This window comes from Cetorhinus maximus, chromosome 9 (assembly GCF_964194155.1).
Source record: "Cetorhinus maximus chromosome 9, sCetMax3.hap1.1, whole genome shotgun sequence".
Taxonomy (NCBI): domain Eukaryota; kingdom Metazoa; phylum Chordata; class Chondrichthyes; order Lamniformes; family Cetorhinidae; genus Cetorhinus; species Cetorhinus maximus.
The window spans coordinates 7,188,509-7,410,435 of NC_135887.1; the positions used below are offsets into that span (position 1 = coordinate 7,188,509).

The 221,927-nt window shown below is 43.1% G+C and overlaps 4 protein-coding genes and 1 long non-coding RNA gene across 9 annotated transcripts in view; 3 read left to right on the forward strand and 2 right to left on the reverse strand.

The window, feature by feature from the left end:
- LOC144684335 (beta-crystallin B3-like) overlaps window positions 1-38,882 on the reverse strand; it is a 45,115-nt gene extending 6,233 nt beyond the window's left edge. The window contains exons 1-6 of one of the 5 annotated variants that reach the window (XM_078547991.1): window positions 38,569-38,880; window positions 36,376-36,480; window positions 23,419-23,488; window positions 8,952-9,028; window positions 7,951-8,069; window positions 722-854 (exon numbers count right to left, since the gene is read on the reverse strand). In XM_078547991.1, the coding sequence (XP_078404117.1) occupies window positions 722-854; window positions 7,951-8,069; window positions 8,952-9,028; window positions 23,419-23,488; window positions 36,376-36,480; window positions 38,569-38,868 (804 nt within the window). In that variant the 5' untranslated portion in view covers window positions 38,869-38,880. Of the gene's footprint in view, window positions 1-721; window positions 855-7,950; window positions 8,070-8,951; window positions 9,029-9,189; window positions 9,240-23,418; window positions 23,489-35,450; window positions 35,490-36,375; window positions 36,481-38,568 lie in introns of those variants that run through there. The other 4 variants (XM_078547995.1, XM_078547993.1, XM_078547994.1 and 1 more) reach the window with 4 other exon arrangements.
- Window positions 16,764-22,195, forward strand: LOC144684336 (beta-crystallin A1). The gene is made up of 6 exons (XM_078547997.1): window positions 16,764-16,848; window positions 17,085-17,141; window positions 17,245-17,363; window positions 19,229-19,370; window positions 21,328-21,470; window positions 21,856-22,195. The coding sequence occupies exons 2-6, from the start codon at window positions 17,109-17,111 to the stop codon at window positions 22,001-22,003; spliced, it is 585 nt and encodes a 194-aa protein (XP_078404123.1). The 5' UTR covers window positions 16,764-16,848; window positions 17,085-17,108; the 3' UTR covers window positions 22,004-22,195.
- Window positions 38,883-49,181: 10,299 nt separating the features above from the next.
- Window positions 49,182-71,084, forward strand: LOC144684284 (transmembrane and immunoglobulin domain-containing protein 1-like). Its single transcript, XM_078547913.1, has 6 exons — window positions 49,182-49,260; window positions 59,769-60,047; window positions 62,374-62,658; window positions 63,420-63,523; window positions 70,803-70,868; window positions 70,955-71,084. The coding sequence occupies exons 1-5, from the start codon at window positions 49,182-49,184 to the stop codon at window positions 70,854-70,856; spliced, it is 801 nt and encodes a 266-aa protein (XP_078404039.1). The 3' UTR covers window positions 70,857-70,868; window positions 70,955-71,084.
- A 9,920-nt stretch (window positions 71,085-81,004) lies between these two features.
- Window positions 81,005-181,081, forward strand: blmh (bleomycin hydrolase). Its single transcript, XM_078547998.1, has 12 exons — window positions 81,005-81,306; window positions 84,790-84,987; window positions 94,032-94,141; window positions 95,251-95,404; window positions 98,372-98,460; window positions 100,566-100,658; window positions 131,629-131,784; window positions 132,559-132,717; window positions 138,370-138,437; window positions 140,440-140,557; window positions 151,204-151,273; window positions 180,843-181,081. Exons 1-12 carry the CDS (start codon window positions 81,297-81,299, stop codon window positions 180,989-180,991), a joined length of 1,374 nt encoding a protein of 457 aa, XP_078404124.1. The 5' UTR covers window positions 81,005-81,296; the 3' UTR covers window positions 180,992-181,081.
- LOC144684338 (uncharacterized) lies at window positions 117,981-150,722 on the reverse strand. Its single transcript, XR_013577483.1, has 4 exons — window positions 150,657-150,722; window positions 122,324-122,571; window positions 120,157-120,309; window positions 117,981-118,674 (listed from the first exon to the last, which is right to left on the reverse strand). It is a non-coding gene; the product is annotated as an uncharacterized LOC144684338 (long non-coding RNA).
- Window positions 181,082-221,927: the final 40,846 nt, after the last annotated feature.

Here is a 221,927-nt window from a genome sequence, read left to right on the forward strand (position 1 = left end):
GTGTGAATGTGTGCGAAGGTGAGAGTGAGTATCTGAATAGTGTGTGAGAGACGTGAGTGCCAGGGACTGCTGAGTGATGCTGGTGCTTTGGGAAGTGTGAGAGGTTGGTGGCATAGTGGTTAGGAGATGTCATGTGAAGATGCATTCGTTGACCTTAACCATCCATACGAGGACATTAAAATCCTTGTGGCACCGTTGCCAGGTCTTCGAGGCCAGATTCCTAGCATTGATCACCCACTCCCATTCCCTTCAGAGGGTAATCCTGAAGGGCCTCCTGTCCATCTCCACCATAAATGCCTCCAGCGCCACATCAGTTAACCTAGGAACACCTTTACCTGGTGCTCCGTCTGTGCAACTCCTGCCAGTACAGGCAGCCAGCAGCAGCTCCCTTCCGCTGAGTGCAGGTCCCCTTTAAGACGGGCAGACTACCTTTAAGAGGAGCAAGCTGGTTGCATCACATGTTATTAGCATACTCTGCTAGGCCCCTGCTGAGCACTCAGGCAGCCAACCGCGTGGTCCCGCTCAAACCAATGTTACAATCGGGTAAGTGAGGAGGCAGCACCAAGGTTACATGCTGCCACCCTCAACTCAATGGACATGGACAGATTGCAAACCATGGTCCTCACATCCAGAAATAGGCCATAATCACTTTTTAGCCTTTTTTAAAATGGAATTCATGACAGAAGTACAATATAAAGTCTTGCAGTAAATCTCTTCTTACCATTTTGACAGGTCTGAAAGACATCATACAGTCAGTGCGATAGCTATTGGACCAGGAGTCCCAACGAGGATATTCTCCCTTCTCCAGCATGAACATCTCACCACAGAAGTTCTGCTGTTCATAACCCACCCATCTGAAAAATAAATGATTTGCAATAAAATGTTTGTCCTTTGCACATAGCAAAATGAAACCAATTTAATAACTTATAAACAAGTGCTTTGTAAAATGTTTGGCGTGCTAAAAGTTTCACATGGAATAATTAGAAGCATGCAACTTGTCAGTGGTCATTGGCAGCACAGCAGACCGAACAGTGACATCTGAAAACAATTTCCAAATGTACGAAAATTACGTCTATGAGACCATTCAAAATTCTGATTCTGAAGTAGCACATTTTCGGAAAAGGAACAGAAAGTTGAAATGCAGCTTAAGTTGTATAATTTCCAGTGGAGTAGAAAAATAGCAAAATTTAGGGATATGGGTCGGAATATTTCTGAGGTGGTGGAAGTCCTGCCACCAGGGACAAAAGCTGGAGGCCATCCTACTTCAGTGGTCAGCGGGACACAGGGCCGCATTTTGCTGGCAGCAACCAAATAAGTGGCTGCCGCTTAGGCTGCCGTCCAATCAAGTGTGGTGGTCGGCCCTCAAGAAGGCCGGCACTTCAGCAGCACCACTGCTAGCGGTGGTCGTTGCTGTGACTGCACCTGGAGGACGAAGGCACAACGATGGCCGTGCACCCTTGAAGACAGGTATGTGGGGTCTAGAAGCACTGGGGCTGGCGATCATGGTTGGGGGGTGGTGCTTGCTGAGGGCATTTGGCATGATGCTTCAGGGGCAGCCATTTTTGACTGGGGTTCCTCCATGGGCCTATAGAGTGCCCAAAGAGGAGCCCCCGCACCCACCCACCCCCCCGGGAATCTGCTAAGAGGCTGCCAGAGAAGCAGGAAGGTGTAGGGCAAACTACCTGATGCCTTCCCACATGACTTTGCCAACCTTTCCTTCTCCCAGCCCATTCCCAAAAATCCAGTCTGTACTCACAAACTTTTGAAATAAAGATGCTTGAGGCACTGAATAATAGGAAGTGAAACTGAAACAAGACATAATGTTGGATAGGCTACAGTATCATGTGCAGTTTGTGCTCCCCATTACAGAAAAAAAATTCAGATTTGTGAAAAAGGTTCAATGTAGATTTATTAGGCTGATACCAGGAATAAGAAACTATACGAACAACTGTTGGTTACAGTTCGGTAGGTCTGAAGGAATCTTCATAGTCTTACATAGGTTAACTGTAAGTCTTTGTTGACTCTTAGAACAATTTACAAATACACAGTAAAGGGTACAAGCTAGGATCTGTCTCCATGCTTGCTGGTACACACGGCTCTGTCCAACATTCAACTGACCCTGGGTGCAGATCACGTGCTCTCTTACATCACTGTGTGGGCGGTACTGTGTTCAGTCCCACGTTAACCCTATATGTGCCAGACCCTTACATCACACCTCCTCCCCAGTCTTTATCCAATGTATTTTAAATGATTATAGTTTACCTTGGGCTGTAAATTCCAACTAGCATCGGAAAGTGCTGGCCCACAGGAATTAAGAGAAACAAATGCCTACCTTACATGGTCCTGAAAATTATGCTGACCCTTCTGATCGCCAGAGCTGCTTGGGGCCTGCATCGAAAGACTCCTCACGGCCCCAGTGAGGTGCAGCTCCAGAGGATTCAAGGAGGCCGTGCCCCCTTTTTTACAACACTAAACTTACCTGCTTTACGGCAGCTAAAGGGCCAGAGAAATTTACAGGCCAGTGGGGGAAGGTTAAGTGTCAAAGGTACGTGGATAGGATTTGGAGGGTGAGGGGTCCTGGAGAGGGTCTGGGGGTGGTGGGGGGGGTCAGTCTGGGATCTGGGGTCGGGAGAGAGGTCAGGCGGAGGTCCTTGGCTGTGGGGGCGGGAGGTCTTGGGGGGTAGGGTGGGTTTGGGGGAGGGGCGGTTGGGGGTCCTGGGGGGTGGGGGGTGCAGGGACTCAGAGATCCTCGGTCAGAGGTTGGTGGTGGTTATATGGGGAGTGGGGGGGGGGTTTGTGGAAGTCCGGGAGATTGGAAGGTTTAAAGGGGCTGTGTGGGGTGGTCCAAGATCGGCGGGGGGGGGGAAGGTCAGACGGAGGTCTGAGGCGCTGGGAGTGGAGGGGTCCAAGTCTGTGGTGATTGGGGGAGGCGGTGGGGTGGGTCTGAAGTCCTGAGGGGGGTGAGAGGGTTGGAGGTCAGGAGGGGTGGGGAGTCAGAGGTCAGGGGGTGTGGGGGGTTGGAGATCGGGGATGGAGGGTGTCGGCAGTTGCAGGGATGGGGAGATCGGATGTCGGAATTGGGGGCGTTGGGGGGTGGGGAGAATCCTGTGAGTGGGGTTGGGGGTGCGAGGGGTATCCTGTGGGTGAGGGGTGCAGTCGGGAGTTGTGGGAGCAGTCCTGTGGGATTGACCTGGGTCTTTACAATAGTTACTCAGACGTTAGAAGAGCTTTTAATTCTTCTAACCTTTTCTGAGTAACTATTGGTGTAACCCTGGTAGAACCATCTGAAGTTTACGATTTAAACTGCATTTTCGGATGGTTCCCAGCACAAGGCAATTGTCCAGAGGAACTGTGCACTTCTGGGCAATTGCCGTGCAAATCCTCACTTAGGAACTTCCGAGAGTGATTCCCCAGTGCATCTTTGGGGTAGCCCCCAAATACGACACTGGGGAGCTTGGAGTTTGCGGCCCCTTATGTCTTACATTATCATTGCCATCATACATTTACATTGTCATTATAACATTAGCACTAGCCCATCTCCTCCCTTCAAGTCCTTGAATTCAAAGATTCGGGCTGTCTGGAGGCTTTTTAACCCTTCCATACCTTATTCGCACTGCTGTCGGAGGAGTGGTAGACTCTGTCGCTGCTGATTCTTCCTCTAGGTTTGGAAGGTGGTTGCTACCCTAACTTGTTTCTTGCAGGGTGGACAAGCATTGTATTAGTCTCCTTGTTGTTTCTTTCGCTTCTTCTGTCATCGTGAGGGTCATCATGATGTATGTGGAAGTTAATATTTCAAAAATGGAACACTCGTTTCCACTTGTTTCACAATTTTACCCAAATTTTTGATAACTTTCTTCTTTTCCAGTTGTTTTTCGAGCTTATGAATCTTTTCATTCAACTCAGCAACTACTCTAGTAAGTTGAGTTGTATTTGTTTCAGAGTTACCTGCAGAACTAAGTTTGACAAGTTCACCAGGCTTTCAATTCTGTTTAGAATCTTTCTTCAATGGTCACTGACTGCTCTTGGACTCTTTCAAATCACTCGTTAGATCGCCAATCTGTTTCAAAGGATTTCTCTTATCTGCTTTCAAAGTCTGGATTTGCTCTTCCATATTGCGTATCTCAACCTCCATGTTGTTCAGACTGGACCAAAGTTGAAGAAGTTCATCAGTTTTGGATGTTAATTTTGCTTTCAAGCAACTGTTCTGATGCATCAGCAATTCTTTCTCCTGTTCCAGGCATTTTGCATGATGCTTACTAGAGACTTCTGATCTTTGATGAATGTGCTTCTACAAGTTCATCAACGAAACATTTTAAGTCCTTTTTCAAATGTTCTACTTCCTGTGAGCGACATTCTGTGTTCTCATTAGTTCTCGTTTTTCCTTTACAAACTCATCTTTCGTACTCAAAAGTTGGTTCTCTACACCGATCAGTTTTCCTTTGGCAGATCATAATTCCTCTGTGCTATCCGTCAAGCTCACATTCTGTAATTACACTTTGGCCAATTGTTTCTGAGACTCTTCATACTCTTTTGTGAGAAGTTCCACTTTCTCTTGCCATCCTAGGTTCTCGATTTCCATTTCTTCATATACCTGTTTGGAAATGTAATATTTTTCCAAGTTTTCTTCCAAAGGTCTAACCATTTTCTTTAGTGCTGCAGTCTCACTCTCGTACCTCTTGGCTTCCTCCTGAAATGTAGAACATTCCTGAGACTTCTCTGCCAACCGGTTCGTCAGTTCCTTCAGAGTGACATTAAATTCATTTTGCTTCACTTCATAATTTCCCAGAGGAACAAACTTTAACCTGAGGAATCCTTGTAGCGTATGAAGGTCCTTTAGCAGGTTTTCCTTTTCACTGTGAAGGGCAATTACTTTGTCTTGAGTTTTCTTGTAATTTAACAGATTCTCATTGAGTTTGTGCCACTCTTCCTCCATGCAGCTACCTCCAAGGTAGCCTTTATTCCTTCATGTTGCTGTCAAATCCAGGGCTTTGCTTACCTTTAGCTGGGTTTAAAAAGTCACAATTTTCCCAGAGTATTCAATTAATTATTTCTAAATATCTTCAGAGCGAGCTCCCATGCCACATGTTAAGGCGCCAACTTGGGGATTGTGTTTTTATTGACAGCTTCTTTCGAGCTGCACTTCTCACTCTGAAATATTTAAAGATTTCTCAGGACTTGCTGTAGCCTGGAATTTTAAAAGATTCTGCTCACTTTTGCTAGGTCTGTTGAGTCTGTACTCTGGGATTTGGAGCTGGACTTCCAAGGGAAATGCAATGGACTCTTCAGTTACAGTAAAAAAATTTAAATCTTTGCCTTCAGCTTCCAAGCCTTTCTTTGGAGTTTTTTCTTGGTGATTTTTCCTCTGCACCTGTGCTTCTGGAGCTTCTATTCAGGTTAGACTGCTTTGCTGAATTTGTTCTCAGTCTTCCTGTATTTGAGTTTTTCTGTGCATTTTCTGGGAGGATTTGTGTTTTGCCACCATGTTGTAGGATGCTGGTTATAGTTCAGTAGGTCTGAAGAAGTCCATGTAGTTATATGTAGGTAACTGTAAGTCTTTATTGACTCTTAGAACTATTTACAAACATACAATAAAGGATAAAAGCTAGTAGCCATCTCCATGCTTGCTGGTACACACAGCACTGTCCAACACTCAACTGACCCTGGGTGCAGGTCATGTGCTCTCTTACATCACTGTGTGGGCGGTACTGTACTCAGTCCCATGTTAGTCCTATATTTGCAGATCCTTATACTACTATGACAGGTATAATGGCATCTGATGAAGCAAGCACGGTACAAAAGGATATCTATTTATAATTTAAAATTTGAATATCTTCCTTATTTCAAGGGATGGTTTTTGTTTTTCATTCAACATGATATCAACAACTTGCATTTATATAGCACCTTTGCCAGAGTAGAATTACCCGTGCTTCACAGGTACATGAGCAAACAAAATTTGAGTCACAGAAGGAGATTTAGTACAGATAATCAAAAGCTTAGTCAAGAAGGCAAGTTGGAAAGGATATTTAAAAAGAGGAGAGAGAGGCAGAGAGTTATACAAAGGGAATGCCAGAGCTTAAAAGCTGGGCAGCTAAAATCACAGCCACCACTGATGGAGTGATTAACATTGAGGATGCACAAGAGGCCAGAACTGGAGGAAGGCAAAGGTCTTGGAGGTTTTCAGGGATGGAGGAGGTTACAGGAATAGAAAGCGGTGAGGCCACGGAGGGACTGAGAATCTTAAAATCGAGCCATGGTGAGGCTGAGATTTAATATAGGTCAGTAAGTACAGGGATCACGGGTAAATGAGACTTGAGGTGAATTAGAATATGGGCAGCAGAGTTTTTAATGAGTTCAAGTTTATGGAGGTTGAAGATACAAAGCTGGCAGTAAAATCATCGGAATAGGCACATCTAGAGGTGACAAAGGCATGAATGAGGGTTTCGGCAGCAGATGAGCTGAGGCAGGGGTAGAAACAGGTGATGCTACAGAGGTGGAAATAGGTAGTCTTGGTAATGGAGAAGATATGTGGTTGGAAACTCAACCTGGGGTCAAATATGACGACATGGGGCTGGGAGGTGGATGTGCTGATCCCAGCTTCCTTGTGCTTTCTGTGTGGGAAAAATATGCAGCTCCCAGGCTCCTTCCACTCTGTGCTGAGTGGGAAAACACAGGCACCAGCCTCTTTACACTCTTGTTGGGGGGCGGGGGAAGGGCAAGTTGGGAAGGAATACACAGTCCATAGCCTCCTTACACTCTGTGTGGGGAATGCACAAGACTCCTGCCTCCTTATACTTTGTTGGCAATGTTAGGAGGGGTGACACGAACATGTCTATTTAGCCTCAGACAATAGCCAGGGAGAGGGATGGAGTCAGTGACTAAGACAAGGAGTTTGTGGTAGGGATTGAAGGCACTGGCTTTGGTCTTTACAACGTTTAGTTGAAACAAACTTCTGCTCATCCATTGCTGGAAGTCGGACAAGTAGCGTGACAAATCAGTGGCAGCGGAGGGATTGCCGGAGGTGGTCATCAGTTGAGCTGAGTATCATTTTAATGAGGTCATAATCAATTCTACAATGTTGCAAAGTCTCTAGAATGTTAGAACATAAGAAATAGAAGCGGGAGAAGGCCATACAGCCCATCAAGCCTGCTTGACCATTCAATAGCATTTTGGCTGAATTTCTACATTAACCCCACTTTCCCACTCTACACCCATATCCTCTGATTCACTAGTGCCCAAAGATTTATCAAGCTAACTCTTGAATATACTCATCGACTCAGCATCCACAGCCCTCTGGGCTAGCAAATTCCAAAAATTCACAATGTTCTGAGTGAGTGTCATAAAGCAGTTAAGATTTGTTCCACAAATTATAAGCAGAGCTGTATAATGTTATTACTGTAACACAAATATTTCTGCTGGCGTTTAATGTTAAGGATGAAATAACTGCTTTGGCAAGCTACCAGAGGGCTACTGCTCCATATGCAATCATACTGTGGTATAAACTGAGAAAGCAGTGGTAGGATTCAGTATTACTCATGTTAATTTATGTTCAATCAAAATGTAAGCCTCTCATCTTCAGAAATTTAATATATTGTAATAATTAAGTATAGTAAGTATGTTGTGCATTCCACATTTGAGGATCACCACTCTGTGACACATGTTACATCTGCAGCCACTCACTTCTACCATGGGATGGAACTTCATAAACTCCAGAAGCTGTTGATTCCCATTGATATAGCATCGCGAATGAAGTCTACAGCAAATATGTTTCATCCTGACTTAGTATTAGCTCACTATATGTGGGCTGAATCACAAGTAGTCAGGACCCTATTGATTTAAAAAAAAAGACTGGTTTAGCCCTGTAAAAGCTGGGAGAAACTCTCATGCATCAGAAAAGTTAACACACGGCTGATCTCCAGAAGACACGATTACATTATCATAGGAAATACTTACGGTCCACATTCAACACGGATGGACCCCACTTTATCGAGTCCCCGATCACAAATGTTCCTGCATTCTGTATTGATTTCCACTTTGCGACCTTGGAAGCTTTCATACTCATAGATGATAATCTAAGAACAAAATAGGAATGAATAAACCTCAATTACCATACAACTGAAGGTGAAGTGAAAATCACCTACTTAAAACCTAACTTTGTATCATTAAATCAAAAAATGTGCACAGCAACCATAATGGTTCACTGGGTATGTGACTGATTGTGTGGCACTGAGTCATGAGTCACTTAGTCTTGCATTCAAACTACAGTGTGTGCTAAGTTGGCTGAGATCTCAGTACTTGGGTAAAAAAGTAGGAAGGAATTAGCTAGGATTCCCACTCCCAGTTGTTATCCAATGATTGCTGCTGGAAAGTGCTCATGTGTGGACATCGTTAAGGACGGTCTTGGTTTTGTCTGCAAAATACATCATGGTGAAATAATCTACTGATGCCTGTTGTCCCAGCTCACCAATGAACAATGAACACTTGAGCAATTTAGAATTGGTTTTCTCTTCCCCAAACATCCATAACTCAATAAGGGGGAAGATAAAACAATATTTATGAGATGATATTTTACCCTATGCCTTTTTTAAGCTGTCAGTACTATTTACAGGAAATGGGAGTCAGCTAAAATAATTTTAGGCAAATGAATACTGCGATGTTTCCTAAGTAAAACGAAATAGTAAGTACAATATAGAATGCTTCACAATAACGATGCTAAATGATTGCAAGACCCCATTGTGCATGCCATGTAGACCCAGTCAATAAGTGGACTGACACTGGGTCAGATCTGTAGCAACTTACTACTCACCATCCACAAGTTAACTTACTTTAAGATGCTTCTGCTAACAGGAACTGCTACTTCATAGTAAGTGTTCATGTGCACTAATCTGCCCCTACACTAATATTAATAATAGGTTATAAATAACATGTAAATCAAAGCACACCAATATACCTACCCTGTTATTGCGAAGACTTGAAGCAGAATGGCTTCCAATGCTACCCTGTGTTCCACTGTGAGACATTGTGGCAACTGCTAAAATAATAATCAAGATATAAAAAATTTATTTGGTTTGGTTGCTAAATACATTTTATACATATTTGATTCACTTGTTTTTTTTCCCAAAATTTCCTATTTTATGAAGTTTTTACACCAGTTGATAAGTTTAATACTTTGAAGATATTCCGATGGCTCACCTAAAAACTGCTCAATCTTTTGCCAGACGAGAAAATATGGAAAGTGGTGTTTAAACCTCAGCTCACCCTATTTATATGCCCAGTGGATTTGCTTGTTGCTTTTTTTGCTTTTTAACCAGGTTAGATCATAAAGGGATAAACAAAACAAAAGAAAACGACATTGCACTGAAGCAGCAGAAGCTGACACCAGCTCTTTGCTTTGTTGCTCTTGGCAACATCACACAGATCAGCAAAAACGACAGTCTACAGTAGACACAAGTGCACCCTAGAACAAAGAGCTGACCTGGTAGATAGCTTTGTACAGCTTTTGTTTAATTTATGCTGCAAGTATCATAAAAGGTTTTATATTTAGCAAGAACACAAGCTGATGCTTTGGAGAGTATGTATTGTTCAAACTAACAAATTTCGTCTTACACACTTGCAGTGCCTTAATTATTTAAAATCTGCAGCCAGTATCTTAAATGTGGAAGTGGTATGAAATCACGCCTGCACCCCCGGTCAGAGCTGGACTATGAATTTCTTGGGCCTGGACAAAAATGTTTAGGGTCCCTATCCGCAATCCATTAAAACACAATTGAGAACTGTAGCAGCGAGTACTAGTATGTATATTGTAACTAAATCAGCCAACTCTGCCTTAAAACCACCCCAGCCCCACCTTTGACAGTATTTTTAAATGCTAGAATATTTTGATCCTCTTTTCTGTGTTGTGGTTATGCCTGAAGCCCCATGGGCTGGGGCCACCAGGCATAGACCCCAATGGTCTGTTATTTCATGGGCCCCCGCTCCTGGCTGATTCCTTACTTGGGTGCATTTTACAATTCCACAAGTGTCAGTTTTCCTCTGACACTTTTCTTCTCTACATACTCTTATCACCAAATCATGGATTGGTCTCTCCCCCTACTCCTCTGGCATATTCTCCCAATTTGAGCACCTCATCTTGTTGACCACTCTCTCATCTCCTTATTGTCTACTGTTCTCCCAAATCCTAGCTTTCGTTTGCTCTGCACTAAGTGTCCTTGGTGGTTTTAATATACCTCTAAACTTGCCTTGCTCTCTCACTGACCTCTTGTCCTTCCATCAGCTCTCCTTCCATATGAACTCTCCAATTTATATTCATTGCCACCCTCTCAGCCTTGTTTTCGCACACAGCTTCCCCATCCCATCATCACAGCCACAACGAGACCACTTTCTTGAATCCCTCATCACCCACACCCCCTTCCTCCTTCCAATGCCTTTCCTTCTGCATCTGCCTCAGGAAAAAAATCTCGTCCATTCCAGTTTCAGGTTCCCAACTGCCTACCCTCCATTCACCGGAAGAGTTCTGCAGCAAGGGTCAAAATATTTTTTTGAGGGCTCTTGTTGAGATTTTTGTGCCGGTTACTTTTTGATTTTAGGGGCTTCTTTTCAGGGGCTTTTTCAATCTCACTAACTCCTTTGTTAGGTGACACAGTCACGCTGTATGACCGCTTCTGTATTTGTATTGACTTTTTTTAGGATTCCTTCTTGAGATAGATAAAATAGCACAAACACCAAAGACTGTATATAAGATACATATATCATTAAATCTTTTATTCCTCATTCAGTTGGAGGCTGATTCAACAGAAACTTTCAAAGGGGTATGGGATAAATATTTGAAGGGGGAAATAATTGTAAAGGCTATAGAAAAGATCAGGAGACTAGAACAAATTGGATAACTCCTTTGTAAGAGTTGGCATAGATGCGATGGGCCAAATGGTCTCCTGTGCTGTAGAATTTTATGAATGGATACATCTGATCTAATTTAACTTTTTTACGACATGCAACCAGTTTGGGGGCCTTTTTCCAACCATGCAACACCGCCTTGTGTTAACTTTTATTTTTGGCAACGTCAATGAGATTCAGACAGGATGTGTAGGGCCGTACATTTACAGATTAACCTGAATGGCAGGACATCAGTCTTCTATAAAATCAATAACTATCCACAGAAACTTTTTCATCATAAAGGGTGGCTTTGACCAGGTTCAAGCAAGCAAACAGTTTGAAAGGCAAGACAATTCTGGGAACACCTCGAGTGTAACCAGAAGGCTGGTGAAAAGTCATTGTTTTTAAATTGTAGTCTCTGCAGATAAAAAGGGTCAGAGACCGATTGCAATGGTTGATCCAGACAATGTCTCAGTGTCTAAGGACACAACCCACTCCCTTGAACTCTCCTAGGAAACAAAGGATCTATGAATCCTTTCTCATTGAATATGGGATCGAGGGTTGTGAGGATGTGACAAACTTCACAGTAACTGGTGACCATCCATCGTCATCACAGGTCTGAGGCCTGCCACTGCCTACAGGCTCTATCCACATGGGTCTGATGCGCTTGCTTTAACTTGCACAGTTCCAACAGGAATCACTTTTGATATTTTACCCCTCTGTTGTCATAGATACATAAGAACATAAGAAATAGGAGCAGGAGTAGGCCATTCGGCCCCTCAAGCCTGCCCCGCCATTCAGTAAGATCATGGCTGATCTGCCCCAGGCCTCAACTCCTCTTTCATGCCAGTTCCTCATAGCCCTCAACTCCCCAATATTTCAAAAATCTATCTATCTCCTCTTTAAATACTTTCAGTGATCTAACCTCCACAACTCTCTGGGGTAGAGAATTCCAGACATTCACTATCCTCAGAGAAGAAATTCCTTCACATCTCAGTTTTAAATGAGTGTCCCTTTATTCTGTAACTATGTCCCCTAGTTCAAGATTCCCCCACTAGTGGAAACATCTTCTCAACATTTACCCTGTCAAGCCCCCACAGAATCTTGTACATTTCAATAAGATCACCTCTCATTCTTCTAAACTGTAACGAATAAAGGCCTAACCTGTTTAGCCGTTCTTGATAAGTCAACCCCTTCATCCCAGGAATCAGCTTAGTGAATCTCTTTTGAACTGCCTCCAATGCCAGTATATCCTTTTTTAAATACGGGGACCAAAACTGTACATAGTACTCCAGGTGCGGCCTCACCAACACCCTGTACAGTTGTAACAAGACTTGCCTATTTTTAAACTCCAACTCCCTAGCAATACAGACCAAAATTCCAATTGCCTTCTTAATTACTTGCTGCACCTGCATGTTAACTTTTTGTGTTTCGTGCACAAGAACACCCAGATCCCTCTGTGCTGCAATGTTTTGGAGTCTCTCTCCATTTAAATAATTGTCTGCCTTTTGATTCTTCCTACCAAAGTGCACGACCTCACACTTTCCTACATTAAACTCCATCTGCCAGTTTTTGCCTACTCACTCAACCTATCTATATCCCCTTACAGATTCCCTATGTCCTCATCACAACATGCCCTCCCACCTATTTTTGTATCATCAGCAAATTTAGATACATTACACTCTGCCCCCTCCTCCAAGTCATTAATATAGATAGTAAATAATTGAGGCCCTAAGACTGATCCTTGTGGCACTCCACTAGTTACTTCTTTCCAACCTGAAAAAGACCCATTAATCCCGACTCTCTATCGTCTGTGTGTTATCCAATCCTCAATCCATGCCAATACATTATCCCCAATACCATGAGCTCCTATCTTGTGCAATAGCCTTTTATGTGGCACCTTATCGAATGCCTCCTGGAAATCCAAATACACTACATCTACTGGTTCCCCTTTATCAACTCTGCTTGTTATCTTATCAAAGAACTCTAGCAAATTTGTCAAACATGATTTCCTTTTCACAAAACCATGTTGACTATGTTTTATTACGTTAAGCTTTTCTAAATGTCCTATGTCTTCCTTAATAATGGACTCTAGCATTTTCCCAATGACAGATATTACACTGACTGACCTATAGTTTCCTGTTTTTTGTCTCCCTCCCTTCTTGAACAGGGGCGTCACATTAGTGGTTTTCCAATCCACTGGGACCCTCCCAGAATCCAGTGAGTTCTGGAATATTTCAACCAATGCCTCCACTCTCTTTGCAGCTACTTCCTTTAAAACCCTTGGATGCAGGCCATCAGGTCCTGGCACATGTCTGCCTTTAGTCCCATTAGTTTGTCAAATACTTTGTCCCTCATGATAGAGACTGTTCCAAGATCTTTCCTCCCATTAGCTCCTTGCTTATCTGATATCTTTGGGATGTTTATAGTGTCCTCCACCGTGAAGACCGATGCAAAATATTGGTTTAAATTATCTGCCATTTCCCTGTTCCCTGTTATCAATTCTCCAGTTGCATCCTCCAAGGGTCCCGCACTCACTTTGGCCACTCTCTTTCTTTTAACATACCCATAGAAGCTCTTGCTGTTTGTTTTTATACAGGCCCTCTCTCAGAATGAGAGCTTAATGTTGGTAAGAAAATCGAAGTGGGATGGACCTTCTCTTCTCATTGCCTCTCCACCCGCCACAGCATTACATGAAAATTAAAATGGGCAAGATCTTCTCTCCACTGGCTGCTGCCCTCGAAGACATGCTTGGCACCCAGGGCCTGCTCCTGATCGTTACTAGGTTTCCAACCTCCTCCTCCACTCTCTTCTTTGTTTTTCTATTTCTTTTCCTTAGCCTCCTGGAGGATGTCGAAGTTTCACAGTCGAAAGAGTCAGAGCCGTCACCCTGGATAACTGCTCCAGCTCCTCCAATCACAGGTTCCCTCCCTCTTGCCCTTGCTGCTCCTCCAAGCACTGATTCTGTCTCTGGAGGAACAGCAAGAGCAGGGAAGAGGAAACCTGTGATTGGAGGAGCTGGAGCAACAGAAATTATTATCCCTGTTTGGACCGTGGTGGGGCCATAATGTAAGATAATATAGTACAGGGGTGAGTTTTCTTGAATTTTTCACCCTGTCTTTGCTTTTTTGCAGGCTACTTGTGACATTTCAAGGGCAATTTCACCCCCGCACCCTGTGTATTTTGAACCCTGTTCTTCAGTTGTTGATCAATCATTTCCTCACCTTTACCTTACATGCCCTCATCCCCTTTCTCTTTCCCAGCCTAGAGGTTTCCCCTATTTTGCTTCTTTTAAGTCTAAGGGGCAGAGATTTAAGCAAACTAATTTAAGAATCCATTGTCAGATCTGATTGGATCACAGCAATCACTATAGGGCCTGAAACCTCTGCCAAAACAATTTATTGCTCAATGTTCATCTTGAACAACAAAGATAACCTCCACTTCTTTTCTCTACTACCCATTGTTTCCTTAAACCCTCTTCTTCGCCCCCTTCTCCCTCACCTCCAATAATAATTGAGAATTCTTTGGTTTCACTAAGATTGAGACCATTCATTCAACTGCCTCTGCCACATCACTCCGACCCCACTTCCCCTCCAGATCAAACCTACTCCATGGTTTCCCCTAGCCTGAGCCCACACCTTTTCTTCTGATTTCTTTCTCCGTGCCCCCTCTAAGCTTATCCATAAGACTCACCTCCTTCTCTCTTGACTCCATTAAAATGCTGACCACATTTTAATAGTTCCTTCTCAGGTAGTTCTCCTCCATTAACATCACTCTCCATCCTCCTCAAAAAACACACCCTCGACTCCTTTGCCCTTGTAAACTACTGCCCCATCTCAAATAAAAGCAAAATACTGCGGATGCTGGAAATCTGAAATAAAAACAGAAAAAGCTGGAAAAACTCAGCAGGTCTGGCAGCATCTGTGGAGAGAGAAACAGAGTTAACATTTTGAGTCCAATATTACTTTTCTTCTGAAGAAGTCATATTGGATTCGAAATATTAACTCTGAGTTTTAAAGCTGAGATTTTCCAGCTTTTTCTGTTCTTATGCCCTATCTCAAACTTCTCATTCCTTTCTGGATGCATTAAACATGCTGCTCCTCCCAAACGCATGCCTTCCTTTCCACCAACTCTATGTTTGTATCTCTCCAATCAGACGTTCGCCCCTTTTACTGCCCTGAAATAGTGCTAAGTCACAAATGACATCCTCTATGATTATGGTGCATTAACTCTTCTCAGCATTCTCAACCTCTCTCCAGCCTCTGACATTGTCAACTGCAGCATCTTCCTCCTACGCCTCTCCCTATTGTCCAGCTCAATGGAATTCTCATTGCTTGGTTCAGCTCTCACTTACCCAACTGTAGTCAGTGCAACTCCAGAAAGCTTTCAACCTCTGCACTATTAACTCAGTTAACTTCAAGGATCAAGCCTCAGGCCCTCCAATTCACCAACATTCTGCTCCTGGGCATCATGACCTGAAAACATGGAGTTGGGTTTTGCATTATGTTGGTGACATCCAGCTTAACCTCTCCATTATTGCCTCTGTGTTGTTAGACTGATTCTCTGATATTCAGTCCCAGATGTGCCACAATTCCCTTCAGTTAAATAAAGGGAAAACCAAAGCCACCATCATTTGCCCCAGCTACAAACCCCAATCTTGTGCCCATAGCTTTTTCTGCACTAAGTCCCACTCACCCATTACACCTCTACTCGCTGGCTGACATCAGCTCACGGACCCCAAAACTTTCTTGTGTTTGACCCCTTCCTTCACAGCCTCAGCTTTGTTGGTCTTTTTATTATTACTGCTTTTATTATTTGATTATTTGTTATTCAATTTACAATTATATTGGAAAGAAAATGGTTGATTTGAACAGCACAACATTGCCAGATGTGTTCAGGGGACAAGGAGTTGGCATGCAGCTATCCCTGGCTGCCTTGAATTATGTGGTAGAGGTGGACCTCAAGACACACATCAGCTGCTAGTTTATGAAATGTCTGGAGGAAAATCCACAATCTCAGTACAAGGAACAGATAGTGAACTGACAGTACTGATCATTGGTCTCCTTCACATGCTTTGGAATAAAGGTTTCCAAGATTGCATTATTCAGAAAATAATGCAAAAAAAAAAATCCCTTTATGGTTTAAATTATTTTGATCACACATTGAATGAGTCATCATTTACAGACAGGAATATATGTGTACATTAATGAGACTGTAGTTGTTACGTATAGCATAGGTACATTTAAGAGGAAACTAAATAAACAATGAGGAAGAAAAGGTTGTGTTGATAGGGTTAGATGAAGAGGGATGGGAAGAGGCTCATTTGAAGCATAAACATCAGCATTGGCCTGTTGTGCTGAATGGCCTGCTTCTGTGCTATATATTCTATTCAGTTTTTAAAAATGTATTTATCTTCTTCCTTTATCATCCAGCAACTCTGCACTCTTCCAACTCTGGGATCCCTCTCCTACAGCCATACCTTCAGCTGTCTGGGTCCTAAATGCTGGAATTGCCTCCTTAAACCTTTTCTCCTTTCCATCTCTCTTGTCCTTGAAGGATCTCCTTAAACCCAACTCTTTGGCCAAGCTTTGGCTTGATGCTGATTGTCATCTGGTTCCGTGCACCACACCAGATCATTTAATTTCAGAGTTATTCTTTTTAAATAAACCATATTTTGTTCTGAGCTATTTTCCGTTAACAAACACGTTTTTTTTTTTTACATTTTTAGCCAAAGGTTATTCACGCATATACCGGACATGCAGATTTTAATCTTTCTGCTCCTACCCCAGCACAGAGTTGAAACAGAAATCCATGGGATCAGTCGAACAATGAGATGTTGGCGTTCACTATCTGCTCACTGGACCACGAATCAGACTCGCTCACTTCTCACTTTCTATTCAATGGTTGACTATAAATAGCAGAGATGAAGCTCAACTCCCAGAATCGTTTTTGGAACCTACCCCATTTAGCTCGGCTCTGGTAAGTTGAGTGTTTCTGATTTTTATTTTATTCCACTTTAACTTCAAATTCCTTGAATTTGCCTCAATGTTTGATATTTGTTCCTGCTTTGTAATTTACTCCATAGCACCAATTTAGCCAGATGTAATGTAACATTACAAAGAGCATAGACAAGATTTTAACGCATCAAATACTAATACATTTCTAAAAGCTGTTGCCTTGTGAAGAGAAATGATGCCATTTGACTTTTTTTTTAGGATCACAAACTCTAAACGATAAGCATGGCACAAACAAATCCTGCAGGAGTTTTCAAGGTACAGTTTATTTCTCCAGAATATTTAATCAGCATTGATACTTCTGCTCTTTTTACTGAATATCATGAAAGGACTAAAGGAATAATAATAATTATTATTGCAGATCACCGTTTACGATCAAGAAAATTTCCAAGGCAAGAGGATGGAATTTACTGCAACCTGTAAGAATATCATGGATTGCGGCTTTGACAATATTCGATCCATCAAAGTTGATTGTGGAGCGTGAGTCAACAGCCTTTACATATTTTTACAACAAAAAAAATGCAGCCCTAACCATTACTGTCAAACATATTCCAAAGCAAACCTTACCAAGCTTACTTAAAATACAATCATTGTTTTTTTTTAAAACTTCATTGTCATTTGTAAATCCAAGTAATCGATTCACAGAAATGTATTTTTTTTAACCCTTATACAGATTCATACAAATCAGCATTGCTGTTGTTCATCTGCTCTGAACACAGCTTGGCTAATTAAGATACTGGTAACATAGGAGGGAATTAGATCAGCTTCATAAGTGTTAATCAACTAAAACAAGTATCAATATATTTCGGGTTCAGTTACACTGTTACTTTTGGTCTGATGCAAAGCAGTGACATAACTGAAGCTGGGAGAGTGAAAGCCCCTTCAGTTGGAGTTTCACGCCCATCCTGCAATGCTTAGGTGACAATCTAGCTCCAGTCCAGTTCGTCTTAGTTCAGCTTTATAGCAGGAATCCCTAAAATCAATTTGTCTCCCTCAACTTTTTTTGCCTTCTGTATGAAGTACATCAGTTTTTCAAAATCAGTTGCATAACACACACATCTGTACATCCATTGTACGTGTATGTGTTGGGACCTAAAACTGGCTTTCCTATTGCAAAAGAAATGTAAAAGAGCTGAGTGACAGTTAACTCTGGTCAATCAACTCACTGAATGTACACTTATCTAAATGTCAGTATAGGATGACCTAGAATTTCCTCCTTGGGCACAATCCAGAAGATGGGCCTGAAAATGTGTCCAGTGTTGTGTCCACTTTGCCAATGTCAAGTTACCCCCAACAATCCTTCTAATTTCAAGAGAATATGTCCAAACCTAAGCCATAAATTGGCAAAAATCATCAGAAACATCTGGGACCCAAGGCAATGTTAAATCCACACAAGGATATTTTGATTCATTGAACCATCATTCAAACACATCAAGTTCAGGAACCTAGAACTCGAACTGGGGAAGTTATGCAATTTTTGATGAGAATTATACTTTGCCATAAATCAGTAAATAATCAGAAAGTACAGATCTGGGCTTTTTGCTTCAAGCATTCAAAAATTACAAGTAAAAGACCAGAAAAATGACTTTGTTTCTGCTGCGCTTGAAAATGTGGTGGTCATGTTGAGATCCGCCCCCCACCCTGCCATCAAACAGATGCAATTAGAGGATACCTGCATTTGAGAGTCAGGGGTGCAGCCAATTTTGTGGGGTGAGATTTGTTAGGATGTAGGGCTTGATGCACAGAAATAAAAGATCAAGGAAATTTGGGAGTATTGTATTTGTGCAGTATAATTACTGCCACATTACGGGCAGGTCTCAGTAACTACAGCTGTAGGGCTCAGTTGTGTAATGTTTTCGGACTAAGGCAGAAAGAAGCAGGTGACTCATATTCTGGGTAGCAGGAAGAACTGGGCGGCACGCTGCAAGATTCAAGGTTGCAAGTTCAAGTCTTTTTAAGGAATTATTTTTGAGAACAAGGCTGTAATCTCCGAGCTTGCCCATCAAGGGGAACTCCACGAGTTTTAGATAGTTTAAAGGTCTCACTTTAACTATTGCTGCAGAGGTTAACGCAATACCTTGAAGAGTTCCACAGAGGAAACAGTTGCTTCACAGTAAACTCAGTCCAGCGCTTATATTTATTGCATTGTTGGCTAGGTGTAGTGACCGTTCAGATGAATGGATCAGCAAATTATAATAGATGGTTATAAATGATAGATAGTAAATGATGGAATAATAAGTGATATAAAAATTAGGAGTTATTTAAATTTCTCAATTTTAAAAACAGGATGAGAGCATTATTTACCTATTATAAAAGTTGATACGAAAGCAATTTTCTTCTTGTAGGTGGGCTGGCTATGAACATTCCAGCTTCTTTGGGCAACAATTTATCCTGGAGAAAGGAGAGTACCCTCGCTGGGATGCCTGGAGTGGCAGCAATGCTTACCACACTGAGAGACTCATGTCCTTCCGCCCCATTTGCTCCGCCGTAAGTTGGTTCACTATTCAATATCTGTAGGGCTTGGTGCTAGCACAGCATATACTCCACAATGCAACATATATCATCAAATAAGGTAACGTTACTCATTACAGTTTATATGGTTAATCTTTTTGGGACCTTGTCACTATGCCAGTTTTTTTGAAACTGCATTATCATAGAATCACAGACTGGTAACAGCACAGGAGGCCATTTAGCCCGATCTGTCCATGTGGTCCTCGACAAAAGCATCTGAGCTAGTCCCGATCCCCTGCCCTTTCCCCGTAGCTCAGCAAATTGTTTTCTTTTCAGGTGCTTATTCAATTCTCTTTTGAAAGCCACAATTGGTGGTGCATTCCAGATCCTGACCATTCACTGTATAACAAAGACTCTTCCTCATACCGCAGTTGGTCCATTTCCCAATCATCATAAATCAGTGACCTCTTGGTTCCAGACCCTTCCGCAAATGGGAACAAAGCTTCTCCCTATCGACTCTGTCTAGATTTTAAACAGTTCTATCGAATCTTCTCTCAGCCTTTTCTTCCCTAACCCCAGCTTCTCCAATCTATCCTCGTACTTCAGTTGAGGCCGAACCAGTGTTTTATAAAGATTCACCATAACTTCCTTGGCCAGAATGTTTAAGGCCCTATCGCAGCGGGGACAGTGCTGCAAAAATGCGGCAGGCCCTTCTAAACTCCATTGACTGCGGCGGGAGCGTAAAATCGTGCTGCCGGAAAATTCCGCCCCTTGTTTTTGTACACTATGGCCTGAATTTTCCCATCGGCGATTTGGGGGCGGGGCCCGCTCACCGACAGGAAAATGACACGGGACGACGTTGGGAGGAACCCCCGACATCATCCCGGTCCATTTAAATATTGAGGAAGGCAGGCGGACAGCGAAATCAGTTGTCCGCCCGCTGACCTGTCAATGGCCAATTGAGGCCATTGACAGGCTAATCAAGCATGTTAAAGGCCCTGCCCGTCCAAGCTTAAGGCTGGCGGACAGGCCAGGAGCCCCGGCGGGCTCCTGATAGTACATCAAACCTCATCCACTGGCGGGATGAGGTTTCATGTCCGTTTTTAAAAACTTTAATAGAGTTTATGTACTTCTTACTAACATGTCCCATCTCATGTGACATTGTTACATGAGGGGGACATGTTAATAATATTTATATTTTTCTATTTTTAAAGTTTTTTTACACTGTCAATAATCTCCCTGAGACAGCACTTGGTCTCAGGGAGCGGTGCGCTAATTCGCGCACATGCGTGAAAGAGCGCACTCTGACAGTTGGGGAATCCCTCCCTCCCCCCGCACAGGAAGTGCATAGCACTTCCCGTCGGGCAGGCCGCTGGGCGGGCCTTAATTGGCCCGCCCACTCAAAATGGCGGCGGGCCCCATTTCGGCGGCGGAGTTCGGCTGCCCGCCCGTCACCAAGCCGGTGGGGCCCACCCGCCCACCAAGGGCAAAATTCTGCCCTATGCCTCCATTTATAAAGCCCAGGCTCCCAGATGCCTTTGTAAGCATTAGCACAGAGAGACACGGAAAGGAATTTGGCAGTAATGTTAGAGTAATGTCATTGCCAATATCTGGACTTACAACACAGTTAAAAAATAAACTATGCTGAAATATACATCTAGAACAGAAGTCTGAACAGTGGCAATTCCGTTAAAGCTTTACTTCTTGTATCCTAACAGCAATATTGTATTTAGATGCAGTCACCATGCTCCAAAAAATATAAATCAATTTAAAAGGTCACAGGAACAAGTTTAATCTCAGGTCTGAAGTGAAGTGCTATAAGGACAGGTTACAGAAACTTATGTTTCACACTTTTTATAGCAAATGTAAGATGTTAAGTAGTAGAGATATACTCCCATTACTTCTCCAATTCTGATTTTGTTTTGTTCACTCACAAATGTATTACAGCATCTACAAATGCACTCAGAACATATATGTGTCATTTTCCTTTTAGCACCATAAAGAATCCAAAATTGTCATTTTTGAGAAGGAAAACTTCATTGGAAGACAGTGGGAGATGTGTGACGACTATCCCTCTTTGCAAGCCATGGGCTGGTGCAACAACGAGGTTGGATCCATGAAGGCTCAAGCTGGCGCGTAAGTAGTGCTTTCATTTTTTTTTAAAAAACTGTAAAGTTGGGTTGTTGCAGTTTAAGAAAGAAAACTTAGCTGGATCCAGCAAAGCCTTGTACATCCTGGGAGCACGTTGACCACATCAGGTTTTGCTGTTTCCGCTTCTGACATAAGAGCTTACCTCAGGCCGAAAGAAAATAACCTATTTGATCAATTCTAACTGGTTCAAAATTAACCAAAGAGGGCTGTCCAGGTTGTGCCAACGGGCCTTCTGCAGCTCCTGAGCTTTGTAATCCGGTCCTGAAGGCCCTCGATCCCGTTTTGCAGGCAAATGTCCCAGTTCGTATTTGTGAAACGTAACATGCATTCAAAGTTCATTTAGGTAAAGTATGCTGTCTTTCTGCCCCAGGTGGGTGTGCTACCAGTACCCAGGATACCGTGGCTTCCAATACATCATGGAATGCGATCGTCATGCCGGAGAGTACAAGCACTGGAGGGAGTGGGGCTCCCATGCTCAGACCTTCCAGATCCAGTCAATCCGCCGCATTCAGGAGTAAACCAACACATCAAAAGAGCATCAGAGGGAGGGAGGGGGGTGGTGGGGGGGGCTGAGAGGAAATCTATAGGTACAATTGGTACTGTATTCCATTGTAGAACAACAACTTGTATACTGTGATTGATTTAACATCTCATTACAATATCTTGGGCTATTGAAATATTCAAATAAAGTCACAGAAATGTTTCCTTCACTTTGTCTCGAGTTGCACATGTGAACTTGCTTTACAAGTTTCAAAACTGCTGCCTGGGGAGACTCATCAGATTTGTTTTCTACCAAGTTATGAAACACAGCAGACAAGCATAGCAGGTTGTTGAATTCTGGGAAATTAACCACAAAAAAGGCAATTGGCCATGAGGCTTAAAGCACATCAGCCACCAGTGGATTGTGTTCACAGTATCACCAACATCTCAGTCAGTTTGTATTCAATTTATGTTTTACTTCTCAATAAGAGTCCAACGAAACTGCTTCAAAGTAAATCAAGTGGCAGCTTGAAAGTTATTACTCTTGTTGGCCATTTAAATGAACTACACGCGGGACAGCATTTCTCAGATGGAGGTTGACTTATGGGCTAAGTTATCAAAATTAATCATTATAAATACACTCTGCACTTAGTGTTCACATAATGAAAATTTGCTCCATCGCACACAACTGGTTGAGTGCTCTTTCTTTTCCACATGGTTAAGGAATCTAAGTGGCCTGGCCAGTTTGGGAGTTTAATTCTGCTCAGACAGCAGAACTCTTCTGCTAGCGCCAGCTGGAAACTACGAGATGTTGACTGTCCCCAGTGATTGGCTGACATTGTTTCACCCAGTAACTCCCCAACATGAAGGATGATATCTCCTTTGAAACAGCTCAAGCAATCAAGAGAAAACGTTGAAGACTCTGCAGAACATAAACAATATAATCAAACGTTCATTAAAAATGCAGAACAATTTCCTGTATTTACAAATGAGGTCATGACCTTGAACCGTTCAAGCTATTTACTACTGTTAAATGTTTTTCCACCCAAATTACAGGCAATTGCATTGTTACTTTAATAATTTGCTAAAACATGAAATGTTAAAAACAATGCAATTGGATGTACTAAACAAATTACAACCCTTAATTTCAGATAATCTTCTTGTGCATTTAAATTAAAGAAATTGTGCAGCAAAAAATAAAATCTCACTGCTAAACTCCTTGATTAGTGAATGCACAGTACGAAGAAGTTTCATCAGCTATTTTCTAATCTTTGAGCTTTAATCAGTTAATTGCTTTGAATTCTAGCAGTGTACCAGCCAAACCCCACTTGAACTGTTTTAAATATTGTACATAAGGTTATGTCATTTTTCTCAACATGCCATTGGGAAAGAATAACAAATTACCTCGAGCCAGAGACAATTTTTCCCAGAATAGAAGCCCTTCCTTTCTTACCATCTATGTCTGGCCAGGCCAGAAAAAGCGCTCTGTCGGGAAACTGATCCAGGATTTCAGGGCCACTGGTCTAAAGTTACAAAAAGAAAATGTAGCAATAAATACTTTCTTCCCCAGCTTATTGTTAGGTTAACTATTTCTAATGACAGAGAACTTTGGTCACCTGACAACAATTTTAAATACCTATAACGTTGATCAATACTGTCAAATTAGTCAAACTGTACTTGGTAATACAATATATCAGCAGCATCAGAATTGTATTCAACCACAGTCTGTAACCTCATGGCCTGGCATATCCCCAACTCTACCACTGTCATCAAGCCAGGGGATCAACCCTGGTTCAATGAGGAGTGCAGGAGGGCATGCCAGGAGCAGCACAAGGCATACCTAAAAATGAGGTGCCAATTTTGGTGAAGCTACAACACAGGACTATTTGCATACCAAACAGCGGAAGCAGCATGTGGCAGACAGAGCTAAGCGATCCCATAATCAACAGATCAGATCTAAGCTATGCAGTCCTGCCACATCCAGCCGTGAATGGTGGTGGACAATTAAATAACTAACAGGGAAAGGAAGCTTCACAAATATCCCCATCCTCATTGATGGGGGAGCCCAGCTCATCAGTGCAAAAGACAAGGCTGAAGGATTTGCAACCATCTTCAGTCAGCAGCGCAAATTGAATGATCCATCTCGGCCTCCTCTTGAGCATCCTCCCAGCATCACAGGTGCCAGTCTTCAGCCAATTAAATTCACTCCATGTGATATCAAGAAATGGCTGAAGGCACTGGATACTGCAAAGGCTATGGGCCCTGACAATATTCTGGAAGCAGTACAGAAGACTTGTGCCCCAGAACTAGCCATGTCCCTAGCTAAGCTGTTCCAGTACAGTTACAACACTGGCATCTACTTGGCAATGTGGAAAAATGCCCAGGTATGTCCTGTCTACAAAAAGCAGGGCAAAACCAACCCGACCCATTACGCCCCATCAGTCTACGCTCAATCATCAGCAAAGTGATGGAAGGGATTGTTGACGGTGCTATGACATGGTACTTACTCAGCAATAACTTGCTCACTGATGTTCAGTTTGGGTTGTGCCAGGGCCACCCCCACTCCTGACCTCATTACAGCATTAGTCCAAACATGGACAAAAGAGCTGAACTCAAGAAGTGAAGTGACATCAGCCATTGACACCAAGGTTGCACTTGACCTGGTGTGGCATCAAGGAGCCCTAGCAAAACTGAAGTCAATGCGAATCAAGGGAAAACTCTCCACTGGTTGGAGTCATATCTAGCTAGGAACAAACAAACATATGAATTAGGTGCAGGAGTAGGCCATTCAGCCCCTGGAGCCTGCTTCGTCATTTGATAAGATCATGGCTGATCTGAATATGGCCCTAACTCCACTTTCCTGCCTATCCCCAGCACCTTTTGACTCCCTTGTTAGATAGGAATCTATCTACCTCTGCCTTAAAAATATTCCCCCGCCTCCACTGATCTCTGGGGAAGAAAATTCCTGACTCACGATCCTTTGCGAAAATAAATTTCTCCTCATCTCCGACTTCAATGGGCGACCCCTTATTTTTAAACTGTGTCCCCTAGTTCTAGTTTGTCCCTCATCCTCTCAGTATCCGCCTGTTGAGAACATTCAGGATCTTATATGTTTCAATGAGATCACTTCTCGCTTTTCTAAACTCCAATAGATACAGGCCCAACCTGCCCAAACTTTCCTCATAAAGCAATCCCCTTATTCCCAGAATCAGTTGAGTGAACCTTCTCTGCACTGCTTCCAATGTAATTATTTCTTAAGTAAAGATACCAAAACTGTACTTTGTACTCTAGATGTGGTTTCACCAATGCCTTGTAGCAAAACTTCTCTATGTTTATATTCCATTCCCCTTGCAATAAACGTCAACATTCCATTTACCTTCATAATCACTTGATGTACCCGCATACTAACTATGTGATTCATGTACCAGGATACCCAGATCTGTCTGTACTGCAGAGTTCTGCAATTTCTCTCCATCCAAATAATATGCTGCTTTTCTATTCTTCTTGCCAAGGTGGACAAGTTCACATTTTCCCCACATAATATTCATCTGCCAACTTTTTGCCCACATACTTAACCTATCTATATCCCTTTGAAGACTCCTTATGCGCTCTTCACAAGTTACTTTCCTACTTATCTTTGCGTCATCAGCAAATTTAACAACCATACATTTGGACCCTTCATTAAAGTCGTTGATATAAATTTAATAGTTTAGACCCCAGCACTGATCCATGTGGCATTCCACTTCTTACATCTTGCCAATCCAAGAATGACTCATTTATGCCTACTTTCTGTTTCCTGTTAGCTAACCAATCCTCCATCCATGCTAAAATGTCACCCTTTACACCATAAGCTCTTATTCTGTGTAGTAACCTTTGATGTGGCACCTTGTTAAATGCATTCTGGAAATCCAAGTACACCACATCTACTGGTTCCCCTTTATCTACATTGCTTGTTACATCCTCAGAGTACAAAGGAAGATGATTATGGTTGTTGGAGGTCAATCATCTCAGTCCCAGGGCATCGCTACAGGAGTTCCTCAGGCTAGTATCCTAAGCCCAACCATCTTCAGCTGCTTCATCAATGACTTCCTTCCATCATTGGATCTGAAGTGGGGATGTTCGCTGATGATTGCACAATGTTCAGCACCATTCGCGACTCCTCAGATACTGAAGCAGTCTGCGTCCATATGCAGCAAGACCTGGACAACGTTCAGGCTTGGACTGATAAGTGGCAAGTAACTTTTGCGCCACATAAGTGCCAGGCAATGACCATCTCCAACAAGAGAGAATCAAACCATCTCCCCTTGACGTTCAATAGCATTACCATTGCTGAATCCCCTGCTATAAACATCCTGGGGGCTATCATTGACCAGAAATGAACTTGAGCAGCCTTATAAATACTGTGACTACTACAGCCGTTCAGAGACTAGGAATTCTACGGTGAGTAACCCACCTCCTGACTCCCCAAAGCTTGTCCACCATCTACAAGACACAAGTCACTTGCCTGGATGAGTGCAGCTCCAAGAACACTCAAGAAGCTGGATACCATTCAGGACAAAGTAGTCTGTTTGATTGGCACCCCATTCACCACCTTAAACATTCAGCCCCTCCACCACCGATGAAATGTGGCAGCAGTGTGTGCCATCTACAAGATGCACTGCAGCAACTCAGTAAGGTTTCTTTGACAGTACCTTAGAAACCCACAACCTCTACCACCTAGAAGGACAAGGGCAGCAGGCACATGAGAACACCACCACCTGCAAGTTCCCCGACAAACCACTCACCATCCTGACTTGGAAATATATTGCCGTTCCCTCACTGTCGCTGGGTCAAAACGCTGGAACACCCTTTCTAACAGCACTGTGGGTGTACCTACACCACATGGACTGTGGTGGTTCAAGAAGGCAGCTCACCCCCACTTTCTCAAGGGCTATTAGGGATGGGCAATAAATACTGGCCTAGCCAGCAACACCCACATCCCATGAATTAATAAAAAGAATACACAATTTGTACAATTCAACTACATTTAATATATAGTATTTAAAAATCCATATCAATTCAAAGTTAGTATGTAGTTAATATTGCTGAAAAAAGAGACATGTCAAAGCTACTTGTCTTGCACTCATCAGGACACTTCACAAGAATACCAATATCAGGGGAAGACAACAATTTAGACTGTATGTGAAGAGGTTGCTGATTGGTTGGCAAGTGAACTGATAGGTAGAGGTGTTGCCATGGAGAATGCACCAGTGATGGTGGCTGACAAACTGCAAATGCATTGTTTGACATTTAAACCAGGCAACTTGACCCTAATTGGTCAAGGCACTGACCTGAGGAATGAGTCAGCGAATGGCTGTCACTTACTTTGTTTAGCTGAAACAGGCGCAATGTGTGTTCATGTTCATTCTGTCTGCAAAGAACAGGGCCCCGTGTATTAATATATGTAGTTTCCAGTACACACAAATGTGCCACACTGCAAGCCTGACTGACAATCTTAAATTGGTTGTCAGCGTAATTTTTGGCACACTGAGGATTATTTAGCAAATGTTGTCCATTCACAGAATCACATCTAATGTTGGGCACTGTGTTTTGAGTGTTGCAAATTTGAGCTGGTTGGATCCGGTCTGTACCTTGCCCATTGTGAACAGCGGCTGGAACATGCTGTCTGATACGATCCGCCAGTCTTTGGGACGCGCGGCCTACATACCTAGCTTCACACTGGCACTGAAATTCATACTCCACATTACTCAATTGTGTGATAGGCAGAATGTCGTTTTGGTTTGATGGCAGCATCTGGTTAGTGGTGAATACCACTCGTGTTACTACTGCGTAGTATCAGCACAAAACAGCTAGCTTCACCTGTTGCGCAATTTTTTGAGATACCTTGCCCTTCCAGGGTAATCCAAGGTAGACTGGGCACTATTCAGGGCTGAAAGTGACGGCCTTAGGCCCGTTCGTGAGTTTGCATGATATACAGCAAGAAATGATCTGATCAGGGTAGCCATCATCCTGCAGGATGCCTTTGATGCGCCCTATTTCGGCATCAAGCGTGCCTGGTAAGCAAACGGCTCGGGACTATTTACAAGACAGCCGATAAGACCAATCTTATAGCGCGTGGAAATGTAAGAATCCTACACGTATATTGACCAGTGAAGGTAGGCTTGCATTCTCCATGGCAACACCCCTACCAGTCACAGTCCGCTTGCCAACCAATCAGCACGCATTTCACATAGAGTATAAATTGTTGTTTTCCCCTCATATTGGTATTCTTGGTGACCTGATGAGTGCAAGGCGAAAGGCTTCAACATGTCTTTTTTTTTCAGCAATACTCAAGTTCTGTACCACCAAACCATTATATATTTAATAACCTATTTTCTTACTCAGGTCATCATAATTTATATTTTCACATTGCCCATTTAAATGAACTGAAACTTTAAAAGCAATAACTTAAAAGAACAGCTGAATTTATAAAGCATCTTTCATATCCTTAGGGCATCTCAAAACAATGAATCATACCTTGAAGCGTATTTGCTTTTTGGAAAATGATGTTAACCTCTCATCACATCTGGCTGGTGTGTAAGACAGCTCCCTAGATTGTTACAATTAGTTTCTGCTGCTAATTATCCATTAGAGCCTCAGCTTCAAAAGGACTGTGCAAAACTTGTATTTCTCTCCGTCTTATAAGAACATAAGAACTAGGAGCAGGAGTCGGCAATTCAGCCCCTCGAGGCTGCCCCACCATTCAATACAATCATGGCTGATCTCATTGTGGCCTCAACTCCAATTTCCCGCCCTCTCCCCATAACCTTTCAACCCATTACTAATTAAAAATCTGTCTATCTCCTCCTTAAATTTACTCAGCGTCCGGGCATCCACTGCACTCTGAGGTAGTGAATTCCACGGATTCACGACCCTTTGAGAAAAGTAATTCCTCCACATCTCTGATTTAAATCTACCACCCCTTAGCCTAAAACTATGGCCTCTCATTCTAGAATGCCCCAGAAGAGGAAACATCCGCTCCACGTCTACTTTGTCTATCCCCTTTAGCATCTTATATACCTCAATTAGACCTCCTCTCATCCTTCTAAACTCTAGCGAGTATAGGCCTAAACTGCTCAATCTCTCCTCATAAAACAAGTCCCGCATCTCTGGAATCAATCTAGTGAACCTCCTCTGAACCACCTCCAATGCAACTACATCCTTCCTCAAGTAAGGGGACCAAAACTGTGCATAGTACTCCAGGTGCGGTCTCACCAATGCCTTGTACAGTTGCAACAACACTTCCCTATTTTTATACTCTATTCCTTTAGCAACAAATGCCAAAATTCCATTTGCCTTCCTTATTACCTGCTGTACCTGCATACTAGCTTTCAGCGATTCATGCACGAGGACACCCAGAACCCTCTGCACTGAAGCATTCTGAAGTTTCTCTCCATTTAAATAATAAGTCACCTTTTTATTCTTCCGACTAAAATGGATAACCTCACACTTATCCACGTTAAACTCCATCTGCCAAATTTTGGCCCATTCACCTAACCTTTCCATATCCATTTGTAAATTTCTTATTTCTTCATTTCAACTTACTTTCCCACCTATTTTGGTGTCATCTGCAAATTTAGCTATAGTACCTTCTATCCCTGAATCCAAGTCATTAATATAGATTGTAAATAGTTGGGGCCCAAGGACCAAATCCTGTGGCACCCCACTAGTTACAGCTTGCCATCCAGAAAAAGACCCATTTATCCCGACTCTCTGCTTTCTGTTGGTTAGTCAATCCTCTATTCAAGCTAATATATTACCCCTAACTCTGTGTGATCTTATCTTCTGTATTAATCTTTTGTGCGACACCTTATCAAAGGCCTTCTGGAAATCCAGATATACTACATCTACAGGATCCCCACTATCCACTTTGCTTGTCACATCTTCAAAGAACTCCAGCAAATTAGTCAAACACGATTTACTCTTCATAAAACCATGCTGCCTCTGATGGATTGCATTTTGACTTTCCAAATGCCCCATTACTACTTCCTTAATAATGGATTCCAACAATTTCCCAATGACAGACGTTAAACTAACTGGTCTATAGTTTCCTACTTTCTGCCTCCTCCCCTTTTTGAATAATTTTTGAATATTAGCATTTTTCCAATCCACTGGAACCTTTCCAGAATCCAGGGAATTTTGGAATATTATGGCCAATGCATCCACTATCTCTGCTGCCACTTCCTTTAAGACCCTGGGATGTAGGCCATCAGGTCCTGGGGACTTGTCACCCTTTAATCCCAATAGTTTGCTCAGTACTTTTTCTCTAGTGATGGTGATTGTTCTAAGTTCCTCCTTCTCTATACCCTCTGCACTACCTGTTACTATTGGGGTGGTACTAGTGTCCTCCACTGTGAAAACTGAGGCAAAATATTGATTAAGCGTCTCTGCCATTTCTGCATTCCCCATTATTAACTCCCCAGTCTCATCCTCCAAGGGACCAACATTCACTTTAGCTACTCTCTTTCCTTTTATATACTTGCAGTAGCTTTTGCTATCAGTTTTTACATTTTGCGCTAGTTTTCCTTCATAATTTACCTTTGCTCTTTTTATTATTTTTTTAGTAACCCATTGTTGATCTTTAAAGGTTTCCCAATCTTCCAGCCTGCCACTGATGTTTGCAATTTGGTATGCCTTAGTTTTTGCCTTTATGTTATCTTTAACTTCCTTGCTTAGCCATGGATGCTTTTTCCCCCTCTTACCATCTTTCTCCCTCTTTGGAATATATTTTACTTGGGAGGAATTGAACATCTTCTTAAATATCTGCCACTGTTCATCAACTACCCTACCTTGTAGTCTTCCTGTCCAGTCCACTAGGGCCAAATCTGCCCTCATGCCTATGTAGTTACCTTTGTTTAACTCCAGAACAAATGTGGGACTCATGTTTCTCGCTCTCAAACTGAACTTGAAATTCTAGCATGCTATTGATCACTCTTCCCTAGAGGATCCTTTACTATGAGATCATTAATTAATCCCATCTCATTACACAAAACCAAATCCAGAATAGCCTGCTCCCTGGTTGATTCCGCAACATATTGCTCCAAGAAACAATCTCTAATACACTCTATGAACTCTCCTTCGAGGCTACCCTTGCCAATTTGATTAGTCCAGTCTATATGCATATGAAAATCATCCATGATTATTGCAGTGCCTTTCTTACATGCTCCCATTATTTCCTGGTTTAAACTGTGCCCTACTGCTGAACTACTTATGGGGATCTATAGATTACTCCCACCAGGGACTTCTTTCCCTTGCTATTTCTTATTTCTACCCAGACTGACTCTATGTCTTGCTCTCCAGTGCCTATATCATTCCTCACTATAGCACTGATCTCTTACTTTAATAACAAAGCTACATCACCTCCTTTTCCTTCCTGCCTATCCTTCCAAAACACTGAGTACCCTTGGATATTCAACTCCCAAACCTGTTCTCCCTGTAACCACTTCTCAGTAATCGCCACTAAATCCTACCTATTTATCTCTATTTGCGCTGTTAACTCATTAGTTTTATTCCGAATGCTACGCTCATTCAGATACAAAGCCTTTAAGTTTGCCCTATTGTCAATTTTCCCTACTCTTATGTGATTCTTTGGTGCAATATGACGTTCACACACTCTGTCCCTTCCTTTCACTTTTTGGTAACAATCAGCCTCGACACTAACCTGCACTCTTACCCTCTCCTTAAACTTTGATTTTTTATATTTCCATTCAACTGAACCCTCCCCCCAACTATTTAGTTCAAAGTCCTATCTATAACCCTAGTTATGCGATTCGCCAGGACACTGGTCCCAGCCAATTCAAGTGGAGCCTGTCCGAACGGAATAGCCCCCTCTTTCCCCAGCACTGGTGCCAATGTCCCATGAATTTGAACCCATTTCTCCCACACCAAACTCTGAACCGTGCATTTCCCTCTTTAATCTTATTGACCCTGTGCCAATTAGTTCATAGTTCAGGTGATAATCTGAAGATTATTATTTTGGTTCTGCTTTTTAATTTAGCCCCTAGCTGCTCGTATTCCCTCAGCAGAACCCTCTTTCCTCGTTCTACCTATATCGTTGGTACCTACGTGGACCACGACAACTGGATCTTTCCCCTCCCACTCCAAGTTCCTCTGCAGCCCAGATGAGATATCCTTAACCCTGGCACCAGGTAGGCAACACAGCCTTCTGGCCTCTTGATCCCGGCTACAGAGAACAGTATCTATTCCCCTAACTATACTATCCCGATTACAACTACATTTCTCTTTTCTCCCCACCACTTGAATGGCTCCCTGTATCACGGTGCTATGGTCAGTTTGCTCATCCTCCCTACAGTCCCCGCTCTCGTCCACACAGGGAGCGAGAATCTCGAATCTGTTGGATAAGGGCAAGGGCTGAGGCTCCTGCAGCCCTACTTCCTGGATCTCTCTACATGCCTCACTTATAGTCACACCCTCCTGTCCCTGACCACTGACCGAATTTAAGGTAGTTAATCTAAGGGGTGTGACTGTCTCCTGAAAACTGCGTCCAGGTAACTCACCCCCTCCCTGATGTGTCGCAGTGTCCGAAGCTCAGATTCCAGCTCATCAACTCTGAGCCGGAGTTCCTCGAGCAACCAACACTTGCTACAGATATGGTCACTAGGAGCCACAATGGGGTCCACCAGCTCCCATATCATGCGGCTACAACACATCGCCTGACCCTGCATCTCTACTTTATTTAATTAGTTTTTCAATTTGTTTTTAAATTTCCTACTGGTCTTTAATTTATCAATCTGTAAAATATTTCTCCTATTTACCTTTAATCTGAAAGCAAGTTAGAATAGAGATTCAAAATACACTTTTTAAAATCAACTGGGACTCGCTCTCTCTGCTGAGTTGAAACTGAAGTGTTAGGCCTCCGATCCTGGGCCCCAGTAGTCACCTTTAATCTGAAATCAACTTAGAATAGGTAGTTCAAACTAGCAGTTACTTACCAACCAATGAACTTACGGTTTTCCTGTGATGTCACTCTTTGTTTTTTTTCATTCAGCGACAGTGACTGCAGAGGACACTCTTCCCAGACTGCTTCACGGCGACGGTGACTGCAGAGGACACTCCTCCCCGACTGCTTCACGACAACGGTGACTGCAGAGGACGCTCTTCCCAGACTGTTTCACAGCGATGGAGACTGCAGAGGACGCTCTTCCCAGACTGTTTCACAGCTACGGAGACTGCAGACAACACTCTTCCCAGGCTGCTTCACGGCGATGCTGACTGCAGAGGACGCTCTTCTCAGACTGTTTCACAGCAACGGAGACTGCAGAGGACGCTCTTCCCAGACTGTTTCACAGCGACGGAGACTGCAGAGGACACTCTTCCCAGGCTGCTTCACGGCGATGCTGACTGCAGAGGACGCTCTTCCCAGACTGCTTCTCAGCGACGGTGACTGCAGAGGACACTCTTCCCAGACTGCTTCACAGCGACAGTGACTGCAGAGGACGCTCTTCCCAGACTGCTTCACGGCGACAGTGACTGCAGAGGACGCTCTTCCCAGACTGCTTCACAACGACGGTGACTGCAGAGGACGCTCTTCCCCAGACTGCTTCACGGCGACAGTGACTGCAGAGGACGCTCTTCCCAGACTGCTTCACAGCGACGGTGACTGCAGAGGACGCTCTTCCCAGACTGCTTCACAGCGACGGTGACTGCAGAGGACGCTCTTCCCAGACTGCTTCACGGCGACAGTGACGGCAGAGGACGCTCTTCCCAGACTGCTTCACGACGACGGTGACTGCAGAGGACGCTCTTCCCCAGACTGTTTCACAGCGACGGTGACTGCAGAGGATGCTCTTCCCCAGACTGTTTCACAGCGACGGTGACTGCAGAGGATGCTCTTCCCAGACTCTAATTATAATTCAACACCATGCTCTGTTCAGTGTTAGTTGTATTCTGGTTGGGAAATGGGACCTAACTTGAATAGTGCTGTACACAAATATGTCTGCAGACACTAGCTGCTGAACAGTTTTTGTGAAAATTCAGTGAGGCCAGAACAGTGCATTTGGAAGTAACTGAAAACAAACAACAAACTTTATTAATGTACAATTTTATGCTACATTTCTATGGTCAGATTGGGCAGGAATCCCACTTCCCCCAGTTAAACTTTGGATTAAGCTACAAGGAGACGTGATATTGGTTCAAGTTGCACTCAGCCAAAGACAACAGCAGCAATCAGCCATATAACATCAGCACATAAGAAATAGGCGCAGCAGAAGATCAGACACCCCCTAGGTCCCAGCTGATCTTTTTCCTCAACTCAACTTTCCCACCCACATCCCCTATCCCTCGATTCTCGAGATACCAAAGTTCTGTCTATCTTAGCCTTAAATATACTCAACAGAGGAGCATCCACACTCAATGGACAATTCCAAAGGTTCACAACACTTCGAGAGAAGAAATTTCTCATCTTCCCAATCCTGAATGATCGACTTCTTATCCCGAGACTGTGCCCACATGTTCTAGATTTCCCAGCCAGGGGAAACAGCTTCTCCATTTCTACCGCAGGGTAGCCCCTTCAGAATTTTGTATGTTTCAATGCGATCACCTCTCATTTTTCAGAACTCCAGACAGAATAGGTCCAATTTACTCAGTCTCTGATTATAGGTCAATCTGCAGTCCCAGGAACCAATCAAGTGAATCATCGTTGTATCACCTCGAATGCAAGTACATCCTTCCTTAGAGATGGAGACCAAAACTGCGCACAGTATTCCAGGTGTGTTTTCACCAAAGCCCTGTACAATTGTAGCAATAGCTCCTTATTCTTGTACTCCAGCTTGCTGGAACACTGCAAGGCCCAACACTGATTACCAAGCTAAAGATTGGACAGTGAGTTTGCTCTAAGAATGGCACTTACTCCATTTTTGAGTGATTTCATTACTGACCTTTTGTTTTATGATTTTATTACACTTACTATTACAATGAGTGGGATGAAGTATTTGTAGTCTCTGTTCATTCTCAATGTCATGCTTTATTCCAAAGGGAATGGCTCCAAGTGCACCCATGTCTGGGAACTGCTGGTTGGTACAAAAGCCTTGAAGTCAGCAAAAAATCTTGCATCATTCAGCCACACCACTCCATGTAGACTTTTGCAACTTGAAAGCACCAAACACTTGTAGAATAACCAGCAGAATAAATCAACCAGGAACGAACCAGTAAATCACTGACGATCCCTTTAATTAGCGCTGGTGTGGGACAGGGGAGGATGGGGTGGTGTTGGTCCTTTTTGCTGTTGAATATGTGTTCAGCAAAAGAGGCTGTTGGCTTAAGTGTTGAGCTTTAAAATGGCAGATGTTGGTGTCAAATCAGCATTACTTGCTAACTGACAACATGGTCTACCCGTTCTTCATATATACAGTGGACATTCAATGTGCACATGCTAATGTCTGCACCAATATGACATCCACCCAATTCACCTCAAGTATTTGCACATACCACAGATGCGATCTTGGAGCTCATGGGGCACTTGTGACACCCAATTTCTCATCCGTTCACTACCGGATACAAATTAGGAATTTTGAAGGAAGAAAAAAGATTTGTTGATTATACAGAAAAAATAGGGTAAATAAATCCTGAAAAGCCAGTCCTCTTTCAACTGACCCAGACAAGTTTAACATTTAGCAATCCAAAACTTGATGACCACATCCTGTTCCTTATTCCACACCCCTCCATCATCCCTGTCCTCACCACCGGCCTCCAGTGACTCCTGCCCCATGTAATGGAGCAAGGTTCCTCAGTTATTCATTCATTTCCCTGACTTATCCCTTTCCAACCTGTAAGCTCTTCTAACCTTATGTGTCCTCTGCTCTTTTGACTGTGGCCCTTTTTCGATCCTTCCCTCCTGCTCCACCTTCAGTAGCATAATCTCTAACTGTCTAAGCTTAAAACTGTAGAATTCTTTCTCACAATCCCTCTGCTTTGCTCCCTTAAAATATACCATTTTGGCAAACCTTTGCTCCTCTCCTAAACTCTTCTACCTTTTTTTGCTCTTTGAAAGCACCACAAGACGATATATTATGTGAAAGATGTCAGGTAAATGCAGATTGTCATTGTTATGTGCAGAAATAAAGTTTACAGTTTAGGCTGAAACAGATCTGTTTATGGGCTTAGATTTATTTTTTCAGACCAGAGTTATTGGCAAATTAGCCCTTTTCTTTTGACCCAAATTAAAGATAAAACAAAGGTAAAGTTGTTGCCGTTTGAAAATTTAAGGCAAACAATGCAAAGTAGAAAAAGAAATGCAAAATTGTCTACAAGTCACCCCTAATCACATTATTTTATAGATCTCAACACAAATTGACAGATAAAAGTCTCCACCTTACTCATGACTCGAGTCACTCTATAAAAGTATTGTACCTACCAAAATCTCTGAATATCGCATTTCTGGCGGATAAACAATATTTGTATCAAATGATATCAGATCTACTCCATGGCTCTGAAGTAGAAACTCCCAGTATCCTGTTCCCTAACATTAAAAGAAAAGATTAAACATGATATGTTAGAATCCCAATGAATGTTAGATGATCAGTCCTTCAATTATTTGATGTCATCCTTTCTGACTACAGTATTCCCTTTAAGCTGTACATGTTTTTTTCTTAAATTAATACAGTAACCTGACCACAGGCATCAATCCTAGCAAGTTGTTCTAACAGTTAATCACCCTCTAGCAAGAAATGCTTCCTGACATCTTGCCTTTTACAACTCTGAATCTGTGGCCTCTTAATCTGGTGCCCTGCCCTGAAAGTAGTGCCTGCATTTACTTTCACTATTCTATATATCCTATCTGTCTATAACATTCCCTCTCAGCCTTCACTTTTCAAGGCTGAAGAGCTCAGGTTTATTAAGTTCTCCTCCATAACATCATGGATTCGCTCCTTTGCTCAGCTCGACGTTGATCTTGGGGCCTGGATGGAGCCCTGGTTTCACAGTGATCAGGAATGTATACGTAATCCAGATATAACCTGTACTCAGGACACCGTACAACTTCGGCATGACTTTGGGTGATCTGAACTCAACTGGCTTTAAAATATAACCCAGTTTCCTAGTTACATATTTGCTGCTGCCTCACAATCTTCAGCCATCTCAAGCAACTATCTAGGTCCCTTTCAACATTCCCTTCGGTAAGTTTTATTCCACACATGGAGCACCTTTGGCTCCAATTTTTAATTCCAAACACAGCACCTTTTTGTCCATATTGCGTTTTATTGGGAATTATCACTCTAGGTGTAAATTCTATTGAGATCTTTGCAATTTTTGGCTTCCTCCTTGAAGTCCCACATCCCCCTTCCCCAGCATGGCTCATCCACAAACCTTATATTATGATTGTGATTTCAGAGCATTTACACATACAATAATCAGCAGCTCAAAGTCATTCCCCTCTAGACAGCACTTTCTATTTGAAACAGACAGAAATCTTACAAGGCTTGACAAGGTAGATGCAGGAAGGATGTTTCTTCTGACTGGGACAGTGGGAGGAGATGGTGTCTAGAACCAGGGGGCACAGTCTCAGAATAAAGGTTAGGCCATTTAGGACTGAGATGAGGAGGAATTTCTTCACTCAGAGGGTGGTGAATCTTTGGAATTCTCCACCTCCTGGGGTTGTGGAGGCTCAGTCACTCTGTATGTTCAAGACAGATCGATAGATTTCTAGATAGTAAAGACATCAAGGAACATGGGGATAATGCAGGAAAATGGCATTGAAGGAGATGATCAGTCATGATCCAATTGAATAGCGGGACAGGCTTGAGGGGCCAAATGGCCTACTCCTGCTCCTATTTCCTATGTTCAATTCAGTACAATCCAAATCCATGACTGATCTGGGTTTGTAAGAGTCTCTCATGTGGTACTTCATCATTTTGGAAGTTTAGCTATATACTGACAAATGCATTTCTTCCTAATTGAAGGTTTTGTCTTCTCAAAATATTATATTGGTGAGAAAGGACATGTATTTCAGGTTTTTAAAATGTTGAAAGGCTTCAATAAATTGAATATGGGAAAAATGTTTCCTTTCATTGGGGGTCTGTGACAAGGGGTCACCAAAATAAAGTTGTCGCTTCTCAGAGTGAGAGGTAGAAGAAATTTCTTTACACAGACCATTGGAGCATGAAATAATTTACCACATGGGATAATTGGGGCAGAGACCATTGCACCATGTGCTATCAGTGGCAGCGAGGGATACTGGTGATGGAACTGGGAGATATTGATTGTGATGGGGAGGTCAGTGGGAGTGTGCTCAATACATTTTACACCACAAAAGACAATGACCTTTGCAAACATCTCAGGGTTTATGTCTAGGGTTGTGAGATTGTTACTTCTTGCCAGTCAATTTTGGTGCCCCCTGGTCTGACCTGCTTTAACCTGAGCCTGCTTTCAGTTAATAAATGTATTTCTAGTACAATCAGTAGACTTGGAGCGTAAGCAAATAATCTAGATATTATACGTGAAGTAAGGGGGTGGGGTGTACATCACAGGGCCCAGACTCTGTAGCTGCGGCCAGTTGTTAATCTACCCGCAGGAGTGACAACGATTGTGTTGTAATTTAAGTAGTACTCACAGCACCAGCTGAAACCACAGGTTGCTTTAAATCTGAAATAAAGGTCATTGCTTCTAGATTTGGAATAGAAAAAGAAAACAATATTTGCAGCTTTTGGCAACTCAATTGATCAATATCCCTCAGCAGCTGAACCAGCTCTCTCCTTCGCCCATGCTGCAAGTGAGGATCGCAAAATCTGTGAATGTCTGCGGGAAACTGCTCCATTTTGACGCAATACATTTTGTAATACAGGTTTTCTCCGCCACACTTTCTCTGTTCGACTGTTTGCCATTGCATTTCATCGCTACCATCTGACTCCATTGCTGGCTCCCCAATGTGTACACTGTCGCTTGCTCTGACGATAAAGGAAATGAACACAACTCTAAAGCGATACAGCACCTCCCTGAGGCAAAACAAATCACCTCGGGTAAAAATTGCGATTAAAAAAGTTTCCTGCAAAACTCAAGACTTGGATAACGACTGGAACGATTAAAAAAAAAGCGAAGTGGTTTGTTTGTTTGTTTCTAGTTTACTTAAAGCAGTTTGTTTTATAAATTAGTCATTGTGTTATTATAAGCATGAATAATGAGAAAGAGCAATGAAGAGTGAGATTGATGATGGCAAAAAAGTGAAGCTTATTGCCACTCCATTTAATTAAAGGAAATCCTCTTTCGGCCTCAGAGGTGCATTAAAATTAGTGACATTTTAAAACAAAAATGAGTTTCAATTCAAATAATTGAAATGCACTTGCTTTTTGCAATGACTGAATGTAATGGAAGAACTTCTTTGATAAGTACACCGTTGTATGCACTGAATAGTTTGCAGAATGTAGACTAATATTTTCTTGGTGTTGAAATCTGCACGTGTTAGAATTGAATTATATTGAAGATGAGCTGGTTTAAAGAGGGAGCATCTGGTCCCGAAGAGAAGATCAACACTGCAGTTTACTGTGAAATCTCCAGATTAATGCTCGAGATCTCGGCATCCGGAGACCTGAACCCTTTCCATATCTTTGATATCCCAAAATTCCCGAGTCTGGCAATCTCAGAATTCGGATATTTTGAAAGTGACACAGCATAAACAGGATGTACAAACAGCAAAATGTCGCAGGTGGTGAAAAATCTTCGACCAAAATGCAAAGCTCTGAAGACATTCAGCAGGGCAAGGAGCATCAGTGGAGAGAACTGAAATGGGCTGATGTTTGATGTATAGACCCTAAATTAAACCTGAAAGGTGTGACAGAAATGCCTTTTCACAGGGACAGAACAAACCAAATACTAAGATTGAAGAGATATAATGACCTGTAAATACTATCATGAGGAACGGGAATAAGACCATAAGACATAGGAGCAGAAATTAGGCCATTCGGCCCATCGAGTCTGCTCCGCCATTCAATCATGGCTGATAAGTTTCTCAACTCCATTCTCCCGCCTTCTGCCCGTAACCTTTGATCCCCTTACCAGTCAAGAACCTATCTATCTCGGTCTTAAATACACTCAATGACCTGGCCTCCACAGCCTTCTGTGGCAATGAATTCCATAGATTCATCACTCTCTGGCTAAAGAAGTTTCTCCTCATCTCTGTTCTAAAAGGTCTTCCCTTTACTCTGAGGCTGTGCCCTTGGGTCCTAGTCTCTCCTGCTAATGGAAACATCTTCCCCACGTCCACTCTATCCAGGCCTTTCAGTATTCTGTAAGTATCAATCAGATCCCCCCTCATCCTTCTAAACTCCATCGAGTATAGACCCAGAGTCCTCAAACGTTTCTCACATGTTAAGCCTTTCATTCCTGGGATCGTTCTCGTGAACCTCCTCTGGACCCTCTCCAGGGCCAGCACATCCTTCCTGAGATACGGGACCCAAAATTGCTCACAATATTTTACATGTGGTCTGACCAGAGCCTTATAAAGCCTCAGAAACACATCCCTGCTTTTATATTCTAGTCCTCTCGAAATAAATGCTAACATTGCATTTGCCTTCCTAACTACTGACTCAACCTGCAAGTTAATCTTAGGAGAATCCTGGACTAGGACTCCCAAGTCCCTTTGCACTCCAGATTTCTGAATTCTCTCCCCATTTAGAAAATAGTCTATGCCTCTATTCTTCCTACCAAAGTGCATGACTTCACACTTCCCCACGTTGTATTCCATCTGCCACTTCTTTGCCCATTCTCCTAACCTGTCCAAATCCTTCTGCAGCCTCCCCGCCTCCTCAATACTACCTGTCCCTCCACCCATCTTTGTATCGTCTGCAAACTTAGCCAGGATGCCCTCAGTTCCTTCATCTAGATCTTTAATGTATAAAGTGAAAAGCTGTGGTCCTAACACTGACCCCTGCAGAACTCCACTAGTCACCGGCCGCCATCCTGAGAAGGACCCCTTATCCCCACTCTCCGCCTCCTGCCAGACAGCCAATCTTCTATCCATGCTAGTACCTTGCCTCTAACACCATGGGCTCTTATCTTACTGAGCAGCCTGCTGTGCGGCACCTTGTCAAAGGCCTTCTGGAAGTCCAAGTAGATAACTTCCATTGGCTCTCCTTTGTCTAACCTACTCGTTACCTCCTCAAAGAAATCTAACAGATTTGATGAAACCTTGATGAAACCATGCTGACTTTGCCTGATTTTACCATACACTTCCAAGTATTCTGAAATCTCATCCTTAATAATGGACTCTAAAATCTTACCAACGACCGAGGTCAGGCTAATCGGCCTGTAATTTCCCGTCTTTTGCCTCACTCCCTTCTTAAACTGGGGGGTTACATTTGCGATTTTCCAGTCCTCTGGGACCCTCCCTGACTCCAGTGATTCCTGAAAGATCACCACTAATGCCTCCACTATCTCTTTAGCTATCTCCTTCAGAACTCTGGGGTGTAATCCATCTGGTCCAGGTGATTTATCCACCTTTAGACCTTTCAGTTTTCCTAGCACCTTCTCCTTGGAAATGGCCATCATACTCACCTCTGCCCCCCGACTCTCTTGAACTTTGGGGATGTCACTCGTGTCTTCCACCGTGAAGTCTGACACAAAGTTCCTATTCAGTTCCTCCGCTATTTCTTTGTTCCCCACTACTCCCTCTCCAGCATCATTTTCCAGCGGCCCAATGTCCACTTTTGCCTCTCTCTTACCCTTTATATATCTAAAAAATACTCTTGCAATCTTCTTTTATATTACTGGCTAGTTTACCCTCATATTTAATCTTCTCCCTCCTTATTTCTTTTTTAGTTGTCCTCTGTTGGTCTTTGTAGGCTTCCCAATCCCCTGGTTTCCCACTGCTCTTCGCCGCATTGTATGCTTTCTCTTTAGCTTTTATGATGTCCCTGACTTCCCTTGTAAGCCATAGTTGCCTCGTCCTCCCTTTAGTATGCTTCTTCTTCTTAGGGATGAATTTTTGCTGTGTCTCCCAAATTACTCCCAGAAACTCCTGCCATTGCTGTTCCACTGTCTTTCCTGCTAGGCTCATCTCCCAGTCAATTCTGGCCAGCTCCTCCCTCATGCCTCTATAGTTGCCTTTATTCAACTGTAATACCGTTACATCTGATTCCAGCTTTTTCCTTTCAAATTGCAGGGTAAATTCTATCATATTATGGTCACTTCCTTCTAAGGGTTCCTTCATCTTAAGCTCCCTTATCAAATCTGCCTCATTACACATCACTAAATCTAGAATTGCCTGTTCCCTAATGGGCTCCACCACAAGCTGCTCCAAAAAGCCATCTCATAGACATTCCACAAATTCCTTTTCTTGGGATCCACTACCAACCTGATTTTCCCAGTCTACCTGCATATTGAAATCCCCCATGATCACTGTAACCTTGCCTTTCTTACATGCCTTTTCTATCTCCTGGTGAATCTTATGCCCTACATCCTGACTACTGTTCGGAGGCCTGTACATAACTCCCATTATGGTTTTTTTACCTTTGCGGTTCCTCAACTCTACCCACACAGATTCTACATCATCTGACCCTACGTCATTTCTTGCTATCGATTTAATTTCATTTCTTACTAACAAAGCAACCCCACCCCCTCTGCCAACCTGCCTATCTTTTCGATAGGATGTATATCCTTGGATATTTAGCTCCCAGTCCTGATCCCCTTGCAGCCATGTCTCTGTGATGCCCACCACATCATACCTGCCAATTTCAATCTGCACCACAAGCTCATTTACCTTATTTCGTATACTGCGTGCATTCAGATACAACACCTTCAGTCCTGTATTTCCCGTCCCCTTTCTCATTGTTGTCCCTTTATCTGATGTGCTTGAAGTTAGATTCCTAGCCTTTTCCAAACACACTGTCCTATTTTGTGTTCTGGAGACTTTAATAGCCTCTCCTGAGCTCTCCTTTCTTTTCAGTTTTTTCATAATTTTCCATGAAGTTGAATCCACCCCCCCACATGCTAACCTGCTGCTTTGTTTCCCATTAGTCATATTTCTTGGAGTTTTACCCTTCCCTTCCCCCCACTTTCTACTTTAAAGTCCTGTTGACCACCCTATTTACCCTTTTCGTTAGAACATTGGTCCCAGATTGGTTCAGGTGGAGACCGTCCCAACGGTACAGATCCCTCCTGTTCCAATACTGATGCCAGTGCCCCACGAAATGGAACCCCTCTTTCCCACACCACTCCTTTAGCCACATTTTTACTTCCCTTATTCTCGCGTCCCTATGCCAATTTGTACGTGGCTCGGGTAGTAACCCGGAGATTATAACCCTTGAAGACCTGTTCTTTAATTTAATTCCTAGCTCCTGATAATCCCCAAACAGGTCCTCTTTCCTAGTCTTACCTATGTTATTTGTCCCGACGTGGACCACAACAACAGGATCCTCCCCCTCCCTCTCCAATATCCTTTCAAGCCGGTCAGAGATGTCCCTCACCCTGGCACCGGGCAGGCAACATACCATGCAGGACTCTCGATCCTGCTTACAAAGGATGCTATCAATTCCCCTAATTATAGAATCCCCATACAACTACCACTTGTCTTTTTGCTCCCCCCTCTTATTTATACTCAGCACTCCGGTGCTCCTCCCTCCGGGTCTGCTCCCAGGATTTACTCACCAATCAGCTGCTTTTTCTTTAAAATCCACTTTCAGAAGAGTGTCCCTTGCAGGTCTGGTGGACTCCTGAAGGCACTGCCTCTTCCTCTCTTTTTTTTTTAGGTTTGAGGAGGAGGGAGGGATGGAAACACTACAGCAATGTAATGTTTGGGGCTATTCCGTTCTTTGACAGTGGGTCCTCCTCAATTCCCTCCTGAGTCACGGTGTCTGCGGTGACTTCTCCCAGAACAAACCAAATACTAAGACTGAAGAGATATAATGACCTGTAAATACTATCATGAGGAACGGGAATGGTTAAGTGACAAAATTGATTTACACAAGAGGCAGGCGAGGCAACAAAAGAAACATAAGGAAAATACTGCGGACAGAAGTTTGAAATAAAGAAAAAAACATTGAAATACTCAGCAGGCCAAGCAGCATCGGTGGAGAGAAAAACGGAGTTGACATTTCAGGTTGCTGACCGTCATTGGCCTGAAAATTTAATTTTGTTTCTATTACCATAAATGCTGCTCGATTTGCTGAGTATTTCTGGCATTTTCTGTTTTTATTTATTTCCAGTATCGTGGTATTTGCTTCTGCTTTTCATTATGGTGCTATTCTGTGCACAACCATTGTGATTGGAATAGCACTCGCAAATTATAGACCTGTTAGTCTAACATCTGCTGTGGGGATTTTATTGGGATCTATAATTAAGGACAGGGTAACTGAACATTTGGAGAAATTTGAGCTGATTAGAGGGAGCTAACATGGACTTGTAAATGGTAGGTCATGTTCAATGAAAGTAATTGAACTTTTTGAGCAAGTGACTAAAGTAGTAGACAACAGAATGCCAATGGATATAATGTATTTGGACTTCCAGAGGCATTTGATAAGATTCCACATAAGAGATCATTAGCTAGAATTTAAGCTCAGTAATTGAAGGAAAATTATTGACCTGGTCAGGAGATTGATTAGGTCACAGGAAACAGAGAATAGAGACAATAATCGTGTACTTCAATTGGAAGGAAGTGACTAGTGATGTCCGTCAAGCATTTGTGCTGGGGTGTCAAATTTTCACTATATTTTTCATGTCTTCACAGCACAATAGAAACCCGTGTATCACAGTTTTCCAATGACATAAAGGTTGGTGGAATAGTGCATTATGTAGATTATGAAGGTTACAAAATTATAAAGACACATTAATAGTCACTAGATAGATGGAAACACCACCACCTGGAAATTCCCCTCCAAGCCACTCACCACCCTGACTTGGAAATACATCGCTGTTCCTTCACTGTCGTTGAGTCAAGATTCTGGAACACCCTTCCTAACAACACTGTGGGTGTACCTACCTACCTACCACATGGACTGCAGCAGTTCAAGAAGGCAGCTCACCATCACCATCTCAAGAGCAGCTAGGGATGGGCAATAAATGCTGGTCCAGCCAGCGAAGCCCACACTCTCTGAATGAATTTTTTAAAAAATGCATGGGCAAAACTGTAGCAGGTCGATTCCAACACAGGTGAATGTTAAGTCATATGTTCTGGTCCAGAAAGAGGATAGATTAGAGTATTTCTTAAATGGTGATAAACTGGGAACAGTGAAGTCAAAAGAGATAATTGAGTTCATGTACACATCATTAAGATGTAATCAGGTTCAAAAAATAATCAAAAAGACTAAAGGAATGTTAACCTTTATATCTAGAGGTCTAGGATATAAAGGGAAGGAAGTTTTACTGCAATTATACAAAGCACTAGTTAGATCATTCTGGATAACTGTGTGCAGTTCTGGACACTGTACTTTAGCAAAGTTATAATGACCTTGGAAGAATTGCAGCACAGATTCACCAGTATGTTACCAGGGTTTGAAGGGTTAAATTATGAAGAGAAATTATAGACTCATTTTCTCTGGAATAGAGAAGGTTAAGGGGTGATATGATTGAAGTTCTTAGAATTTTGAAAGGAATTGATAGGGTAGATGGAGAGAACCTTTTACTTCCGATGGTAAAGAAAGACCTGCATCTAGATAGCACTTTTCACTGACCACTAGACATCTCAAAATTCTTTACCGATGAAATGAAGTACCTTTGAAGTGTAGTTACAGTAGTAATGTAGAAGAAACAGCAGCCAAATTGAAAGTTCCCACAAACAGCAATATGGTAATGACCAGATAATCATGTTTTGTGATGTTTGTTAAGGGATGTTGGCCAGGACACTGGGGATAAGTCTGCTGCTCTTCTTTGAGATTGTGCCATAGGATCTTTTATGTTCAGGGGGCAGACTGGCTTCCGTTTAACTTATTCAAAAGACCGTATCTCCGGAAACCCAGAACCTTCTGCTTCGGAGGGGAGAGCTTACAACTGAGCCACAGCTGATACTTAACAAAGTATAATCTGAAAGTCAGAGCTTTGTCATTCAGTAGATATGTCAGGGGGTACTTATTTGTATAAAAGATGTTTGAAGTGTGAAACACTCTGCTATAAAAAAGTAGTGGGTGGTAAGTCAATTAATTTTTATAATTAATTATATTAATTATAATTTAAAGTCTGAGATCAATAGATTTCTGGTAGCCAAAAGTGATAAGAAGGGTTAATAGAGTTGGGATAAAGATCAGCTATAATGTAATTGAATAGCGGAAAAGGCTTGAGGGAGTAAATGGCCACCTCCTGATCCTAAGTTCCATTGCCGTTCATAATTACTTAAACCACATCGCTTGGCAGCATTTTGACTAATGATTAATTAAGGGAACCTATAGGATTCTAGTTGTAACAATTTTTGAAATGGGAGTGACCCTTTAAGATGTCAGTTTGATGAACTGCCATGACAATGTCAATTACTGATTGTCAAAGGAGTCAGTGGACCTTATATTGCCATATTGAACATGTCACTGTTGATTAATCATGATGCAAATCAATCTTAAAGGGTCACTCCCATTTGGTTTTTTTCCATGTCCACAGAAAATTTTCTGAAATATATATTTAGGACTCCAATTGTGTTTTGTATGCATAATTTCCTTTGCAATAAATTAATGTAAAAATGTATTTTATTTTCATCAGATGAGGATATTATAAACCTCTCTGTATTTTGTTGAAAGAGTTACAGCTGTTTATTTTTGATTAAATCTGGGTAAGAAAATTTGAAATCCAGCCAGTCTGGAAACTTATAAAATAGTGCATGAGAATCCTATTATAAATCCATCGCAATTTTATCCCTAATTTTGTTTCTGAACTGTTTCAAAAGTGCAAATAAGTCCATTAACCATTTAATATTAAACTGCAAAGGCTTTAATAATTAAGAGTCTTGCGTTCAACATCCATTTATAGCCTCACAACTCCTAAGGGATTTACACTACAAAGGCTATGTAAATTAATAAGGCAAAAATCGTGATTGAGTCAAATGGGCACTTACATTAATTTTTTTGGCCTTTATGACATGAATATGAATGGAAACAAATACTAGTTTATATGTTTTGTAAAAAAATTATTCTGAGAATTTGATAAATCAGATTTGTGATATTTAGTGAATTATGAATTTTGGTTTTGCAACACAGTTGAACAATTTAATTGATTAATTTTATAGTGACCACTGCTTGTTGATTAATAGCTTTTCTTGCATAGTAAAAGATTTTTGGTTTCCATTTAGTATTTAACTAAATTGCTGATTGGTTCAAATCTAATCAATAGCTAATTAAGCCAAACAAAAACATGTCTGGCCTCAAACGAGCTGCACATTCAGCAAGTGGTATCCCTTTCTATACACATAAGGATCGCAAGCTGATGATGGGGAACACACAAGGCAATGCGGATGCAATATATGGTACCTTGGATCCTCGGGAAACCCGCAAAGTGGGTGAAGCATAGTGTACTTTTGTCCTGTTTCACTCTGTCATTGGGGAATGTGATGTATATATTCCTCCTGGTACAGAGAACCTCAGATACCTCCCTAATATTGGCAAACTGCAAACTATCACAGATGTTAGCTGTTATAGCCAGGAGCGACTCTGTGATGTATGTTAAGGATCATTGACCTTGACAACCACCAGCAATCCTATCCATGCCCTGATGTAGGGCTCAAGTTTTGGCTGCAGCTTTGCAATAGTCTCATTGGTGAAGTATTGACGCCTCATGTATTGCTTCTTAGTAAAATTGAGGTATGAGGGGTGCTTCCAGAAGATCCGCTTTGGGTATGCCCTCCTGTGGTGCTCTCTTAATTAATGTCAATCAATACACAACCAGAGAATATTTTACCTGTTCCAGTTTGGAGGGGTCCTTCTTTGGAAATCAAACTTTATGCTAGTTCTAGTCACTTATGCACTTTTCTCCAAATTAGTGAACTGAAATAATGTGAAAAGGAGGTTGAGTTGAATTTAGGGATTAAAGAGATTTGGTCATGTGCCCCAACTGGGAAAAAAAAACACACCATTTAATGTCTCACAGCCTACAGCCTTTTCAGTTTTATGCAAGTTGTACTTTGACTTGTTTATAAGGGGATGTATAATATGTTAGATTATCATGAAATGTCTTCCTTTTATGTTTTATTCTTGAGGTCTTACATGTGGTTATTTATGTCCCTCTTTAGACTAAGTAATTAGGAATTGTCCTTCAATCCAAGTTTTTTATGCTGCCCATTGCAAACCTTTTAATGTTTAATCAGCCACATACCAATCTAATTAAAGTCAGTTTAATTCTGCATTCTTTAATATATGGTTGAAATGTCTATAATTTTTGTTCTGAGTTTCTACTCTTTTTAGTTAACTTATATAGGGAGTTCAATTTCTATTTGTAAACCGTGTTCCCAAGATTCTACTAATTTCTTAAACTGTCTCCTAGTAATTACATGCATCACAGTTAATTACTGCCAGCTAAAGGATTTCGCAAGTTCCAAGGTATTCTGTTGAAGGGAGGCAACAGCGGAAGTTGAGACAAATATAAGTTTCAACATTTCATTGGTAGGTCATTGTTGTCTCTTTCAGTGAGAAAGCACTGATTTGAGATTCATTTTCAAACAGAGCATGGTTTAATATTAAACCTTTATTACATACATTGAACACAGAAATTAACTTAAAATGCTAAATATAAAATCTAGTACTTATTTGTTTTTTTCTAGATGAGTAAGTATTCTTTCGGCAAAGTAACAAATTCATACCATCAAAATGGACTGTCTTGGCAGTAATATCGAACGCTTTGGTTGACCTGATTATGGATAAATTTCATGACCTTGCTAAGTTGTTACTCCTTATTGACTCACTTATAAAAACTATAAAACAAAAATGGGGAGATATAAACTGTGCAATTCAAATATACTTTACTGATGTTATAAAAGCTAATCAAGAAGCATTTATGTTAAAGGATTATGTATTAACTTTGAAGAGGAAAATATCAGATCTAGTTGTTTAAGACTGTTTCTCATGACATACTGTGCAGTTTTGTTGAGATATTCCTCTGTTAGCATATCTGCTGAAGTGAACCAGCAAAACTGTTAGCTCAGCAACTAACGTAATTCCTAATAGATTCACTTCCTTTTTTCTGGATCCTTGTTTATCTTTGGAATTTCATCAGGAATACAAAGGCTGTTTGGAATTTTACTAATTCTTTGTTTACCCATGAAATATGGCGCCACTGATCTTTGAGAATCCAATTTTGGGGCTAAGTTTTATCATGGCATCATGTTTTGCTCCTGGATGTACAGGTATGTATGTTCTATATTAATTTGTTTTCAGTGACCAGAGCAGATAATGGAAATATTCAAAACTTATCTGAACCGTATGAATCATTTTATTTATCCCAGTGTAAGTTCATTTGATGCTTATCATATTTTGGATCAATGCTACCAGCACACTTTGATAAAATTGGTGTTAAACTCGATATAAGCTATATATGTATCGTAGTGATATCACGTTAAATAGAGTTTGTTACAATAACTTTGCTTCTGTTATTGCTTTGAATATGTGTTAAGAGAGCACCAGCTCCATTTAGCTTGTAAAAAGTCAACAAAGTCAGCTTTTAAAAGTCTACACTTCATAAATGTATACTTTCAGTAACTCAATGACTTTGCAAGAGCTTGATTAATATGTTTTTTGAAAGTGTGAATTGATACCACTCCCTCTCCCCCACACTATTGATTAAAGCCAATTAAGTACAATGATATATTTGGTTGCTGCATGGCAGGAAGGACATGACTTCAGATCAGGTTATTAATCACTGGGAAACACCTCTGCCTAACAGACTAGCAACATAAAACTTACTTGTGTCCAAAAGTGTTGATATTTTTATGATATAAACAGAATGTTGAAGAAATCCATGACTTTTACAATGATTAGAGTTACTCAAGAATGTATGAAAATTTCAAGGATGAAAAAGCCAATTTGCTCCATGGAGCTCATGTTGCCCGCATTCTAACTCAGCCAGCCTAGCTTCCAACTGCATTTTGAATGCCTGAATGTTTTTGATTCCATTCCCTTACCTGGTAGATTATACAAAATTGTTATGACCGATGCAGTTGGTAAGTGGAGTTATTTAAAAATCCCAGAGGGAAACTTTAAACAACTGTCATAACCTGTAATTTTATGTGTTATATTTGAGATGTGACTCTAAATGCAGGAATCAAACCACCAGTTCTCGAGGTTTTACATTAAACAAAATGAAACATTTGATTAATTTACACAGGTTAAAATATATGTACACGTGGCTACAAATTACTACTATCGTAACTTTTAACAAATCAGACTAAACCTCTATTTTAAAAGAAAAATATTTTCCAAAATATTAAGTACATTAATAGCTTCATGACATCCCCCTTCTTATCAGAAAATGAACTGTCATAATTCTAAAAGACGGCTTCATTTTAATAACCCATCTCACACCATCTCCTATACTCATTACACTATTACATTACCAGATGCATGCATTAACATAAATATATATATACACAAGTACTTAGTATCAACAGAAATCACTCCAGTTCAGTGTCCAGTTTTTTTTAAATGTCCCATTTTCCTGTAAGCTTCAAACTCTTGATAACACATCTGCGAACAGATTTTCTCTTCCAGCAATATGTATAATACATACATTAAATGGCTGTAATAATAGACTCTGTCTGAAAAGCCTTTCACTTTTGTATCGAAATTTGTCCAAAAATTTCAAAGGATTATGGTCTGTATAAACAATTGTTTCTGATGAATTGTTTGTAACATAAATTTCAAAATACTGCAACGCTAACACCAAACTCAAAGTCTCTTTTTCAATCGTTGAATATCTTCTCTGTTGTACATTCAACTTCCGTGAAAAATTCCCTATCGGTTTTTCAATTCCAGCACCACCTTCTCGTAACAGTACGGCCCCCATGCCTATATCGCCTGCGTCAACGGCCAACTTGAATTACTAGGCATAATTGGGTACTGCCAACACTGGTGTCAAAGTTAATACAGTTTTCAAACTATCGAATGACTTGTGACATTCAAGTATCCATTGAAACTTCTTGTTCTTTTTTAATAGTTCAGTCAGTGGAGCAACCACTTGGCTATAATTAGGTACAGATTTCCAGTAAAACCCACTAATGCCCAGAAATCTCAAAACTTCTCATTTTGTAGTAGGCACTGGGAAATCCATGATAGCCTTGACTTTCACATCTCTCGGAGCCACCTTACCATGTCCAATGGTATGGCCTAGATACGTAACTTGCGCTTTTGCATATTCACTTTTAGCCAAGTTCATCACCAAATTAGCTTCTTGTAGTTGAGTAAATCATTTTTCCAGATGCTGTAAATACTCCTCCCACATCTGACTGAAAACAATTAGATCATCAATATAAGCTGAACAATTGCTGAGACCCACAATTACTTTGTTTGTCAGTCTTTGAAATGTCGCAGGTGAATTCTTCACACCAAATGGCATGAACTTTAAACTGATATAGTCCATTTGGCATTGTGAAAGCTGATGTCTTCTTTGCTCTCTGCGACAACAGTATCTGCCAATATCTTTTTAGCAAGTCAATCTTTATGATAAATTTCGATTGTCCCACTTTCTCAATAAAATCCTCTAACCGTGGTATGGGATATGAATCTGCTTTTGTCACTGCATTCTCTGGGAAGAGTGTCCTGCAGTCAGCATCACGGTGAAGCAGTCAGTTCAAAAAGTGACTTCAGCACAAAGGTGAGAACGGATTGGTGAGCAATGGGTAAGTGTTTTTCTCCTGTTTTTTTTCTCTCCAGTTTAAAATAGATTAAGATAAGGAAAGGTAAGCGTTCTAGCTTTTATTTAAAGTACATAAATAATTTAACTTTTCTTTACTGTATTTAACTTAAAGTAAGGATTTTTTTTTCAACTAGAGGCATAGCAGGGCAGCTCAGTCCCATGCTATGTACCGCCTGCAACATGTGGGAGGTCCGAGACGTTCCTTGCGCTCTGACTGACCACGTGTGCAGGAAGTGCCACCAGCTGCAGCTACTTGAGCTCTGGGTTTCAGAGCTGGAGCGGCAGCTGGAGATACTGAGAGTTTCGTGGATAGCACGTTTTTAGATGTGGTCACCCCACAGCTTATGGAGGTGCAGACAGAGAAGGAATGGATGACCATCAGTCAGAAGAAAGGTGTCAGGCAGGTAGTCACGAAATCCCCAGGGTGCATCTCGCTCGAGAACCGTTTTTTTGTGCTGGAAAACGGTGAGAGTGACAGTTCCTCTGGGGAGTGCAGCCACATTCATGGCACTGTGAGTGGCTCAGCTGCACAGGGCGGGGAGGAAAAAGAGGGGGAAGAGCAATAGTGGTAGGAGACTCGATAGTAAGGGGAACAGACAGACGTTTCTGCGGCCGTATACGTGACTCCAGGATGGTATGTTGCCTCCCTGGTGCCAGGGTCAAGGATGTCACCGAGTGGCTGCAGGGCATTCAAAAGGGGGAGGGCAAACAAACAGAGATCGTGGTACATATTGGTACCAATGGCATAGGTAGAAAGAGGGATGAGGTCCTGCAAGTAGAATTTAGGGAGCTAGGAAGCAGATTAAAAAAACAGGACCTCAAAGGTAGTAATCTCTGGATTACTTCCAGTGCCACGTGCTAATGAGTATAGAAATAGGAGGTTAGTCCAGATGAATGCGTGACTGGAGAGATGGTGCAGGAGGGAGGGCTTTAGATTTCTGGGACATTGGGACCATTTCTGGAGGCGGTGGGACCTGTACAAGGCGGACGGGTTGCACCTGAACTGGAATGGAACCAACATCCTTGCAGGGAGGTTTACTAGTGCTGTTGGGGAGGGTTTAAACTAACTTGGCAAGGGGATGGAATCCTGAGAGGAGGTTCAGCAGGGAGAGATGCAACAGCCAAAATTAGAAGGCAGAGCAAGTGAGTCTGGAAGGCATAGAAATTATAGGCCAGTTAAGGCACAAGGGAGCTTGGCAAGGTTGGATGGTATTTATTTTAATGCAAGGAGTCTGATGAATAAGGCAGATGAGTTGAGGGCACAAATTATGGAAGTGTGATGCCATTGCTGTCACAGGGATATGGTTCAGAGAGGGGCAGGATTGGCAGCTCAATATTCCAGGATATAGGGTCTTCAGGTGAGACAGGGAAGGAGGTAAAATAGGAGGGGGTATCGTAATATTGATCAAGGAATCAATTACAGCAGTAAGGAGGGATGATATCTTAGAAGGCTCCTCAAATGAAGCCATATGGGTAGAACTGAAAAATAAAAAAGGAACAATCACATTGCTCGGAGTGTACTAAAGGCCCCCAAACAGTCAGGGAGAAATAGAAGAGCAGATATGTAGACAAATTTCAGTATAAAAATAACAGGGCAGTAATCGTGGGGGATTTCAACTTCCCCAACATTAACTAGGTTAGTCATAGTGTGATAGGTTTAGAGGTAGCGGAATTCTTAAAATGCATCCAGGAAAGCTTTTTAAGCCAGTACGTAGAAGGTCCTACAACAGATGGGCCGACCTGGACTTAATTTTAGGGAATGAAGCCGGGCAAGTGGTAGAGGTATCATTGGGGGAGCATTTTGCATATAGTGACCATAACTCCGTTAGATTCAAGGTTGTTATGGAAAAGGACAAGGATGGGCCAGAAATCAGAGTTCTAAATTGGGGGAAGGCCAATTTTAATAAGATCAGATATGATTTGGCCAGAGTGGACTGGGAGCAGCTACTTTTAGGTAAATCTGCGTCAGAGCAGTGGGACTCATTCAAGAAGGAAATAGGGAGAGTACGGGGCCAACGTATTCCAGTAAAGATAAAGGGTGGGACCAACAAATCCAGGGAACCCTGGATGTTGAGGGATATACAGGATTGGATAAAGAGAAAATGGGAGGCTTATGGCAGATACCGAGGGCTCATAACAGCAGAAGCCCTGGAGGGGAATAGAATGTGTAGGGGAGAATGTAAAAAGGAAATTAGGAGAGCAAAAAGGGAGCATGAAATAACATTGGCAGTTAAAATAAAGGAAAATCCAAAGTTATTTTACAAGTACATTAAGAGTAAGAGGATAACTAGGGAAAGAATAGGGCCCATTAAGGGCCATAGTGGTAATTTGTGTGTGGAGCCGGAAGACGTAGGTAGGGTTCTAAATGAATACTTTGTGTCGGTGTTCACAAGTGAGAGTGACAACATGGGTATGGAAATCAGGCAGAAGGACTGTGATATAATTAAACAAATTAGCATAGAAAGGGAAGAGGTTCTAAGTGGTCTGGCAGGCTTAAAAGTAGATAAATCTCCAGGCCCGGATGAAATGTATCCCAAGCTGTTGAGTGGGGCAAGGGAGGAGGTAGCGGGGGTGCTGGCAATAATTTTCAATACCTCTCTGGCCACAGGAAAGGTGCCAGAGGACTGGAGGACAGCCAATGTGGTACTGTTATTCAAGAAGAGAGGAAGGGATAAACCAGGGAACTACAGGCCAGTCAGTCTAACCTCAGTGGTGGGGAAACTATTGGAAGCAATACTGAGGAACAGAATTAATCTACACTTGGAGAGGCAGGGATTAATCAAGGATAGTCAGCATGGCTTTGTTAAGGGGAGGTCATGTCTGACCAATTTGATTGAATTTTTCGAAGAGGTGACCAGGTGTGTAGATGAGAGCAATGCCTTTGACGTAGTCTACTTGGACTTCAGCAAGGCTTTTGATAAGGTCCCGCATGGGAGGCTGATAACAAAGGTAAGAGTCCATGGAGTCCAAGACAATTTGGCAAATTGGGTCCAGAATTGGCTGAGTGGCAGGAAGCAGAGGGTGATGGTCGAGGGGTGTTTTTGCAACTGGATGCCTGTGTCCAGTGGGGTTCCACAGGGATCAGTATTGGGTCCCTTGCTGTTTGTGGTATATATAAACGAGTTAGACTTGAATGTAGGAGGGTTGATCAGTAAGTTCACGGATGACACGAAAATTGGTGGGGTGGTAAATAGCGAGGAGGATGGCCTTGGATTACAGGAGGATATAGATGGGCTGGTCAGATGGGCTAATCAGTGGCAAATGGAATTTAATCCGGATAACTGTGAGGTGATGCACTTGGGCAGGACAAACAAGGCACGGGAATACATGATGAATGGTAGGACCCTGGGAAGTACCGAGGATCAGAGGGATCTTGGTGTACATGTCCACCAGTCCCTTAAGGTAGCGGGACAGGTAGATAAGGTGGTTAAGAAGGCATATGGGATACTTGCCTTTATTAGCCCAGGCATAGAATACAAGGGCAGGGAGGCTATGCTGGAACTGTATAAAAAACTGGTTAGGCCACAGCTAGAGTATTGCATGCAGTTCTGGAATCCGCATTATAGGAAAGATGTGATTACACTAGAGAGAGTACAGAGGAGATTTACCAGGATGTTGCCTGGGCTGGAGAGTTTTAGTTATGAAGAGAGATTGGATAGGCTGGGGTTATTTTCCCTGGAGCAGAGGAGAGTGAGGGGGGACATGATTGAGGTGTATAAAATGTAGGGTAGACAGGAAGGAACTTTTCCCCTTAGTGGAGGGATCAATAACCAGGGAGATTTAAGTTAAGGGGCAGGAGGTTTAGAGGGGATGTGAGGAAAAATTTTTTCACCCAGAGGGTGGTGGGAATCTGGAACTCACTGCCTGAAAGGGTGGTAGAGGCAGAAACCCTCATAACATTTAAGAAGTATTTGGATGTGCACTTGCGATGCCATGGCATACAAGGCTATGGGCCTAGTGCTGGAAAATGGGATTAGAATAGTTAGGTACTTGTTTGACTGGCGCAGACTTGATGGGCCGAAGAGCCTTTTCTGTGCTGTAGACCTCTATGACTCTATTCACCTTTCGATGGTCCATGCATAGGGCAGAATTTTATGAGTTGGCAAGCGGGGGCGGGGCCCACTCGCCGACGCATAAAATAACACGCGGTGATGTTGGGGGGAACTCCTGACGTCACCGCGCCCCATTTAAATTTTCAGGAAGGCGGGAACACGGGTAAATCAGCTGCACACCCGCCAACCTGTCAACGGCCAATTGAGGCCATTGACAGGGTCAATTTAGTAATTAAAGGACCTGCCCATCCAACCTTAAGGTTAGCGGGCAGACCAGGAGCCCCGGCGGGGAATAGAAAAAACATGAAACCTCATCCACGGGCGGGATGAGGTCTCAGGTAGGGTTTAAAAAATTTTAATAAAGATTTTGTAAAAATTATGGACACATCCCAACTGATGTGACATTGTCACCTGAGGGACATGTAAGGGAAATTTTATTTTTCTATTTTTATCTTTTTTACATGTACAGCCGATCTCCCTGAGGCAGCACTTAGCTATTAATAGGATTACCATCACCCCCCCGCCGCACCTTCACAGGGAGCGCATAGTGCTTCTGTGCGGATGTCACGCTGGGTGGGCCTTAATTGGCCCTCCCACGTAAAATGGCGGCGTGCCTCCGATCAGGGGCGCTGATCGGAAGAGCACCTGTCATCGCCCGCCCATCAACTTCCCCTCCAATAGGGGGAAAATGCAGCCCATAGTCCTTGTATTCCATCCGGTTCTGGTACCAGTACAACAGGTGAACTCCAGTTACTGCAACTAGACTCAATGATATCATTTTGAAGCATGAAATCAATTTCTTTTGGTTCTTGCGATAACTTTGCCGGATGTAATCTGTATGTTTCAGGCAGTGAGTTCCAGATTCCCACCACCCTCTGGGTGAAAAAATTCTTCCTCACATCCCCTCTAAACCTCCTGCCCCCTACCTTAATTTTATGCCTCCTGGTTATTGATCCCTCCACCAAGGGGAAAAGTTCTTTCTTGCCTACCCTATCTATGCCCCTCATAATAAGATTGTTGCCTTATTGAAGATGATATTTCTATACATGCATCATGTAAAGCTAAATGTGTCTTTCCCAACTTACTTCCACAAATAGGTTTGTGTGACTGTAATAGCTTTTCCAAGGGCAGGATTTTTCTCCTGTTAGCGAGCAGGGAAGCGGAACTCCCGACGTCACCGCACCCCATTTAAATTTTCCAGTAGGCGGGGGTGCAGCAAAATTAGCTGTGTGCCCACTGACCTGTCAATGGCCAACTGAGGCCATTGACAGAGTAATTAAACTAATTAGTGGACCTGCCTGTCCAACCTTAAGGTTGGCGGGCAGGCCAGGAGCCCCGGCAGGAATTAGAAAAAGCATGAAACCCCATTCACGGGCAGGATGAAGTTTCATGTAGGTTTTTAAAAATTTTAATAATATTTTTGTAAAAATTATGGACATGTCCCAACTCATGTGAGGGGACATGTTAGGGCAATTTTATTTTTCTATTCTTAACTTTTTTACATTTAGAGCCAATCTCCCTGAGGCTGCACTTAGCCGCAGGGAGATGAGTGCGCTCTTTCGTGCACATACGCGAAAGAGCACACTCTCGATTTTGGGATTCCCTCCCCACCCCCTGCCTGCACAGACTTGAGCAGTTGAATGGCCTAATACTTGTTCTGATATTCCAAAAAACTGAACTTGACAGATTTGGACAATGTAATTCGTAGACAAATTCTGATACTTGGCAGTTATACTATATTCCAATTTATTGACATTTGAAATGAGTTTTTTTAAAATCTTATTTCCTTTCTCCTGAATGTTTTTTTTTGTTTGTGCCCTTCAAAATAGCTGTTCCCCATAATACTTTTTTGGGGGGTTTATAGTGGAGAATCAATTCAAAAACTTCCCTGTGCTGCCCAAAACCAACTACATGCTTTGTTCACCTAGTGCCTGTGAGCTACTAGATAAAAGAAATGTTTGGTTAATGGAATCAGAAACTCTTCACTTCAGTCTCCGAACTAAAGGACCGAACTAAAAGAAAGTGATTAGCAGATTAAACATTACTCAGTAGGATTTATAGATACAGCGCTTGTAATTCCATTACACTTGTGATCCAGAATTAGCCGTACCCCAAACTGAGCTGTTCCAATACAGCGACAACAGAAACATCCACCCACCAATGTGGAAAAATTACCCGGTATGTCCTGTCCACAAAAAAAAGCAGGTCAAATCCAACCTGGTCAATTATTGCCCTGTCAGCCTCTTCTTTTCTCGATCGTTAGCAAAGTGATGGAGAGTGCTGCCAAAGTTTGATTATCAAGTGGCACTTACACATCAATAACCTACTCACTGACACTCAGTTTTGGTTCTGCCAGGGCCACTCGGCTCCTGACATCCTTAGTTCAAACAAGGACAAAAGAGCTGAATTCCAAGGGTGAGGTGTGAATAACTGCCCTTGACATCAAAGCAACATTTGACTGAGTTTGGCATCAAGGAGCCCTGGCAAAACTGAAGTCAGTGGGAACTAGGGGAAACTCTCCACTGGTTGGGGTCATAACTAACACAAAGAAAGATTTTTGTGGTTGTTGGGGCCCAATCATCTCAGTCCCAGGACATCACTGTAGGAATTCCTCAGGGTAGTGTCCTGGGCCCAACCATCTTCAGCTGCTTCATCAATGACCTTCATCATCAGGTCAGAAGTGGAGATGTTCGCTGATGTTTGCACAATGTTCAGCACCATTTACAACTTACAATGGTCTGTGACCATATGCAGTCAGACTTGGACAACATTCAGGCTTGGGCTGATATGTGGCAAGTGACATTCATACCATACAAGTGAGTCAATGATCTCCACTAAGAGAAAATCTAACCATCTTTTCTTGACATTCAGTTGGGAATACCATTACTAAATCCCCCACTATCAACATACTGAGGGTTACCATTGACTATATATCGTCATATAAACACTATGGCTACAAGAGAAGGTCAAAGGTTGGGAATTCTGTGGTGAGCAACTCACCTTGTGACTCTGCAAAGCCTGTCCACCATCTACAAGGCACAAGTTAGGAGTGTGATGGAATACTCTCCACTTGCCTGGATGATTGTGGTTCCAACACCCAAGAAGTTCAACACCATCCACGTCAAAGCCCACTTGATCGGCACCTAACCCACCACCCTAAACATTCACTCCCTTCACCATCAACGTACTGTGGCACTGGTGTGTGCTATAGACCAGGTGTACTGCAGCAACTCACCAAGGCTTCTTCGACCGCACCTGCCAAACTTTCGGTTTCTACCACCTAGAAAGAAAAGGGCCGCACTGTGCACCATCTACAAGATGCAAAGCAGAAACTCACCAAGGATCCTTAGGCAGCACCTTCCAAACCCACGACTGCTACCATCTAGAAGGACAAGGGCACCAGATACATGGGAACACCACCACCTGCAAGTTGCCCCCCAAGCCACTCACCATCCTGACCTGGAACTGTACCACGGTTCCTTCACTGTCGCTGGGTCAAAATCCTAGAACTCCCTTCCTGACAGCACTGTGGCTGTACCTACACCACATAGACTGCAGCGGTTCAAGGAGGCTGCTCACCACAACCTTCTCAAGGGCGTTTAGGGATAAGAAATAAATGCTGGCCTAGCCAGTGACACCCACATCCTGTTAAAGGATAAATAAATAAATAAAACAACCGGGTGGATGCTTTTCATTTTCAAGATAGGCTGGCTGAATTGAGTTATCAAAGTAACCACTGTTTTGTCCTGTCACAAAAATATAGACTTTCATAATATTTTCATGTGGTAGAAGTTTCATGCTATAATCACTTTATTCACTCCTGGAGACAGTTGAATAACTCCTTTACAATACAAATTTATAACTTACAGTAAGGCTATTGTGCGTATTATTTCCTAAGCTGGTCCTTTTCTTGTTACATGTATATAAAATAAAGCTGTTCTTTCTCATTCAGGTGTAGATGTTGCCATTAATGATATCACAACTGACTACCGAATCACCAGGAATCTCTCAGATTCTCTTTCATTAACATGCACAATAGTCAACACCACCCAGGATGAAGAGTTAGTCTGGTTTCGTGGTGACAGAGCAATTAACTTGAAGTCTATGAATCGGATCAATGTTAGCACTGTCTGTATTGATCCACTTACAGAAAATGACGATGAAGCGACATTCAGCTGCCGTTTAAATAAAAATTCTAACATTAACACGACTGTGCACCTGGACATCAGATGTGAGTAACCTACCGATCTGAAGCCGGGAGAACAGAATTGTTGAAAGGAACTTACTAGGGAGAGGGATAAATGCCAATGAAGAAATTGAAAAGATTTCTACTTTTCATCTAGTCACAGTACTAATTAGTAGTGAATTTAATGACAAAATAAAGTATGCCATTAAAGAGCATGTAGCAAGGAAAAAATTTGGAGTTGACCAAATGTTGATACAGATAGTGTTGTCGCATTATATAGTAGTAGTTGTCAACACAACTTGAATGTCGTGATAAATCAGTCGATCAATAGATTGAAAATTCAACGTGACACACGTAAGACAATAGTGGGATAAGACTGGAGGCACGCTATCCGCTTTTGGTAATTAAAATTAAAATTGGAGATTGGCAAGGTACAAAAATAGACAACAAAAATGATGCCAGGTTTTAGCTATGAAGGAAGAGTAGCTGAGTAAAATTGACTCTCTTTGAAAAGCGGGTTGGGGGAAGAGGAGATGATATAACCCAAAAGCTTTTCAAGATGTGAATGAAATTGTTAGGTAGAATATAGAGAGAATATTTTCTCAAACCATTAGAAAAAATAACAGCTAAGGTACTGATGGTTAAAGTTAAGGGTATTTTGAGCTAATCATAAGTTATTGAATCGCAATGCCATTTGTGAAAATTATCTTTAGTAATCCTATAGATTTTGGCCAGAGTTTTTGGAGGATGTGGAAAATTTTGATCACAGGAGGAGATCAAGGCTGCAGGGACCTACCAAGGGCTCAGACTATATTGTATATACTAAGTGGGAGGCAAATGTCTGTGGCAGGCCACAGTGTGATGGTACCAGCTCTCCCAATGTGGGACATGCCAATAGACCCTAGCAATAGTTGTGGACTTTTAAGGCTCCTCAACAAATTAACTCAGATTGACAAAATGAATTGCCCTGAAATTAATTCTGTTTTAAAATAATGCTTTAGCTTATGAAATTGCTCACCCTGCAATCAATTGTACAGGTTATAGTGTCTGCTTCCTTTTGTTTTTAATTTCCCCACATTGGTATTGATGCTTTGCTGGTTTGAGATGGTACAGAGATGACCACCAATTCCTTTGTCACTGGCATGATGCCAGGAGTGTTATGGATATTCCTAGATCCAATATTGCACACGTACAAATGGCAGAAGATGCTTTGGATTTTATGTTCCCGTCATTTACATGCCATTAAAGTACACCCAACAAAATTTCAGAAAGGGTGGAGGTAGAGGTTCCCATTAGATATCCCATCACATCACAGTAAGCACAGAATGCAGACTTTGGTTGGAACATTCTGAAAATAGATGAACATGTTTCTGATTCAGTTGGGAATAAAAGTGTATGATATTTGTTGTGTAGGAGAGAGAGGATAATGGTATGAGTGGGTCATGTACATGAAGTTAATAGCAGCTGAAGCTAAATGTATTCCTAAAATCTTACAGAAGAGAAGGAACTCATTTGGCTCTTGGTGCCAGTGCTGGCTTATTGATAGAGCTATTCAGTTAGTTCCATTCCTCCGATCTTTTCCCATAGCCCTGTTTATTTTTTTCTTTCCAAACGTATTTCCAATTGCCTTTTGAAAGTTACTGGTATTTTGCTTTTGCCACTCTTTCATGTATTGCACTGCAGACCATGGCAACTGATTTTTTTAAAAAAATCATCTCCCTGTAGTTCTCTTGATAATTATCTCAACTCTGTTTGCTTAGGTTAAGACTCACTTGTTATTGGAAACAGTTACTTTGTATTTACTCTGTCAAAACTCTTCATAGTTTTGAATGCTCGACTTAAATCTCCCCTTACCCTTCAATGTGCTAAGGAGAACAATCCTAATTTCTCTAGCCTTTCCTCATTGCTGCAATTCTCTTTTCACTGGTACCATTTCAGTAAATCTCCACTGCACCCTCTCCAAGGTGGCTGAATGTTTTTTTGATAATCCTACATTCTATTATGAAGTGATCTATTCAAGTTCAAATAATTTAGCCCCAATGGATGTTTATAGTCCAAAATTTCTCCTGTTCAGCAAAATTGCTCAGGTTGGCAAAGTGCATTGCAGGGATTGAAAAATAACGTCACTGATATATTGTTGAGGCACCTGGAAGGCCATGTACTGTTGTTTTGCATGGAATGTCCAATATGCTTCTTAGAAACAGCACGAGCTTTTCATTCGTTAACATTCGGAAAAGCAGCTTAGTGTACATAGTGTGGGATTGTTTCAATAGCTATTCTGATGTTTTCATGTTTAGAAATAGTACATGAAAGTAACAAGTTGAAATAGCTTTACAATTGTGTATAGTATTTTGTGCTTAAATTGTTGCAGTTATCCCCATTCTGAGTAGGGATGGTGATAATCAAATAGAAGTATACGCAGGAAATGACGTGACGCTGACATGCAATGTGAAGTCCAATCCACCAGCTGTGATGTCCTGGTATAAAGATAATGATATCCTGAAGATGGTGGCCGGCAGGCACAGTGTGTACTGGGGCAGAGGTGTTTTTACACTATCTATTAAGAAGGCACAGAACATGGAAAATGGGACATATGTCTGTATGGCTAACTCTACACTTGGAAGCAGCAATTTGTCCTTCCACTTGAATGTGAAAGGTAGGAATGTCCAAACCTCATAGCCTAGATGAACAGCTAAATTAAAATGCGCAAAATTATTATTTCCTTTTCTTCATTCAATTTTGGTATGCATTGTACTGAGTTTTTTCACCCAATACAAGTAATGCCTTGTTCTAATGGCAAATACTGGTTTCTCTCCCTTGGCAGTTGTTGTTTGTAAAACTATAAGATATTGCTGAGCACCACTAGGAGCAGATAAATTGAAAACATTTTACCGAAGGTTTGCTATTATTCAGTGGCTACCTTTTTTAAAGGAAGCAATTGAAAAATGTTATTCATGAGCTGTCATGGCGGAGTTGAGGTGTCAGCTGGTAGTGCTCTCACCCGAGTCTGAAGATTGTGGGTTTGAGTCTCAATCCAGGATTTGAGCTTCACTGCGGCACTCGAGTGCTGCACTGTGAATGATGCCATCTTTCGGATGAGTTACTAAACCCCTTTTAGATGGTGCTACTTTGAATAAGAGCAGGGAAGTTATCCCCGACGTCCTGGCCAATATTTATCCCTCAATCAACATAACAAAAACAGATTATCTGATCACTGTTTACAGCGCTGTTTGTGGAAGCCTACTGTGTGCAAATTGGCTGCTGTGTTTCCAACATTACAATAGTGCTTACACTTCCAAAGTATATCATTGCAGTAAAATGCTTTCAGACGATCCATCCATCCATCAGACTATAGTGAGTTTACATTTTATTTAAATTGCTGCAGCTTATAAAAAACACTATTATATTCTTTGGCAGATAAACCATATGAAGTACCAATTGAACCAATTATTGCTGGGCTAGTGGTTGCTGGGCTGACTGTTCTTTTTGGAATGATTTCACGGAGAGAAAAAGTTATTCAGGTGAGTGTATGAAAAATGAAAATTTTTAGGACAAGAGCGGAATAGCGTTTAGAAAAGTGCAGCCCAGAGTATGGAGCGGTCAGTGTCCTGAGATAAAATTGTAGCACCCAGGTTAACGGTGAGGAACCCCAATACAATGGATTCTTAACCTTATCCATGGCGTCAAGGTGAAAAGGTTGAATGGAGAGCAACAGAAGCAGGAAGGAAAAATTGAAACAAGTTCCACTGCTTTTGTGCATCTAGCAACAAGGGGATGATTGGTTTGTAGCACAGATAAACTGAGAGAAAGAGATAAAAGAAAGAGAGAAACCCATAACCTGTGCAGAGAGACAATGGGCAGATTTGTCCCGCATTTGCACTAAGTGCGGTAGCGGGCAGGAAAAAGAATGTTTTACCCACCGGCTGTAGTGGCAACTTGTCATGCCATGATCATCGCAATCCTGCCTCATTAATCATGTTTCCTGGAAACCATCCATTTTGATGGTGGGCGGGCTCTCATTTGCCTACCACGCTGTCATCTTGCTGCTTCATCACGCCGGGAGCCACATTGAAAGTACAGCCGCACACACACTTCTCAGCGCTTCCGGCCCAGGGCTGCTACAAAGAAGACATGGCCCTGAAAGGCAAGAAGACTGCAGCCCCCTGATTCAATGATGTGTCCCTGGATCATCTTTTAGGCACCGTGGAGGCCTGCTGCGACGTCCTCTGTCTATTCTCTGGCCGCAGGAGGCCCAGCAATTTCACCACTCCGGCTTGGCGGGCGATGGCAGAGGTGATCAGTGCCAATGCTGCACAGAAGAGATTGGCCATCCAGTGCAAAAGGAGGCCGAATGATCTGATCCATGCCGCCAGGGTAAGGCAACCATCTCATCACTCTAAACTCACACACTCACAAGCCCATCACACATTCACTGGCATCTCACTCACTGCCAGCTCAAGGGACATCACCACTCACTCTCTCACACACAACCTCACATCTCCATCTGGCCTCATCTCCTCTGGAGACTGACTCCTCAGCCCTCACCGTCTTGAGGCCAATTACACTGATCAACTTGTGTCCCCCACACATACCCTGGGATACCCTCCTGCCCCCGTACAACCCTTGCCCCGCAGTCTCTTTTGCCTGAGGCCACTTCTCCCCCTACCCTAAACAAGCCCAGCCTTGCAGCCACTGAAAAGCCACCCCTGCCTTATGGCTGGTCTGGTAGGTAGAGACCTGCCCGTGAGCCCTCCTAAAAGTGATGTGGTGCTGCCTGTGAAGCCTGGCGCTGATGACCACGAGTGCTGCCCGAAGCAAGAAAGGCAAACAAACCTTGAAGTCCTGAGCAAAGTGCAGCTCGCCAGGTGCACATCACTTATGTACAGTTGTGAAACACGTCGGCGTGCAATCCTGCAGATGTGCCTGGATGGTCCAGCGTGGGGAGATGATTCCGGCGAGGTGAGCTTATAATGATATGCAGATGTATTATAACGAAGTTACCAGGAAATGCCGCCCACCATTGCCGGGCAGAACAGACGATTGCAAACTGGTTTCACGATGTCGTGAAACCGATTTTTGGCCTTCTCGCCATATTGTCCGCTCATTCCGCCAAACACGCCTGTCGCCAACGGGCACGGAAAATTCCGTCCTATTGTTCAAATCACAAATAACTGACTCAAGGTATGGATCGATTTATTCTTTTATTTACTGCAGAAAGTAGTCCATGAATCACACCTTCAAATATTCTACTTTTTTCTCATGCCCAATACAAAGGACCACTTTAACGGCAAACAGACACTTACCATGAACTGAAATAAGATTTTATATGTGAAGCAAGCTGTGATGTAGCAATCCCTGGGTCACCAGAAACCTTTATTTACTGTTAGCGTATACAATGGAAATGGTAATGTTGGACCTCTCCCACTGATGAACAGATAGAAGGCTCGACAAACTATAGGTCACACAAGAATTAAAAATCAAGTTTAATAAGAAGTAAAATGAGCAGAAGCTTAAGTAAGAACAATAGCAGAAAAGGTAAATCTGTGTTTTGCACCCAGCTTACAAAACCTATTACAAAACAATAATCATTTGGTAGTACAGAGCTTAAGTATTGCTGAAAAAAGAGACATGCTGTCAAACCTTTTTGTCTTGCATTCATCAGGACACTCCACAAGGATACCAACAGTAAAAGGAACAACAATTTATACTGCACGAGAAGGGAGTGCTGATTGGTTGGCAAGTGGACTCATTGCCATGGAGAATGCACCAGGGAGCAGTTAACTGCTAAACTTTTGTTCAAATTCAAACCAGGCAGGTCAACTCTGATTGGTCAAGACATTGCTATGGGGAATGAACCTGGGAATGACTGTCCCCCAAGCTTTTGTTTAGTTGGAAAAGATGCAATGTGTGGACATGCTCCTTCTGTCTGCAAAGGACAGGGCCCTGTGTATAAATATAAGTAGCATGCGTAAATGAGCCACATTGCAAACCCGACTGATAATCTTAAATTGGTTTTTAGTGTAATTCTTAGCACAATCAGGATCGCTTAGCAAATGTTGTTCCTTGGTACATTCTCCATGTCAACACCTCTTCCAATCAGAGTCCGCCAGAGTCCAGAGCAAACCAATCAGTACTCTCTTCACATAGCAGTATAAATTGTTGTCCCCTTCACTGTTGGTATTCTTGTGAACTGTCCTGATGAGTGCAAAACGAAAAGCTTTGACAGCATGTCTCTTTTCTTCAGCAAAACAATAATCCATTTTGGCCTGGATTTTGCGTTGCGAACAATGGTAATGTTAACAGCGCTCACCATTATTACAGAGTGAAATACAAAAATCCAAAACTTGTGGTCCAAGCTGCCCTGCTCTTCCACAGGCTGCAACAGAACAGTACCTCATTGATGGACTCAGCTCTGGAATAAACATAAGAGCATGAAGTTGCTATACTGACTCACTAAACGTGGCAGAAAACATCAGGACTGATGCATTCAGGTGTGATCAGTCATAATTACAGCCAAACAACCTCACTCCAGCATTGAAAATTTAATTTTATAAGTGTGTAGTCCCACTCCGTCAGATTCTCACTAGTGGCTTTATTTTTTACTTTATCTTTCTGACTCTTTTGTCCCTCTCTTAATCCCATCTTCCTTTTCCTTCTCTTTTATTTTGCTTCCTGTGCGTGATTTAAATCTCATTTATACCACTACTTTATACTTCCTGGTTTAGATGCTGCATGGCTCAGTGATTGGTTTAAAAACTTCACTATTGCTTTTCTGCACACATCACAGATCCCCTGTAGAGGGCAAAGTGCTAGACCACATGCCCCATGGTAGCAAGTAGCCACTCAAAAGCCCATGAGAAATCTGTGGATAGCTGTCAGAATAGTGAGTGGCGAGCGTGTACCTTTGCTGCTGACTGCAAAAATCCAGGCCCTTGAATTCTAATAGTTCTCTATGGTATCAGATTTTTATCTTGGACTGATGATTATTGATCTCCACCAGCCTCAGCTTGTCTGTTGCTGTAAAAGCAAAGTTTCACAAACAAAGCTTGATGTGGGAATCCAGTTGTAGACTTAGTTAGCAATACCAGTGCATTAACTCTCTGCCTCAGAGTATGGATCTGGAAGATAAAAGAGAGAGGAATTAAAAATTACTGTCAACCAAAGCAGTATTCAAAGAGACTACCTGATGGCTCTTCCTGACTTTATAGGCCCACATATTTATGGGGAGGCAGAGAGGAAGAGGGGGGTACATATGCGTGGTCAGAAAACCCAAAAATTCCAGGAAGGAGAAGGTCCTGCTGAATTTAATGGCAAGATTGCACTAGAATTTCTTTACTGCCTATCACACCCTGCACTTGGCCAGACTGAAGGCTGACTGGCTGCTCTGGCTAGGAAAACCTGCTGGAGAGGGCTGCATTTGGAGATGGCTAGGGACTGTTCCTGGCAACCTGAGGTTAGGGATCCGTGAGGGTAGTGGCTCGGAGTGAGGTGGCGAGGAGGGAGGGTGAGGTTGCCAGGTTGGGGGGGATGGTGGGGGTGAGGACATTAAACACCTGGGGAAGGCGGCTTTAGAGATCTCCTATTGGGGTGTCGGCTGATCAAAGGAAGGGAAAGATCGCAGCAGAAAGTTTGCTCGAAGAACTGGAAGCAGGTATTCTCGTTTCTCCTGGCCCACGAGCAGGGCTGGAGGAACACTTACCTACAGGACCCGGCAGCATCTGCCTCCCTTCAGCTGTTGGGAAATCTGGTCCACAGCAGTTGAATTCAGATGTCTCCCAAGCTCTTGAGGACAGTGACCTCATTTAACTATTATGATTACTGAGCTGGTTACTTGAAGTCCCCCAAAGCTGCTTTGTTAAACTGGAAGTCAACACATTTGTGGAGGTAAAAGCAAAATACTGCGGATGCTGGAAATCTGAAACAAAAATAAAAATAAAAATAGCTGGAAAAACTCAGCAGGTCTGACAGCATCTGCGGAGAGGAACACAGTTAACGTTTCGAGTCCGAATGACTCTTCATCAGAACTAAGAAATATAGAAATGAGGTGGAATATAAGCTGGTTGAGGGGGGTGGGACAGGTAGAGCTGGATAGAGGGCCAGTGATAGGTGGAGATTGCCAAAGATGTCACAGACAAAAGGACAAAGAGGTGTTGACAGTGGTGATATTAGCTAAGGAATGTGCTAATGGTGACATTAAGGGTAGAAAGCAGGACGAGCAAGTGACTCGAAACGTTAACTGTGTTCCTCTCCACAGATGATGTCAGACCTGCTGAGTTTTTCCAGGTATTTTTGTAACAGGAAGCCCTAGTGGGGGTGGGGTGGGGGGAAGGGATCGAAAATAGGCTGAAAGGTGGAGATAAAACAATGGATGGAAATAAATTTAAAAATAATAGAAATAGGTGGGAAAAGAAAAATATATATAAAAAATATAAATTATTGGGAAAAGGGGGATCGGAAAGGGGGTGGGGATGGAGGAGAGAGTTCATGACCTGAAGTTGTTGAACTCAATGTTAAGTCCAGAAGGCTGTAAAGTGCCTAGTCGGAAGATGAGGTGCTGTTCCTCCAGTTTGCATTGAGCTTCACTGGAACAATGCAGCAGGCCAAGGACGGACATGTGGGCATGAGAGCAGGGTGGTGTGTTGAAATGGCCATTTGTGGAGGGTTGGGTTCAGGTTTCACATTTTTTTACTGATTTAACTACCACCAACCACTGACTCCCCCCACTCCCCCTCTCTGACTACCTTATCCCAGCCTCCCACCAGCCATCATGGAAGGGTTACAGTTCCCCCCATAATGTGAAACAAAGCAACTGTTATAGAAACTAATAGCTGAATCCCCAATGGGTTGTGTGGCGCTGCCAATGGTGTTCCCCTATGATAGTTGTTAAGGAATCTGCCCTTGTCAGATTCAGCCAGCCCTCTTTGAAGTGACATTAAAACAGTTAAGATGGGTACTTCCTTCAGTTCAGAGAAGTAGTCCTCCCAGGAAGTTTTAGGGGCCTTTTTAAGATTTTATAAAACTGCCTATCTACCAATTTCTATGTTAAACTACCGAGTGCCTCATGAAACGAAGCAGGATAACATCCAACCGTTACAATAGGTTTTATGACCATCAGACCTGAGGTGTGGCTTATATACAATTGAAAGCTATCATTTGCCCTGGCTTATGAATCCCTGCAGCATTGTTTGTACTTTTTTTATGGTAGGAGTTATGATAAACTGATCACGGTGACTGTTCAGTGTGACACATGGCAATAAAGCACGTTCCAATCCTGCCGTTCCAAATACCTTCGGCTTCTCAATATCTTTTCTCATTACTCAGTATCATGGATGTATTTTAATGTCTAAAACACAATTTTAAGAGAGGCATTTTATGTCTTACTTGTTACAAATGTAACCATCTTTAATTTGGAGCGTTAATCATGGGTGGTTTTGTCCTCAACAAGATGGAGCCATGTGGCCTGATGTCAAAATGGAATTTGTTTGGGATTTAAAATTGCAAAGCTGAAGAAGGAACAAATTTCTCTCTACAATGTGTTTAAGAGGTGCACCCCAGCCCTGAAGTAGACGTGCTCACTGGTTCAAACACTAAGAGGTGCAGAGCATTTGAAACCATCAGTTGGAATGAACTTTATTCATTATTTTATTGCTCCAGGTTGGGTAGTTAAAACTGACACAGTTCTTGCCCTTTGCCAAAGGCATGGCAGAATCTGTTCAAGAGTCAATTAAGAGCCTGCAGTTCAATGGTTAATCCAGCTATAAATTGGCATGGTTGCATAAAACTCTCAATACAAAAGAAGTTAGAAATAACTCTAGATGAAAAAGAGAAGTAATTGAATTTAGTTTGTCTGGCTGAAGACTGATTCAGCAACATCAGTACAAAAGCTTTCTGAGCTACGCACTTATTTAATTTTAGGAGAGGTGTGAGAATTCAAACACAGGATTTTACTATTACATACCGAATGTTACATAGAATTAATGGCTCGTACTTTACACCTCACTTTGGTAAGGATAGCGTAAAGTATGTGTGCACTCTCAGCAATAGGGATACGCGTTGTATTGAGCAATGCTCTGAAAGTTCATGAACTTAAGGCTGGAGTTGCTTAATTATGCACTCCTTTAGTTAAATGTAATTTAACATCTATTGCTCAAGATTAGCTCACACCCAAAATTTTCCACATATTCTGTTGAAAACTTTTGGAATAAGATATTTTTATTGCAATTGTAAAAGAAGATTAAGACCAAAGTTCTTCCTTCCCTGAACACGGTAGCAAATCTAACAGGAGATGGATGAGAAGGAAACACGTGTTTTAATGGAAAATAAGTGAATCTGATTTTATTTTTCACGATCAATGTCTTGATACTAAAATTACACCCTCAGAACGTGCATTCTTCAAAACAATGTGTTTGTGCAACTTTGTTAATGGGTTCTTAATGCCTGAGGAGGTTGCATTCTCCCATTTTTACTAAAAGACGAATTGAATCCCACTCTGGTGGTTTCAGAACTGTCCCCTAAAGTCCTGTCAGTTCATGTTTTCCCTGTTACTTTCAATGTTGGCAATTGTCAACGTTGCAAAAACAACCCAGAATTTAATATAAGGTGAGTTTTGTGGTTCATTAAAAGGATAAGTGGGATCTTAACTACAATGCTACGTTTGTATGATATCGCTGAATGAGCTATTACTGCCTATTGTTTGGGGATTCTTTCTGTCGTACTTTAAGCAATATCTTAGCAGATTTCCTGAGCAAAATACCACTACAACCACAGAAAAAATTCACTTGGTGGAATTTCTTTTTTTAGCTCTGCAAAAAGAAAACCAACACCAATACATTTGTTGAGCATGATTCCCAATAGGAAGGCAAGACTGTAAGTACCATCTTCTGTTCTACTTCATATTTAATTAAAGACAAGCTATAGACACATTTTAATTATACTTTCCGCACTCATTACAGTGTAGCCTGGTGGAAACCCACAAATTCCCTCAAAGGAGATTTGATCCAAGATGAAGAGTTATTTTTCCTGCGGTATGTCAAAGGACCAAAGACAAAAATAGTGAAGAAAATCTTTAAAGCGTAAAGCAGCATAAGAAGAAGGAATATACTGATACCAACTTTATATAATATTCTTTTGTCCATGTAGGATTTCACTTGCTCTCTCCCCCTCTCAATTATTGGCATCAAACAGTTGAACTGGTACTTTGTTATTTAATTAGATTAAATGTGTTTATAACCTTCTCCATGGCATTTCATGCATAAATTAAAAGTCTTATATTCTCACAAAATTTTTTATAAGCCACGATTTGCCATTTTAAATTGTATTGTTCTTTAGTAAACATTGCAGTCATTTCACTGATTTTTATTTTCACTCATTGGTTTGATATTTGATTTTTTATTCATTGCCAATCAAAATTATTTCTGTTTTGCGCATTTATCTGAGGTAAAATATTTTAAGAATATTTTCAAAGCTGTATCAAAAAATAGACCAAGAATATACTTTGGGAAAAATATACTTATATATATATATTTTATTTTCTGTTTAAAATTTGTGAAGCATGATACACCTTTTTAAACTGATCATTTCTCCAGTGAAGGTTGGGCACTCCTTTTTAATTCAATGTATGATTCCTCCATATATGTAATGAGGATCTGATTGATCTACTTTCTCATATCCAGTTAGGAAAGTCTTCTGTAATGCGCTTGAATGATGGCTTGGCTCAGGTGGTAGCATTCTTGCTTCTGGCTAAGGTTGTAGGTTTAAACCCTACTTCTGGATCTAAGCACATAACCTAGGCTGACACTGAGCAACTACTGTGTTGTTGGAAGTACCAGAAGTACCATCCTTGACACCTTGGTTAAACCGAGACTCAGTCCCCTTGGTCAGATGGACATTAAGAGTCTTATGGCACTCAATAGAAGAATGAGAGTTCTCCTGGTAACCTAGCCAATATTGCCTCCTTCTGCCAACACCCCTAAAGGCAAGTTAATTGGTCATTCAACTCTTTGTTCTGCTGCACAGAAAATGGACACTGCCAATGGAATCTTGTGGAGGCAACGGGGGTCTTGGCTGACAGCTGGAGAGCTGGTGAGACTGCACCCCCACCCACCATCGTTGCCTCTTTTCAGGAAGGCCCTGCTCATCTTGTATCACTCAGGCACTTAACAGGCCATCAGTGGACCTTCCTGCAGAACCAAGGACCTTGGGGGCAAAAGTCCCGCCCGCTGAGCATTGCTGGCTCAGCAGCTCCACCAGGGCTGAGGTTGGCTGCCGATACTACCCCCACCTAAGGCCTCAGATTGAGGAAGGACCCAGGCAGAGGTGCTCATGCAGTGCCTCATGCCCACTTATTTAAAAACTGTCTGGTGGAGCTAACAAAGAATGAGGCAACTTCAAGGGCTGTGGTTTTGCGACAGGAGGAATATACTTTGGGTATCTGTTCCTTGGTATCTGGAAAATTGGATGGGAAGATGTAATTGAAAGAGTGATTGGCATGGGACATCGACGAGCTGCCTAGAAATAAGGGCACTTGGGAGAGAAAAGATACATCAGATAAGGGAGAGCTTGCTGCCGTGGATCCATGTCGACTTTGGCCTAATACCCTGACTAGTCCAAGACGACCGAAAGCTAGAAGAGACTGCCACCATCTGCAGCTGTGCAGTTCAACAGTCACTGCTTTATTCATCTCTCCATCTGACCTGGGACCAATAAACTGTTCTCACCTGTTATGGGTCATGTGGTTTTCTGTCTATTTAGCTTATGTATTGTACCAAAACCGTTGCTTCTTAATAAATTTTTAAAAATTGTTTGTGACCTCGACTCCCTTCTTAGGGTAATCTGTGCCTTGTGGACCAAAAAACTAGGTGCTTGCTAGGCCATTTCAGAGGGCACTTAAGAATCAGCCACTCCTGCTGTTGGCCTGGAGTCACACAGAGGCCAGATGGGACAAGGACAACAGATTTACAACAATCCCATAGCTTCATTATCACCATTATATTTTAATTCCAGATTTTTCAACGGCTTTGGTGGGATTTGAAGTCATATCTAAGAACCAACAGTCCAGGCCGTGGTATTACTGGTTCAGTAATGGTACCACTTGGCTGCTTTCATCCTACAGGCCTCATAGATTCCAAAGGGGAAATCTGTCAGAGCTATTAAAAGTGCAGCATAATGCTATTGTCATCGAGGCAGCTTTATTGTAACCACTAATTTAGAAAATTGCTAACATAGTCTTAGCACTACATAGCACTCAGCCCGCAACACCTCGAAGATAATGAGGGATAAATACAGGATGAAGATTAAAAGAAAGAACTTGAATTTATCACACCCCTCCAGGATGCTCCAAGATGTTTCACATTAAATTAACTCTTTTGAAGTGCAGTCTTGGTTCCATGAATGCATGCTATTAAGAATGAATAACAAGTGGTGCTCAGTTCTTGTCCAACTGCTCGTTTTATTGGTGCCTTCGGTCTGAATAGCAAAATGCGGAAATAACTTCCTTATTTGTTCACTGACCTTTCCTTGTCATACATGCCAGCGGTAGCAAGAGATTTCTCAACAAATTTGGAGCAGGAACATTTTTCTTTATTCGTTCATGGGATGTGAGCATCTTTGGCAAGGCCAGCGTTTATTGCCCATCCCTAATTGTCCTGGAGAAGGCGATGGTGAGCTGCCACTTTGAACCACTGCCGTCTACTTGGTGTCCACTGAGCTGTTAGGGAGGGCGTTACAGGATTTTGACCCAGTGACGGTGAAAGAACAGTGATATAGCTCCAAGACTGGATGGTGTGTTGGAGATGGTGGCACCATGATAATTTTATTGAACTAATAGTCCAGAGGCCCAGATGAATAGTCCAGAGACAGGAGTTCAAATTCTGCCATGACCACTGTAGGAATTTAAATTCATTGAATTAATACTTTGGGAATAAAATGCTAGTCTCATTAATTATGATCATGGAACTACCAGATTTTATTCAAAATCTATCTGGTTCACTAATACTCTTCAGGAGACAACATCTGCTATCCTTACCCAGTCTGCCTACATGTGACTTCGTACTCAGAGCAATGCGGCTGACTCCTGACTACCCCCTGAAATGGCCTAGCAAACCACTCAGGTGTACCAAACTGCTACAGAAAAATGTCAGTTTAGGTTTATTGATTCAGGAATTTTACTTATAATTTATTATTATGTGCCTGGCCTAACTGATGTTGCTAGCTGATCAGAATAGGCCATTTCCAAGGGTAGTTAAGAGTCAACCACATTGCTGTGAGCACAAAGTCACATGTAGGCCAGACCGGGTAAGGATAGCAAATGTCCTCTCCTGAAGGGCATTAGTGAACCAGGTAGATTTTTACTAAAATCTGGTAGTTTCATGGCAGTTTTTAGATAAATGGGCGTGAGGCACTGCGTGAGCACCTCTGCCTGGGCCCCTCCTCAACCTGAGGCCTTAGGTGGGGGTGGTACTGGCAGCAGCCACCTTCTCCCTGGAGGAGCTGCTGCACCAGTAGCACTGTTAAATAATATGCACAAAGGAATTGTGCCTATACATTCCTCTTAATACACTATCTATGTCCACCTGATTAGATGGCAAAGTGAATTTTGTTATTATCCCCAGCTGAGGTTACCCCTGGACAAGCCTGATCCCAGAGTGGAACCCAGCCTGATAGATCCTAATTTTTACTTGTTTGTTTAGATACGAGGAGAGGGGCCACTGAACAGAGTCACCAGAGTCAGCTAATGAGCTTTTAACAAAAGCATAAAACATTTATTAAACAAGATTATATTACCTATATTGCAATACTCCTTCACCCACAACCATACCATTTATGGATATATACAGATTTCTGATGATAACACAAGTTACAAAGGCTATCTTATACTCTAATGTTCACAGTAAGTACAGTCCATGTAAACCAATTGGCAACCTGTGGTCAGACACACCACATTCTGAAACCAAGTGACAGATGCCACCCCAGACAGATGCTATGGATCTCTCCTCAGCTGCCCCAGATGCTTGTTACACCATGGGCCAACCAGTCTCGCTGAACTCCGTCTTTCACACGCGGGTTTCCAATCTCCACTTTCCAAGTACCCCCCCCTTGGAATCTTCTCACAAACCAATGCTTTCTTTCAGATGCCTTCTGCAAGGGTTCACCTCCAGGTTTTGAATTCTCCTTCCGTTGTTCCTCTCCCCTGGGTCACCACATACATTCAAGCTTTCTTCCATGCACTGTCTCTCACTGAATCAGCTGCCAACAGTACACTGCTGCTTCACATGCCCATAGCAAAGAGTTACAGACCTTCAGTTGTGTCTTTGGGCCTCCTGGCCTCTTGCAAGCTGTTCTCAGTTTAAATCTGCTTTCTGCAGCTTTTGTCTCTTTAAATCTGAATCTTGGAGCCTTTCTCTCTGCCCCTCATTCTTAACCAGTTAACTAACCAGGACCTTTTCCAGGTTCCTGTCCTTCCTTTGACTAGAAGGTCTTCTTGGGACTTTCTCCTGTTCCAGTCCCTTGGATTTTGGGGTCTTTTCTTTGACTTGGGACTTGCTGTCTGTCCCCTTTGCTCCAGTCTCTCCTGGCAGCTACTTTTAAAACCAACTGAGCTCAAACAGCTTCCAACTCAAAACTGCTGTTTCTAGTTTCTTCTGTGTGTTTCTATAGGAGGGACCTGCTTCTATAGACCCCCATTGCTTGGCAACAGTCCAGTTTCTCTACTTTTGTTTAACTTAGCTCCAACAGTTGTAAAACTCTCATTAGAGATGCAAGCCTCTTTTAAAGTAAAACTCAACTTAACTCTTTTCTAACCCACAAATACAGAAATACAAATCAAACTTAAACTTTAAAGCTAAAACTCCTTCCTAACACCTACAAATATAAATATAACTTACTTAAACTATCTCTGTTTCCTAACAATTTGCTCTGCAATTATTAAAAGCTTAGAAGATCCCATGCATTCAATGGAATTCTTTCAGGCAGGAAACTTCATTCCTAGATTTACATGAATTAGAATGACAATGTTTTCGGTAATAAGAATTACCATACAGAAAGAAAATTGAATATTGCATTTATTTACACACAGGTTTTGTGTATAAAGAGTGAAAGTATCTTTAGGGATGCATTTATTTTAAGTATCATCTTTTGCTTGTCTTCTTGTACACTCACTATCAGAATAAACCAACTCACATGCAAAAAAGGTTACCTGTTTCTTTTAGCTTTTTGTTTTTACCTGTTTCTTCAGCCTCACCATATTCTCTACATACCTCTCTCAAATTTATGTTCCATGCTTCACAGCTGCAGTTCTGGATTTTAAAATAACACAATATACTTTTACAATGTAATATTTAAAATTGACTAATCATAGTTCTCTGGGGTTTCTTTTATATTATAATTCTTATCAGTATGATAACTTAACAGAAAATGTAGCCTTTTCTGAGTTCTTAAAGTCAAGGCAACTAATGCTCATTTTAAAGAGCATATAACTGCTTTAGGACAAAAAGTTTACTGGATAAAGATGAAAAGACAACAAAAGCAAACAGACGTAGAAATGGCCTATTGAGAACCTATTAAACCTACTTCACTAAATGGATGTATTTGATGTCCTTATAGTTAGAACAAACACATCTAGAGCTTTGGTGAAGTAAGACCATAAACATTTTTGAGGCTGCTAAATGAACATGAACACCAGCTCATAAAGTCAATAGCCTTACACATTGACGTACATTTTATAAAGGTTATTTATGGAGGAGTGAAGTCATAACTGAATTGAAGCAAAAGTAATTGCATTCTCGTTCATAGGACTTTGTTTCCCTATAAATCTGTATAGCACATATACATATGGTTCAACAAATCTAAGCTTGTATAAATATTTGGAAACATTTAATTGTGCAGTAGTACTTAGAAACATTTAAATGACATTTCTGTTTGTTTTTTAAGTAATATCTAGACTGCAGGAATGAAATGGCAGTGTTTTATAAAATGTAAAGAAGTGCTTTTTTAGAACCATCTCTTCATGATGGGTAGCGTGTGATGAAAGTATAATAACTTTCATAATATTTTTCTGGTTTATTGTGAAGTAGGTTTATGTGGGTATTATGGCACTACAGTTGGTAAAGGCTGATATTTAAAATCCCAGAGAGAAACTTTAAACAACTGTCATAGCCTATATTTTCAATTGGTATGTTTGAGATGTAGCTCTAAATTCAAGAATGAGACCACCAGTTCTTGAGAGGTTTTTTTATATCAAATTAAATGAGACATTTATTAATTTACAACAATGCATTAAACACATACACATGCCTAAAAATTACTACTGTCATAACTTTTAACACATTCCCAAAGGAATCTCCACTAAGGCAACTACAACTCATAAGCTTTACGCAGGCCCCAGGCAAAGCATTTTTACCTTACAAACTCAAAATGAGGTTCCTTTCAATTTGGTTCCTTTGCAGACAGTCGTAGGCTTACAGCTGCTTTGATGTCACATGCCTCTGCCCTGCACACATAGACTCCCCCAAGCTTATACCCAGCACTTCTCTTTGAATGTAAATTTTCATTGTATCACCAGACCCTTTGAACTCCTTTCATAGTACCAATTTTATTAGTAATATAAACATTGCTTGGTGTCCCCTAGCTAGGTGCAAGATTTCACTCCCCTTCTTGAATGCTCTATTCAACAAAATGCAAATGTACCCTTTATCTTGCTGTTTACATCTCAAAACTACTATACATCAAAGCACCCAGACTAGCTGGCTTTAATCCAATTAAAACACACATAGACACACCCACAGACTAAACCTCTATTTTAGAAAAATAATTTCCAATAACATTATATACATAATAGCTTCTTGACAGGGGGTAAGTATAGTTGGGTCTGTCTGTGTGGTTTAATTACATTTGTAGTCACGTAGACTGCAAACTTGAAATCATCAAAAAATGGAAGTGCTTGACATGCTAATGAGTAAACATGGATGCTGGCTTAGCATGCAAGGTATGAAGGGAATTTACGTTTTTAGATAAATGAAGGGATTTTTGGATTTCAAAGGGATCTTAGTCTGTTTACAACTAGCAAGATAAGCAGGGCTAAGGAGTGAGTTTATTTTTTCCCAAAGGTTACTGACAATATTGGCAACATGGAAGTTTTTATATTATGGGGAAGATACAGTTTCGAAGACATATGGAACAATAGAATTTACATATTAAAAAGGGAAAAATATATATATAAATGAGAATGAAAGGCTATCTGGCAGAAGACCATGTAAGATCTAGCAGGATTGTGTGAAATAGCCTTAATGAAGCCTCCAGCCATGTGTGCATAAGTCTGCTATATAATGAAATCAAAGTTGGGCAAAAGTCATTTGGAATTCCATGGTCAAGTGGATACTTTGTTAACTTAATGATTCTGTTTTAAATCTAAAATCTTTTTTGGATTGCTGCCTTAAAGGGAGTGGGTGAACTGGGGTCAGGTTAATTAGGAATTTTAGGAGTTATTATCATAGTAAGTAATTGTAGTCTTATGTATGTGCTTGAAATCATTTATATTTTGTTAATAAATATTTTAATTTAATTTCTTAAATCGCTAAAGATCTTGGTGGACTTACTACTTCTGAATTCAGTGCACACATCTTCTTGTAATAAATACAAATTGCAAAACCATTGTGATAGCACGACAAAGTTTCTCTTGTGGATTTGGTCCACCTGGCACATGTCATCTGCCATGTCACAACAAGTGTTACGATTTGGTTAGGGACTGTTAACATTTAAAAAGAAATCCGAATAACTCGTTTTAACCAGTAGAACTATACCACAAGATTTCACTTTTATTTTTAAACAAAACAAACATTATTCCATAGAAAAGACTTAAACAAAACAAGCACTATTAAGTTAACAATATGGCTTAGAACTATATATGTTATACACTCAGATTTAGTTCCTACTTCCAAGAGTTTTCTTATATGACACATCAATCTTAAAGTGATTTACTTCAGTAGGGATCATCCATAAGTATGCCACAGTCCTTTGGAGGATTTTCCTTAGCTCCAGCTATTCTCAGAGGTAAAACTTTCATTTACCCTCCCTTGACTGTGGAGGCCTTGGTCCTTTGTTCTGGTTACTTTTCCAATATTTCCAAGCTACTCTGCTGGTTACTTTCTTTTGCAATAAGACATTGTGAGGCTTATGTAGATTCTCCCACTAGCTTCAAACTAGGCAATCTTCCAGTTTCTGTTCCTCACAAAATTCGAACTGAGATTAAGCCTCACCCGCCTTCGTCACAGTCAAAGATGAAGTTAGTGTTTTACTCTACTTACAGTCATTTATTTTGGCTAACTTCTCTCAGTGACCTGCAAAACACACAAGGTCCAAACAATGGAATTTAGCAACTAAAAAACTCTCCCAGTAAACACCCAGATAAATTAAACCAGAAAGCCTTCCTAAAGTCCACACCATGCCCATGATGACATAGCCTGTCTGGGTAATCCTCAAACCAGCCTTTACTTTAATTATCCCTCATTTACAATTTCTTTTTTTATCTTAAATAACTGGATTTTTACAATGTTTCAGGACTTACTGAATGCTTTTGAATTAATTTGGCTCTAAGTCGCATAAGAAGAACATCTCTCTGGACTGCACTTCTTTGCAAGCAGTGCAGATGTCACATCTCCAGTTCTCCGGCTAAGTAAGCCCACCTGCTGTTTTATGATCTTCACCTTTCTAGCTGTTAACCTCTTAAAGCAGCATGATCCCAACCTTTTAAGTGTAATAGACTCCAAGCTGCTTTAATTGCATTTATCCCATTTTTCTACTGTTAAAAACTTTAATTCCTAAATTGAAAAATTATATACTAAAACAAGTGAACCATGAACTAGATTTTGGTAACAGTAGAATAAGGAAGTTGTTTGCAATATTCCTTTGCTGCTTCTGCAAGGATTTTGCTTTCACTAACTTTACAAGTACCCAGAGCAGCCATAAAGTGGATTAATATCTTTACAAAAACTGAGTCAAGGACCAAGGGTTGCAGAAAGCAAGTCACTGATGCAGTGAGCATAGGCATGTTCTTATGATTGAAATACCTCTGGTTGTGGTAGCTTCTCCTCCCACCCCATGCCATCTGTACATAGGCCTTAAATCCTGATATTTACCCTCCTAAGGATAGCTCCAGCCACCAATATATCAATATATTCAGTACAATTAACTGTTGTTGCTAATACCAAAAGTATCTAAATGGTTTCCAACAAAAAAATACTGAGTTTTGTTTATTCTTTCATGGGATGTGAGCATCACTGGCGATATTTTGCAGAGTTATTTGGCCATAGAAGGATTTGCAACCATCATCTTGACGTTGGCCTAGGCATACATACTTGCAGCCAGGACTAGAGGAGTAAAAGCCCCATTTCTTTCCTCCCTAAGTCAGGGTCACTGAAACTAATTGTAGCTCCCCCACTTGCACTTCAACTAATTCAGTACAGACCTGGGACTGAGAGTGGAAAAGGGACACTGCTCTCCATGGCTCAGCACTGAATAAATCTGCCACTTTTCATACGCTTTAGAGGGAGTAATGAAAATCTGTTCACCCCCCCCCCCCCTCCACCTTGACAGCATTTCCCTATTGCTAACAATTAGAGAAAATACACAGCCAGTTGTATATCCTGTTGGGGTAAGGAGATGGGAAGAATGCGTGGAAAAGTTCTTAAAAGTGCACTTTGAATGTAGGACCTTCCACTGAGTGTGCCTTCTGCCCTACCAATTTATGGGAGTGTCCTTCAACACCCATCAAAATACGATTATGAAATAGGTACATTTTGAAAGTTGGCATTTTTGTCGACCTTACAATATTCATTATGGGAGAGGGGGTTGTTTAATGTGCAGAAATATGACAGGATAGTGATTTTATTTCACTCCCATCCCACAGACAATAAAAATGCATGCAGCCTTTGTACAAGTGTAATGCATTCTGCTGCCAGGGTGTGGCAGAGGGTGTTTTTGTTTCCCCCCCCCCCAACCCCCTCCCCTCTCCCTTTTGCCATTTAAACCCAATAGTAAAGATGCAGCCCGGGAGTCCAAGCAAAGGCATTGTAGGTGGTCCTTACAGCGCCCGGGCTGCAGCAGTAGCTGCTGGTTCCTGACAGAATCCCAGCCTGAAATCCACTCTCTCTCTCCCCTGCCTGAAGTTGTTCTCTGTTTCCTGTTTCCGGTGGTTCCTTTAAGACGCTGCAGCAGCTCTGACTTCCTTGGCCAACCTTTCAAAGTTGCAGAAATTCAGCCTCTTCCGAAGAAGGAAACTTTTTCTCTCTCTCTTGCTGCAGGATGACACCGGGTAAGGAAGCAACCTTCTCTCTCTCTCTCCTTCTCTCTGGAGCGCTGCTGTGTCCCAGGCTCCGCTGAATCATCCCCTTGTGTCTCTGTGTGTGTCTATGTGTCTCTATGTGGGGTGGTGGGGCTGGTATATTGACTCCTGATGCAGCAGCTCTGTAAAGGTGCCTGTGTCGGTGACAGCGACTCCTGCCAGTGCTGGTCCGGCTTCAGGCTGAATGCACTCTATCCCTGCGCTCTATCTGTGAATGCAGTGTGTGCGGGGCTCAGTGAATGCTGCTGAGTCAGTGTTAAGGCCTGCAGGGCAGTTAAGCATTTTTTATTGAAGGGGGATTAAAGATTTCACCCCCCCCCCCCGCCCCCCCCACCTTTCCTTTGTACTAAATTCCCCCAAATCACTGTTGCTTCCTGAAGCTGCAACGCTCACATTTTGTAAAGGGGCAAAATGTTGTTCACTCGAAAGAATAAGAATAGAAAATGAGTTTTAACAAAGGGGTGGGTGGGGGGATGACACACGCTTTTAAGATCTCGATAGCGTTTCTTTCAGATTGCCAGTTTGTGCCAACATTGGGCACTTGCCAGTGGCTTGTGCACCTTGTGAATTTTTTTTTCGGGATGCCGGTGGCAAACTGCTCTATTCTGATCAACTGAGTCCAATGCAGGAGCGAGGAGCATTTTTCCTTCGGTGTAACCAGCGCTGGACATAATGCAGATCTCTCAAGCCAGATTCTGCAGTGAATTTACGTTGAGGCCAACATCTGTAAATGCAGAAACAACAGGAGGTTGCTGTCCAAAGACGTCCTGATCTCCCAGAAGCTGTGCCCCAGCTGGTATCTATCCAGACTGGACATTCAGATACATTGAAGCAGCAGGAGAGCTTTCTATACTGACATGGCAGATCTGAGGTTCCCAAGAGTTTGAAACAGTCACATTTTTAAAAGAGAGAGTTTCTGAGGTTTCCTCCTCTGCATTTCACAGACCTCCCCATGTGCTGTGTGGACTGCTACAGTATTGCTCCTCAGGCCACTATAATGTGATAATGAGTGATGTGCCATTCTGGAAATACATGCGCATGACAATATAGTCCCTAGTTCTTTAAAAATAATATAACAATGTAACAGATAACCCAGTCCATGTGTGAGAAAAAGTTGAAGCCTGTCCATTCCAGTGTAAGCAAACATTTAATGATGTGGTAATTCTTAATCATTGCCAAACAACTTCTCTTGGTGCTGAAAATTAACTTTTAAAAGTGGAGTCTCATTCCTCCAGATCCTAATCATTGGAGACTTAAACACATTTTACTTTTTCTTTCTGTCTGCCTGTCTCTTAATCCCACATTTTTCCCTCTCCATGTTTTGCTTTTGGTATATAATTTGACTCTGACACTTCCTGGTTCAGACTCTGCACTGCACATTAATGATTCTCCAATCTGATGGGTTAAGGGGAAATGCAGTTTCTTGCCCTACTCACACAGGTCCTAGGCCCCTATAGAGGGTGGCTCTCTAATTTACAGGGCGTTTCAATGCAAAAGCTCATAAAAAAAAAAGTCTTTGGGTAAATGTGATGAATGGCTGGCACCACCTGTTTGCTACTGATTGGCCAAGTTCCCTAACTGAAGGAACCAATGGGCCTAGTTGTTAATTAGTTTACAGGAATAGGCGTATGCAATTTGGGTTGTGCTGAGGGGTTACATCAGGGTGACATGTGATGACTCCCCCTTTTGTCTTCCTCTCATTCAGCTGTAATTCCCAGGTCTGTTCTTTTCTATTTTTTTTAAAAAAAAGGCACTTGCAGTTGGACAAAAATCACCCCTCTGCTTGTTCTCAAAGTAATTTCTTTGTCTTTCCACTACGCTTCTCTCTAACTAAACTGGGTGCAGTGCAATGTTCCCCATAAACTTGCATTGTGCAGCCAGTGTTTTCACGCTTCAATTATTTTGCTTGTGGTATTTATAGTGGAACAAGGCCTGCAAATGAGCTTCCTGGCTGCTGCATGACCATGCACGCTTGGGAATTAATAGGAGCATTGGTATATTTGATCATTCATAGTAGTTATACACAATTGTATGAATTTTGAATAAAACAAAATCAACTCTAGCTTACTTACCATCTTAACTCTTGAGCTATTCCTTCCATAACCATCTTAGTAACTAGTTTATATAGATACCATTTACAAATTATAGTTAACACTGACTTATAAGATATCGCATGAGTGTCTCAACATGTCACACAATGAATAGCTTTATTTGAAGTGACGTGGCTGCTGTATATTTTCAAAGTCTGAGTTTATTTATTGTTAGGTCACTTGAAACCGCAGTGATTTACTGCTGGCCATGAGCTTCAGGTGATGTTTCATGTCCTTTGATTCTGACTTATTTGCTTTGTCAGATGTCTCCATTCAATTCTTTATTAATTTTTTATTTAGGGTGAAGCGTAATTAAAGCGGATGTACCTCACCTACCCCCCCTCGTTCCCCTCCCATAGATCAATCCCAAAATATGGGAGGAAAGCTGAGAGTGCTGCAGTTCTGTTGTGAGAGATGCAGTTCCTGCCCCTCTGGGTTTTATGTAACCCATCACCTCTCCGTAGCAATTGACCGCAGGCACATAGAATGAATACCTTCCGTTGTCTACGTTTTGCGCAGACAGGTAAATTTGTTTAATCAGGTAGGAAGCACTGAAGCTGTTAATGATGCACAGCAACAGTTTTGCAAGACACTGCTCCTGGTGAACAGACCTGCTGAGTGAGGTTATGGCCCAAGATAACACTATAGATCTGATTCTGTTACCTTCTGCTCCCATCTAGCAAGTTTGCACGCTTCACCATATATGTCCCTTATACTTTGTGATGGCACTTGTGTTTATTTACTTGGAATGTGTTCTTTGTTCATTCCAAAATATGTTGCTAATTAAGCCCAAAGTTTTCTGATTATGAATATTTTTGTTTTATTTACTGTCTCCCAATAAAAACACCTGATGCCATCCTTTTTTAACCTAAATTAATACTCAAAGTGAAATCAGATAGGTGAGTTATGTTGCATTTGGGTATTATGTGGGAGTTAAATTAGATGCGAGCTAGAGCTGATCTATATAAAGGTACAAATAAGCTCACCCAGGGTAGGGGTTTTTTTTTGGGCAGAAGCATATAGTGAATATTTTGGCACAGTTAGAAAATCTTGCATCGCCCACAGATCTCCTTATCTAAACTTCCCAATATGCATTTGTGGTGGGTGTGGGTCTCAGCTATAAGTTTAAAATCGCAAAAAGTTACCGAAACATGATTTAAGCTTCTTGATTCTTACTTAAGGACAGTTCAAAATCACTGCTTGTGCAGTCTTCACATCACTTTCATAATTCTAGCCAGCATAGAACTACATTAAGTGACAGAATATAATCAAACAAACCCCATGCTTGTTAACTTAAGCAAGAACTTAAAGCAATTGTCTGCAAGACGTGAAACTTGACGGTCATTTTTGGTTATTGTCGTAGGCCTTTGTCCAAAGAAGGTGGTGGCTTTCACCAAAAACTTCAAGGCTGTGCCACATTACAATCTTGCCCAGAATGTAGCAACTGGTGGTGATCTTCTGCAAGCTTACCTTCAGCGGCAAGTTATCCAGGAAACATCGCAAGTGTTCAAGCATGTCATTCCTGCAGAAGGAAAGCCAGTTACAAACCAGAAAAATACAGGTAATTACTATCCAATGAACTATTCTGAAATAGAAACACACAGTGACCCTGACATTTAGTTTGGAATATTTGATATTATGCTAAATAAATGCCTCATTATAGTAATGATTTGGTATTCGCCGTAAATATATCTTGCATCTTACTAATTATATAACACCCCACTTATGCTACAGAAGTCCTTTATTTATAGTCTCCCTAATTCTTCAAATTCACCCCATTCCTATTTATGGGAAATAATTCCAAGGTCAGGATTGTGACTTCAGTTTGATTGGCTTAGACTTCTCCTGGTTGCTAGCAAAAATGCTTAGCAGCCAGCGATGAAACCAGCTGCAGCCTTGGTTTGAAAGGGTGTTCTGAGAGAAAGGATTAAATCCCAGTGTCCAGTGCTGTTGAAAACAGATGATCTATGTTTTCCAGAGCACCTGATGAAAGGTAATTGACCTGAAATGTTAACCCTGTTTCTCTCTCCACAGATGCTGCCTGACCTGCTGGGTATTTCTAACATTTTCTGTTATTTCAGATTTTCAGCAGCATCTTGCTTTTGGTTTTCACATTTGTGATAATGCGTACTTAACATATCAGTGAAACATGCATGAATCAACTTTGTTCATTCCTCTCTCTCTTGTTGTCTGTTTATAAAATACATGTGTGTGAGATGCACAGCACTTTGTGTCCACATGTATCCAGTGAACATAACCTTGCGAAATTTGTCATTTCCCATTGTCCAGATCCAGCAGGCTGGTGTCTAAGGTGAAAATCAAGGAATCTTGTAAATATATTATTTCTAGCCTCAGTTGCAAATATCAATTTCCCCAAACACAGAAATCCTCATTGTAAACTACATAGGGATTTTTTTAATTTAATGTCTCAAACTATATCAAACATTTGGCCTTTTTTCTGTGCCTGAGCAACTAGAAATCTCCAGCTTCAAAGTCCCAAGTGGAATTTTCAAATTAAGCCCAGCTAGAAGGTTGGGCATGTGTGTGGGGAGAAATTTCTTGTAGACGTTTCTAAATGACCAATGAAATGAGGGTGTTCAGTAACTAATTCCAGGCCTGCCCACCAAAACTGTGCAATTCCTGTTTAGTTAGTGAATGTATGAGCCAATTGGCATCACTGTTTTTTGCTCTATACACGTGCAACACCTTCTGAGATACAATTAAAAGCCTTGTCATTGTATGTTTGTAAAAACAGTGGAGAGATTGTGCAGAGTAGATTTTGTGGAATGTTACTGGGCACAAGAGGTTACATTTATGAAAACAGGTGAGAAATTAGAGCACTATTTCATTGCAATTGATGGAGAATGTTGAAGTCAAAGAACAAAGAAAAGTACAGCACAGGAAAGGCCCTTCGGCCCTCCAAGCCGAAGGCGATCATGTTGCCCATCAACTAAAACATTTTGCACTTCCAGGGTCCGTATCCCTCTATTCCCATCCTATTCATGTATTTGTCAAGCTGCCTGTTAAACACCACTATCGTACCTGCTTCCGCCACCTCCTCTGGCAGCGAATTCCAGACACTCACTACCCTCTGCGTAAAAAACTTGCCCCGCACATCTCCTCTATAGTTTTCTCCTCTCACCTTAAATCTATGTCCCCTAGTAATTGACTCTTCCACCCTGGGAAAAAGCTTCTGACTATCTACTCTGTCCATGCCACTGATAATTTTGTAAACTTCTATCAAGTCGCCCCTCAATCTCTGTCGCTCTAGTGAGAACAATCTGAGTTTCTCCAACCTCTCCTCATAGCTAATAACCTCCAGACCAGGCAGCATCCTGGTAAACCTCCTCTGTACTCTCTCCAACGCCTCCATATCCTTCTGGTAATGTGGTGACCAGAATTGCACGCAATATTCCAAGTGTGGCCTAACCAAGGTTCTATACAGCTGCAGCATGACTTCCCAGCTTTTATACTCAATACCCCTGCCAATGAAGGCAAGCATGCCATATGCCTTCCTGACTACCTTATCCACCTGCGTTGCCACTTTCAGTGACCTGTGGACCTGTACACCCAGATCCCTCTGCCTGTCAATGCACTTAAGGGTTTTGCCATTTACTGTGTAATTCCTGCCTGTATTAGACCTTCCAAAATGCATTACCTCGCATTTGTCTGGATTAAACTCCATCTGCCATTTCTCCGCCCAAGTTTCCAACCGATCTATATCCCGTTGTATCCTTTGACAATCCTCTTCACTATCTGCAACTCCTCCAACCTTAGTGTCGTCTGCAAACTTACTAATTAGCCCAGTTACATTTTCCTCCAAATCATTTATGTATACTACAAACAGCAAAGGTCCCAGCACTGATCCTTGCGGAACTCCACTAGTCACAGCTCTCCATTCAGAAAAGCACCCTTCCACTGCTAGCCTCTGTCTTCTATGACCAAGCCAATTCTGTATCCATCTTGCCAGCTCACCTCTGATCCCGTGCGACTTTACCTTCTGTACCAGTCTGCCATGAGGGACCTTGTCAAAGGCCTTACTGAAATCCATGTATATAACATCCACTGCCCTTCCATCGTCGATCATCTTTGTCACTTCCTCGAAAAACTCGATCAAGTTAGTGAGACACGACCTCCCCTTCACAAAACCATGCTGCCTCTCACTAATACGCCCATTTGCTTCCAAATGGTAGTAAATCCTGTCATGAAGAATCTTCTCCAATAATTTCCCTACCATTGACATAAGGCTCACCGGCCTGTAATTTCCTAGATTATCCCTGCTACCCTTCTTAAACAAAGGAACAACATTGGCCATTCTCCAGTCCTCTGGGACCTCGCCAGTGAGGATACAAAGATTTCTGTCAAGGCCCCAGAAATCTCCTCCCTTGCCTCCCTCAGTACTCTGGGGGAGATCCCATCTGGCCTTGGGGACTTATCCATCTTAATATTCTTCAAGACGCCTAACACCTCTTTTTTGAACTCAACATGATCCAGGCTATTTACACACTCTTCCCTAGACAAATCGACCGCTAAGTCCTTCTCTTTGGTGAATACTGATGAGAAGTATTCATTTAGTATCTCTCCCATTTCTTCTGGCTCCACACACAGATTCCCACCTCTGTCCCTGAGTGGGCCTACCCTTTCCCTGGCTACCCTCTTGCTTTTCCTTCAAAATTATAAGGGGTTATGTTATGTCAGATAGAGGAAGACTATTTACATTGGTCAACAAAATGATAATAAAAGGACACAAGTTTTGGATAATCACTGGAGAATTAAAAGGTAATAGAAGATTAGATTGTAGAGATTGTGATGAGGTCAGCTCCTGACCTCATTACAGCCTTGGTTCAAACAAGGACAAAAGAGCTGAACTCCAGAGATGAGGTGAGACTGACTGCCCTTGATGTCAAGGCAGCATTTGACTGAATATGGCATCAAGGAGCCCGAGCAAAACTGGGTTCAATGGGAATCAGGGGAAAACTCTCCTGGTTGGAATCATACCTAGCATGAAAGAAGATGGTTGTGGTTGTTGGAGGTCAGTCATCTCGGTTCCAGGACATCACTGCAGGAGTTCTTCAGGGTAGTGTCCTAAGCCCATCCATCTTCAGCTGCTTCATCAATGACCTTCCTTCCATCAAAAGATCAGAAGTGGGGATGTTTGCTGATGATGTTCAGCATCACTTGAGACTCCTCAGATACTGAAGTAGTCCATGTCCAATTGCAGCAAGACCTGGACAATATTCAGGCTTGAGATGATAAGTAGCAAGTAACATTCGTGCCACACAAGTGCCAGGCAATGACCATCTCCAACAAGGGAAAATCTAACCATTGCCCCTTGACATTCAATGGCATTACCATCACTGGATCACGCACTATCAACATCCTGGGGGTTACCATTGACCAGAAACTGAACTGGTCTAGATGTATAAATACTGTGGATACAAGGGTAGGTCAGAGGCCAAGAATCCTGACTCCCCAAAGCCTGTCCATCTGTAAGGCACAAGTCAGGAGTATGATGGAATACTCTCCACTTGCCTGGATGAGTGCAGCTCCAATAACACTCAAGAAGCTTGACACTATCCAGGACAAAACAGCCCACTTGATTGACACCCCATCCATAAACATTCACTCTCTCTACTACCGATGCATTGTGGCAGCAGTGTGTACCATCTACAAGATGCACTGCAGGAACTCACCAAGCCTCCTTAGACAGCACTTTCCAAACCCATGACCACTACCATCTGAAAGGACATAGGCAGCAAATACATGGGAACACCACTAACTGGAAGTTCTCCTCCAAGCCACTCACCACCATGACTTGGAAATATCTCGCTGTTCCTTCACTGCCACTGGGTCAAAATCCTGGAACTCCCTCCCCAACAGCACTGTGGGTGTACCTACACCACATGGACTGTAGCGATTCAAGAAGGCAGCTCACCAGCACCTTCTCAAGAGCAATTAAGGATGTGCAATAATTCTGGCCTAGCCAGTGATGCCCACATCCTATGAATGAAAATTTTAAAAAGTACTCTACCACATGCCATTGTTAATGATAATAAAAGGACACAAGTTTTGGATAATCACTGGAGAATTAAAAGGGGAGTTTAGAGAAAGTCTTTCCTAACAGATGATTAGATTGTGGAGTACTCTACCACATACCATTGTTTGCACAGATGCCATTAGTATTTTTGAATGGTATTAAATAGAATATTCAAGGACATTGGAAGCGGGCAAAACAGTGCGATGAGACTAGGTGGTTCATGTGGAGAAAAACAGTAGTATGAGCTATGTAGCCTGTTTCTGTCCTGTAGTGATCCATGTACACTTTCTATTAGAGTCAGTGCATAGTGACATCAAGTAAAAAGTCATGGCCATTTTCATCCCCACATTCCTTCCAGGGGATGGGAACAATTGTAGTTCTACCATTGCTGGTTGTGAGCAGATACCTCAAACACATTCTGATGGTCAAACTTGGGACCGACCTGAATATCTGGATTAGAGCCATATTAGACAGTATCTAATTACACCTACTAAGCTGTGGGTGGAAGGAACTAGCTGGAGGTAGCACAATACAGTGGTTAAGCAATCCCTTGCAGCAGCTGTTTCTGCTGCTTCTTAGCACAATGTTACCCTGACTGCCCTTCCACTTGGCCCCAAAACTAATCTTGTGATCATTATTGGTTTTCACTTTACGATTTGTGGGGTCTCTTTTTTTTTTTTCCTAATCTTCTGTTGGGGTGCTGGAGCACTGACATTTTGTTAGCCTGTGATTTGGATAAAAGATAATGACACAATTGGTCAGCAAAGAGCACTGCACTTCACCATCAAGGCTTTATAACCATCTTGCATTCTAGTAGATGAAGAAAATCATCAGCACTTGATCCAACACTGACAACCGTTAACTGATTTTATTGTCCAAACCCACAACTTTAGCTTACTCCTCAATTTGAAACTTTCACTGTCAGTTATAGACAGTGAAAATTGCTAATTGAATCACTTGGTTGGATGGTGTACGCTATGTTATTGCAGTTCCCTGATTTGTTCACCACGTTACAGCTCATCAGAATTTGTCATCAAGATTTTCATATTCTCAGCAAACTTATTGTCAGTACGGATTTAGCCCTTTTCTCTGTTATCTCAACATAGGCACTAGCCTGTGATCTTTTGTCTGCAACCCCAGTCACTGTAGTGGCTACAATGATTGTGTTAGTATTGGCACTTTTCAAATCATAACTCTTCATCCAGCGTTATCATCATGTCAGACACATATGACGGCATACACCAGGAGAGTGAAGCTTGAATGATTTTGAGGTTACCTGAATTTGATGCCTTGCGACATCCTTAAAACACTACCAGCATTTGTGTTATTGTAAAATACTAGCGAACCTTCTGTGGCGGTGCTCATGACAGAGGATATTATGAGGTGTGACATTGTGAAGTGTGACTAGACTGGCTTGCTTTGTGAATCAGCAGAAGGTTCTCACTAACCTTTTACCCATGTGAGCATGTCAGGAAGGTATTTTGGATTATTTGAAGAGCTGGATGGACTCGGATGGATCAGTGATGAACTTGGAAATGCAACAAGCGAAATCTTAGAACCCCTTTGTTACTGAGACGGGGATTGTTCAGAGGGGGTGAACACGGTCCCTATAATTACAGGGCACAAAAGACCTGTTATTTGGATCTTCCTGCTTTTGCAAACTGGATGTGGTAATATTTTTAATGAAGAAAAGTTATAACTCGAATAAAAGGGACAATAGCGATATGGGTACAAAATTGGCTGAATAACAGGAAACAGTAGAAGTTCATGGATGTTTTACAGACTGGAGGAATGTTTGTATTGGAGTTCCCCAGTGGGTCAATGTTTGGACCCTTGCCCTTCCTGATATATACTAGTGACCTGGACCTTTGTGTACAGGGCATAATTACAAAACCTGGAAGCATTGTGAACTGTGAGGAGGATAGTGTAGAACTTCAAAAGGATGTAGACAGGTTGGTGGAATGGACAGACAAGTGGCAGATGAAATTTTAATGCAGACAAATGTGAAATGACTCATTTTGGTAGGACGAATACAGAAGAGACAATATAAAATACAGGGTATAATTCTAAAGGGAGTACAGGAGTAGAGGGATCTGGGTGTGTATGTATAGTCACTGAAGGTGACAAGACAGGTTGAGAAAGTGGTTAATAAAGCAGACAGCATCCTAGGCTTTATTAATAGGTGCAAAGAGTACAAAAGCAAGGAAGTTATATTAAACTTGTGTAGAACACTGGTTTGGCCTCGACTGAAGTATTGTGCCTCATTCTGGGCACTACACTTTAGAAAAGATGTTGAAGGTGTTGGAGACAGTGCAGAAAAGATTCATGAAAATGGTTTCAGGAACAAGGAACTTCAGTTACATAGACTGGAGAGGTTGGGACAGTTTTTCCTGGAGAGGAGAAAGTTAGGAGATTTGCTAGAAGTATACATAATCCTGAAGGGCCTGAGCATAGCAGATAAGGAAAAACTGTTCCCATTGGTGGAAGGATTGAGAACAAGAGCGCACAGATTTAAGGTAAGAGGCAAAAGATACAATGGAGACGCGAGGAAAAACCTTTATCACACAGCAAGTGGTTCAGATCTGGAATGTGCTGCATGAAAGTGATGGAGGCAGGTTCAATCGAGGCATTCAAGAGGGAATTGGATTATTATCTGAAAAGGAAGAATGTGCAGGGCTATGGGAGAAGGCCGGGGAATGGCACTTGCTCCTTCAGGGAGCTAGCGCAGGCACGAGGGGCCAAATGGCCTCCTTCTGTGCTGTAACCATTCTGTGATTCTGTTGTAATTTAAGATTAAAGCTCACTGAATGCATGAAAGTTCCAGCACACTGATCCTTTATTCCACTGGCATCAAACCTATAAGTACATGCATGGAAAGCTTAATTAAAGAAACAAACTTTTCACAGGCGACCACTGTGGTCTGATGCTCCAGACGTGCAAGGAAACCATCGAGAGTTAAGCTCCTGGTCTCTAATCAGTCGGGTAGCGGAACTGGTTGTGGAGCAGTGGGAGCAGGGATGCCTGGCATCCTACAGAAGCAACTCGCAGCAAAGGAACGAGGTTAGGAGCCACCCCACTCGTGGCATTCCTATTGTTAATTCCCCTCCACTGTGTAAAACAGATTACCTTGCCATCCAGACCACGAAGGGTATCTCCCTCACCTCAGGGTTTCTCAGTTCTGTGCTGTCAAGACTGTCTTCCTTGGTCTCTGTGTGCCTGCTCCAATCCCCCTCACCAGTTCTCCAGACACTGACAGAGGCTTTGGGCTGCTCTATTCATGGCTGTTGCTCCTATCGTGTTGCAGCTCACCATTTGAGGGCTCCTGTTCTTCTGCCTGCTGTGTTTCTCCTGTTTTTCCTCTTTTTTTTTTTTTCCTCTTTTTTCCTCTCTTTTTTCTTTTCTCTCCCCCTCTCCCTTTCTTTTTTTCCTTTCTTTGTGGCTGCTGCCTCTGCGCTCAAGGCCCCTGGCTTTGCCACCCAAGGGCGCAGTCCTTCCCTCATCGGCACCTGTCAGCGGAGGCCCAGCTGCTGGAACTGGTGCAGTTGTGGGGAACGCCCCATAGAAGGTGGGGTCTGGTGCTGTCCAGCTCCCACGCTGAAGAAGGGGCTCTGCGGACTACCCTATGATTCTGTGAAGGAAATAGAGAAAATCGATTCTGCTTTTTTCACCTAAAGTCAAGTTCTGCAATTCTCTGGATAATATAGTAATCTTTTCTTTCCAGAATGTGAGGCTTCCGTTTTTTAAAAAAAAACGTTCTCTCCCACTTTATTGAATTCCCTGTAACCCAATGGAACTTGATTGAGGAGGGTAGACACATGACTTGCACTTAACCCTGCCAATGGCACTTTGAAACTGGCCTCTCCGGGTGGCCATGAGTCATTTTAGATGATTCTCCTTTTGAATGAATGTTGCCTGGGCTGGAGCGTTTCAGCTATGAGGAGAGACTGGATAGGCTAGGGTTGTTTTCCCTAGAGCAGAGAAGGCTGAGGGGGGAACTGATAGAGGTATACAAAATTGAGGGGGGTGGATAGGAAGAAACTTTTCCCCTTAGCGGAGGTGTCAATAACCAGGGGGCATAGATTTAAGGTAAGGGACAAGAGGTTTAGATGGGTTTTAAGGAAAGATCTTTTCACCCAGAGGATGGTTGGAATCTGGAACACACTGCCCGAGGGGGTGGTAGAGGCAGGAAACCTCTCAACGTTTAATAAGCATTTAGATGAACACTTGAAACACCATAGCATACAGGGCTACCAGAGCCAAGTGCTGGAAAATGGGATTAGAATAGATGGGTTTATGGCTGGCATGGACACGATGGGCCGAAGGGCCTGTTTCTGTGCTGTATAACTCTATGAATTCTGCCCTCACCCCCTGTGTGGAAGAGCAGGGTTGCCGATTGATACCTCCCTATCCTTGATAAATGGAATACACTCTATAAGATCATGGATGAATATGTGGACACTATCACTGTGATTAAAGTGTAATTTTCCACTCTTTGCCTTCCCATCCACCCTCCACCTCACAAGACTATGATTATTCATGTTAACTTTGTTTGCATCAAATATTTTCAGGACAATGTTGGATTTTCTCCTGCCTCAATGCGATACGGCTTCCACTGATGAAGAAATTCAATATTGAAGAGTTTGAGTTCAGTCAATCCTACTTGTTCTTCTGGGATAAGGTACTATAAAAACATTTCATGCATCTACAAAATGTATCATTGCTTTTGTGGAAGTGAAAGGCCTTAGATAGAGGCAATATAAACTGATTGATTAAGGTCTGAAGTGTAGTTTTGTATAAAGCATTGTTTACATGCCTGAATATATTGAATCAGTATACCGTAACCATTAAGATGTGATAAGAGATATCTGGAAGTTCTTTGACCTGTCAAATGTCTGATTTTTGAACCAACTGTGTTATGTGAGATCTTGCAAGTACCTGAGGTAAAAAAAGTAAGGCCAGTTATACAGAAGTTTTTAACACAAACGACAGTGACATTGAATTAAGATTACGATTCCCATTCAGTGCTGACTTTATGGTGTACGTTACTTAAATTCCTTCATGTACTTTGTAATTCTCCTAATCTATTCTAATAGCTCTGAGGTGGTCAATTTGAAGCATTTTCTTTGCTTCTCTAAAGATTTGAATTACTTTTCATTTGAGTTATATCTTTTGGAGTTGTGTGGATTATAGTGATGCAAGAAATGCTTTTCAGTTTTTGTCTGGGGAGCAAGTTTCCTGCAAATATTCACACCTTGCAGAGCTCCTGCTGATACCTGCACTCGTGGGGAGAATCCTAGGCAAGGATTCAGATGGTGGTGGTATAGGGAGTCGGAGTTGTTGTGGCCAACATGTACTTTTATATGGAGCTATGGATAGTGAAGGTAGAGGCTCCAACTTTTCCATCACATCTCTCAGGAATCTCTCCTGCTCTTAATGTCTGCCATTGGTGTGCGTTGGAAGGATTTTCAGGTTAATATCAACCTATTTTGCTGCATTATGAACACACAGGTCCTGGGTGGGACTCGAACCTGGAGCTTCTGGGTCAGAGGCAGGGACTCTCACATGGCACCACAAGTATTTGGATAACTGTTCTACTTTCTAAGTTGGTATTAGCTAGTCAAAGGAAAACAGTGCAGTGTATGTGGAACACCACAATTAAGTCAAATGAGCACGGGAAAAGGGGATGCTCAAGGCACTGTATCCATAGTGATGTTCTTGGCCAGTGTGAAAACCTGCGACATCGAGGTGTCGTTCTATTTTTGAGCATAAATATTTTCCTTTTCGCAGATTGAGCGTTGCTACTACTTTTTGAATGCGTTCATTAAGATTGCGCAGAGAACCGGCAAAGATGAAGAACCCTTTGATGGTAGACTTTTGCAATTTCTGCTAACGAATCCCACAAATGATGGAGGCCAGTGGGATATGCTTGTCAATCTCATTGGTAAGACCCATTTTTTTTATTTGTTTTAAAACTGAAATAATAATTATCTGGTCATGGGATAGAATCTGCTGTAGCAGGGCAATAAAAAGCACCCACTGTTATTTAGACTTGCTTATTTTAACTGTGATAATATTTTCCATCGCTAAATACCAAGTGGAACAGCGAGTGGATAGAGAGCAACTATTTCCACAGATTGGGGATTCTAGGACCCGGGGGCATCGTCTACAAGTTAGAACCAGACCTTTCAGGAGTGAAATTAGGAAACGTTTTTACATACAAAGAGTGGTAGAAGGTTGGAACTCTCTTCTACAACAGCAATTGATGCTGGATCAATTGTAAATTTAAAATCTGAGATCTGAGTGATTAGATTTTTGTTAGCCAAAGGTATTAAGGGACATGACACAAAGGTGGGTACGTGGAGTCGGGTGCAGATCAGCCATGATTTCATTGAATGGCAGAAGGGGCAAAATGGCCGACTCATGTTTCTAAGTTCCTATAAGTTGCTGAAAGTGGGAGCTGATAAGGATGCAGCGAGGGAAATTTGGCATCTAGAATCTGAGTCAATAAGCAAGTGACTGTATCTCCTTAAACAATCAGATTGAAGCAGTATGAAATTAACTGCATAAACACTACGAAACAAGCAGGAGAGAGAATGCAAAAGCAAAATACTGCAGCTGCTGAAAATCTGAAATAATAAACAAAGTGCTGGAAATAACAGGTCAGACAGTTAACACTTCATGTCTGTGACCTTTCATTGGAACATATTGTAAAAGAGAGAATAATTAAATTTAGCGAGAAACGAAAAGTTAAAAGAAAAATTAAATTTTGAATTTTTAAAATCTCCCAACAATTAAAACCTCAAGGAATGAGATTCCATGACTCCACACTTTGTAATAGTTAATTTTCAATGCCAGAGAGGTTAATTTTCAATGCCAGAGAGGTTGACTGGCAGTAATTAATACTTGTCACATTGTTAACCGGGTACTTGGACACAACTTGATATTCTGTGGCAAGTTTAGTTTGTATCTACAGCACAAATACAGCAACTTCATAATTCCTGCATTCCAGTATGAATCAGACATCTTTGCGAAAGCAGTATATCACTAACAGTGGAGTGGCACATCTGCAACAACAACCTTTGGATTTAATTGTGCACCTGCTTGTCGTCTGAAGTTGCTGTGGCGATTTGTTTGTTAATAGTGTTGGATGCCTTTAGCCTGGTGGTTATTTTAACAGTGAATGATGGTGCATTATGTTCCCTTTGTAAAGCAAATAGTAAAAATTGGAGAGGACCGGAATAATTTCTCTCATGTTTTTTACATTTCCATTCTACCTTCCCCAGCTCTTCTTGCCTCTTTTGTCGAAGCTTTCATATGTGATCTGAGTTAAGACCATAAGACCATAAGACATAGGAGCAGAAATTAGGCCATTCGGCCCATTGAGTCTGCTCCGCCATTCAATCATGGCTGATAAGTTTCTCAACCTCATTCTCCCGCCTTCTCCCCGTAACCTTTGATCCCCTTACCAATCAAGAACCTATCTATCACGGTCTTAAATACACTCAATGACCTGGCCTCCACAGCCTTCTGTGGCAATGAATTCCATAGATTCACCACTCTCTGGCTAAAGAAGTTTCTCCTCATCTCTAAGTATTGGACTTGGGTTCATAGAACATAAGAGTACCGACATATCGCAAGCTGTCCTCTGTTTACCATGTCTGTTGTACAAACTGATGAGGAAATATTGCAATGATAGCTGCTGGATATGAGATCACAAGTTCATGTTTCTAAAATGTAGTGCCTAGAAGAATTGAGTTTGCAGCGGAAGCTCCATAAATCCAACTGGTGAAGCTCTGCTTGATTGGGCAATGTTGTGTGTCTATATTTTGCAATACACTTAAACATTTTAAAGTTATTGTTTACTGCACCATGCCTTGCTATCTGCTTTTCAACTAGTGAGGGCTTGTCTCAATAATCTTCCTCCTGGTTAGTGGGGGAGGGGGGAAGGGCGCAGAGGTCCCATTTGGACATCCAGAATGAAGGACCCGGTGAGATGCCGCAGTTGAATAGGTTGCTGCATCTGTAAAGGTTCACACCTGAATAATGTCCTCCTGGGTTACTTGCTGAAATCGACCTGACCCTTGGGGAATTTTACTCTAGCAAAATCGAAAGCTTCATGATGAGGGGAAAGTTAATGAAAAGGGGAACGAATAAATAATTCTTTGGTTTTCATATATTGGAGCAAGAGAGAGTACAAAACAAACTCCTGAGTTATTCCAGTGTTTTAGAAGATGGCACCTGTGAGCTTGGATTGAGAAGTCCGATTTCTAAGCGCCCATGACCAGACAGGCAGTTGGATCAAAAGCATTCACGTACCATGCAGTCTTCTGAATAGAGCAACTTTGGGCGGCACTGGGTTAGTTGACTGTCCTATCACTCCTGATGTGTGTCAGGACACAATGTAGACCTGTGGAACTGAAGTGTCCTCTGTGCTGGCCTTGCAAGTTCTATTTTAAATGCGCTTGAGAAAATTCAACCTCGTTCTTATAGCCAGAGTTGAAAACTCATACTATGTGGTGCCACTGGACATTCTGAATCAGGAAACAATAGGATGGTTCCCACAGGAGGTAGAGTAATTCACCGTGCTGACTGAAGAAGCACAGATCTGAAATAGAAAGTAGAGGGAGCGACATGCACACTTACGGAGAAGGGGTGATTAGGTGACTTTAAAATCTACCCTGTGCTATTTGGAGTATTTGTTGCAGACATTAGGTGCACCAAGTGGAGAAGCCTTTCATGCACCTTTTTATTAAATCAGAACAATTATAAATTTGTAATTATCAATTAAGAAAGAGACCTCAGTCTTGAGCTTTAAAGAAGTAAAAAGAGGAAGCAAAACTGATGATATAAGGAAGCTCCTTAAACATATTTTGGGATGGAAAAAAAAAATCTCTTCTCTGCCTTGTAGAGAAACATGGAATTATGCCGAAGAGGTGCTTCCCTGAATCCCATAGTTCGGAAGCCAGCAAGGCTATGAATGATGTTCTGAATCACAAGGTACGAATAAGCTAACACGATTGCTGTAATATTTGCTGCATGCTTTCTACAAATTGTATTCCGAGCTGAAATCTTGGGAAGTGGTGCAAATGTCAGCGCAAAGGTGGCCCATGTGCCCTGTGACCGAGATCGGAAAACTATTGGAAAGTTTCATCCAGCCTGCAACGTTGCAGTGAGTCCTGGGGGAGAAATTTGCGTCCCAAGGGCGGGTGTGTGTGTCTGACCCGATCGGGCGTAAAATCGCACGAGATGACTTCGGGCGAGCTCAGCAGGCGCGCGCATAAGTCGAAAGCACATCTGACAATTAAGAGGGTAGTTAAGCCTATTAGCGGTGCAATTGTCTCCCAGTTTTTCGTGGCCCGTCCAACCTTATGGTTGACGGGCGGGCGGGTGGATGGGATCAGCCAGGCGGCTTTTGCATTTCTTCATCGACCCTCTTCATAGGGCAGGATGAAATTTCCACAATGAAATTAAAATTAAACATTTGTGGGACATCATTTTTAGCAGCTTTATTTTCAGGTGCTTGATTGTGATGCATGGACATTTATTTTTATTTTTGCAGTTTTTTTTTTAAACCTTTTATTTGATCATCTTAAGGTTTGCAGTTTGCTGTTTGCCTTCAGGGAGGTTTCTTGTTAAACTCCCAATAGTTGTTTTGAAACGAAGACCAAAACCAAGGCACTCCTTCAGACAGAGTTTTATTTTTTTTTATATAAAGTTTACTTATTTATAATGTTTATTGTCCCGTTTGGTCAAAAAAAACTTTGAAAATGTCCGCAACCAATGACTTTGATAGCGGCTTCAGCTGGGGTCAGTTTTGACCATCTGTTATCATAATCTTCTTGCTTCACGCTCCGATTCCAAAAGCACATCTCCCTCACAGGCTGGTCCTTTCACATTTCGAATGATGGGATGGTTGCTGTCATCCATAAATTCCACACGGACCTGAGTACACTGTCCCTGGGATCCTGTCCTTCCAAGAACTTGAGTAACCCCGGCCAGCTTGACGGTCCGAGTCCGTGGACCCTTAATGGTGGTGGTGGATTGCTTGTCATAAAACTCTCCACTAAGGACTAGCCTCAGCTGGTTATCCCTTTTTATACAACAAAATGGGTACTTAGTTAAGCAACCTAATAATTAACAATTGAACTTCTTTAACCGTTTCCTTCCCTAACATTTCCCGCCGTGCTCACCCACGCCCGCAGAAAGGTCATGGCCCACCCTCAACCCGCCCCCACCCTGGCAGCACTGAGCTTTTCACCGTTAATTGGCCGGCCAGCGTGAGATCACAATCGGGGGGCCCCTGCCCAACGTAACGTTCAGGCCTTAGTCTTGGAGGATGGCCTATTTAGCGTTTAAGGTAGCAATGACCGTATAAGTACGACCAAATGGGAAGAGACCAGGAAGGGGTGGGAGAGGAGACGTTCAAGGGGCTCAATGGCCTATTCCTCTTCACCATGTTCTTAAATGGACATCAGAAGAAATGCAGCAATAAAATCTGGAGTCGGTGCCATTTTTGCCTCTTGAGCCCGAAGGGTCCGGTTTCACGTCCCGTTCCCACTGAACACAAGTCAAAGCTGGCGCCAGCGCAGTACTGAAGGTGTGCTGCACTGCCAGAGGTGGCATCCTTTTGGATGAGACATTAAACTGAGGCTACATCTGCTGCTCGGGTGGATGTAAAAGACCCCATGGCACTATTTTGAAGAATTGGGGGTGGGGGTGGGGGGGTGGGGGTGGGGGTGGGGGTGGGAGGGGTGGGGGTGGGAGGGGTGGGGGTGGGAGGGGTGGGAGGGAGGGGTGGGTGGGGGCTGTTATCCTGGGTGTCCTGACCAATATTTATCCTTCAGTCAAATCACAACAAATCATCTGCTCATTTAAAACATTGTTTGTTTGTGGGAGCTTGCTGTGTGCAAATCGGCTGCCAAGTTTCCTATATTACACCAGTGGCTATGCTTCAAAAAAGTGCTCCTATTAGCTGGTTGTTAAGGGCTATGAGATGCCCTGCGCTCTCGAAAGATATAAATACAAGTCTTTTATTTTTTTCGTTTTGATCTTTGTGGTAACTGTTGCAATTGGATAATTTTACTTCCTTTTCTGGTGCCTAGCTGCGAGAATATTGTTGCCGTCTAAGAAAGCTGGTGAAAAATGGATCATCCAAGGATGAACTGTCGGCTGAAAAGGATAATATGATTGAGGAGGTGAGCTTCTTTCGTTAAGAAATATTGGTGATTCAATGTATTTTTGAATTTGCGGCTTTGGATTGAATTTGGAATCCTACGTCTAAGAATCCAATGTGACACCCAACTCTAGCCCCCCCTCCCCGACCACCTGACTACCCCTCGACCCGACCACTCGCCCGCCTAGACATTCGCTCACCCCTTCACTAACCTACGCTCGTTCATTAAAAGACATGAGACCTTTAAAAACTTACCTGAATAAAACAGCTACTTTCCTAAAAAGTAGAGGGGGCAGGGGGGCTTGTCTTCTCCTCTGCCCCTCCACCTTTTCTACGCTCGCTGGAATTATCCTGGAGTGTCTGCGCTGCCCATTTCTGCTTCAGCCGGGATCGGAAGAGACGGCTGAAAACGGGTAGTGTTATCAAGTCGGAGAAAACTTTGCGGGCAGCAGCGATGCACCCAGCATTGGCCTAAATCTCCCAGTCAGTGGCAATCATGGATTACTGCACCATTCATGAGTAAACTGTATGTAAACATCACACATCGTCTAACACCTCTGATATGCTTATCTCTTATTTCTGTTGTGATGAAGCAGAAATACTTACCTTAATCTGAAGCCAGAGGTCGGGAACTCCAGTTCCCGATGAGCCTCGGGCCTTTTACGCGTGTGTGGGCCTGGAAATGACCGCACGTGCGCAGTTTATTTATTTTATCTTCTTCAGGCTGGGAACCGGTCCTGTGCAGAAGCATGGAAGAGCAAACGGTGTGAAAAGGCAGGTCAGGTGACCTGACATGGGGTGCCATCATCTTGTAGGTGTCCCAGGGAGCAGGACACTGGAGAGGGACAGGGAAAATGTCCCAAACCAGGGAGAGCTCCCAGAAGGAAGTCCCGGGTAAGGGACAAAGGGACCATGGATCAGGACAGGTCCTGTTAAGTTAAGCTCAAAGAAAGAAGCAGAGAAACAGGCTGTGAGTTAAAGAAAGAGCTGCAGTGAGCAGACTGGAAGTGAAGTGGGCACGAGAGGAGCCTTGAAGATCTGAGAAGGCAGCTGAAGGTTGGTGACTCTGTGCTGCGAACCGTTGGGGAAGAGGTAGCCCTTTGAAGCAGTGATGTTCTGCTTGGCACAGCCAAAAATCTGAAATTGCGCTTGGACAGTGATGCCCCAGTGTCCTCGTAAATCCAGGGGAAAAGGAATCTTGGAAGGCAAGATTGAAAACCCGTGAAGTAGGCCATTGTTGGAAACCATCCAAGTGGGAGCGGCTTTTGGAAAGAATTCCAAGGTGAGATCTTCAAATGTGGAGATTGGAAACCCTTGGGAAAGGCACAGTTTCGGTGAGATTGATTGGCTCACAATGTGACAGGCGTCTGGGTGGATTGGTCATGAAATCCATGGAATCTGTTTTACTCACACCTGTTATTTATTGTGATGTGTTTGTTGTGTGTCGGAGAGAGAAGACAGGGATTTTAAACTCTCTGAGACGAGAGACTACAAGGCTTTGGGACTGTAGTTAACTGAATAATCAGTGCTAGGACTCAGACTGAGTTTAAGGAACTCATTTGTTTCCTCTGCAGTTGAGGATTTTAACTGAGTTGAAGAGTGCGATTTTTGGGTGTCTTGGGGAGAGATAAGAGTTAGGGGTAAAACATCAAGTGAATGCTCAGGAATTCACCTAAAGAAAATCATTTACAATTGTGCCAGTCCCAAGCAAGAAGCCGTTGTGTCAAGCTAGTGGTAATTCTTCACTGGTTTATGCGTCTATAAAGATATTGCTGGGGTAAAGGAACAGTGGGAATTGGAATCGCCGCCTTGCGTTTATATTGAGTCTTTCCAACCTTGTTTGTTTGGTGCAATTTAGTTCGCTTCTCTTGTTTTAATAAATGTTTTATTCTTTCAGCAGATTCCTGTGAATTTGTTCAGTAACCTACCTTTTTAAAAAAAAATGTTAGGATCATTCAAACCAGGTTTCACCCTGGGATCTGACTTGTCCAGTACTAACATCATCTGGGATCGTAACACTGTACTTGTCTAATTGTACACTTTATCGGCAAAATAGTAAGTACTGTATTAGTGGACTATTAGTTACTGTATAAACTGTGTGAAAGTCAAATTTTTGTGACCAGCTTTTTAGGCCAAAAGTCAAGGGGTCGACTTTTATGTGGGTAATGTGTTTTTCGGGATTGACATTTTTAAGGGATTAAGTGAGGGGAGATGTGGTACATTAAAGGGAAAGGACAAGGCAATAGTACAGCTAGCAACATGGATAACGATAACCTGAGTGTGGCAGGAAGGGACAAAGTGTACAAACTTTTTAGAGGGCACCAGCAGATAAGGCCAGAGTTTGACAGATAGTAACAAGACAGAGAGCTAAAGGCTGGAATTTTCTGCTTCCATCGGTGGCGGGTGTGAGCGGCCAATCTGGCGAGAAGGCCAAAAATCTGTCTAACACCGTCATGAAAACCAGTTTGCGATGGTCTGCTCTGCTTGTCAGTGCTGGGCCATGTTCTCCACTGCCGCTCGTTGAGAACCTAATTTCAATACTTTAGCATCTCGTTATAAGCCCTGTTTGCCGGAATCTCTCGCGCGCGCACACACACACACACACACGTGCGCACACGCTAGAGCATCCAGGCACGTTGGCGTGATTTCACACCGACTCGTTTCACAACTGTACATAAGCAACGTGCACCTGGCCAGCTTTCACTCGGGACTTCAAAGTGTGTTTGCCTACTTTGCTTCGGGCAGCACTTGCAGTCATCAGCGCCAGGCTTCACAGACAGCGCCACCTCACTTTTAGAGGGGCTCAACGGGCAGGTCTCTACCTGCCAGACCAGTCATAAGGCAGGAGTGGCTTTTCAACATCCGCAGGGCTAGGGCTTGCTTGGGGAAGGGGGCCTCAGGCAAGGGGAGGGGCTGCAGGGCGAAGGCTGTTCTGGGAAAGGGGAACATAGACGACCTTTCTGAAATTTCTCTTCGGGAAAGGTTTTGGATTGGAGTATCAACATCGGCTCCAATTTTGTGCCGTCCACCATACCGGATGGAACTGTTGTGCACCGCGTCTTCTCATGGCTGGTTGTCTTTACAAAGGAGGGTTTTTTTTCACCAACCTTGGCAATAGTCCTGTTTGTTGGCATCTCAAAGTTCAGTGGTGTTTCACCCATATTTCCGATGCAGGCCAAGCGATATGCATTCTTCTCTTTAATGTCAGATAACGAAAGGTGGAATCTGATGATATCATCGGGTTCAGGTGGCACATGGTATGAATGTTTTGCTTCCTGATGGAGTACTAAATCGCGCCTTCCCATGAATCTTGCGCACCACCCTGACACTGGCCTTGAATTCTGGAATACCACCTTTCTTCGCTTGTTTGAGGGCGTAGAGTTGGATGGCTCTGCACGTGATAATATGACCGTTTGGCGATTACTTGTTGAGCCATTCTGCCACCCACTCTGCCTTGTTCCTCCAGCTAGAGGCCACTTGCTTGGTCTTTTTCCTTCTGCTGGCTCATCTATTGCATGGCATCTTTTCTAGTTTCATTGGTATCCTTCTCCGTTCTCTAATTATTTTCTTGGAAACATTTAAATTCTCTTGCTGCTGTACAATTGTTAGTCGTCCTAGCGAATGCTACAAATTTCATTTTTAATTGAGCTGCGTACTTGTCATTTCTGTCTCAAAGGGGTTGTTATAGGTCATGTGTTTACACATTAGTCTTGTCAGCTTGGCTGGGAGATTGCCCGAGAACTTGAGTAACACGTCATGTGATAAAGCTGGAAGACCCAACAGCAGATACTAGATAATTACTGTATATATTATTGTAAAAGTCGATCTCGTGTATAAGGTGACCCCATGAAATGGCGAAACGAAAATCTAAAGGCTCCTGCATGTCCCTTCAAATTAATGAATTGTAACATTACCAGTGAGCAATTAATAATCACAGCGCGGTTTGATCGCCAAAAAACTAGGGAGTTGACGTTTGCACGAGGTATATGAAAAATTCCGATTTTTAGGCCAGTATTCATGGGGTCGACTTATACACGAAATTGACCTTTACAATAGTATATATGGTAATTAACCAGCATCTGCTGTTGGCTCTTCCAGTTTTATCACATGATGTATTACTCAAGCGCTCGGGTAACATCATGTGGTATTTGATGTAAAATTATGGCTTTTCTTTTTACTGTTCTCTATAATAGTACAAAATGTTAACTGTCCCTCTCTGCAGACCTGTCAGACCTGCTGAGTTTTTCCAGGTATTTTTGTTTTTGTTCTAGATTTCCAGCATCCGCGGTATTTTGCTTTTATCTTAGTGTTTAATTTGACTGCCACTTCTCTTCAAGGAATGGCTACCTTGAAGAAGTATTGCTCTTCTCTCCAACAGGATTTCCGTATCTCTCTTTTGCCCTGTTCACCTTCATTGCTTCCCATTTCTCTCCTGGTGTTTGACAAGGTGCTAACTAAAGCTCACCCCATTAGCACATTCCTTAGCTAATATCACCACCGTCAACACCCCTTTGTCCTTTTGTCTATGACATATTTTGGTTATCTCTACCTATCACTGGCCCTCTATCCAGCTCTACCTGTCCCACCCCCCCTTAAACCAGCTTATATTTCACCTCTTTTCTATTTTTCCTTAGTTCTGATGAAGAGTCATTCGGACTCGAAACGTTAACTGTGTTCCTCTCCGCAGATGCTGTCAGACCTGCTGAGTTTTTCCAGGTATTTTTGTTTTTGTTTTTAAGCTAGTCATTAGTCCTATTAAGCCACTTATTTCTTCTGCATAGACAATCTGCACTCAACAGGTAGTGAGATAGACTGTTATATCTGCTGTAGTTTTCAGAACTAACCAGTAGGTGGCACAGTGAGATAATTAATGTGATCGCTGTTCAGTGTGAAAATCTAAATGAGATTTCTCGTAGAATGGAGAGAAATATTCCGTAATGATTAAAACCCCTCTCCCCACTTATGTATTTAAGGGATGTGGAACTAAGGTGTTGGTAAATGGCACTAAGGTACAAATCGGCCAAGATTTCATTGAATGGCAGAGCAATATCCCAGGGGCTGAATGGCCCAATCCTGTTTCTACGTCTATATTTTTCATCCTAGCAGCTCTCTCACTAAGCTGCCCGAGCTGATGTTTCCTGGATTGTTGCTACTTGCTGTATTTTTTTTTTTGCACCTTACAAAGCAAATGAGGTGAGCGGAAGAAGAATATCAGGCTTGGTGTTGTTACAAACCTGGAGTCAAGGTGGTGCTTCTTGCTGCAGAATGATCCTGATTTCAAACCGATATTGTGCATGTTTTGACTGCACAACTGCACAATCCATGGCCTGCCCTGTGTGATGAAGACTGACAGAGTTCATACTGTATGACTGCATCAAATGAGGTTTGGTTGGTCCAGGTTACTTATACTGAATGGGATGTGCACGTCATGGTACCACTACATACAAGCACTAGCCTTTCCTTTGCTTATATCTTACGGATTGAGTTCTTAAAGTGCTGTTAGTAGTAAACACTGGCTGCCTGTACCAGTTCTTAGACAAGGGCATTTCACTACTGGGGAGAAGTCAGACAATCTTTCCTTACAGTCAGTTCTCCTCAGTTGGTTTTCATGGAGCAACACTGACACTGAGGGTGCCTGTGCCCCACGGTACTGCTGTTTATAAATTTAAGATCCATCATCCAGAAGGCTTGCATAAAAGGATAGAAAACGTAAAAGGAAGAAATTGTGTGCGTGGTGGGGTTATTGGCTCTTAACACTGAGAATGATTGGTAATCGAAATGAAGGGTTCTTTGTTGAAGACGAACAGGATTCCAGGAAAGCTCTTCATAAAGGTGTTACCTGCTGGTCAACACTCTTCCATCTACTATATCACATGTTCACTTGCATCACTTCCTGTGATGTATACCAAACTATTTACATATTCAGCAGCATGTCAATCAGTATGTAAATATACCAAGCTATTTACATATTGAGCAGCATGTTAATCAGTATGACAAAGCGATATCACAACAGGAGCCACAATATTGTCTGTGGAATATGGGATGTGGAACTAAGGTGTTGGTAAATGGCACTAAGGTACAAATCGGCCATGATTTCATTGAATGGCAGAGCAATATCCCAGGGGCTGAATGGCCCAATCCTGTTTCTACGTCTATATTTTTCATCCTAGCAGCTCTCTCACTAAGCTGCCCGAGCTGATGTTTCCTGGATTATTTCCTGGATTTGTGCTGCACTAGCAACTGCATTGGTTAAAAGTTCAAATTCCACCACAGCAAGGTGTGAAGTTAAATTCAGCTGATAATGTGTGAACTTCTGAAATCGGGGTTATTGAACCTGAAACTTTGCTGGATGTCATAAAAACTCAACTGATAAGCCAATACCTGGTTTCAGGTAAACGTCACTGCAGTCCTGCGGTCCACAGTGGACTCTGGACGCTCTCCAAAGTTGCCTAATAAGCTATTCAAATGTAAACTGTGCTGTGTCTTCACGGGATAGCTAGAAATAGGCCTCACCTGCCCATGAATAAATAGGGAAAGAGCCACAGACTAAAGCTGTAATAACAATTGGTTAAGTACTTTGCTCATTACCCTGAGACTGATGGCAAATATTTTTATAGAGATGCATTTGATGTGTGAAATTTACAAACCTAAAACGTCAACCTGACACAGAATTGCAAAGCGACTGACTTCCAGCTGTGCTGTCTGTTGGAGAGAATGGAGGAAGTCTGATGTGGTCCACTGAAACCTGACTGCTGTGCTAATTTGGTTTAAGTTTTTAGTACCCCCCCCAAAAAAAACCAGATGGTGCTTGGTTTGTTAAAGTGCTTAGAATTTTTTTGCTGCATAAATCGCTAAGTGAAATGAAGTGGTAAAAAAATGGCACAGACCATAGGCTACAGCCTCTTGGCAACTGTTAGCCCATGAATTCACTGCACACTTAACTGGCTAATTCAATGTATAGGGGAAAACAATTTATTTTAATGATGGAACAATTTATAGTACAATCTAAAGCGTGATATGATATCCTACTGGGAAGAATAAAGCTTCAGCTTTTGCCTCCGAATCCACTAGATGGGATGAAGGACATCTTTTATTTAATAGCTCTTCAAAAACCCCCAAGACAAAAGACTCATCTGTAATTTGACACCGATTGGAGAAGTTTATTCGGAGAGGCTTATAAAGATGGCTGGTGTGAGCAATGGATAAAGCCGCAGGAACGTTCCTGTTAATCCGAAATAATGAAAGGCATTGCGGCTTTCAAAATGCCGACTGAGTGTTCCATCGTACAGAATCTCACAGTAGCTTCTTCCACCTTCCGCTGATAATTGGGAGCCAAAGCATTTCATTCGTATTTTCAGGCGTATTCCAAAAATATATAACCTTTGGCATTGAAGCAATGTTGGCTGCAGCCCTCGAAGTGTTAATTTACGTTATTGGTGCAGCACTTTGAACATAGTGAGTGTATGATTGGTGTTATGGTTTGGGCTTTGGCGAAAAATTTTCCTGTACAGAGTGTCCAGTGGCCATTCCCCTCCCTGTGCTGTATCATTCTGTGACTGTCGCTTAAAACTAAACTCTGCATCTTTTATAAAAGCAAAAAAGTTCTGTTGAAGGGTCATGAGGACTCGAAACGTCAACTGTGCTCTCCTCTGCATCTTTTATTCACTGCCTGTGCAGCTCAGGCCGAACTCCAATCGCTGTTAAGTTGACTACTTGAGTTCACTATGAAAAAGTTGCCTGTGCTTTTGCCCACTGTGTGGCCAGGCTCGAATCTATTGATGAAATTGAAATCAGATGATTCACGAATGCCAAAGATGTAGACAAATTACTACCTAACAAAATAACTTTTGGTGCCTGCAATACTTGTAAGAATCCGTGGTCCCCACAACTCCTCTGGCAAACTTTTGAATGACTATTAATCTTGTAACGTGTAAATCATTTATTTATAGACCTCATAACTGCTGAGCTTCTGGGCGTCGTAACTTGGGGGGTGGGGCGGGACGGTACGCCGAAGATGCGCTGGGGAACCCACCCACCCCAGCTAAGGATGGCCCGGCAATTGTCCAGGATGGTCAAACGTTAGCTGGACAAATACCACCCTCCCTGACTGACCGACCCTCTTTTCCCCCAATCCTAGTGCTATATATAAAAACAAAAGGTAGCCTGGCCTCCTTACCTCCGACTCTCCGACTGGAGGCCGCGGGAACACGCTGCGCTACACCGTTCTCTCCCAGCCTGAGTCGGAAGGTCAGGCGAGAAAGGCTCCGACTCCGATTTCCGCTCCGTGGAAGTTCTGACCCACCGAATTTTGTGCACCCTTGTGTCAAATGTGACCCCTGAAAAATTCCTGTGTTTTAAGGAAACTTCCTCCTCCTGAAATTAAAAGCATTATATTTTTAAGATTGACCTTGGCAAATGATCTTGGCGAAAATGGAATACTGGCTTGGATTAGTCACAAGTCTCAGCCACAGTACTTACATATAACAATTGAAAATGACATTAAAGCCTGTGTAAAAGGTGCTGGAGAGGTTACACATTGAGGACAACTCTCGTAAAAACACCTTGCTGTGCACAAATTGACTGCCGCATTAACAACTCTGCAACGATGGCTACACTTCAAAAACGCGTTGGGACGTCTTGAGGTGGTGAAAGGTGTTCCAGGAATGCAAGTCTTCCTTTGTTACGTGTATGTGGAATGGTTTTATCCAGGAGGAAACAGTCTCCCAGTGGGTTTCAGTAAGTTGAATCATTATGGGAAGACTGATCTTTTTTGTGGTAAAAGCAAAATACTGCGGATGCTGGAAATCTGAACCAAAAACAAAAATAGCTGGGAAAACTCAGCAGGTCTGACAGCATCTGCGGAGAGGAAAACAGTTAACGTTTCGAGTCGGTCTGACTCTTCTCCAGAACCTGTTCTGATGAAGAGTCATACGGACTCGAAACCTTAACCGTGTTCCTCTCCGCAGATGCTGTCAGACCTGCTGAGTTTTTCCAGCTAATTTTTTTGTGGCATTGAATTGTATTAAATCCAACATCTCATTTTAAAAATAACATTTTTCACGGTGAGTCGAATCTCTATGTTTACAAGATGGCAACAGAATTGGAATAGGCTCAAAAAACTTGCTCTAGTGTCAGGCAATTGTCCATTGACAGAATTACCCCTATAAATGTTCACCTTGGCAGATTAAGTATGATTATAAACGTGTGACTAACTAGTTCGATAACCAAGGAGTCACATTCACAAGATTTCTAAGTGGTGCATGTGCTGAACTGAAGCGAAGGTTCAGAGTCATTTCTCTGACATTCTGCTGTTACTTAGCTCGGAGATAAAGCAAATGGCGTCATTCTCCCTAACAATATTCATTCCAATCCTGCATTCCGATTCTGACCGTATTCTTTGTATCTAGAGTAGATTTTTCTTTTCTCTTTAACTCATTCAAGATGCTATCTTGGGAGTAAAGGAGATCTATCGGTCTCCATTGGAAGAGTGAGCCTAGTGGAAGGAGTTTGTGTTCCTATAGAGCCTTTGTCCCAAAGCACTTTGTACTAGTGAGTACATTTGTTTGCAGTGTAGTTGTTGCTGTAATGTAGGAAATGTGGCAGCCAATTTGAGCACAGCAAGATCCCACAAACATTAATATGAGTGTGTGACCCGATAATCTGTGTTTAGGTGTTGGTTGAGTATTGGTGAGGTCACCCTCTGCCCCCCCCCTACCCGCACAGCTTCTCTTTAAATAGTGCTGTGGGACCCCTTGACCTCCACCTGAGAGGACAGACTTGCTAATTGTTTAATATCTCATCCAAGAGATGGCATCTCTGACCGTGCAGCACTCCCTCAGTACTGCAATGAAACTCCAGCCTAGATTATGTGCTTAAGCCTCTGAAGTGGGGCTTGTACGCACCACCTTTATGACTTCGAGACAAGAATGCTACTGTAGCATTTTTTTGAAAAGACGTATGTTTTATTATTTTCCATGTAGAGTTCATGCATAGCTTAATTAGCAAGTAACTGCTGGTAGGAAAATATTACAACTATGCAACTGCAAGCTGCTAACAATTTACTGGTGGTCGGGGCTAATATTGAGGGGTTAATTGACCATTCGTATGAGATGGTCTCCAGTAACCATATTGGGCATGTTTAGTTAGGGGGCGATGCGTTGTTACTCTTCTTTGCTCTGAATAGACAACGTTCCTGTTGTTAGGAGTGAAAAATTAAAGCTGAAAAGGGGAAAAAAAACACTGCAGGTTGTGTTTCTTTGTGGATGACCTGCATTCTGTCAGTGTTTGAACAGTAAACTTGGTAAGCACAGCTGTGCTGCAGCTGTCACAGGCATTCGAAATAAAACATCAGGGCTTTATGTGCTTTATGTGGTCCCTTGGATCTTCCCGCTGCGTTTAAGCACCGGCACCTGTGCCCTTCCGAATGCACTTTTGGACTCAAAACACTCTGCACTCTGTCTTAAAGTGGGTTTGCACATTTGGCCTTGCATCTCGAGAGATGTGGTTTACAATCCAGCCTGGGACTGATGAGATGGAAGCTTCTTTGTTTACTGTAAGAGTTCCAGGCAGAAGGAGCTTGGTTATTTTCAGTTCCGTTATTAGTACAGTTGGAACCACAGCATAAAGCAGGCTTTAATCGGTAGTTTCACCTTGAGGCCACGAGAGCCGCCTGTGCGAAGTGAGAAAAGTCCACAGGTACAATGGGTTCTTGAAGGGTGAGGTCTTGCCAACCTAATTTACTAGTTTTCTTTAAGGGTGTACCAAAGAATCCTGATGGTGGTAAGGCAGGGAATGTGGTGTACTTGAATTCCAGTGAAGGCCTGTAATACAGTTTCCTCTGGAAAAGCTGATACCTTAAAGGTGGAATCAGTGCATATATTTTACAGTGGACTAATGGTTTCCATAGAGTGTGATAGCAAGGAATTGACATCAGTCTGGGAGAATGTCCCCTGTAGAGTCCACAAAGATCTGTTTTGGTTCCTCTTTTTAATGAGTAATCTGGATCTGGGAGTCTCAAACATTGTAGCTAAACTTGCAGATGGTACAAGGCAAAACTAAACAGGATAAGATGCAGGTGGGTCTGAATATACTTGAGAATTGGACAGACGTGTGGGAAATGAGATTTGGTGTTGACAAGTACAAAGTGCTTCACTGGGGACAAAGGTGCAGAAAGATACAAAGGCAGCTGGAAGAGATATAGGGGATTTGATTGGCAATAAGTTGAAGCTATCACAACAATATTTTGGTGGCAATGAGTAAACCAAATCAGATGCTGGGAGGTAATAAAAGAGCAACATTGAGTTGAAATAATGAGATCATCCTGCCACCTTTTATAAATCATTGGTGCGACTGCACTTAGAATACTGTACACAGCTCTATTCACTATTGAGGCTACTGGAGCTAGTGAGGATATTTGAGGTTTTTAAAGGGAACAAAAGAGGGCAACCATTATGATTAAGAGGATGAAAGAATTGGATTCTGAGGGGTGATTATATATGGGCATCCCCACTAACCTATTTTCCTGTGAGAAGTGATATAAAGAGACTGGATAACGCAGACCATGATGAATTGCTTTACCTTAACCAGACCAGTAGAAACGTAGAACATGGCCTGCACTTGACTGGATGAATCGAAAATTAATCTGCAGAAACATTTTTGTGAGTGATTTTATATCTATGGAACAGGCTCCCTTGAGAGATAGTGGAAGGGGTCATCAACAGTGCTATCAAACGGCACTTCCTTAACAATAACCTGCTCACTGATGCTCTGTTTGGGTTTCACCATGAGCTTCTGACCTCATTACAGCCTTGGTTCAAACGTGGTCAAAAGAGCCAAACTCCAGAGGTGAGGTGAGAATGACTGACTGTCCTTGACATTAAGGCAGCATTTGATGGAGTGTGGCATCAAGGAGCCCTAGCAAAACTGGAGTCAACGGGATCGGGGGAAAACTCTCCACTGGTTAGAGTTATACCTAGCACAAAGGAAGATGGTTGTGGTTGTTGGAGTTCGGTCATATCAGTTCCAGTACATCACTGCAGGAGTTCCTCAGGGTAGCATCCTAGGTCCAACCATCTTCAGCTGCTTTATCAATGACCTTCCCTCCATCATAAGGTCAGAAGTGGGGAATGTTTGATGATTGCACAATATTCAGCACCATTCGTGACTTCTCAGATACTGATGCAGTCCATGTCCAAATGCAGCAAGACCTGGACAATATCTAGGGTTGGGCTGATGAGTGACAAGTAACATTCGCACCACACAAGTGCCAGGCAATGACCATGTCCAACAAAAGAAAATCTAACCATCATCCCTTGGCATTGAATGGCATTACCATCGCTGAATCCCCCACTGCGTCTACAAGGCACAAGTCAGGAGTGTGATGGAATACTCTCCACTTTCCTGGATGAGTACAACTCCAACAACATTCAAGAAGCTTGATGCCTTCGAGGATAAAGCAGTCTGCTTTATTGGCACCCCTCCCACAAACATTCACTCCCCCCACCACCAACGATCAGTGGCAGCAGTGTGTACCATCTACAAAATGCACTTCAGGAACTCACCAAGGCTCCTTAGACAGCACCTTCCAAACCCATGACCGCTATCGTCTAGAAGGACAAGGGCAGCAGATAGATGGGAGCACCACCACCTAGAAGTTCCTCACCAAGCCACTCACCATCCTGACTTGGAAATATATCGCCGTTCCCACTGTGGGTGTACCTACACCACATAGACTGCAGCGGTTTAAGAAGGCAGCTCACCACCACCTTCTCAAGGGCAATTAGGGGTGGGCAATAAATGCTGGCCCAGCCAGCGACCCCCACATTCTGTAAATGAATTAAAGAAAAAACTATTTGATGTATGAAAGCTGCACAAAGAGAGACCTCATTTGGGCATCTCAAAACATAAGCGTTATCTATCAGTAGATAGATAAACAACAGCTGCCGATTTTAGAGTGCCTTTTAATGGAGAAAAATACACGAAAATGTTTTGCAGAAGTGTGCGAAAAACAAACGCTGAGGCAATTGGAATGGGTGACCAAACACTTAGCCTGAGAAAACAGTGGCCAGCAGTTGAACATCGCGACCAGGGGCATTGCTCCCTCTATTTTTCTTTTGTGCTTCTTGTGTTTGTTGCACGGCTCAGTACGTTCTGGATCGCCGTCCGGGCCATGCACCCATCTTTCTTAAAGAGAAGATTGGACGGGGGACACCTTTTGCCACTCAATGACTGCCTGATGCAATATTCAGAGGGGCCTGTGAATGGGCACACCTGAACCATGTAAGGGCTGTTTCAATATGTGAGTCAGGGCCCTGAATGCAAAATTTGAGGTACAAATAAGCAGAGTTTGCACCCTTTTGTACCCAGCAGTAAAGAGGAAGAGGCCCCGAATGGGTAAGTGAAAGTTATTTTTGTATTCGCATGTACAATCGTAATGGCTCAGAAATTGCCCCTAGAGTTACTGATTTTAACATTTATTCTTACAATTAAATGCTTATTTATGATCTCCTGCAACTGGAGACAGGAAACACTACATTTAAAAGGAGAGCTATATATAATGGACCAAGTAATTTACACTTGAGGAAATAATTAGTAGGAAAGTTAAACATATCAGTTGTTCTTCAAAAGCAACCCACTAAAGATTAGCCCTGTGGTGCCATAGAGGCCTTTCAGTGGAACAATCCATCCACTAAACTCTTGGAATGTACGCACGTATTTTCAGTCTTCCCAGAATCGTTGTGTTTTCAGTCTTCCCAGAATCGTTGTATTTTCAAAGTCACGCACTTAAGGGATATTAGTTGAAATGCCATTGACGGTCATTTAAACTTTTCGAGCGTGGATGAATAACAGGCTCTGGCCCACTTCTCAGTGAGGAATTTTTAATTGAGTCTTGCACAGCCATTAATTAAAATTTGGGTTTTTATTTCCCTGCTTACCGACTAAATATTTAAGTTCTGAGTTTTAAATACCGAATGATATCTGAGAAATAAGAAGTAATGGAATGTGGGGGTTGCTGGCTAGGCCAGCATTTATTGCCCACCCCTAATTGCCCCTTGAGATTCAAAAATCAGTGACAACTCTGGAGTGTTATACTTATAGGATATCTAATAGGCCATCTGCTCAATGAGGGGCCAGTTTGCTCTGTTTGAAAGTAGTGGGCATTGCAAGTTTTGTAGCAAATATTGTGACGATAATGAGCCTGAAGTAAATGGTGAGTGAAAACTATTGATGTTTAAAGCCATGTTTGCAGCTGTATTTGCCCTACCACTGAACTGAAGAAAAAGCTGAAAAAATTCCACCTCTCCCTGTTCCTGCACATCACTGCTGAAGATGTTTAGGCTGCACTTGCACTGCAACTGTGGAATCATTACGAACGCCACACTAATATTACACTTGTAATGTAAATGCATTTCGGAGAAGCCTTATCCATACATTTGTACTTGTAGCGGGAGCAAAGGAAGAAGCTTGACATTCTTTAAGTGTTTTATAACTACGTAACAACAGAACCACGTGTCACTTAAATGTTAACTCGAGGATTAAATGAAAGCATCGATCGATTTATAGGGGAGACTTGTCCGATAACGAATTTAGATGACAAATGTATCATTGGCGTGAAGCAATTTCACTTCACGCCAGCGCCTCAGTTGTTGTGGTGTGAATGCAAACAGAATTCAATACCTGGATTTAACCCGAATGAGCTGCTTTGGTTTAGAGTTGGCTCAAGTCTTCACGCCCAGTTTATGCATCCCAAGTTGAGCACCTGTGCAAAGCCAAGACCTCTTCATACTGACAGTAAACTTGTAGTGTGAATGCACTGTGAAACATGTGAATTTTAGAGGTTTGTGTAGTAACTTGAAAATAAAATAACCTACAGCAAAAGAAGATGGACAGAGAGACTTCGTAGAAATGCTAATTATATTACAAATATCCAAAGACCTTTTGAGAGTGACTGGACTTCCTAACTAGGAATTAATTTGCAATGGCTACCATAAACAGCCTGAAAAATATTACATCTCCTTTTAGATGGGTACTGAAGCTGCATGTAAATTGGCCTAAAGTTCTATAGACCTGAAGTAACGCGTATAGGGTTACATCTACAATATGTAATGAATCCAGAAAAATTCTGAAAATCCCCACAGCTGACCCATTAACAACCAACATGTTAAGTTAACTTTTCTTTTTTCCAGTTTTGCTCGTTGATGTACTGTTTTGTTTCAAGCACTTGATATTTTTTGCAGATTTACACAGTTGGTGTTTTTTCTCCCCTCCTTCAGCTTTTAAAAAAAAAAAGCCTGTTAAATAAAACTCTATTAATAGATACTTGTGTTCTTTTTAACTGGCCTCATTAGATGCGTCAGCGTCTGTGGAGAGGACAGACAAGTCAATGTTTTGGATGACGTCCATTCTTCAGAACTGTTTTGAAGGGTCTTTATTCGAAACATAAGCTCATCTGTACTTTGACACACATTATGTTTTTCTAGATTTCTGTTTTTGGTTTGGGCTTTCTCGCATCTGCAGAATTTTGCTTTTTATTAGTTTCCTCTATTACGTGTAGGGATCTAGTCGCTGTAACTCGGGCAATGGTAGCCGCTCTGTACATTAATATCACATCTACCAGGACTGAAGACTCCCTGTGTTCTAGGATAGCGTTTAAGTAATACAACACTGAATGAAGGTTTACGTTTTTTTTTTACATGTTTGCACAACCGAATTGATTGGAAATGTTGACATTTCCTGTTATTGTTACACTGCAAAGTCCTATTTTTTTCCCTTTCATGATCAGAAGATGGTTCTGAGCCCCCATTGGATGCAAAGGTTAACTGAAACGTACAGGCCAGGAAAATAATGGGATTTATCCCTAGTCTCTACTGAGTTAGCTGCCCTAATTCTGGTGGTATTGGTGTATTACAACTGGCCACTGTGTTTATTTATTTTGGTTGAGGAGGGGAAATCAGCCACGGGTCAATCATGAGTGATATTTGCAGAGACCTTTATGGAAAGTGTGCAGATATTGGGTGTAAGGATAACAGGTCATTGCCATGATGTCCATGGTGACAGAGTGCTCCCTGTTATAACTTGTATGAAAAATGGAAACTTATGCACGCTATTGATGAGGTACCCTAACGAGAAGGGGAGGAAAGAAAGATTGCATTCTTTGCGAACGATTTGCAAGTTTCATGCCATTTAACTATGACCATGTTTATGTGCAGCTTCATGAAACTAGGATGACCTTTGGGTTAAATTTCCTTTTTAATGTGACATAAATAATTAGTTGGGGTTGTTTATCGTTGTAGCAGTTTTCACATCCCCAGGGTCATTCGCAGCCAATAAAGTACTTTTGAAGTCTAGCTGCTGTTGGTACTAGCAATTGTTTTGCCCTCCTACAATATATTGGCACTAGGCTGATTCCTCCAGTTAAAATCACTTTTTGTAGGTGTCTCACTCATACAACAATGCGAAATATTGTTCATTGTTTATGTTACACACTTGATCCTGGAAGCTTATGCCAGACTTGTCTTACAGGACAAGACAAACGTGAACTTATTAATAGATACTGATCCACATTGGGACATAAAGCAAAAACTTGATAGTTTGTTCATTGCAATTAGCTAAATGTACTAACCAGAGCCACTTTCTGGAAAACACTCCGAAGCATGTGTACATTCTGAATTTTTGCGCTGACAAGTATTTTTATTTTATGAGCCCTTTACACTACCAATAGTTTTATAGGAATTCTAGTCTTTGTGTACCAGTTAAGAACAAGTTCATTAAGAATAAAATAGCTGCTGTTCTATGTGATATCTTCATTTTGGAAAAATCATTTTTTTTAAACTTGTGTGTGTGTGTGTGTGTGTGTGTGTGTGTGTAGCTGTAACAAACGTATTAACTATAGGTATATTTTGACAACCTCCAAATTTTTTTTTCTCAAGACTAAAGATGTCCCATGGTGTGGCTTCTACCTGACAAATATTTTTAAATTTTCACTAAATCTCCTATGCAAGTTACTGCTGTAAGAAAAAGGTCCATTAGCGCATGTCTGCCATATGGTTGAATCATAGCATGCTTCATCTTTAACAGCAGAGTCAGAAGGAAAAGAATTCATCGTAAAATATTTCGTAACTGTATTCTTACTCTTGATATGGAACAGCCCTAGGAATTAACAGTCGAGTTGTCCACTACTTGAGTAGCAGCTTGTCTAACAATGTCATAGTTACTTAACGTAACTTCGTATTTATCTGTTCGGACTTGGTTAGATTAAAAAATCTGCCGAATGCCTAATAATTTAAACATTTTCTACCAGTAAGATTTTTTTCTTTGTAAAATTACTGTTTTTCTTTTAACTCACCACCAATTCATGCTGGGGCAAGGTTCAGCAGGTAGCTTGGCATCTTGCTGAATTTCCCATTGAGGCTGGACAAGCTTATTCAGCTTCGAGGAGGGTCACTGCTGACCCGATCCAATGTCTACACACATGCGTTTCCCCGGCAGTAGCTACTAGATACTGCCAAGAGCAGGAAAGCAGGCTGGATATCCTCACCCGCCCTTCCACTCTCCCATCGCTCAGGCCATTCGTAGCGTCACTTTGGTCAAGATCAACTTGCTCGACATAAAACCGTGGGTTTTGAAGAAGGGTTGTGCGTCTGCCATATAATAACTAGTTTTCTCCACAGCCGCTGATCTGTTTAAGTGTTTCCGGTGTTTTCTGTGTTTTTTTTTTGTTCTTGGTGGTGGGGTGGGGGGGAGAATGGTTCAGGCTTTGATCTTCCTGGTGTGTTTAGCTTAGCTCATCACTAAACTGTGGAGTTACTGACTGGGGCCATTGGGACAGCTCGGGCCATCTGTGAGCAAATGGAAATTGAAGCCATCATCAGTCACCGTCTCAAAAATGTGAAGAGCTCATAGGATTAGAGCCAGTGAAGCTGCTTTGGATGTGAATGACCTGTTGTATATCCACTTTTATAGCTGTTGTCATTTTGTAGTCGATATTTTCCATGCAGAGCCAAAATTGAATTTTTAATCTCACGTACAATTAGATTTCCCTGGATTTGTAATAAATAAAATGAAAGCAGTGAATATTCGAGGAGTAAAAGGATTAAGTTTTGAGTCCATATTTGCGTCGGTGAAAAATGAGTGGGATCAGTGATTTCATGTCAATATTAGGAATGACATTAATTGATGCCAGAATACCCTCTGGAATAGTTTAACTACTGTGTATTTTTTCTAAATAGGTTGATGTTATTTGTCAAAACAAGATTTAGGATGACATTAACAAGACATTAGTTTGTTTCGTGTCTCTGGCTGTGCACTCAGACATGAAAGGAGAAGCAGATTGTGCAGTGAATGCTTTTTAAACCGACATAATACAATGCAGTGGCAGCGATTAATAACCAGACAAAGCGCAGGTAATTATTATACCTTCCTTTTTGAACCATTTCCACAAACTGTACTCCAGAGCTAATTTTTTTCAGTGCTGTGGGCTTTAAAGTAAATCTGTAGTTTTCAACCTGCCCATTAGTTAGAAACCATTGGTGAATATCCACTGCTGTGCAAGCGTCAGTGCTATTTTCAAGCCTTGGGCTGGGTTTTTCCGGCTCTTGTCGTGGTGGGACCTGCCGTGGGGGATTCAGTGGCCCAGCCAAAAGCCCAAAATTCCGCTGGTGGACGGGGCCTTTGCGCATACATTTCCTGTTGGATGTGCAATCCCCTTCAAAATACCATCCATACGCCAAGTAGCTGAATGGCAAAAGGTCCCCCATAACAATGGCACCTCCAAGTTCACAGGTAACAATAACTAGCGCTAAACCCAATTTATGCGTTGAACCTTGGGCTTATGATTGTAGTGCCAGTTCGCTTATAAATACAGTATTACCAAAATAGGAATCATCCTGTAAAATTCAATGGCTTTTTTCTATTTTAAGTTTTTAAGATAAATGGATTTTGGTTGCATGTAAAATCAATTGATAGCAGTCGACTTGGCTCCCTCAGTAATGGAGTGTATAGTTGAGCTGTACAGAGCAGGAATGTCCCAGGTTTAATTGCTGATCATCAGGGACACTGAGGGTTCTACAATTGGTCTGTGCACATCTGCTTAGAGTAGAATCAGGCAGAATCATTGAGCCTGATTTTTGTTAAGTGATTCATCCGGTAGCTGTCTCTTTTCGGGCAGACACCATGAATGGTTTCTTTCCGATGAATGTCATCAGCAATTGAAGGGGATTACTGAGACGAGTGGCTGAAGCTAGGTCATCGGACTTTTAAGATGGTATTCTGGCAACCTGAAGCAAAACGGGCTGAGAGATCAGCTGAAGAAGATCTTACCTGGTGAGGTTTGGTGCATATTGGGGTCAAAATTTGTCTGCTCCTAAATTCAAAAACTAATTTCGGGGCACTTGCCCTCCCAACAGTAACCCTTAGCGAAATCTCTGGGTGGGGTGCGGTGGAGGGCAGTGGGATAGGACTGATCACGACCACCTAGCGTGTTCCACTTGGCTTCACGTGATATTGGAAAAATAAATGCTTACCTTTTGTGGTGGTAATCAGTTGCTGTGTTCCATCCATATCCAATGGAGTCTGCTGCACTTGGTACCCCAGTTTTCTTGAGAGATTCCCAAAACTGGTGTTAGGCACTGACGCTGTATTGTCAGGTGTTTTTCAAGCCTCCTTCGGTCTTCATCCTGCAAAATTGACTATTTTTTTGTCCTCCATTTTCTATCCACAAAACTGTACATCGATGACTAATTTTACTCCATTAAACTCTTACAGGTGCAATTCAGGTATGTCCCTTTTCTTGCAGCAGAGATTTTATTAAAAATCAGTTATATACTAGGTAGTTAAATATGATTGAGTAGAATACCCAAATAGTATTCGGAATGGGAACTGGAAATGGACGGCAAATGAAATCCTTCAAGTTCCACTTTTACATAACGTTGTGAAGAATACTTTTCATTTTTAAAAAAACTAACTCAAAGAAACGTTGCTAGATAGCTTAGAATATCAGAAATGCATCTTTGGCTGGTGTCACCGAATGGCGTTTACTTTAAGAAGAAGCACATTCCTTATTCAACAACTGTGCTATTTAGTACAAAAACACCGTGTTTGGCTCGTGTTATTTCATAGAATTTCCCTTGAGATGGAGCACATTCATCACACAAGGAGGCACTGTGCATTAGATATTATTTTCACTAGGAAATTGCTGCTTTTATCCCTCTTTACCGCAAGTTCAAGGCTTGACAAAATGTAAGCAGCTACCTTTCCACAAGTGGTGAAAATTGACAGTTCTCACGTGGTTGAATGAATGAGTCAAGCTGGTGAACTAATACACGTGAATGACTACAAGTTAATGGCAGATCATCAAGCTCTGAGTGGAATACAGCAAAGGAAGGCCTCAGGCACAAATGGCAAGCAGTGAGAGGAAGGGGTACTACTCAGTGCTCCCGGGCTAGGTGTAAAGCCTGGGTTTTAAGTGCAAAGTGAGTGTGAATCAATATCCAGTAAGAACAGAAACGGTTTGAGGCATGATGTGCTTGAAGGACACATGACTGGTAATCATTTGGGTCCAGGACAGCTCCTTGTCAGTGTCCTTATTAATGAAGTCTGTGCTAGCTATGTTTTTGTTACAAGAAAGGAAGAGAAAACTTATTCAAATCCTACAACAGACGAGAAGAGAGAAACTAGGATGCCCACTGATGCTCCAGTGATAGGCATAGTTTGGCACTTTCCTCCATGTTTTATGATCTTTGAGGGAATGGCCTTGGGTATTTGGCTTTCAACTAAAAATTCCATATCTACAATTGGTCCCTCTAAGTAAAGCTGGAGAATGGTGAACGGCAGAGGTCTAAACACTCTGTGTTGGTTTTCAGTGTTCTTGAAACAGTTAAAAATTTAATTATCTATCAAGCTAAAGGGGAGACAGTGGCATGGTGGTAATGTCACTGGATTAGTAATCGAGAAGCCCAGGCTAATGCTCTGGGGACATAGGTTCAAATTGCACCATGGTAGTGGAGGAATTTAGAACATCTGGAACAAAAGGCAGGTCTTAGTATTAGCGACGGTGACAACTATCATTGATTGTTGTAAAACCCATCTGGTTCACTAAAGTCATTTTGGGGAAGGAAATCTGCCATCCTCATATAGCCTGGCCTACATGTGACTCCAGACCCACAGCAATATGGTTGAATCTTAACTGCCTTCTGAAATAGCCTAGCAAGCCACTCTGTTCAAGGGCAATTAGGGATGGGCAACAAATGCTGGCCTTGCCAGTGATGCCCACATCCCGTGAAAGAATTACAAAAAAAGCTGTAAAAGAAAAGTGCCAGTTATTGAGAATCGTTATTGTTATTCCAACAAAGTTGTTCAAACGCCTGAGAATTGTGGAAAATGTTTCAATGATAAACCACTGGACAAAATATTTTACTAAAAATGTTTCCCACAGTGGACCTCTATTGGGTGATTACATAGATATTATTACGCCCTTATATAAATTGCCTTTGATAAAATTAATCCTTTTTTTTTGTCCCTAATATTTTTCCAGCTTCCTTGAATCTCTTCACAGAAATCTCCAGTAGAGTTTTCCCAGTTAAAACGACCTAAAAATCACAGGTACAAGATCAGTGGACCACACGCTCACCTAAAAGCCTGTAAAGTCAGCTTTTGGGAGGATTTGGGGTGTTCTAGGAGTACTTTCCTTACCTTCTCCTGGAAAAGCCTTCGCTTATTAGAGACATGGGGTAGATCTTTCCAAAGCTGCACACAACCGATCGGGGCCCCGGAGACAGTAGGCAACTTATCAGAAAGTCACATGCATTTTTTTCCTTCGCCAGCGTCAAGACGTCCACAATTTTCTGGTAAATCGACTGGTGCATGTGAGCACCCGCAGTCCCTTGGAGCTCAAACGTTCCACCCCTCTTAAGTTGCAAGATGATGATGCAGTTGCAGTCCTATAAATTTACAAGAATCTTCCCCCAGTGAATAAAAGTCTGCACCATAAAGTATTTCAGTTATATGCCAAGACTGTAGTTAAAGTGCATTAGATCATCATTGTTAATTGCAACTTCCTGTAAGGGGATTATTTTTATTACCTGTAATTTGCTGGGACTTGCAGAATCACCAGTGGGCTGTTTTGAAGACTGATATCATCAAACAACCTTGGCAACAAATCCCTGTACAAAGAGGTTAAAGACGTGGCAAAGAACTGTCTGCTCCTTATCAGTCTTAAAATGTTAAAGATAATTTTTCTATAATTAGACCTATCGTAGGAGATTATAATTTTACGTCAATACCGTTCACTTTATTCCAAGTATATTTAAGAGTCTTCCACTAGAAAATTACGTTCCATCCCTGAGATTGAATGACCCAAGCTGTATCGGGCGGTTCATAGGAAATAAAATGAGGCTATTAAAAATGTTGATGCTATCAAAAAGTTGCCTTAGTGTAGGATAACACATTCTGTCTGTCTCCCCAAATGATTTTGTATTCTGAGACTGGCTTTACAGTCAGAAAAATCATTCTTAAAAAGTTATCACTTGTTGTGCACACCCTTGCTGTGTGCTGCCACATCTGCTTATGTTACATCCGTGACTACACTTCAAAACCACTTCTCTGGCTACAAAGTGCTTTGGGATAACTCAAGGACTTGAAAGCGGCTGTGGAAACGCTAGCTCTTCCTTTCAAAAGGGAGCAAGTTTCTGAGAGAACGTTTCTGATTACAGTGGGGGAGTTAACTGGAATTTTGAGAGGCTATTGGCTGCTAAAGCATTCCAGTGTTTTGTTTTGGAGAGCTGGAGAGGAATTTTGCAATGGGATTTCTTTCTCCGATTGATTTTTTAAAAAAAAAACTTTGCCTCTCGGGATCAATAATAGACTCATAGAGTTTTATAACATGGAAAGAGGCCATTCAGCCATTGTGTCCACGCCAGTCATCAAGCCCCTATCTACTCTAATTCTATTTTCTAGCACTTGGTTCGTAGCCCTGTGTGCTATGGCATTTCAAGTGTTCATCTAAATACTTCAATGTTTAGGGTTCCCGCCTCAACCACCCTTTCAGGCACAGAGTTCCAGATAACCCCCACCCTCTGGGTGAAAATTTTTTTCCTCAAATCCCCTCTAAACCCCAGCATCTTACCTTAAATCTATGCCCCCTGGTTACTGACCCCTCTGTAAAGGGGAAAAGTTTCTTCCTATCTATGCCCCTCATAATTTTGCACATCTCAATCAGGTCCCCCCTCAGCCTTCTCTGCTCTAAGGAAAACAACCCCAGCCTATCTAGACACTCTTCCTGGCTGAAATGCTGCAGCAAAGGCAACATCCTGGTGAATCTCCTCTGCACCCTCTCTAGTGCAATCACATCCTTCCTATAGTGTGGCGACCAGAACTGCACACAGTACTCCAGATGTGCCCTAACTAATGCTTTATATAGCTCCCATCATAACCTCCCTGCTCTTGTATTCAATGCCTTGACTAATAAAGGCAAGTATCCCATATACCACCTTATCTACCTGTCCTGCTGCCTTCAAGGATCTACGGACATGCACACTAAGGTCCCTCTGATCCTTTGTACTTCCTAGGGTCCTACCATTCACTGTGTACTCCCTTGCCTTGTTAGTCATCCCAAAATGCATCATCTCTCACTTTTCAGGATTAAATTCCATTTGCTTTTCTCATTTTATGTATGGGGTTACACTGTTTGGATGGGATGATAACCTCTTCTTGCCTCTTTGCCCATAGGTTCAGTTCTAATTCGAGGTAAATTTAACATAATTCCCATAGAATTATACTGCATTCAATATGCCATCCAGTTGTAAAGCTACAGAAGAAATATAGGGTAGATTTTCCAATTTACAGTTTGAGTGTAAAACTAGTCCAGATTTCAATGGAAGTGACAATCGGGCAGTTTCTATAACAAATAAGCAATCAGCAAGCATATTGAAAATCTACCCTATGATATTTAAAATCCAGTTTACATTTATACCACAATGTGAGGGTTGACCCAATTAAGCCCCGCTTGTGTTTTTTTAACGCCAATGAAGACGGACATTTTTGTGTACATACGATATCGATAAAAATGTTTGTCTTTCTACAGATCTTTGTCTCTCAAAATAGAGGCACATCTGTTTCTATTTTGTCTGCTGAGTTGGACCAGTGAAAGAAACCAGAAGTGGCAGAGGTTGACGGAGGGTAACCGAGTATAACTATCAGAGGTTAGCAGGCATCAAGTTGCCTGATGCAGTTGGTCCAGGTTGACTGAGCAGTGGGAGGACACACTGAGAAAAGGCGTGCTTTCCACTGAACTGTAATGTGTTCTAAAAATGATTGTGGAAAGGCTTTTAAATTCTTTATTGCACAAGAGTGATTCAAATGTTTTGTATCTTGAACATGAATTTCAATTTGCACTTTACAAAAAAAAAAGCAAATTTACCTGCAGGTAAAATTTTCATTCTCAAATTCGCTTTTAAACTTTCGCTGATTGGAAAGCACTGGCTATGTTGATAATACAATCTGTTTTTAAGTTACTTAAACTGTACTTTCTTTCAGTAGCCTAGTTATATAATACTCATTCGTATCAGAGACATTGCTGGGATATAAATAAGAAAACACGGAATCCTTTTGGTTTTGTTCCATGCTGCTAGAGGTGGACGTAAATATCCTAAATGTAAGAGGTTACCATTACTGGCACTGGACAAGCTGGAAAGTCGCATGGGTCAGGGAATGGGGGTGGGGGGTGGGGGGAGGGGGCATGACTGCTCCAGCGAGGAGCCTGCCTGTATAATGCAGCTTCACATTACTGGTAGACACCGATCATTTTCCAACATTGCAGGGTAAGGGGCCAGAATCATAAAATTTAAATGACTTTAACTCAATTACATATATGCAAATCGTCGCCTAATGTTGCTGTAGAGAACCGGTGTGAGAAACCCAGCGCCACTGGTGACACTTCAAAACTATTGTAACCTCTACACACCGAAATGGAACTTGTTGGTTCTAGTAAAGGAATCATTGTGGGTTTTTTTTAAAAAAAAGATTTTTTTGCTTTGATTCAATTTTTATTTTATTATTTCTCTTTGAATGTGAGCAAAGCTGACTAAATGGAATTCAGTAGCCATCTTTACTTGCCTTGAGAAGGTGGTGGTGAGCTGCCTTCTTGAACACTGCAGTCCGTGAGGTGTAGGTACACCCACAGTGCTGTTAGGAAGGGAGTTCCAGGGTTTTGGACAGCGAAGGAATAGCGATATATTCCCAAGACAACATGGTGAGTGACTTGGAGGGGATGTTCCAAGTGGTGGTGTTCCCATGTATCTGCTGCCCTTGTCCTTCTAGATAGTAGTGGTCATGGGTTTGGAAGATGCTGTCTAAGGAGCCTTGGTAAATTCCTGCAGTGCATCTTGTAGATGGTACACACTGCTGCTACTGTGTGTCGGTGGTGGAGGGAGTGAATGTTTGTGGATCTGGCGCCAATCAAGAGGGCTACTTTGCCCTGGACCATGTTGAGCTTCTTGAGTGTTGTGGGAGCTGCACTCATCCAGGCAAGTGAGGAGCATTCCATCACACTCCTGACTTGTGCCTTGTAGATGGTGGACAGACTCTGGGGGAGTCAGGAGGTGAGTTACTCGTTGCATGATTCCTAGCCTCAGACCTGCTTTTGTAGCCACAGTATTTATGTGGCTAGTCCAGTTCAGTTTCTGGTCAATGGTAGCCCCCAGGATGTTGATAGTGGGGGATTCAGTGGTGGTAATGCTATTGAACATCAAGGGGCGATGGTTAGATTCTCTCTTGTTGGAGATGGTCTTTTGGGCTATACAAGTGCCAGGTAACATTACTTCCCACTTGTCAGCCCAAGCCTGGATATCGTCCAGGTCTTGCTGCATTTGGCCATGGACTGCTTCAGTATCTGAGGAATCACGAATGGTGCTGAACATTATGCAATCATCAGCGAACATCCCCACTTCTGATCTTATGACGGAAGGAAGATCATTGATGAAGCAGCTGAAGATGGTTGAGCTGAGGACACTGCCCTGTGGAACTCCTGTAGTAATGTCCTGGAGCTGAGATGACTGACCTCCAACAACCACAACCATCTTCCTTTGTGCTAAGTATAACTTCAACCAATTTTCCTCCTGATTCCCATTGACTCCAGTTTTGCTAGGGCTGCTTGATGCCACACAGTTAAATGCGGCCTTGGTGTCAAGGGCAGTCACTCACCTCACCTCGGGAGTTCAGTTCTTTTGTCCATGTTTGAACCAAGGCTGTAATGAGGTCAGGAGCTGAGTGACCCTGGTGGAACCCAAACTGGGCATCAGTGAGCAGGTTATTGCGAAGCAAGTGTTGCTTGATAGCACTGTAAATGGCCCCTACATTACTTCACTGATGATGGAGTAGACTGATGGGGCTGTTATTGGCCGAGTTGGATTTGTCCTGCTCTTTGTGTACAGGACACACCTGGGCAATTTTCCACATAGCCGGGTAGATGCCAGTGTTGTAGCTGTACTGGAACAGTTTGGTTAGGGGTGTGGCAAGTTCTGGAGCACAAGTCTTCAGTACTATTGCCGGAACATTGTCAGGGCCCATAGCCTTTGCAGTATCCAGTACCTTCAGCCATTTCTTGGTATTACGAAGAGTGAATCAAATTGGCTGAAGACTGGCATCTGTGATGCTGGGAACCTCCGTAGGAGGCCGAGATGGATCATCCGCTCGGCACTTCTAGCTGAACATTGTAGCAAATGCTTCAGCCTCGTCTTTTGCACTAACGTGCTGGGCTCCATGGGGATATTTGTGAAGCTTCCTCCTCCAGTGAGTTGTTTAATTGCCCACCATCATTCACAATTGTGTGTGGCAGGACTGCAGAGCTTATATCTGATCTGTTAGTTGTGGGACTAACTAAGCTCTGTCTATCACTTGCTGCTTATGCTGTTTGGCATGCAAGTAGTTCTGTGTTATAGCTTCATCAGGTTGATACCTCATTTTTAGGTATGCCTGGTGATGTACCTGGCACGCTCTCCTGCACTCTTCATTGAACCAGGGTTGATCCCCTGGCTCGATATTAATGGTAGGGTGGGGGATATGCCGGTCCATGAGGTTACAGATTGTGTTCAAGTACAATTCTGCTGCTGCTGATGGCCCACAGCGCCTCATGGAGGCCCAGTCTTGAGTTGCTAGATCTGTTCGAAATCGATCCCATTTAGCATGGTGGTAGTGCCACACAACACGATGGAGGGTATTCTCAATGTGAAGGCGGGATTTCGTCTACATGAGGACTGTGTGGTAGTCACTCCTACCGATACTGTCATGGACAGATGCACCTGCGGCAGGCAGGTTGGTGAGGATGAGGTCAAGTATGTTTCTCCCTCTTGTTGGTTCCCTCACCACCTGCTGCAGACCAGTCTAGCAGCTATGTCCTTTAGAGCTCGGCCAGTAGTGGCGCTACCGAGCCACTGAGCCACCAAGAGTACGTTCTGTGTCCTTGCCACCCTCGGTGCTTCCTCCAAGTCGTGTTCAACATGGAGGAGCACTGATTCATCAGCTGAGAGAGGACAGTATGTGGTAATCAGCAGGAGGTTTCCTTGCCCATGTTTGACCTGATGCCATGAGACCTCATGGGGTCCGGAGTCAATGTTGAAGACTCCAAAGGCAACTCCCTCCCAACTGTATACCACTGTGCCCCACCTCTGATGGGTCTAACCTGTCAGTGGGACAGGACATACCCGGGGATGGCGATGGTGGTGCCTGGGACATTATTTGTAAGATACGATTCTGTGAGGATGACTAAGTCAGGCTGTTGCTTGACTAGTCTGTGAGACAGCTCTCCAGCTCACTAGTCTCCAGATGTTAGTAAGGAGGACTTTGCAGGGTCGACAGGGCTGAGTTTGCTGTTGTTGTTTCCGGTGCCTAGGACAATGCCGGATGGTCTGTCCGATTTTATTCCTTTTTGCAACTTTGTAGTGGTTTGTTACAACTGAGTGGCTTGCTGGGCCATTTCAGAGTCAACCACATTGCTGTGGGTCTGGAGTCACATGGAGGCCAGACTGGGTAAGAATGGCAGATTTCATTCCCTAAAGGGCATTGGTGAACCAGATGGGTTTTTTTACAATCGTTTCATGCTCATCATTAGACTTTTAATTCCAAATTTTTATTGAATTCAAATTCCACCATCTGATGTGGTGGGGTTCGAACCTGGGTCCTCAAAGCATTACTCTGGGTCTCCGGATTACTAGTCCAGTATACCATCGCTTCCCCCAAGGATGAGGTGGGTGGGCGGAATGCTTGGATTTTGGTATGCTCCTTCCGCTGTTTTGGGCCTGGCGGAGACGTTCGGAATGGTTGGCACTTTGGCGGATGCTTATCTCCAGTTTGAGCGGTCTCGAACAAGAGATTCCCAGAAATCAGTGGGGATGTTGCATTTTTTTCAGGGAGGCTTTGAGGACGTCCCTGAAACATTTCCTCGGCCCTCCTGGTTACTGCTTGCCATGACGAAGCTCGGAGTAGAGTGCCTGTTTTGGGAGTCTTGTGTCAGGCATGCAGATGATGTAGCCCAACGTAGCTGATTAGCCATAACCAGTGCATCAATACTGGGGATGTTGGCCTGACGGAGGACACTGATATTGGAGCACCTATCCTGCCTTTGAATTTTTAGGATTTTGCGGAGGCATCGCTGGTGATATTTCTTCAGGGATTTAAGGTGTCTGCTGTCCGTTGTCCAGGTCTCTGTTGCATACAGGGGGGGTGGGTAGCACTGCAGCCCTGTAGACCATGAGCTTGGTGCTGGGTTTGAGGTCTTTGTCATTACTGTTTTCCTCAGATAGCCAAAGGCTGCGCTGGCACACTGGAGGTGATGTTGAGTTTCATCATCGATGTCTGCCCTCAATGAGAGGAGGCTCCCAAGGTATGAGAAATGATCCATGTTGTCCAATGGTTTGCCGTGGTCTTTATAGTTGGAGGGACAGTGTTGCACAGCGGGAGTGGACTGGTCCAGATCCTTTTGTCTTCCAGATGTTCAGCCTTAAGCCCATTTTTTTTTATCCACCTCCGTGAATGCGTCGACGAGAGTTTGGAGCTTGGCCTCTGAGTGACTCAGGTTTGACTGGATTTCAGCTTCAGTCTGTTCCTGACCATAGGTTAGATACGCATCTGCATATACACTCCCTGAAGCTGAAAACCCCATGTTTTCAGGCTCCCAGGATGGAGAGGGTTAGGGGCAACATTGTGCGTGTGCGTGTCCCTGTCTGTGCGACATACCCTGGTCACCGACCATCATTGAACCACTGCTGACTAATGGTGCTCCTATGATGATATTAGGTAGGAAATTCTAGGATGTTGAGCCAGGGACAATGACAGGACCACATATGCACTACTGACTACAAAGAAATTAAACAGCAGAACATCCACAGAAGATTACACCAGGGAAACATTTTTAAATGCCTCCACGGTTTGGTAGTACTTTTGGATAGTTAAGCAACCTTGTTTGTGATACGTATTAACATATGAATTAGGAGCAGGAGTAGAATACTCGAGCCTGCTCCGCCATTCAGTAAGATCATGGCTGATCTCATTGTAACCTCAACTCCACATTCCCACCTACCACCAATAACCTTTCACCCTCTTGCTTATCAAGAATCTATCTAGCTCTGCCTTAAAAACATTCAAAGACCTCGCTTCCACTGCCTTTTGAGGAAGAGAGCTCCAAAGACTCACTACACTCAGAGAAAAAAAATTTCTCCGAATCTCTGTCTTAAATGGGTGACCCCTTATTTTTAAATAGTGGCCACCCTTCCAGATTCCCCATAAGAGGAAATATCCTTTCCACACCCACCCTGTCAAGACCCCTTGTAAGAATCCCCCCTCTCTGGTCTAAAGGCTCTTGTCTCTACTCTTGATATCAATTGACAACAACAACTTGGATACCGTTTCACTAAATGTGAAACACCTTTATTAAATCTCTAAACAATAATACATACCCAAAATGACCCTGGTTGCTTAGGAATCCCAAGAACCCACCCTTGCCATCCAGGACCAACCCTATGTGGTCATATCCTGCCCTTAGCGTGGGAGGTGGGGGGCATGTCTCCAGGTGCATGCCAATAATGGGTGCGATCACAGTTTCTTGGGGCAGGAAGGAGGAGACTCTCACATTCCCGAGTGGCCATCGTCTGGTTCAGGTTCTGTAGACTGTGTGTCTGCCTGTCTAGTTGAAACTGTCTTTATTTTTATAAGTTCAATATGAGCCTCAGTGATGTCTTTGGTCAAAACTCTTCTCCATATCCCCATCATCTGATCACCATAAGACAAACTCTGCCCACAGGACTTCACCACAACCAGCTTACATTCATTAATATGAAAGAAATAAAAGCACGGTTACATGATTAATACAACACGGTTTAGATGGTGCGTTGACTTACACCTTTAGGATCTTATATGTTTCAATAAAGCCGCCTCTTAATCTTCTAAACCCCAGCGGATACAAGCCTAGCCTATCCAACCTTTCATCGTAAGACAACCCTCCCATTCCAGGTATTAGTCCAATAAACCTCTGAACTGCTTCCAATGCATTTGCATCCTTCCTTAAATAAGGAGACCAATACTGTACATAATACTCCAGATGTGGTCTCACCAATGCACTGTACAGCTGCCGCATAACCTCTCTACTTTTGTATTCAATTCCCCTTGCAATGAATGACAACATTCCATTAGCCTTCCTCATTGCTTGCTGTACCTGCAGACTGACCTTTTGCAATTCATGCACTCGGACACCCAACTTCCTCTGCACCTCAGCTCTACACTGTCTCACTATTTAGATAATATGCTTTTTATTCTTCCTGCCAAAATGTACAATTTCACATTTTCCCTCCATGGATGGATCCTTACACATTTTGCAACCTCACTTCACCCATGTTGTCATTGCATAATGTCCTCTCATGATGAAAGAATACTTTCCTCCTGTTTTAGGGGTTGCTTCTGAGTAAATTGATTCATTAGCAGATAATGGAACTGTTTGTTGTCTTTTGTAGGTCTTCAGAATAGTTAATATTTGTCTGGGCACCCCTCCTGAAACTTTTACCTGGGAATTCCGAGATAAAGAGAAGAACTACCAGAAGATTGGGCCACTGACACCGCTTCAGTTCTACACACAACATGTGAAGCCATTTTTCAACATGGAAGACAAGGTAGGAGAAATGACCTGTGGAGTTGTTGCCTATCAGAGATGTACTTGCTATTAATGGCTTTATTTTAGCAATACCTTCTCCTGTTTATTGACAGTCCCAACACCAACTCGGTTCTTGACCAACCAGAACCAATGTGCTTATTACACAGAATTTACAGCACAGAAATGGGCCATTTGGTCTAAGTGATCTAAGCTGATGTTTATGTTCCAAATGAGCTTTCTCCCATCCTACTTCATCTAACTCTCATAATATCCATCTGTTCCTTCCTCCCTTATGTACTTCTCTAGCTTCTTCCTGTGTTGGATTTCACCAGAAATAAAATCATTTTAAGACGTATTGATTTTCCATTTTCCAAAAATAAGTGACTGAGGAATGAAAGATATGGCATGACAATTCCTAAGCCTCTGGATTTGGTCAGATGAACCCATGATGTGCTTTCAGTGCACTGTAAATATTATTACAAAGCACAGTAATGTAAAACAATGCCAGAAAAGGCTGAAAGGCATCTAGTGACAGATATTTAAAATGGCATTCAACATTGCCTAAAGCTCCTTGATGCTAATTAGGCTTGCCCTAAAATAAAGGTCAATGGTGATGTTTAATGGTAATACCAGGCATAAAAACCTGATTTGAATATGCAATTTACACTTATGATCGGATGGTCAGTTAGAATTAAGATAACTGTTGTGTTTAGTTAGTAAGATTTGGTTGATGAAATACTTGCCCATTACTGACCACAATACTAAAGAATGATTTTTGCTGTTTGTTTTGTAGGTGTGCCTGGTTAATGATCCCAGATGTTTCAACCCCTATGGAAAACTGTACACGGTCGATTTCCTGAATAACATGGTGAATGCGAGGAAGACTTTATACATCAACCAGCCAATTAATGTATTAAAGCAGTTGGCTGCTGTTTCCATCAAGGATGGAGAGGTTTGCATATTCTAAATTTTAGCCTTCTATAATTACAATTTGTAGTAAAAATTAAAACATTCACTAAATTACAGTACAATCCACTCGTGTAAATCTATGGGAGCAAATGGCAGGTAACTAAACTGAAAATCTCCACAAAGTCTCAATTTGCCTCTAAATATTTATGATAAGGAAGTTTTGTCCGTCCCAGGAGGAAATTCAGGCTAATATGCCTCAGTTATCTCCCTTGTATCGCACTATATCTTTCAATTGTTCTGTTCCAAAGATGTCATGAGCAGAGACGTGGGGCATTGCATTTCCATCTTGCGCCTCGCAGGGAATGGGGAAACAATTGGAGGGCTGGACACATTGGGCTACTCATGTGCTCCTCGTAATGACACTCTATAACGTGGCCTCCTCTAGGAACAGGTCTTCAGTCTGTCCTTTCGGCTCCGATAAGTGAACAAGTCAAACTTGGAAGTGATTTTTTTATATTCGTGTGTGGGATGTGATGTTGCTGGCTAGGCCAGCATTAATTTTCCACACTAATTGCCCTTGAGGAGGTGGTGGTGAGCTGCCTTCTTGAACCGCTGCGGCCCATGTGGTGTAGATACACCCACAGTGCTGTTAGGGAGGGAGTTCCAGGATTTTGATCCAGCGACAGTGAAGGAACAGCGATATGTTTCTAAGTCGGGATGGGAGCGGCTTGGAGGGGAACTTCCAGGTGATGGTGTTCCCTTGTGTTTGCTGCCATTGTCCTTCTAGATGGTGGTGGTTGTGGGTTTGGAAGGTGCTGCCTAAGGAGCCTTAGTGAGTTCCTGCAGTGCATCTTGCAAATGATACACACTGCTGCCATTGTGCGTCGGTAGAGGGAGCGAATGTTTCTGGATATGGTCCCAATCAAGTGGGCTGCTTTGTCCTGGATGGTGTCAAGCCTCTTGAGTGCTGTGGGAGCTGCACTCATCCAGGCAAGTGGAGAGTATTCCATTACACTCCTGACTTGTGCCTTGTAGATAGTGGACAGGCTTTGGGGAGTCAGGAGGTGAGTTACTCGCCACAGGATTCCTAGCCTCTGACCTTTTTATAGCCACAGAATCTATATGGCTAGTCCAGTTAAGTTCATTGGCAAGCCCCAGGATGTTGATAGTGGAGGCAGTGGCACAGTGGTATTGTCACTGGACTAGTATTAGACAGACCCAGAGTAATGCTCTGGGGACCTGGGTTCACGGCATGATGGTGAAATTTGAATTCAATAAAAATCTGGAATTAACAGTCTGATGATGACCACAAAACCATTGCCGATAGTCATAAGAACCCATCTGGTTTGCTAATGTTCTTTAGGGAAGGAAATCTGCCGTCCTTACCTGGTCTGGCCTACATGTGACTCCAGACCCACAGCAATGTGTCTGACTCTTAAATGGGCAAGTAGGGATGGGCAATAAATGCTGGCCTAGCCAGTGATGCCCACATCCCATGGATGAATTTTTTTTTAAAAAAAGAGAAAAGATAAAACTACCAAAAATTATAAAGAAGGCAAATGCACATGGGGTACAGGGTAATTTGATAAGGTGGATTCAAAATTGGCTTAGTTGTAGGAGGCGGCGGGTGATGGCAAAAGGATGCTTTAGTGACTGGAAGCCAGTGTCCAGTGGCATACCACAGGGATCTGTGCTGGGTCCCCTATTATTCGTCATTTATATAAACGACATAGGTGACTATGTGGGGGGTAGGATTAGTAAGTTTCTGGATGACACAAAGATTGGCCGGGTGGTTAACAGTGAGGTTGAATGTCTTGGGCTACAGGAGGATATAGATGGGATGGTCAAATGGGCAGATAAGTAGCAGATGGAATTTAACCCTGAAATGTGTGAGGTGATACACTTTGGAAGGAGTAATTTGACAAGGAGTAATTTGACAATGACACTAGGAAGTTCTGAGGAACAAAGGGACCTTGGCGTGTGTGTCCATAGATCTCTGAAGGCGGAGGGGCATGTTAGTGGGGTGGTGAAAAAAGCATATGGGACACTTGCCTTTATCAATCGAGGCATAGATTACAAAAGTAGGGAGGTCATTTTGGAGTTGTATAGAACCTTGGTGAGGCCACAGCTGGAGTACAGTGTGCAGTTCCGGTCGCCACATTATAGGAAGGATGTGATTGCACTGGAGGGGGTGTAGAGGAGATTCACCAGGATGTTGCCTGGGATGAAACATTTAAGTTATGAAGAGAGGTTGGATAGACTTGGGTTGTTTTCGTTGGAGCAGAGAAGACTGAGGGGCGACCTGATCGAGGTGTACAAGATTATGAGGGGCTTGTGTCCTGGGGCTTGTGTCAAAATTGTGAGAGCTGTCTCACAGATGAGTCAAGCAACAGCCTGACATAGTCATACTCACAGAAACATACCTTACAGATAATGTCCCAGCCACCACCATCACCATCCCTGGCTATGTCCAGTCCCACCGGCAGGACAGAATAACCAGAGGTGGCAGTACAGTGGTATACGGTTAGGAGGGAGTCCAACATTCACTGTGGACCTCATGAAGCCTCATGGCATCAGGTCAAATATGGGCAAGGAAACCTCCTTCTAGTTACCACCTACCGCCCCCATGTCCCACTTCACATTGAGGATACCCTCCATCATGTTATGTGGCACGACCACTGTGCTAAATGGGACAAATTTCAAACCAATGTAGCAACTCAAAACTGGGCATCCATGAGGCACCATGGGCCATGAGCAACTGACTGGAGGAGGAGGCTCCACAGATATCCCCGTTCTCCATGACGGGGAACACAGCACATCAGTGCAAAAGACAAGGCTGATGCATTTGCAACAATCTTCAGTCAGAAATGCCGAGTGGATGATCCATCTCGTCCTCCTCCTGAGGTTCCCAGCATCACAGGTGCCAGATTTCAGCCAATTCAATTCACTCCATACAATATCAAGAAACGGCTGAAGGCAATGGATACTACAAAGGCAATAGGATCTGACAATAGTCAGCAATAGTACTGAAGACTTGTGCTCTAGAACTAGCTGGGCACTTAGCTAAGCTGTTCCAGTATAGCTAAACAATGCCACCTGCCCAGCAATGTGAAAATTGCCCAGGTATGTCATGTCCACAAAGAGCAGGACAAATCCAACCCGGTCAATTATCACTCCATCAGTCTACTCTAAATCATCAGCAAAATGATGGAAGGGGTCGTCAACAGTGCTAACAGGCAACACTTATTCTGCTCACTGACACTCAGTTTGGGTTCTGCCAGGGCCACTCAGATCCTGACCTCATTACACCCTTAGTCCAAACATGGACAAAAGAGCTGAACTCCAGAGGTGAGGTGAGAGTGACTGCCCTTGACATCAAGGCAGCATTTGATCGAGTGTGGCATCAAGGAGCCCTAACAAAACTGGAGCCAATGGGAATCGGGGAAAACACTCCACTGTTTGGAGTCATACCTAGCACAGAGGAAGATATTTGTGGTTGTTGGAGGTCAATTATCTCAGTTCCAGGGCATCGCTGCCGGAGTTCTCAGGATAGGGTCCTCTGCCCAACCATCTTCAGCTGCTTCATCAATGACCTTCCCTCCATCGTAAGTTCAGAAATGGGGATGTTCCCTGATGATTGCACAATGTTCAGCACAATTCGCGACTCCTCAGATACTGAGGTCGTCCATGCCCATTTGCAGCAAGACCTGGACAATAATCAGGCTTGGGCTGATAAGTGGAAATTTGTGCCACACAAGTGCCAGGCAATGACCATCTCCAGCGAGAGGGAATCTAATCATCTCCCCATGACATTCAATGGCATTACAATCACTGAATCCCCCACTATCCAGTGACCAGAAACTGAACTGGACTAGCCATATAAATGCTGTGGCTAAAGCAGCAGGTCAGAGGTTGAGGATTCTGTAGAGAGTAACTCACCTCCTGACTCCCCAAAGCCTCCACCATTTACAAGGTACAAGTCAGGGGTGTGATGGAATACTGTCCAACTGCCTGGAGGAATGCAGCTCCAACAATATTTGAGAAGCTCGACCATCCATGACAAAGCCGCCTGTTTGATTGGCACTCCATCCACCACCTTCAACATCCACTCCCTCCACCACTGATGCACAGTGGTAGCAGTGTGTACAATCTACAAGATGCACTGCAGCAACTCACCAAGGCTCCTTCGACAGCACCTTCCAAAGCCGCGACCTTGACCACCTAGAAGGACAGGGCAGCGGATGCATGGGAACACCACCACCTACATCCCCTCCAGGCCATACACCTTCCTTCACTGTCATTGGGTCAGAATACTGGAACTCCCTCCCTTTAACAGCACTGTGGGTGTATCTATACCGCATGGACTGCAGCGGTTCAAGAAGGCAGCTCACCACCACCTTCTCAAGTGCAGTTAGGGATGGGCTATACAAATGCTGGCCCAGCCAGCGAGGCTCACATCCCATGGAAGAATTTTTTAAAGAATGTGAGCAGCTCTTGTTCTGCCTCAGTCAGGAGCTTCCTCCACCCTTTCTTCCATTCTGGGTTTGGAGTCACTTCTAAGACCAGAAGACGGCTCTGTGAGATTAAAAATACTCACAACCATAATAATTTTTAACCTCCAGAAAAGCTACTCCCCAATACTCACAATGAAAACACATCCAAAACTTCCAGGCTACGTTAGAACGTAGCTTTGAAATTGTTTAATGGCAAAATGGCTTTCGGTTTCTTTGCTGCTGAAATCTCATTGCAATCATTACACTGTCCCTTTATTTTCTCCAGTAACATGTTAAAAAGAAGTGTCTTTGTTTCCATGGCATTTTCCCCACGTTCACAGACTGTGAACGTCTGTGAGTGGGAGCTGACACCTCACGCCCATTCCAGCTCCATTGTATGCTATATGTTTTATCTTCTTTGCTGTTTATTCTCTGGGCGATGTGGTATGCTGTTCTCATACCAGGCTCCCCCCCCCCCCCCCACCCCCCCCCCCCCCCGTCCAGCTCAGTCAACCTAAAGCTGCAGCTCCTGTTCTGGCCCCACCTCTGACCACCATTTTTTTGCTGTGCAAACTAAACCATTTCTGGATATCCTGTGGGTAAAGTCCCTGGTGCAGGGCCCTGATAACACTGAGAGGTAGCGTCAGGGAAGACTGGTCTCTGCTCGCGCTGTGACTTAAAGCCTATAATAAACAAACACAACCTTTTTATTGGTATAATAAATGAGTAATGGACCTCTCTGAATACCAACAGGTGTTGGCCTTGGATCAATGAGTGGCACTCATGTCCCTGAGCCAGACGATGGTAGGTTGAAGCCTTACTCCAGAGACCTGAGCACTGACACGTCAGTGCAGTACTGAGGGAGTGGTGCATTATCTTCCAGATTAGATATTAAACCAAGGTGTCCTCTCAGATCCCATGATACCATTTTAAAGAAAAGCAGGAGCATTCACCCTAGGCCATGGTCAATATTTATCTGTCACCCAACATCGCTAAAACAGACTACTTCATCGTTATTTATTGCTATTGTTGGACATTGCTGTGCCAAAATTGGCTGTTATGTTTCCTACATTACAACGGTGACTAAACTTCAAAAGCAGATCATTGGCTGTGATGCATTTTGAGTCGTCCGGAGGTCATGAACGCTGCAGTAAAAATGCAATTTCTGTGTTTCTTTCTAATGTTGTTAATTTCATGTTTAGGCAGTCTGGTTTGGATGCGATGTTGGGAAGGGATTTTGCAACAAGCTGGGGATTAATGATCCTCAAGTGTAAGTACCGAAACATGAAAGAAATAAAGTTGTGCTGTATAGACTGAAAGTAGCACAAACCATTGCTGTACGTTGTTAAGATATTTGTCTTGATAATAGCCCTACTTAACACACATACCCATTTCAGTGGTCCTATTTCTACATTAGCTTTGTTGACTGTAATGGCTTTTGACATATTTTCATTTATAGCCTCAAGTGAAAAGCGATTTTACTGGAAATTTCTGTTATGAATTTTACAAGATAAAATGGGAGGGATGAGCAAACATAAAACGTGCAGCGTCCCCTCCAGATGCTCAGATTTGAAGATCCCTGTTCTAGGTTATTAGCTGCATACCCAATAACCTCTGGGTTATGGAGTTCTCCCCCCCACTACAAAAGACTGCTCACCGGCCCCTGGAGGTACAGCTAGTCATCTGGCCAATAGAGCTAACCGGTCCCACTTTCCTACCATTGCTGGGGAAAATTATGTCACTCCTACCCATGACAGTATCTCGCAGTAACTCGAGGAAAACATTGTCATAGCTTGGTGCTCTGAGTGTCCTCGCTCATCCTCAATCCGTCTTCAGCACATCTCACCAGCTCCTTCTAAAACCTTCAAATTCAATTTTTGGCTTGGCCTTTTAAAAGTGATGTTTTTGGATTGTGCTGTTCATGCCCCTGCTTGGGACATGCAAAACCCAGTAAGTAAAAATTATAATTAGGCAGCCATGTTAAAATCTGATCTTCCAACCCACTAACTTCTCTTCCGGGTTCTGCACAGGTAATTGGACCCCCAACCCTTCCCCTTACTCCTGCCCATAACCCAGCTCTGCTTTAACATCAGGGCCAATCTCCTTTATGAAGCTCTGTTATTTCTGCCCTAAACAATAGAGCTACAGTGGATTGCATAAAATTGAGGTTTTAGAAAAAGTAACAAAAGAGAGGATTTAATTAGAATACCTATTCATTTTAATCAGACAAGATCGCAGTTCTGTTTCTTACCAATATTATTAAGTTCTTTTTTCGATGCAAGTATTTCTGCATGCATACACTTTTCATTTTTCTTTAATATCAGCCAGGTGAAGGTTTCAGTTCAGATGCAGTAACCCTTGCAAAAAGGCACTGATTTTAAGATTAAGAACCGTGTGTTCTTGTGTTCGTTCCACTCCAGAAGCTGATATGTCGATGTATAGTTACCATGAGTGGTTAGATATAGGCAGGATAGAAAGCTGAATAAATGAGTTGGTGCTGATTAATATAAACAACGCAAGTGCTGACCCTGTATCCTATTGGATAAATTGGATGACGACTCCCACCAAGGAGTGGCACTCAAAAGAAATTCTCCAATTTGCCAACCAACGCCTGCTTTAAGTAAGGCACCTTCCTGGGAGCAGGGGAGATTGCTGAAGTGACCCTGATATAGAAAAAAATATGTAAAATTCTGTTGCCAATGTGGATTACATTTTCTGACCTTTAGTGCATATCAGGAAGTAATAATCTAGAACTTTGTTATTGGAAGCATACATTCAGTAACGGCAAGGAAAATATGCACTGTATAATTTGAAAAGGTACTGTACATGCCTGTAATAATTTGGAGGCATCAGAGTTGTTTTAGTAGAAAGGTGCAGCTTTTAATTTCAAAGTTATGATTCGTGTCATTTTTGTGAAATAATACCAGGCATATTGCTTTGCTTCTGTGACTAATATACTAGATTTATGGTTTTTGGGCCTCATGTGCACCTTACAACTGTTAAGAATGTCAATATTAAACATTTTTTTGATCACCGATCTAAGTCCTGGTGTGGACTAACACCAGTTAGTGAACTGAGCATAGACAAATAGCCATTATTTATTTTTTGCATGGGCTGCACAAGTGTGCCTTGTTACGCAGATTAGGGACAAAGGTATTTGGCAAAGGCAAAAAGCAAACAAATAATAGAAACAAAACCAAATGGTGACAAAAGTAAATGCCTTTAAAAGTCAAAACATACTGGCCATTCACAAAACTTTGTCATTGCTGCAGACTTAACCGAGAGCTGCTGTTCGGAGTTTCACTGAATAACTTGGGCAAAGCAGAAAGGCTGATGTATGGCGAATCACAGATGACTCATGCTATGGTTCTCACTGGCTACTCTGAAAAGGTAACTTGCATTCAACAGTTAACTGTCTTCCCCCAGGCTTTATTTACGTAGGTGACTGGACCTGTCCAGAGCCATTTGATTTGTAGTGATGTTTTTCAGAGAGAGGGGTAACAGTGTATAGCCGCTCTTTCCTTCACAATAGTGCGCATTGTTCTACCAAAAGTTAATCTATTAGTTTTGAAATCTGACTGGTACACATCACTGCTATGTACTTTCAGCTTCAAAGAAAGCGGGATGGTGCCATGAACTTGCAATTTTTTGATTTGTCCGTAAACAACAGGCTGATAATCCTCTTCAAATCTAGTACAGCCAAAAGTCTTGTGCTTTTTAAGCTTTACCAGTGTATACAAAATTCCTCAACATATCATTGCATTTTGCACTTCTTTTGTTGTTCCTTCGATGCCTTCATTGAACTTGAATGCAATTGCAAAAAGAGTATGACTTTTTTTATTTCGATTGGAACCTTGTATGCCCTTTTACTAATGTTTGCATAACCCAAATGAAGTGAGGAGAAACTTGCTGAAACTGTAAACTCTTTAATACTTTACTTAATATGACTCGCTGACAGAAGAATACACTGTCAATTAGCATGGATGTAAAGCTCATTCAGCCTGACTCTTGGCAACAGAATCTGAGAGGTGAGCAAAGGAGAACGTAAAGATGTTTAAAAAAATAAAGGACCCAATGAGTCAACAAAATGGCAAACTAAAAAAAATTACTGCTTTCCATTCAATCACTAACATAATTATGAGTACAATAAATTTCAAAGGCCATTCATAAATCAAACTCAATTAAGAAATATCAGTCTCACTTTTACCATTTGAATAATGTTGAGTATAAAATGTTGCTAATGTCCATTTTAGTAAGGTTTCTTAAACCCATTAAAATGTGTGGGCATGTTTACATCGATGTCTATCCAAACCTCCTTTTCACAAGGTTTTTGATTACAATTCTCATGATGGACCAGGGTCCATTTTCTTTTCTTCGTCTGAAGTAGCCACAGCTTAAATGTACAAACACTTCCAAACCTTTTCGCACCAAACCCTGAGTTAATTTAAGGCGATCCTAGGGACAAATCGCCTTGTCTCTGACTCAATCACCTGCAGACATCGTTCCAAATACCTTCATAAAAGCGCGTTTATATTTGACATTTCTATAGATCAAGTTTTGGGAGGACAGAATTTATGGACGGAATTTTCCGTGCCCGTTGGCGACAGGCGTGTTTGGCGGCGTGAGCGGACAATATGGCGAGAAGGCCAAAAATCGGTTTCACGACATTGTGAAACCAGTTTGCAATTGTCCATTCTGCCCGTCAATGGCAGGCCACGTTTCCCACTGCCGTATGTTGGGAACTTCATTGTAGTACATCTGCATATCATTATAAGCCCACTGAAATCACCCCCCCCCCACCCCCCCCAAACACTGGATCATCCGAGCACGTCAGTGTAATTGGACGTCAATGTGTTTCATAACTGTACATGAGACGTGCACCTGGTGAGCTGCACTTCACTCAGGACTTCGAGGTTTGTTTGTCTACCTTTCTTCGGGCAGCACTCGCAGTCACCAGCGCCAGGCTTCACAGACAGCGCCAGGCTTCACAGACAGCACCACCTCACTTATAGGAGGGCTCAGAGGCAGGTCCCTACCTACCAGACCAGCCGTCAGGTGAGGGTGGCTTTTCGTGGCTGGAGGGCTAGGGCTTGCTTGGGGAAGGGGGAGAAGTGGCCTCAGGCAAAGGAAGAGGCTGAAGGGCTAGGGCATTACTGGGGGAGGGGGTATCCCAGGATGTGTGTGGGGGCACATGTTGATCTGTGCAAGTGGCCTCAAGACGGTGAGGGCTGAGGAGGCAGTCTCCAGAGGAGATAAGGCCAGATGGGGATGTGAGGGTGTGTGAGAGAGAGTGAGTGGTGATGTCCCTTGAGCTGGCAGTGAGTGAGATGCCAGTGAATGCGTGATGGGCTTGTGAGTGTGAGTTTAGAGTGATGAGATGATTGCTTTACACTGATGGCACAGATGAGATCTTTCATCCATTTTCTGCACTGTATGGCCGACCTCTTCTGTGCAGCGTTGACACTGACCACCTCTGCCACCATCTCCCAAGCCAGAGTGGTGACACTAATGGGCCTCCTGCAGCCAGGGCAAGGATAGAGGACATGGCAACGGGCTCTGAGGGTGTCCAGAAGGCGTCCCAGGGACGCGTCACTGAATCGGGGGGGGGGACTCAGTCTTCTTGCCTTTTGGGGCCATGTCTCCTGTGCAGCAGTCCTGAGTTGGAAGCACCGAGAGGTGTGTGTGTGGCTACACTTTACCTATGGCACCCGGCGTGCGGAAGCAGTGAGGTGACGGCGTGGTGGGCGAATCAGAGGCTGCCGCCAGCGAAATGGCCTGTTCCCCGAGAATGCCTGGTTAATGAGGCGGGATTGGGATGATACAGTGTGAAAAGCCGCCATTGCGGCCAGTGGGTAAAACGTTCTGTTTCCTGCCCGCTACCGCACTTGGTGCAAACCTGGGACAATTCTGCCTATGACTCTGCCTTCCTGTGCATACGTGGCTAAAAACAGGTCCCTTTTCTTAATGGTGTAATTTTATGCAGATTTTCATGGACCTGCAGTGCTAAAGGGAGAAATGAGTTCCGCTTGCTCACACTTGTACAGGCACCGCTAACCGAATGAAATCACATCTTTTTCCATCAGTTACACTATGTATAACAGTCCCGTGTAAAGTGACAGTCCTGCCTACAGCAGGACCAAAGGAAATGAGTGCAATCCAGCATGGACTCAATGGGCTGAATGGCCACCACCTCCTGTGCCGTAATGATACCCTATGGTTATGAAAAATGTATTCAAGTCAATAAATTGAATTATCCACTCAAGTGGCCAGTGCAAATGTATTGCAAAATAAAATTGTTATTCTTACCATTTTCTATAATCACTGATCAGTAACCATCTGGCTTGTACAATAAAACCCACTCGCACTGAATCCAGATCTGCTTTACGCTATTATGTATGTTAACCTCTGTTCAGTGACCTCTTAATATTTGCAGATAGAATCATCATCAATCACGTCTTCTTGTGGATTTAGTAGATAGCGCCAATAGTGAGCAGTGAGCACATCACTATTAGCTCACCACATGAGATGAGACAAAAATAAGTAAGTCACGTGAACAATTAAGTAGCGTAGTTGGTTAGCCACTGATATTACTGGGCCCTGGGTTCAAATCTGGTCTACATTAATGAGATGAAACTCCCCTCTTTCTGCGGGCTTTATGGATGCTGGCTTTATGGATGCAATGTCAAATGAGCTTGGTAGTCGAAGTCTAATTCCCTGTGGACATGGGCTTAAGCCCAAAAGTGGCTCTAATTCAGTACTAATTTGGCATTCTCTTGGACAGCGATTGGGGTAGCTGGTGCGGGGAGGCGGGGAAAGAAATATCACAAAGATATAGTGGTAGCTCTTCCCCTGAGGCTGTAGCTGAGATACATTATTGGGGCATAACATTATTGGGAGCTTCTATGTGCTTCAGGATATTCAGGATGTACATGACCTGTGCATGCTTGATGTTGATACTGGATGCCTGAAATGAGCAGAGATCCACTTTCTCAACGCCGACACCACTCAACATGATGCACACCCTTTAAATTATCTATACTGAAAAATTACCGTTTATGGCAGATATGAAGTTGTTCTGAATTTGAGGCAGAATTTGTGAAAGTGCAGAATTGGGGAAGAACAAACTAGCAAGAAAAAGTTGCAAAACAAAGCAGGAAAATCACCATAACCTCTTTGTGTAGCAGTCCAATTGGAGTTGTCTGACATGGTCATCGTTTCTGTTGCATTTAAAATGAAATTAAATGGATAACAGATAAACAGAAGTAAAATCCACATCCAATTAAAGGGAATCTGCTCTTTAATATTAGAGTCTGACAGAGCTCTGTACAAACATTGTTATGAGCCATATGAATGGCATCAGGAGATAAATAGATTACGTGACCCACCGCTGTTTAATACTAGTTGAAACAGAATTTGGTGAGTGACTTCCTGAAATTATTTTTTCTCTTTTTTAATCACTGCTAACCTTTAATTTGCGTTTGCGGTAAAGAAAGCTGATGTGGGTGTGAGATGATCATTAAAAAGAAAGCTCGTTTAGTGGCGATATGTAACTGCCAGGGATTATAGATATTGTGCACCCACTGTCAGAATATGGGACAGATTTGCCTCAATGCTGGATTTCTGTCTTTTTTTCTTCCCGCACCAAACCTCTCGGTCTCCAATTGAGGAACATTTTTGCCACGTTGGGAGGTTTTCATTCCCCCTACTATCACAAGCTGATCTTTCCAATGTCCATGTTGAGGAACCAGAGAGATGCCAGGTTCCAGGAAAGTTAATTTTTTTTGGCCTGTGTCAAGTGGCCATAGGACCACAAGATAAACTTTGAAGGAGGAATGGTGACCCTCTCGACTCATCCACAAAACTGTTGGAATCGATCACAATGAACTTTAAATTCCAAATTATTTTTCTTTAAAGGAACATCATTTCCTCGGGTGCATCTACACACCGACTTTGGAGTTAAAGCAAATCAAAAGATATGGCTGAAGCATTTGCAACAATCTTCAGTCAGAAGTGCCCAGTCTTCAGTCAATTTGATTCACTCCACGTGATATCAAGAAAGGGCTTGAAGGCACTGGATACTGCAAAGGCTATGGGCCCTTACAATATTCCGAAAATAGTACTGAAGACTTGTGCTCCAGAACTTGCCGAGCCCCTAGTCAAGTTCTTCCAGTGCAGCCACAACACTGGCATCTACCCGGCAATGTGGAAAATTGCCCAGGTATGTCCTTACACAAAAAGCAGGACAAATCCAACCCGGCAAATTATTGCCTCATCAGTCTACTCTCGATCATCAGTAAAGTGATGGAAGGGATCATCAACAGTGCTATCAAGCGGCACTTGCTTAGCAATAACCTGCTCACTGACACTAAGTTTGGGTTTCGCCAGGGTCTCTCAGCTTCTGACCCCATTACAGCCTTGGTTCAAACATGGACAAAAGAGCTGAACTCCAGAGGCGAGGTGAGAGTGGCTGCCCTTGACATCAAGGCAGCATTTGACCGAGTGTGGCATCAAGGAGCCCTAGCGAAACTGGGAGTCAATGGGAATCGGGGTGCGGAAGGGGGGGAACTCTCCGCCGGTTGGAGTCATATCTAGTGCAAAGGAAGATGGTTGTGATTGCTGGAGGCTGGTCACCTCGGTTCCAAGAATCACTGTAGGAGTTCCTCAGGTTAGTGTCAACCATCTTCTTCTCCAATGACCTTCTTTCCATCATAAGGTCAGAAGTGGGGATGTTCACTGATGATTGCACAATATTCAGCACCATTCACGACTCCTCAGATACTGAAGCAGTCCAATTCCAAATGCAACAAGACCTGAACAATATCCAGGTTTGGGCTGACAAGTGGCAAGTAACATTCGGGCCATACAACTGCCAGGCAATGACCATCTCCAACAAGGGATAATTTAACCATTGCCCCATGACATTCAATGGCATTACCATCACTGAATCCCTGACTACATCTACAAGGCACAAGTCAGGAGTGTGATGGATTACTCTCTACTTGCCTGGATGAGTGCAGCTCCAGCAACACTCGGGAAGCTTGACACTATCCAGGACAAAGCAGTCCACTTGATTGGCACCCCATCCACAAACATTCACTCCCTCCACCACCGATGCACAGTAGCAGCTGTGTGTGCCATCTACAAGGTGCAATGCCGGAACTCACCAAGCCTCCTTAGACAGCACCTTCCAAACCCACAACCACTATCATCTAGAAGGACAAGGGCAGCAAATACATGGGAACACCACGAATTGGAAGTAGCGCTCCAAGCCACTGACCATCCTGACTTCGAAATATATCACCATTCCTTTGCTGTCATTGGGGAAAAATCCTGGAACTCCCACCCTAACAGCATAGTGGTTGTACCTATACCACATGGACTGCAGCGGTTCAAGAAGGCAGCTCACCACCACCTCAAGGGCAATTAGGGATGGGCAATAAATGCTGGCCTAGCCAGCAACGCCCACATCCCATGAATGAATAAAAAAATCACTGCTTCACTGCAACACATCAGTCAGTGTTTAAATGGCGATCCTTATTGTCGATTGGACTACAAATAATACTGAAAAATGAGAATTGAGACCCTTAGAATTGTGCATTCTAGACTGCAGTGCAAATGGAGCCATCTAAAGTTGGGGTTGAGAAATGTACAGTACTATTGGGAGCATCCGTAAAATATTGTGGCATCAAGACACCAGAACACCAAACTGCCCAGCTTTTGGCCCTTCATTTACCATGATACCTCTGCAGTCTGTCACGATCTGGTCAGTCACATCTCGACCACCACATTTTGCTGTCTTTGTACCCAGTAAAACTCATCCTGTCTCCCACCCTAGTTATTCCCTGCTCCTGCCACACCAGCACGTTCCCCCCCCTCCACCCAAGTCCAAGGATTGCAGATTTGAGCATTTGTGATGTACAATTGGTTTAATCATTCATCGTCAGATCTGGTTTGACCATATTAAACACCATTGGGCCATGTTCTTCTTTGCCAAAAACTGCTCATTACCGTTAAGTGACAGCTTCTTTCCTGCACTACCAACTGTTGTCTTGAGATCCTCTCCCCTGCCCCCTCCACCAAAGCCTCCAAAAACAAGTGAGACATGGAGATTTGCACCATCCCTCCCTTCCCCTAGACCACCAAGGCCAACATCCCCCTCTCCCTCTTCACTAGCCCTGAACCCACATCTTTCACAGGTCGCTCCTTTCTCACCTCCTGCCCCCTCTATGCTCACCTTGTCTGTAACATTGACCTTCTACTTTCTCTGTTCTGTTCCCATTAAACTTTTGGGAATGTAACTTTCCTTCCAGATCTCATGTCTAACCGCAGTTCTTTAAAAATGAAACATCTGCACTAATACAGTTCTATGGAGAATGCTCTGAATCCTTCAATTTCTGTATTTAGCTTGAATGTTCATTAAATTATAAAAATGTCTCAGCAAAGCTAAATGGAGTTGCTCCTCCAGTTATGCTAATATAAAGTGACTTCAGGCCTGTGGTGCCTAAATGTTTGGTGGGATGGGGAGTGTTATGAGTGGGAGGTTTTATAAGATGGTTATGTTTTAAATTGTCTCATTAATTTGAGGTCAAATGAAGTAATGAAGAGTATCATGTGACCTGCTTCCATTATTGACAATAAGCCTGTGTGGCCTGGTTGCCATGGGAAAGGGGGGCCCAGGTCAAGCCTTATTGAAAATCAGGTACTAGGTTTAACACTTGAGCACGAAGGCATTGCTGTGGGTAGAATTATAGACGCTCGTCAGATGCAGAGATCCTTGAGAGAGGAAGAGAAAAATGCTGCCTTATGTGTGAAAAGTAGTGAAGCAATGGCTGAGAGAGCAGAATGCTGGTGAGAACAGATTTCCCCGTTTAAACAGATGGATCTAGTAGAAATTTAAAGACTGAGAAGTCGCCAGTGGGTGCCTTATTGCTGGATTTGATTATGCTCAGGAGGATTGAATGAAGCGGCTTTTTAAAAGGACTCTGGATGCTTTGTGTCAATGTACTGGGGGGAAGAGAGCCTGTGGAAGTGCTGGGTGGGGCTTGGGCTTTTAATAACAAGAATACATTTCTGCTGAGAGTGCGGCATAATGTATAAACATGGTGTGGGGTTATTGCTCATGTTAAGACACTAATAATGGATACTTTTTCTGTAATTAGTTGCCTACTTAGTAATGTTTAATTGTTGTTGATTTTAGTCTGTTTGTTACAGTAGAAGTCTTAAAACTTGAAATCTTGTTGTGCGATTCCTTTAAGTCGGTGACCAGGAATTCGAAAAGTTATCAGGCTTTACAGGGATTGTAATAGGGGGGGCCTAAATCCACACCAAGACATTACTAGTGTAGATGCACAAATGCATGAGGTTATTTTTTGCATAGTTGGAGGGAGCTATGGAACAGCGTAGGCTTTTGGCAGATAAAACTGTAAGAACATAAGAAATAAGAGTTGGAGTAGGCTATTCGGCCCATCAAGCCTGCTCCAGTGAGTGAGATCATGACTGATCTTGTACCTCAACTCCAGCTTCTCATGCTATCCCCATATCCTTTGATTCCCTTGGTAGCCAAAAATGAATTCATATGTGTGTCTCGGATATACTTAATGATTGAACATCCGCAGCTCTACACAACCGGGAGAAGGAATTTCTCCTCAATCCGAAATGACTGACCCCTTGTTCTGAGACTGGGAACTGTAGATTTCGATTACCCAGCCAGAGGAAACATCTTCCCTGTTAAGCCCCATAATTATCGTATTTTTTTTTTCATTTGAGGTCAGCTCAGTCTTCTAAACTTTAGGGAATATAAACCTTGTCCGTGCAATCTCTCAAAGATGTTGTCATGGAAGCAGTGAAATTTGCACGTAGCAACGTTTCAGCATAAAACTAGCGCAGCTGTTATACACAAATTTCCTTAGGAAAAAAATGGCGCAGTTTAGAAGTTCCAGGAAATTCCGGACCTACGTATCCCTGAAACATTCAGATCTAATCCGATATAGCATTAATGAAGTTCTTTTGTTTGAATGATACAGCATCAACTGACACTATCAAATCTGTGATATAATCATTTTATTAACAGAATGCTAAATGTCAGTTCATATACTGCCCCAAAATTGCATCTTTAGCTCATTCTAAGTTAGCCTAAAAGTTAGACTTTGGAAGCACAGCCTCTCTGAGCTGGGAGCCTGCACTTTTGCTACTGGATCCAGTCTCCTGGACTCCCAATTAAAAGGACACTATCAAAGGAATTGTTCAGTTACTGATTGGTGAAAATGTTGTTCAGTTGTAAGGGCTGTTATTCAGCATCCTCTCTGTGTTTGAAAGAAGCACCAGCACCTCCTCACGGTTTGTATTTCGTAAGGTACTTGTTGCGAGGAGGCTCAAATCAAAAGAATACTGAGGGATGAGAAAAAGTCATTTTTACCCATCAATGTTCGTTTCACTAGGACATTAACTCTTCCATTGTGGCACACATTACATTTTGTGTAACCCACTCTTTTTGCCTTTTAGTTAATTGGATAAATTATTCCAAGTATTTAATCACTCTTCAATCAAATAAGTCTTTCTTAGTATTTATTCTAAATCTGTTTTCATTACTTGCCATTTTTAAAAAAAAACATTCTCATGTTGTGGGTGTCACCAACAAAGCCAGCATTTATTAGCCATTTCTAGTTGCCCTTCAGAAGGCATTGGGAGCATCCCATATTTTGAAGGTATTCCCATAGAGCAGTTGAGTTCCAGGATTTTGACCCAGAGACAGTGAAGGAATGACCATGTGGTAAAGTGAGTACTTATGTACCTTTTAAGAGAATGTAGTTAATTGACCATGTGACTGTATTGACCAATCATTACACAGCGCAGGCTGCTTGGGTAACAGGAAGTCTAGAGCTGGAGGTGATTGAAGAAGCACACATGGTGTTAGTGCTCTGTTCTTAGTTCCAGTAAACCACCAGTGTTTGTTCAGTTAATCGGTCTCTCTGCCTATATTGTTTCAAGCACCAACTAATGTGTTAATATCAAGGGTGCAGCTAGCATTCGCCGGACAGAGGGAACCTGATAACCAAAAACATAAAAGACCATTTAGATCTTCTCGGGCTAATTTTGTGGCATACGTTGAAAGTGATATGAGTTTATTGATATGCACTTTGATATTTTGATGCTTGATATTTGATATAGTTTGAAGTCCATTTCCAAATAACTGTCTTTCTGTACTGCAAAGCTTATGTTTCTCTAACCTTCCATTGTATTTCACCCACTTTACACCGGAATCAATCTTGTTGCTGTTTTCTAATGAAAACAGATTTTGAGTTTTGTTTATCATGCCATAAAAACACCCTTAACATTCTAGGTGTGGCTTGACCAGTAGACTTCCAACTGACCCACCAAGTCAAACAGCTCTTAATTTTTTGTCCAATGATGAAAGTTCTCAAAGAAAATTTTAAAAACATACTATTTTTAAACTCCCTTTGATTTATTTTTTCCCCCTCGGGTTACTTACAACAGTGTCCAACAGATTAAACTTTAATTCCTGAAGTGTCCAGCACGTTGGTAGTCCCAATGTGATCTGAAATGAAGATGATGCAGGTATTAAAATAGAGATTTGGGGAAAAATGTCATAATTTTGGGATGACCATGAGTCATACAAAAAGAGATTTGTTTTTAATGTACAGAAACCAAAACCTAAGAAGGATTTAAAACTCATTCACTACTGGAATCATATTAAGTATCATTGCTAGTATAGCCACAGAGACACCAGATGGTATCAGTCCAGAATGAATGTAGATTGTAGTCACACAACTGAAAAGGATTGAAGTTAACCTGCAAAGTTCATGCAGTTGAGAGCTAAGCACCCAAAAACCTATTTCCACACGTACAATCTGTACATGTATGTTTGGTGGTGTTTGTAATTGAAAATACTCCACAATTTGTGTACAAGGCTATTGAATCGCACTATTCCAAAACTATTTATTCATTAAATTAATTCCCATTGAATAATATAACTAAAATCCTGTTGATGTTCTGTTCTTGTGTTCTTTGGCACACAGGGTGAAAGTGAAGCTAAATTTGAAAAGTGGAGAGTGGAAAATTCATGGGGAGAGGAAAGTGGTAACAAAGGTAAGTTTTTTAAAAATATATAATATATAAAAGATTGACTCATATCACACAGTTTGAACCCTGATGAAAGTATAACTAATGAAAGAAATGTTGTGCTTGGATCAGGGTGTCAGAGAACAAAAACAAACATTTTATGCAGTTCTGAATGATTGGAAATCTATGCTGTAATCAGGAATGTGGTCCTGTAGAACGCTGTATGAAATATTTTCAAATTGTTATTTGGTGACATTTACACACCACAAGTAAATCTCCACACACCAAATAATGAACAATGGAACCATGGTTCAACATTAAAAATTAGGTCAAGACACTTGTATCCACATAGATCCCTTTTTTAAAAAAATGTTTTTTTCGATGCAGGAGAAGGAGTAGGTCATTTAGCCTTCAACCTGTTGCTTCATAAAATCAGAATATGACAGATCTGTATTTTAACTCCACCTACCTGCCTTGGTTCAGGAACCCTTAAAATCCTTGTATAACAAAAATCTACCAATTTCAGTTTTGAAATTTTCAATTGACTCAGCCTCAATAGCTTTTTGGGGGGGAGAGTTCCAGATTTCCACTACCTTTCGTGTGGAAACAGTGCTTCCGGGCATCACCCTTGAATGACCTAGCCCTATTTCTAAGTTTGTGCCTCCTTGTTCTGGAGTTCTTCACTAAAGATAATGGTTTCTCATCTACCCTTTCAACACCCTTTTAATGTTTTATGTACCTTGAGTAGATCACCCCTTAATATGCCAAACTCATGTTAGATTTGTAAATGCACACCTTCATTTGGACACATGGCAAATACTAAACAAAAACAGAAACAGAAATACCTGGAAAAACTCAGCAGGTCTGGCAGCATCGGCGGAGAAGAGCACAGATGACGTTTCGAGTCCTCATGACCCTTCAACAGAACTAAGTAAAAATAGGAAAGGGGTGAAATATAAGCTGGTTTAAGGGGGGTGGTTTGTTGGGACAAGCAGCCAGTAATAGGTGGAGATAACCAAAAGCTGTCACAGACAAAAGAACAAAGAGGTTTTGAAGGTGGTGATATTATCTAAAGGAATGTGCTAATTAAGAGTAGAAGACAGGACAGTTAAGGTACAGATAGCTCTAGTGGGAGTGGGGGAATACTAAAAGGTAGAAATAAACAATGGGTGGAAATACATTTAAAAATAATGGAAAAAGGTGGGAAAAGAAAAATCTATATAAATTATTGGAAAAAACAAAAAGGAGGGGGAAGAAACAGGTGGGGGTGGGGATGGAGGAGAGAGTTCAAGATCTAAAGTTGTTGAACTCAATATTCAGTCCGGAAGGCTGTAAAGTGTCTGGTCGGAAGATGAGGTGCTGTTCCTCTAGTTTGCGTTGAGCTTCACTGGAACAGTGCAGCAAGCCAAGGACAGACATGTGGGCAAGAGAGCAGGGTGGAGTGTTGAAATGGCAAGCGACAGGGAGGTCTGGGTAATGCTTGCAGACAGACCGAAGGTGTTCCGCAAAGCGGTCACCCAGTCTACGTTTGGTCTCTCCAATGTAGAGGAAACCGCATTGGGAGCAACGAATGCAGTAGACTAAATTCAGGGAAGTGCAAGTGAAATGCTGCTTCACTTGAAAGGAGTGTTTGGGCCCTTTGATGGTGAGGAGAGAGGAAGTGAAGGGGCAGGTGTTGCATCTTCTGCAGTTGCATGGGAAGGTGCCGTGGGAGGGGGTTGAGGAGTAGGGGGTGATGGAGGAGTGGACCAGGGTGTCACGGAGGGAACGATCCCTACGGAATGCCGCCGGGGGGGGCTGGTGAAGGGAAGATGTGTTTGGTGGTGGCATCATGCTGGAGTTGGCGGAAATGGTGGAGGATGATCCTTTGAATGCGGAGGCTGGTGGGGTGATAAGTGAGGGCAAGGGGGACCCTATCATGTTTCTGGGAGGGAGGAGAAGGCTCGAGGGCGGATGCGCGGGAGATGGGCCGGACACTGTTGAGGGCCCTGTCAACCACCGTAGGTGGAAAACCTCGGTTAAGGAAGAAGGAGGACATGTCGGAGGAACTGTTTTTGAAAGTGGCATCATCAGAACAGATGCGACGGAGGCGAAGGAACTGAGAGAATGGGATGGAGTCCTTACAGGAAGCGGGGTGTGAGGAGCTGTAGTCGAGGTAGCTGTGGGAGTCGGTAGGCTTGTAATGGATATTGGTGGACAGTCTATCACCAGAAATTGAGACAGAGAGGTCAAGGAAGGGAAAGGAAGTGTCAGAGATGGACCATGTGAAAATGATGGAGGGGTGGAGATTGGAAGCAAAGTTAATAAATTTTTCCAGGTCCAGATGAGAGCATGAAGCAGCACCGAAGTAATCATCAATATACCGGAGAAAGAGTTGTGGGAGGGGGCCGGAGTAGGACTGGAACAAGGAATGTTCCACATACCCCATAAAGAGACAGGCATAGCTAGGGCCCATGCGGGTACCCATAGCCACACCTTTTATTTGGAGGAAGTGAGAGGAGTTAAAGGAGAAATTGTTCAGTGTGAGAACAAGTTCAGCCAGACGGAGGAGAGTAGTGATGGTTGGGGATTGTTCGGGCCTCTGTTCGAGGAAGAAGCGGAGAGTTGCCAGACCATCCTGGTGGGGGATGGAGATGTAGAGGGATTGGATGTCCATGGTGAAGAGGAGGCGGTTGGGGCCAGGGAACTGGAAATTGTTGATGTGATGTAAGGTGTCAGAGGAATCACGGATGTAGGTGGGAAGGGACTGGACAAGGGGAGAGAGAAGGGAGTCAAGATAGCGAGAAATGAGTTCCGTGGGGCAGGAACAGGCTGACACGATTGGTCTGCCAGGACAGTCCTGTTTGTGGATTTTGGGTAGGACGTAGAAGCGGGCCGTCTGAGGTTGGGCGACTATCAGGTTGGAAGCTGTGGAAGGAAGATCTCCAGAGGAGATGAGGTCAGCGACAGTCCTGGAAACAATGGCTTGATGTTCAGTGGTGGGGTCATGGTCCAGGGAGAGGTAGGAGGAAGTGTCTGAGTTGACGCTCAGCCTCCGCGAGGTAGAGGTCAGTGCGCCAGACAACAACAGCACCACCCTTGTCAGCGGGTTTGATGACAATGTTAGGGTTGGACCTGAGAGAACGGAGTGCAGTAAGTTCAGAGAGAGATAGGTTAGAATGGGTGAGAGGAGCAGAGAAATTGAGACGACTAATGTCACACCGACAGTTCTCAATGAAAAGATCAAGAGAAGGTAAGAATCCAGAGGGAGGGGTCCAGGTGGAGGGAGAATATTGGAGGTGGGTAAAAGGATCCGTTGAACGGGGAGAGGACTCCTGCCCAAAGAAGTGAGCACAGAGACGAAGACGGCGGAAGAAGAGTTCAGCATCGTGCCGAGCCCGAAATTCATTGAGATGAGGGCGTAAGGGTATGAAACTAAGTCCTTTGCTGAGCACTAAACGTTCAGCATCAGAGAGGGGAAGGTCAGGGGGTATAGTGAATACGCGGCTGGGGCTGGGATTGGAAGATGGGGTGGGGACGGAGGGACAAGCAGGGGTGGAGGGTCCCAGATGGGTGTTGGTGTCGATGAGTTGTTGGAGCTTGTGTTCCTTAGCACTTGAGAGAAAGAGAAAAAGTTTCTTGTTGAGGCGTCGGATGAGTTGAAGAATAAAATGAAACTGGGGGCACGCGCAGCTTTGAAAAAGGGTGCGTCGGTGCTGCTGGAGGGGGAGGTCGAGTGTGTTCATATGGCGGCGCATGGCACTGAGTGTGGATCTCAGAATGCGACGGGAACAGCAGTCCGAGAAACGTTTTATGTCCCGGAGATACCTGTAATCCTGGGTGGGTTCGAAACATGAGGGATGGAATTTCAGTTGAAATCCACGTGGGGTAAGTCGGAGACGGAGAAAGTCACTGAGAAAGGAAATATGGCTGTGAAAGCGGGTTTTAGTAAACACCTTGTCAAACACCAGGAGAGAAATGGAAAGCAATGAAGGCGAACAAGGCAAAAGAGAGATACGAAAATCCTGACGGAGAGTAGAACAAAACTTCTTCAAGGTAGGCATTTCTTGAAGAGATGTGGCAGTAAATTAAACACAGAGATAAAAGCAAAAAACTGCAGATGCTGGAAATCCAAAACAAAAACAGAAACAGAAATACCTGGAAAAACTCAGCAGGTCTGGCAGCATCGGCAGAGGAGAGCACAGTTGACGTTTCGAGTCCTCATGACCCTTCAACAGAACAAAATAAAAATAGGAAAGGAGTAAAATATAAGCTGGTTTAAGGGGGGAGGGTTTGTTGGGACAAGCAGCCAGTGATAGGTGAAGATAACCAAAAGCTGTCACAAACAAAAGGAACAAAGAGGTGTTGAAGGTGGTGATATTATCTAAAGGAATGTGCTAATTAAGAGTAGAAGACAGGACAGATAAGGTACAGATAGCTCTTGTGGGAGTGGGGGAATACTAAAAGGTAGAAATAAACAATGGGTGGAAATACATTTAAAAATAATGGAAATAGGTGGGAAAAGAAAAATCTATATAAATTATTGGAAAAAACAAAAAGGAGGGGGAAGAAAAAGGAGGGGGGATGGAAATGGAGGAGAGAGTTCAAGATCTAAAATTGTTGAACTCAATATTCAGTCCGGAAGGCTGTAAAGTGCCTAGTCGGAAGATGAGATGCTGTTCCTCCAGTTTGCATTGGGCTTCACTGGAACAATGCAGCAAGCCAAGGACAGACATGTGGGCAAGAGAGCAGGGTGGAGTGTTAAAATGGCAAGCGACTGGGAGGTCTGGGTAATGCTTGCGGACAGACCGAAGGTGTTCCGCAAAGCGGTCACCCAGTCTGCGTTTGGTCTCTCCAATGTAGAGGAAACCGCATTGGGAGCAACGAATGCAGTAGACTAAGTTGAGGGAAGTGCAAGTGAAAAGCTGCTTCACTTGAAAGGAGTGTTTGGGCAAATACTAGCTCGGTATTTAAAATCTTTCGAAGATTGTTTTGAATTATAGCTACGCTTTATAAATGCACATTTTCAAACTTCCATAATGAGTTTTCTGAACAGCTGGAGTGTGGGGATTTTGAATAGCAAGACTTGGAAAGTTAATGGAAACAAAAAATGCTGGAAAAACTCAACAGGTCTGACAGCATCTGTGGAGAGAGAGAGAGAGAGAGAGAGAGACAGAAATAACGTTTCGAGTCCGTATGACTCTTCTCCAGATCTTGGAAAGTTAATGTTAATTGCATGAAGTTAGTAAAACCAATTTCAATAAAAGTTGCTTTCATATTCTTTGCAGTAGTACATGACTATCCTTGATGAAGGCTCAGAGGTGGGCCAACTGACTATGGGAGATAGAAACCAAGTGAATTTTCTGTGAGCTGATATCAGAGCTACAGGTGTCCTCTGTGCTCCAGGGAGATCGCCTGTGCTTCTGGTCCGTATATCAGGTATTGACTGGGTAAGCTTGCTGAGCCAGGTAGAGCCACCCAGATTAAAACAATGACCTTCTTTCCAGGTGATGCTTTTGAGACAAAGGGAATTTTGCCTGGATGGTGTCCTCAGCACACGCTTCCTCGGTCTGGATGAAAACCGTTGCATTTAATGTGTGCCACAGCCACAGCAGCCTCTGTCTTTCACACAGGCAACCTGAAGATTAGTTAAATGCTAAAAAGGCAACATTAATATCCAGTAACTAAGCTATACAGACCAGGCAAGATCCCCAATTCGTGTGTGAACTGGTCTCTACAGAAGGGCCTGCGAGAGTGCTGCAGTTGCTCCCTGGACTATTGAGTAGAAAAACAGGCGTGGTTCCTGATCTCAATCATTCAAACGTGATCTCTGCTGGACGTCCATATGTGTGCATTGAACAGGATTCAGTTTGACTCGAAAACCTCTGAAATTGAATATTTGACATCGAGGCTTATATGTGAATTATGACTAGTTGGGCAGGGTACCATAGAGTGACTGGCGCCGAACTGAACTCAAGCAAGGAATCTGTCTTCAGGAGAGGAAGCAATTGGAGAAAATTTACAGAGCAAAAGATTCAAACTGGTGCCCACACAGGTCAAGGGAAGTCCCAGGTGGCAACCAGTGCATTTGTTTTCCTTATCTGAGTTAGACCTATTTGCAGTTAATTTGTGATTATAAACACAACAGATGAAAGCCGCCTTGAAGGAAATGAGAAGTTCTCAGTGAGCTGGTGGAATGTTGAGAGGGCACATTCTTAAATATAAAGGTCTTGGCGTGTTTATTCTCTGTTTCCTTGTTTAAAAAGGCAATAGTAACTTCCATCTGCCAATTAACTACTTTAAACTTAGATGTAAATTTAATTAAGGATAGACTGGGCTTTCTCGCTGGAAAGTAAGAAAAAAAAGAAAGCCTTGCATTTATATAGCACCTTTCACGGCCACCAAACCTCTCGAAGTGCTTTACAGAAAATGAAGTACTTTTGAGATGCAGTCACTGTTGTAATGTAGAAAATGTAATTTGAAGTAAAAGAATAGAGATGGCAATAAACACAGAATGGACAGGAATACTTGTATAGTATCTTTGCATATGACAAAATAACCCACGGCACTTTTTATTCAATGAATAATCTTTTTCACTTTGCGTGGTAAATTGTTGTGTAGGTGAGGATGATTATTGTGCCATGGCAGCAGCATTTTATAAGCAGTTACCAGTTGAATAATCTGTTTCTTATGTTAGTACAATGAACATACCAAATTGACCGAGAGGGAAGAACTAGTTCCATTAAACCTGCCACACACCATGATGGCTAGAGCATCCTTTCAGACCCCTACACCCTTTCCCTTGGTAATCTGGGGGAGGCAAAAATGCAGAATAAATCCAGGATTTATAAGGGGGGAAAAAAGTTCAAAGCATCTTTCCGACCCTCCTCAGATGACCAAAACCATGGGCCAAGTGATATCTACAAAGGCACTTACTTTCTGTATAATATAATCTCCAACCCAGTCAAGGACCAATCCATCTCCCTCTTGTAAACATACAGAGAGTCAGCACCCACCAAAACTAGCTGGCAATGGCTCATTTTGGTTTAAGAGGGATGGTGGTCACAATAGCAGAAAATCTCCCTGCTCCTTAAGTAGTGCAATATGATCTTTAACAATCACCTGAACTGTTAGTTTTGGGCAGGTGGGACCATGGTTTAATGTCCCAGCTGAAGGACAGTACCTCCAACAATACAGCATTCTCTCTCAATACTGCATTGGACTATAGGCCTAGCTTAGCTACTCTAGTTCTGGCTTGAGTGGACAGAGTATAAGAGCAAAGAGTTTATGTTAAACTTGTATAAAACACTGGTTCTATCTCAACTGAAGTATTATATCCAGTTCTGGGCACCACACTTTAGGAAAGGTGTGAAGACATTAGAGAGAATGTAGAAAAAAAAATCACAAGAATGGTTCCAGGGATGGAGAACTTCAGTTACATAGATTGGAAAAGTTGGGACTATTTTTCATGGGGAAAGGAAGGTTGAGAGGAGATTTGATGGGGATATTCAAAATCATGAGGGGATTGGATAAAGTAGATGGGGAGAAACTGTTCCCACTGGTGGAAGGATTGAGAACAGGAAGGTGCAAGATTAAGGTAATTGGCCAAAAAAAAAGCAACAGCGACACAAGGAGTAGCTTTTTCATACAGCACGTGATTATGATCTGATATGCACTGCTTGAGATTGTGGTGGAGGCAGGTTCAACCGAGGCATTCAAAATGGAATTGGATTATTTTTGGAAAAGGGAGAACGTGCAGGGTCAGGGAGAAGGCAGGGGGGATGGCACTAGGTGCATTACTCATTCGGAGAGCGGCACAGACCTTGTCGGCTCCCAATCGAGAAAAGCTTTTGAGAAGCAACTGAGGAGAAAAAAAGAGGGGGAGAAAAAATCTGGTTTAAGGTATATAATAGCAATGTAAAGACAGCTTTGTTGCTATAAAACGTCTGTGAATTTGAATTAATATTTTTTCTCTGATTTTTGATATTTATGCCAGGACTATCCGTAATTTCCCTGGATATTTATCGTGAAGTTCCAGCTGAGCTGCTGTTCAGTATCCTCAGGATTTGTAGTGTGGGTGGACAGTCAATTAAACACAGTGAATAAAGTGGAATTTGTTAAGGGATACTCACTTCCTCCCCTTCCCCAGCCTCGCTCTCCCTCCACCTTTGATTCCATGGAGCAGCAGCAGTGGAGAATTAACAACACTGGGTGGCATCAAGATGAATTTCATAAAACATATTGGCTCCTTTAAACATATTCTCTCTTGTTGTGCCAATTCTATCTAGCGCTGCCCCTTAAACCAGTCCTAAGTTTCAGGTAACCAAACTTGGAGCAAGGCCATTTGGAGCAAGGTCAGTAGGGATAGGGAAAGCATTTTATATGTCACATGGAATAGTTCTGGAATAGTGTGCCTTCTGGTGAGGAGTGTACCCACGGAACTCAGGTGGAGTAGACTGCTGTTGACTGGCAATCAGACTAGCTCTTTGAAGACAAAGAGCTGAAATTGCTCATGAGGAAGACAGAGTTTTATAGAGTTTTGTAACTCATTGTGATCACTGATGTCTGGGTGGGTTGCTGAGAAATTTAAGAGATCTGTCTTGGCTGTGTCTGCCATTTAATGTGCAGTTTGTGATGTGTTTGACCACAGTTTGCAGTTAATTCATATGATGTTAATTCTAGATGTTAGAGCATACGGTAGATAGTGTTGACTGTTTGCTTTGCTGACTTTTGTAGAGTAAAGTTTCTTCTCTTTATTTAAAATCATGGAATCTTGTGGCTTTATTCTCCTAATAAGTAACTGGGATTTCAAATTTTGTCCAAGTTACTGTACTTACCTGGATTGTAACGCAATTGAGGTGTGATCTGGGATCGTAACAACATATATGTTGCAGAAGAGACTCTGGAAATGTTCAGCACTTCCCATACCTTGGAAGCCAGCTCTCTCAAAAGCCACCATTGGCGAGGAGGTCCAACACTGGGTCAGCTGTGCCAGCTCAGCCTTCTACAGGCTACAGCAGCAAGTGTTTGACAACAAAAACCTCCACAAGTCAAAAGTCCTAGTGTACAGAGCAGTTGCAGTCATCACACTTCTGGTTCTGAAGTGAGACCTGGACTGTACAATCAACGACACATAAGAGCGCTAGAGAAATTCCATCAGCAATACCTCTGCCACATCCCCGGAGTTCAATGAGAGGACCGTTGAACAAACACTAGTGTCCTCCTTGTAGCCAGCTTCACAGACATTCAGGAAAAACTCATGCAAAATCAACTATTAATGGACTGAACCCTGGATGGCCAAAAAGCGTCTTCCCCACCGCGCTCTTTTTTTCTCAACTCTCAAATGGCCAAATCCCTGGGAAGGACTTAGAAAATGCTTCAAAGACACCTCTGAAGCTCACCTTGAAGCACGGCAGCTTTGGCATTAATGACTGGGAGGAGCCTGCCACCAATCGTTCAAAATGGCAACAGCTTGTCCATCAAGCTGCATCACACTTTGACTCACAACATCTTACTGATGAGGCAGAGAGGCGGCAGAGAAGGAAGCAAATCCTGCCCTCCTGGATCCCACCACCTTGCGGGACATCCTGCCCTGTGTGCCCAAAGGTCAGCAGGTCAAGAAACTCTTGATCCTGGCAGAAACTCTTAACCCTGAAAGGATGTCATCCTCGAATGGAGGGACAGCTGCCAGTGACAACAAGGACAAAAACAGAAACAGAAATACCTGGAAAAACTCAGCAGGTCTGGCAGCATCAGCGGAGAAGAGCACAGTTGACGTTTCGAGTCCTCATGACCCTTCAACCCTTCAATAGTGACAGCAAGGATATTGGCCTTTCAGCTCAGTTGGTCCTTCCCAGTGTTTATGCTCCACATGTGCCTCCTTTCTCCCTCTTTATCTAGCCCCATTGCTTGCTGGTGACAATAAAAAGAGGAGACTGTACTCCTCCCCACAAAATGAAGTCAGAATTGTGTGTTTCATGGTACAGGTATCAACGTAGCAGTAGTTCAGTAATACAAATAGTGAGAATAAAGGGGAGCTTTCCAGTCCCACCCCCACCCCCCTCACCACACAATCTTTGCTGATTTATATTTATTTAGGTTAAAGAAATAACCTTAACTACACTCTCAATGGGAAATTGCTGATTTGGCAATAAGTCAAAAGAATTGAGAATGAAACCAGGAGACAAATATCTTTTCCTAATCTTGCAAAATGCAATGGGGAAGCAAGAAAGAAGCCAGCTTTGCCTCAGTGGGTACCTGTGAAGGCTGAGAGTACTCAGTGAGACGCGCTGAAATGCCTTGCGTCTTCCTGCCCTACTTTACCCTCAGCAGGGGGTAACACATCTCTGGACAACATGTGCACGTAGAGCTGGCAAGCTGAAAATTCAGCCTTTTACTAACTTACTGATTTAGAAACAGGATAGATTGACAAGGGTTTCATTCTTACATTGGTGTAATCTCTTTTGGCATTTAGAAGCTTTGTTTAAAAAGAATTTTTAAAGCACTTGGAACGACTTAGTCCAAGAAATGTAAAATAGATTGGGATGTGTTGTTGAATCATTATTCTGCCAGACGCTAAAAGAGTTTAATTCTACAGTCTTCTCAGTAGTTATAGCACACTTTGCTCCAAAAGATTAGACATTCCTGCCTTAATTTAGCACTAATTGGCAGTCAGACAGAAAAATCAATAGGGTGCCTGTCATGGGAGATGAAAACCTTAATTCCACTTCTTAAATAAACTTAAGGCATTTTCACTGCATTGGAGAAAATGTGCCAGTAGTTTGAAATTTGCAAAACACAATGCAGTCCCCAAAAAGTTAATTAAGAACTAAACAATTGCAAAATACTAATTTCAATCATAATGAAGACATTAACTAGTTTATTTTAAGTTCAAGAGACTGGAATTTGATATGAACAGTTTAAAGGTTCACCTGACAACATAGTTACTTCTACCCTTTATAGAAGAGATAGAAAATAGTTGTTTAATAGTATAGAACAGAGTCTTGTTGAAGAAAGAGACATGCTGTCTAAGCTTTTCATTTTGCACTCATCAGGACAAGTTTGCAAGAATGCCAATAGTAAAGCGAAAAACAATTTATACTGCATGAGAAGAGGGTGCTAATTGGTTGGCAAGTGGACTCTGCTAGGGGTGTTGCCATGGAGAATACACTAGGGGAAGTTAACTGCCAAGCTTCTGTTCAAATTCAAACCAGGCAGGTCGACTCTGATCAAGGTATTGGGATGAAGAATGAACCAGGGAATGGCTGTTCCCCCAAGCTTTTGTTTTTGTTCAGTTGAAAAAGGCACAATGCATGAACATGCTCGTTCTGTCTGCTTTTATATTCATTTTCTCCCATTTACAAAACCAACTATCCCGTAAGCTTTCATAACCGGTTATCAATTGGATTGCAAGGATATGATTTGTGATTGATACGAGAATTTGTTTCTAGAGGGATATATTTTGAAAGATAAAGAATAGATTGTTTCAGCTGGGGCATTTCACCAATGTAGGATATAACAGCGAAAGATATTAAAGGTGCACTTATTCATAGTATTAGGCAACATTCCAGGCCTTTAATTTAGGGTTCAGCAAATTGAATTACAGATACAGTGTCTCATCTGAAAACTGGAGATGTCTGAAAACTGGACATTTTTATAAGCTTCCACACGCGAATTCTTATTAAATGAGTAAAATAACTTACCGACTTGTTGGTCTAGGTGCTGCATTGGCACAGTGCCATACTGGGTGAGTTGTCAGCTTCATGCACCGGTCTTTTCCCGCGTTCTGAATGGTCCGAGCAACTCTTGAGACCATGTAGCCCAATCCGCGTGGAACCACTCAACTCTACTCAAACTGGCAAGATCTGAAATCCGGCAAAGACTCTGTACCTGAGGTTGCTGGTTTTGAGACACTGTACCTATATCAGATGAATTTTTGAAGAGCAGAAACATGTACTGCTTATGGTTTGATGCTCGTTGATGTAGCTCCAGCCCCTTGGAGTTAGGAATGGAGGCACCTTGATTGGCACCCCATCCACAAATATATACTCCCTCCACCACCAAAGCACACTGGCAGCAGTGTGGACCATCTACAAGATGCACTTCAGGAACTCACCAAGTATCCTTAAGCAGCACCTTCCAAACCCCACGACCACCACCATCTAAAAGGACAAGGGCAGCAGACACATGGGAACACCACCACCTGGAAGTTCCCCTCCAAGCCACTCACTATCCTGACTTGGAAATATATCGCTATTCCCTCACTGTTGCTGTGTCAAAATCCTGGAAGTCCCTCCCTAACAGCACTGTGGGTGTACAAACACCAGATGGACTGCAGCGGTTCAAGAAGGCAGCTCACCACCACCTTCTCAAGGGCAATTAGGGATGGGCAATAAATGCTGGCCTAGCCAGCGACGCCCACATCCCATGAGTGAATTAAAAAAAAAAACCTGTCTCCCCCCATTGCTTGCTTAATTGTAATTTTGGAACATGTTTATTGTTTCAATTCCAAAATTATCTGATGGCTTGCTGGCATCCTGTTTTTTTAGGAAATGGAGGGAATAGGTCTTGCTTAGAAATGTAAACATAAAATAGTAAATAATCCTGTAATCTAAAGGATTTCCGTTTCAGGCCTCCAGATGTTGTGTGGCAGCAGCACTATGAAATACTGATCAGTAGCGTTCACTGGCTAGCAGATGTTTGAGGCCATTGGCAGATTCTGGGTTTGCGATCTCTCCTGTGTCCATTAATCTTGTGGAAATCTTGGGACACATGGTTTGGAATCTATTCAAATATTTATCACAACACTGGAAGATTCATCAATCTTTCAAAAACAGCTGATGGTAATTTTCCAATAAAATCAGTTGCGGTTATAATGGAACCTAGGATCCCTCCCCATCCCCCCCACCCTGCTCCTTTAAAGCTGTTGGACTCACCAGATGTGCTACTGCCACACGCTACTTGGTCTTCGTTTGATGGAGCTCGTAACTGTGAGATATTATTGGAGATGGATCACTGCACTGTTTCTCTCTTCCTTCTAATATCCAGTGAGAGAAAGAAAAGGAATGCAATTAAGATCTGGGGTTACTTTAGCACGTTAGGCATCTGAATGAAATGTTGAAGGCCAGTGTTGGCTGAGGCTTAGTTGGTAGCCCTCCTGCCTCTAAATCAAAAAGTTCCCAATTCAAGCCCCACTCCAGGTCTTGGACACAAGGATCAAGGCTGACGCTCTAGTGCAGTACTGGGAGAGTGCAGCCCTGTCGGAAGTGCTTTCTTTTGGATGAGATGTTAAACCAAGCCCCTGTCTGTTCTCTGAGGTGGACATAAAAGATCCAATGGCAACACTTTGAACAAGAACAGGGCAGCCATCCATGGTAACTTGCCGAATACTTATCTCTCAATCAGCATCACAAAAATGCTATCTGGTCAATACCACAATGCTATCTGTGGGAGCTTGCTGTGTGCAAATTGGCTGCCATGTTTGCTACATTATAACATGACTACACTTCGAAAGGACTCGTTGGCTGTAAAGCACTCTGATATGTCTGATGGTTTTGAAAGCCACTATATAAATACCGACCTTTTTTTCATTATCTTACAGCACAAGAGGTTGCCATTCAGCCCATTATGCCTGTGCCAATTCTTTGAAAGTCTTAATAGAGTTATGAGTGAAGTTTTTATTTCCCTCCCCTTTCCAGTAAGGACTCTACTTAACTAATGCCCAGTGTAACAAATTTGAAATTAGGAACTCAGTGTCTCTGTACAAGCATTGACTTGACTCATGTCTCATTTCTCCATGATGTAGTGTTCCCGAAAGCGGCTGTTGAGAAAGATGAGTTTTGGCTTGTGATTCAGTGACAAAACATTAAGTGAATCATACTGATCTCATTGGTGGTCTTCTGTCTTGTAAGACGATGATTTGCGTCTTGGTGGTCAACTAGGCATCACCTGGTGTGGCTCAGGAGCCCCCCCTCTGGCATGACCGCCTCTGCTGGATTTGCTGCAGAGGAAGACAGTGGCTGGGAAGGTGTAAGATTCACTGGCCCCTGTTTTCTCTGGGTCCTCTTCTTGGCCAGCTGAGCTTTTACCTTCTACTCGCCTCTTCCAAGGCCCTTCCAAACGGTCAGCCTCCAGAGGTCACAGCTGTCATCAGTCACCTCCCAGTGGTCACTCTCAATGTCCACCATCTTCATCTCTTTCCTGTAGGCGTCCTTCTAGTGAAAATATGGACATCCGGGTGGTCATGACCTAGTGACCAGTTTTACCATACAGAAGGTTTCTGGTTCATCATCCATCCAATGAACGTGGCTGTGCCAGCATTGGCTTAGCATTGAGTTTATGCTGATGAAAATAGCACACTCCAGGACCCTTGAGTGAGGTGACCTTGTCCTGCTAAGAGAGGCCAAGGATATGTCTAAGACAGCGAAGGTGGAAACTGTTCAGCCTTCTCTTACCTCCTGCCTAGCATGAGTTGTCCATGTCTCACCACTGTAGACGAGTGCACTGGGGACGCAGGCTTGGTGGACTTGCAGTTTGGTTTTCAGTCAGGTTGCCATAGCTCCACATGCTGTTACTCAGCAAGGACGTTACAGCTTCAGTTTTGCAATGCCTGTGTTGATTTCAGCATCAAGTGACAGATTGCTGGTGATTGTGAAGCCGAGACATGTGAAACCATAAAACATGGTGTGGCCGCCAGTGGTGGAGCAATTAAAACCAGGGCTATCCAAGAGGCAAGAATAACAGAAATGCTGAGATCTCAGAGGGTTGTGTGACTGGAAGAGTTTACAGAGGTGTGGGGGGAGGTCACAGAGGAATTTAAAAGCAAGGATGAGAATTTTAAAAGTACAGTGAAGAGAGAGCATAACAAACCAGCCTTTTAGGGAAAACAAAAACAGAATTACCTGGAAAAACTCAGCAGGTCTGGCAGCATCGGTGGAGAAGAAAAGAGTTGACGTTTCGGGTCCACACAACCCTTCAACAGAACTAACAGCCTTTTAGGGAAATTTAAAGAGGAGTACAAGATTATAAGTTAATGATTAGTTGGAAACTTCAAAGAGGAGGGCTGGGAACAGTGATAACCTTTTAAGCTTAGAAAATGTGGAAATGCATTTAAATATTGAAGAGAAATACATTGCAGTTAGCATCAAAATTAGTTTTGAGACACCATGTGCAAAATCCCTGTAACAAATATATTTTAGTTGTCATAATTATAGTACATATATCGATATATATTCTCCGTCATCTATTGTACTATACGTAATCTGGGAGTTCTGATGTTGACATACAAAGTGTTCCATTCCACAGAAATATTTCACCTCACATTAATCAGCAGGGGAAAAAAAAAAAGGGAATGTTACAAATTCCAGTGTGGTACACAAACATAGGCCTCGATCTTCCAGCCAGCAGCAATGCTGGGCACATTGCCACTGCTCGATAAGATGTTACCCACCCGATTTATACTGCCCATTTCTCCAGGGATCTTCCAATCCCAGCTGAACGAGGAGTGGGCAGCACGGCATCTCCCATCGAAATCCGGCCAGCAGGATAGCGTTGGGGGAAAGGAGAGGACACGCCATGTTTCTAGGACACTAGCTGCCGTCTTCAGATAAGTTTTTTGAAGGTCCTGTCTTTTAATGAATGAGTGTGGGTGAGAGAAAGAGCGAGCGAACGGGGTGAGGCGGGTGGGTGGGTGGGTGAGGTGAGTAAACGAGTCTGGTGGATGGATCGGATTAGGTCGGGGGTGGTTTGGTCGGGTCGGGTCGGCGGGGGGTAGTCAGGTGGCTGAAGGGATAGTCAGATCCAGCCAAGGAGGGTAGTCATGTCGGGTTGGAAGGATGGGGTGGTGGGAGGAATAGTCAGGAGGTCAGCCAGCATCGGGTGGGGGGGTAGGGGGTGGGGTGATTGGGGGATGGCCAGTTGTGGAGTTAGACCAGGCTTTAATGTCTAACATTTCCTGGGAAACTATCAAAGCAAATCCCGTGTATCTAGCCCAAGTCTTCGCCCTGAGCTCAGGTTCGGAGACATTGACAGAGGGTCCCAGGCAGCAGGCAATCAGCCCATCAGAAGTTTAAACTTCCTGGCCAATTCCCATGTATGTCTGTATGTCAGGATATCCACAGGTTCCTAATGCACGTCTCCCAATTATGTCCCATCTCTGGTGATCTGGAGACTGGAAGATTTGGGCCATTATGTTTTAATTATAAAGGAAGTTTTTGCTAAACCTTCAATTTAAATGATTGTCCTGTTGAGATAGCATGAAGGGAAAAAAAAAATTTAAATTTGTTTCTCTTCCACATTCTCTTGTTTAAATTCCGTTTTTTTTAAAAATGGACAAATGGCTGGACTGATAAAATGGCCACTGGTGACCACATGATGGTAGTTCTGGAAGTTTCTGGACAAAGGCTAACACATTAAACCCCTGGAATGTAACACTCCTTGCATTTTGTAAACATTCCAGCCAAGTAATCACAAAGGATAGTTATGGAGAAAGGCAGAGCTTCTTGTGACTCCCCGTCTCCAACGTTGTGCGAATGGTTCTACCGTTACCTGCTCAAAACACGATAGGTTTGAACAAGGGTCTCGTTAGCTGAATAGCTCAACCTGCAACCGCCGGGTCACGTGACCAAAAATTGAGCTGTTTGAATTGCTTTAATTAAACAGCTTTTGGGTTTTCTCTTCAGCCTGTCGTTTCACATCTGACTGGCAGGTCACACACAGGCAAGCTCTGGCCAGGCTGGATAACCGGCTCCCATCTAACCTGACTCTGCTGGGAAGATTTTGTGCTGTTGCCCGCAGAACTGGTTCAATCTCTGTGCTTCTGCTTCATCTTGGGACATCGACACCACCAGAAAACCAAACCTGATACCACCGGTCTCCAGCCAGCCAACCTCTGCGGGGAAAAGATTCCCTCATTGGACTTTGATCTGGACTCATGTGAAACCTTAACTCTTATTTTTAATCATGGTCTTTGCCCTGAACCCCTTTCTTTTCTGTGTGTGTGTATGTGTGTGTGTGTGTGTGTGTGTGTGTGGTGTGTGTGTGTGTGTGATGTACACTTAGACTTTCTAAGCTATTTTATGGGGCAGGAGTAAGAATTTAATTCGAAAAAAACTAAACGCAATGGCCCGGATTTTCACTCCCGATGTGGGGGCGCAGAGTCAGGAAATGTGCCGACTTGCCGAATCTGTCTTGGGAGAAAGTGCCCCCGATGGCCAGAATTACACTCCAGGGAAGTGTCTGCATGCCGGACTTGGGCCCGCTGTTCCCGGAAACAATTCCGAGGCAACCACAGGATGGCCAAGTATTCCAAGAATGATGGTCGAGGGGGTGGGAGAGGGAGCTGTAGGATCGACTGGGAGAGGAAGAGGAAGAGGTGTCGGTGGGGGGGGGGGGGGGGGGGAGGTTAGGAGGGAGGGAATAAAGGCATGGGGGGAAAGAGGATGTGGAGGAGGGGGTAACGGGGGAAGAGAATGGCAACTGGGAAAGTAGGTGTAAGGGGGGGGCGAAGGTGTGAGGGGAGGGAGTCTGGGGGAGGGGGGAGGGAAGTGGGAGGGAGTGGGGGGAGGGAAGTGGGAGGGAGTGGGGGGAGGGAAGTGGGAGGGAGTGGGGGGAGAGAAGTGGGAGGGAGTGGGGGGAGAGAAGTGGGAGAGAGTGGGGGGAGGGAGTGGGGGGAGGGAGTGGGGGGAGGGGAGGGAGTTTGGGGGGAGGGGAGGGGGGGGAGTGCGGGGAGGTGGGGGAGGGAGTGCGGGGAGGGGAATGGGGAAGTGCGAGGAGGGGAGGGATTTTGGGGGGGGAGGGGAGGGCTTGCGGGGAGGGAGTGTGGGAAGATGAGGGGATGGGGTGTGGGGAGGGAGTGCGGGATATGGAGGGAATGAGGGGAGGGGATGAAGTGCGAGGAGAGGAAGGGCTGAGGGGAGGGGATGAGCAGAGGGGATGGAGTGAGAGGAGAGGGGATGCGGGGAGGGGAGGGGAGGGAGTTTGGGGGGAGGGGACGGGACGGGAGTGGAATGTGGGGGGGAGTGCGGGGGGGGGGGGGGGAGTGCGGGGAGAGGAAGGGAGGGGAGGGAGTGCGGGGAGAGGAAGGGAGGGAGGGGAGGGGGAGGGGAAGGGGGAGGGGGGGAGGGGAAGGGGGAGGGGGGGAGGGGAAGGGGGAGGGGGGGAAGGGGGACGGGGAGGGGAGTGCGGGGAGGGGAGTGGGGGGAGTGTGAGGAGGGGAGGGATTTTGGGCGGGGAGGGGAGGGAGTGCGGGGAGGGGAGGGGATGAGCAGAGGGGATGGAGTGCGAGGAGAGGAGAGGAGGGGATGCGGGGAGGGGAGGGAGTTTGGGGGGAGGGGATGGGACGGGAGTGGAATATGGGGGGGGGGAGTGCGGGGCGGAGGGGAGGGGAGGGAGGGGAGGGGAAGGGGCGGGGAAGGGGAGGGAGTGCGGAGAGGGGAGGGAGTGCGGGGAGGGGAGGGAGGGCGGGAGGGGAAGGAGTGCGGGGAGGGGAAGGAGTGCGGGAAATGGAGGGGATGAGGGGAGGGGATGAGGGGAGGGGGTGGAGTGGGGGAAATGGAGGGGATGAGGGGAAGGGATGCGGGGAGGGGGTGCGAAGAAGGGAATGGGGAGAGGAGGGAGTGCGGAGCGGAGAGCGGAGGGAAGGTGGGGGGTGCGAGTGAGGGGAGGGGCTGCAGTGGAGGCGAGGGGTGTGCGGAGAGGGGAGGGCATCTGGGGGAGTGCAGGGGAGGGGAGTGGTGGGGGTGGGGGTGGAGGGGTGGGGGGTAGTCCAGGGGTAATGAGAATGACCGAGGGCAGAGTGAGGCGGTAGGGTGGGAGGGTGAGGGTGCGATGGTAGCGGTAGAAGGGATGGCGAGGGTGGTTGGTGGGGACTCGGAGCCAGACACGGACCCTGGGGGTGTGAAGGAGGAGGTCGGGGAGGTGAGTGTGGGTGGGGGTGGGATTTTTGGGAAGGAAGAGAATGTGCACGTTCACCTGGACATCCCGGAGGAAAAGGGTTGTGGCTGGTAGGTCACCGAGGGGAGGTGGAAGGTGATGCCGGGGGGACAACTGTGATGGGGGAAAGGAAATGGGTGACTGGGGGAGGGGAAAAGACAGGGGAGCGCACATAAAACCGAATCCAGACCATGCTGTCCAAATCGAAAGTGAAATGACAGTCATGGTGGGTGAGATCAGACTGTATGGGAGTGTGGTCAGGGGGTGGGCGGAGATACAGGTCAGCTCAGATGGACAACTGAAAACAAACCCCAGCATTGAGAATGCTCAGGACATCCAAGTGACTATGATACGGGAAGGATCCACATGCGTGGGAGAGGCTTGCACAAGGCTCCGGAATGCCCTACCACACATACAATTCTCCCTCCAGAATCACTCATTGGTCAGCTACTCCCTCTGTGGTGACAGAGGGCGAGGCTGAGGGGCTCACAGGCAAAGGGGACTCGGAGGGAGAGGACAGCCTCTGAGATTCCTGAGTGGATGACGCAGGAGTGTCTAGCTGCTGTTCCTCCTTCCTTCAGGTGCTCGGGGGCCCCACCCTGACTCCTTGAGGGGAAGGAGCACCTGGAGGGACATCGAGGTGCCCGTCTCCCTCTCACATTGCCACTGCAGGAACTCACCCATGGCTCCCCCTGATGGAGTGCAGGTCTGCACACATCTCCGTGTTCTGCTGGACCAGGGTCTCCATGGAGACCTCCATACCGGCGCATGTGGGCACCACCTCATCAGAGAGCAGGCAGACGCAATCCTCCAATTCACGTGCCACTCTTCCAACAGCTCTGTGTGACGTTCTCACGCCTTCTGCTGACTCTCCAGGATGAGTTGGAAGGCCGAATCTAGACGCTCGTCACCTGACTCAGACCTCACAAGATGCTTGAGTCCCAGTAGTTGGCCGAGTGCCAGGGAGCTCACACAAACCTGACTCCTGCTGCTGCGGATATGTGTCTGCGCAGTGACCACCAGATTGTGAACCCAAGCCTGCTCTAGATCGAGGTCCCACCGAGGTGTGTGTCTCTGCGCTGGTGCAGAGTGTGGGTAAGCGCTGTGACAGGTCTTCCAGGCTGTTAAATTCCAGCTCTTCAATGGAGGAGGTGTCCTCTTGGCTGGAGGTGAGGGCGTGGATGGAACTGAGGGACCTGCTGGCTGAGGGTGTCGGTCGCTTGACGTTACTTTTCCGATGAAGAAGTCTAAGCCTTGTTATGGCCATGTGGGAAGAGAGCTGTGCCTCAGTTCACACAGCTAGTTTGCTGTTTATCCTTTTACAATGGGACCAAAACCAGTTGCGGGGGGGTGGGAGAGCAGGGTGGGGGCAGAAGGGGAGATGGAAGGCAGCGGAGAAATGGCAGGACAATGACTACCTTGAAATGAACACAATTCGGAACCAACTCACCTCTTCACATGTAGAGCAATTAGTGCCAATTCTCATTTAATGGGATGTTTATAATTAACTATTACAGCAGTTTAAAATTATAAATGATTTTGGATGCTTTTTCAAGTATTCAATAAACTCTCAGATTACTAGTGTGTGCCTTGCTTGTATAGTACTGTAGACAAATTCACACCAAGACTGTAGAATGTTGAACTACATAGCCAAAACATTAGAATACAAGTCAAGGGAGGTCATGATCAAACTATACAGGGCTCTAGTCAGACTGAACTCTTAAGTACTGTGTACAGTTCTGGTCACTGAGAAACAAGGAGGATATTCAAACGCTGGCAGCATTTCGAAGAAGAGCAATGAGCCTGATTTCTCGTAGCAGTTCTGAGTTATGAGGAAAGATAAAGAGACATGGGCTTTACACCCTGGATAGCAAGCATCTGAGAAAGGATCTTATAGTGGTATAGAACAGTCAATACTGTAAATTAAACTCTAAGCGCAGGATAAAGGGACACGGAATCAAATTAGTTATAACTTTAGGACTGATATCAGGAACTGCTTCATTATGTGGAGAGTCAGCCCTCGGAATGGACTTCCAGGCAAAGTGATAGGGACACATGTCCCAGGATCATTTAGACAATTAATGCAGCAGCGGGAAACGTAGGTTTGTCAGCAGCAGCAGAATTGAGAGGAGCCAAATAGCCTTAACTCATCCATACATATCTCATGATTTTATGAAGACTAGTCAATCTGCCATTGTGATTTAAGACCAAGTGGAGTCTTCAAGTGAGGAAAGATTAGAGGGTCAAGATAATTCAGCTGGGGTATGGAGACATAAGTCAGTCCCCAGAGGTATGCATTGTGTATTTTTATATTCCCATTATAAATTACATTGTCCACATTTAAAATGGAAACTGTTTATATGAACTTGTCATGCTATAATTACATTGTCTGCCATTAGTGGCACTGTAATGCTTCCAATGACAGAGGATGTAATCATGGTATGATAATTGTATGTAGCCAGTTTCCATTATAAAGATAGGAATTTTATTGCAGGAAAAGTAGACAGGAAGTGCACGCAGACATAAAAAAAATCAATAAATCACAAGTCCATCTCTTATGGCATTGTGTTTCAGGAGTCAGGACTAAGTGTAACTTTCAGGTAAAGGGGAAAGTGAGGGAGGGCACATTTGGACCAGGCTGTTCAAACACAATGTAGATTCCCTTTCAAAGTCGTAGATTTTATCCTTATTTTTGTATATCTATTATAAATCTCATGTTCACATTTATGATGGAAACTGCCACGTAAATATGTCATGTATTGATACCCACTCACCAATGGTGTTTCTACCACACTTTGAGGGGAGAATAGAACTCCAGTGTGACCAGTTGAAACAAGTAGTCTCCATTACAAGATGTAGAAATAGACATTTGTAATGGTAAAGGTTGAGCGTGCAGATGTAAGTTATTAAATGTATAAAATACAGATAAATTGCAGCCGTCAGATTGTGTCTGGGTGTGCAGTGGTATTTTATGACTCAAGGTAGGCCAATTGTTTGAACTAGATATCAATTTAATATATGTTCCTCGGGGAGTTCTGGATTCCTTTTAACAGCAGAAATATTTGAGATATAACGATTCCTTTGTAGCGTAAAGCTTGCCAAGTACTATATTGGATCTTTATCAAGTTCTCAAACTTGTGAGAAGAATAATTCCCGGCAAATCGGGGGCACCGGGGAGACTCGTTTGATTTAATGACATTAAACCTGGTGACACTGTACTTATGTAACAGCAACAAAAAAAAAAAACACCAGTTACATTACACTTCTGTGCTAGTGTATTGTAGTCATTGATGGGAAGGAGATGCCTGCACATGAGATGGAAACTTTAAAGGGCCTGGTTAACAGCTAAAAAGATTTAAATTATTCTATAGTCAACTGGTGTTAATGAGTAAATGAGTGGATAAAACTAAGGATCATTCCCAATCTGGGCAGTTATTGGTTTCTTCTCTGTAAGATACTGTTGTCAAATGCATCAATCCAACTATACATTAAGATGTGCCTCATTAGATTAAATTTTATGGTTAACTGTCAAACTACCCAAAACACACAAATAAACTGATCCCCAGAGTAAGCATCTGACTGACTGGTTTGGATCGGATCTTGCTCCTCTGTAATGTGACAAATGATGGCCCTAATGAATAAGACATCAGCCAACGACATACGAGTTTATATTTAGTAGCTGTGATCAGCTATGTTACTTCTGATAGGATATTACTGTGAACAATTGAATATGGGGTGCTTATGTAGTTTAGGGGTGATGCAATAATTTTGAACACAGGTGCAACTTGGTGCTTCGCAAATATGCAAAGGCATATTTGAATCCTTATTATGGGTTGCAGATTTTTTTATTTTTGCAGTGGGCCACTGTTGGATAGTAGAAACAGTGTCAATGTACCCAACATTGTTTTTACTGGAGTCTCCAATCCATATTAAGAAGGGTTCAAATATGCCATGCAGTTTGTATAGCACCAAATTGCATTGATGCTCAAAATTATTGCATCACCCCTAAACAATATAAGCACTCGCAAATACAGTTGTTCACGGTAATATTATGTGGGAAATAACATAACTGATCACAGCGACAAATTATAAACTGATTTGTCATAGGCTGATGTCCCATTAAGGCCATAATTTGTCACATTAAGAGAGGAGCAAGATCCTAACCAGCGGAGAGTCAGATGTTTAGTCTGGCGATTGGTTTATTTGTATGTTGGAGTAACTTGGACAGTTGGCATCAAAATTTATAAATGCTCTTCCATTAAGTTATCCAATTACAAGATGGAGGACATTTAAATACTGTAGCTCAGCTTTACATAAATACATTTAACAGGATCCTGGTTCACAGTCCTAGCAAAACACAAAATAGAACTGCTACTTCCAAGTAGCCTTGGAATTAAATTCGCAGTGTGACTTAGTGATAATGAACAAGTATCTTGTTCCAAACCATTTCACAAGTTTGAGGAAATTTATCATTTTCATTCAAAGTTTTGCAAGTGTCTCAGTTGGACTTTTTAAACTAATTTCAGTGGCACTGCTTTCTTCATTCCTTTTTGCATAAGAATACTACAGTATAATGGCTCGGAGTCACTCTGTTACTTCAAGTAACTTTACGATTTAAAAGAATGCACTTTTTCAGCTCAAACCTCACATTTCACGAGAGAGAAGTCTACATATTCCATAAAGACCTCTCTATCCAATGCCTGGTTATTCTAACATGGGACTCCTCGCATGGATGAACCAAGTAGGTTTCTGCTGTGACTCAGTTGGCAGCATTCTCACCTTCGAGTAAGGAGACTATGGGTTCAAGCACCACTGCAGAATTTGAGCACAAAAATCAAAGCTGACACTCCAGGTAAACATAAAAGAATCCAAGGCACCATTTCAAAGAAGAGGAGTTATTCCTGGTCTCTTGGCCAATATTTCTCCATCAATCAACAGAAGACAGATGACCCCCGGACATTACCACATCGCTGTTTGTTGGACCTTGCTGTGTAAATTGGCTATCACGTTACCTACGTTACAGCCAGTGATGTGAAGTGTAATTACAGTAAAGTGTTTTGGGTGGTTGTGCGGTTAGGGCGCTATATAAATGGAAGTCTTTTTTTTTTACTAATCCCCTATTTAAGGGAATGCTAATTTCCTTCTCCAAGTTCCTGTCAACAGGTATCATTCCAACCCCTTTTCCAAGAGGAGGCTGATTGTGTTTCAGTTATCTACTTTTTGGGGGGATTCTATTCTCCATATCCATCATCCTGTGGGGAATTTTATTTTCCCACTCTCTAATATTTTTATGGCCTGGGTGCGTTCTAAACTATTTTTTCACCAAAAACATCACAAGCATAAAATGAATGAAAAAGAAATCAGTGACATAATTGAGGAATAAGGTTTTACAATTTTGCACAGAGAAGTTATTTATTTTTTTAATAAAATGATCGTTAATTAGCAGTAAAGGATACAATAAGCAGATTCTAAATAGGTGCTGTAACACAAAGAGTTGAAAATGTTTAATTTTGGAAAATGTGCCTTTTGCAGTCAAGAGTGTTGCAAGTAGAAACATAGTAAAATGAAATTCAATAAATGGAGTGTGCTGCAAAAACATTATAGAGCCTGTTCCAGATGAATATCATGTTACAGTAGCTATGTGTGAATAAACTTTAACTGCTAGAAAACTGGAAGATTTTATTTAATAATATATAATAGATTTTGTTCACATTACACTGTAAAAGCTGACACCTATTGTATAATAAAGTTTGTGTCATTTAGAAAGCTGGAGTATTAACCTGAGAGGACAGATGCAGGAATGCTGGCTTCAGAATCATGACTTGTCCTGCTCACAATTATTGGCAAATCTCATAGGGAACTGGCAACACAGGCCAACTCCAAATGAGAGTTACTCTGTTTTTAAAAAAAAACTCACAAAATTAGATTTTCTCTGTAGTGTAAAAATATTAACCATGCCCTGGGACTAAAATAACAAGCTATAAGTTATAGAATGGACTGCAATTACACTGTGGTGTAGACAGTGATTTAAAAAAACTTCCTATTTTAAAATGGCTACTCAGACATTCATTTTTTTAAAAAATTGATTTTAGAGATACCTCTGCAGAATGCAAAATTATTTTGTTAATTAATAGAAGCTCCCTTTATCAAAATTTGATGCTGTACTGAATGAATTTTGTAAGGTATCTCTAGTGTCACACACTATTGTTTATTCATCTGGTTCCTTTTATATTGTTATTGCTCTTGTGCTGTGTTTTTATTTGTTTCTTAGTAAGATTATGATCTTGAATTTTATTTATGCTGTCAGTGATACTGTCTTGTACTCCACTTACTGCCTGCACTTCATTTGAACATTCCAGTACCCCCTCCAATAATCAGCCCAGTTCTGCTCACAACACACCTCCTTTAACAGTATGGCTAACAGTTGCTGTGCTGAGTCTCAGCGATCACCCTGCCCCTTTGGATGTAATTTTGTTCCTGCTGGCTGGTTGAGCCAATGGATCCAAGCAAAGGAGGTCCCAATGCCTTTGAACAAGCTCCAATGAGCTGTAGCACAGAGAAACTTGGGGCATGTTTTCTTCATTAAAAACTGCTTCAGTCCACAATGGCAACACCTCCAAAGTTCCACTGACAGATGCAGGAAGAATTTCGCACAAATCAACATTTGATCAGACACAAGCTACAGCAAGTTCTTCCTTATTCAATTTCAAGACAGTGGCACATAAACTTTTGGCAGATAGGGAAGCAGAAGAGCATCAGAAGTAAAGTGGAATAAGGAATCTGTGAATCTTTGATGAATGGAAACAGTCTTTTCTGGCCTGAGATAGCCCAGTAGAGAGCAGTTAGCTCAGATGGTTAGCCTGTGGTTCAGAATAATGCCAACAGCATGGGTTTTGATTCCTGTTCTGACTGAGGTAAGACTTGGGACCTGCCTCTTTGTCCTGCCCATGAGAGTGGAAGGCAATGGCAAACCACCATTGACAAAACTACCAAGTAAAACCACTCGGGACAAAGTATCAGCAGACATTTGAGCCAAGAACCTGCCTTCAGGCAGAGTACGTGTGGAATGGAATAATCCAGGACCCCAAAGGAAATTGGATATATGAAAGCTTTTACAACTCAGACAGCCAGGCAGTGAAGGAGAGGATACTGGAGCCTAGTCTTTATTCACTTGCCAGCTTTAATTTACATACATTGCATACCATGCATCTCCAACAAAAACCTCTCTTAACCTGTTCCTCTATATATGAGAACAGGTGTGTCCCCAGTTATTGCCCATTACTTGTATAAGAAATTGGATAGTAATTGTATTCAATTAACATGAGGTGGGCTTCAGTTTAAGTCTGTCTCATGATGCATTGTAGGTAAGGTAACCTTGCTATCCTGCAGCTTACCATACATAACTGTATGGAAGTCAAATTTTTCAGACCAATATTTTAGGCAAAAATTTAAGGAAATTTCCCAGCATTATTTTAAATTGACCACAGGCGCTGTGATTCTTTTTATTTTTTCATCTTCCTGGACCTAAATTACTAATGAATGCAGGGGGTGTTACATGTGGTTGCACCTTTCGTAAGAGCTTGTATGAGGATTAAAGAGCCTGATGGTCCTTTCTCACCTTCCTTCTCATGGATTTGGATTTTTGCATAGAGAGGCACTGGGTATTACTGTGGGTTTTGGGGGCATGTTCAACTTTGCTCTGTTGCTCCTACACACACACTAGTCTGAAGCTAACTCAGGACCACTTTAGCCTCTTAACAAGCCATTATTCTACTTATAAACTGAAGCTACTTAAAATAGGTTATTAAATACTAGCAACAGCTAGCGATCACTGTTAGTTTGTTCGTCAAAAATACAACTGCCTGGAAGTAGGCTCATCAAACTTTCACTGGAAAGTCAGACTGTTCATAAGATTGTCTTATATATAGTACAGAAACTTTGTTAATAATAACATTCCAAGTTGTGTAAGCCTCATTTTATTTAGTGGCAGGGATAGATAACTAACTAACATACATATAAATTAGGAGCAGGAGTTGGCCATTCAGCCCCTCGAGCCTGCTCCGCCACTCAATAAGATCATGGCTGATCTGATGGTGGCCTCAACTCCACTTTCCTTCCTACCCCCCCGTACCCTTTGACTCCTTTGTCAATCAACAATCTATCTAACTCAGTCTTAAAAATATTCAGTGATGCTGCTTCCACCGCTCTTTGGGAAGAGAGTTCCACATACAACCCTCTGAAATACAATACCTACTTGGCTAATCTGTCCTTGATTGTTACACATATGTACTTCATTAGAAGAGAAATATTAGCATGGTTTAAGTGGTAAACCCAAGGGGCTGTTTGTATATTGAGCTAGGTTTTGAATAAGAATGAGGAGTTATCCCATTGTATAACTGACATTCTCCGCTCAACCAGATGGTCATTCGGGTCAAGACTGCTTGCAGGATGTTACACTGTGGGAAATGGCTGCCATATTTGCCTATATGAAAAAAGTTATTCCACTTCAAAGTAGCTTACTGTAGTTGGAATGCTTTGGCATATTTCTGAGGTACATGATGGGTTGCTATAGAAATGCTCTTTTTTTTTCCCCAATGTGTAAACATACATTGCAGCGGGTTCAATGCCTTATGTTTCATAGATTAGTCCATATACTTTTGCAGGCTTTGCCGGCATTAGAACAAAATTTCCCAGAAAGAAAATGCAAAGCCCTAATTTACCCCAAAGCTGGAGAACAGAGTCAGTATCTGATATAGTTATGATAATGTGGAAGGGGTGATTTTAATATTCCTCCAAGGAAATTCAGGTCTGTGGTCTTTCCTTATGTAACAGAGCAATGTCATCAGAAAACATTGAAATAAAATTGTGACGTGAATGGGAACACACAACACATGTAAGATTATTGATATAACAGGTTTGGTCAGTTTAGTATATGAAGAGACTAAACCATACTTTTTTATAATTCATTCATGGGATGTAGGCATCGCTGGCTAGGCCAGCATTTGTTGCCCATCCCTAATTGCCCTTGAGCAGGTGGTGGTGAGCTGTCTTCTTGAACTGTTGAAGTCCATGTTGTGTAAGTAGACTCACAGTGCTGTTAGGGATGCACTTCCAGGAATTTGTTCAGCGACAGTTAAAAAAAAAGGCAATAAATTTTCAAGTCAGGATACTGTGTGGTTTGGAGGGGAACTTCCAGGTGGTGGTGTTCCCATGTGTCTGCTGCCCTTGTCCTTATAGATGGTAGTGGTCGTGGGTTTGGAAGGTGCTGTCTAAGGAGGCTTGGTGAGTTCCTGCAGTGCATCTTGTAGATGGTACACACTGTTGTCACTGTGTGAAGATGGTGGAGGGAGTGAATGTTTGTGGATGGGGTGCCAATCAAGCGGGCTGCTTTGTCCTGGATGCTGTAAAGCTTCTCGAGTCTTGTTGGAACTGCATTCATCCAGGCAAGCAGAAAGTATTCCATCACACTCCTGACTTGTGCCTTGTAGATGGTGGACAGGCTTTGGGGAGTTAGGAGGTGAGTTACTCGCCGCACAATCCCTAGCCCTGACCTGTTTTTGTAGCCACAGTATTTATATAGCTAGTCCAGTTCAGTTTCTGGTCAATGGTAACCCCCCCCCCACCCCAGGTTGTTGATAGTGGGAGATTCAGCGATGGTAATGCCATTGAATGTCATGGGGCGATGGTTAGATTCTCTCTTGTTGGAGATGGTCATTGCCTGGCATTTGTGTGACGTGAAGGTTACTTGCCACTTGTCAGCCCGGGCCTAGATATTGTGCAGGTCATGCTGCAATTGGACAGACATACTTCAGGGAAACAGCTGTGAAATGTTTTCTGCGTTTTGGCAATGCACAGTGGATTTGAAAACTTGCATCTGAGTAGTGATATGAGAACAACAAAGTATAAATGTACTTCAAGGTTTAAAAAATAGGCAATTGACAGGTGATAAAATATAAAACAAGAAAAAAGCTGACAGCAGGGGGCAACAGTAAATAAATTCCACAGTATCTGAATGTGATATGAAAGATGAAAGATTAAAATCCACCTAGCGTTTTGAAGATATGTCTTATATGTTAAAACAGAATCAGAATGTTAAATTTTCTCCTCAAATATATTCAGTGATTAAATGAAGGGAGTTGTTTATAATTCTACTTTCTAGCCTTACAAGAAAAGACAGATGAGCTTTAGAGTGGTGAAAAAATAAATGGAGTCCTGGGCTCAGTGTGGATGCCTGAGTAGTGACATGAGAACAACGAAATGTACACATACTTAAGTTTTTTAAAGAAAAATCATGTGAGCAGGCATCTCTGGTGAAAAAATATAATTCAAGAAATAGAGCTGGCGATCAGGTAGCAGGAAGCAACAGTAAATAGATTCCACAGTATGTGGAAGTGATATAAAAGGTCAAGATATGCTGCATTTGGAATATGCTCTCAGGTAAAGGAATGACAGATTTTTCAAGAATTCCCCATAGTCTTTGTTTCCCTGTAGCTGTTTCCCTGTGGCTGTTTTCATAACAGCAGTGAAGTCTTAGTTCTGTTGAAGGGTCATGAGGACTCGAAACGTCAACTGTTTTCTTCTCCGCCGACGCTGCCAGACCTGCTGAGTTTTTCCAGGTAATTCTGTTTTTGTCTTAGTCCTATTCTCCTGTCAAGAGGATTCATTCATTTCTTTTTGTTTTTAAAAGGTTACCTGGTTTTATCGGATGAATGGTTCACTGAATATGTCTTTGAAGTGGTTGTGGACAAGAAGTATATACCAGCGGAGATTCTGAAAGTAATGGAGCAAGAACCCAGAGTTCTTCCAGCTTGGGATCCAATGGGTGCCCTAGCATAAACAATCAAGACTGTCTTCATTTTACATGGATGTTTTTACATTCTTCATGCTACTCTGTTAAAGTTACAAATAAACATACATTCGTTCTTACTCTTAGCTGGAAATTTTTTCTCACTGTTGAACTACCATTGTAAGATACAAAACTGTAGACTTGTGAGAGAAGTCTTCCTGTTTTGTCATCCTGAAGTTTAGAATCTTTCAAAAGATCGTGCCACTTACCCAACCTTGACAAAGACTAATCAATATTTTCAGTAAGTATGCATCAAGTCTATTTTCCGCTCATACATTGGGTTTGTTAAGTTGCTCATGACAAGGAACTGAGATGTTGCAGAATCGAACACCCAATGACTGTATCAAGTCATCTCTGAACAAGCATAGTATGAGACAGATGCAGTGACCAATGCCGCTATGGACAACAGTACGGACCTAAGTTATAGCTTTGCAGAACACCTGCGGTCTGTCCACAAGAAAGACCCAAACCTCCCTGTCGCTTGCCATTTTAACACTCCACCCTGCTCTCTTGCCCACATGTCTGTCCTTGGCTTGCTGCATTGTTCCAGTGAAGCCCAACGCAAACTGGAGGAACAGCACCTCATCTTCCGACTAGGCACTTTACAGCCTTCCGGACTGAATATTGAATTCAACAATTTTAGATCTTGAACTCCCTCCTCCATCCCCACCCCCTTTCCGTTTCTTCCCCCTCCCTTTTGTTTTTTCCAATAATTTATATAGATTTTTCTTTTACCACCTATTTCCATTATTTTTAAATCCATACCTGTAATGCCCTGTTAGTCTTTCCACCCCACCCCCACTACTAGAGCTGTACCTTGAGTGTCCTGCCATCCATTCTTAATTAGCACATTTTCTTAGATAATATCACCACCTTCAACACCTCTTTGTTCCTTTGTCTGTGACATCTTTTGATTATCTGCTCCTATCACTGCTTGCTTGTCCCTACAACCACCGCCCCCCCTCCACCAACTTCTCTCTCTCTCTCTCTCCCCCCCCTCCCCCCAACCTTAAACCAGCTTATATTTCACCCCTCTCCTAATTTTACTCGGTTCTGTTGAAGGGTCATGAGGACTCAAAACGTCAACTCTTTTCTTCTCCGCCGATGCTGCCAGACCTGCTGAGTTATTCCAGGTAATTCTGTTTTTGTTTTGGATTTCCAGCACCTGCAGTAGTTTTTTGTTTTTATCTAATTTATAGTCTCTCTACTCTAAACCTTGAGTAAAGTCTACTGAATGTTAGGTAATGACAATCTAAAGTAATTATACACATTCCTCAGTATATATCATGGAAGAGGATTTTTTTTTATCCTATTTTCTTCAACTGCATTCTGGCACAGATTCCCCGGGGGGAATATATGCTCTTTTTTTGCCCCACAGTCCATTCAAATTTTTCATTGCTCTCTCCTAACTTCTGATAAAAGAATTTGTTCAAAGCCCATTAATCAGAAATCCAAGAATCAACAATTTTCCACCCATTTTCGTTATTCTCTTCACCACGTTTGTCGTTGTTTTCCCCTCTCGCTAAATCTCCCAAGGGCTGTACAGCAATTCTCAGCTGCGAGCGAGGGTGAGATTCCCCACCCCCCCCACAAGGCCTCTGCTAACACCACAATGAAGCCAGCTACTAAAACGCGTACTGATGACCTATTGTGATGCACCTTTAAATTTCTTATCCGCCACTACTTGACAGCAGGGGTCTGGAACCTCAGTATGTGGAAATTGCCATGTCCTTGCAGTTCAGAGTATTTGTTGGCCCAGGCATTGTGCAACATCATTCTATATTTACCTTTAACTAGGTTCAAATGAAAGTCAGTTCTGAGAAACTGAACTTGAGAAAACACGATAGTAAATCTGACAACCAGATTGCTACACTACCAGGCCTAAACTACACACTCTTGTGTAAATGTTGGTGCAGGCTCTGTGCCCCATTATCTACTCAAATGTATAGAGAAAAAAATACCAAGAAACATAAAGTTGCTATTGAGGTACCAGAATAAAGATGAATGCAAAGCATTGTTACTTCTTACTGTTTTTATTGTAGTATCCTGTTACCACTTAAAATGGCATGCAGTTTTCTACAATGGTGACTATTCATGAGGGATTCTTCTCTTTGCCTTGAACACAGTAAAAAGGCACTTGAACCATCCAAAGTTATCAAGTGGGGGGGAGGCAAGAATCACCAGGAAAGTAGGATTTATCGATCAGTGAAGAGAGCTGAGAACAGACCCGCCAGGTCTACAAAATTGAAATGGTCATTACTGGCATAATAATTAGGGTCGCAAACGCTGCCTCACTTATGCACAGGCGGCCAAAACCAACGAGGGGGAAGCAGACGAAATGGTCAGTGTCACTACTATCAAGGACACTTGCAACCCTCCAACCACCAAGGCCTCCAATGAGCACAATGGGACAAAGGCGGGCATGGAGGGAGACAAGATGAAGGAAAAGATTGAGGCAGCAGACAGCCAAACGACTGCACTGCCCCCTGAACCTCCCACTCCTCAGCAGAATGAATCAATGGAGGAGGAAGCAGCAGACAATCATCTGGGGGAGTGGCAGCTGGTGATGAGGACCAAAAAAAAGGGGCTAAGAAGGGACCTAGCCACTTCCCAGACGAGTGGCAAGAGGTGTCTCCCTTCCGACACGGATGACAAGGGTTGCTGCTCTTCAGACAAAGAAGGGCAAGGGTGGCACCTGCAGAAGAAGCGGCAAAGCTCTAGAGAGCTGGAGGACGAGACACGCGAGCTCCAGAACACTGGAGACAATGAAGAGACCAGCGCACCCCAACTTCGCCCTCAACTTGAAGAGGCCACCACACCCCAGCCCCAGGAATCTTGGAGCAGTGAAGTGCTCAGCATACCCCAGCTCCGGGAAGCCGGGAGCAGCAACGCCCCAGAGGGTGGGTGGATCGGAGAGACTTCTTCAACAGAGGACATTTCAAAGCTCGTTCCTTGCATGAACCCCCCAGATGCCACCTGAGCAGAACATCTCCAATAGGGCAGTTCAGGAAGGTTCCCTCAGCCCATCCAAAGTGAGACAATTTGTGAACACTATGGGTATGCAGGAGCAGACCAAAGGACTGGAACTCTTAGAGACAACAGGTTTGGTAAGCGACAAAATGCTTTAAAAATGGGGATAAAGATTGTATACATAAATGTGCGTCGCATTAAATCTAATACGTGGTGTGTTGCGACCTTGGATTACCTTGCCAAGGTCAAAGCTGACCTGTTGTTTCTGCAGGAGTGTGCGATACCGCACCTCAGCTCCAACAGGCAATGGTCACCATGGTGGTCCCATGGGCCATTGATCTGGTCGGGCGGAAACGACTCTCGTTCCTCCGGCCTGGGTATTCTGCTGCGGGGAGGCAACTTCACCGTCTCCGAGGTTAAGGAGGTGGTGGGCGGGCACCTCCTCGTAGCAGACGTAATGTACAAGAATGCTCCACTCCGGTTAATTAACATGTTCACCCCGTCACAAGGGGCCGAGCGGCTGGAGGATTTTCAGCAGCTCCCACTGCTGCTGGTGACCTCCAGGCCGGTCATTCTGGGCGGTGACTTCAACTGCATCATCGATGTGACTGGACGAACAGGCAGGGCCGACAGCAGATTGGACGCTACGTCCAGATCCCTGATGGAAACAGTAAAGGATGCCGAACTGCACGATGTCTTCAACAACCCTGCAGACAGAGTGCAGCGTAGATACACCTGGTCGTTGCCAGACGGGTCCATCCGTTCCAGGATAGACTTCCTGTTTGTGTCCCATGCGTTCGCAGTCAGATCCACTGATGTCAAGCCGGTGTTCTTCTCTGACCACTGCCTCCTACTGGCTGACTGTTATTTACAGGAAGACCAGAGGGTTGGCAGGGGGACATGGGAGCTGAATGTGCAACTGCTGACCCCAGAGAACATTGAGGAACTCAGGAGGGATTACAAAGGTTGGAGAAACGTGAAACCCCTCTTTGAGTCCCTGACACACCGGTGGGAAACGATCCAGGAGAACATCAAAAAGTTTTTCATCCTCACAGGTGTAAAGAAAGCTAGAAAGGAACAGAGGGAAATGTCCCGACTCCAGAAAAACATGCAGAATCCGGCTGCAGTTGATGGGGGTCGATGTCAAGGAGGAACTCCAAGAGGTGAAGAGCCAGCAATCCTCAATCTTTGCCTCGGAGGCCTCCAAAATCATCTTCCATTCCAGAGTCCGCTCCGTGGAGCAGGATGAGACGGGTTCATGTTTCTTTTTCCAAAAGGTACACAGAGAGAGCTCTGTGATCAGCAGCCTGAAGGAAGAAGACAGCTCAGTGAAGTCATCACAGTCCGACATTTTGAGGATCAGCAAATCCTTTTATGCCGGATTGTATGACGTGAAGCCCACGGACAGCACGGCCTCCCTGTCCTTCCTGTCCTCTATCACGGAGGTCTTAGACGATAGTACACGGGAGAGTCTGGACAAACCGCTAACTCCTGACGAACTGACTATAGCCCTTGAGTCCTTCGAGAAGAGTAAAACTCCCGGAAGCGACGGCTTGCCGGCGGAGTTGTATTCAGTTCTGTGGGACTTGATCGGCCCAGACCTGCTAGAAGTGTACGAGAGTATGCTTCTGGCCGGCAGCATGTCAGAATCCATGAGGAAAGGCATCATCACCCTCATTTACAAGCAGAAGGGGGAAAAGAGAGAAAATTAGAAATTGGTGACCCATTTCACTGTTGAATGTGGACTATAAGATTCTGCCCAAGGTCATAGCCAACAGGGTCAAGTCTGCTCTGAAGTTGGTGATCCACCCTGACCAGACCTGCACTGTGCCCGGGCAGGAAGATCTCTGACAGCCTCGCGCTGCTCAGGGATACGATTGCCTATGTACAGGACAGGGGTGTGGACACCTGCCTCATCAGCCTGGACCAGGAGAAGGCCTTTGACAGAATATCGCACACCTACATGGTGGATGTGCCTCCAAAATGGGGTTTGGGGAGGGAATCTGCAAATGGATCCAACTGCTCTACAGAAACATCAATAGCACAGTTTCAATCAATGGGTGGGAATCAGAAAGCTTTCCAATTAAATCTGGAGTCAGGCAGGGCTGCTCTCTCTCCCCTGTCCTGTTTGTGTGTTGCATAGAACTCTTTGTTGAGTCCATCAGGAAGGATCCAGGCATAAGAGGAGTGACAATCCCAGGCAGTGGAGGCACTCAGGTCAAAGCCTCCCTGTACATGGACGATGTCACCGTCTTCTGCTCAGATCCGCTGTCGGTGCGCAGACTGATCCACATCTGCGACCAGTTCGAACTGGCCTCGGGAACCAGGGTAAATCGTGGCAAAAGTGAGGCCATGTTCTTTGGGAACTGGGGTGACCGATCCTTTGTCCCCTTCACCGTCAAGTCGGACAGCCTGTGGGTGCTGTGGATATGGTTCGGAGGGACCGGGGCATGCGTTAGAAACTGGAAGGAGTGAGTGGCTATGGTGGAAAAGAAACTGGGCATGTGGGAGTAACGCTCCCTCTCCATTGCAGGTAAGAACCTGGTCATCAGGTGTGAGGCACTCTCGCTGTTGCTGTACGTGGCGCAGGTCTGGCCCATTCCAGACTCCTGCACGATGGCGATCACCCAAGCCATCTTTCGCTTTATCTGGAGGTTGAAAATGGATCATGTTCGCAGGGACGCGATGTACAAGCCTCTAGATAAAGGGAGAAAAAACGTGCCCAACATCGCCCTCATCCTGATGGTCATCTTTGTGTGCAGCTGCATCAAGCTGTGCATAGACCCTCGGTACACAAACACCAACCAGTCGCTGAAGGTAAGCATGCAGGTGCAGCAGGCAGTAAAGGCGGCAAATGGTATGTTGGCCTTCACAGCGAGAGGATTCGAGTATAGGAACAGGGATGTCTTGCTGCAATTATACAGGGCCTTGGTGAGACCACACCTGGAATAGTGTGCAGTTTTGGTCTCCTTATCTGAGGGAGGATGTACTTGCTATAGAGGGAGTGCAGTGAAGGTTTACCCGACTGATTCCTGGGATGGCAGGACTGGCATATGAGGAGAGATTGAGTCGGTTAGGATTATATTCACTGGAGTTCAGAAGAATGAGGGGGGATCTTATAGAAACCTATAAAATTCTAACAGGACTAGACAGGGTAGATGCAGGAAGGATGTTCCTGATGGTGGGGGAGTCCAGAACCAGGGGTCACAGTCTGAGGATATGGGGTAGACCATTTAGGACTGAGATGAGGAGAAATTTCTTCACCCAGAGAGCGGTGAGCCTGTGGAATTCGTTACCACAGAAAGTAGTTGAAGCCAAAACATTGTATGTTTTCAAGAAGGAGTTAGATATAGCTCTTGGGGCGAAAGGGATCAAAGGATATGGGGAGAAAGCGGGAGCAGGCTACTGAGTTGGATGATCAGCCATGATCATAATGAATGGCGGAGCAGGCTCGAAGGGCCGAGTGGCCTACTCCTGCTCCTAGTTTTTATGTTTCTATGGAAGTGTCACTACGTGCTGAGGTTCTACCTGTCCCCGGTATTGCGAAGGATGGGTCTGGCCACGCTGCTGCGGAACGCTCCAAGTAGTTGGACCGTGCTGTACCACCTGTCCCTGGTGGAAAAATTTATGCAGAGAAACACCTTTGACCACAAGTCCATCAGGCAGTGATTAGCACGCAACATCCTAGAGGCCCTGCGGGAAAAGGAGAGGGTGGATCCTGTCAGATGGTTCCCTGAGCAGACTGTCGAAGTCATTTGGCAGAATGTCTCATCGCCAGAACTTTCCAACAAGGTGAAGCTCCCCGTCAGATCCTTCCTACACGCCAGGAGTCTCACCCCCTGCACATTGCCCTCGAGGTGGCTGTGGTGGGGAAGAGACAGTTGTTCACCTCCTTGTGGAATGTGCCTTTGCAAAGAAGGTCTGGAGAGAGATGCAGTGATTTCTGTTGAGGTTCATCCCGAGCAGTTCTGTGACACAGGACTCTGTGCTCTACGGGCTGTTCCCAGGGATACACACCGAGACAAACATCAACTGCAGCTGGAGGATCATCAACTCGGTGAAAGACACTCTTTGTTCTGCCCGAAACGTGTTGTCTTCCAGTGCAAAGAGTTGTCCCCGACCGAGTGTTGCAGACTGGCACATTCCAAGGTCCAGGACTACGTGCTGAGGGATGCACTAAAGCTTGGGGCAGCTGCCGCAAAGGCGCAATGGGGAAAGGTCACTGTCTAAGACCGTCCTGCCATTGTGCACCGAGGGGCTGGGAATTGCATAGACCCCTCGGGCTGTACGGCTCACAAAGACAGTATGTAGTGAATATTAAATGTATCATAATTGTATTGAGGCACCTCAGAGTGCAACATGATGTATGTCAATAACTCCAATACCATTGTACTGTCTGACTGTCTATAATATTCATTGATTGTATTGAAGCGCCTCGTGATCCATGTGTAAAAGTTGAATTTGATTGCACTTTTTGTGATGGCCATTTAGAAATGCTTTGTAATGTTCTTTCAGATATTTTGTGAATAAAGTATATTTTTCCAAAAAAAAACAATTAGGGTTACAAATGCAAACAAGGTGCTTGCTGAGTCTTCTAACACATTCCTGACTTCAGCTTTGTCCAGGTCAGGTGTTGAGCCACTCATTACACAGTACCCAGTCTCCATTCAGTTCTTGTAGCTGCCGTGGTGAAATTGCAGGTGAAAATCCAGGTAATTTGGTCAGTGGTAACCCCCAAGATACTGATACTGGGAACTCGATGCACTGTGACTTCAAAATGTATGACCTACTGGATTCACTGCAGCAATGACCAATAGCTATACTCTTCCCTGTGACCTCTACCGCAAAGCAGCAATGTCAAGTGGACATAATCATTTCCAAATCAAACACCATCTTAACTAACAAATTTGGCTTAAACTTTTGTGCAGAATGGGATTTTTTCTAACAAAGTCCTTCAGTTTGATAAAATAAACCTACCTGAAATTCCATTGTTAATATGTTTATAAATTGATTAATTGTAGGTTGGTTAAATTGAATTTAGAAATGAAGAAATAATGTTTGAAAAGTGCATTAGAGCTAATTGTTGTAGGGAAATGCAGTTTTGAAACCATCAATAAACCATTTTAAAAAAATTTAACTATAGGGGTCAACAATATAATAAATCAAATCCCCCTCTATTTAAAATGTGCTACTTTTACCAGGTAAAGGACCATCATGTAGAAGCCCACTTTTCTGAGTTACCACCTTCAAATGAGACATTAAACCAAGGCCCAGTCTGTCCTTTCAGATGGACAAAGAAGATCCCATGGTGCTATTTTGAAGAAGGGGAGTTCTCACTGTGCACAATGTTCAAGACAAAAACTCAAACTTCAAACAATATTTTCTTTACATTTTAGAGAACAGCAAGCAATAATTCGGTTGCTCTTTAAAGAGGCCAATCTGGTTCAAAGCAATAAAATATAATCCTTGCACTTCTGATTGGTCAGCTTTGCTTTTGTGCCATGGTACAGGCAGGCACAGGCCCATAATAAAAGGTTGTAAAAACAAAATGAAGAGGCACCCCTCTGTCAAAGGGCTTATTGAGAAAGCTCCTTTTCTACATTGGGTAGCATGAATGGGAAAAAATAGTAAACTGCTTAGAAGTATTTATGTATGTAAGTATGTAAAAGCCTGGAAAATTTGAGATTTTTGTTTTTGTTAAATATTAAAGAAGTGGTTCTTCCCTTTTCCCCTCAATAAAATCAGGTGTTGTTTACCAGTCTTGTTGGCAAGAAATAATCGTGTGCGTGTGCATATGAAAAGAACAGTCTTAAGACTTGCTCTTTGTCACACATAGCTCCTGCTATCAAGATTTAGTGACTTACAGGTAACATCTAAAGTGAAACAGTAAAATCTGCTTCTGTTACTTCCAAATGGTAACACTTCCATCTACTTTTCAGTACTCCCATCATCAGTGGTGTGATAGGACAAGTCGTCCAGTTTCACCCACCATTTTGGCCTGTTACAAAAAATGTGTTTCCTCCAATTAGATTTGTGCAAGGCCATGGGTGATATAAATAAGAATAAAATATTCTCCAATGTCTGATCCATAAAGAAGGGATCAATAAAATATCATGTACTTTCTCTCATATATGGAAGATATATTAATCCAAGTTAAGATATACCAGTTTGTGTGAAGCTTCCATTCAACTACAGATCAACAGTTCTGGGATATGAAAAGTAGTTTCGTCTAAGAAGCTGTTCAAAGTACTTTTATTAAGTTTAGCCTTAAACTGTAAATTACAGTTCCACAACAATAGCTTATACAGCACCTTTAATGTAATAAAACATCCCAAGGCATTGCACAGGAGCATTATAAAACCAAATATGACACTGAGCCATTTATTAGCTCAGATGACCAAAAGCGTTGTCAATGAGGTCAATTTTAAGGAGTGTCTTAAAGGAGGAAAGTCAGTTAAGAGAGATGCAGGGTGGGAATTTCAGAGCCTGGGGCCAAGGCAACTGAGGACAAGGTTACCAATGGTTAGAACACATTATAAGATGTCACAGTATTTTATCTTATATCAGTTTTATTTTTGTTTTGCTTCTGGACACATATTGAATGAAAAGAGTCCTTAAACTTTGAGGTACAGGTTGGTCTTACGTGGTTGGTCGTATGTCCCCTCTGCCATCCATATACACCCAAATCGGCTCCCGGGAACACAAGAATAGACTAATAAATAGACTCATTTAGATCACAGCCACAGGTACCTAACAAAAACTTGAAGTGCAACATCTGCAAGGGAAGTGTAAAATAGAATGGGGTGAATTTAATGTCAAATCAAGCACAGAAAGAGAAATAAAGGGTGGAATTTTCCGTGCCCGTTGGCGGTGGGCGTGATGGGTGGCGTGAGCAGTTTCACGATGGTGGGAAGGCAGCTCGCGATTGCCGTTGGCGGGCTGCGTTTCCCGCCATCGGTCCTCGGGAACCTCGTTGTAATACACCAGCAGACCATTTATCAGGCTCTCGCACCTCCGATGGATCGTCCGCCCGCGTCGGCGAGAAAGCACACCGACGTGTTTCACAACGTGTACCCGGTGACCTGCACTTTGGGTCAACTGGAGGTGAGCGCAAACAGCAACGTTTCTGCAAAGCTCCCCAGGGTCGCCGGCTGCTTTTCAGGCTTCAGGGGCACCGGTGGGGGGGGGAGTTGGGGTTAAGTGCCATCCTGCCTCGGAGGTGGCTTTTGGAGGGTGAGGGGGAGTTGGAGGGGTGGGGGGCAAGTGCAGCCTTGCCATTGAGGTGACTGGTGATGTGGGCAAAGGGCAGCCCTGCTTCTGAGGTGACTGATGGCTGGGGACGGGGTGGGGGAGGTGCAAGGGCAGCCCTGCCATTGGATATAGCACAAAAGCATTCGGCATGGGGGGGGGTGGGTAGGGTGGGCAGGGTGGGCGAGGGAAGTGGCCACACATTCAGGAAACCTGTAGAAAGTGACCATTCCTCTGCAACTGAGACAGTTCAGCCACAGCCACATTGAAGGGGTTGGGGTTCGTCTCCCAGCTTATCTGCCCACTCAAGCAACGAAGGGGCATCAAAGTGCCACCAAGTTCCCCAGAGCTCCCCCCCACCCGCCTCGGCACAGATAGCAAATTCATGGGCACTCTAGCAGATACAGAGCAGTTGGACTGCACAGGTTGTAAAATCTCCTTGCTAAATCTGGCCATGGAGCACTCACTGCCGGAGGTGCTCACAGCCCCTTGCATTGTCAGCATCCCGGTTTGGACCAGTCTCCCCTTGATTCGCTAACAGGGCAGCCATGCAGCGCACTAATCTCTGGCCATCCAAGTGGGGGTCAGCACTCTCCGGGAAGTGTTAAGGGGCCGTCACACTTAACCAGGACAGGTTCTTAGCACACCCATGCTAACCACGTGTCTCTCTCTTTCACCCTGCAGGAGGAGTATGTCAGGGCCCTGGAGCCTACTGAACTAGCTGTTTGCCTGATGGTCTAAAGAGCGTGAAGACGCCAGAGGAGAGTGTGACTGAGGCTCCTGGCTACGCAGAGGCAGGAGCAGCAACCTCAGGAAGAAGGGGCGGCTGGGGCTCCAGCACACGCTGCCCAGGAGCCACAGCGAGCCATCGCAGGCCAGTGCATAGCGACACCCAGGGTCTATAGACGCTGCCTGTCATTCCTGCAGATAACCAAGAACCAGTGGCGCCTATGACTGCGAATGTCTAGGTACCTGGTCGTTCACATCTGCCAGTTATTACAGGACTTGGCGCCAAGGGGACATGGAGGGCATCCAATGCCAGTGGCTGTGAAAGTGACAGCGCTCAATTTCTATGCCTGTGGCTTTCAGGGCTCCACAGGTGACCTTTGTGGGATCTCTCAAGCCTCCGCCCACAAATACATCCATGAGGTCACGGATGCCATCTTCTCCATGGCAACAACTTTGCACATTCCGCCCGGGACCGGGACAGCCAGGATGCAAGGGCCATTGGATTCACCCTGATCTCGGGATTCCCACAGCTGCAGGGTGCGATTGACTGCACTCATGTGGCACTCAGGTCTCCATCGCTACACTCAGTGGACTTCATCAACCGTAAGGGCTTCCACTCACTGAACGTGCAGCTGGTATGCGACCACCAGAAACACATCCTGCAGGTATGCGCAAGGTTTCCAGGGAGTGTGCACGACACCTACATCCTCAGTCGGTCACAGATCCCTGGAATTTTCCTGGGTCCACAGAAGCTGCAGGGATGCTCCTCGGGGACAAGGGCTACCCGCAGAGGACGTGGCTGATGACCCTGTGCGGCGGCCTCAGGCTGCAGGAGAGTGAAGGTATAACAAGGTTCATGCTGCAGTTCACAACTTGGTGGAGCAGACCATCGGGATTCTGAAAGTGAGGTTCCGGTGTCTGGACCGGTCTGGTGGAGCCCTGCAATATAGTCCACAGAGGGTATCACACATCATTGTTGTCTGCTGCGCCCTTTACAACCTGGTGCTCCAATGGGGAGACGAACTGGCTGAGGAAATGGAGGAGCTGCATGTCTCCTCCAATGAGGAGGGTGCCAATGGGGATGATGAGGAGGAGGTCCTCGGAGGCGATGATGATGACGATGAGGCCTTCGCACTGGCTAGACGAGGCAGGCGTGCTCAGGAGGCCCTCATAGCTTCTCGATTTGTGGAGGATGATGATGACATGCAGCGAGGTGACCCCATAGATCCTCAAATCGCATTTGTGCATGTTTGACTACAGTCTGACTTATTGCAGCATGAATACCCTCCGTGAGAATGCTTCTGTCATGGAGACTTGGTGGAGGCTCTAATAGTCGCTCGATTGCAGGTGGACAACATGCAGTGAGGACACTCCATAGATCTTCACACAGCCTCTGAGAATGTCTGACTCCTGTCTGGCCGAGGGCAGCTCACTTGTGCTCTGTGATCAGGGTCATATCGTGGAGATGCAGCCATGAAACTTTAGAAGCATCTGATGCTTTGTCCACCTTCAGAACCTGAGCCGTTCAGGAGCTGGAGCACAGCATCAGTGGTCACAGATGTTGAAAAGATGGGGGTCAACCCCCCCTTAAAGGTGCTGAGAGCACGCAGAGAGAATGAGAGAACACTAGTGGCGCCTGTCCACTACATTCTGGCAGCAAAGACCAGCACAGGCATCAGTAATGTCTCCAGGGAGTGTGAGGCTCAACCATCACTTTGATCTGAAGGTCACACAGAGCACAGGGAGAAGGCCCTGGTCTGAGATACCTGCCTTTATGTTGTGTAGAAAGGTTTCACATCTGAATGACAAGAACACTGCTCATCAGGACAAGGAGTCATAAGCAGGGAGACATTCTTGGGAGTTTATTGACAATAGCGAATAGTATGTACAATTGATTAACACTCATGCCCAGGCTGTGCAACTAACTCTCCTTAACTGTCCTAACCCTGCCGCTACATCTTGGTGCTCACCGGACATCCACAGTGGAGGTGGGGTAGCCCTGCTGACTGTGACGCCCTGTCTGTGATGACTTTGGTGGGTGTCCTCTGGAGGGCTGAGACTTGGAGGTCCCCGGCCTGCTTTCAGGGTCCTGCTGTGTGGCAGTGGCACCCTCCTCTGCCTGTGGAGCTAAAGCTGCTGAGGTCACAGGAAGAGTCACCTGGATGGATGGGCCCGGAATGTGCACCTGCGGATCCTCCGCCCTATGGGTGCCCAGGGGCCCCAGGCTGACTCCTTGAGGAGCAGGGGAAGCTGGAGTGAGATCAAGCTGCCCAGCACTCCTCTCGGGTACACACTGTTGGAGGCCAACTATGGCATCAGCTATGGAATTGAGCCCGCGCAGCAGTGCAGGAGTGACATCCTGGACAAAGGTCTCCATGGCAGCCATGATCCTGCCAGCGCTGACCTTGGTGCGTTGGCATACCGGCGCTATCACCTCAGACTGAAGGCGGACGGACTCCTCCATCGTGTCTTGCAATCTGAGGAGTGCAGCGGACATCCCTTCCTGTTGTTCCCGAGCTTGCCTTTGCAGCTCCAGCAACAGTGACATGACCGAGTCCAGAGGTTCATCACCTGACTCGGACTCAGCAACTTCTGGCCTCCAGCAGCTCCTCCGAGCGCCGGACACCTGGGAAGTCCCTGCCACCGCCTGCTGTGGATCAGATAGTGTGATGTGCTCACCAGGTTCTGTCCCGAGGCCACTCTAAAACTAGGTCCCACCAGGGCGTGTGTCTCTATGCTGGTGGAGGGTGTGGGTGAGCGCTGTGACAGGACTTCAGGGAGGGTGCCTCCACATTCCTCTTAAGAGGGCTCTTCGGGGCTTGATTGGAGGCCCTGGGTCATGGACTCTGTCGGCTGTTTGGCAGATGTGCCTGCGAAAGCAAGGAGAGATAATTAGTCCAGGCAGTGGCCTGTGAAGGAGGACACATCACTCACGGTGTCGTTGTCTGATGGATGTTGCACTGCTGGATCCTCACTTGGTAGAGCAGCGCCAACCTCACCGACAGCACAGGACCGGTTCAGATCCTTGCCGGCCAGCTGGATGGCTCTGTTTTCAAAGGCTGTGAGGACCTTGATTCAGGCATTCTGCCACTGGTCTGCGACCCTCTCTCTCTCTCTCTCTTGCTGTTTGCCAGCTTGTCCTGCATGGATAGAGATGGAGAAAGTGTAAGCAGGACGCCTGCCAGGCCAGATGACAAGTATGACCGGCATGTGTGGGTGGTGAGTGGTCCCATGGATGGAATGAGGACAATGAAGGTGTGTGTGAGAGAGTGAACGGTGATGTGCCTTGAACTGTCAGTGAGTGAGGGCCCTGTGGATGTGCGATGGGTTTGAGAGTGTGTGAGTTGAGAGCGATGAAAAGAATGACTTACCCTGGCCGAATGGAGGAGATCATTCATCCTCTTGCGGCACTGGGTGGCTGTCCTCTTCTGAAGGGCGTTGGCACCATGTAAATTGTGTGTTTCCTGGGAGTGCAAAAATTGAGGCGAGTTCGGGACGATATGGCGTGAAAACCCACCACCTCGGCCGATGGGTAAAACATCCTTTCACTCGTCCGCTACTGCATTTAGTGCAAATTTGGGAAAATTCTTCCCTAAGAGGAGGAAAGGTTAAACTAAGAGGGAATGAAGAAAGAGGAAGGAAAAGTAAATTTTAAAAAAATCAGATTTGAGATTTTTAAAATTTCAATTAAGAGACTCCATACATTTAATAGTTAATTTTCAAGGCCAGAGAGGTTGATTGGCAATGATTAAAATTTCATGTAGTTGAAACGTGCTTAAGCTTGAAACGACAAGACTTAGTTTTTGTGGCATACTTAGTTCATATCCACAATACAAATTTCAGGCTGTCTAATGCATTTAAATGGCGAGGCAGAAAGCTAGATATTATTTTCATAAAGTTAACCACGGAACAGCACAATTCACAGCAACTTTTGAATATTGGCAATAAACCACACACCACCTCTTGCCTAAAGTTTCTGTACCATTTGCGCTTAAATAACAATGAGCACAGTTAGACTCACTGGACCATTGCGCCATGAAATAGTAGAATATAGCTCCTTACATGTGTTTTTCATCCTGGATGTGCCACCAAGGGAGATAACAAATAGAAGCCAGAGGCTCTTCCAGAGAGGTACAAAGAAAAGGTCAAGAAAGTTGCACTAATTAACTTTGGAAAAGCAGGGATACTGAAGTCACTTCAATGAAGATTTCTGGACTATAAATCGAACTGATAAAGCTGTTGTAATGAATTATTCAAATACTAACGGGGTACCACTTAAAAACGAGGACATTACAAGCAATGAGGGACATCAAGTTGAACTTTTACTTGTGGAATATTAAGCAGGTAGCATGTACACATTCCAGAGTGAAAAGCAGTGTATCACAAGCAGAAAGGTTCTCTCTCTACCAATATTAACTTTGATGGCAAGAAGGGAAAATCGGGAGAATGTACCAATTTAGCCAAGTTCAGGGAGTTAGAAATAAAGATGATTGAAGCTAGAGTCACTTTCAGCCATGTTAATCATTGTAACACTGATCAATCGCTGCACGTTCTGAACATTATATTTTAATTAGCATTTTCAGACAAGTGCCAAATGGTACAAAGTTAAACACAGACTTATAACAGTAATTTTCAATTGATGAACAGGAAAGAAATGCACACAAGGCAGCAGAAATAGGGAGTTATAGTGATCTTTCAACGGAATAAGAGCTTGTTAGCAAGGAAAGCAGTTCATTAACTGAGTATTGATAAGGTATATGTTCTAATTAGTTTCTTTTTCTATAGAGCTGTTTTTATCATTTGATGCAACTATAATCAGGAAAATGCTAATTGTTACTTAGAAGTTGCAAAAGAAAATTATTTGTTGGGAATTGTCAGGAGGATTAGGATTAGAAAGATTCAATCAAAATGTATTGAGCTCAGGACCGGATCCCCAACCATCAAGCATAATTCTGAGTAATATTTTAAGTGTATGCTTCACTACTGTTGCACTATATACTTTTACAGACAGAAAGAGGTGGTAGGATAACTTTCTCCCCTCTTGGCTGACTACAAAAAGATGTATTTTTGAGAAAGAGTTTGTAGCCCTTTTGAGTGCTTTGATGCTAAAGAACAGATATGAATAGGCTTCCTCGTAAGTTCAAATCAAAGGAAAGGATAAACATTTACTTTCACAACATCTGAATGTAAACATAACAAACACTAACTCTCAAAACAAGCAGACAAACACACACACAAGAAAATATGAGTTCTAGAGATGCAACATGCATTTAGATCACTAACAGAATAACAGGAAACAAGGGAGGCAGTGGCACAATGGTATTGTCACTGGACTAGTAATCCAGAGACTCAGGGTAATGCTCTGGGAACTTGGGTTCAAATCCTATAATGGCAGATGGTGAAATTTGAATCCAATAAAAATTTGGAATTAAAGTCTGATGATAACCATTGCTGATTGTTGTAAAAAAAAAACCCATCTAGCTCACTAATGTCCTTTAGGAAAGGAAATCTGCTTCCTTAACTGGCCTGACCTACATGTGACTCCATGCCCACAGCAATGTGGCTGACTCTTAAATGCCCTCTGAACAAGGGCAATTAGGGCTGGGCAATAAATGCCATCCTAGCCAGTGACACCTGCATCCCATGAGCAAATAAAAAAGTCACTTATTTTAAACCTTTAAGATGGAGGTTGAAAAGTATTACAGGTCTTAAGGATTCTCTCCATTCTTTAAAGACAAATGGAGGTTGGAAGTTTCTCGCTTTCCATGAGCTAATCATAACTGGAATGCTGAAGGGATATCAATTACCCCCCCACTGTGTATCAATCAGCTCAGCTCCAGCCCATTGTGTGGACAATGGGGTCATTGATATAGCCATCATATGACCGAAACTATCTGGAGAGCTGACCAATATTTTATTAATCCTCAGATGAAATCGTAGCCAAGCTCCTGTACAGAAGAAACGTAATCTTGCAGGTCAAATGAATTAGCCCTTTTCTCTGCCTGAGTTGACTGTTTTAGGCAGGGTTCTTATCTTCTACTAGGATGTGATCCCTCTGTGCTGTTGGTCTCAGGTCTTGCTGGCTCCATTTGCGAAAGACTATTTGATATTCCATCTCCATGGGGCCAACAGGCCTGGTAGCCATTGACTTTTAAATCTCTTCCATTGGAATGATGAAGGGACATCAACTTACATCTGGAAAACCCATTTGCATTTTAAAGTAACTTCCCAGACATACTCCACGGGATTTTCCAGGACTAGAAATTCCCTCCCAAAAGTCCGGACCTTTGGCTGGTCTGTCAAATTTTCCATCCCACCCCGTGATTCCCACCATGGGCGGGACCAGAAAATCCCAATAATTGCCTCTGTCTGTTCAGGAACTACAAACAGAAGTCACCTGACTTTCTGAAATCTATTTTGAGAGGTACGATGTCCATTATTCCGTGTTGTGTTCTTTTTTTAAAAGTACACTGTCTGCTGTCCAATTATGATGTGACCGTCACAATACTTAATACATCTATGAATGCTTGAATTCAGTGTTTAATCCTAACAGGAAAAAAAACATCTTCTACCAAATAGTTCTCAGAATTTATATGACCCCCTTCTCTGTTTTTCCACACTCAACTCCACTGAAGCCACTAACACAACAAACCTAGATTTTCTAATTACTCTAATTTGATTAATCATTGTTTCAATTGGTTATGGGTACATTGGTGCACATATACCTGAAAAAACATTTCAAAGCAATCGACTCAGAAAAGTTGGCAAATCAATGTTGACTCAGGTTTCGCTGGATCTCACTGTACCTGTATCTTGCTACATGCCTCGTTAGTTAGAACTTTTCCCTCATCCTTCAGCCCAATTTTCTTTTGCTCTGGAAGTTACTGTGCAAACTGATGATGGCACATTGAGGACAATGGGGCATCTGGGACCTTGGCAAATGGAGGCACCAACATTCTATTTCCTTATTCAGTGGGTTTAGGATTGAGAAAGAAACAGGAATGACAGAAAAAGGAATCATGTTAATTAGAGTTGAATTAAGTTCAAAAAGGAGAATGTAAAGACAGATTGGATTAGGAGAGAGAAAAAAAGTGACAGAAAGAAAGAGTAAGAAAAAATTATAAATTATAAATTTAATTTTTAAAATCTCTAACAACTTTATTACCAGTAGGAAAGAACCTCCACAAGTTTCAACTTTTCCCTTTTTGGGCCTATTATGCCACAGCCAATGGTAAATGATGAGCTGTTCAAATCCCAGAGGGATTTTACTTAAAACAACTGTCATAACCAATTTTTTCAATTTGTATGTTTCAAGATGCAGGCTTTGAATTCAGTTATAATAAGACCACCAAGTCTCAAGAGGTTTTTTTATAAAATTAAATTAAACATTTATTAATTGAAAGATTGTACACACATACATATGCCTACAAATTACAACTATAAGAACTTCTAAAAATCCCCTAATTAACCTGACTCCCAGCTACACCTCCATTAAGGCAACAGTAAAACACAGATTTAAATAGACCCTTGGCAAAGCACACCCTGGACAGTCGCTCTCAAAATTAGTTTCTTTCAGCTCTGGGTCCTTATAAACAGCAGCTTGAGGCTTACGGGCTGGAGGCTTTAGGCCTTAGAATCCCTCCTCCTTTACCAACAAGCCTTTTCTTCCCTTATACATATTTTCCTCTTTGAACGCAAACACTCATTGTATCACTAGGTCTTTGAACTTCACCTCTTCCATCAATAAAACTCCTTTCATAGCACCATTTTTATTAGTAAGCTTTGGAAAAAATAAACACATTGTTTAGCTTCTTCTGGCTAGGTGTGATATTTCACCCATTCTTTTGAATGGTTTATTTAAAAATGCAAATTGCCCCTTTTTCACCTTGTAACTTCCTCATATTTACCTAATTACCATTTCCAACCTACTTCCCTTCTCTACATCAATGCATCTAGACCAGCTGGCTTTAATCCAATTAAGACATACACATATACATAGACACAGATACCATTAAACTCTATTTTAAAATAATCCCCAATAACATTTTAGACATTGTTATATCTTTTTGACTGAGCCAGAGAAGTTGAGTGGCATTGCAGGAGTATAAGTTTAAATACGTTGTTAAATACTTTCTGTGGCAATTAATATTCAAAGTCAGCAATTTCTTTAAAGTCATAGGGAAACTAAATGTGAGCTGCTGTTTCTGCAAGGCTAATAGCAGAGGTGATGCAAATTATCCAGCAGTTTGTGATGACACAATTCACTTGGTATCTCTTCATTGCCATACCTCTATTCAATGAAACCCACCCCAGCTTCATATGATGAATGTGCCATCAATTTAGCTTTTAGCTGGGAGCTGTGTGCCTAATTCCCTGTTGTGCTTACTGCAGCATATTCTCGTTAGGAAACCAATGGAATTGGAAGCAAATTAGCAACAGTGAGATCAGTGCACTAAACAGCAAGATTTAAGGTGAATATTGCTAATCTTGCCATTACAGGAAATTCTGAGCCAATATTGCACTGATACCTCTATGCTTAATGATGCAAAGACAAATTGACATAGAATTTTTTAGTACAGGAATGGGCCATTCAGCCCAACTAGTCTATGTCAGTATTATATTCCACATGAGCTACCTTCCACCTTGCATCATCTCATCTTATCAACATATCCTTCTGTTCCTTTCTCCCTCATGAACTTATCTAGTTTCCCCTCAAATGCATCTATGCTATTCACCTGACTACTCCATGTGGTAGTAAGTTCTACTTTCTGATCACTTGGAAGTTTCCCCTGAACTCATTACTGGATACAATATTAGTGACTGTCTTACAGTTAAAGCCCCTAGTTTTGGGCTCCCCACATCTTCTTTGCATCCACCCCACTGAACTCCTTTATAATAATAAAGACCTCGGTCAGGTTACCTCTTTGTCTTATCATTATTAGATCTTCTTGTAGCATTGTTTAAGAATATAACATATCCACTTGAAACATTATTACTTTCCTCTGTTGTTTTAATGTGCTAACTGTGGATATAAAATGGGCTTTGAAACCTTTATAAATGCTGTGAAGTACTAAATACTGGATGTGCCCGGGTATTAAGTGTGCATCCAATATCTTGTTTTCTTGCCCCTCTCACCTTTCCATGGGGAATTGCTTGGCTCCGCTAACTGCCTTTCCAAAGGGCACTGCTGGGATGAGGATAAATGTGGGAATTCTTACATTCTTATATTTCGGAATACCAACCATAAAAAAGCAACAAAAAAAAAACAGAACATCAAAAAATTACCCGTCTGCCTATTGCAAGAAAGAATGACCGTACTGAATGTGCCCGACAAGTAAATTTTTAGCATCACATTAGCTGTTTGCCCTGATCAAATAAGATACTGCTGTTTAATTCTGAGAACACTTTGGCTGCACTTAAGAACATTATTGTTCAAATGGAGTTGAAAATTGAGGTCTGACATGCACAAGGAACCTTCCAAAGAATGTTCTTGACTATTTTATGGTCAGGTATTATACACATAGCCATCTGGCAGTTGGTTTATTCATCTAAGAATGATTTCCTGTTAAAAAAAAACTTGTTTATCTGTCACAACGTGAAGGCTTTACTAAAGCTCTCCACTACCAGAGTGGATTAAATTGATCTGAGACAAAGCACTAGATTATGGCCTTCACTTTGAAATGCAGTGTTTCCTATAAACATGTTGGATCAGAATTCACAGGAGGGGTGCTGGGGACACAAACCTCTGAGATCTTGAGGAAAGTATCAAAGTCCTTTGGGGATGCACAAAGTGTCCATCTTTTCGAAAGGTTTAGATGGCCCTTGAGGCAGTAAACTTTACTGTAGCCTTTTGTTAGTGAAAAATTTCTGTTTGCATTGAATGCGCCATGTGAACAAAATGTACACTTCACAACGAAACCACACATGTTGGAGTTGTTGGGAGATAATGAATAAAACCTGAATTCGAAGTACTCAAATATCTTATCAAAGTTACTTGCCAAGACTCTGAACCTATAGAGTATTAGCAAGCATAAAAGTCAAATATACCCCATTTCTGATCAAAGGCGCCAGTAGTTTCTTAATTTCACACAGCTTTTTGATAAAAAGCCTCTCCAATCTTCAAATGCAATCTAGGCTTTTTTCACTGAGCAATGGCATGTATCAGTAGAAGAACGAAGCATCAAAGCAGAAGGTTACTTTATAAAATTTTCTTCCATTGGCCGACAGATCTATTATAACCAAACATTGAATTTAACCCCTTCATTTTTGGTCACAAAAATGTTGCCTACGTTAAAATTTAATTCTGGATGATTTAAAACCTTTATTTCATGACAAGAAGTATTATTTCCACCTTAGTAAAACATTTATAATGCACTTGCACTGAAAATGGATGGAACAGATTCAAAGCAACGGTATTAAACAGAAGTAGAATTCCCAGGAAGAGAAGGGGTCAAATTAGAATTATAAAGTGCCAGTGTCAGACTGATATAGTCAAGGGAAAAAATATGGAATTTAACTGAGGTTTGGAAGATCTGGAAACTGTTAAAACTTACAAGACACGCTTTTGGAAAGAATTATGTTCGCGATACTTATGGAAAGATAAATAATCACAAATAGGGCCATGATCACAATCTGTGGCAAATAGCTGAATTTAGTCATGTGTACTGTACAATATTGACCCTGTGTTTGGTTTATGTTTGGCAAATTTGTAACTTGTTATACTCTAGAATTTCTTTGGCTGTTTAATTCATTCATCAATAAAAGAAAATCATAATCTTGAGAACCTGTGTAAGATACTGTGGTCATGAAATACAGTCTAGGAATTACCATTCACAAGAATAACATACAAAAACACTTGATGCAATTAATTGACATTCCAATGTCTGCTATTTTTAACAGATATGTGTCAATTCATTCACGTTAAATCTAAATGCTCCCATTCAAGTAACCTGCAGATGATCGCTGTGTGAACATGTTAAAGCTGGTCCATTATTCTCGCCAACTTTTCTAGCCTTAGGTATGAACAAAATCAAGGAACTTAATATTTCAAGAATTCCTAAAATTAGATCAGTGCAAGTTATTCAGTCCATATGTTGTTGCAGTGGGATAGACAGAATTTTTGTTATCACTGTTGAAGTATTAGAGATGGAATTTTGTAATAATCCTAGTTAGCATTAATCACTTTCAAACCAAGTATAACTTCAGATAGGCACAAAAAAACATCAGAGGGAGTCAGAGAGCAGTTTTCTAAAGTGTTTTTTTTCCCTCATTGGTCCAAGACTTTTATCTTTTGCTTGGGTGTCCCAGGGGATTACATGGGTGTGGGAGGTAGTCGGGGTGCAGAGGGGTGGGGGTGGGGCTAGTGGGCAGGGTCGTGGTTCGGAAGTGTATGGTAATGATGCACCAGCTATCATTAGCATGGGCCGACTTGATGAAGCAGCTGATCTTTTCCTCCCTATGTTCACAATTGTTTATCCGTGCTGGTTAAATGTTCACCAGTTTTGCCCTTAGAATTCATATGCTTTCTATTTAAATGTGGTTCATACATTTATGCAGCATTACCCAAACATCTGAACTTTCAGGTTATCATCTCTCATAGCTGTAATAGATACTGACATACCTGGAATAAACAATAACTATAAATTATTCCTAAAGGACCACGTGGAGGTACTGTTATCTTTTGTTAAACCAGGTTTGATCAGGTTACCCTATATTTTAAGCAGAGGCAAACCACTGCAGACAGACGTTAGCTTTAAATGTGCAAAAATGCTTGTATTCATTTAGCCTTTTATCGTATCACAGTATCTTGAAGCACATCAGGCATTGAATGTCTTGGGAACAAGTATTACTCAAAAGAAAAGATCATTTCAGTAACAGTTACTGTTCTCTCCATGAATTGCTATGTCAAATACAATTGATGGAATTTAATTGTTTACCTCAATATATATCTTTTTTTTTTTAAAAATCAGTAACTTTGAATATCACTATGAGAATTGGCCAGCTTATAAAAAGATCATTATGCAAAGATGGAATCTATCTTCAGTTACTCATGCCCTCATCCAGATTATCTGCTTTGGAGGTAATGGCAATTTGTAGCTAGAATTGACAAAAATGATGTCAACTAAAAATACTTAATAAGACACAAAACATATGGACTTGCAGCAATTATGACCTTGGTCTACATCCAACATTTCATTGATCCCTTCAGGAATGCTAAGTGTATGTTTTCCTCTGTGTCACAGGGGCCGAATGTAATGCTCTGAAGCAGTATGCTGTAATTTTGGACTGGCATTTCAACTACCAGCCAAAAGGATCAGATGAAGTACCTCATAGTGATTAATGCATCGCAACCATACACAAGGCAGGCGTAAGGGTATTTGCTGCCCTAGGCGAACCTTCAGCCTGGTGACCCCCCCCATTAACTTTTGAAAATGAACTTCTTACGGGTAGTGGTTATCAGCGACCTGCCCTCACTGGGGGTCTCAGCCTCCCACTGTTCTGCAGCACCATGTTCCCTTGGTGCCCCTCAGTAGATTCCCACGCTCCACTCCTCCACCTCCCACCAGGCCCTCAACGCCCGCATCGCCACGATCACCCAGGAACTTTCTGATTGGTTGGAATCATTGGTTGGATCACCCACAGGACACACAAACTGGATAGACAAACAACCTTTAAACAGCAAAAACAAACTTATAAATTAACTTTACATTTATATTATCTAATCGATTTCGATCCAATATATGAAAAGGTTTCGATCGCATGCTGAAGTTTTAAGTACAACGCTTAGTTGGAGTTAATGTCTGAATGTCATTATTTAAATTTCTGAATGAAATATTAAGTTGAATTCATTTTACCTGTGTGACTGGGCGAATGGTGCGCTGAAACTTTGGGTGAGGGAAGACAGAAAAATCCAGACTCGCCTGTCTTTGTTCCTAGGCTTTAATGTATTTTCAGGAGCGATTCGAATGTTTTTAAACATAAACTTTTTTCCCCTAAGAATCCAGAAATGAAGGAATGTGGCTGTCTTTACAGAAATCCTGGTTTTACACAGAGATTTCTTGTCCTGCCCTTGAGGAGTTGTTCGATATCTTTCCTCCCCTCTACCTCCCTCTTACTTTCTGTATCTCTGTCTCTCCCTCTCCCCCTTTGTGTGTCTCTCTCCTCGACTCTAACTGTCTTTCTTGTGTTCTCTCTAGCTCTTCCTATGTCACCTTCACTCCTGTGTCCATAGGGAGAGATTGCAGTGTGAGTGTCCTGTCATCGATACCTTCCCCTCGATGCTGACTGCATCCAAATACAGACCACACCACAGGGCTATTCTGCTAATCTCTACCCAAATTTCAGTCACTGTCACAACAATAATCCAGTTTGGTAAAACAGGAATACATTTCCTCCTGAGAATAATGATTGTCCACTGCAAAAGGTCTTTTCTGATGCCTCGAGAGCAATAATGCCCCCACAATTTTATGAGAAATGAAATCAAAACGATATGAACAATGTTAAAGTTAACCAGAAACAAGATGGCATCTTCACAGTTAAGCGATAAAGATTGTTAACGCCCTGCAATCCAATCTGATGAAACATTGGCTGGTTAACCTTTAACTTTCGGCTTTAAAGCGTTGAATGTGCGGCTGCATTTGGAGATCATGAGCGCGCTTAACTTCCCGAACATTAGCAGGAACGGAAAAAATATTTTAAAATCCAAGTGAGACGATGCGGGTACATCTAAGATTATGTTGAATTGTCTAAGTGTCCGGATGGACTCAATGGAACCCGGCAGCTGGCACCATGTTTAACTGAAATAAAAGCAAAATACTGCGGATGCTGGAAATCGAGAACAACAACAAAAATACCTGGAAAAGCTCAGCAGGTCTGACAGCATCTGCGGAGAGGGATACAGTTGATGTTTCGAGTCCGTACTTAGCTCGTTTAGCTTGACTGGATCAGCTGTCAGGAGAAAGTTTGGAGACATTTGTGACCTTATGGAGCTACACAGCAGCCAGATATTAAACATGCTGCTATGTTGGTAGTGACATCCAGCACAGCTCGTAGGCATGTAGTGAAGTTTCTCCCGTGTGAAGTAAGCACTGATTTATTTTTCCAGTGGTATGTTCATATCTTGGACATGCCCTTTTGCATGTATAAAACGAACGTTCATGCTTTTCAATCCACCTGCCGAATCAGGAGCATTAAAGAAATAGGTGCAATGAGTTTCAGTACAAAATAAAGCTGAATTAAGTACAGAAATTGAAACAAGAGACAACAGATTTTAATTTATACCGATTTGAAAGTATAATACTGTAATAGTTATGACCAGGATATATGGCCAGGAAACAGGCATTGCAGCTTAATTGATATTGCTGCCTAAGAAAATGGGTATTGGTAATTTATGGACCCCAGGATAGAGATTTTGTTTTTCCCTTGGAATTTTCTTTTTCTCCCTCCGGCTTGGTTGCAGCCTCCTCCGAGCTGCTAATGTGTAACTGTAAATCTGCCACATCCCTGCATTCTGATACTCACAATAAGCACCTGTCACGGAAGAATGAGTCCAAGCTTGTCTTTTACTTCAAGCCAGTTTATTCTCAAAAATGCTCTGCAGTGTAGCAAACTCTCCCAATCCCTTCCAGACTGGAGTGTTCCAGCTGTACCCATTTATAAGGTGAACCAATGCCCATCACCCACTTTAACAAGCAGTTGTCTTAACAATGTAATTGCTGTGCAATGTGATTTCCAGTCAACAAGAAGATTGTGATTGGACCTTGATGATGTAATTACTGATGCATCCATTCAGCTTTTCCAACATGTTCAAGAGCTGTGGGTTCATGAGAAGCCGTGAGAGGGCAGTCAACTTTTTCCAAACACAACCACAACACATCGAACATAGCGAGCAGCTCCTCCAATCACAACTCTGCCGTCATTTCCCGCTCTCAGCTACTGTCAGAAACCGACAGAGCGGGAACCGCTGCTTCTGACTTTCGGGCGGCTTCGTGGGTTTCTGGCCTGCTTTCAGTACAGATTTTTTTCAAAAAGCCGGGTCCCCACCTCCAAAATTTGCTACTTAGTCGTTGCACCCAGCTATGACCATGCAGCTATGTACTGACATGGATTCAGGCCCTTGATTTAATGGACAATTGGCTAACAAAAAAAAAGCTTTGATAGGTAGAAAAGACTAGTCAAACAAAAATTCAGAGTATGGCACCCTGGGGCTGAGATGATTGGCCTCCAACCACCACAACCATTTTCCTCCATGCCAGGTACAACTCCAGCCAGTGGACAGCTTTCCCTCCCAATTCCAACTGACGTCAGTTTTACTAGAGCCATTTGATGCCAGACTTAGTAAAATGCTGCCTTGAATTTGATTGAATTTTTCAAAGAGGTGACCAGGTGTGTAGACGTGGGCAATGCATTTGACGTAGTCTCCTTGGACTTCAGCAAGGCTTTTGATAAGGTCCCGCATGGGAGACTGATTATGAAGGTAAGAGCCCATGGGATCCAAGGCAATTTGGCAAATTGGATCCAGAATTGGCTGAGTGGCAGGAAGCAGAGGGTGATGGTCGAGGGGTGTTTTTGTGACTGGATGCCTGTGTCCAGTGGGGTTCCACAGGGATCGGTGTTGGGTCCCTTGTTGTTTGTGGTATATATAAGCAATTTAGACTTGAATATAGGAGGGTTGATCAGTAAGTTTGCGGATGACACGAAAATTGGTGAGGTGGGAAATAGTGAGGAGGATAGCCTTAGTTTACAGGAGGATATAGACGGGCTGGTCAGATGGGCTGATCAGTGGCAAATGGAATTTAATCCGGATAAGTGTGAGTTGAAGCACTTGGGCAGGACAAACAAGGCACGGGAATACACGATGAATGGTAGGACCCAGTGAAGTACCGAAGATCAGAGGGACCTTGGTGTACATGTCCACTGGTCCCTTAAGGTAGTGGGATTGGTAGATAAGGTGGTTAAGAAGTCATATGGGATACTTGCCTTTATTATCCGAGGCATATAATTTAAGAGCAGGGAGATTATGCTGGAACTGTATAAAACGCTGGTTAGGCCACAGCTAGAGTATTGCGTGCAGTCCTGGAATCCGCATTATAGGAAGGATGTGATTGCACTAGAGAGAGTGCAGAGGAGATTTACCAGGATGTTGCCTGGGCTGGAGAGTTTTAGTTATGAGGAGAGATTGGATAGACTGGGGTTATTTTCCCTGGAGCAGAGGAGATTGAGGGGGGACATGATTGAGGTGTATAAAATTGTGAGGGGCATAGATAGAGTAGACAGGAAGGAACTTTTCTCCTTGGTGGAGGGATCAATAGCCAGGGGGCATAGATTTAAGGTAAGGGGCAGGAGGTTTAGAGGGGATGTGAGGAAGAATTTTTTCACTCAGAGGGTGATGGGAATCCAGAACTCACAGCCTGAAAGGGTGGTAGAGGCAGAAACCCTCATAACATTTAAGAAGTATTTGGATGCGCACTTGTGATGCCATGGTATACAAGGGGCCTAGTGCTGGAAAATGGGATTAGAATAGTTAGGTACTTGTTTGACTGGCGCAGACTCAATGGGCCGAAGGGCCTTTTTCTGTGCTGTAGACCTCTATGACTCTATGATGTCAAGGGCCGTCAGTCTCACCTCACCTCTGGCATTCAGCTCTTTGGTGCATGTATGAACCAAGGCTGCAGTGAGGACTAAGGCCAAGTGGCCCAGGCGGAACCCAAACTGAGTATTGATGAGCAGGTTATTGCTGAGCAAATGCAGTTAATAACACTGTCACCAACTCTTTCCATCACTTTGCTGATGATCGAGAATAGTCTGATGGGTGCTAATTGGCTGTGTTGGATTTGTCCTGCTTTGGGTGAACAGGACATAGCTGGGCAATTTTCCACATTTTCAGTTGGATGCCAGTGTTGTAGATGTACTGGAAGAGCTGAACTGGGGGCACTGCTAGTTCAGGAGCACAAGTCTTCAGTACCATAGCCGGAATGTTGTCAGCGACCATAACCTTTGCAATATCCAGTGCCTTCAGCCATTTCTTGATATCATGTGAATCAAATTATTTGAAGACTGGAATCTTTGACTCTGGATACCCCAGAAGGGGGCTGAGATGAATCATCCACTCAGTGCTTTTGGCTGAAATAGTTTGCAGATGCTTCAGCCTTATCTTTTGCACTCATGTGCTGGGCTCTGCCATCATTGAGGTTGGGGATGCTTGCGGACCCTCCCCCTCCAGTTAGTTGTTAATTGTCCACCATCAATCACGACTGGGTGTGGCAAGACTGCAGGTCTTTGATTTTATCTGCTGGCCATAGGATTGCATAGCTCAGTCTACAACATATGCTGTTCCACCATTTAATATGCATGTGGCCCTGTGTTGTAGCTTCACCAGATTGGCACCTCATTTTTAGGTATGCCTGGTTTTACTCCTGACATGTTCTCCGTCCCTCTTAATTAATTCTTCAGCTGAGGGAGGGTGGTGGTAATTGGTAATTAGCAGGAGGTTTCTTCGCCCATGTTTGATTTAATGGCATAAGACTTCATGGGATCCAGAGTCAATGTTGAAGAGTCCCAGGGCTATTTCCTCACAACTGTATTCTACTGTGCCAACAGTTCTGTCCTGCCAATGAGACAAGTCATACCCAGTGATGGTGATGGGGGAGTCTGGAGCATTAGCTATAAGGTATGATTCAGTGAGTATGACTATTAGGCTATTGCTTGACTAGTCAATGGGACAGTCTGCCCAACTTTGGCACATCCCCTGGTGTTATTAAAGGAGGGCTTTGCAGTTTGACTGGGAAGGGTGTATCTTTGTCGTTTCTGGTGCTATATGATGCCAAGTAGCCTGTCCAGTTTTATTTTTATTCAACTTTTCTGCAGCAATTTGATACAACTGAGTGACTTGCTAGGCCATTTCAGGGAGCAGTTAAGCGTCAACCACATTACCGTGGTTCTGGTGTAGGCGCAACCAGGTAAGGATGGCAAATATTCTTCCCTGAAAGACATCAGTGAACCAGGTTGGTCTTTACACCAATCCAGTAGGTTCATGATCATATGAGACGAACCTTTATTCCAGATTTATTGAACTTAAATTCCCCTAGTGGCGGTGGCTGGATTTGAACTCATGTCTCTTGTGCATTAGAGGCCTTTAGATTAGAAGCCCAGTAGCATTATCACTATGCTACCATGCCCAGGATCTGAGCACTTAAGTTCACAACCGCTTCTTTCTAATGTGTTCAGGGGGAAATGAATTCTCCTCAGTCTTACATATGTAGTAGTTGCAAATGAAAGACAATTTGGGAGCAATGGACCATTATTTACTGTTCATGTTAGTCTTCCATTAATTCAACTTGAGCTTTGTTTTCAGTAACTGGTACACCTCCTGTGGCATTGCTCATGGTATCTCAGAGTATATAATAACCCATTATATAATGGAGCTACAGCACCACCTGGTGGTCCCAACTTTCAACAATAGTGTCATCAATATCAGTTTACATAGAAAATTCCAATTAAAAGAGGGGGGGGTGGGGGGCAGCAGGTCCTTAGCCTTGTTTACCCTGTAGCCATGACGCTCCATGAGTCAATGTTCAGGATTTTCAGAGACAGGTCCACCGAACTGTAGACTAGTGTACGTGGCCATGGAACACAACATACTCAGGAATGGTGATATGAATCTTAGATATTGGCTACTTGATATGACTTTGTAAGTAGGACTCTGTTGGGCTGTTGCTTGATTAGTTAGTAATACCACCCTCCCAACCTGGGTAACTATCACCTGGTGGACTATACAGAGTCAAACCTGCTGGCGTGAGTTTTATCCTGATTTTATCTGATACCTGGACCATTGCTAATTGTATTTTATAGCAGTTGTTTTACAACTGAGTAGACAGCTTCAGAGGGCATTGAGGGTTTATCATTTAGAGTAGGACTGGAGTCACGTGAAGGCCAGAGCACTTATTGGGTAGAACGTTCTCTTCCCTACAGACATTAATGAATCAACTGGATTTAAACTCACTACCATAAGATTGTTAGTCCAGTGCCATAACCTTTGGACTATCATATCAAATCAATCAAAAGATAAATATACTTGTTAAACTCACTTTTCACTAATGTTATTAGTTTAATGTTGAAAAGGTCAGTGCTGAATCTGAATAACTTATCCATATCTCATTACAACCAACCTTCCACCAATTCCTTCTTACTCACCTACCCTTTTCTTTGACTAAAATTAACAAAGAAAAGGAAATATTTGGTTGGTTAGCAATGGACCAACATATATGTGGCCTTTAGTTTGATAGGCTGATTTCTTTTTGCCCAGGAAATCAGTTTAAATAGAATAAGAAATTAATATCCTGTCATGCTGTAGGTTTTTCAATGAGATAATAAACTTAAGTTTATTTATTTGTAAGAGATAAATAGGCATTCAAATATTGCATAGAAATGGGCAGATTAGTTAACTATTTATATTAAATGCAGAGACATTGGATGTGAATGGTTGAAAGATGAAAATGCACTGGTCTACCCTTGCCAAAGATCCATAATAAACTATCCTAATTTATTAGAGACTAGCTAGCTAACTTGAAAGAGAGATCAGGTTTGTTTAACAATTAAATTACTCATGTTTAATACTGAATACGTAGAACTGAGAACCATAATATAAAAACAAATAGAGGATATTGGCTGTCTGGCAGAGGATTATACAATAATACCAAGTTGTTAGGTTTGGACAATGTTACAAAACACAAGAGAAAAGCTTGAATGTTTATTTTTACCGCAACTGGACTGCTAAACTAGATTATTGTCTGTGGCCCCCTGTTGGAGATGTAATGCAGTTTAAAATTAAATTAAATTAAATTAAAAAATAATACTGGTAGCTGATTTTTTTTGATACTGCAGGCAAGTGCCAAGTGACAAAGGACATCACAGGATATTTGGCTAATTTGGATGATGGAATAACAGAGAATTCACCACCTTCCTCATAAGTTATTTATAACCAGTACAAACCTCAAACTATGCAATTTTAGAAAATCATGTTATTTGAAACCACTGCGTGAATCCATTATTGGATGTTACTTATGTTTCAGAGTGGGTCACAGTGATGAATGAAAGCGGTGAGAATTGATTCTTTGTAAAGTTTAATTCAGAGTTATTTGGATGCTTCACTCTTGCACACTGCCCTAAGAAGTTACTGCTTAGTGCAACATTGTAGGCTCAAAGAGACAATGGCATTCAACAGATATAGCCGAGGCCCTGAAGAGGGAACAAAAATGTAAGTTTCTGTTTAGTATTGCAGGGCCAGGATGGTAGGATTGCACAAATACAGCCTCAGCTGCTGCTACTCCAGGTCATTGTCCACGTCCGATCATAACCCAATTCCCCACCACCACCACTTCCCCCTACCCCCGCTCGCCCATCTCCCCGCCCCAACACTGAGATTGTCCTCTCCACCATGGATCTACTGTCAGTTGGCCTGGAGGCTGGTCAGGTCACTCCATTTGTGGCTGCTGGCAGGATAGCACAACAGCAACAGTGCTTTTATACTTACATACTTAATTTATATGTAGTAAAATGTCCTAAGACAATTCAAAGGAGCATTATCAAAACAAAAATTGACACCAAGCCACCTAAGGAGATATTAGTGCAGGTGGCCAAAACCTTCGTCAAAGAGGTAGGTTTCAAGGAGAAAGTGATGTAGAGAGGCCAAGAGGTTTAGGGAGAAAATTCTAGTGCTTAGGCCCTTGGCAGCTGAAGCACGGTCACCAGTGGTGAAGTGATTCAAATCAGGGATGTTTTTAGTGATCTTGCTTGTGGCATAAATATCAACCAGAGTACTGGAGAGAATGCTCAAAAAAGTACCATGGAATCATTTACATCAGGGAGGAGGGCAGGTGTCTTGGAGGGTTGTGGGGCTGGAGGAGATTCCAGAGATAGTGGGCAGAATTTTACGGCCCTGTTTCGGCAGGGACTGGGCCGTAAGATGCGGCGGGGCCGTTATAAACCCCATTGACGACAGCGGGAATGTAAAATCCCGCTGTTGTAAAATTCTGCCCAGGAAGTGGGCTGAGGCCATGGAGGGCTTTGTAAACGAGATGACAATTTTAAAAATCAAGGCTTAACCAGGAGCCAAAGTAAATCAGTGAGCAGGGGTGTGGTGGGCGAATGGACTTTGTATAAGTCATAACACGGGCAGCTGAGATTTAGATGACCTCAAGTTTGCAGAGTAGAATGTGGGCGACCAGCCAGGAGTGCATTGGAATTGCCAAGTCTAGAAGTAACAAAGGCATTGATGAAGTTTTTGCAACAGATAAGCTGTGGTGATGAGGGGTCGGCTGATGCTACGGTGCAAATAGGCAGTCTTAGTGATAGCGTAGATGTGTGGTTGGAATCTCATTTCAGGGTCAGATATGACACCAAGGTTGCAAACAGTCTGGATCAGCCTCAAACAGTTGCTGAGGAGAGGGATGGAGTAGATGGCTAGGGAATGGAGATAATGATGGGGACTTTTGGTCTTCCCAATATTTTGTCAGAAGAAATGTCCACTCACCCATTATTGGATGCCAGACAAGCAGTCTGGCAGCTTAGAGACTGGAGAGGGGTCAAAAGAGATGATGGTGAGGTAAAGCTGGGTATCACCAGTGTACACGTGGAAGCTGATGCTGTGTTTTTGGATGATGTCATCCAATCGCAGCATAAAGATGAGATACAGGAGGGGGCCAAGGATAGAACCTTGTGGCACACCAAAGGTAATGGTACGGGAGAAAGGAAGAGAGGCCATTGCTGGTGGTTCTCTGGCTATGGCTGGATAGATAAGAATGGAATCAGGTGGGAGCAGTACCCTCCCACAACTGGAGAACATTGGAGTGGAGTTGGAGGAGGATGGTATGGTCAACTGTGTCAAAGGTTCCTGCTTTTCCACCCACAACCCACCCACCAATGTTAATGAAGTCTGGCTCTCAAAATGAATCCACAGGCAGTTGGCGTGCATGATTCAGCAACTATCCGCCCACAGTCCACTGGAGTTGAAGATCTGACCCATACTCTTTTCAGCCAAATGCCCAAGTATTGCAAACAGTGAATTCATTGAAATCACAGCTAATAAGGAAGAAAGAGAGAAAGAGAGAGAGAGTGAGAAAGAGAGAGAAGGAAAAAACAAACAAACAAACAAACCTTTCACAATCTCAGGAGGCCCAGAACATTTTACAGCTAATGAAGTACTTTTTGAGATGCAGACAATTTGCAGACAGCAAACTCCTATAAACAGCAATAAGGTAAATATTTTAAAAGATGATAAATGTTTTTAGTGATCTTCCTTGTGGCATGAATGTTGACCAGGACACTGGAGTGAACTCTTTTCAAAATAATGCCATGGAATCTTTTACATTCACCTAAGAGGGCAAACAGTGCCTTGGTTTAATGTCTCCTTTGAAAGAGTGCACACCCTCAGGGCTGAACGGGATCGCACGCCTAGATCCTGTGCTCGAGTCTCAGGAACGGGATTTGAACCCACAACCTTTTGACTCTGAGCACTGGGTGACACCGAATAATTGAACAAGTGCAGTCACAGAAATGATTGGGTGAACTGAAAATTTGAAAAGGGATTTATACATTTAATCTCATGCGTTACTCAAACCACTTTCCTTATCCTGCTTTGAAAGCTTCTGCACATGATTATATATGAGGGATTTCAGATAACAATTTCCGACTGATAAGTCTGCTTCTCTAGGGTAGCAGAACTGCAGAATCATATGCAGCATGATTAATGCCATGAATTCTTATGTGGTTATGCCATGTATATTATAACATTGAAATGACCTTGACACCAGTGGTCAGAACTGTGCAACAAAGCCTCAGTGGTTACATTTAAGACAAAATGGGTATTGGATAAACTATTGGCTTTATATACTTCTATGCATGAAAGCAACAAAAAGCATGTACTGACTCAGCACCCTTCTTTCTTTGGGACACTTATCCCAACTGGCCTGAGACTGAATGTATGAGATAGACTATGCACCTTAAAGGAAGGTTATAACACGCATTTTGTATCAAATGAAGCAATTGTACAAATTAAGCTTAGACAGGTAGTGGAAAACTACCTCAGGGGATATTTTCAAATACCTTCAGCTCCACATACGCGACAGATACAAAACTTCAGTGAGCTATCAGAAGTCCGACCAAATACCTAGGGGCCTGGGAACTTTTAGAATTTCATTTTTCACTTTTTTTTTAATGTTAACAGGGAAATGACCATTTCTTTGTTAGTGTTAAAATGTAACTGCCTTTTACGAACTGCTGAATACAAACTGGGCCAAACCTGTTCAGAAAAGCTGAATTGCAGAGATGATGGGCAGAGTTTTATGGCAGTGAGATTTTATGTTCTTACCGAAGTCAGTATGAGTTTAAAATGGCTCGCTGCATTTTACGACCCTGTCCCCACTGCAACACGGCCATAAAATTCTGGCCGATGCATGAACAACTGCCTTTGACACCAGGACAGTATTTTATCAAATAAGGCACTAAGGAGCCATTGAAAAAGCCATTGACTGAGGATCAAGTGTAAGATTCTCAAATAGTTGTAGTCATACCTAACATACAGGGAGGTGATTGGCAACTAATCATCTCAGCCCCAGGACATCACTGCAGGAGTCCAAGCAAGCACAAGGACAGCCGCTAGTCACTAAGTACAGCTAGTTATAGAGTCTGAGCTCGGGAATTTGGTGAGTGAGGGAATTTAAGGGCTAATTTTAAGGATTAACCTTTTACTAAAATCTAGTCTAGTTGACATTTAGAATTTAACCACAATTTACCGTTAAAGCTGTTTTTTTCAGTCTTGGAGATAAACAGGAGAGGCAACTGCAGCTAGTTAAATAGGTAGCTAGCTTGAACTAGGTTCTCTAGCCAGTAGTGCTGATTCATTGCTGTAGATCTTCAGCTAGTATAAATAGAGCTGGTCTTGCTAAGTGCATGAAGTAGGCAAGCACGAAGACTGCAGCTGGTCACTGAGTGCAGCTAGCCACAGAGTGTGAGTTTGGGAATTTGGTGAGTGAGGGAATTTTAAGGTTAAATTTTAAGGATTAATCTCTTTCTAAAATCTGGTCTGGATGCATTTAGAATATAACTACAATTTACTGTTAAGGATAATTTTCTTTCAGTCTTAGGGATAAATAAGCTTCCTACAGCAGAGGCAACTGCAGGTAGTTAACTAGATAGCTAGATTGAACTAGATTTTCTAGCCAGCTGTGTTGACTCATCACTGTAGAATTTCAGCTAGTATAAATAGAGGTGATCTTGCTAAGCGCACAAAGTAAGCAAAGTTACAAAGACAGTAGCTGGTCACTGAGTGCAGCTAGTCACAGTGTGTGAGCTCGGGAATTTGGTGAATGAGGCAATTCAGTACAGTGAGGGGGGATATGCTGTTCACGTAAGTATCTACCTTAACTTTGATTTTAAAAGAGAGTGCAGAACGGTGGACCAGATTAAAAGAACTAGGGGGCTCAGTCTCTGGGCTGGCCTTGTTCTGAGAAAAATCAAAAGAGTGATGTCAGAGGGAAACGGGTAAGTGATTAGTTGGTGAGTATTCTGCTCATTTATATTTCAAAACTCATGCAATTTATTAATCATTGTAAAACTTTCTTAGTATTAGTAAGGATTACTACTGTAGTAAAGCTTATAGGGAGTAGTAGGGTTTCTTAATAATAAATTAATTTATTATTATTTTCTTAATTAACACATGATAAAGATGGCAGGGCTAGTGCTGTGACTACAGAATATGGGAATTCCAGAACACCAGTGTGATCCAGGGCAAACGCGTCTCCAATAAGCGCCTGCAGCTTGAGCAGCTTCGGCTCAGAGTCATTGAGCTGGAGGCTGAGCTGCAGACACTGCAATGCATCAGGGAGGGAAACAATTATCTGAACACTTTGTTCCAGAAGGCAGTCACATCACTTAGGATAGGATCTTCTGACTTAGTCAGTGGTCAGGGACAAGAGGGTGTGATCGTGAGAGTGGACAAGGCAAGACAACAGTGTAGCAATAAGGGAAATGATAATCAGAATGTGGCAAGAAGGGATAGAGTGTACAGACAAAAGAGTGCCCCAGTAGATAAGGCTAGAGGTTTCGAGAGAAGTAAAATGACAGCACTCAAGGCTCTGTATCTGCACGTAGCATTTGCAACAAAATGGATGAATTGAATAGAAATAAATAGAAATAAACATGTATGATCTGATGGCCATTACAGAGATATGGCTGCAAGATGACAAAGGCTGGGACATGTATATTCAAGACATTTCAGAAGGATAGGAAGCAATAAGAAAAAGTGGAAGAGTAGGTCAATTAATTAGGGATGACATATGTACATTAGAGAGAGATAACCATAGTTCTAAAGGTCGAGATGTAGAATTAGTTTGAGTAGAGATAAGAAACCATAAAGGTAGGAAGTCACTTGTGGGAGCAGTTTATAGGCCTTCTAACAGTAACCACATTGTAGAAGAGGGTATGCAGGAAGAAATAATGGAAGCTTGTGACAAAGATATGGTGATAATCATGGGTGATTTTAATCTACATATAGATTGGACAAATCAGATAAGCAAAGGTAGTGTAAAAGATGAGTTCATAGACTGTTTTCAGGACAATTTCTTAAAGCAGCACGTGCTAGAGAGCTGACTACTCGAGATCTGGTTATGTGCAACAAGGCAGGATTAATTAATGACCTCTTAGTAAAGGCACCCCTAGGTAGCAGCGATCATAACATGATTGAATTTCACATTCAGTTTGAAGGAGAGAAGAGTGGGTTTAAGGTTAAAGTTTTAAAGTTAAACAAGGGCAATTATGAAGCTATGAAGACAGAGCTGGCTAAAGGGAACTGGGAAATTAGATTAAGGGATAGATCAGTAGAGATGCAGTGGCAGACATTTAAGGAGGTATTTCATAACACTCAGCAAAAATATATTTCAATGAGAAAGAATAACTCTTGGAGTAAGACACACCATCTGTGGCTGAGTAAGGAAGTTAAAGATAGTATCGAATTGAAAGAAAGAGTGTATAATTTTGCAAAGATTGGAGGTAGGTCAGAAGATTGGACAGAAAATATAAAAAAGCAAAGAATAACTAAAATATTAATAAGGAGGGAGAAATTTGATTATGAAAGAAAGCAAGCTAGAAATATAAAAAAACAGATAGTAAGAGTTTCCTTTCTAGTAAAAGGAAAAGAGTTAGTAAAGTGAGCACTAGTCCTCTAGAGAGTGAGTCTGGGGAATTAATAATGGAAACTAAGGAAATGGCGGATGAACTGAACACATATTTTGTATCAGTCTTCACAGTAGAGGATACAAATAGCATCCCAGAAATAATTGTGAACCAAAAGGTGAAGAGGGAGGAACTTAAAACAATTCTAATCGCCAGGGAAAGGGTGCTGAGAAAATTATTGGAACTAAAAGCTGACAAGTCCCCAGGACCTGATGGACTTCATCCTAGTGTCTTAAAGGAAGTGGCTGCTGAGATAGCAAATGCATTGGTTATAATTTTCCAAAATTCCCTAGATTCTGGAAAGGTCCCACCAGATTGGAAAATAGCGATTGTAACATACTAACATGGATAAAGGATTTGTTAGCTAACAGAGAACAGAGAGTAGGCATAAATGGGTCATGGGCTGGCAAGATGTAACGGGTGGAGTTACCCACAGGGGTAAGTGCTGGGGCCTCAACTATTTACAATCTATATCAAAGAATTGGATGATGGGACCGAATGTATGGTTGCTAAATTTGTTGATAACACAAAGGTAGGTAGGAAAATAACTTGTGAAGAGGACAGAAGGAGACTTCCAAGGGCTATAGATAGGTTTTTTTAAGTGAGTGGGCAAAAATTTTGGCAGATGGAATATAAATTGGGAAAATGTGAACTTGTCCACTTTGGCAGGAGGAATATAAAAGCAGTATATTATTTAAATCGAGAGAGAGAATGCAGAACTCTTCAGTACAGAGGGATATGGGCCCCTTTTACAATAATCACCAAAGGTTGGTATGCAGGTACAGCAAGTGATTAGGAAGGCAAATGGAATGCTGTTGTTTGTTGCAAGGTGGATGGAATATAAATGTAGGGATGTTTTGCTACAAGTGTACAGGGCATTGGTGAGACTAGATCTAGAGTACTGTGTACAATTTTGGCCTCCTTATTTTGACAGATTCCAGGCATGAGGAAAGGTTTGACAGATTGGGTCTCTATCCATTGGAATTTAGAAGAATGAGAGACTTGAAACATATAAGATCCTGAGGGCATTTGACAGAGTGGATGTTGAGAGGATGTTTCTCCTTGTGGAATTTTCCGTGCCCACTGGCAGCGGGCATGATAGGTGGCAGGTGCAGACAATATGGCGCAATCTGGCTCACAATGGCAGGAAGGCAGGTTGCGATCATCCGCTCAGCCCGCCAATGGGTGGGCCACGTTTCCCGCCATTGTAATACATCAGCATCTCATTAAAAGTCCATCCGCCAGGCTCTGGACCCCCATCGGATTGTACATCCACGCTGGTGGGAAAGCACGTCGATGTGCTCCACGACGGCACACAGGCAACATGCCCTTGGCGGCCTTCACTTTGGGGGAACTGAGGTCAGTGAACAGTATCGTCTTCCACAACTCAGCAGGGTCATCTGTTGCTCTGCAGGCTTCAGGGGGCCCTGGGGGACCTGAGTGAAGTGCCACCCTGCTTTCAGGGTGCAAGTGGGGGGATGGTGTCCGGAGGCAACTGCTGCCTGGCCCCTGGAGGTGACTGTACTCGGGGTGGGGTGGGGTGGGTGGCGTCCAGGGGCAACTGCTGCTCTGGCGTTGGATCCTACGCAGAAGCAATTGAGGTGGGGGGCAGGATAGGCGAGGGAAGTGGCCACGCAGTAGGGACTCCTGTATAAACTGACCATCCCTCTGCAACTGAGACAGTTCAGGTGCAGCCACAGTGATATGATTGGGGTCGGGCTCCTAGCCTGCCCGCCCATGCAAGCAATGCGGGGGCACCAATGTGCCACCAAGCCCTCTAGACCTTACCCCCCACCACTCCAGCACAGGCTGCAAGTCTGCAATCACTTTACTGGAGCGTGCAGCAGTTGCACTGCACAAGTTATACAGTCTCCTCGCCAATGCTGGCTTTGTAGCAGTCACTGCTGGAGGTGCTCACAGCCCCCTTGCAATCTCAGCATCCTGGTTTGGACCAGTGTCCCCCACGTCGCAGGTTAACAGGTCAGCCATGCAGTGCACTCATCTCTGGCCATCCGAGGGGTGGCCAGCACTTCCTGGGAAGCGTTAAGGGGCGGTCACACAGGACCAGGAAAGGATGCTAAGTACACCCATGCTAACCACGTCTCTCTCTCTCTCTTTCATGCTGCAGGAGGACCACATCAGGATCATGGACTCTGGTGACCTAGCTGTATGCCTGATGGCCTACAAAGAGCAAAGAAGATGGAGGAGAGAGCGACTGCGGCTCTTGGCTGTGCAAAGGCAGGAGCAGCAAGCACAGGAAGAAGGGGTTGCTGGGGCTCCCTCACACACTGCCCGGGAGTGACAGTGAGCCGTGGCTGGTCGTCACCTAGCAACACCCAGGATCAATAGGCATCGCCTGTCATTCCTGCAGATGACCGGGAACCAGTGTCGCCAATGACTGTGCATGTCTAGGGACCTGGTCATTCACATCTGCCACTTACTGCAGGACTTGGCGCCAAGGGGACATGTAGGGCATCCACTGCCAGTGGCTGTGAAAGTGACTGCAGCACTCAATTTCTATGCTAGTGGCTCCTTTCAGGGCTTCACAGGTGACCCTTGTGGGATTTCACAAGCCGCCACCCACAAATGCATCTATGAGGTCATGGATGCCATCTTGTTGAGAGCACACAACTTACATCCTGGGACAGCCAGGATGTAAGAGCCATTGAATTCACCCAGATCTCAGGATTCCTACAGGTGCAGGGTGCAATCGACTACAACCATGTGGCACTCAGGCCTCTGTCGCTACACATGGTGGACTGGTGTGCGACCACCAGAAACGCATCCTGCAGGTGTGCACACGGTTTCCAGGGAGTCTGCACGATGCCTACATCCTCAGTCGCTCACAGATCCCTGCAGTCTTCCAGAGTCCACAGAGGCTGCAGGGTTGGCTCCTTGGGGACAAGGGGGACGTGGCTGTTGACACCCGTGTGGCAGCCTCAGACTGCAGCAGAGCAACAGTATAACGAGGCTCATGCAGCAGCTCACAACTTGGTGGAGCAGACCATCAGGATGCTGAAGGTGCGGTTCCAGTGCCTGGGTTGGTCTGGTGGAGCCCTGCCATACAGTCCGCAGAGAGTATCACACATCGTCATTGTCTGCTGCGTCCTTTACAACCTGGCGGTGCAACGGGGAGACGAGCTGGCTGAGGAGGAGATGGAGGAGCTGGAGGTTTCCTTAGATGAGGATGATGGCAGCGGGGAGGAGGGTGAGGAGGTCCTCGGTGGTGATGATGACCAGGATGAGGCTTTCACACTGGCTAGACGAGGCAGGCGCACTCGGGAGGCCCTCACAGCTGCCAGATTTGTAGAGGATGATGATGACATGCAGTGAGGTGTCCCCATAGATCTTCACATCGCAGTTGTGAACGTTTGACTCCAGTTTGGCTTATGGCAGCGCCAAAAGCCTCTGTGAGAATGCTTCTTTCATGGATATGCAGTGGAGGCCCTAATAGTCACTCGATCGCAGGAGGATGATGACAACATGCAGTGAGGATACTCCATGAATCTTCACATAGCCTCTGTGAATGTCTGACTCCTGTCTGGCTGAAGGCAGCTCACTTGCTCTCCATGATCAGGGCCATCTCATAGAGATGCAACCGTGAAATTTTAGACGCATCCGATGCTGTGTCCACATTCACCACCTGAGCCCTTCAGGAAGGTGCACAGCATTAATGGTCGCAGACGCTGGTGTGATGGAGACCAGCCCCACCTTCAATGTCCTGAGAGCACAGAGAGAATGAGAGAACTCTGT

What these genes read in the sequence shown, in the direction of transcription:
- LOC144684336 (XM_078547997.1), top strand. Translation starts at nt 17,109, where the DNA reads ATGGCACAAACAAATCCTGCAGGAGTTTTCAAG. An exon ending in ATCAAAGTTGATTGTGGAGC is followed by an intron (nt 17,364 to 19,228) that starts GTGAGTCAACAG and finishes TTCTTCTTGTAG; the next exon opens with GTGGGCTGGCTATGAACATT. An exon ending in TCCGCCCCATTTGCTCCGCC is followed by an intron (nt 19,371 to 21,327) that starts GTAAGTTGGTTC and finishes TTTTCCTTTTAG; the next exon opens with CACCATAAAGAATCCAAAAT.
- LOC144684284 (XM_078547913.1), top strand. Translation starts at nt 49,182, where the DNA reads ATGGCGCCACTGATCTTTGAGAATCCAATTTTGGGGCTAAGTTTTATC. An exon ending in TTTTGCTCCTGGATGTACAG is followed by an intron (nt 49,261 to 59,768) that starts GTATGTATGTTC and finishes TTTCTCATTCAG; the next exon opens with GTGTAGATGTTGCCATTAAT. An exon ending in TGTGCACCTGGACATCAGAT is followed by an intron (nt 60,048 to 62,373) that starts GTGAGTAACCTA and finishes AAATTGTTGCAG; the next exon opens with TTATCCCCATTCTGAGTAGG.
- blmh (XM_078547998.1), top strand. An exon ending in TACAAACCAGAAAAATACAG is followed by an intron (nt 84,988 to 94,031) that starts GTAATTACTATC and finishes AAATATTTTCAG; the next exon opens with GACAATGTTGGATTTTCTCC. An exon ending in ATGATGTTCTGAATCACAAG is followed by an intron (nt 98,461 to 100,565) that starts GTACGAATAAGC and finishes TCTGGTGCCTAG; the next exon opens with CTGCGAGAATATTGTTGCCG.